The 245,669-nt window shown below is 42.3% G+C and overlaps 12 protein-coding genes and 1 non-coding gene across 23 annotated transcripts in view; 7 read left to right on the top strand and 6 right to left on the bottom strand.

Annotated features, from left to right (window-relative positions):
• Window positions 1-12,932: 12,932 nt before the first annotated feature.
• LOC128889534 (putative lipoyltransferase 2, mitochondrial) lies at window positions 12,933-13,747 on the bottom strand. Its single transcript, XM_054147231.1, has one exon. It carries the CDS (start codon window positions 13,745-13,747, stop codon window positions 13,022-13,024), a length of 726 nt encoding a protein of 241 aa, XP_054003206.1. The 3' UTR covers window positions 12,933-13,021.
• Window positions 13,748-13,824: 77 nt separating this feature from the next.
• Window positions 13,825-15,849, bottom strand: LOC128889533 (3'-5' exonuclease). 2 transcript variants are annotated; one of them, XM_054147229.1, is made up of 6 exons: window positions 15,772-15,849; window positions 15,247-15,312; window positions 14,852-14,985; window positions 14,317-14,541; window positions 14,106-14,250; window positions 13,825-14,004 (listed from the first exon to the last, which is right to left on the bottom strand). In XM_054147229.1, the coding sequence occupies exons 1-6, from the start codon at window positions 15,832-15,834 to the stop codon at window positions 13,825-13,827; spliced, it is 813 nt and encodes a 270-aa protein (XP_054003204.1). In that variant the 5' UTR covers window positions 15,835-15,849. The 2 variants fall into 2 exon arrangements, with proteins under 2 accessions (XP_054003204.1, XP_054003205.1); XM_054147230.1 differs by lacking the exon at window positions 15,772-15,849 and adding an exon at window positions 15,381-15,521.
• A 434-nt stretch (window positions 15,850-16,283) lies between these two features.
• Window positions 16,284-23,478, bottom strand: LOC128889529 (uncharacterized). Of its 2 annotated transcripts, XM_054147218.1 has the most exons (18): window positions 23,238-23,474; window positions 22,157-22,262; window positions 21,477-21,831; window positions 21,007-21,312; window positions 20,740-20,928; window positions 20,544-20,663; window positions 20,195-20,458; window positions 19,979-20,113; window positions 19,740-19,907; window positions 19,433-19,652; window positions 19,032-19,343; window positions 18,637-18,951; window positions 18,246-18,563; window positions 17,811-18,125; window positions 17,385-17,699; window positions 17,155-17,294; window positions 16,837-17,067; window positions 16,284-16,754 (listed from the first exon to the last, which is right to left on the bottom strand). In XM_054147218.1, exons 1-18 carry the CDS (start codon window positions 23,272-23,274, stop codon window positions 16,665-16,667), a joined length of 3,936 nt encoding a protein of 1,311 aa, XP_054003193.1. In that variant the 5' UTR covers window positions 23,275-23,474; the 3' UTR covers window positions 16,284-16,664. The 2 variants fall into 2 exon arrangements, with proteins under 2 accessions (XP_054003193.1, XP_054003194.1); XM_054147219.1 differs by lacking the exons at window positions 17,811-18,125; window positions 18,246-18,563 and having other exon boundaries at window positions 23,238-23,478.
• A 2,096-nt stretch (window positions 23,479-25,574) lies between these two features.
• Window positions 25,575-25,647, top strand: Trnav-aac (transfer RNA valine (anticodon AAC)). Its single transcript has one exon. It is a non-coding gene; the product is annotated as a tRNA-Val (tRNA).
• A 951-nt stretch (window positions 25,648-26,598) lies between these two features.
• Window positions 26,599-37,042, top strand: LOC128889284 (cilia- and flagella-associated protein 276). The gene is made up of 4 exons (XM_054146746.1): window positions 26,599-26,646; window positions 35,401-35,615; window positions 36,089-36,229; window positions 36,528-37,042. The coding sequence occupies exons 2-4, from the start codon at window positions 35,412-35,414 to the stop codon at window positions 36,732-36,734; spliced, it is 552 nt and encodes a 183-aa protein (XP_054002721.1). The 5' UTR covers window positions 26,599-26,646; window positions 35,401-35,411; the 3' UTR covers window positions 36,735-37,042.
• Window positions 37,043-61,645: 24,603 nt separating this feature from the next.
• LOC128889175 (pituitary homeobox x) lies at window positions 61,646-98,586 on the top strand. 2 transcript variants are annotated; one of them, XM_054146562.1, is made up of 4 exons: window positions 61,646-63,935; window positions 77,444-77,641; window positions 81,109-81,347; window positions 97,549-98,586. In XM_054146562.1, the coding sequence occupies exons 1-4, from the start codon at window positions 63,647-63,649 to the stop codon at window positions 98,347-98,349; spliced, it is 1,527 nt and encodes a 508-aa protein (XP_054002537.1). In that variant the 5' UTR covers window positions 61,646-63,646; the 3' UTR covers window positions 98,350-98,586. The 2 variants fall into 2 exon arrangements, with proteins under 2 accessions (XP_054002537.1, XP_054002535.1); XM_054146560.1 differs by having other exon boundaries at window positions 61,647-63,935; window positions 81,091-81,347.
• Window positions 98,587-117,569: 18,983 nt separating this feature from the next.
• LOC128889293 (ER membrane protein complex subunit 1) lies at window positions 117,570-124,091 on the top strand. Of its 4 annotated transcripts, none has more exons than XR_008460412.1 (16): window positions 117,570-117,787; window positions 117,922-118,037; window positions 118,380-118,563; window positions 119,049-119,204; window positions 119,289-119,625; window positions 119,714-120,017; window positions 120,330-120,350; window positions 120,865-121,037; window positions 121,109-121,270; window positions 121,352-121,633; window positions 121,708-121,903; window positions 121,969-122,166; window positions 122,250-122,375; window positions 122,447-122,674; window positions 122,748-122,965; window positions 123,493-124,091. XR_008460412.1 is itself a non-coding variant. In XM_054146803.1 (15 exons), the coding sequence occupies exons 1-15, from the start codon at window positions 117,645-117,647 to the stop codon at window positions 122,906-122,908; spliced, it is 2,787 nt and encodes a 928-aa protein (XP_054002778.1). In that variant the 5' UTR covers window positions 117,570-117,644; the 3' UTR covers window positions 122,909-123,081. The 4 variants fall into 4 exon arrangements, 2 of the variants coding, with proteins under 2 accessions (XP_054002778.1, XP_054002779.1); XR_008460411.1 differs by having other exon boundaries at window positions 123,118-124,091; XM_054146803.1 differs by lacking the exon at window positions 123,493-124,091 and having other exon boundaries at window positions 122,748-123,081.
• Window positions 124,092-124,268: 177 nt separating this feature from the next.
• LOC128889292 (TELO2-interacting protein 1 homolog) lies at window positions 124,269-128,735 on the bottom strand. Its single transcript, XM_054146802.1, has 13 exons — window positions 128,230-128,735; window positions 127,957-128,093; window positions 127,715-127,892; window positions 127,453-127,630; window positions 127,042-127,361; window positions 126,757-126,968; window positions 126,271-126,669; window positions 125,965-126,204; window positions 125,367-125,906; window positions 124,998-125,295; window positions 124,698-124,926; window positions 124,486-124,620; window positions 124,269-124,409 (listed from the first exon to the last, which is right to left on the bottom strand). The coding sequence occupies exons 1-13, from the start codon at window positions 128,421-128,423 to the stop codon at window positions 124,323-124,325; spliced, it is 3,147 nt and encodes a 1,048-aa protein (XP_054002777.1). The 5' UTR covers window positions 128,424-128,735; the 3' UTR covers window positions 124,269-124,322.
• Window positions 128,736-129,148: 413 nt separating this feature from the next.
• LOC128889298 (inactive peptidyl-prolyl cis-trans isomerase FKBP6) lies at window positions 129,149-131,626 on the top strand. Of its 2 annotated transcripts, XM_054146813.1 has the most exons (8): window positions 129,149-129,273; window positions 129,485-129,836; window positions 129,915-130,170; window positions 130,252-130,420; window positions 130,490-130,712; window positions 130,778-130,966; window positions 131,043-131,154; window positions 131,225-131,626. In XM_054146813.1, exons 2-8 carry the CDS (start codon window positions 129,796-129,798, stop codon window positions 131,507-131,509), a joined length of 1,275 nt encoding a protein of 424 aa, XP_054002788.1. In that variant the 5' UTR covers window positions 129,149-129,273; window positions 129,485-129,795; the 3' UTR covers window positions 131,510-131,626. The 2 variants fall into 2 exon arrangements, with proteins under 2 accessions (XP_054002788.1, XP_054002787.1); XM_054146812.1 differs by having other exon boundaries at window positions 129,151-129,273; window positions 130,252-130,712.
• A 153-nt stretch (window positions 131,627-131,779) lies between these two features.
• LOC128889302 (transient receptor potential cation channel subfamily M member 2-like) lies at window positions 131,780-133,086 on the bottom strand. Its single transcript, XM_054146818.1, has 4 exons — window positions 132,884-133,086; window positions 132,644-132,792; window positions 132,162-132,294; window positions 131,780-132,095 (listed from the first exon to the last, which is right to left on the bottom strand). The coding sequence occupies exons 1-4, from the start codon at window positions 132,935-132,937 to the stop codon at window positions 131,883-131,885; spliced, it is 549 nt and encodes a 182-aa protein (XP_054002793.1). The 5' UTR covers window positions 132,938-133,086; the 3' UTR covers window positions 131,780-131,882.
• An 82-nt stretch (window positions 133,087-133,168) lies between these two features.
• On the bottom strand, window positions 133,169-147,466 carry LOC128889289 (serine/threonine-protein phosphatase 6 regulatory ankyrin repeat subunit A). 4 transcript variants are annotated; one of them, XM_054146793.1, is made up of 15 exons: window positions 147,250-147,466; window positions 146,712-147,192; window positions 146,527-146,628; window positions 145,508-145,609; window positions 144,829-144,945; window positions 144,095-144,295; window positions 143,637-144,020; window positions 143,247-143,567; window positions 141,963-143,190; window positions 141,703-141,878; window positions 141,201-141,629; window positions 139,897-140,929; window positions 139,108-139,221; window positions 137,278-137,545; window positions 135,927-137,058 (listed from the first exon to the last, which is right to left on the bottom strand). In XM_054146793.1, the coding sequence occupies exons 2-15, from the start codon at window positions 147,042-147,044 to the stop codon at window positions 136,620-136,622; spliced, it is 5,247 nt and encodes a 1,748-aa protein (XP_054002768.1). In that variant the 5' UTR covers window positions 147,045-147,192; window positions 147,250-147,466; the 3' UTR covers window positions 135,927-136,619. The 4 variants fall into 4 exon arrangements, with proteins under 4 accessions (XP_054002770.1, XP_054002768.1, XP_054002767.1 ...); XM_054146795.1 differs by lacking the exons at window positions 135,927-137,058; window positions 137,278-137,545 and adding exons at window positions 133,169-134,671; window positions 135,653-135,920 and having other exon boundaries at window positions 146,712-147,466; XM_054146792.1 differs by having other exon boundaries at window positions 146,712-147,466.
• A 2,982-nt stretch (window positions 147,467-150,448) lies between these two features.
• On the top strand, window positions 150,449-156,629 carry LOC128889296 (medium-chain acyl-CoA ligase ACSF2, mitochondrial). Its single transcript, XM_054146807.1, has 9 exons — window positions 150,449-150,563; window positions 150,652-150,909; window positions 150,991-151,528; window positions 152,658-152,841; window positions 153,568-153,774; window positions 153,851-153,985; window positions 155,080-155,193; window positions 155,273-155,509; window positions 155,572-156,629. Exons 2-9 carry the CDS (start codon window positions 150,810-150,812, stop codon window positions 155,905-155,907), a joined length of 1,851 nt encoding a protein of 616 aa, XP_054002782.1. The 5' UTR covers window positions 150,449-150,563; window positions 150,652-150,809; the 3' UTR covers window positions 155,908-156,629.
• Window positions 156,630-239,044: 82,415 nt separating this feature from the next.
• LOC128889291 (hemicentin-1) overlaps window positions 239,045-245,669 on the top strand; it is an 86,572-nt gene continuing 79,947 nt past the window's right edge. The window contains exon 1 of the mRNA XM_054146801.1: window positions 239,045-239,674. Coding sequence (XP_054002776.1) covers window positions 239,614-239,674 — 61 coding nt within the window. The 5' untranslated portion in view covers window positions 239,045-239,613. The remainder of the gene's footprint in view (window positions 239,675-245,669) is intronic.

Below are 245,669 nucleotides of genomic sequence, written 5' to 3'. Positions count from 1 at the left end.
ATAAACATATATATATATATATATATATATATATATATATATATATATATATATATGTGAAAAGTTTGTTCGTGTACATATTTATTATGAAACATTTATTTGGAAACATTGAACTCGTCATTTAATTTAGACAAATTTCTTTAATAGACATAGAGGGTATGAATATTTATGGGATTGGTTGTGTATGCTGTTGGGATTCTCACCCTGAGGTGACGGACGAAAAGGACAACGGTTGAATATTTATCACAACTACACTAACTTATTTATATTTTAATAAAAAAACAATCCTAAGGCTCGTCTTACAAAAACCCTTTATACAAACATATCGATTTTTATCAATAGTAAAACAGTATTACCCATTTGTATACAATCCCTACAAGTCCATCCAGAAGACCAAACCTAGAATTTCAAATAAAGGTTGATTTCCATCAATAATGAAACACTACTACCCAATTTTATATAACCTCTAAAAATCCATCCAAACAACTAAATCTGACGCTCCAGATTAAAAGTTGAGAACGACCACTAGCGTCGAACCCGCATTTCGAATTCAGCTGCGCGAAATATCACGGAATCGCGTCCTTGACCTCCCTTTGCAACTCGAAAACGAATCAAGCCCGGCCCCCGTTGGTTGGTTCCCGAAAAAATTGATTCCCCCGTTTTGGCTGAACTTTCGCAACCGCGGGTAAACGCGTCGCAAAGTGCACGAGGACGATTTCTCTCCGCGACCTCGATTCTCCACGCGCCTCATCGTCGCCATCGTCGTCTACTTTAGTGGGCGGACGGGGGATGTCGGTGGCGTTACGTGCCGTGAAAAAGGAATTTGCGGAAGAATTTCGGATTTCTTGGCGCGACGAACGAATGTCAGCAACCACCCCCGCTCCATATCGCGACGATCTTTACAAGAGTGTTAGCGCTTCAACGGCAAGGATGCATCGTGAATGCGGCGCGAACTAGATGTAACGTTGAAATGATTTCTGAGGGGTTGGCCGAGCCTTGGAATTTCTAAAATCTATCCGTCACTATCTTTGCACGTCTCGAAAATAAATAACTGGGATAGTTCGAAAATATTCGATCGATAATCAAGCTAGATTCAATTACAGTTGAGTAAATTACAAAAGATTAAATAATTTAGAGTTTTCTATTAAGAACACCAGGCAGTCGATTAGACTAAAATGAAATCCAATTTATCAAAATTGATTATCTACTTTCTGAAAAGAACGACACTATTTTAAACTCGTTATATATCTATATCGGAAATAGAAGATATAAATTAAATTAAGCCAAAGGTACCAATAAACTACTTCGTGTAAGCAACAATTTCAGTTTCACGCGAGTGGCATAACTGCGTGGCTGCGTAAATCGCGACAAAAGCGAGAGAACGTTGATAAATGGGGAAGGCAGTGGCATTTTGAGAAATTGTCGCGAAATCGTTCGTGAATATTTCCTTTTTTTTTCGCAATATCGTATTTTGGAGGCGCACTTGGCATTTCCAAGGAACGTTTCTCCTCGCATCAAGTCTACCGTGCCGCGCGAGTATTTGAATTACGAATGGGATGCAACCCGAAATGTCGCACCCGCGAGAAGACAAGAGAACAGAGTGAATAAAATAAGTGGGAAAAAGAATACTCATAGATTTCATATTTTTTGGCGCTTGGTAGCGTGCTACCGTGCCGCTATTTTCTTCGCGACAGCGTCACCGCGGTCTCGGGAAAGAGCGAGCATAAATGTACCGTGAACTGAACTGGTATGCTCGCGGAAGATATTTTTCTTTGCTCAATTCCCGCAAAAAAGCCAGACTTGCGCGGAAGAAACACACACTGTGCTCTTGAATGCAGCGGAGACGTAAACGAAACGATTGGTGAGTGCCTTTCGCTCATTTTTTAATACCTTCGTACTCGCACCTTTGTCACTATATTTTTTTTAATGTACATCAGTCTGTGTTGTCAAAAAATAAAAATGAATTTGTGAAAAAAGTGTTCAGGAAAAATAATAGCAAAAATATCTAAAAGACCGAGGTGTAGGTTTCGAGGAAATTGAAAAAAATCCTGATCCTTGAACGTAATACAATTTCTGTTATAAAAGTAATTAAACTTAATTAACGGAAAACTCGCGTTACACGAACCAAAATGAAGCAATTTCATTTCTATGTTTATCCAAGAACAACAAGTCACACGGAAAGAAGATTGCAAAGGATTTAAGGCTTAGAACAAATCCTGCCCGCGACTGCAACGACATTTTAATGTTATAAGCTCTTTGCTCCCTTTCCACTTGTTCTCCTGTTGCCATCTAGTGGATCCAAAAAGAATTCGCGCTGCGTAAACTATGCGAATAGATGGAAACCAACGATCTGTAATTTCAAACAGGAGCTACGAAACATTTTTTAGAAGCTGCTCTCTAGGGGAAAAAAAGAAAAACCAAGAATCCTAAATCCCCTTTTGGTAAACACTTTAGGCGTGGATAAAAAACACTGGCTGATGCTTCTAATACGAACTTTGTAGAAGGAGTTAATAAAAATCGTTGAAGTGAAGGTCTCCTTTGCTCTACCAATTTTGTGAGTATAAATAAATAAATTTCAGTTAATTTGTCTGGCCTAGTACCCTTAACACGTTGGCTGGCAGGATGAAACTTGTGAAAATTGCTACGAAGTTCAAATTTTGTCTCAAGGCTATCGTTGACAAGATAATTTAACATTTGTCGTAGTATTTATTTTGTTAACGTCGCCAAATTCACGAATATTTCTAGATTTATTTCTGTCATTGCCTCACTTTCGGAATTAATTTGTTTAGTTCCTGAATGAAGAGTCCTTCAACGTTTCGACCAATGTGTTAAATACGCACGAGAAAGAAAACAAAAAAAAATAGGAATTTTATAAAATGTACCAGCAACCTTCAAAGTGAATGTCCACCTAACTTCCACGTACCCTACTAACTTTATCCGCATAAATAAATAAATTGCGATAATAATAAAATCGATCAAAGTACGCAGATTCCTTTACCACGATGTCTCTGGAGGAACCACGGAGCGGGTATGTCGAGGATCGACGATCCGCGTCCAAAATTGCTCGCGTTGTGATACGATAGACTTAGCCGTTGTCCCGCAGCGAATAACGCAAGACAGCGAGGATAATGACGGCGCAGCAGAAGCGGCAGGAGGTACCGGTCGCGGATCGATGGAATCGATTGGATAAGGGAAAAAATTCGTTCCCCTTTGGCCGCGTGGTCTCGGTGTTTTTGGCGTGCGATGTAACCGTCAGCGTCATACCTTTTCTTCCTACGGTTCCGTAACGTTCTTCTCCTAACGTCGGTGTCGGCGTGACAAAGCAGAAGTGGGTGGACAGGGTGAGTGGAGCGCGGTCCAAAATGTGGCTCCTTCTCGCAGGACGCCGAGGACGAGGACGAGGACGAGGACAACGAGGGGGGTTCTAGGGACTAGCGCGAGGGCGGATCAATACAATCGCTAATCCGGTGCATTGTGAGGCGAGGCGTGGCGTAGCAAAGAGGCGAGGTGAGGCGGTGGTGGTCTTGCTTGCCTTCCTCATCCCCCCGCGTCTCAACCGCCGGTTTCAACCCTCTCCGCCCCCGACTCACCCTTCCATCCCGGCCACCTCCTGCCCGCTCTCTACGTTTCAACCCCTCGACGAGCCTGCCTCTGCCTTCCTTCGTAGCCGTTCGGCCCACCCGCGCCCCTACAACGTCCGTTGCCTTCCACCGCCGGCACCGTCTTGCCGCACTTCCGTTTCCAACCCTTAACCTAGCCGTCGACGTACCAACAACCCCCTTGGCGAGGAACGGTGTAGGATCACCGCCGTGCGCTACGGCTACGAAAACGTAACTCACGCCCAGAAGTAAATTCGTCTTTCGACGACTTCTCGTTTTTTCCACTCCCTTCGCCTCGTCGTTTCCTTCCGGCCAACTCCGTTCTATCCAACCCCTGCCCCCGTACGGCCCCCGGGAGCCCGAAATCGCCGATAAGGGAATTGCGATGAATTAGAGCAATAAGGGATTTCGCGCTCGTTCCACCCGAAACTTTCGACTTGGAAAACCTTGACGCACGACGGTCTTACAGGTACCAATTAGTTTCACCTGGATTTCATTGCGAATACAAAGAATTTGTACTTCTATTACGTATTGATAAGTATCGATCGAATGTGTACACAATTGTAGAAAAAATGGTTTTGATGAATTCAAGATGATAGTTAAAATCGGTGCGAGATGTGTATTCGAAAATGGAGCATCCCTTTCGCGTATTAAGGAAGTTTTACGAGTTATTTGAAAGCCGTGGAGGGGACTGACGGCTAAAAAATTCAGGAAGATTAAGGACATAGAGAGAGAGGAGGTAAGAATGGCTAGTTGTAAATCGTAGTCTCGGAGGAACTTGAAAGATAAATACCTCTCCGTCTACGACTCGAACATGCAATTACACACACCATGCTTATTTGAATGTTAAGCAACTATCTTTGCTTAAATTACGAATGCTACAATACAATAACGAATACGAATTTTTTTCATGAAATTTTTTTAATTATTAAGGGCAGAAAATAAATAATTTATTTTTTGCGGGTGGTAATTGCAAACAACCCTGGGAGAGACACCTACCAACAAAATCAGGAATGACGATCGGTTATTTAGCTGACACATGTAAAAGTTTCAGAACGGTCGGAGTTCTGGAACATGGTTAAATAATTAAAAAGAAACAAAAATCCCATGCATTACGCTTCGTGTAATGGGCTGAAGTAGAATGAGATACTGGCCAGACACGCCGTGCGTATAGTTACAGCTATGCGTACGACAGGGACTGCATATTTTCACTACAACAGTCTAATAGCTTATAAAAGAATGAATCCATCGAGGTTCAATATGTTGACCTTCACGTGACATTTAATTCCTTTCATATTGCCAGTTTTTTTCTTTTTAAGAAATAAACAATTATTATTATATAAGAAAGAATTATTATTATAAAGAAATAAACAATTAATTGGTAATAAACAATTTGAGAAATAATAAACAGAATACTTTTAAGGAAAATTGTATGATATCAATTACAAAATTGTCGAAACTGGTTGCCTCCCTGTCGTATGCATAGCTGTAACGATACGCGTAGTGTACCTGACCATGATCTCATTCTACTTCAACCCATTGCACGGAGCGTAACGCATGGGATTTTTGTTTCTTTTTAATTATTTAACTATGTTCCAGGACTCTGATCGTTCTGAAACTTTGACATGTATCAGCTAAATAACCGATCATCATTCCTGATTTTTTTGGTAGGTGTCCCTGTTTTGGTAAACCCTTTATCTCTAAGAACTCGCGTGTATTACAATTAAATACATAGAATGCAATATTTTAGTCGATCAATATACGAAAAGAAGTTTGTGAAGGTTACCTACATGTAGTAATAGTACCTATACTATTATAAAAGTTTCATGGCTAACACACAGCTGCGAGTTTGTTATTAGGGACATTTAACAGTGGCTCCGTACAATTATAATAAAGTTTGTCGGATTCACACCATAAAAGACTATGGTGCTGTCAACGGTAAATCTCGTTACACGCCTGCTGATTGCGAGGTAACAACTCAGTAACGTTACAAAGCATAATTGTTGTTGACACAATAGCACAAAACAGCGAACACAATTGCGAATAAATGCATTTAATTCCGACGTCGCTTCTTTGCTGCCAAGCTGCCCCTTTGTAATTCATGCTTTTTGAGGACACACTTTTTCAGCGTTTCATTGAAGCTATTATTCTCGCCTTCCAAAAATTTTCTAAACTGGATAATTGCGAGAAAAAATTAAGATAGAAATAGTAAACTATTCCACGCTTGGATATGATCCAAAAAAAGCCCGACCATACGTTATTCATCACCCCCAATAACAAATCGATATAGCCAATATTTTTCATTCGAAATAAATAGTAAATTAACCAAGAGATAAACAGAAACAGAGCTCTTCCCCGCGAGAATCGCGGTACGCTCCATAAATACGGGGAAAATATGAGGGGTGCACGATGTGTCCCGCGCCAGTGGATCGTCCAACCCCGTGGTTCTAGCAATGCCAACCCCGCACCCTTCGCAGGACCGCCTACTCTTAAGCGGGATGGACCCAAACAAACTCGTTCTGGAACAGCCGAAACTGTGTTACTAGAATAAACTCTGTCCCGACGCAGAAGCAATTTACCAGGACACGCGCGCGCACAAGCGGCCAGCGAGCTCTTCCTCTGGTATAGGCGCGGGTGTGCATGGACCCGGCGTGAAAGTTCTATTTGCTAAGGCATTTACGTGTAAATGTATGTACAAGTTACGCCGCGTTTACGCCGACCGACACCGCCGCCAGGAGAGTTCCCTTTCGGTTGGCATCAGAAGTGGAAGAAAGTGCGATAAATTCGGCGTATAATGCCACGACTAAAACTTCCCGACGACCGCGACCTGGTGCACTCGCCTGCTCGCGAGGCAAGGAGGCAGACTCGCGGGGCAAGAACGGCGCAACAAGCGTCCGTTTTATTGTTCCTTGAAAGGTTCCCTCTTTATTGTGCGCCAGACGAGAGAGAGATGTAATTCAACTTCGCTAAACTGACGGGAACAAACTTGTAAAGATACGTCCGATTACTCGCGAATAACTAAAGGAACTGCGGCCCCACCGATAATTAGGCTTCCCGCGCCGCTGGTAATTACTAAACTGCCGGATGTTTATGCGTTTAACACTTTGCTAACCGCACGGTTTTCGTTAACTAAAGAGGGTAACGTGACTCGACTTGGAACTCTAGGAACTCGTGCGACGTGGGTACTGTCGCTTTGCGAATGATCGATGCGTATATGCGGTGAATCAAGTGACCAATAATCGAGTGATTAATGTAAAAGTCCTATATAATAAAATGTAGGAACTTGGATATCGTACTACGAATTGTTACGGTTAGTATAGTAAGTTTTCGTACGCTCTATGTACATTGAAGACATTTTTCTTAAATTAAATGACAGGTTTGATGTTTCCAAATAAATGATTCATTATAAATTTGTACGTAAATAGACTTCACACATGTATATATTTATAATAAAAAATTTATTTGGAGACATCAAACCTATCAATTAATTCAGACAAATGTCTTCAATAGACATAAAAGGTACGAATACCTATAAGATTGACTGTATACATATTGATTGATATACAGAAATAAATACCCCCTACTTATTATTACCCATAAATGACAATCCCTATTTGTGACTAAGTCTTGAGACAACGAAGATAATAAGATGTGCGGTTCGAGTTTGCGCGAATTGATCACGGTAAACAGACGAAATTTCTTTCCCCGGGGGAACGTGCGCTCTTGCGATTACATAATAAATGAAACGGAAATAACGAGAACTTCCAACGACTGAGTAATTTTCATCCTTCGAATGGCCATCTGAGGACGTGCACGCGGACGGGGACGTGTGCATACATACGCGAACTGGAGCCAGCCAATTATCAAGTGATTGCTCGCAGATTATAGGAAATGCAGTTCCACAAATGGGAGGTGTGCATTGGCACATGTACGACCGACTACGTACACATCTCCGCGATTCTCCACTTCCTCTGTCGTATCCTTTGCGAATTGCCTATCGGTGTTTACTGTCCGTCACAGCCGTAGTTCCAAAATTCTGGCTCGCCTCTAAGGGCTTTCAAACATCAACTTTCGCTTTCTAACGAAACCAAACGGATGCGTTCTGCTACATGTTATATGTAAAAATGTAGCAAAATATCTAAAGTATACTTAAATTAAATTATTACGTTATTGATGCTAGGATATAAAGATTAACTTTCAACGACGTCTAACCGTCGATAGTTCAATAAATCGAAATAAAACGTACGATGATGATTTCCTGATAAACCAGTCTTGAGGTGCAAAGCAAACCAGAGATCAACAGAGATCATACACAGACATATATACATCTCACTTGCCTGAGTCCTCGAATTTGCATAAGCTGGATCAGAAACCTAAATGACCGCTGGCTTTATCAACAGAGTGTTCTACGTTAACATCGGACCAACAGAGCGCGCTACATTGCCGACGAAGTACTCTACACTGTCGAAAGCGTGCTTTGCATTACTGACAAAGTGCTCTACGTTATCGATTTAAAACACGGCAATCGGGGTTAGTCATATATGTATAGTAAAATCTAGTTACTAAAGATACTGTTCCTAAGTATAGTATCTCTGTTAATCCTCCATAGATTTCTATTACGTAATTTTCATTCAATTATATCGTTTTGAAATGACTAATGAACTAAATATACTCTTATCGAATGTGAATTATTCTTTTAAAGTTCAAATAAATATATAATTGTTTTTCGATCTTTTCAACGTGCTATTCGTTATACCTACTAAATTTGCAGAAAAATAGATTTGAATTTTCCTCGATAAGACGGCGCAGCTGGTTTTGTGGAAGAAGCAAGACCGTGTCCACTTAGAGAGAGGCTATCGGTTATTAGACGACCCGGTTCCAACCGAGCACCGTGTCCAGCCTGTCTGCGCCAAGTTCTGCAATCGGTCCTCCCTTTTTCCGTCTCTCTCGCGACACGGATGCTCTGTTTCTGACCGGAGTGCTCTTTTTCCCTCGTAACCCTCCCTCCCCCTCCAGCTCCCTCCCCACCTACCCGCCTTCTTTCCCGTTCTCCCTTACTCCCTCTGTTTCCACCCCAGCTTCCGGGTTTACCTCTTTCTGTGCGAACGGCCGCCGCCTCCAGCCCCTTCATCGCTCGCCACTCAGACTTCAATTAATTTCGCTGGTTCTGGACCGGCCGTTTTCCAATTTCGAGTTTCTCCGGTGAACGCGAAACACGGCCCTCGATACGATGAAATGGTCGCCAGCGAAGATCCGTGAACGTGTCGGCATCCATCCGTGTGCCCTTTCCCGCGCCAACACGAGATGCGCTGAGGGTCACACCAGCCTGAAACATAAAAACGAATTTTTTTGATTTTATACGCCGTTCTCCAAAAGAAGCTTCAGAATTTCTAACGAGGAGTATTTATTTTCCATTGTGTACAATGTTGTTGTTAAGCAAGTATTAATCGTAGAAGGAAGAAAGCATTTGTAAACATGATTATATAGATCCATAACCAAACCGGAATTGTTAATAATTACCAGTGCTCTATCTTGCCAACATAGCAATGTATCTTATCTACCGGGTGCTCTATGTTATCGAGTCGGAAAGCAAAACATTTCCTATTATTTGGGGAACGGGTTACTGGTCTAAGTTCCTCGCAAGGGTTTTTCTTCCTGCTGAAGCTTAAAACAACGTCACCAGAGTCTCTAACCAGTGCACACTGGATACAGGGTATCCTGAACTAAAAGTTTGACGTGACGTATGGATGGTGCGACAAAAATTCTTGATAAAATCTCGCGTAACTTGTAGAGCACGCACGGCGACGCTCGTAAATTGGTGGATTCCGATATGCACGTCCACAGGGGAGTTTTATCGGACTTGGTCGAAAGTTCCCAGCACGATAGTGTTTACTTGGCTCGCGCGCGTCGTAACGTCGGAATTATTCCACTGGTGACAAAACAGACCCTGTCGACCCTGATGGTTTAAGACTGTGGATGCAGTGGAAGCTGATGAGAAAGCTCAAGGACTCTAACTATGGAGTTTAAAAAACTGCAGAAGTATAAGACTCTTTGACGATATAAAACCCTAATCCACATTACTATGACTCTCTTACTACTCGACATTGATGAACGCTGTTCAAAAGGAGGACCAGAACACTCCAAACCACTCATTTTCTTTCGCCTCGAAGCAAGAATTCCCCAACCTTCTTCCAATCAGAGTTCTTAATGGATCCTGTCGCGAAGGCACGCACGTCGCGTATCGCAGAAAGCTCGGAGCCTTTCACGTGCTAGGACTCGCCGATTGATTTACAATGGCCGAAGGTGTGGCAAAATCCGACACCAATATCACGCCGATACTCGGGCGCGTGGACAATTATCCCGCTGGACAAAGGCTACGGGGGTGTATATGCGGCCTGTCCCACACGTGCACGCGCTGGCCTACGGCTCTTTACGCAGCTGACGCGGCTCTACTCGTATTAAGAATCGCGTGGGCCCCCGCACGTGCGTGGGCAAAACACCCGCACGTCGCAGCACACGCAACTTCGAAGAAAACTCGAACGCTCCTCCAACGCTGCCAGAGGAGGTGCAAGGACCTCCCGATATTTATCTGCCATTGAAAGCGACGCGGGAACCTCGAAAGAAACTTACGAGACGCGCTCGTCACTCCTACTTGAAACGAACGACCGCATTTCCGAGGCTGAAGATGTGTGCAGCGCGACCTATGTACCAGGAACGGGCGAAACTCTTATCTACGGGGGCGGGCGAAAGTAAGAAATAACGCGAGGGGAAACGTCCTCAACAATGCTGAAGACTATTTTTTTTAAGAAAGATACGGATGCCTTCTCGAACATATTGTTATCTACGATCATTTGGATTTATGAGTGTTTGATCTATGAGAGTGTTTATCTATGTTTGTGTGTCGAATTTGTACACGCTATAATGAAAGGTATTTATAATACATCTCGCAGAAACAATCATTAAGCTGAATATAACAGTTTAGTGGTAAATGCAGCTTTCAGATATTAGAATGAACCACCGTTCCACACTTCTGATCTTTTACTCCGAGCATTGCTATTGTTCCTCGGGTGATAATGAGCTCGTAAATAGTCAGCAATCATCGAATAAGGCGCAACCGTCGTAGGTTCTTCGTGGCATACGTAAGCGAATAACGACCAGTTGTCATACCTTCCTTCATGACCGACAGGTTTATGTTTTCGCTTGTCACGCCTCTACGCGTTGAACAAGGCAACCCGGCTGACATTCTCTTCTTCCTTTCCCGTCTCGTTTTGCCAATTTTTACCGAAAGAAGAGACGAATGGGACGGGACAAATTTCAACAATTTATGCATCGCTATGTATGGACCGTAAATTCGATACGCGTTGCTCGATAACTTACACGAGTAGGATTAATTATCGTAGCGAATAAGAACTTGTTACGTATCCATAAATTCAAATTTCAAGTGGAAGCCGAAGGGAGAATTGAAATTTTAATTATATTTCTGAGCTACGTTTCGTCTTTGTGTTTTGAGTCTTTTAAATACGAATATTTAAAATTAGAAATTAAATTTGTAAACACTCTCCTCACGTGGAGGAACGTACGTGCTGCCATCTAAGACCATAATGGTGAACTGCGTGTACGAGGGTATGCTATTACCGACATATGATCGTGCAGATTTCTGTATGGATTTAGTTATCTTGACATATGGTAAAATACTAAACCGCATTTGTTACCCGCGGGTAACTTAAACGATACAGTCTTTTGTATCATTTGTAGTTTTTCATCCCTACAGCAATAATGAACTTCAAGATTACGGTGCAGTTAAAATAAAACATACATAATTATATATGGAAACATATTAACTACAAAATAAATAAATGATGATAAATAATAGATTGGCTACGCTGTTAATGATTTTGAAAGAAGCACTCGTCTAGATTTGTATCTGTCACGTGAAAGATGTTGTTTAAAGTTGAAAACTCATAATGTGAGAAGATAGGAATCGAAATACCGTGATAAAATACAAGTATTTTCAAATGATAGTATCGGAATGCTACACGTTATTCAGATTGTCGATTCATATATCTATTCTGATCTCTATTCGAAAATACTCAATAATTTTTATCAAAATGGCTACTGTCCTCGTTCCCCATGTACGTTATAACGTTTGTAGACACTGATGTTGCAATCTTTATACCGAATTTTATAAGAAAAGAGAATCGCGTCATTTGAATTCACGAGAAACTTAAAAATAGCGTAGAAAGCGATAACACGTTCGATCGATTTCCCTAATTGTTATATATGTATACCGTTTTCGACTCTTCATCCTATGACACGATCAAATGATTAAAAAATGTGACTCATCCTCCGGAAGATTCAAAGAACGCATCCTCTCATCATCTACTATCACTTGTCGATTCTCTTCATGGAGATATTTCACATTAACTGTATTCAATTGAAATCACGTAACATGTTAATCTGGACTATTGTCACAAAGTAATAATTGCACTTGTCTATGTCTGACCTAACACCACGGGTAAGCTTGCCGAATGTTCTAGAATGTTCCAGAATATTCGAGAATCCAAAGCAAATCGATTTAATTTTCAATACCGCCAATAGCATCCGTCATAAAAATCGTGTTTAATTGTGAAATTAGTGTAGTCTGGTAATTGGATGTCTTTGAAAAACGAAAATTCAAAGGTATGATTGTTAACTATAACGTGATTTTAAGCATTCGTTCTATTTAAACTGGAAATTAATGCTTCTTAGAAATCTCGATCCTTTGCCTTTGTACAAATTCGAATTTCGCCATCTTTAAGCATTTTACACTTTACAATTCAATTGAATTATATACTTATTTATTTGGCAACAACAATAGCAAAGAAGAAGTTTCTTTATAAAGTGTATGATCCTACGAAATGCGTATGTCTTTACGAAAATCATTTTCGCGTGATATTAATCAACGCGATTACAATTTTATATTATTCTCATTTTTTCATATTATTCTTCTAAAGAATGTTTGCTTAGGTTTAAAAGATAATCATAGCATTTTAGTTGAAATTTTTATTTATTATTTGAAGTACACATAAAAACCACTTCTAGACATGCCCCACTATAATTATTTCTGATATCACTGTAATTAATTGCAGTGTACCTTTGAAATACTTCAAGAACTTTATCAATAAATCAAGGCTTATCATACAGAAATCTGATTAAGTTCCTGATTAGATTACTTCAATAAGATGATTGACAATTAAAAGTAGCACTAGTGTAAAGATAAGGATTTAGAAATAGCAAATTTGTATAAAAGTGTTTCCATTTTGATGATATTATCACTGAAATTAAGCATAAGCGTTGTTTTAATTAAAAAATTTATTTTAACAATTGTTATACAGGACAAAATCAATCAATTTATTAAAATCGTATTACATGATTTAAATGTTTTATAGACATATATTTTCATCTAACAAATTTACAGCATCTCTAAGTAATTCTGATGATTCTTCTGGTGTACATTCGATTAATGAACATTCAAACTGATCTTGGAAAGCATTTTTTAATAGAGGTAGAACATCTTGAATAGAAACATTTGTATTAAGTTCTTTACTAATACTAGTTACACCCTTTCCTTCGATACCACAAGGCACAATATGATCGAACCAACTCAAATCCGTATTGCAATTTAGAGCTAAACCGTGTGTTGTTATATAACGACTTCCATGAATGCCAATTGCACAGATTTTTCTATCATTTACCCACACCCCAGTCTCTGGTGATGTTTTACCCTTAATACCATATTCTGCACACAAACGTATAATCATTTTTTCTATTTGACATACATACCATTTAACACTAGTTTTAAACTGTTTCAAATTTAATATAGGATACGCCACTAATTGTCCAGGTCCATGAAAAGTTATCAGACCACCTCGATTGGTTCTAAAAAATTCAGCTCCTAAACTCTTTAACTTCTCTTCATCTTCCACTGTATAACTCTTACCCCTAATACCAACTGTATATACTGGATAGTGTTCAACTAGTACTAATGTATTAGAGATATTTTTCTCTAAATTTTGACGATGTCGATTAGACAATACCTTTTGCAGTCTGAGTCCAGCACTGTAACTTAACCGACCTGCCCATAAAACTTTTACTGCTTTTGAAATCATAATGACCACGATGAAATGCTTTCTTTGTAAAATTAAATTTTTTTAATACATTCACATGTGTAAATAACTTGAACTTTTTATAAATCTACTTCTTTTTCTTCAGTCTCTTTGTTATCAGCTTTTTCTTGTATAGTAGTATGTAAAAGCCATGAGACATAGGCATCTGTTGCAGCATAATTCTTTTGCTCTTCGCTTAGGGGATGAATATGCCACTTACTCATTCTAACTTTTTTATTTTTGTCAATTCTTTTTTGCAACTAAAATAAGCAAGGAAAAGAACATTTACATATTGCAAAAATAATTGTACTAATTGTACTACGATTTTGAATTTAAAACACAACTTGATAAAAACACTGACCAGATATGCTGTTAGCTTTTCCAAACTCCAGCGACAAGATCGATTTAGTACTTTGTTTGCAAATGTACCACTGTCTAAGCAATTATTTTCTACAACCTTCTGAGCTGGGAATTCTTTAAAATCTCTACCAAGTTTCCAAACATCACTATAAATTAAGAAATTATATGACACAATGATATAAGTAACATTGCAATGATATAAGTAACATTACTTTTTTATATTGACTCCAACAAGTTTTACTTTTGGATGACTTAAAAGAATTACAAATGCAGCAGGTAATTTTTTTAATGAATATATATGCAACAAATGACAAATATTCTTATTCAAACAAATTTGTGCTAAGGCAGTTTTCCCACTTCCTGTTTGGAAACTAAAAGGCCACTCCAAATCAAATCCTATTGGTACTATTTCATTGTCACAATTTTCCACATCTTTTCTAGAAAGATGACAAAGAAAAAAATGAAAATATAAATAAATATGTAGCACTGTATATAACATCAATTATTATTTATAACACTCAATCAGCCTCCTGAATCTTTTTGGAGACACGCAAAATTTCACACTCAACTTTTTCAATTACATTCTGATTATTATTAAAAGAAGCTTTTAATATTTTAAAATTACTGAATAATGTAGTAAATCCTATAATGATAAAAAAAACTGAGTTTGGATTAACTGAACACAGGTGGTTGATGAAAGTGATAAAAATAATGTGGTTGATAAAAGGATAATAATGTTAGTCTCACATTATATCATCACAGATGCTAGCACAAGCATTAAAATCTTTGATATAATTAATACGTCCTTTGAACACAATTGGTGGTAAAAGACTGATATCAGGTTCTTTTTCTACATAAGTAGACTCCTTTTCACTTGTTTCCTATTCAAATATTTGTAATTAACAGAAAAGAAGTTTAAAACATTGAAAACATAAATTTTACTATAACATAAAAAACATAAAATTTTTGATGTAGTTACAAAGATATAAGGTTCTGAATTTATGTGGAATTACATGAATGAAACATATGAAATATTAAAAATTAAAAATCTATGAAATTTATGCATAGATGATCTATTTATTATAAACACAAAAATGGTGGCATTTTCCAAGAGTATCTGTAATCAAAATACATTAACATACCTTCAAATGCGATGGAAGAAACCTAGGTGATCGCCGAATAGAAAATTCCTTAACCTCTATTGTATGCTAAAAATATTGAAGTCATGTAATACCACTAATACAAGGAACAAACGCAACAAGTATAATTTATTAACCTCTCTAGAGCTACTAGTGATTGATACTTGCTGTGAGCCGCGTGTTATCATCGTAATTAACGAGAAAAAGGAATATTTATGCCTATTATTTAGCAACAGATATGATAACAATTAAACGAAGTAAAACTATAAACTTTTTTCGAAGCCTGTAGAACGACAAACAATAAATATTAGGTATTTGATTGCTTTCCCGCCAATTCTTAGTTTCACAAATACTGTTCAACGACCACATGTATAAAAGTTGTATAGTAAATTCTGTGAATTTAATTCACAGAAATATTACACAAAATTTAAGAAAGTGATAGATGTTTCTAAAATTTGATAATTTATTTTATAAGAATATTTTCTTGTAACACGATCTTTCGTTTCCTTTGTATTATTATTTATATACCTTTTCCTTCCATTTCTTCAAAACAATGGAAAGGTAAGAAATGAAACATCGGCGTGTCCACATGTTTAGAATGAAGTTAGCCTTCGTAAAATTCACACTTTTTAGACTACAACTGATTAAATATAGGTTTTAATATACCAAAAAAACAATCCTACTATTCCTACTCTACTCAAAATTAAGTGTTTGCATAAAACCAAAATTTCAAGTCGATCGGTTGATTAGGTTCGTGAAATCCCGAGGACACGTTAGTAGATTGTTAGAAAAATCTGTATAGTTTAATAATATTTTATAATGATAATATAGTAGCATTGTCTTTATTAAATTGTTTTTATTATTCTCCAATTGTTTCTTCTTATCGAGGTATCTCGATATTATGCATCGTTCACTTTCACTTAAAGTCAACCCTAATTGAAATACATAAACATTGTATTTGTTCTGGCAAAACATGGGTCGAGTATAACGTTCTAAATGGATACTATGTTTGCGAAGTTTGTTCATGACATATATACACATGTAGTATACGTAATTATATTTTCAATATCATAGATTGTATACAAACAATAATTATTACAAAATATGAACTTAATTGAATATCGTGAACGGCAATATTGTTGCAAGAGTGTTAAAAGCTTACATTTATTATTACTTTTAAAGTACCTATGTATACAACATACTATATATAATCTTCTGTTAAATATTATAATGGAAGATTTTAACAAAGGTATCACATTTTTATATTTTAAAAGAATAGTGCATTGTTAAGAGACTAATATTAGACTCTTAATATCATTGATGTAACATTTATAATAAACACAAACTTCTTATGACTAAATTCCGTAAAGTGTAAAAACTTTGTATTAAGTAATAGTTCAATTTATTTCATTTTTACAAAGTTAAGCATTAGGTTCTGCTGCGCTGAAAGTAATTTGTTTAGGCGGAGCGAATTCGGCTTTCCACACGTTTTCCTTGCAATGTTCAACAGCCTTAAAACAAAAAGATATTCAACAATGTATATATACGGTGTATATTATTTATACACAATATATTTTAAATAAGTTTACTCACTTTACATTTAAGAGCTGTTTCATTGCTAGAACACCAATAAACAGGACCCCAGGTACAGCGCTTTATGTCATCTTTCTCGTAGGATCGTTTACTTCGCGCGCTTTCCAAAGATATGGATGAGTAATCTTCAGATGCACAAACACCTATTTTGCCGCATATTTTCTTGCTGTCAGTATGTTGTTCAATAAGGTTTATTATGCTCTGGCCATAAATATTTACCAAAGTGGCACACTAAAAGTAATTAAATATTACAACATTTTAAAGTAACTATCAGAGAGAGTAGACAATCCATGAAATATTATCGATAAAGTATCTTACCTTGCTCTGTTTACTTGCTGGAACATGTTTACATGCTTTAGATACTACGTTAATAATAGTATCATCAACTTTTGGATTTGCTAAAAGTTCATTTATTACTGATATGACACCTTTGCATGTTGCACATTCTACCACAGAAGCTATAAACATATGAGAGAACAATAAAATATGAAACATTCATCGCAAATGTATATTCAATTAAAAAATATATTAATTGTATTTTAAACTACCTTTAAATTCTTCCTCGTACAATACACAAAGTCCTGAGAGAGTACACACTGTCTTGGGACTCATACCTTTTACAATTACATCAATTACAGTATCGCCATGTTTGTTAACGAATTTATTGCAATCATTGGAAAGGTGTTTTGGAAGATGTTTACATACACCCCGTACAGCATCTTCAACTTTATTTTTTGCTTTTTCGCTACCAAGCTTCTTTTCAATAAAACGCATAGCATATTCGCAAACAACACATGTAGGACCTAAGTTTATATCTTCCGATATGTCAGTACTCTCGAAAGTATCTGGTACTTCCTCAATTACTAAAATAAGATATATCGAGAATTTGAAATGTTTCGTAACTTCTATCTATAATATAACTATAATACTATATCTAAAATTGCAAAACGACTATGAATTATATTTTCAAATACCTTCAAAATCCACTTGCATGTAGGTGGAGCAAACTCGTATGAGTTTGCAAACTGACCTCGGACTAACGTTTTGCACAATTTTATTGATTATATCATCACCATGTTTGTTAACGAAATTGTTGCATTCCCGGGAAAGAGTCTTTGGAAGATGTTTACACACACCATGTACAGTACCCTCGACTTTATTCTTTCCTTTTTCGCTACCAAGTTCTTTTTCAATGAAACTAATAGCATATTCGCATACAGTACAAGTAGCTCCTTCGGTATCTTCCGATATCTCAGAATCCACTAAACTTTCTTGAACTTTATCGATTGCTGAAAAAAGACATGTGCATTTTTTAAATATTTTATAAACTCTATTTTTAATATAATTCTACCTCGAAAATTGGCAAAGGATTACGAATTAAACAACATGTGATGTGCAATTTTACATACCTTCAATTTCCTCGAGCATGTAAGCTGAGCAAAGTCCCATAAGACCACAAACATTTTTGGGACTTGCACCTTTTACAATTGCATTAACTGCAGCATCGCCATGATTGTTAATAAATTTGTTGCACGGCCGAGAGATGAACTTCGGAAGATGCTTACATACACCACGCACTGCACCTTCAACTACATCCTTTCCTTTTTTACTACCAATTGCTTTATCAACGAATTTCATAGCATATTCACATACAGTGCAAGTTATAGCTTTGTCCTCTTCTTCCCATATCTCAGAACTCTCTGAAGTCTCTGGTACTTCATCATTTGCTGAAATTTAATGTACATTATTTTTTTGAGATTTATAATACCGTCAAATGATTTGAATTATATTTTCGCATACCTGCGAACTCCATTTGCATGTAGGTTGAGCAAACTCGTATGAGTTTGCAAACTGATTTCGGACTAACGTTTTGCACAATTTTATCGATTATATTATTACCATGTTTGGTAATTAAATCGTTGCATTTTCCGTGAACTTTGTTTGGAAGATGTTTACATATACCACGTACAGTACCTGTGACTTTATCTTTTCCTTTTTCGCTACCGAGTTCTTTTTCAATGAAACGAATAACATATTCGCATATAGTACAAGTAGCTCCTTCGGTATCTGCCAATATCTCAGAATTCACTGAAGTCTCTTGATCGTTATCAATTGCTAAAATAAGAATGTTTTATAAAATCTATTTATAATACAATTATAATCCTATATCAATTATGAATTATATTATGAAATACCTTCGAATTCCTCTTGCATGTACGATGCGCACAATTCCATGAATTTACAAACTTCCTTTGGACTAACATCTTTTGTAATAACATTAATTATAGCATCGCCGTATTTGTTAACGAATTGTGCACATGACTGAGAAAGGGTTTTTGGAAGATGTTTACATACAGTACGCACAGAATTTTCAACTCTATTTCTTGCTTTTTCGCTACCAAGCTCTTTATCAACAAAGCGCATAGCATACTCGCAAATAACACAAGTAGCGCCTTCTTCGTTTTCTATCTCAAAATTTACCGAAGTATCTGGTATTTCATTAGTTACTGAAATTTTAAATGTATATTATATTTTTATTCCCCGATTGAACATTGACAAACAATTACGAACAGTAATTAGTAATTTATATACATACATATTTCGCCGCTGTTGTCTGTAATGAACAGGTTTCTTGGACCAGTGTTCTTGTTATCGTCGCACAGTTTAATATAGACACACACTTCTTGAGGTGACAAGTCTGCAAGTAATAAATCTACAAGTTCTTTGCTGTAACCTTTCACTAAATCTGTGCATTCTTCAGATAGACTACGCGGTAAATGAATACACAATTTATCCAGCACAGATTCTATGTTAGCCTGTAAAAAGAATGATCTCCCTTTAGTGATGCTACATTTTCAAAGATATTGTTATTAAGTCTATAGAAATAAAGTATATGCTGTCACCTCGGTCTTGTTATTTTTAATAATATTATAAACTTGTGACACAGCAAGTAAGCATAATGGGCAACTGGGCTTCTTATTCTTTTGTTCTTCAAGCATATACTTCGATGGTACACTTTCCCACATATTCATTAACTGTTGGCTTGGACAGAAATGTAACATTGGGCATGCCTACAATTATTTGTTATGTCATTTCTGTTATCATTATACTAATTAATACTTAATACATTCTGTATACTAACTTGGGATGGATCAATTTCTTGAGCTAATATAGCTAAAATAGCGTCTCCATAAGTATCTACAAATTCTGAACATTCGCCTCTTATAGTTCCTGGTAGTTTTGTGCATACTCTTTGTATTGCGTGTTTGATTTTGTCCTGTGCAATAAATTAATAATAATGTATCTTATACTTTCTCCTTTGTTGAACTATACATAAAAATATTTTCATAATTCTTACCTCTGTAACGGGAGTCGTTATGGAGTCCTGTATGTAATGTAGCACATATTCGCAAAGTGCGCACGATCCCTTTCCGTGAACAGTCAGTGGACCCTCTGATATTGGGAAAGGTAACATTCTTTCAATAGGCAATTGCATTGATTCTACTTCTGCTTCACTCAGTTCTTGGTGTTTATCATTTTCAAATTTCTTCTTTGAATCTTTAAGCATACGTACTCCAACTTCAGCTACATTGTTAGGTAGTAAAGGCCAAATTGGTGCATCCTGTATAACATTAAACATAAAATTAATACTATTTATATTTAACTGCTACGTAATATATATGTTATTAATAAAGAAAAGTATGCACCTGCATTTCTTTGCCAGGTTCAGGACAAATTCCAGACATTTGACAAACAGCATTACTATTCAGACGTTTTGTAAGATACTCATAAATTTCTGGGTAATATTCATCAACTATGGCAGTACACTTAAACATAATACATATAATTAATCATTTATTTTGCAAATAAAAATGCATATACTATAAATGCTGAGATGCTTACTTCACTGGAGAAGGATTTTGTTTGTTTGCACAACCCATCTAAGACTAGACGAAATTCCGCTTCGGTCGTGTTAGCTACTAAAAGATCTCTTAAATGTCCAACAAGTTGTTCACACAATTTACATGGAAGATCATCACCTACCTCAACCATACCAACACTTGATAATGGTCTGATTTCTACTTCAGGTGTCTAAATGTAATTTACACATTAAAGTTGATTGGAATATTTAAAAATTATTAGTAACATAAAAAATGTTCCTAAACTGACCTTATGTGCATCTTCGTGTTTGTGGAATTTGCCACTACATTGGCCAGATAAGTGACAAATATTTTGTGCATTGAAATTTTCTTGTAAATGAGTATAAATTGTTTCGAAATTTGTCAAAATGATTGCTGAACAAGCGTCTGTAAAAGTATTAAATTCTGCACAGGAATTAAGCATTTGCTGCAACATTTTATCGCGTGGGGTGTGTTTTAGTCTATGTTCCATATGCGTTGCGACTGTATAACATTTAGTGCATTCATCAGGCTCAATTTCGTCGTCTTCCAAAGAATGAGTCTTCATTTCAGCAGCCTGAAAGATATATCCTAAATCTTAAACTTGAAAAATATTACCCTTTATATACTAAAGAATCTTATGTGAAATTGGCTGATTAATTGAAATTGTATGAATAGTTATAAAACATACAAAAGTATCTAACAATGCTGAACATACTTAAAATGTTAAGATTAATTTACCTTAATTGAGGATTCCTCTAGTAATTTATCGATATGAGCAGAATTGCAAAGACCAGCTACTGAACAAACAACAGATGGATTCATTTGAGATGCTAACGTCTCTACAAGATCAGGAATAAATTGATCTACAATTTTTATGCATTCATTCACAACTGTTTTAATGCGCATCAGTCTGCAACTTCCTTCAAAAACAGCCTTGAGATCATTTTGAGTTTGATTACTCTCAAGCTGATCACGAGCTTGCTGAACCATGTCTTTGCAAACAGTGCAGACATTATCACTATCTTCTGGTACTTTCATAGAATTCCATATTGTTTTAATACAATGCTTAGTAGCATTACATCCAGCTGCAGTTCTATAGTCAAATTAAATAGAACATTTACTGAATAGAACATTACTGTATCTTGTAATAATCATACATTGTACTAATACAAAAAATGCAATGCATTAATAATAATGTGAATACAGAGATGTACGTTAAAAACTTTTATTTTACAATGAAGCATAGATATGATTCGGTAATAATGTAAGAATATATAGAAGCTGCTGGTATTAGGAAGTTTACAGTTACTGAAAGACTTTTATATAAGTATATACATTTTCTACAAAAAAATGATTAAAAGCAGACTGCTATTATTGTAAAATATGTGCACAGTATTATAATATCTGATCCATCTTACTTAATATTTTCACACCAATATGAAGGTCCCCATGTACATTCCTCTTGCCCTAAAAGATGAAGGTCAGTTGGACCCTCAGCAGTAATTACTACTCTAGCAGTAGATACTGAAACACATCAATTTATAATACATTAAATAATCTAGAAAATACAAGTCATTCATACATAAAATAGAGACTTGCCATAGACATTTAAGTTTACATGAGCAGCTGGGCTTTAAATAGCTAAACATAACAGTAATCTTACTCTTATCCAAAAGTATCTCACATTCTCAAAAAATCATTCTTTCCATCAATGTATACTTTTATGAAACACTAATTGAGGAAGTACAAATATTTCTGTGACTCATTATATGCTAATTTAACAATAAATGTATTCATTGCATTCAATATTTTTGTTTCAAAACAGATACAGAATTAATTTCAACCAATACAAATGTACTTTGTACATGATACATGCAAATACCTACATGATGATATTCTTGTTAATCACAAACTATTCTACTACACAAGTACTGAAGCTCTGACTCATCTTTTGTACATTTGAATAACCAAGTCCCATCTTTTGTGAGCAATAGCAAGGTAATTAACACTTTATCTACCGGGCTATTTAGAAACAGACTTTAAATAAAAAAAAAATTTTCTACAGTATCATATGCCAATCTAGGCTGACAATAATTCTTCCATACTGTTACTGGGAACATTGAAAGTCAAGTCTGTTTCCAAACACTGAACATTGTAAGTAGACAATCATCAACACAGTAAATAAATTCGAATAGCTAAATACTGCAATTTTAAAAGCTTAAAAATAAGCTCCCGCTAAATAAAGTGTTAATTAGCCACAGTAACGTACAGAAAAATTGTATTAAATAGTAACATGCTTTAGTAAATAGAATAATTTTCAAAATGTTGTGGTTTTAATGTACGATAACAATAACGCGTATGCACAGCGTAATACTGCAAAAATTGTGGCGTAAAAATTCTCATACCCGATAGAGAGTAAGAAAAGTGCATATTATATAGAGAAACTGCGTCGTGAACAAAGAAAAATAACATTGAATAATAAATAATTGAAACACTTACCAGCTATAATCGCGCTTAGCGCGAGTAAGATCTGCATTTTCGCTGCTTCACTTCCTAATTTTTTTGGAGAAAGCGTACAAATCGACAATGAAATAACGTTATTTCTTTGTTATGGTATTATCCACGATCCATTTAACGATGACGTGCTGACTACTTTCGTAATGGATACCGTACGGTACTACAGCAAAACAGAGTATCGACGAATTGTCGGACAGCCCTCCACCGAATGTTGCTGTCAGATGACTGTTACTAGCGTTTATACGCATTCTTTGACCGATCCGTTCACACTATCGTTCTCTTTCTATTTTCTTCGTCAGCCAATAAGAATTACGCATCACCGTCACGTGTGACGTATCCCCCCCCCTTATGCGTTGTACACAAGGAAGTTGATAGTAGGGCCGTAGATTGCATTCATAAAATCTGAAGCATCTTAAATTGCTCAGAAGCGAGACTACTATTACATATCTCATCTATCCTTTTAGATTATATTTTCTAATTAATAACCCTTGAATTAATTTTTCCTAAAATAAACAGTGGCGTCCCCTGTCGGCGTAGAAGTGAAAAATACCAAGGCACAAACAAACTTCTCTGATTATTCATCGTGACTTCTCCCTTCCTAATCATGCTTTTTTATAAGAAAAAAAAGAAAGAAACAATGAAGATATCGTTTCTTACAGCGCGAGAAGAATATTATCGGATCACAATTATGTACGTGTGACACTAATATGTCAACAATAGATAAACGATAAATTAATGATAAAGTAACAACATTTGATCGATTGTATACACCGATATTTCTTTGTCGCAACCGAACATAAATGTATACGCAATCGAAATCACGATCACGTATTACAGCCTCTTGATTTTTTTTTTTTTTACGTAATTAAAGTGAGAATAAAAATAGCCTATATCTATTAAAGTTAGATTCGTACAGAATCACACATATTACTGTACGTACATAATTTTACATCTGAAATGTGATGTCTTGTAATCGATTTAATATTGGTTCTCGTGCAGTATATTTTTCTGCGCAAAATGTTTTTGATATTGTGCGATTCCAGCAGGTGTCTTACGTTACTTAACTGAAATATATATAATAGAAATAAGTCATTTAAAATAATGCTTGGTCATACTGTCTAATTTACAATGTTATTAATTGTTTTTTTTTTATTTGAGATCACATTAATTCTCATTTACTCTATTGCCTGCTTAACGTTATTATCACGAATTTGTGATGCATTTAACAATCTATAGAAATGTTTCTTTCTTCGTTTCATAAGGTTCCATACAAAAATAATTTATCTGAAAACATGGAATTCTTTGCGTTCATGTTATCGTTTCCCACTTCGTTGCTGCAACAGTTATTTAGTTGAAAAAATAAAACTTCTTTGTCGATACTGAAATATCGCGCATATGCGTTTATTATTAAACATTATAATATTTGTGTCAATAGCGAACCATAAATGTCCCTATCTCTCGTGTGTTTAATTGTACGCTTGACATTTACTTTAAGATTTCATCTCGAATGAGGTCCAATATGAGATGTTTCTTGTCTCGCGAAAAATTATAATGTGGAATCCTAATATTATATAATATTTACAAGCTTTTATGTAATATGATATTTGGTATTTTCAGGAATTATTTGTTAAATACGGGGATTTTAAACATACTACTTCACGTCACGTGCTTAGCCTACTTGTAATTTCGAAAATTAAAGTACGTTTATATTTGGACGTTAAAAGATAGTAATCTTAGATCTATTGTAAATATATCACGTAGCAGCACTCAACAGAATGCAAAAAAAACAACACAGTTATGGTTTCTTAACCGATTACTATCACGTATGATTAGAAAAATTTCCTGATGATAAACGCTTATTAGGTACACACTGGGAACTAAATATTACGAAACATGCAGTATTTATCTGTATAATTGAACTTGTTTGAGTTAATAGTAAGAAATTAAAAATAAATATAGAATGTGTACATTTTTTTATATGATTCAAGTAGTACCATTGACGTCCATTATTTAAAAGCGTAGCATCATTTGACGTGGTAATGTCCTTAACGAAGTTAAATAAATGGAATTATTAACAAACAGTTTTCCACAAACTAGTTAATTAAAGTGTAAATCTGATGTAATATTGATTAATGTAGAAACATATTTTTATATTGACATATCTTTAATATATTTTGTTATTATCATTTTTCCAATCTAGAGACGCGGTAGCGTCACGACGCCTCCAGTTTTCTTTCAGTATACACTTTTTATTTCAATTGTTTATTGTGAGAAAATATAATACCTGAAAATTATATAAAATATCAACACGCATCAAGTGTTTCCGTGGTGTAGTGGTTATCACATCCGCCTAACACGCGGAAGGTCCCCGGTTCGATCCCGGGCGGAAACATAATTTTTTTGTTTTTTATTTTTTTGTAGTAACACGAAATAAAAATTTATTTACGAATGTTAATCACATCTGTTCCAGAATAAATTCAAGTTTTTGAAGACTGAAGACTGATGACTGATCGGACCCTTCAGGAACATCTGTATTCTTCCAAGCAATACAATGTCTTTGGGTTGTTTGCCAATCGACACGGGACACTTAATTGCTTGACCGAGTCAATCAACATTCCCCTGGCTTTCCTCAAGAGTCTCCTTGGCTGGTCTGACCCTGCCATAAAACTTTCGTATCCTTAACATAACTGTTGTTTAATTTATTCGTACACCTAACACTTAATTTACACAATTTCCAGAATAACGAATTTCTAGAAATTAAAATTTATGTCGCCCATATATTGGTTCAGTCATTTTTTAGCAACGCTACCGATCGCCAAAGAAGAATTTTCCCATATTCCCAGCTCTACTTATAGCCCTATAATTTATAGTGAAAAAGTCTTTGGAATTATTTAAAAAACTCGACCTATGTATTTGTTGAGTAGATAAATCAGTTTCGCGTGATCTCTACATCAGTAACATGATAATTCATGTGGGAGGGGGTAATGCACAAAGTAGTAGTAGTGTTACCATATCCAAATATAGTTGTTTGTTACGTTACCGACCATCGATATGAAACGCATATTTAGGATTGGCTAATCGATTAGTTTGCCCGCTCGATCAACCGTGGCGCGCTGAATCGTCGAAGTTGTATTTCGATATAGTTATCGTCTGTAGCTTTTGCTGTAACGTAGCTTCCGTTGATAAAACAGGTACTGTTTTGAAAGAGGTTGAAGATTATTACGACAGGTGTTGTCAAATACTCGGAATACAATATTGTTTCCTTGGGAAACATTCGGTATCGACTTAATTTTTGGTGGATATACATTAGACAGTAATTGAACACGTTACAGAGTTCATAGCTAACGTTTCTCTTCGCTTCGCTACTGATATACTCCCTCTCACTATCAAGGTACACGTTTCTCTAATCAACTTTCGCTTTATAGTAACTTTACCACTTATTAACAAAAATTTTTTAAACGCAGGTCTATATCATAGTTTTATTTTTCGTTTTATTTTCAAATTTGTGCTCTTGTAGCACAAATAGTGGTATCAATAGACACATCAGACTAATTTTTATCCATCGCTTCAGTTTTGCTTCTTACTGTAATAGCAACGTTTTAATCGTCCTAAAATCGAGAAGAACGACTTACGTTCCACGGCTGGAGTCGCGTAATTTCGGATTTCCAGAGCGTGCAAACAATAAAATTGGATTTAGGAACCCTCGCGTTCGTACGTGGCGTGCGACTCGAAGGGTGAGTTTTCGGAAGGTGGACAAGCACGGTTGGGGGGGGGGGGGGGGGGCGCGAGATCAAAGACGCCCTACGGGCAATTCCGTAGTTTCTACGTGACATATTAGGTAGAAATTGACGGCGACAGCCACAGGCAGCAACTCCGCTAGTAAACTTTGATCATTTCACCTGTGGGGTTGTAGCGACTTGTGAATATTATTACTACGACAACTTCACGCTCGTCACCGTGATTACTATACGAGTATATTAGAGGAAGAGACAAACGCAAAGATATCGAATGTCTTATTATTAACGATACCCAAGGGTGGGCCAAAATTCTCGTCCAGCTAGAAATCTCGAACAACGAATGGAAGATAAACAACTCAGGCCAATGAATTCAATTGTAAAATGTTTAAATCCTTGAATGTTTCAATTTTAAACTGCTCCAATCCTGAGATACTTCACCGGGCTACGCAAGGCAATGGATAGAAACATTAATGTTTTCGTTTTTAGAACTGCTCTCTAAAATTTTTCTACCGTTTCGCGAATAGGATGGCTCGACATTCGGAGACGTCCTCTAATAGAAAGTTAATGTAAACACCATAGAAAAGAGGCGTTTCCTGGACAGACGCAAAGGAACGTAAATAGCTTGGAACAGAAAAAAAAGGGAAGCAGAAGGGCGAAAAATTGACTCGAGCGATCTATGTTTGGCACGATCATAGATCATTCCATTGTTGCAAAAGGGGGTGTGTGTACACATTATAACAGGGACATAATGGCGCACCAATGTGTACACACAACGGGGACGCCAGCGACACAGAATGTGCGGTGTTTGGTCTCCATTAATATCGGATCGACTGGATGGTTGCAGCAGGCCATCTCTTGTATCTCTCGCGCTTTTTTTTTTTATAGGGCCATATGTCTCTTGTGCGTGTCGCGTCCCGGGTCGCTCATTTGTCAGCACGCAATCTGCTATTGTCGCCATTGGATGCTGGCAGTCAAAACACGATGCCGATTTTTGCGCTAGGATGAAGTTCTATTTAGTCTCGGTTTAATCGTTAGGATTGCATTCGCTTCTTTTTAAGTAGTATTCCACTTAATTTTTGCTACGGAGGGAAACAATTGGAAAATACTAATTTTCTAACTGTACGACGATTCGTCGTGAAATTCTGGGAGGAAGAACGGAAGTTTGATCGGTAGAAAATAGCGAAAGGCTAAAGAAGAAAGGGGAATACCCCGCGGTGTATAATATCAATGGACGACGGCTGGCTGACGATGATCGTATCGCATTAGCAGTGAAGCGTTCTATGAGCAACTACCACCACTGTGGCCGCGTATACGCCAGCTCAGGACCCCACGGCGTATACATATATTATATAGCCGAAAGTGTCACCCTAACTGCGGTGCCTCGGTGTAAAATAAACGATACCTAATTACACGCATCCCCGTTCGCGTGAAAGCCGAACCAAGGTCCCTCCGAGCAAGTGCGTGCTAAGGTGGCCTCCTGTTTAATGGGATTACGAAATTACAATTTAGATTGATCGTCCGTGCACTGTTACGCTCCCTAAGAGTGGCAACTGTCGACGCACTTTAACAGGAATGCAATGATCGCGAAAGCAACTTTCCCCGTTATTAAGATTTCCCATGTTTGGATATTTCATTCTCTGGAAACACCTGAATTCAATTATTTTAATCGAATTAGCGATCGGCACTCGAATTAACCGCCGATGTATTACTCCTTCATTTTATTTCACTCTTCGTGCGAAATTTAACTCGATTTCCCTATATTTCCCTAACTCGAAACCTGGTTTATCATGGTTTACTTTCTTCACTAAAATTTCTTTCGAAACGTAACTGTACGCTACGATTATTTCAAAAACGATAGACTCGTACCACTTTCACGAATCGCCGTTTCGTATTATACCAATATAAAAAATCTTCTCTCAAGTTATAAACTCTTTCTGAAGAAGACAGTAGTTGAAGTATCAATGATCCCGTAATCGAATGATTCTCTAATCATCCCCGAACGGTAACAGTCGAAATTTCGCCATCGGTGATCCCAGGTTCGTAATTTTTGCGCGTAATCCGAACGAACGCAATCGCTCGGCAAACATAAATTTTTGTTACTCACCGCGATCGTTTTCAGTGTTGTCAATTCCATTTAAAAATTTCGCCAGCGCGGCTGCCGGTTTCGACATCTGGATGTACCCTGTAATATATAGAGGTGTCTGCGTTGCGGAGCTCGTATTTTTTTTTTGCCCGAGCTCCGCTTGCTGCCAAGAGGGTGGCTTGCAGTGGGTGTGCCCGACGATGATTAATTAGCGTTTGATGAATATGTATGAGAGAAAGGCAACCAACTCCGTTATACGCGCGCGCACACACACAGAGCCCTACCAGGAACATCCCCTGCGTTACAATAACGTCCAACCCCCTTCGTATACCTAGCTTCAACCCCCGGTTGCTGCTCTCTATGCTTCACCTCAACGAATTCTGCGACTCCTCCGTGAGCTGTATAACAATGCGTTTTCGGGCAAAAATTTCGTTAGAGGACGAGGCTGTTTCCCCCATCTGTTATGATTTACGCCGTGGACCAGCAAATTCGGGATGCATGGGGAATTTTGTTAAAATATGCCGCCGGATGACAAACACTTCGTAATTTAGAGCCAGTCCCAGACCGTTCACTGTTACATTCTCAAATACAACATAAGAAATTTCTTGATTCGTGTTTCACGTTCTTGAAGAAATTTGAATCGAGTATGATCTCAAATCATTTTTAGAATAATAGAAGAATACAAATATTAGGCAGTAAAGCTTTGATTATTGCACGAAGATCTCGATTGTTGCATGGTGTTAAGATATGGAGGGGATAAAATGGCAAGTAAGGTTGAAACTGTCTCTAATAAGGCTTAAAAAACAAAATCCTAAATACACCCTTGTATACACCTTCTATATACACTTGGTATGCGCCACACAACTTAATGCTTTGCACTCAAGGCCTTTTTTTCTGGTATCTGCCAGCAACTCGAGATGTTTCTTAGCATTTTATTGCCATGAATTCTGAGCTATCTAGATTTGAGAATAAGGTCACCTTTACTTCGCCTACAATCATTTTATTGACACTTCAAGCTCCAAAGAAATTAAACCTAAAGAAACATTAGGTATTGTAGATTTGCTGCGTGAAACGTTAATAAAACCAAAGGATTAATACAAGCGTGCAAAACTGTACCAGGGTGTCGTTTAAGAACGCAAGTGTATCATATATATCCGAGCATGACCGAGTTTCAGGGGTATTCTTTCAGATTTCCCTTGCAATTCTAATCCTGTAATATCCTCCAGCCGATATATCGACACCGGTAATGGAATCGTGCATTCAAATGGACATCGTTTCCCATCGAGTGTAGGAGGCAGGTCGCGGAGAGCAATGCCGGGGATGATATTGCCAATATTTGGTTGGATTCTGGTGCGAATGTGCAGGGTGTATGCCAAGGGTGTGCTCGCACCCCCTTAAGCGTGAGCACGGGGGTCGGAGGGTCGGTGTATGTTAGACGCGCGCCGATTACCATTTGAATGTACCTACCCCTGGTCAGCCTTTGTCAACCCTCCTGACAGTGACCGCACCTATCTATCTGCTAGGAATCCATTCTCCGTCCTCTTCTTTTTTTCTGTAGGCGGTATGTTCGCTGGTAGTTCTTCATGGCAGTGGTGCCAGAAACGAGACCCGGGTCCTCGACTTCACGTATGGTTGGAAAACTTTCGCTTTGGAATAAATATTTAGTAGTAAATAAAAGTTAAAAAATTTGAAAAGTTTATCTGCCGCTTTCCATACTACAATAATTCTATAAGATTTTAAGTTCGGTTGCTCACATAAATCGTTCGAACAATCTTTCGTCCCGAGTAATAGCGAACTAATGGCTGCGAACATGTAATAAGAAAATTCTTAAGCGTGTAAGATAGAGTAATTTATGAAGCAACCGAACTTAAAATCTTATAGAATTATTGTAGTATGGAAAGGGCAAACAAACTGTTCTATCGACGAAGAAATATGTAATGGACAGGGCCATACGACCACAAAAAGGAAATAAATACTGATGTAGCTTTGTTCGAAAAGGTCCAAACAGTAAAGTATAAACGGCACGCCACTGGTTTCCGTTCTTTTGTGAATTTTGGAATGAGGAACGCTGGTTCTGCATGCAACTTGTGTTAAAATCATCACATTACTATTTCACGTAAACAGCCACATAAAATTATAGTATATGTTTCTGCTATATTGAGACTATCGTAGGTGGTGTACTAGTTATATCTATACGTTTCAATATTTAATTTCATAGCAACCACGATAATCTCTGTATTAAAATATTGAAATTGTACTTGCTCATATGTATATATAACGTGTCTAAAGATAGTGAATATAAGTGAACCACTAAAAGCGCAACCTCTTGCAATAAACATTCTCAAATAAATTAAAATATATATTAACTGTTCCAATATTAAAGATACTCGGTGTAACTTTTGATTAGAGTAGATAGCCTGAGAAATATTTGTGTCTTCATCAACGTCGATGCACCCCTCGCGTAGAATAATGTCTTACACCCTGCGTGTCCAATTCGACGTAAACCAATGGGGAGGGTACGACGGTAGTGCGACAGGTGGCCCGTGAAATCAGTGCACGAGTGCGACGTTTCATCGACCCTGGCGTTCGATACAGTTCATTAGGAAATTAAATGTATAATAATTAGAACTGGGGTGGCAATGGGCCGCGTTAAACGGAAGTCTTTCGCCAACAACTGTCCGGGGTAGGGAGAGAGCCGAAGCGAACGACAGGACAATTTTCACACGAGAACGTTTCGCCTCGAGGTATAAATATCTTTTGTCGCAGACGAGAAGAAATGTCTACCCTGCGCGTATAAATACACACAGGGCAACGTCTCTCGCAAAGTAACAACGATCAACGAATCGAACACCGTCACTTCTCAACCATAACACTTGTGCATAGTTTAAAAAGTTATTGTTACTAAATCGAACGAATAAATTCGTTTAAACCATTGATGATATAGCTGGTGGATCGACGTGGCTAGGGAAAAAACACCCGAGACGTTTTTCGTTTAATTAATATTCAGAATTCTCTGGATGAAATGCAGAAGGAATTATTTTCATTATTATTTTCACAGTTCCCCAAATAGAAAAATGAACCTCTTCACTTATTTTCCCACAAATTTCGACGTAATGGAGGGCTCTAATTTTCCAAACAGTACTTCGGACGCTGTCCAAATAAAGAAAGTCACCGATCGGAAGATTCGGATTAACCCGGGGGCGGAATTAATTCCGGGTACGGATCGAAAGGAATTATTAGAGCAAATAATTTTTTTGAATCCCGATTCTCCGACGAGCGAAACTCTCCGACGCGAGATAGTTTGCAGTGGCGGCGGGGGTGGGCCGAACGCGACCGCGCACCCTTACACGTGCAACCCCCATTTGCATACCGATGATCGAGGACTCGAGAGGTGGTTGCACATTTACGCGCGTGTTGCAGAGGCACGGCGGCGCAGGTTGGCCGACAGAGGGGCGTAGGAGGGAGGGAGTCGTTGGTGTATTTTAGCATTTCACGTTTGTTTCCATTTAAATGGTAATCGAGTTCATAATGTAATTGTATTCACCGCGTAAGCCGGGTCTCACCGCAGCGCTTCGTCCCCGCCATTGTTTGCATTGTTCTCCTCGCGGCGCGAACAATCCGCGCCGGCAGCCTTTCAGCTTCGCGTTTTGGCGAAATCTAAACCCCTCGGGCGCGTCCCGAGATGATATTTTGCCATGATACAACGCTGGTTTACACGTTACCGATGGATTTCGGTGAGGAATGTTCGACGTTCAGCCGACGCGCTCTGTGAATTATTACGCGTACGCGTTGACAAGGATTAGGAGCCTCGATTTACTTTAATTATTTTTATATGTTCGCACATCTCTGACGTGAGAGGTCGTTCGGCCCATAGAATAAATTAAAATCATTGTCAGAAATCAGGTTATCCCTCTGATTACTCCTAAACACTAATGACATCTAGTCTGTTCAGTATTATCGACTATCTTCAACCTACTGTTTCAGCAATGCATCCTTTCACCGAAATCCTCAACGACAAACATGAATTTCCGAATGAATTCATCGTCAGTCCACGTCACAAATCAGCGTTCTTCCAATCGAGACGGTTGCTTACTTCCCTGGTGGTTGTTAGCGGAGGTGGTCGCAACAATTACCTCGTAAAACGGTTGGCTAGGCTTTGCCAGCCGTGTTCGGTATTCACGAATCGGTCCGTGATTCGCGATCGGTGTTGATTCAGTGCCGCGCAACGTCGCACGTGCGCCGATGTAGACGCACGCAAAGCTCCCGCAACCCGAACTTCAGCACGCGCCACGATTATGCGATTACGCGATTACGCGTGTCGGTTCCTGTATCGTAGCCCGGGGGCGTCGAAGAAGAGGTCTGTGGACGATACCGTGCCCGCGCAATGACGCGAAAGATTCTTCGAAACCCTCGTCCCATCGTGTAACCGGCGCATCTGTCGGGGAGAACGTTCCTTAAGTTTGGCGTCGCAGTTACAGTTTGCTGTTTTAATCCAGTCACTGTTTAGATATGACTATGGTTTTCTACAAAGTGCTTTTCCAATGTGTACCATCTTTTGACTAGCTTCAATATTTTATTCAAAGTTTCCCAGTCAATTGACAATGCTTTGTACTCGAATGCTGAATGTTGAGTAAGTGAAAACAGAATTTATAAAAGTTACAAAGTATTGGGAAGTTGGAAATGTCCTGTGCAGCTTTTTTTATTTTATTTTTCTGTGGACTAATTAGGGAAGCGTTAGTAAGAAAACTGAAGCTTTAACACTTAAGCTTTGAAGTTTTTAACACTGAAAGCCCTTTTGGAAGATCAATGTATTGTGTATTTCTTCAACAATCGTAATAGACTACTCAACCAATGGTAATATCTTTGTGATCAATATTCCAATATGCTACTACAGTTTCTTCGAGAAAAGTTAATGTATTCTGTCATATCGTGATTAGGAATCAACAAAATAACTAGTGTCTCGTTTAATACGAAGATAGTTGAGGTTACAACTTTGATCTGTAATGTAAATCGTGTACAATGGTGCCACGTCTTTCGCACGTTTAAAATGGCAGTAACGTATCTATGCAGGGTCGTGTATGACGCCTGTGAACCGAGTTGAAGCAAGAATTAAGGGAGGCGGGAATGATACGCAGTGGTGGCACGAGCCGACACGTGGCGGTACCGCTTTATACAAACAGCATTATGCACGCTCGTGCTAACATAAATTACTGCGGGTTTAATATTGAACGTCGGCATTGGCCATGGACGACCACCTCCCGAGCAAAACATGTTTAATGCGGGGAACCGAGCGTACTCATTCACGTTGGGCCTTCTTCGATTCTTCTTGATTTCAGGTGTTCTCGTATTAACACCTCTCTATTAGCCATATGTAAGTGATCAAGCTTCAAGAAATTGAAACTAATAGAACACTGGAAAATTAATTTTGAAGCTGAGATATTAAAGAAACGAAATCTGGATAAAATTCGCGTATTCGTGTGACATATCTCATCTCATCTACCGCATCTATATGAATTCGATAAAGATTTATTTTTAATCTACAAATCATTCACTATTGTAAACTGTAGTAACCTGTCAAGTTTAAAACCACTCAGTGTATCGATAAAAGTTTCCAAAGGTATTTGGGGTCACTCGATCCCCTTTCTTCTCTATTCAGAAACGGATTTAAGGATGAACATCCGGTTTGGCTTCCCTTTCTCGGCAAACGCCGCTGTCGTCAGCCACACACGAACCATTTCCTTCCAAGTATCTTAATTTTGATCCACGCTCATTCATAAACGAACGCCTGTAATTCATGCAGGCGGTCTGCGTTCCGTCATTCACCGCAGGGTGTCCACTTATCGAGCCCTTTTCATTCCCTCCTTTTGTACATTCTCGCCTTTACGGTTAGGCTACTTTCCAAGGGCGTCTCGCAAGACTCCCCAAAGTCGCTTACAAGCGCTACCCCGTTCAGCAGTTGTGAAAGAGCTTATTGTGAAATTTAATCGAGACTTCTTCCAAATGCCGCCATTCATACACGACCTCTCCGTCTTCATTTACATTCAACTAGTCATCTGTTTGGGTTGGCGATTAAACTCTTTCTTCCGTCGCTCGTCCTTTCTCAACCCTAGTTTAGCCCATTCAACTATTACTTGGCCTAGCTTTAGTCCTGTGTAGATGAGATTGCTATTTATAATTACGTAAATATCGTTTTCTCGAATCGATTGGACAAACAATCTCGAGCACACTTCACGCCAGTCGTGAATACCGTCGCGCGATGTTCCAAGAGTTTGTTACTCCGAGTTTACACGTCGTTACAGGGAATCGGGGTCGTTTATGGTTGCAGATCGCGGTACAATGGCGGAAGTGAGTTACGTTCGAAATCCTTACCCCGTGCCGGATATAGTTCGCGAGGGAGTGTGGACGCGACGACCTGTACTGGGTGATAAAGTTTCGCCAAAGGATAAACGTTGGAGCGCCAACTTAAAATCTCACGAACGCCTCTTTGCCCATCATACGCTGAATAGTGTACGGAAAGACGCCAGACTTATGAGATTACAGGTAATACGCCGCGCATTAACCTGGATTCCTTGTCGCTACTCGAGTATCTTTTTATCGCGCAGCATGGTAATTGCAAATAAATATCTCCTCACTAGGTTGGTTATATTAAACGATCGTAACAGTAAAAGCATAGTTTATCTTTCGAAATAGCAATTTAACGATTTGACTACTGTGTTAACTTCGTAACTTTGTTTATATGAGGTGTCTTTTAGGCATTGTTTAGTATCCATTGGGATTAAGTGATATAGTAAACATTTTGAACCTGGAAAGTCATCTGCAGATGTGATGGAAAATATTTTTTTATGTATATAGAGCGATACATTTTTACATTAGACTGTCTCATGAATATGTTATCCTTTTATAACTGCAACCGATATCGAATAAGATCACAGTTAATTGAATTGTTGAAAGTGATATAATTTCTGTGGACATGTAATATATTCTACTGATTTATTAGTTTGTTTTTTATTCAGGTACCCAAAGATGCTCTTGACTTGGCGCTGACAACCGTATACACCCACAGTAAAGACACCCTGGTGCCCAAAATGTACGTTACCATGCAACCCGAGTCGTTAGGTAGAAAGACTTGGCGCGTTTTGAAAAATCGGATCGAGGTAAGGTGACCTGTAGTAGCAACAATTTGAGTTTGAATTTTTGAGTTGCTGCTCCTAAAGTTTGCTAGAGTAATACCTCTTTTGAGGTTTATTTTTTCCTATGGCTAGTTCAATGTGTTCCTAAAAGGACCTTCAGAATTTTATTTTCCGATAGTACGAAGGTAGTAAAGAATATATTCAATTTTGTAATTTTGAATGAAAGTACACGTCATCATAATTAAAATAACAAATAAAATCCTGAAGCATCTTTTGGAAGACTGTTCACGTGAATGAATCTTGGTTGTGTTTTTTTCGAAAGGTTCACAAGAGACCAACTTCGTTCGGCGAAGATTTCGAAGACGACCCAGTGACATTATTGCTAAAGAGCGCGCATTGTTATCGCGGACCAGTGCCGGAGAGGAGAATCCATCCGAGTAACGTGAAATTGAATATCACCGGTCCACACTCGGTTCAATCTAATCCTGGATACAGTCGCAAAATCGACGGAACTTTTTACAGTATTTAAACACGGCTTTGTACGGTGTTTGAAATGAATACCCCGGGAGCCGGAGCTAAGCTAGCAATCGTATTTGAGGAAATTAAATCGACGATTTTATAATTATCATTGCCGCGATCGGTCGCTTCTATGTGTTTACGAATACTCATTTTCGAGTGTTCATTTTCGAATAATTTAATCGGAGGATCTGCTACTATCACAGTTAATTCGCATTCTCCATTTGAGTATCGTGTTTTCGTAGATATTTCTATAACGCTTTCGGCTAATTATATTTGCGCCTGTTACGTTTGTGAATAACAGGTAGAGGGTGCATTGAATTATTTATAATTGCATATTTACTGTTGTATTTACATTTTAATACTGTACTTTTAATTAAAGGAGGAACTAAATATGAAATGGAATCTTTTCTTCCGATTGAATTTTCTGTCGATGTTAGTCTTATGTTTGCATATTTCTTCGTAGGAATGGTGCATCTGGCAATTCTACGTAAAGGTGAGGGATATCTGTACCTCGGAGATAAACTATGGTTTAAATTTGGAAAGTTTCTTATTTTAAATAGCAATGGAAACTATTATATAATACCAAACTTAGAGTTTGCCTCTGAGAAAGAACTGCACGTCATATGTGACACGTTAAAAAGATCACGATTATCGCTTCGCTAAAACAAGTCAATCGTCTCATCTATGCGCAACAACTAGGGGTGTTAGGGGTACATACGCTCGTATCAGCGTCGATCGTGTTGACAAATTTGTTCGTGCAGATATCGCGATATCATAATGCAATCCCTCTGGAATCTTGGCTGCGATCTACCAGCTCAGTTTCGGTTTCGCCCTTTTAGACAACTGACGATGAGCCAGGCGAAGAGCGTGAGTCAGTGCACAGGACGTTCTCACTGAGCAACCGAAGGGACAGAATGTCCCATTACCCGGGGTAATCCTTGTTTGTAATAAACCAGCACCCTACTGCCAGGGGGGTGGCGGCCGCCCTCGCCGCATAACGTCGCAGAGGTGGAGCCATCTCCGTACGCATATGCTCCTCATGGAATATCATTTATGTTTCACCCCGTGCAGACGTCTATCTTGCCCCCGTTTGACCTGCTCCGACCCCTCTGGGCCACCCTCTTTCGGTAGACACCTCGATCCTTATACATACGCCTAATCCTGCCATGATTGCCGCGGCGACCGCCTCGTCACGAGAAACTCCACCTCGGCTCGTGCCAGCTCACCCTTTTTCACTAGCACCCTTATCTTTTTAACGACATTGGAAGGTGAATTGAAGGAAACAGAGACGATTGTTTCGTTGTCCTCTCGTGCGAGAATGTCGCCGATAGCTTTCTGAGTTTACAGCTAGCGAGGGGGTTGCTCTCTCTACGACTTCGAAGCGTTCGGGAATTTATTCCAGGTGAATCAGGTGTTTGAGGATGTCTGAAGATTTTACTGTTCATTTAGGATGCTTTGTGGTGCAAGGTATTATTTTGTCACGTCTACAAAATGGATAGATTGTTTTTGAGTTACAAATAGAGCTCGAGGAGTTTGTCTCTCTTCGGCTGAGAAACGAGTACTCCTTTGGGAAGTTATTTTGAGTAGAGAGACCAATCAGCTCGAGGATTTTTCAAATAACTAAGTAACAATTTAAACTCTAAACGAGAAAAATCATATGTATTCAATTAAACATATATGATTTACACGAGTGAAGCATAAAATATTAACATGGAAAATTAATCAATCTTACATTGTCTTTACTCTTCTCCCAGTCGTAGATAAATCCTGTTACTCTGTTCAGGTGGCGTCAGCTAAATTTTTAAATAAGCGTCGATCGCGACGACGAATCAAATAAGTCTCCCGTGACTTACATCACATCGGATGACTATCGACGCGGATACTTCTTCTTCTCCAGTTAGGGCGCAAGGGAAGTGCTGGAAATAAGGGTAGAGAGATCTCAGACCGTTCGTGGGTAACGAGCGAGGTAACCAGCCAATTACTTGGCTGAGCGGTTTTATTTGTATTTAATTCTTATTTAATTTACTTTTTACTGCCACCTTCCTGGGGACACTGTTAACGAAATGGAAGATTGTCCGCGTCATTGCAAATTCACGGTGCCCCGTTGCATCGAGCGCAATTAGTTTTCAACCAAAGAAATAAATTGCTTTCTCGTCTCTGTTACATATTTAAGCTGATTCCCGAGTCGACACATTTTTCGTCAAATTTCGATCATTGCTGGATTTCTCAATGATAAATATTATGTAAAAAATGCGATAGAAAAAGTGTGCATATTTAAAATTTGTAGACGGCGAAGCGACGAAACACGTTCGACGAAGAAAAGGTAAACGAAAACAATAATCGATTTGCCATCTTTTCGATTCCCGCTCGCATACGTTTACTCGAAAGGAAATTCTGCGTAAAAGTCGCGGCAAAGTCTCATTGATCCCCACGGGATGAAGTTGTTATTCCAGTGAACTTGTTACGTTATATTTATCAGCACGGTGCACACTGCCGCCACCCGTCGAGCTTTATCGTTCCTTTCGGTCCCATTTTTGCTCCCCCGACTTTATTCACCTACGTACTGTCAAGACAAAGCCGCAAACGACGTTATAAAGGACAGTCAGAAATAGGCTCTATTAAACGAATGATAGCAGTGAGTTTTCTTGACGTTCGGCATTCCACAATATGAAAGAATTCTCCACGAGACTGTAAATGTTTTTGCTATTGTTTTTATATTGAGGATAATACTAGAGATTACGAATTAATTTGTATCATTACATCAGGAATTATTTTATATTCTGGATCTCAGTATATGTATCATATTTTTATTGAAAAATTCGAGGAACTCCTCTAGTCAGTGCCATAAATATTCGTACCCTCTACGTCTATTGAAGAAATTTGTTTAAATCAAGTAGTAAGTTTGATGTTTTCAAGTGTATGTTTATATGAATATGTTGATGTGTATATAAATATATACATGTACAAACTTATTCATATACATATTTATAATGAAGAATTCAAACTTCTTGAATAGACATAGAATGTACGAATATTTATGGAATTGACTGTATATCCTGCACAATCACTAATAAAATTAGTTAGAAGTAAGATGTCCATTGCAAAGGGTTAATTTTATTCTAAAACTCGAGTCGATTTATAAGAAACGTAAAATTTAATCGATGTACAGTGTGTCGCTAGGAATAAATAATGGAAGAGCTGGAAAGGTACGTGCTAAATCAAACAGTGGAAGGTTCGCGGCTGAAAATTTACCCTCTACTCGTGTCGATCTGGTTTCTCAGCCCCTATAATACAGAAAGGAAGCCACCCGCTTTCTAGGAGGTCACATCTATACGACCGGTAGCTTATGAAGCTTATTTTTTAATTTCTGTTCAATATGTTGCCACGCCACCGGAGTGTTTGTCCAACGTTTTAAAGTTATTTCAAAACAACTCCGCGCCGCCGTTCCAGCGGAGGGGTTTCCGCTTCAATTGTCTTTTCTATTAGAATAGGGGGAGCGAAATCACGGTCGTACGATCACGAATTCCGTGAGAACACGCGACTCTTCCGCTTCCACTGTTGTTTAAATAAATACACCGCCGTGAATTCTCATCAGTCATTCCGATTCTAAAGGGCTTTTCACGAGGGGCTTTAGGATTTTGTTTTTTAATAACAAAATACGCCTGTCAGGGTCGCGATGGGCATCTGATCGACTTTAATTTAAACTTCTTTTCTTGTATTGTACATACATGTATTCCGAAACAAAGGTATACAAAAGATTCTTTAATTTTAAATGGAAGTATTAATATATCAAGTAATAATACTGTTTCATTTGAAACTTCAAATTTCCAAAATTCAAATTCAAATCGGTTATGTCAACTCAATTATTTTGATAAAAATTGTAAAATGACTACATAGCACCTTAATTTCGTTTTACCAGCTGACAATACATTGACAGAATTATACGATTGTACGTGCTCCATGGTTCATGTTCTATTTTCGTGGACCGGCATGCACGAAAAAAAAAGAAGCTGGTAGCGATATTGCTTCCGCTTTTTTTCCTCTTTGTTTTCGCCTCGGCGAAAGGAAAGCGGATTAAAAAGTGAAACGGGGGTGGAAAAAAGAGGAGTTTCTAAACGACGGTGGAAGGTCAAGCCCGAGATTACGAAAGGCTCGTGCGACGTTTGCTCGTTAATTAGGGAGTTCTAATTATAGTAAATGCGTGAGTAGAGGCAAGGTACGCGCAGATCGTGCCACGGCAGAAGCTCCGGGGATCAAAATGCAACCCTCCGCGAACGAGCCAAGATTACCTTCGAGGGTCCTCGCCGCTCTCTTACTAAGGCCAGGCCCACAACCTGCGACGAGAGTCCTTCTCGTGGATGCTCCGTTCTTCCCCCCTTTCGCGTCAGCCACTCTCAGATATCACCTAAAATAACATCAGCCCCGGATCCACTCGCCAGGATAGATTTTACTGCTCCGTGTATAACAAATGGATTAGTATTTCGGTAGACGCCTCTAATTCCCTTTCGTTATGAGCGTGGAAGATTATTCCGATCATCTATCCTTGATTTCGGTCGATCGACGCCACACTGTATCTATTTACGTAACTGGAGGAGAGAAGATTCTAGAGGAGAAAAACCAGTCGACCGTTTAATCTCCTCTAACTTGGAATCTTTTTTTTCTTTGTCTTTTTGGGGAGAGAAGAATATTCTTCGCGTTGAATCCACGATTGCTTCCGAGGAACCGTTTTAGACTTTGGCGAGCTTGCGTCGACCACCCTTGCCAAAGGGAAATCAGTGGAATAATCATTTATTGGAAACTCAGAATTTATTTCAACGTCACCTTGTTAATTTAGTCTTAACGTCTTCATAAAATGAAGTCTTCTGCCAGAAATAGATTTCAAATATGCTCAATTCTATTTTCTGCAAATTAATTTCGTTAGAATTTAGTCGAATCCTAGCCAACGGGAACACAGCAATTCCAGGGTACGAAAGGGTCGTTCGTTCGGGGAATAGAAACGCGTGTCCGAATTCCCACGTGACGACGTCGCAGAATCCTCGCACGGGGGGTCGCACGCGTCCCTGCGACGTCGTACCGTCGCATTCTCCACTCGTATGGATGCAAAACATATATTTGCGCACTTCGCAGCCGTAAGTGGATGGGCCAGATAAAGCAGATTCTTGAAATTTTCAGCAAACAACCGCCCCCGTGGAACGATACATCCTATCTGCTCGTGTACAAACACCAACCTGTACACAGACATGTTTTTCCTGCAATTAGGGAAACTCTTCGGGGTGGAAGAAAACATTTGTGCTTGTGAATGGGGATTCTTCTTCTGGGAGATTGTTTGATGCGATATTTAGTTGGATTTCCTGTTTTCAGTATTGATAGTTATCAACAACTTGACTTACGAGTTTCTTTACTTCGATAAAACTTACTTAAAGAAGTCGTTCAATTAAAAAAAAAATACGATACTATCAAACGATAGAGAAGTCGTTAAATTAAGATTTACATTCCTGAACATTTAAACTCATTATTTAATCGCAATAGTAACTCTTTGGAGTTCAGATTTCCTGATTTCAATACACTTCTGTCGAGTCTCGCTCAACATAGGACAGGAAAAGGTTAATGTTTCCTCGAAAGGTTTCAATATTATCCCATGATATCTTTGCAATTTTGTTCTGTTTGGCAACCTCTGTTCCAGGGGTCAAACAGTTCTTCTTCCTCATTCAATGAAAACGAGTATTTTGACGTGTTCGTCGCCTCCCACATTTCATCCCCCTCGAGGCCTGGCTTTTTCTCAAACGTTCCACCGAGTTTGACGTACGTGTCGACTCAGACACCCGGAAAATATGTCGGGAACGCCATCAGGGAGCGCGTATAATAGACCAATAAGTTGCGAATTCCATTCGAAAGCGTGTATGTAACAATTACCAGCGCGAAAGTGACTGACGTTTGTGTTAGCCCAGCCCCGTTCAGGAGGGTTGCCGACAGTTTCTTATCTGACGATTTCGTGCTCCGTAACACAAATCGGATGACGTTAATATGCGTCCACGTCGAGCGGAAAATGTGAAGGCCTGCGAGTTGAGAGATATAACGCGGTTTACTTGGATTGGTTGCGATCTGCACTTGAAGGGTTAAATTATAGTTTCGAGTGAAATGGAAACGATTGAAAGTGAAAGAAGTAATGATGAGACTTTATTTGATGAAAATAATTTTTTAGATAAAACAATATCTTCATATGGATACAAGAATTGTATACGTATATATTTATTTAATATTCCATGGTGTACAGACACTAAAACTAACATAATTTCTAATTATTCTATAGGTAGACCTCTGCAAATAAAAGGATACACTTGTGTAAATGGAAAGAAATATGAGGGTAACATTTTATATTTCACATGTTCGCGTCAAATACTATCTTAATATTTAAATCCATCTAGAAAAGCGTGTTTCTACTATAATTTCAAGTATCTGTGTATGCTCGAGAAGGCTTCGTGTATAATTCAACGGGATGGTTTCATTAATAAGAATTAAGCAACGAGAGGATGACCATTAACTCTTATCATTGTTAACAATAAGTTACTCTATCTATTAAAAAATCAATTTCAGAATCAAACCAACGTTAAAAAAGAATCAGTTCTTCGAAAGTGACAGAGATTAACGGACGAGTAGATAGCAAAGTGATAAAACAACAACATCGTCAAACTCGTAGCAGAAACTTTAAATAAAAAACTGTCTGTATCTTTCTCTATTGTACTCGAACTGATAACAGCGTTCTTTTCCACGCCGTTGTACCTGATATTTCAGCGAAATATCACGTAACTTGTTCTTTGACCAGCTCCGCCTTTGCCGTGCGCTCGAATCGCACGTGCGCAACGTCACGAATTCAGCTACGAATAAATTTTTATCCGAATCGTATTTACGGAACGTGCTGCCGCCAAAGCGAGCCTCGTTCATTCGCGAAGTTACAGTTGCCCGTGTAACGCGGACCACGTGATGACAGATCAACGATAAGATAATACCTTCGATCGGGTGATTAAACGCGATGACCATTTATGGCGGAATTCTCGAACGGCGCGAAATCAGAAGGTCACACGATTGGTGAAACTCTCTTAAAATTTGTTTGGGTTTTGTTGAATAAATAGTAGAGGTTTCAGTTGTACCATGAAATTGTTGGGTTCACGAAAGAAAAGATGTTGGCTTCTTTTAATCAGGCCCTCAGGGGCTGTAGCTATGTTTGATTGTAGTTGTAGTACGGGTTTGGCAATCCCGAGGTACCCGAGCTATAAACGAGGCCAGTGGACTATTGACGAGGATTCTAGAGAATTATAAAGATAGGTGTGCAAGCAAAGTAACGTAAATAAAGAATTTAATGGAAGTAAAGAACGAACAAATGTGACACTGTTACGTTAGATTTCATAGTTTAGTTACACGACTTCGCACGTTTTGGAGTAGATGAAATTTAAGCTATTTTAGAGCAGATTAGAGATAGTCGTTATTTACATTAGAATTCGTGTTATAGAACTGTATTACACATATTTACAATTTTTTGGGATTAGCTAGTTTAAAAGCCTCATCTTTCACTTAGCTTCTATATTTTACTTCAGTATCTTCATTCGGTGAGGTATAAACTAACGGTAAACGCGTATAATGGACGGAAATAAAAATTTATACAAGCTGAAATGTGTTAATACCTCGTTAACATTGTTTTTCTGCTCGAGTTTTATTCTTCTTTCAAATCGCGTGCCTTTCTTTGGCCTTGGTTGCCAATGCCTTAATTTCTAAAATCGTGGATGCAAAATTGAACCGTTTAGTATCGTTTATATGAGACGTTTCGGGTAAGTTTCGGGGGATTTCGTCCGTGTCTACAGTGAATCGACGTCAAGTCGGTCGGATGATATCAATTCGCTGGTTCGGCTCGTCTCGACGATGACTGGCGGGCCATAAAACCTTATCGTGTGTTGTTCAGACGCAGCCGAGCGGTTCTCCCGTCGCTATCGCTGCGTTTAGGTTTACGCAAATACGAGAAACGACTAAACGCGGGCCGATCTTGTCAGCTTCCACGCGTTCCTTCACGAAAGTCTTCGTAAAGATGGGCACGAGTTTATTCGAACGACAAACGAAGGATAAAAACTGTAACTCTAGTCTTTTATTGCCAAATAATAAATCATTCTGAATTAATCCAAACTCGATTACTAAATCTCCATCTGATTTATTAACCAAGATCCTGAGCAGAAACGGAATATTATGCGATTTCTAAAGCAGTATCATGATTTTTGGGAAAAAACAGGTTGACCAGCATTTTAAATAAAAAACATAACGAAAGTGTATATACAGGCAAAACTTACGGGAAGAATCAAGAAGATTATGGTTGAATCGAGGAAGACAAACAAAAGAAAATATTACTACTTGAATGGAAGATTGGTTTTGGAGCTAATAGCTCCAATTTGTTAAAATTTTGACTACGTTTTGGATAAATCTGCTCCACTGTGTACCAAGCGAAAAAAAGCGACAGACACTCTAGTTTGCAAATTAAAGAAGAGGGGCCTGATTTAGCCAACGATGACGAATAAGTCTCCGTTAATTCCGCCGCGAATGATAACGAGCGCCCGTGGATTGGTTTATTGCAGCTCAAATTAACAAGACATAAATTGTTGACGCGTCTCAACCATTTCGGGAGAAATTCACTTTGACAAGTATTATACCGTCGTTTGTGAATTACAGCCGATAATTGCTCGTGCACTTTTACTGGAAAATTTTGGATTCTCGAAACTGTTTGGGTTTGCAGGTGTATCGTAAAGCTTTTTGTACTGAAGAAACGGCTCGAAATATGCCTGTTTCCACATTAAACAGGGGGTTACTTATTGAGATGAATAAAAAAAAAAGTGATATTAAACTTTGATAGAATTTCGCTCATCATTTATAATACTTTATTTCGTGTTGTTTTTTACCTCTAACCTTAGACATACTTTCTATGAACAATCTCTCGTCTCCCACGGTTTCGATACCTACTCGCATCCCTACGAATAAGTATGGTGTGTTCGTAATATATCACTGCGGGATTTTAAAGAACGTCGCGGGCACAGTTTTGTAATGGTCCCCGAGTAATCTCTTATGTGGATAATAATGACTGGAAAAGCACTGTACGTCTGCCTGCGGGCTGGAGGATTCATTTCACCTGAAGCTCCGCATAACTTATAATGGCTTAGGTTATACGGCGAATTATTTTCCCACCGTGGCGTGGATTAAGCAGCCTGTACCTAAAATAATTATCCAGTCCCTATTTATATCTATACCGATCTTAATATTGCTGTAAAAACCACCGAAAATATATCTGCGCTTTGGATCTGTTAACCCTTGCTGCCAATTAAACCCCTACGATTATGGTTAATAATACGATCTGGAGCGAAGGTTCTTCCTACACCAATTTAGAGAAGCAAGAAGGTGTTTTTAAAAGGCATTTGGAAAAGCAAGAAGCAGTTATAAATAAAAGAATAAAATAACAGTGGCAAATGTAGGCTTCAAAATGCGTATTCTATGTCAAATTCGAGATCTAGAATTACTCCAGAATGATAAAAACATCAATATGGCGACTGCTAGTCGTTAAAATTATTCAAGTAGCAATGGATAAATGCATAAAGAATTATATAGTCTAAAGTACGGTTCAATAAAGAACAACGAGGAAGCTATCGCGGGATAAAAGGAAGTCAAAGACACGCGACGGTATCAGTCTTATTTAACTGGCGTTATGTGACAACGGAGGGAAGAGAATAAAGGGAACTGTACCGGGTTGTCGACGATAATTTTCTCTACGACGGAAGAATGCGGAGAAGTACACGAGTTGGCGTTATGCAGCTATATGTGTACCGAAAGTACGTTCAAGGACCGACATAAAGATAAGTTCCTTCCACGAAGACAGTGAGGACAAAGATTGTAAGAAGGTGTGAAACGAGCCACGTGCTGGCCTCCGTCATATATCACGACCCCTTTTGTTCCTTCTCGCTCCTGCCTTTGCTCTTCCGTCTCTTCTTTCGATGGGGGATGCTGTGGATTCGTAAGGGGGCTAGGAGGCAGTCTATGAATATTCTGGCTTTCGCAATGAAATGATGAACGACACCCTCCACCCCCGTCGATGCTCGCTCGTCTTTCGCCACGAACCCACCGTAAAAGACGAGTCTTCACGGTTGGATTCCTCCTGCGTAGCATGCGAACCGAACCATCGGTTCCTTAAATTCTTACACGCCACCCCCTTTGGCCGCTACCCAATCGTTATTTATCAAAATCAAGCCGATCCTCGAGGTCGCATAATTGCTCGAAAATGTAACGAATCATTTCGAGGGAACGCGTGAAAGCAAAATCCGCGGGAGGGTGGAAAACCAATGGGAATTACGGTTATTGGATTAAAAAAATATGGAAAAAAATGACGTTTAAAAAATAATTGGAGCTTCAGACGCGACTTTGTCGCCACTTGTCGACATCTTGAAATTCGAAGTCAAAATTTGAAAAATCATGGCAGATCCAAATATGGTGGATTACATTCTGAAAGCCACCCCCAGTTCGATGAAAATAGTAGTGGAATTTGGAACATTTTTACGTTCTGTAGACGTCCAATTTAAATCTTTGGACCAAGTAAATACAACAAAAACAATATAAATAACACTGATGATAGTGTCCCAAGCGCGCAAGAAATATAGAAATAAAATAGAAATGCATATATGCGACCATGGTCCACACCGGCAGCTTCCTCTGGACGCATATACGCGTCCATGGCACTCGAGGGGTTGAAACTATATATTTTCCATTATTGCCACTCGTGTTTTCTGGATTTGGAGTCACTCAGCGTTGTTTTGGTAGATGGGTCTCGACGAGTCACCGAAAACTCTTGGCTCTTGGAACAACAATGACAACGACAGCGGGAACAATAACAACAGATAGAACGAGAGGCATCGGCGACGGCCGTACCAAGTGGATCTCCTACGCACTGCATTCGCCGACGCCGAGAAAGACGGAGAGCTGCCATGTTGGACGTCGCTTGAGGCGCCGCCCCAAACTCGTTTTGCGATTGGCCAAAACGGTCACGAGACCTTGGAATAGTGGAGGGAGATATCGGATAGCCGTGGGATCGTACACCTACGCGGGACGCGCATTCACGCGTCGACGCTACACCCGCACACATTGATAAGAATTTTATTCTATCGCGTAGAGCCGCGACCCCGCGCGGACTCCGAGCGTACTCGCTCCCATATAGTCGAACGCTGAATTACGTACGGGGTGTAAATAAATTTTCAAGCACAATGGTTAGAAACTCGGATAAGACAGTGTTTTAGGTCCTCAATGCATGAGTTTTTTATTTTCATCCCTTTGAAGTGTGGTAGAGGGGTAGTTTGAAAAATATAAATGATTCACAGGTACTAACTGTAAAAGTAGGAGACAGTTTAAGTTTTCACTGCAGGATTTTTTAGTTTTCATCCCTTAAAAATGTGATAAGGGGTAATTTACAGGATGTAGATAAATTTGTAGACATACACTGAAGGAGTAAGGGATGGAGCTCCAGTAAGACAATATTTTAACTCTTCACTGCATGACTTTTTACTTTGACCCTTAAAAATATTTTGAATGTACGGGGGTGCAAATAAATTTGTAAGTACAAAGTGAGAAATTTAATTGATATCTTTGAATGGTGCCCCGGGTAATTTTTTATTTTTAACCTTTGCCCATCTACCTATGAAATTAGCACATATAATTTACTTCCACCCTGTAGAGAGGTGTCAGCGCTGTGTATTGGTGCGTACTACCACTCTTTGGCATCAACACACACGGATGCGCGTGCAGAACCACCTACGTTGAAGTAATTTCGCGGAGGACCAGAGCTTTTCCTTGGTTTCTCAGGGTTGAATCGAGGCCAAGAACGCGTCTCGTACTGGATAGATCGTAATTTCGAGGACGTTTCGTGCTCCGCTTTCGTCGTTCGTTGATGGAGCCAGTCGTGAGAGAGAATTTTGTATTTTGGATCGACGATTTCTCTCCGAAGTGGTCTTTCATTCCTCTTCTTTTACTTCTTTTCTGTACGACTGGTCTGCGACGCGTTCAACACAGGGTAGTAAAAGTAAAATTTGTATTTTGCTCGTTGTGGATGATTTTATCTTTTTCAAAGAAGCTACGAAAACTTTTATCCTTTAATATTATTCTTAAGTTCTTTACCTCACGTTCTCGTGTATATTTTATAGATTCGTGTTCGTTTTCTACCTAATGAACGAAAGAAAATATTTTAAATGGTACGATTATGGCAACTATCTCCTATTTTTGTAAGTCATAAGCAAAGTCTGGCAGGATAAACGTTCACCCAAACATCTCTGAATAATTTTCAGACGTCAAATAAATGTGTCAAATCGTGCCCAAATTTCGTAAAGCTCTCTGTATATTGACAAGAAGTGTTTTACAATCGGGTGACGTGTATTTCGGAATTGACGAGCTTGCAGCTCTTTTTTCGTCGTTTGGAATTCGCTTTGCAATATCAACAGCGCTGTGTAATCGTTGAAATCACTAATACTCATCATTTGCGTACGTTTATTATCCGTACCGACGTTCAAATGTAACCAACGTGCTTCGTCCGTTTTCATTAGGATTAGTCACGTACACGAGTCTCGAACATTTGCCAATAATAAAAAACTTGCTTATCTTGCACGCCTCTCTTTATCCTCTTAATCTCGTGCAGTATCCATTAATCTACCAATTCAATAGCAGTAATAATTTTTTATCAACGGACAGGAACGATTGGCGAATTTTCGGTGTATTTCAATGCGCCGTTCGATAATTTATTTCCAGCGTTTCTTCGTTAGCCTCTCTTCATAAATACCTTTTTTAAAAAATCCTAAAAATCTATTTTGTTAATTCGTTTTCTAACTTCTGGAAAGGAAAGACTTTTCTCATATTTAAAAAAAAAGAAATAATTAGAATAGGAGTGTTGGAAATTCGATGAATTTCTTATTCGATAGATTTGTTTAAATTTCACAAGTATTTTGAGTTCCCTGATTCTGTTTACGAATTTGTGAGAGCCAGGAAGAGTGAATGAAACGGGCTGTTAAGAATACAGGAAAGAAGCCACGAGACGAATATATACATTGGATCGTTTAAAGGAGCCACCATATTTGCGGTAACGGAGCAGAGACTTCTTTGTGATTGAAAATTGATGGAGTGGAATCGAGAGGGCTGAAAGAGGTCGGTTAAGGGGATGACGGGGCTCGCGGTTCATTTATCAAAACACGTAAAAGGATGATGCCGTTTACGGCTGCATGTAGAACTCCAAGACGAAAAGGATGAATGATAAGAGATGAATAGCGGATGCTTAAATTCTGAGCGCTGTGTTTTCGATAATTGTGGAATTTACGATGTGAGATCGACGAGATTTAAAATTAAAAATTAAGAGTAGGACACTCGTGGAAACGAACAACTCGTTTTGGTTTGCCAGGCTAATTTCGATATTATTTATTTATTTCCATTGCATCAAAATTGGTAATATTCTAAATAAGTTATAGTCAGAATCAAATAGATCGAACATTAATTTTCGTAAAAATTTTCTTCCCCATTTTATATGTTTCTTTGTACTCAAAATTCACTTGCAATTACTTGCAACTGCACCACTTTTTGCACACGACAAATCTTGCTAAATATCTCGTTAATACCGATATCGACGATGATTTACGACCCTTCCGATTTTCGAGAAGTCGTTCAGTCATAATAGAAGAATGCAGGTGACGTCAACTCGTCAAAACGGTTAAAGAAACAGAAGCGAAAACAAAAACGATATGCGAGCAATCAATTACCATGTTGTCATGCATCAAATTTAGACATATATTTTTGAAAGATAAAACTAAAATTACATTAACGTTCACTTACCAGTAGGTAAGAGATATTACTATTAATGAGGATTAATGATGTAATCACTTTAGATCACTTTATTTAGATTTTCTCATAAATCAGTTCATAACGAATCGTGATACGTGTGATAACCTGTACTCTGAAAGGACCCACAATCGCAGGGGTTGAAAACGTTTGCGTTTCAGTGTTGGCATTTCTTGAATCAAGGAATTAAATATTTTTGAAAGAGTTTCAGACTGTGCGAAAATCATCTCCATTGAAAGCTCGTTAACGAGATCGTTGACTCTAATGCCACTAAGCCATACTATCGTTGAAAGGCTGACCGAGCAAGAAGCCAAGTTTTCGCCTACTTTCCGTTCATCTTAAACAGGATTAACCTTAAACTGGGAATAATCCTTGCCGTATAATCGGCCTGTGCAGGAATAGTTTCGGATCGACCGATTTCCGCTACGCGATTTTACACTTTCGCTCTAATTAACCTACACAAATGTTTCCGTGATCTGTCACTCGCGAGGGCAATTAAAAAAATTGCGAGATGATTCCAAAAATTGCTTTTCGTTGATTAAATACATTTGAAACGAATTACATGTTGAAAGTTGTAAGATAATTGGACTTTATTTTAAAGCTCAGTCATCGACACTTCTAATAACTTCATATTTTATTAACTCTTTGCACTCGGATGTTTCTTTTGAGGGGTCATCGTAAATCCAGAAAACTTTATTAGTGATTACACAGGATAAACTTATGGGATTTGAAAAATCAAATAAAGATATGGTACATATATATATAACAAATACGAGCTTATATGGAAATGAATAATCTACACCTTAAAAAAGCGATAAACAGCATGTGTATAAGAAAGTAAGACGTAGGAATGTATTTTGTATGAAATGGTGGTATGAATTTGTGAAGATAATCAAGGTAGCCTAAGATTGTAACTTAAAAGACAGAAACTATCAATGCATATTTATGACTGTCTTACACATTATTACACATTAGAATAGTATAAAATAGTATAAAACTCTGATTTTTGACATAAATATGTTCCTCGATGTTTAAAGATTCATAAAGTACAAGTATCAATACAGTAAATTACATGCTTTATAAGTTATATGTATTACATAATAGAGCATGATTTCTGTTTGCACATTCTGTAACAAAATGGCTCCGAGTGCAAAGGGTTAATATCATTTGAGTTTGAAAGAAGCTTTATGTCTTTTATATTCAGTAAACTACGTAGTTTCCATTCATTCCCTCTAAAAATAAACTTTCAATCAAGAAATTTCTACATATCAAATACAAACGTAACTAGTCCATTGGTTGTCTATTTAAACCCTGCATGGAATGCACCACACGAATCATCGTTTCAATTCTGTGTGCTTAACGGTTGAAAGCAATAATTCAACGCAACGGTCGCATGAACACGCGATTGAAATGGAAGATTCGAAGGGTGGAAGAGGAAAATAGAGCTGGAAATTTACAGGTTCCGACGAGCAAAGTGCCGTGGACGATTACGAAATTTTTTAATAAGCCGGGACACGAAAGAAGCGTTTCTTGATAGAGCCGGTAGGTGATGGGCGCAAACCACCCCTCGCGTGCCACGTCATCCCTACCATTTCACTCGGTATCCCCCCCTTTCTTACGGGGAACCGCCGGTCGTGCACGAGGGGGTTGAAAACCGCTCCGCCCAGCCACGTGACTAACGGCTGGCGAAGGGTCGACGCGGTAGAGGGGTAGGTTTCGGACCTACCCCTCCGACGCTCGATTCTAACCCTCTTCTTCCTTCCACGGTCGGCTTCTCGACGACTTTATGCCTCATAAAAATGATATAAAATTTGTAAAGACGGAGCGCCGTAACGACCAAACGGCTTCGTCGTATAGAGTGGGAGACGAGGGTGAGGTTCTCGCGCCGGAAAACTTACAGGGAAACAGTACCGTGACGGGGGTGGCCACGGGGATACCGAGTAGTAAACGAAATCGAAGCAACGGCGAGGACCGTGTACCGTCGTCCTTGAGGGTAGTCGATATGATTCCACGCGAGGATAAAATCGTCGCAGTTTCGAAAGTTCGAAAATGGACGCGTAAAATGTACAACCCCTGCCCCCGAACCACTGCTCCGACTTACTTTCGCGTACCTATTCTCGCGAGTTTCTTCGCCACGGCGCGTTTCAATTAAATTTTATGGATCCGATAATGGACGGCGTTCCTGTAAACGGTACAAATTCGACGATCGTTCGCAGATGGAGGTATTTTGGCTCGTGCATCGGAGGGTAAAATTTTAACAGGTGATGGATCAAAAGGATCCGATTAAGTTTGTTGTATCGAATAGTTCTTTAAACAAGCCTTTGTTTAATTTATTTGTAGTACGAATTGTACTTATATATTATTTTTACTGTGGTTTGCCTTTATCATTTTTATCGTGAATTCTATTTCATAAATCTTACATTTATTATGGATTCATTTGTTAATATTTTTATACATGAATTTTATTTGACTTCTGAAGAAAGTTCTACTGTAGGACCATTGCTAACAGAGATTTTCATCCACAGTCTGGAAAGTTGTAAAATCGTTATCGCAGTTTATTTGTCCGCGACTGTTTTAAGATCCATCATCCCAACGAGTCCACTTAGCTGATGGTCAGAAAGGAACGCCATTGATATTTCAGCTACAAATTAAAGGCTATTTTAATTCGCAGAGCAGTTAAAAAAATGTCAATTGGCGAATTCGAGATTGTTCTATGTTTATTATCGATCGAACTGTATAACATCAGCGAAACGTTGGCCCGATTACGCGCGAACGTGTCTATCTCCGTCGACGCGTCTTTATCACGGTGAACGTTGTATTTGACAATGGTGCAATAAATTAGATATATATTTATCTCGAGGTCGAGCAATTAAAAAAAAAAAAAACAAAATAACTCGCAAGAGTTATAAATTATTGTGCCAATCTTATATCTTTCTCGGAATCGTTTCCTCATGATTGGAATATCAGATCGGTCGATCCTTGCCTACCGGTTTCGTTTATAGTTTCGCGATCTAAATCGCAGCCACGGATTGTTTAAATGCAAGTTTCACTATCCTTAATCAAAGTTATCGAAACTAAGGATTGAAAATGTAATGGTCTATCTCAACGGTATACTTATGCAAGCAAATATTCTTTACGCAAATATGCAGAATATATGCAAATGTCATTACCATCGTCATCGATTTCCCGTCCGCAGACCAACCGCGAATGCTATCGGTGTTCTAAACTACGCCCAACAAAAATGGCGAATTATCAGTGAAAATCGCCATTTTGGAATTTCTAATCGGTACTTTGACGGTGAGTCGTTTCGCAATTATCGAAGCGTTTCGCGACGCCCCTCGTCCCGACGCCTAGTCGGATCGACGCGCGTCATTCGCGAATATCTGGTCGACCGAGAACCTGAATAATCGATTGCCGTGCAATGAACGTCGAGGGATGAGTATCGTTTTGCGAAATAAAAAGACAAAAAAAAAACAAGGAGAAAAAAAACAACGATAAAGCGAGCGAGGGTGTCCGTCGAGCGGTTAAGCATTTTTGTCGCTTGGCCACCGATGACACTTCTCGAACAAGGTTCCGCGTTGTCGACTCTTTGTTAAAGTTCCGTGGCCAAACAGGAGGCCGGAGCAGGTACATACAAAGGAACGTTATCGGCCGCACAGATACGAATCTCGAAAACGATATTACGAGCGAAATATCGATTGTTTGCGTTATGGACGCTTTACTATCGCTAATAAAACACGGAGCGACTCGTGTCGGCGGCAATTGATCTGTCCGCGGCCATAGAAATGCTCCCACCGATAGATTCTTTTGCGTAGCCCACGCCGACGACCAGCTGTTTACTTAGAGCCCACGGGTATTTTAAATAGGCCAACGATAGATCCTCAGGGAAATTTTGAGTAGGGTGTCTCCAATGATTCTCCTTCCCTGGGATCTTCGGTTTCTTAGACGTCTTAGATTAGACGGTTCTCGAACGTTTCTTCCTCGATTTCCTTCCATGTTAACCAAGAGAGCAAAATAATAATATAGATTTTTAAATCTGTGCGTTCGTGATATTGATATAACTCCTGTTATTTTTGTACAGCCCAGATGAAACTTTGCTTAGGTGCCTTGTATAGGCTATTATGAAATATAAGCTACTTCGTTTGGAGAAATATTTATTATTTGCTAAAAATCAGGAATCCTTAAGTATTTCAGAATTATCTAGCCTAGCACGAGGTGTCTCGGTGTCAGAGAGTCAATTTTTCGGATCGTGGCAGATAGAAAATGGACGCGGCTGATTAATTGCGTCCTCGCGAGCCACGGGTCCGATAGACTCCAAGAATTTATCTTCTTATCGTTACAGAATCATTGCCATTACTGCGATAAGTTACAATGTAAACGTACATTCGTACTGGCGATAGGAATCTTTTTATAAATCTAACGAATCGATAGAAAATAGAAAAAGAACTTCAAATAATGATACATCACGTTTGCAGAAAGTTCTCGTAAAAAATTTCTTTTACTCCATTTTTTTTTACAGTAAAATTCTATTCTCCTTAAATCAAATCGATCAGTGTCCTCGATGTTTCGTTCAGTTGTTTTTTTTCTATCTTCAACATCTGTTTATTATCGTAATCCAAAGTGCAAACAATAATTATGTCTATTCACTTTATTGTTTCGTCGGTGTGGACATCCGTTGCGGACTAAATCAGTATTTGCGATTTTATTCTGTTGCCAATTTTCGGAGCTTGAAATTTCGAAAGAGCATTCCGCGAAGTTCACGGAGTGGCTATAATCCTGGCCAGCAAAATGTTAAGACTTCACGGGAGAGGTTCATGACGAGACGCGAGATTTATGCTGTTCGAATCCACCGATTTGTCTTCTTACAGCTTACTTTTATAAGTCTGTTCCTTGCTTAGGTGCTTGTTGGCGTATTAGGAGAGATCAACGGAATTGAATTTATTTCCACCTAACCACTTTACCTTGCTCTGTAGACACTTTCGAGATTACGCTCTGTCTTATACACTTATTTTTCCCTTTTCAAAACTAATTCCAATACCGCTATACAAATTAATCAAATTTTTGTTTCATAAAAATTTGTCAACCCTTAACCTAAGAGTACTCGTAAGAATATATGGGTAAAGTACTTTGCATGTAGTTATAAAAACAAATTGTTAGTAATCGAGTAGAAGCGTAAATATTTAAAATTGTGTAGTTAATTTAGCAAAGCTAGATCAACGATTATTAAAACCTCGCAAACTGTGCGTCGGATGGGGAGTACCGCGATGCAACCAATCGTTCAGTAATATTTGAGTAACATTTAACGCCAGTTGTATAGTTCTATCCAAATGTCGCTGTTAAACGCGTAACCAACCATTCGTAGCTGATAAATGTCTATCTTATCCTTTTATGGCATCGCAGCAATAACTCGAGTTTATGGGTATCGTTTTGCCGATATCAAGCGAACAGCGAGTATAAATAATGGCGACGTGCTTGGCGAGCAATTAGAATTTCGACCTTTTAATTAGATAACAACGATTTTGATCTCGTGTAAAATTTCCACGCAGGGAAATCGGCGCGTTTAAATAACGATCATGCTCCAAAATACTCGAGATATTTTAACTAATAAATTAAATTATGGTTTCTTGTACATCTTTGGCTGTGTTCGTTTGTTAATTCTAATTCTAAAAGAACGACACAATTTTATCGCGAATATTTTCGCGACTTTAATCAGGATTCTCAAATCTTGAGAGGTAAAATTTCTCGAATTTCCACGAGATCGGTGAATATAGGATTCAATTTCATTGTATATCAGATTATACCATCGTGTATCAGGGAGCCAATTATGAATAGTCGTTGACCGTGGGGCAGTTTCATGTCCAGGTCAGCCGCAAAGCCCCGCTGTCGATCGACTGCGTTCAGAGATAATCTATAATCCTTCAATTGCTACCGCATTACAATAAATAGGAATATCGTACGCAATGTTGATACGCAGCCATTTCATTTTACATAATAAATAATCCGTAATAAGAGAACCATTAGTTTCAATTTTACGCAAATAAGAATTTAACCAATGTTGGTTATTTTTCTTGATGGAACGATGCAAAATTCATGTTTATTTTTTATCGTGATTATACCATCGACAGGAAGGTTTGTTGGCGGAAAGAAATGGTTTCTTTGATCCCGAGTTATATTCAGAACCACATTTGTTCCCAGAAACAAAAACCACGATGGGATACAAAGTGGATTTTATTGAGTGGAATATAAATTTCAAGCGAAATGGCCGAAGATTTTTCAGAATATCGTACAACCAGTAGTTTTCAGAAAACCGCGATTATGGCTTCTGTAGAGTCCCCGAAGTTCGAAAGAAAATCTTATAAGTTCGTCAATTATGTAGATTTCAACGTAATATTTTAGGAACTAGTTCTCAAGACTTAATATTTTAAGGAGGTGCAAACAGACGGAAATCGATTTTTGTAAAGTGACTAGGTGCGAGTGATCCTTTAAGGAAGGGTCCGTGCTCATAAAATCTCTGCCATGCAGTGCTCAATAGAACACGCAAAACGTAATTGTTTATACAAAACTGAATATATATTCGCTTTTTCAAAGTGATGAAAGTCAAGTTTTTCTTCAAATTGAAACATGAATTTTAACGAAGGTTGTGTTAAGTCTAGTTTTACTTCACTTTTGCTTTCAGTGGCCTGCAATCTCAATTAATTATTGCAACTTTGTCAATCGAATTACGGAATATATTCTTAAATCATCTTGTTTTGAAATAAGGTACAAAAGGAATCAGTTCTGTAAACTGTACGAAGTAGAATAAATTCTTAGGTCAATCGCACACGGGCGCAACCGATCAGTTTCAAACCACTCTGAAACTATTATTGCATGCGACCATGGATCTAGGTTAAAGAAAGATAGTGGAGTAGGTAAAACAAAGAGCGCAAACGGTTTGCAACACTAATTTCAAATCAGTTGCGCCGTGTGCGATCGGCCTTAGTACTTGCGTTGCCCAGGAAGTAGATTCATCCCGTCTGTACAGACATCAGTGGAACCAGACCTACTTGAATTACTACACGTGTATCTTTTAATAACTCTGTGGCGTGAATCTCATTACTTCTTTAGAACCATCTTTTCCAGAATTCCACTGTTGAATTTAGATTGACGCATCGCTCGTTTTTTAGGAAAAATTCATCCCCTAACGAGCGTGTAATTCCATTCCTCGATATGAAATGTCAATGTTTAGTCAATCACGTTTCATTGGAAATTAATGAACAAATTTTATAGTTTACAAAGTCATCTTTTAAAGGTTGAATTCGATAGTATCACTTTACTCTTATACGTTACTATAGTAAATGAACATAAAATACCGAATATCATGATAATAAATAACACTCATACAGCTTAAACGAACTCGTGTAAACAAAATACATACATATCCCAGGCGCTAATTGCCCACTTCAAAAAAAATAATTTCTCCCAATACACCCTTCAAGGAGTAACTCGTTGGGGGTGTCAGTGAGTAAGAATCTCACGTAACCTCCATCCATGAAAATAATAAATAAATGAAAATAATTCCCTTGTGAAAAATAAAAATAAAAAGAAGGGGCCCTGAAGATCCCATTTCCTCAGAGGCCCTGCCAATCGTAAGATACAACACTCTCCACCGTGGACTGGCCGGGTCGTCCATAACTCGGCCGCTTCAAAAATCAGGAAACACCCGTGGACGTCTATCTCCGCGTCCCTCGGATATCGCGGTCCTCTATCCCACCAGCGGCGTCGGTTCGCTCCCACTCCGGGTATACGAAGTCACACGCACACACCGTCACACGACGCCCACGCCGCGACGCGGTAGGCGTGGCCACCTTGTCATTTGTCTCCTCTACTTTTCCCGAGGCGTTCGGGGGATCCCGGGGATGGCGGTCTGTTCCCAGCTTGACGTATGTACTGCCGGCTACCAACCTCCCCCGCACACCCAGGTGCTCTTCTTCGTTTTCTGCGTGGCGTCTTCCTCCACCGGGTCCGTTACGTCGCCGACCTTCCTCTTCCTCCGTTGGACAAGCCTCGTCCCTCTCGAGCTAGCCAGTCGCCTGAGGGCTTTCCCTCTTTTTCGAGCACGAAATGATCCGGTTTGTCATTCGCCGCGTTCATCTTCCCTCCGTTGCCCTACGCGGCACGCTCGTCGTGATCTTCCCTTTACGATCGACGCTTTTGCTTTCCGTCGATGAGTCCCGACCTGATGCCGACTCCGCCGAAGGCTAATTGCGGTTTTGTAGGCGTTTGCGTCGAGGAAAATGTAGACCGTGGGCTTTTGGAGACCTTCGTGGGGGTGCTCAGTCTTCTCATGAAGTATAGATTGCGGGAAATTTTTTGGAGGGGTTCCTTATGGGTGTAGACTCGAGGTCTTGCTTCTTTGACACTGTTGGTGTTAGATGACGCCACGGAAAGGTTGTTTGAGTTTTTGATTTGGGAGCCTGAATGAGGTGGAAATATGTCATTTGGATTTTTATGTATGAGGGTGTACCATCTTGATCATTTATCTGAAGATTTAAAAGTGCGTGAGTCTATATACATATGCTCGGTATATCTTACGCTTGCTGGTTGTACCGTTTAATATTATTTGTACATGGTTTCCTCAGTGAATATCGATATTTGGCAAAGAAATTGATTCTAACCCGTCGGAAAGCAACATACGACTACTATATAAGACGAGTCCCTTGCTATAAGGCTTTAATACACTCCTTAAAAGTGTATAATAAACATTCATATTTCGTCAAAGTAATAACATTTTTCAAGGGCTCATCAATACGTTCAAAATACACCAAGCGAATCGGTCTTGCAAGGAAACATTAGTAAAACATTGTCGCACAGACGTTTCTAATCTAAATAGTTATTTTGAGACTCGAGGTTCTCGTACTCAATTTTACGAGTAAAATGTATCGCATATGCCAACCGAGTATTTCAAGCAATATATCATATCGAATGTAATACTGGTCTTCAGTGAATGTGTAGTGGAACAATTTACCTCAATATAACACACATTCCACATTGTGGATTACAATTTCTAGAAAAACGCGGAAACAGAGACCAATGGTAGGTCCACGAAACTTGATATTCTAAGAAATAAATTAATAAATAATTTGAACGTGAACGTGTTTTGCAATGTGCAGAGGATTCGACGTGGTTAAATAGCCACAAATAATGGAAAAACGTTCTCGAGTGCAACGTGCCATTAGCCACGTACGCAATTTTTCTGCCAAAATGTGTCCCAGATTCGGTGTGACAGAGTTCCGGTATTGCCTGGTTCGTGTTCACGTTTATTTCACAAGAATGTTGGACTGTACGGTCACTCGGAACGGTGTCGTCGTAACACGATAAGAGGAATAGATAAAACATCACTTGGAAATGGCCGAATTAGATGGTGTACTCGATGCGTGGAAATTTTTGTGATCAGATTAACCTACTGGTAATTGCAACAATCACGATTGTTATACCTGGTAACGTCAAAGGGGATATATAAAAGTCGTTATCGTCGTTCAAGGCTGATGAATGAACCATTGATCCGAACTATTCGAAATCAGACAATTATCGACTATAGTTGGAGTTCCTATTTTAGCTTTAAACATTTCACTATGAAGTTTTCGTACAAAAGTAAAAGGAAATCGCGTTTCTAATCGTCGTATATTTATTAATAATTATGTTTTCAAGCCTGCCAATTCAGTAAATTCTCAGTATCTGGAAATACAAATTGTTTCTATTTTAATTTCATCATTTACAAATTCAAGTGAAATTTGAACCGTTTCAAAATAGGATCAACTCTTCGTTACTATCGCTGGGTCATACTTGACCCGAAAGAAGAATTCAATCATTCTTGCATCTTAGTTTTATGTAAGAGTACTGTGACACAGTTTTTCGAACATAATTAGCAGATTTGCGAGCAGCTGTATCGCCGGGTGCACGAAATTGCGATTTTGTATTCATATCGGAGCACCATTTTACCAAAACGTGCTTTAAATGCGCGACACACCTCTGCATCGGTTGAAACGCCCAGTACAGAGTCGATCTTGCTCTATGAAGATAGATATTTGCTCCAATAGATAAGACAAGCGATAACCGCATGCACTCGAGTCGAATCGCGGTATCTTACCGAAGATTTTCTAGCCCGTATAGAAATTTTACCGCGCGATAAAGAAAGATGGCGGAAACGGCGAACGGTACAGCACGTGACGGTTCGTCGATACCATCGTTAAACAATGATCTACTACATGAATTTTAACCGTTACGGAAGTGACATTCAAAATATGGATGATCAAACAATGTTACGTTATTACATCGAAGTATAGCCATTTTGGTTAAGCAAATAGGCTCTGATCAACTAGCTTATTTATTTAAATAAATTACACTGATTTCATTATTTTATTTTCTGAATTTTATTCCTTATTTAAGGACAATGAATATATAGTATATTTTCCCTACTCTTGTGTTTAAATGTTTTTCTGAAAAAAAAAAGAAACATTACAAATAGTTTGGCATTGAAGTAATAGGATCAGACTATTTGAATCAATGTGTCGAAAGAAATACTATCATTTCGGAGCATATCACGTCTTCACGATCGAAAACGTTCAAAAGATCAACGTGGTCGTCGATTCGCGTGGCGACGAATTATTTTACGATTTACGCATCGACGGACAAAGGACTCTCGGTATCGCGGTCGATTTGATGGCGCGAAAGAAAAGATCGTATCTATTTGCATTTCCAAGAAAAGACGAGAAAAACGAAACGGCGGTGGCGGGACGCGCGTCGTTGGAGATTAAGCTCACGCACGGAGGAACCAAGACAACAAACGTGCGACAAGAAGAAAAGCAAACAATAATCAGAAGGTGAGCGAAGCACGGAAGAGAGACCAGAAGAGAAACCAGAAGAGAGATCGAAAAACGGAAACCCACAGGGTGCGTGCGATCGCAACGAGACCGGCAGCGGTGGTGGGGGTAGCAGAGTCGCATTCGTGTAAACGTAGGAGGGGCAACGATCGACGCTGGAGGGGTGAATGGATCGAGTAGGGGTAGACGAAGAGAGAGGTGCGTCGAGATACCGAACATACGCGAGTCGGTGAGCATTCGGAGCAGCGAGAGATCGTGTCAGCGCGCGAGGAAGACGGAGGATAGCTGGTAGTGGGTACGATAGGGGTTGAATCGAGGGGTGCTGTGGGGATGAAGCAGGAGATGCAGGCGTGAGAGATCGTGTGACAGGGGAGAATCCGGACAGAGAACCATTTGAAGAGAAAAAGAGACGGAAACGACGAGGAAGACCGGGAAAAGTGGGGAGCAAGCGTGGGTGCGAAGAGGACACAGGCATCAGGGAACGGAGGGATGAAACGGGAATCGTGGCAGGAGACGTCGAGGGAGATAACACGAGCGGCGGGGGAGAGCTGAAGAGAGAAGGAGCGGGATGGAGGGGAGTAAGAGCGAGCGAGCCAGGGAGAGGCGCAGTCAGACAGTCAGGCAGGCCGCCCGGCAAGCAAGGAAGGCAGGCAGGCAGGCTAGCAGGCAGCCAGCCAGTGCACCAGCCAAGACCACTAGATCCGCTCGGCTTACCGACTTAGAGACTTAAGCCGGCAGGCAGTCCGAAAGGCTCAACCGGCTAAGCCTGGCGGACCCACCTACTACCGACGCGCGGCCACTACACGTTCCATCTACTACGAAAACCGACTATACTACCGCGACCTGCGGCACCCACCGACGCTTTTCTTACGTTTCCTCTGTCTATCCCTCTTTCTCTCGCATCCCGCGGCCGTACGTCGTTCCTTGACGCGTGCCGTCAAGGTAAGAAGAGCGGAGCGCGGACGCCCGCGCCACGACCACCTCATCGACGTCGGTTGATCGCGATGCCGCCCCGGCCCTCGTGGTGACTCTCGACCCCGGTACACCCTTCGCCGCAAGGTGAACTGCGTGCGACGGGAAATCATCCCTGGTGTCGATAGATCGCGCGATCGTACGAGTGACCAGTCCTCCCGCACGGGGCTGTCGGCCATTCCCGGTGTCGCGGTATACACGGTGGTGATCTTCGAGGATGTACGCGTGAGTTGTGATCGGCTACGATACAAACCAAGTGCAGTGCAAAGGAATTTGTCGACGAGAAACGTTTCGGGGGACGAGGAACAACGAAGAATCAAAGTGTCTCGTGGTTCTCAAGAGGTGGATCGACGGACCGATATCAGACTCGAGGATTTTCGACTCGAATCGAGTTCCTTTTGGAGAATACTCGAGGAATCCCAGTGAGAAGCGTACGTGTGAGCAAGAACCGTAGTGCTGCCTATTGCGACCACAGTGCCGTTTAACCTACTTTCCATCGTGGGTGCTTCTAAATCTCCCACTATTCGCCTAGCGTCTCTTAATCCTTACGTAACTGGTCGTCGGTCGTCGTCGATCCGCGGTTACCCGATTGTTTATCAGTCGCTTGTACCCGAGTGGCGAAGCGCGTGTCTACGCGGGTTCCTACGACGCCGAGTTTCGCGGTGAGGTCGTTACCACGCTCGAAACCGATCCATGGAAACAATCTTCGCGATCCACCGACTTGTCCGCCTCGAACGGGTGCACAGGTGTCGCGGGACGTCGCTTAGCGACGGTACGCGTTGGATCATCGTGCTCGGACTCTGACGAGATCTTCGCTGCGGTTAGGCGCTTTCCTGGCCGATTGGACCTATGACGAAGACCACTGGACCAAAGCGAACAGGTTTACTTGGAAGGGAATCGCCGATATCGTTGGCGAAACGAGAAGATCGACGTCGTTCGTCGAATTCGCTCGAGGGAGCGAATGCTTAATCGTAGACGGTGGCAATCCAACTTCTCCCGACGGCCGTCGCTAGTGGTATCGCCGTTCGATCAGGAGGGACTTGTTGTGATTAGGTGCGCGACGAGCGGATGCGTCCCTGAAACGAGACCCGAAAGGACGTCTCGTTGGACGGGATATCGCGTGTAATTAGGCCTCTCGTGGGCCCGTGGTTGATCCTGCGTCGCGTTGTACAGAACAGTCAACACGACGTTAACCTTCTATAGTATGGAGCGGGGCGGCGGGGGCGGGGGGAGCCTCGAACTCGCCGGGGGCGGAGGCGGTGGTGGCAACGCGGATTTGTTGCTTCAGGATCTCGTTACGGGATCGACAACCGGTCTATCGGTCCAGCATCATCAGCACACGGCTGCCACGGCCTCCATGTCTGGCCTCCACGGTGACCACCTTCAAGGAACGATGCACCATCACGATATTCACGGGAACTCGCACCACGACGCCTCCATGCTGCACAACTCCAGTCATCAGCTTCACCACGAACCCTTGGAGAAACTTAAACGTGGTGAGTCGGTCACAACACCGAGGGTCGCATCGACCCATCTAACAACACTTAAACCCTCTATTGCATTTCGTGGCCGATCGAGAATCTAACGTATACGATCTCTCGAAGGGATGATTCTTCTCTTGGTAATCTTGGAGTTATTTGCCGATAATCGGGTAGAAGCGTGCTGAAATGAATTCGTTTGATCTTGGATATAAATAGAGGTACTTTATCTATTTTTGTATCGTTTTGTTTCGTGTGTAAATTAATACGTTGCCTATCAAATTGATACTCATGAAACTTTTCTATAGTTAGAATTTTGTCTTGAGACTATTAAAGACTACGTAAGTTAGCACTTGTCCTGTTGTTTTATCTTTTAATCTCGACAAATTCACGAATAATATACAGGTTTGTTTTTACTACTACCTCACCTTCGAAATTTGTTTGTTTATTTCTTTAATGAAAAGTCCTGTCACCCTTTTCGCGTGGAAAAACGTTATTCCTACACGATTGTTAACGAATTGCTTGATTTACCAGGAAGAATCGTCCTTTTGGAACATTATCTCTCAAGTATCGTATATGTTACCGCGAAAACGTGTGCCACAACGAACCTAAGAATTTAGTAGCGAGTGTATACCTTTGCTAGAGTAATTTGTGAATGTTGCATATCATGAACATTAACTGTCGAAACCATTACCTTCTGCTTGCAGTCCTGGTCTACTTACTATATACACATTCATTGGCAATTGTTTACATTCGCTGTATCATCCACTTTTACGGTAATATATGTAATATATATAATTCATACTTCGTTTTTGATGATAAAGCAAAGATGCAATAGAGGGTCAACGCGTTCAACCTAGCGCTTGATTTTACGTCCGACGGGGAAGTTCAAGGTGTTACATGAACTTTGTTACTTCCTCCTGTACAATTGTGCGAGTTCTAACATCGCTATAGGAACTTCTAAATTTTTAATTTTACGTAGCTCGAGCGCATTTTAGTAAATTGCAGACAGTACACCTCGTTGCAGTCTAAAGTTGTCAGAGGGGGGTCAGGTTATTTACAGGCTAGAATTCGCGCGATAATCATCGTCGACCATAAATTTGAAGATACGAAAGGTGACGCAATTCTAATTGCTTTCTTTTGTGTCTCGATCGAGAGCAGATAGGAGGATCGCTGCTTTCTCCTTCGTCGCGTATCGCGATAATCGCTTGTACGAGCTTGTCAGTTCGTGTGATTTCGTTGTTCGCGATACCATCGATTTCATACATGCCGGCGACAAATACTTGTCGCCTTCCTGTTCTCAAATCATGCACTGCGTCGTTGGTGTTATCGCGCATCATTTCAGAAAATCTCGTATCGCCTGACGCAGCAAATTTGCACATATTCGCCAGTCTGAAATTGCTTTGTTCCAAGCGTCTCTGATTGTTGCAACGTACGAAGGTTTGTAAACATTCAGGACAAGATTTTCATCAATTTATTTCGATGTCTCCACTTATACGTATCTTGGACTACTTTCCAGACAAGAATAATTACAAACAATTTTTCCTCTTTGCTGTTACACAGGTTCATTTGATATGAAGAGTGTCCGATGCATACCGTGCATGGCATATTTGTTGGAATAATATCAGTGAACACTTTCGTGTGATGAGGCAACTTTGCGCGTCGGTACTTGTCAGGTGCCAGCCGTGTACAGATAAAACATTAGTACGAATAGCTTTGATAAGCACCGCGCCCACCGTGTTATTCCAGCTCTGATATGACGTGACGAATAAAATTTCGGACTCGTTTCACGTTAATGCAGGCACAGTATCGCTAGCTATCATCGAAAGTGGATTGAAACGATTCGCTGAATGAAGTGAATCTCTTCTTTCAATGATGATGTTGGAGCAGTCACATTTTTTCCTAAATTTAAATATTACCTTTCCCAACCGCATTTATGTAGATGTTCTCCAAGTCGTTTTACAATAGTGTGGTACTTTGCAATATTATTCTTCCTTTGTATTAGGACTCAAAGCTAAGATAGAAACGTCTCTAATTCCTTGTTTATTATATCTTTTCCATATTTATGGCGTCAGGTCTGTTTATTGTAATAAATAACGACTAGACGAGTCACAAAGTTCGCTACAATTACGTCGACGCTTATCGTCTCTCGTCTCAACATTAGATGGTCCCAAAGCGATGAGCTCGCGGTCCGATTTCTCATTTAAGAGTTGAATACACCGTTAACGGGGCGATGCGTCGGTCCCTGAGATAAAAAACGAGACAACGAGTGCGTGAACAAACATTGAAGCCTAATTCCGTATCAGTCGTCGGTGTCACACGGTTAAAAGAAATGTTACCGCTTGTTCCACAAAAATTTATAACACCTAGCTACCAGTGAACATGTTGCGCGTTACCGATCTCTAAAGAAACATGTTCCTATAGTCTAGAAATATTCAAAAATAATATAATTCGCTATCATTTCAGTACACTTCTTCCCACACAATTTGATTTACATTTTTTCCTGCATTGTACCATCAATCTCGCTTCGTAACATCAATTCGTTTTTATTTTGCAATTACCATCGGTTCAATGACTCGTGAATACATGTACTCGTTATACGCGTTCCAAAGACTACAAAAGGGTTAAAAAAGAAAGAGGTAGAGAGCGTTATTTCATCGTGGGTGGAAGAATACAGCTGCACGTACAGGGAAGTCGAGGACGAAGACGATCTCTCAGTGGCGCCACCACCTGTTTTGTGATTCATTAACTCACCGGCTTATCGGGATAAGGCAGACTTATCCGGGGCTCGAACCCGACACTGCGGCTAAACCCGATCTTATTCCAATGGCATCCCACCTATCCCCGTTTCAGTTTCAGTCCCGCAGCCAGTAGCTACCACTTCCACGCCGCAGGTACTTCGGTTCCGCTCTTTACGAAATCGCGGGTCTTTTCTCTGTTCGGTGTTCACCCGATCGTGCACACCCCTCCGAGCCTTCCCACGAGGCTCGTTCGATTAATTCGAGACGAATTCGGTGCGCCGGCCGCGTTGATCGGTTAAGTGAATTGGGATTTGCATCCCACTCCCTCTGATCCCAGCATTCTGTTTAACGACGGCAAGACGCTCGCGAAGAACGATCCTGATTCGGTTTGATTTAGGGAGACGTTGCGAATTTTTCGTTTATTTGACGGGGAATATGGTGGTGGCAGGCATGAACAGATGGACGCAACCCTAAACAGGGTTCCATTTTGGTTCTACTAGTTAATTAGGGTTGAAGGAGTGGTTGTTTTGGAAATTTGGATCGAGGGGAAGTTGGTAGCTGTTCAGTCAATTGACTTATACAAGATTGCATTGTATTAAGGGGTATATCATTCTCGATCTTTTAAATGGAATACTCAACTCTTGTTTCCGCTATTCGAAAGACAATCGAATTTCGAACCAAAAAGCATTATGTAACATGCACCTTACAGCTAGTATTTACTTAAATACAACGAATCGCTATTAGAGTAGACTTTCTTACTGAAATTATCAGTAGGTATTCACAATGGCTCCTCCACTTCTGTTCAAAACTTAAATCCATTAACTAGTCAAAAAAATATAGGGAGTGTAAAAAGTGTAACAGTCTAACCCGAAGGATTATAGCACCCAGAGGTCTGTGTTAAAATTACAAAATTTTGATATCGTTTTTCATAAAATTGGGGTAGTCAATTTAAATCGTAATAGGCTCATTCGATTCATATTTAATCAAAGAACAGTCAGGTGAAATTTTGTTAAAATCCTCTATTAAATAAATCCATGGAATTATCCACTCCAATTATTCCTGACGTGTCAATTCATATGGCGGAAGATCGAAACCGAAAGGGCTCCGATACGTCTTATTCCAATGACCCAGAAGATCGCGCGTCTAAATGCCAATGAGTCTGCGGCCCAGAAGAGTTTCACCATCCCTGGGGAGGACTAGCGGCTAGCCGAGCAATTTGTCAACACCATTAGACGAAGGCAACAAGGGTTGACTTTGGCGCATCTGCCAGAACTCGATCTGCGGAGACTGCTATAATAAAGGGGTAGTTAATGACTACGGGGAGAGGACGGGGGGCACGGTCGAAAAGCCGGCGCAGCCCGTATGCCACCCTGTTGACAAAATATTGGGATATTGGCGTTGGACGAAAGGGATAACAGATTCTCGCCGGGGGTTCCCTTTTTCCTGAGCTGTCCACGACGAAATCGGAGCCGGATTTAGACGATGGATAAACGGCCAGTCACCGATCCACGCGGCGGTAACACCTTGGGGGCTAATAGGATATTGCGACCCATGCGAAAAGTCGAGGGGGCGCGATTAATCGTTGTAACAATTTAGTGTTCGCTCGAGTATTGAATTGTTTTAAAAATGGTGATGGCGTGTTATGTCTGAAATGAAGCAACCCTTCTGAGTTGAAATGAACATTTTTTGAATTCTTTCTCTAATCGAACGTGTAAGAAACTCTCGTATGCTTTGTAACTATTCTTCTGACTTCAATCCCTTGAATATTCTTCTTGTATAAGTATTCTGGAGATTAATCGTTAAAACAATTTACTGTTCGAGGATTGAGTTGTTTTAAAAATTGTGGTGGTGGGATATTAAGAAACTGGTTTGGAACTATTCGATTCTGTTCTCTTCCGACTCCAACCCCTTTAGAATCCCTATTGTAGAAGAATCCTAGAGATTCTACAAAAAACTTTGTCAATACCCATCACATACTTAAGATATCCAATAGAACAAAAGACTCGAACTTTGTCTTCGATTAAAAAGTGCCCGGATAAATTGGCAATTTCGTAGTCGCATACCTCTTTCCACGCATAGTACGTAATATACATTATAGACTAGCCAAAGCTAGTTAAGTCGCTCGATGAGCCGGGCCATCAAGTCGATTTTCCGGCTCGATTTTCTCGATCGCCGAGGCAATCGTGGCGGTCTTCTAAGCGCGACAGGAACCAAGCCCGTAGGATCAACATAGAAATGAACTGATTTCCTTCCCATTATCTCAGCTGCCGCGGCAAGGTAGAACCCTGTCTACCTCAGGAACGAGGTTTGTGTACTCAGTGGGTTTCGATTGGAGTGGGCTGGGTCGGTGTCGAGGGTCGTTCCGCCGAGGAAATTTCTGTGCGTGCCGATGTGTGAGAACCGGGGCTCCGAGAACGAAAGGAAACCATGCGACCGTCGCAAAACTTGCCACCCTTGGAAACGTAATTCGAGAACTGTTTGAAAATATAACAGGTCCCGCGAAGATAACTAAAATTCGTTCATTCACGTCACGCTTCGTTCATACTCTTTCAAATATCTAGAGAACAGAAGGATATTTAAAAATCTTTATTTTGAACGATACATTTTTCTTTTTATTTTACCATTCATTAATTTTGTATGTATCGTTACACGATGTGAAATAATTATTCGATAAACATGTAATTGTTTAGTAGACGAATAGCAGCCACGAATGATTACCTAAAAATCTAAATTTCCTTTTGGAAAACCCTTTATTCGTTGTATTTCGCAGGTACTCGTAAAAAGGGCTCGACATCGTCGTGGACATTTATCCGATTCGAGAGTCATGGGGGAAACCTAGTTATACCCTAATTAATTAGCACGGTGAGCACAGGGGATTTCCTAGGTAGCGCCAGGCCGTCTGAAAGACATTCTATCCGCGGACTTTCCTGAAAACGGTTGTGACACGCGTGTTAAACTGGAAAGACACACTGTGTCTCAGATTACTTATCGGTCCCATGTGCTCGCCCTTCTGTCAAGTTGAAACTAAACAAATTGCTTGACAAGCGCTACCGAACCCTATCCGTGGAATTGCCCGGCCCATGGCCTGTCATACCGGTCAAACAAACGCCCTATTTGCTTCGACACTTGTCCAATGCCGCCAACTTCTTCAGAGAAGTACACAAAACATTTCAAGAGAGGCTGCATATCGATTCTTAAAACAATTTTATTGACGTGCAGTTTTCTTTTCACGCGAAAGGGATTAAATGGCATTTCTTCGCGATCGAATAAAACTATCTTTGTACACGTAACACATAAGTCGTTATTACAATTCATATTATAATCGTCGTTCGAATAATAAGCAGTCGAACAAGGTATCTGCACGAGATGGTCTGCACCTGACTTGATCGTCAGCTTCAGATCATAACGTCTACCGAAACGAAGCTCCTTTATCTTTGATTCGCAATAAGAAATCTGTTATCCAGACGAGAATGTCGCCCATCCATTATTGTCAGTGTGCGCGTATGTTCCCGTGAGAAGAAAATTCCCTTTTGACAGTGGCCCGACCAAAAATATCATCGATCGAGCGTTTCCGAATATTTATAAACCTAGCCAGACTTGAAGGCACTCGGCTGCGCTCGGCTCGGTCGTTGTCCCAATGACGCTTCGCGCCCAGCATGGTTGACTAATAAACGACTTCCTAAGGAAGCCAAGGATTACGGAGATTAGGAGCGGAGACCGAGCAGCAGACTGCGACTTTCTCCCGGTGATTGTGAGCAGGCTGAGCCCGCAGGTGCCCTCGTCGAGCGGTCGTACTTCAACCCCTGACGTGCCCGCGACGTTTTTCCTCCTCGGGGGTTGGCTTGCTTCGGCAATTATCGGCTGGGCGGCTGTGCTCGTCCGTCACTTGAAAATCGCTTCGATGAAGCTGCCACGCACTACGTGACGCATTTTGGGTTTCCCGTGGCTTGTCCTCCACGGATGCTGGGAATGCATGCGGTCAGCGCCTTGGAGAAACACTTTGGCGTTTCGTGGAGGGTGGCCCGCTACAAATTACCGTATCCGTTTGCAGGAATTCGGTGTAAATGAACCGTGGATATTTATGGAACAGACTGTAAGTCTTGTCCAGGGTCGAGAGGGTTAAAAGTTCATGCAGCGTATGCTTTTGACTAATGACGAAAGCGAAGTCCCTGAGCCATGCACCACGGGGTTTACATGCTTTTGACTAGGTCCAGGATAGGTATCTGTAGAATAGTTAATTGTTAATGGTCTAAGAGGTGGCGTAAACATTCCTCTCTTTCTTTCAATTTCCCAACAAACTGAAATGCTAATGAATTCAATCTATCAGAGTTATAGAACCCGGGGGGATTATAATCCGCGCCACTGCGGCGTAATCTCCGATACAAAATTATCGATGGCGCGTTATTTCGGCCCTGCTTTTATTACCCGGAAATTTTACTCGCGCGGTAATAAAGCCTGTACAAATATCCGCGGCATCGATCAAGAGATATTTGGCGAGGACAGACATTTGCCGTCGGTAGATTTATTATTACGGTAATATTTTCTTTCCCAACACATTCATCTAATCGTTTTACCAGGGGTGTTAAACGAGGACGAAATAAAAGCTCACAGCAATCATTCTACCTTTCCTCTCTACACTACCGAGCATTATTGCAATATTAATAGGATTCTTTAATTCGTTGAATGGAAAATTGTCGAATTATAGACTTTGGTACTCTTTGCGTACAATTCTTTTTCTTTTCTTTTCTCACCCCATTAGAACTCTTAATTCTAATGATGATTTAAAATGGAAGGGTTAGAACGTTCATAAAATCATTTATCATATTTGTTCGTGGACGTTCAAGGAGTCGAGTGCAAGAATTTTCCGCGAATGACTAATTTCGTGCGACTTCCAAAGGGACCCCACAGCTGCGCGATATTCCAGCGACCCTTGGAACCCTCTTCTTCGTTGAGTTACACCGCGACACGGTCCACTAAACACCCACAATTTTTACAGCACATGTCATTTTATTCATGCTCGCGCGTTACCCTCTCATTGGCCGACGATTATCGACGTTGGACGGCGAACCATAAAATATTCTTCTACAGCTCATATTTATTCGTGCGCCATCGATAAGGAATGTGCGTCAACGTGAAAGAAGAAGCATTAAAAAAGAAGTACATTTTGGAAATATTCGATTTATTAACCGAATAATCGAGTTCCTATAATACGTACGGGAAGAATTCTTTACCCCGTCGATAGTTCTCAGTGCAAAAGGCTGAAGAAGCGAGGAAAAACAGCTGAAAGGGTTAAAATAATTTTCTTCGGTAATTTTCTCGCGCAAACAAGAAGTCAGACGAATTCTTTCGATCGCGACAGGAATCGATGGGGTTTATTCGTGTCGTAAACGGTGTCCTCGGCGTCGTCTTCTTCGTCGACGTCGACGTCGCATGCACAGCCGCCCCGTAAAATCCGTGCGGATTAGCGGTCCACTAATATATTCAGCGGGCGTAAAAACGCGACGAAGCAGCTGAGATATTCGTTTCGTCGTCTCCCCTTCGCGGGTTTGGACCCGGCCGGTTTGTCTTTGGCATAAAGTAACTCGAAGCTCGCGGGGTGAAGTAATAAATTCGTGAGTTACAACCTGTCCTGTCCTCTAGTTACCATCCCTTGCCTCTCTACTTTCTTTATTTCTTCCCCAACCACCCCACATTCTCCAGCTACAGTCCAAACTGTATTCTTTTTAAAAAGATACGTACTTTTCCTTTTGCATTCGTGGGATATATTTTCTTCGGAGCGACAAAACAAAAAAAAATAACAAATCTAAGATAAACAACTGTTTATTCGTCATTGAATTAAATGACGATTAAAAGTTTTTCTGTTCGATCGTATGTCGTCAACAAATTGCTTACATATAGGTAAAGTGTCTTAGATCTCAGTTTCTGTCGAGACGTGTCGTTTTCCATGCGAGAACCCCTGCAACGGGACACCTCTCCGCAAATGAGAGCGCAGCGGTGTCACGAACTCCACGCAGCCTCCGCTTTCAACGTCCCCTTCCCGGAAACAAGGCCAAGAAAAATGTCGAGGCTTTGGGAAAACTTACGAATACCTGCGCGAGAGTTCTGCCTTTCCGTTTGCGAAGGATATCGGTACTCGTTTGGGGATCGATTTAGATCTGGATGAGATAGACTCGGTCCTGGGATGTTGGAATACATCGAGACTGGCAAATATTTATAATCTTGGAGGCTATTGCTGTTTTCTAGTGCAAAGTTGGGCTGGGAGTACTGGAATGCTTCGTACGAATACGAACATTATAAATAAATGTTTAGATTGGGTGGGTAAATGTACTTTCCTGTTGATATCATCGAGCAAAATGGATTTCGAAAAAGATATATCCACTCTTATTTAAAAATACATTTTGCAGAGAATGTCGAAGCTTTAGAAAACTGAAGATATATTGCAAACTAATAGAATTTCATCCAATTTACTGTAAATAATAAGATTCGTATAGTAACCCTTATACTCTTCTAGGAGTCCGCCGAGTTGCACTGCCATATAATTTTCAACAGTAACGAGAGAGTATATTTTTGAAAGGTCGCCAAGTAACATTGTTCTCGAGAATAGGGGATCGATAGACGATTTTCCTGGTAAACGGAGGACACAAATATCCTCGAGCCACTGACCACCGCGGGTGTCAAATGTTTGACAGAAAAGGGTGGGGTTGTTCTTGGCCGTATTCCGCCCCTTCGAGGATCTTCCGTTTTCTCGTATCGTGTAACTCTGCCACGAATCCGTGGTAGCGAACGCCACAACCGTCAAACGATACGACATCTTAAGCCTCCGAGAACTCTGCAGGGGATCCCGTGGGAACTACATTCGAGGTTGTATCGTACAAAATAGGAAAGCTTCATAACAGCAGCCCTTTGTCTTCGAGTGTCGCGCACAGCTCCGAAAGGATATTCCTGAATGCATCTCGATCCTGATCCTGTCGTTTTCTTTTCATCTTCTTGGTCATCGGGTATTTTTCTATTTTTATCCGGCGGAGATTTTTCTCCGAAACAATGAATTTTCGCCGAGCAGAGAGCCTTACGTTGGAAGAATCGACGTTGGCTCGGCGTCGAGCAGCAAGATATTGAAACGTGAGAAATGGCGGTCAATAAATTTCGCTGGTTGAGTAGGTCGCTTAAATAGCGTGTGTCGGATCAGGATGTAGATTATAAGATTAAGTCTAATCTTGAAATAATACACAAGCGTCGGAACGAGGAAGTTTCAACGGTATACACCGGTTTTAATCAAATCAGTAAGGAAGGATACGTTTTTAGTGCCGTCGAAACGTTATAATTTTAATTCTGCGCTGGGTGATCCGATATTGTCCGGATTACAGGGATATTTACGATCGATCGGCGTGTACGCCCTATAAAAAAAGAATAGAAATAGAAAAAACGACGCTAAGGAAGCAATGGTGTAGGTTCCCCCGTGGCATTTATCATGATGTAGTTTATTATTTTAGGAACTCGAAGTTGAACTCAACCGAATCCAACTGGAAAAGTAAACACGAAATTCCAATATTTTCCGAGTTTCTTGGAACTCGAGATATATTTTCAGTCGTGCGTTAGAAGACTTTCAAAAAGTCTCTCCAATTGCAATAAGAACTAATGTCCCATTTTTAAAAATAGGATGAGAGGAGAACGGTGGACTCGATTCGTTTCACTTTCGTTAGTATCATCGTGGTTTAGCAAAATTATTCGAGTGACAGTGTCACGCAATACTATTTATATTTACTTTTGAAATTTTATATTTCCTTCACTTTGGATGGAGCAGGATTAGTAAAATAGTGCTTCGAAGAAACTGAATGATTAGAATATTAGTATTCTACGCAAACCAGAGTATTCAAATATTACTATCCCGAGGATATAATAGGGGCCACGTGTTTGATACGTCTACAGTAGCTACTGTATCTCATTGTCAGACGCTAATATCTCGAGATACGCTTTCTCGAGAGTTACGTCGATCACGTTGTAATGTTACGTGGATCGTGATAAATTGCACGGAGTCCATGGTTCCGTGCTCGGATGTTTGTCGTCGAGGAGGCATCGCTGATAACGCGACATCACTCGCTTTTCCTCGGGGACTGCCCTGACAAACAAACCGCTTGGCCACCCTCCTCAGGGTGCCAGCTTATCCTCGTATGGCCATTCCTAGCTCTTTACACGTGTTCTCTGGTCAGCCGCCCAAATAGGTAACCGATCTGTTTGCACATCGTAGATTAAGAAACTATTCCGTCCGGTTTATTTAAGGCCAGCATTATCGGGGAAATCGGTCCGCCTGGAATTACCAGGGTCGTTCAAATGGAAACGAGACTTCATTTTTATGAATTTACTAGACGAATACTTTTGCCAACCCCTACTTACTCTCTGGACTCGAAAGTATTCGAAAACGATGAGCGATATCAGATTCGTTGGCTCAACGCAAACGAATATCGTCTAACGTCGGTGCAACGAGAATTTGTCGCGATTGGAAGCGATGCTTCGCGATTGTGTAACAACAATTGCGAAAAATGCAGGTGCTATCGGGAAACTAGCGTTCGACTTCCTTCAGATTATCGACTATGAATCACCATAACCAATGGCGATTGAAATTATTCGAAAGATAGCGCGTTGCAGAGCTACTCCATTCGAGGAATACTACTCAATCTTTGTGTTGACAACATCATTTTCAAGAGACAGCTTTTTGGTATTTTTCAGTCATGATTGAATAGGAAATTGAGTTTATTGGTCGATTTCAAGTATACTTTCGATGGCGTTACTTATGAACAGAGGTGGGCAAAAGAGACTAAAGCAATTCATGCACTAATAAAATGTACATACTACGTCGACATCAATTTACCCTTGATCGCACACTCTTATATCTCAACGACACGTGTTAAACGGCAAACAACGCGATATACGTCACTGCTCCACCCCCGAAAAAACAGAATTATTTCGCCGTAAACTAATTTTCGTCATCGACTAACAACGAAGCCGTGTTTCACACTGCTTGTTCTCTCTTTCTTTCTCCTACAGAACCATTATTTATCCACGATCAGTATTTTACCGTAGCAAAAAAAAAGGAAGAAGAAAAAACACAAGAGAAAAGGAGAGATAGGAAGCATTCTTGGACTCGAATGTGTGTTCGAGAATAGGGTACGTGTGCGTGTGCTGTCGGTGGTAGACAACCAACAGAGACGTTAATCGGCCTGGCCGTTTAGTTTCGCTCCGTTTAGTTATATTTGGTTTCTACGGGGGCGGCAAAGAGGAGGGACGTGGTTCACAATTAGTCGGCGCGTAACTCGGGGCTGATTTAGTGCCACGGTGTCGACTACGTACGACGGAGACGCGCGTGTCACTCTTCCAGGATACTGCCAAGTGTGTTACGACCCAACATGTACGTTACTTCTCCTCAACCGGAGGTATTCTTGTCTGGACGATCATTTTCGAGGTGTTCTTCGGGAATTAACAAGAGCAAATCGATTGAACGCGTATGTAGAAATAGGAAAATTTTTATTCTCCGGAAGAGAACATGGCGAGGGAAAAGAATTTATATTTGGGCATTTTTGAGATAGAATGCATAAAGCATAAAGTGAGATAGAATGAGATACGATAAAATAAACCACATCCATGGAACGAAATACAATAAGATACAATGAGACAAATCACTTCAACGGAATGCATAAAACAAAAATAATTAAATACATCAAGTGAATCAAGTGAATTAAACGAATGAAATTAATCAAATAAACGATTGCAAACTTTAACCAACGTGTGTATACATTTCTCGTAATTCTAATCATTTGGTAACTTCATTTGTATAATTTAGACGAAAACATCCCCTTCGTCTCACCAATCATTTACATTCGCGAGGACCGCGGTTTAAGAGATGATTTTGCGAAATGTACGCATGTAACCACGTGATATTTAAAATCGTTGGAATAAATCCAGACAGCTTCACCCCACGAGTGAATCGGGGAACTCCCGATTAAAAGAGAAAATAGACGAAACTCCCAGGACGCGTAAACTTTCTCTGCCTACACACAGTCCTCGTCGGTTAAGATCTCTGGGACTTCGTATCCACTATTATTCGAACACGACACGATAGTTGACAAAATCGTCGTCCCTCGAGTGAATGTTTCCAACAAATCATCGTGACAAACGCCAGCCACCAAGAAACATAATAATTTTTCAATATTTCACACGAATCGCTTCATAGGGACTGTTGATAGAAGAGTCGACACATTTTTTGTGCTAAAAGTATCCTCGATAATTGTTACAACCATTTCTCCAACAACGAAAATATAAACGTCATATGAACGTAGAAGATTCAAACAAAAAGAAATTCAACAAAATATTCTCATATCATTTTCACAAGAAAAAACACTGTTAACTTATCACGTAATAAATGTAACTCTGCTTTAATCGTTCCAAATTACACGTAATCCAGTAACGAGGGAACAAAGTAGACGCGAAAATACCGTAGCTCGCTGTTAATTTCAATTCTGGCCGCAGATGCCATAAGTGAATGTTGCCATGAAGCTTCATACGAAGCGTCACGTTTAACGATCGAGAATTAAGCGGCCGAATTAACGAGTCTCAGACATCCGCGCTATTAGGCTCCAGTTTCGTGTAGGAAGACTGTTTACATCGTCGTTTCGACGCGGCGAAAGTGGCCGTCGCGAAATCCCGGCTTAATAACGAAATAAGTTAGTAAATAGTGGAGATTACGGAGAGCTTAGACGACGTTGCAAGAGGGTGTGATGCGTTTTGCAGTATGGGCGCAGGGCGACTTCAGAGACGAGACGAACGGGGGCTTGGCGAGGCTCGATTCGACGGGTCACGGAGCACACACCCCCGGTGGAAGCAACCCCAGTACACCAGGTGCGACACCCACGACACCCTCTGGTGGATTCTCTACGGCGCAGCCCAGGTCCCGCACGAACACCACGCACAGGCCAGACATCCGAAAAGGTATGCCTCCACGATTTCTAAACATCTTGTCTCGGACCCCAATCCTCCTGCGCCTCTAAATTAAATTATCAGTGATAAGGGGGAAACTCAAAGTTCGAACTCAACCTTAGTATAGATGCACGAGACGATGAAGAAATTTGATGAAATTATAAATTTTGATAGTCTATTCTTGTATCCTTTTCATTTACAATATTAACCCTTTGCAATGGTTATCGTACTTCTAAGTAATTTTATTAGTGATTATGTAGGATATACACTCAATTCCATAAATATTCGTATCCTCTATGCCTATTGAAGAAGTTTGACTAAATTAAGTAATAGTTTTGATATTACCAAACGAATTTTTCATTATAATTATGTATATAAATAAGCTTGTACGTGTATATATTTATATATTCACCAACATATTTACATCCACTTGGAAACATCAAACAAACAAAAAAAAAATGATCAAGATTAACAATAATAACGTCTGACGTCTATGGTTTCTCAAAAATGACTCTAAGATCTCGTTTTGAAAAATCAAAACGCTAACGCCCCTCTTGGAAAATCCTTTGCAATCGACTTGGAGAAAATGACGAAGGAATCGCAGGTACGAGTCTATAATGTAAAGCCTAATATAATTTTCCTGAAGAGATATTCGTGCACCAATCGTGTAGGAAATTCCAGCCAGGCATGATCGTCTCCCGTTCTCACGGACTATGAAATCAAATGATAATAGAGAGTGTCGTCGGGTGCACCACGAGAAAGGCGAGGAAAATGCTGCCGTCGTTTGTTTGCACGTTTGTTCGGCACTTAGCCGACGCTCTCGCATCCGCCCCAAATCCCCGCAAATTGAAATATCTCTCGGAGTCTTACGGTCCTGGTTAACAACAAAACCCCGGGGACGGATCTCACTTCACTCGTTGTAATCCCGAGACGAGGGCGAGGCCTCTCGTGCTCCTTACGCGAGTCCAGCACGTTCCTCTTGTTGCCACTAAAGCTTCCAAGTGTGCCTGAATTCAAAACTCCTCGTTTGGTCAACTTCCTTGGACTCCTCTTCGGGATGAATGATAGAATCGCTTCTCTGTTCGTTCTATAATTCTGGGATTTATTCACTAGCTGGCTTGGACATTCTATCGCCTTTCAAAAATACCTGACAACAAACGTGATGTGAAGTAAGTTGTTTCATTGGAATTGAATTCATTGTTTCCTTTGTTGTAAATCAAATCTTTAGTGGAGAATAACACAGAGGGTTGTTAGTGATGAGGGAGTGAAAGTAGAAACAGTCTTACTTTTAAGGTGTCTAATACTGTAGACGTATATTAAACACAACTATATATTTAATATCTTCAGAATTTTTAATATTTGTTTTTCAGAAAACCTTTACAAAGATCAAAGGTTAATAAATGTTTGCCTATTAAATCCAACGCTGATTAGGAAATTTCCTATCTGTTAGTATATTACACATCACACGAGTAATACATACACGAAAGTTTAGTGAACGATCATCCAAAACAAAGAATTAGAAAGAGTATTACCGCGTTAATTACCGAGGAGGTTCAGACTGAGATAATCAGTGGCCTGAAATAATTAATGATCGCTACTCCGTAACATCCCACGGCTTGCCTTTAACAGAGAGGGGTGAGGGTTGACTATCTGGTTTTATTAATATTGTAGAATCCAAAGCGTGATATTCCAAGGCTGTAGATCGGGCTATTACTGAGTAAATTGAAGTATAGCGATAGAGAGGAATCGAACGATCTTCGGGGCAAACGCTGCTGCTATCAGCGCGACCTTATGTCGATTAGGTACCTCTGTAAATAGGCAGGGTCGTTTCGACCTGGAAGATAGTTAGCGGCATCATCAGACGCAGTGATAGCGGTATTCTTTGAAAAAGGAGGCGATCGATCATGTGGCTGTCAATGCGAGTAAGGAAAGCTAGCGGTTTGCTGCCCACGGAGTCAGGGGTGGACGCGTTCTCACCTGTCACTGTCACACTGGTGACAAACGCATTTATGTTACTCTCAAATGGCAGGCTACAGGCTGGATGTAGCAGCGATTACACCGATCAAACGATCCTGCATATTAGAGACGATACCAAATGGGGTGGCTTAAGTGAGAATTAAACTATAGGAATTAAAATGTGGCAATTTTTCAGTCTTCACCAACATATTTACTTAGACACTTTTTTGTTTAGAATCCTCTTCAGAATCTATAAATGTTACAATTGTGTTTAATAAATAAATAGACGAGTGGACTAAATGGCACCTTTCGAGGGTTAAACTGTAATTGAAAATAAGCGAGAGTTTTTAATTTATATATATATATCACAGAGTGCCTTTATACCTTTATATTTTCTTATAATCTATATACATTGCATCTTTGTAGTCCTATTAAATTAATTTTACGTGATAATTTAATAAATTATACGATAGGTTGAACATACATTTATATAATACACAGGTTCTGAAAATTGTTTCAAAGCAAAGTCGGAATGTAAACAAATCATAACATACCAACAATGCAATGTACTCAAAGAAAAATACATCAAAGGCTACTTAAATCGCTCGATAATTATAAACGAAATCTCTACAATTCATTTCGTCATTCAGCGACGAGCAAAGATTCAAATCACGATGAAAGGGACCGATAGGAAGAGGAATGCGGTCAATTTTATTAGCGATAAAATATTTTCTTTATCGTTCTAAGCTAATTTTTATCGCGACCAAGAATGAATATAAATAATATTTAACGAGATTCTAAAGCTCCAAGGTGAGCCAATGCAGTAGTTTCGGATATTACGCTGAGGTTTCGTGCGAAATTAACTCTGGCATGCCTTAATGAAGTCAGTTGCGACCTCAGAGTTCCCGTATGAAATTTTATCAGACACTATCCGACGTAACCGTAACAGGGCAAATAATCGCTGAGCAATTTATGTTTGCACTGCGCGGATAAAATCGACGCGAACTGCACTGGTGTCTCTTGAAATATAATGCATAGTTTCTGTAATTTTAAAGAGAGCTTTTCTTCTTCGATATACTTATGAATGTACTAAATACTATAAAATTGATAGAGAAGCGTACCATTTCATTTTATCGAACATAAAATTAATTTAATTCTTCATTCACGACGTTTCGATCACGAGATTGCTCAGACCGTTACAATTACGCGACGATTATTAAAATTGAAGATTAATTGCAAGAATTATTTACATTTGAAAACAGGAGTTAAAGTATTGCTTTCTAAAGCAAATACGCTTGCAAGAGACGAACCATTGTTATTGTTCTCCGAATCGATTTTCTGATAAATAATTTTCCAAAGCAACGACGAAGCGTGAAATAATTGTTATCTAGATGGAGGTGCGTGTGGCCCGTCGTTTGAATTATTATCTGCGCCGGAGTGTGTTTTCGTAGGATAAGTGTCGGTGTTTCTTTTCGTGAAGAACGTGATATCTTAACACGTTTCAGGTGTTCGGACACCGACAGAAGTGAAACACGAATTGGGAGCCGGCGGAGGGGTGGTTTCGCCCGCTGGTGTGGTCGGGGTAAACGACGCGGACGATAAGGACGGGAAGAAGAACAAACGCCAGAGGCGGCAGAGGACACATTTCACGTCGCAACAGCTTCAGGAGCTGGAGGCTTTGTTCACGAGAAATCGGTATCCGGACATGTCGACCAGGGAAGAGATAGGGCTGTGGACGAATCTTCCAGAACCTCGAGTCAGGGTGAGTGAGAATATTTCAACGATTGCATATCTTCGCCTTCTCTTTGGCACCCAAACTAACCAATTTTAAAACAACAATGAATTGCTTTCTGGTATGGGATCATAATTACTTAATTTTATATCAATCCAAGCATTATCGTTCCTTAATTATTAGACTACGGATTCTTATGCATTTATGGGAAATTTCAATGCGTAAGAAACTGGAAAATGCACACAGTATGCGATAGTATAAACAAATATTAAAAGTAAAGTTCATATTAAAATAATTGCGGAGTAAGTTCAATTTTTCTAGGTACGTTTACACAGATTTTATTTTGCATAAGAATCCGCAGTCTAGATTTGTAATTAATAATCTAAACGCAATGTCAGTCCAAGCATTACATTTAGTAAATATTAATTAACGTTTTGACCAAATGGTATTCATGGTCTTTCACGTAGGGTACTATGAGAGTGATAAGAAAAATAACTTCAGAATCACGTGGGGTTAATTTACCAACTCGTGACTAATTGCTCGCAATCGAAAGGTGCAAAATGAATCGATTCTCGACATCAGTCGTTACATTTTTTTTCGTCGAAAAAAGACACCGCTATCGCGTTCTTGACGGGTTATCGGTCGATCGAGCCTCCATCGATCACACTTCTGATTTCGGACAAACAATTTCGTCCCAACGGAAACGCTTCTATCTGCTCTGATCGCGACTCATCGTTTCCCGTCGCGAAGCACTCGCTGAATATCGCACATGTATTTCCAAAGCTGTATAACTCGTTAAAAACTCATCACCTCCTCAGAAGCCTACATTTATTGGAGATTAGGAAACATTAGTAACAAATGATAAACAATTAATACAAACTCCTAAAGAGATTACCAAACGGTGGACGAAAATTTTAAATTACTACATAAAAATAATAGTTTGAGACTATGCTGACAGGTGTGTTATATTATTAAAAAATGATATCTCGAAGCTCCTTTCAGGAAAGCCTGTCCTTTATTGAAATTAATTGAACAGAATTATACGTTGAATTAATTGAAAGTAATATATAGTTCGATGAAAGTTAAAAATAAGATACTTTTGTCAAACTATAAATAACCAAAGTGTCGATGGTTGGTTTAGCGTAAAAATTGATTGCATTTATCACGTACACGCTGTACGTTCTGTAACGTGCTGCCCTGTTCGAGCTCGAATCTGAGTAGCTTTCGATTCGAGTTGATCGAAGTAGCAACAGAAACCTACAATGGGCGCATTGATGCCTTGAAGTATCGATTACAAAGGCAACAATTCATGCTCGATACCTCGACGACCCGTGTCTGCGAACATTGCTCATCTCCTGAAAATGGCATTCCTTCACTTATCGCTACCAATAATTTTCAGATAATTGTTATTAAAAATACTTCACTATCATTAACTATCAGCACTTTATTTGAACAATTTCACTTGTCCTTCTTGCAAACGATGTAAACAAAATGTCTTCAACTTCACCAGTTATCATTATTATTATCATTGCTATCTGATATCCCAGTAAACTTCATTATCAACTACACAGAAACGATCGTTGAGATAGCCTAACATTATTCGTTGGAAAAATTTCCAATTCTTGGTTTTAATATAGTTTTATATACATTAAAGAAAAGTAATTAAGATTATAGGAAAATACACTCGGATGAATGTAGTTTCAGCGAGATCTGGGTTTTATAGAATCAGCAAAAATAAATTTGCTCGCGCAAGATTTTTCGTTCCTAGTCGCATTGGGAATTTTTTATCGGGTTCCCCTTCGAGAGCGAATATTACACTATTGTTGCAAACGGCGAATAAATTCGTGGCGTTTGTTCGAATAAGCGAGCAAACAAGGCGAATTCAAGGCTTTAGTCCGTAGCTTGAGCTGGATCAAGCGGCAGGACATGCTTCTCGACTTGACAAGCCTTGCGGTTTCGTGCGTTTCAGCAAGACCTTTAGGAACGGTCATATCACGAGAGCTCGGACGAAACGTTGGGATCGGGGTGGAAGAGAAACGAGAATGGAAGTGGGCAGGCATGAGGTCACGTGGGGTTGCGCAGCTCACAAGGGAAGCTTTGCGCCGGTAAGCCCTCCTGGATTTATAGAACCACACAGAGCATGGCACAGTGTTCCCGCCACGGTGCTATACGCCATGTACCAAAATGCTGGAGATCCCAACTATCGCGGAACCATGGACGCGTTCACGAATTTTTTATGTTATTTTAAGGCCTCCGAGCGGGAGGAGTTTCCGCGCAGAACTTGGAAGACTGTTCACTTGTCTGAATCCTATTCCTGATAATCGTATTGTTGCATTTGTAATAATGATTCTCCACTCGATGTGTTGGTTATTTGTTACGCGATAGCTCACTTTTGCCTCCATTCACCTCGTTTTTCTCTATTACATTATCGATCTTCTTTTGCTTTAGCGTAATAATGAAAAACTTCAGGGGGTGTCAGGTTAATAAAATAATCTTGCATTCACATATGTTCACCACATCCATTATTCCTTCAAATCATAAATGGATTATACAGCATACAATAGTTGCGATAATTTTAATTTATTTACATGAAATTCTTATATTACAGTCTTTGAGAATGCTATGAATAATTTTTAATCCTTCAATATCCGGTCCACTCAAAAGTAGGATATGGAAGCATTATGGAAAACACATCAATTTCGTCGAAATCACCGAAAAATTTTTCACATTGCGAGTAGTAGAACACAGCACCTGTTCCCGTCGCTTTACCTCCTAATCGCTTACCATAATCATCCCCAGGGCGATCCACGGTGGTTGTACGATTCGTTGAACCATATCGTTCGGTCGTGTCATTCTTCGATGGAAATTTCTGCACAACACGCGAACTTCCAGATACCGAAATTTACGGGCGCGCGCGATTGCGGGGCATTTAGTCAGTTCTAGTCGTTGCATTACGCTTAATTAATCCCGATGCAACATTTAATGCTCGCCGATAACCGCGGACGAAGCTTATCTATTTTGTCCGCGGATTTACCGCCGTTTCGGATAAAATCCGAATGGGAATCCGGCCAGTCTGCGGTCGTGCCATTCGGAAAACTTCGGCACTGGCTTTTGTTTCCTGATCGAAGCCTCTATCTGCTCCGTGGGTGTCTAGCTCTCTCTGAAAATTTATATGATCGTCCTTTCATTCGTTCATTAGCTTGTAGGAAATAGAAAGATGAGAAGATTTGTGAGATGCGATGTGGTACTATATGGAAGCTTAGAATCTTTCATCGATGGTGGAGTAAATAGGAATATTCAACATCCTCACAAACGTTCATCCATATATGGATAACGGTACTTTTCACTGATTAACTAAAAAAATTAATTCTGAAAGTCAAGCATCCAAGGAAACGAATTTAAACGAAACTCATGAATTTGTATGAATTTATAAAAATAAATATCTCGATAGATGTTTGATTACGTAGTCTCCAATAGTCTAAATACTATTAAATCCTAGGAAAAATTGTCAAGAATATTGCACCCAAATTCTTGAATTTGCACCCAATTTCTAAGCCAAGTCGCACCACTCGACACTACTAAACATACTACATCCTCTAACAAACATTTTCCCAAAAGTACCCCCAACTTCTCCTAAAAGAACCCCCCGATCAGGGTGGATCATCCCAAAATCTCAACTCCTGTTCGGCTCGTCGAGCAACCAACCGATTCATCCTGTGACTCGAGTGCGTCTCGTCGGATAAGAGGTCCAGACATCATAGGCCGGGCTCCGAGGAACGAGGAGGAAGAGAACGAGACAGCCGGCCGTCGAGAGGGCCGGAGGGAGACGTCGAAAGCAAGAGGAGGACCGTTGGAGCGTGGTGAGCAAGCGGGATGGGAAGCTAGGTACAGTTATCTGCAAAGAGGCAGGCGTATGTTTCGGTCGGTGGCAGCAGAGCGCGGCTGTCCGAGATAATCCGCCGGTGATTAAGACCATAAATCCATCGGCGGATTAGTATGGTTGCATCGCATACCGCGCGGTGGCGTCGTTGCACGAGGACTCCGTGGTGCAGCCTCTGGCTGCAAGCATGCCTCCCTCGGCCCATGTCCCACCCCCGCACGGTGGGGTTGCATTCCCTGTGTTCCCGTCCGGCTCTGTTGGCTCTGCGTCGCTCTACCTTCCACCACTACCCTCCGCGACGGACACACGTCGTTGATCCGTGTTGGTAGACCTGGACGAGGGGGTGGATGCAGGTAGAGCGAGGGGAGCCACGTATATGTAATGTACAGAGGAGGGAAAACGAGAGAGAGAGAGAGAGAGAGAGAGAGAGAGAGAGAGAGAGAGAGAGAAAGAGAGGCTGAGCTTACACGCCATGGGAATGGGAAATGGGACGCCACGGAATATAGGTGGACACTAACCGGTATGAGAGTGAGGATTACCGAGTGTCATCCGTATTCGGCCGGGTTAGCGGCTGTCAGCGGCCAATGCCATCGCTATATATCAATTATTACCTTTGCCATTGCAACGGCTGGCTGCATTCCGATCCACGCGTTGCTGCGCTGCACTGCGGTCGTCCGGTGCGTATCTCTTCCGTAGGCCGATTTGCATCTAGTATGTGGACCCTAGCTCTCTCTCTCACACACACACACACCCGTAAACACGCCCATACGCGCACCCATACCGTGTTCACCTTGCTTTTCCGTCTCTCTGTCTCGCTAATCTTTTTGCAACGGTGCTCCTCTCGCTCCAGCATTCCAGTTTCGCGGGTTTAGCGTCGAACCGTTGTTGGCAGCCGCGCGTGCACTTGCCAGCTCGTAAGTTCTCGTGTACGCAAAGGATCAACCGGCTGTCCTCGGGATTTTCGTCGGTCGGGAACTCGATCCCGCGCCCGTTATGAAGGCTTCTGAAGTAAAGGTCTGGAAATTAACGAGTCCCGTGATCGAGAGCCCGCGACGACTGCGATGTCTGTTTCGTTGATGCGCTCGCGATTCAGGGATAAGCGCTGCGTGGCTTTGGAGTGCCTTGGGTTGATTCAGGGCTCGTCTTCTGGCTTTTTAGGGCCGGAAATGTTATGCTTTCCGCGGATGACAATCCGTTCTCGCGCGTTTCATCTTTTGGAAGGGTTTTGGTGTTGGAACTTGAAGATGATCAAGGGACAGGATTGCAGAGAGGATTAAGAGAAGTGAATTAATTTATTAATGTGATTGGAGGTCTACTTTAGTAGTTGTCGCTACAGTTTTGATGGGAGCTTTGCGGATTATCGGCTTATTTTAAATAGAAGTTCGGACTGCAAGGAGTGCGATAATGTGTCGTGCAGGTTTCGATCGTGTTATGATAGTCCACTTCAAAAAACATTATACATATGTAAATTATTTTTTGGAGACAGATATGTCGTTGGTTGTAACCGAGGTTTCCAACATCAGAACACGTTGAGTACCAAGTTAACCATTTTGCATGAAGAAACGTATGCATCCCTTCAAATTCCACTTCGTGTAAACCCTATCACTCCAGTTCACATTAAACCCTCCCAACTAGTATTGATAGGAACAAGAACCATCATTGCAATATCAAAGGTATCCCATAAGAAGCTTCAGACTTCCATCTGTCAATAAAAAACTACATCCATCAGACACCATCTTTAAACTAAACCTACCGACGTTCACTTGTAACTATTTCTACCGTAATGGTACAAATGCAACAATATTTTACGTGCAATTAAATTGAATAATGCGTGAAGCAATTGTATATAATTCACACATTGCACATAAGAACTGTATATAAAAGTTCGAAAACAGTCATTTGACTGGTCGCAATAGGTTTAGTGTTAACGTACAAAAAAATATACATGTCGAATTGAGTAATCTCCTTCTTTTCGAAGTCGGTTAAAAATCGAGTATATCCTACACCATTGGTGTCTAATTAAAAAACCAGACCCCAAAGACTCTTCGTGACTAACAGACAAATTTTTCTGTCGATTCCTATGCACAACAGAGCTTGTTGGCCAGGGTACGCCTGAAAATATTCGCGTGGCCAGTGCTCGCAGCGGTTAAAACGCAAGCTCCTGGCCACGCAAAGGGATCAGAAGGTCGACTTGGGGATTTTGGGCCGAGCGCATTCATTCATGAAACGATATGACGGTTGTATCGGAGATTTCGAGTTCCACCGAAACGGTGGCGAGCCGGCGCGCGGCGTGCTGTAAATCGCGCACGAAGTTAATACCGCTGCGGACGGGGCTGGAAAACGTCGAAGGCCGCTATGCGTGATCTGCGATATTCCGTTGGTGGATTACCGCGCCGAATATTAACCTTTTACGGTGAATTGTAGACCCGAAGTAGCGTATCGAATCTCCAGATTTATTTCACAGTACTGTCTGTGCGAGATTCCCCCGTGAAATAATGCGTTACGTTATGCATTCGTTATTCGCAAGTTGTTCTGCCAACGAGTGGCGAGATTAAATAGAGGGCCGTTTTGGAGATAAAAGTAAATTTAGTAGAACGCCGCCATTTATGCGGGAGATGATTTTGAACGTTTGCAATCAGATGAGGGGATAGTGCAAGTTTAGTCAAATTGATTAGTGATTACATAGATCGAACTTACAGCAGAGCAAATTTTAAATGTACGTTTCTTTGATGTATAACGAATTTAAACGTTTTATAAAATCATTTCATGTTACGTGTGAAAAGTTCAACAATGAATAGTCGCTATTTCGTAGAACATATTGATTCCTTTAAAAATTGTTACATAAGTGTTTCTCTAAAACACCATTCTATTTCATTAAAAAAAAATCTCTCGTTTAAATATCATTATTATTAGAGACTGAGATTCCAACGAAATTATCTTGTCGAAACTATCTTAGTAATATCTTAGTAATATCTTAGACAATCATAAACGATGCCAAGAAGATCCATCCAAACGTTTAATTAATCGCGTGGGCTTATCTTATGACATAGCAATCAGATACCCACCTCAAAATGATAAAACGTAAAAGATCGCACGACTACACCACGCATACGTAGAACGATGATCGTTGTGTGGCTAATTTGTGTCTCGAGTACAAGTTCAAAGTTCAACGCAGCACGGGTTCACTAATACTTCCGGAAATAATTGTCGCCTTGAATCCTCTCTATCGCGATCGAAATCGATATATCGACGCCAGTGATCGTTGATCTTTGATCCCGTAAGATTTATGCGTTCAGGTTTTTATGTATAACGATAGCGTAGAAATTGATTTTCGGCCATCGAAATAGTTATCGAAATCGTTTCATTCGTCAATAGACACTTTCGACGATTAGAGAACGGGGGGAAAACCTACGCAAACAAAGTTTCAAAGTGTCAACGTTCCTCGTAAACTCTTTCATCTTTGTAGCGATCGTTGGTAACGACGAGGAAACAAGTTTTGACCATCGCGGAAAAAAAAACAGCGAATAAAGGTGTGGGAGAGGGAACAGTTTCAATTCGATAGGAATCGATAAACGTGGACGGGAGGTAGCCAATGAGCCGTAACTATTTATAAATTACAAAGGAATGGAGGAGGCACGAAAGCTAGGCGGGACGGCATTAAAAATCACGTGTTCCCGCTTGAGCTCATAATCTCGTATAATCTTTTGCAAAGTTGTTAATACTCGCGGCTTACGGGTGTTAATTTAATATCCATACAGGTACGCCGACATTGAATATCCGAATCCCACTGGCTGCAGCTGTACAGTCCACCACCACAACGATAAAAAAAATCCATAAAATTGCTCACACCGAGAGGCTAGCCCACCCACCCCCGCGTCGTACGCTCCGGCTCATATGCCGTTTGTATCGTTCAGCGTCGCCCTCCGGACCGCTTTAATACAAACGATAATACTCGTTTCCGCCGTTCTGCTTCTCTTTTCGCGTTCCGACCGTCAAGAATTCGTCCATCGCGATCGCGATCGCGATCGCGATTCTCGATCCGCGATCGAATTGATGCGCTGATTAACGTCGATCGAAGATTTCACAACCATTTGAAAAGAACATCTCATAATTTCTCTTTCGTAAAATTCTCATTTCTCGTAGTTCCCACTGGACGAACTTAGATTTAACAAGATGGATGAGGCATGCTTCATAGATATTTATATGAAACTGTTTTCTTGATAAGTAATAAGACTCCTTTGATTTAATATGAAAATACTGTGCATGTATACGAAATAGAATATACATGGAAGAGTAAATTTTTGTACGCCTACTTTGTTGTTGGATCACACTTTTACAGTAATTATCTCTATATGTACACTATACACCCTAACGTAGTGTCTCTTAAACTTCATCCTCTTCTGACCCTCCCGTAATAAAAGAAAATTCTTGGCAACCCTCGCAGTGCAATTAAATTCTTGTTACTCTAACAGAATTTAAACCTCTTTTTTTAAATATGTTTACGTTTTAACAGATCGACGTGCATTTTAAAGCAGAATTAATATTCTCAGTACCTAGGGTGGAAATGCGAAGGGTCGATTTCGCGCCAAACCTTCTCGACAGTTGCGAGTATTTTCAATTACGTGAAAATGCTTTCAACGCGTTGACGAAACCGCGTCTAGCGGCGTCACATTCCAGAAAATTGTTTCGTCGTCTTGGCCGTGATCCAACCGACGCGAGAGTCGTCGCGATACCCACAGGATTTCGGGATTTCCGGGAATGTCTTGTCACTCCTCGGACAGATGAAGCTTTCCTTACATTTGATTAATTAAGTTCTTCCACAGCCGTGCAAATGCTTAATAAAATATACTTTGCAGTCTGGGAAACGAGCTCTGATTTATTCCGAACGTTTCGACTCTTGGTAGACCTCTTCTGTCGATCTTACAATTACGATTATATCGATCGTCGTCTATTTGTGTATATATAATTGTAAAGTATAGTATGTGTATAAAATTACATTATCATATTGCATTTGGGAGTTGCTCTCGTTTGAGACTAACTTGACTCAAATTTTAAACATAAACATTTGCACTGACAAACTTAACGTCATGATCAAAAACTCTAAAGTAGTGAACTATACAGTTTACACGATAATTTTATTATTATCACACTGTACGTGATAATTTTGTTATTATCACATTTAGACGTGATAATTCCATTATTATCGTGTATGTCGAAAAATGAATCAACCTTACATATTATTTACAGAACGAATTTGTTTTTCATGTGAGAACTATTTTGTTCCGAAAGAATTTCCTAGAGTGATGTAACCAATCCAGTGACATACTCATTAATACCGATACGTATCAATTCTGAAGCATTGTGTCGAGGTATCGAAATAAGTTGTCACTGGTATCAGTGAAATATACTTATCGACATTTCTTGTAGTATCGATACAATTCAAACATCAAGTATCATCGAGATCTCAATAAGATGACCATGTAACTAGTCGGTTATCGGAGCGACGAATTAGTCGAATAACTTGAAATAAATCTGTACCTAGATAAGCATTCGAATTATATATAGAAATCTTTATTTTCATACACCAATCCCCTAATTTTGTCTAAATTCTCGGTCTCGATCGGAGATGGTATCGTCATCGATAAGAAACAAAATCGACTGGATGATAAAACTTCGAGGAAAATGATCTTTTTAAATAATCATCCTAGTACACGACACGCGAATGCAACAATAATTACTCTTACTTTGCTCGCGAGTCATCCAGACATTCGGATAACACGCAACCGCATATTCATAGCAATCCGCAAGGATGGAATCGCGCGTGCGCGAACAAATGTGCACACATATTCGCCAAAACGCGATACAAACGCGTTTCTGGCTCCCTACGTGGGATCTGGCCATCCTCCCTGATCCATCTTGGCGTTATAGTGAGATTTATGGAGACTGTGCCGTTGGAAACTGAGACTGCCGATCGTGGACTAGAGGAACGGCGAAAAAAGGAGTAGCGAAGAAACGAGATGAAGAAAGGACAGTGTACTCTCCACACACAGGAGGAGGGCGATATACAAGCGTCGAAAGGGGAGGCTGGCGCCCAGCGTCGCAAAAAAAAAAGAAGTCGCTGAGTAGAAGGATGAGGCATAAGACAAAAAGGATTTGTTCTGGTGGCCATGATGTTTTCTTGGCGCGAGGCTCGAGTGGCTCTTCGTCTCGCTTTAAAAACGCCGCTTTGTGAAACATTTCTTGAATAATTGAACGTGAGATATTTATTGCAACGATGTGTAGTATACTTTGTAAATGAGGTATTAATCGTTGGTGTCCATAATCATTCGTTACGTGAATGTTTAGCCTCTTCAGAGACGATTTCTTTGTTATTATCAAATTTTTGTTCTTTTTATTTTGTTGACAGGAATTATAATCTTGAGTGGTGTCCAGTTGAAGTCAAAGACACCTCTTTTAAATGTTTCAACATTTCTCATAACGTTGCACAATTATATATGATTTTCCTTATTATAGATTAAGTATGAGAAGAGATCTCAAGGAAGATCAACCCCTAAAATGAATAACATAATGTAAAATTGCTCTAGCTAATTTGAGTTTCGTCCCCCTGAAAATCATTCGATTAAAATAGTCGAAACGCAGCCAAAGAAAGAAGAGGAAACCGCAGGAAGGCGAAACAACAAGATCGCAACGACACGCTCTCATAAATTCCCCGAAGTGGCGTTCACTTAGAATTCCAACTACGATCCGTGACGATGTAAACGAAAAGAAGCGTGGAGGGACAAGGGACGGTAATCGTCCATAAACGGGCTCGTCGAAGATGTATAGAGTTGAAAAGTTAGCATGAACGCGACCGCAGGAGGAAAAGAAGCTGGCAAGCGCAAAATCCTCGCGAAGCCCCGGAATATCCAACAGGACTACCCCTCTCTAGTGCTTATTTTTAATGAAGTGACGCCTCCGTCCATTTATGGGTCGCCGGGCAGTGGGACATACTTTCTCGACCTTGGAATTCAAGCACGGACATTTCAAATCATAGTTAATTACACATATACTCCAATTTACGAATCTTCGACTTACGTTCAACAAAAACAGAACCGTCTACCGAAAAATTCTACTTTTCTCCGCTGCAAATTATTTAGAATAATCCCCAATTCTTTTACACGCATTTGGACCACCCTTGGGGGATTTCGTCCTAACGTACGTTGGAGGAGAATCAGACGAGGAAGAAGTTGGAGACGCTCGTAGGAGGAAATTTCCTAGTCTTTCGTTCCCGAAGAGGTGCGTTGGCTCGGAGAGAAGAGTGACAAGCAGATGTGCGTGGACCAGGGAGTCCCGTAGACTTGGAGGTCGTAGGTGTGCGCATATGTCGGATAGACGGAGGGATGGTGGATAATATAATGATGGCGTCGGCTTGGAAAGGAGGGGCGGGGCTACGAGGGGATCAATATTATCCTCCTCCACCTCCACCTCGGCTCTCCTCCTCCGAACCCCGCTCCTCGCCTACTCTGGCAACCTTCCCTCGGGTATTCCCCTCGTTCCTCTAGTTCGCCGCCACCATCGTCGTCTCCACCCTACAACGTCGACCTTCTCTCCCCTCCACGAACCGTTCCTCCTTCGCCTTCGCGTCCTCACCGACGCCTCTCGTCTACTTCTTAAGGGGGGATTTCCTATCAGCGTCAGACTCGTCTATCTAACGTTTGCGTCAGACGTCTCTATACTCGCCCAATGAAGACACATGTCTTTGTTTTCTTTTCAACGTTTTTCAACGCACTCGATACCGGTACGCACCGTCCGACGACTTACGTCTCAAGCTACTTCTGCTAGCCTACCTCCTTGCCAGATGAACTCTCTCTTATCTTTACGAAAAGAATTATTCATTGACTATTTACTCTCAAACATTACTGATTTCACATTCCAAAAAAGGATACAATATTCTACCCGATTCAATTGGTCGATTATAGTATTTATTTGAATATTTCCAATTTTAAGGGATGCTCGACATGTCGGCAAAGAATGCTCTTCTATACTATTACTGTTTTATTATTATTTCACCTTCCAAAACAGGATACAATATTCTACTCGATTCAATTTGTCGATTATAAAGTATTTGCTTCAACATTTCAAGTTCTGATGCACACTCACCACGTGGACAAAGAATGACTTTGTATACTATTACTCGGTACGAATATTACCTATCTCTATTATCCCATTCAACTGCGAATTGTCCATATGGCAGCCACGATTCCTCGTTCGCGAAGAACGACAGGTTTTACAGTCCTGTATGTTTTGGGGAAAGCGTTCGATCGTGGTCGTTGCTTCTGGGTAAGAGCAGACGTCGAGGGTTGCATTTCTGCATGAAAATATTCGATTTCCCGTTGGTGGGGCATTTCGTCGAATATACGGGTCGTTGGGACAGAAGGAGAGAATTGAAATGTGAAACGATTGGAACGTCGAAGTGTGGCGAATTTCTAGAGGTCCTATTCAGTGGTACACTTTCGGTACCACGAGTTTTGAAAGGGTGAGAAGCTTTGACACTTTGGCAGAATTTTCAAAAGGGACATTGACGCCGTTAAATAAAGAATACATCCGAGAAAATATTCAAAATTTGATTTATTCAGAATAAAATTCTCTGCGAAATTTAAAATGTTTCATTGCAATAAAATTTCTCTGAGAAACCCCTAGAGAGACCCCTATGCAAAGAAAATCGAATGGTGTTTGTAAATTTCCCGTTAATGGAGCCGCTTACGTAGTAAAACGAACCTAAATAGCGTAGCTGGCAAGGAGTTGTACGAAACGAATCGCGTTTATCCGATTGTTCAGGGCCCGATGTTAAGTCACGGGATTACCTCGTGTGGGGCAGCGTTTTCGGGGGTGTCTATATAATGTCCGACCGTATACGTGGCGGAAAAGAAAACCAAGGGATGGTGCACGAGTTGGGGAAGTGGAGGTCGGTGTGGAGGGGGTTGATTGATGAGGTAGGCCCGGTCACGGTCTCATTACATTTATATAACCTTTCGTAGATTGAGCCGTGCGCGGAGGCTTACGCGGTGGCGAGGGGTCGTGATTTGATGAGGTTTTCTTGCTTGGATGACGTGACGGGATCCATTGTTCAAGCGGTTGTCGAGCGGAAGACATTGGATTCGATTTATGGGGTTTGCTCTATTCGAACTGTAGCGTAACGTGGAGCCGTTCGACAACCATCTTTGAAACGACTGAGCTTCGAATCCTTGAACCTTAACCCTTTGCGGTCTCGTGCAACTTTACGTCGCGTCTTGTTCTGCTAAGTCACTGGTAATCCCTTAGCAGATATACTAGACATATTCCCTACTTCCCAATGTCATGTATGTGTGGACTTTATTTATACGTGTACCGATATAATTACATAGTAATAGATTGAATAATGTCCTCCAAAAGTTATATTTATAAAAATAGATATTAAAATTATATTATATAGCTTTACATACTTCCTGTTTCACTGCTTGACTGATAGCTTCTGGTTTTCATTTATATTTTACCACCATTTTACCTTAAAACGCATGAATTTGGTTACACAATCGATTACATTATTTTATTCATAGATCAACTGACTATTTTTCACACAAGAAGCCACGATTTCGATTCGCATTCGTATTTTCTCTGTAAACAGGTATGAAACAATACAGCACGTGCTCGGCTGGTAGCTTTCAGGTGTCTCTCGCGCCTATTACAAACCCACGCGTATCGTTACCGGGCTCTCCGGTGTCGCCATAATCTCCCATTCATTTTCACTCGAGCTCTCCTAAATTTCCGTGAAATCAAAAACTAGAGAGCTGGGAGCACGCGTGGCGCCAATCGTCGTCTCAAAATTGCCCTGGTACGCCGGCTAATCCGTCGACTTCTGTCTTGGCTTGCACGATCGGAAAGTTCATTCATCAAGTTTATGAGCCACTGGTCCCGGCAACGAGCTCGACCACGACCAAGCCTGAGATTCTCCGCGATGCTGTTAAAGTTTATGGGCGCGGCCTTGTGTGTATACCAACGACTCGCGCGCGCCTTCCCAGAGTTTATTGATTCTCGAGCCACGGCATCTTTCGCCCTGCCGTTCTGCCCTATCGAGTTTACTTCCCCTCTTGGCTTACCGTCGCCCCGTGTCATGTCTACGGGGTTGCTTCGTGAAATCCAATGATGTTCCTCGCGGAGGAAAAGTTTGGTTATACGGCCGCCACCGACGGGAAATATTTTTTCGTCCTCCGTCGTATCTTCGCCTTCTTGCTGGGATTCCCTTTCCTGAAAGAAGGAAGACGATTGCGTTTCGCTCCCGCGATATAACGCAACGTTTCTTGAATTCCGTTTCGCGTTTTGGTCAACGAGTCCGAAAATCATAATTGTCGCGTTTGGTGAATTTCATTCTCGATTTCGAAGGGGACATTTTTCCTTGGGAAGTTGTGTATTTATTTTCCTCGGTTCTATCGACTGTACTAGATTCATTTTTTTTAGAAAATGTACAAACATATTTTCCCATGTTTAATAAACAAAGAGGAATCTTCTCTGATCATCGTCGTAAGCTACTCGTGCCACCATCCTGGTTAGCACTAATCGATAAAGAAAAGGGTTCTTCGAGCCATTAATTCCATCGATCCGAGAATCATAACCGTCACGGAAGGTCAAGAAGCGCGCAGCGACTACGACTAATCGCGAAAGGAAGGGCATTATTCTTCATTAGCCGGTCTTCTTCCCCACTTTCAATGACTCGTCGCGCCTCTTAGCGTCTCCACGTTCGCGGGCCCATCCATCTTGCGGAGGATCCTCCCTCCCTCGCCGTTTTCCACCCTCGATATCTTCCTTCCGTTCTTCCTTCCTCTCTTTTTCGAGGTGGATAGCTCCGCGCGAACCCTCCTCGGTATTCTGACGCTCGTTGCCTTACAGTTACGCGAGAGCGACGTGTATCTAAGTGCAACCACCCGTATAATTGTCGAGGGGCGAACAGGCAGGGCGTCACGGGAAAAAGCAACGCAAGGGAAGGAGACGACGAACGGGCTGAGAGATATGGCGTCGAGGTTGAAGGGCGAATTGGAACGGGAAGAGGGTGGAAACGGCTGACGAGGTTCGCCCTCGTACGGTATCGAACCGCGAGAGAGGGCCGCCTTGAATTAACGCCGTCATATTTCAGGATGGAGGAGCCGGGGTTTTCTTGCCATTTGTCTCGGGCCTAGCCTTCCGCCGCGCAGAACCACCTTTGCTTTTCCCTGTTGGTACATGAGTAATACCAACAGGGAACTCGCGAAATCTGGCACGCTTAGACGAACCAACGTTTCCTATCTTCTTCTTGGAACCGTGGCGGTTTGACGCGTTCGCTGTCATGGTGGTCAAGAGTTTAAGATCAGTAAGAAAGAATCTTAAAAATACATGTTCTCATAACGAAGGAGACTAGAGTTGGGGATTCGAGTACATCGCCTTGGTGAATATGGCCTTGGTGAAGTTGTCCTTGGACCTCGAGTGAGGTAAGACTTTGGGTCCCATGGTGGTCAAGAGTTAAAGATCAGTAAGAAAGGATCTTAAAAATACCAGCCCCCTCGCGTCACGAGTCTCTCGAAGCGAAAAGTAAAAACTCGTGATGGGGACAGGCGAGGAACATTCCACGATAAATTACGGCCAGGTTTGATTAAGAAACATGACTCCTTGTATACACGGTTCGGTGGTGGGAGTCTTTTTTGATATAGTGCTATTGCTTTCTCGGCGGACTCGTAATGATTTCGCGCCAGATTAGATAAGATAATTATCTTTAATTGTTGTAATCGGCAGCATTCTTTCATTTCTTTATGCGCGTCATGATTTCTTGCGAAAAGATACGTGTCATGTTTTCATGAAAATGTTCAATTATTAATCGAAGAGCCAAAGTTGACACGAATACACGTATTGCTTGGATTGACCAGTAAAGACTTTGCTATTCATCCATAGAATCTCACTAAAAACCAGACTGCGAATATTTACAAATTATACAAAAATATACAAGAATGTAACCAAATGCATAAATATTTTATTGTATACATGTTACACTACTTAATATACAAAATATACTTTAACTCTTTCTAGCCTAGTGGAACATACATGTCCCAGTGAACATATCTGATTGCCATTGGATAAATTACAATTTAGACTCACCGAGACATATGTTGAACAAGAAATGAACATCATTTATGCTAGGACAAATGATGCCTAGCCAACTTTAGTTTAATACAATTAATTTCTTAAAGAGAAACCAATAGAATTCAACTGAAAATCGTGAAAAATTGCATACACATCCGCAGTCTCTCGACAAAGAACGACCATCCCATCGCGACTCACACCTAACAGAACACCCTCGTCTGTCCGCAGGTATGGTTCAAAAACAGAAGAGCGAAATGGCGGAAGAAAGAGCGGAACGCGATAAACGCGGCAGCGGCAGCGGCGGCGGACTACAAGACGGGCTTCAGCACGGCCAGCTTGAACGGTTTCATCAGCCAACCATTCGCCGACCCTGACGCGCTTTACAGTTCGTACAGCGCGTACAACAACTGGACGGCCAAGGTCCCGTCTCCCCTCGGCAGCAAGAGCTTTCCCTGGGTGAATCCTCTAGGGTCCGTGGTGCCTACAGCGTCGCACCACCACCATCACACCCAGGTGAACCCCGTGAACTGCTTCAACGCGGCGGCGACGTCCGTCGCTGGTAGCCACATGGGCGGGATGTCGGTTTCCGTAGGCCAGGCAGCCACATCCATGTTACCAGGGATGGGATCTGGCCTAGGTGTAGCTGGTTCACCAGTGGCAGCGTCCGGAGCAGCGTGTCCTTACGCGACACCTGCTGCTCCTCATCACCCTTACGGACCTCCAGTCTACACTCCGCACCATAGAACAGCCGCAGCCCCGGAGATGACGTCGAGTAGCATCGCCTCGCTACGGTTGAAGGCCAGGCAGCACAGCAGTGGGTACAGCGGCCTCAGCGGCAGTTCGTTCAGCATAGAGAGTACGCCTGTCTCAGCATCTGGGAGTCCAGTTAGTTCCAGAGCGTCGTCCGTGGGAGGAGGTGGAGGACTAAGCGCGTGTCAGTACGCTCTGACGACGACTGGCGAAGCGAATCCGCATTCGCCTGGAAGCGCAGAGGCCCACGTGAACGCCACCGCCAGGGCTCAAGTCTGAGGTGAAGCGGGGGCTACGTCTAGCCCCCATCACCACACCGTGACCGGGAATTCTGGAAGCTCATTGGCCGGCTCTGGTAGTTCGCTGGGCGGCGACAGCCAGGTGGTGCCCGTCGGATCCGCGCCAGGTGTGTCTGCCAATCAGCAAAACGACAATCAGCTGAGATCGCAAGAGTGACCCAGGCCTCGGTCCGCCGCCTCGCCGACCTTGTCCTCGAGCCCTTCGTCGACCACCTCCCACCCACCTTACCTCATGTACGACGAAGACGGAGCGGCGGACCAGAAGATGGAGGACGACAGAAGCGTGATAGAGACGGAGGGCATCAGCGGCGAGCAGGTCGTCTCGACCGCCGGCGGAATAGGCGTCGGCGTCGGGATTGGAATCGGTGGTTCCGGAACTACCACTGGAGGAGGCGCGGGTTTGGCTGGTTACTGGCAACACGCTACCACTGCCGCGGGATACTGGCCCTCGTTGCTCGACTGCTGGACCACGCCGTCGATCGCTTCCGGGTCGCAGACTCTTTCTCTACCACGAGACGAGAACTGAGAACAGCGAGTGTCGTCCTGACGACGACGTTGCCCTCGAGACTGAAGGTCGCGATGGCCTAAGTCTGTATATTGCTGAGCACCTTCTTGCTTTTTCAAAAACTTTTCCTCGTTTGCTCCCTTGGTAGGTTTTGGAGAAGGAAGGGAAAGCTTTGGTGTTTAGGGCAGTTAACAGAAAGGGGTGCATCGCACTAGAGAAAAACGACGTTTAAACTGCATGTGTTGCGGTCCTCTTTGGGTCGATTAAGTCCCTTCCATGATCGTGAATTGATTCAGCATGTAATATATATTTGATTTTTTAAATTTGTTCTGAGATTAATGAAAGCTAGTGTCAATTGCTTGGTTGCAATTATTCTTCACTTCTTCTTCAGAACCGTATGAATTTCTCCACGTAGAGATAAGACAACCAATGGAGCAAGTGTCTCGCCATCAGGGTATAATTGTTTATAAATATTCAGAAAAGTTTAAGAAAGTCTTCCTTGCGATCAGCATGGTGTGTCACTCAATGGTCTCCCACGCACCTAACTTGCGCTCCACGCGTCAAGTCCTCGGCTGGCCACGCTGGTGTTCCTATGACGCAAAATATGACGAACACACACCACTACACGTATGGCCCAAACGTCGTTCCTTCAGATCCCAATAAACCAATTTCTGTTAATTGCTTCAAAGACCAAAGCTTTCCTTCTTCTATTTTTGTTTCGTTGCAAACTGTCAACGCGTTTTCAATTCTTCGAAGTCTCTTCTTGGGCAGGATGGTGTTTCGTGAGAAATTCGGACAACGACAGTCGTCATCCCTGACCGTGTGCTGTTCAATGTTCAATCCAGTCGACGTTCACCCGTCAAATTATTTACCACTATTTAACGACGTTCCTCCCAGCGTGATGGACGAACGAGAACAGCGTTGTACATAACATGTAAATGCACAGACGATCGAACGATTATATTAGTATATACATTTAATGTTTCGAGGTGCATGCTTTATCCGTAAAATGAACGAAATCGCGGATGACGTTCTCGTAACAAAAATTTTATGTTCTCGTGAACGATTGGGTTTGGCGAACTTTCGTTTGAAAACTGTATTAGGGAAGCGAAGAGAGTAATTTCTTAAAATTCATGAATTCAGTCGAATGGCTATCTTCGAAGCCACATTCGAACATTATATATTTACTGGAAGTGGATATAGTAGTGAGAACATTTGTAAAATACATTATTTTTTAATAACACGAAGTCGGAACACTATTTTCCTTTAACATAACTTCCATTCTTTTTCGAATGCGACTCGACACAGTTTCGGATGTTTGTTGTTTTCAGTTCCTTAGAAAAAGTGAGTCTCATCGCTTCCCTGACACACCACGTGGTGGAACAAATATAGCGATCTTAGTTTGGAGCAACGGAGAGCTGCAAACCGCTAAATAGGTTTCTCCCTGCATTATGGAGGTCTACTACGTACAGGTCAATTAAGCAGCATAGGCTACTTGCTCTTCGAAGCACATGCTCGGTTTAGAACGCCCAGGTCCACAAAATTTCATGGTCCAAAGATGATTCCATCGATTCACTCTTGAATTTAGGCACCAAAAGCCATAGCCTTGGCACTCTGCAGTTTCAACGTGGCCGCCGTATTCGTTCCAGCACGTACACCGCCACGGTCTTGGATAAAATACTCGAGTTGAAGTGCAATATTTCGTTAAACGTTTACCTTGCTTGCGTCCCTCGCGACACGGAATACTATCGTGCGTTTCGAAACAGAAATTCGCATGCAACGTCGATTTCTGGCGGGTCTTTCAAGACTTAACCCGCGAACTTAGACGTGTAAGGAAAAAAAGAATCGAGGACGAAGGAAACGGAAGAAGGAAAAGGTGAATGACTAATAAATGATCCCGCGCGGGTCACGTACTCACTATTCTGTAGATATATGTATAGTAGACGCTGATTTTACGCGGTTCGTAAATATCTATCGGAATTGTAACATTGTAATGATAATAATAACATTATTCAGCAGAATACCAAAAACCTTGCAGGCTGTAAGTAAAACGAAAAAGTGTGGGCGCCGTCGCCAGCCGCGAGCGGCGCTTTTGTACAGTGTACGAGGAAAGAAATCACTTTATCGACTAGGCGTACGTTATAAATATTATTAACATTATTGAGTAATTATAAAATTGTATTCGATATCCTTGCAGGGCGCGTGTACTCGAACTCTCGAGATACATCGATTCGATCCTCCTCGAAACGTGATTACCTTATTATTATCTTCGTTTGACTATATACAAACGAATGTATGCTATTATTTGTCGTTAATTGAACATTGTGACGCAGGAAAATTGAATACGAACAGATACGGATGCGCAGTTTTACAGATCGGAGTCGTCGGTTCGAGAACGACACTCGTTACACCAAAGAGATCCAACAGGGGAGAACTCGAGTCGATGAACCTTTAGAGTCGATTCATACGTAACGCTATACATCAAATATTGACGTAAGCTAGACGTAAGAAACGACCGTTATTTTGTATGAATCCCGATGTCGTACAAATGTTCGTCGTAAACACATATCCCAGTTCCCGCGGTGAGTGATTGCAAATGCCCGCAAAGAATGTTTTCATTCCCGTTGCCGTTTCACTCACTACGTGTAAACGTTCCTACTGGGCGATATTGAGCGCCGAAAGGCCCCGTTTGTAATCTAGTCACAATAAAAACCAATTCTATTCTAACCGAAGTCGTGACGCTCATTCACCATCGCCGTTCTTTTCAGGTGGCTCGAATGAATATTTGCAACTGTCTGTGAAGAAGTATTAGTATGTCTTTCGCTGCTTCATTATATGCAGAAACAGTACGTTGACTTAAGAATATTGGTAACGATTGTTCGAAGCTAGCAGAAGAAGAATAGAAAGTTTCTTAGTTGAGTATTTGCACATTTGTCGTGGACGTAATTTATATTTCTTATAATTGCATTTATAAAACGCGTTTTCAATATTTTGCACGCATTTTTTTAGCCTTGACAGACGCTTTTAGTGATGTTTTAGGGATGTTTACTTGGAATTGACTTCCTGTGATACTGGCTGAATTTCAGAACCATTCCTCGATACTAGGTAAAGTATACAAAATTCACCAATCGACATCTTGGTTAATTTGAGAGATCAAACTGACATTGCCCCTTCATAACAAATAAATATGAATGCATTAACATGGTTCCAGACACCGAAGAATCCACAGTCCCTTTTATCAAATACAAATATCCAATAAGAAAGCTTTTCAATTTAAGTTTGAACATCTTCAGGTGACAACTAGATATTGAAACAATGCTTGAGGTGATTATGTGATTATCCAGACTGATCTACCCAAGCAATTCGATTAAAAATGTACTGGGTGCAATAAACCACGTTCGAGTAGCTTTTTTCGATCGGCTCGTTCTAATTACACGCGATTGATATTTAATTAAGACAAAAGCCGCAGCAATGAATTCCGATCGATGATTAGGCTATTTATCGGTAGTTAGTCGCCCCATTATACCCTCGGACACTGAGGGGGCATCCATAACCTTCGGAATCTACATGCATACCAAGCGTGTAACGTGTTGCATTATGGTGGTCGGGGAAAAGCGATAAATTATGCACCCTCCCGTGGCACCCGAAGGGTCGCTCTCCATGCCTCGCAACCCCTCGTCCGCTAAACTAAACTAAACGTATATTACGATGATCGTCGTACCGTTAATGGTATGGCAGTCATAAGATATTGCAGTCCGTATGTTCCCAATTATATATACCGCGCCAGGATAATTCGCGCTATTCGTAAACGTTTCACTGGGACATCCAGATGTCATAGTTTTCGCAAGTAGGATCAACGTTTGCTTCATGAGACTATAAAATAATACATAAACTAATACAATCTGACTAGCATCGTATGAGTAGAATTCCTAGCAAAATTCCTATGTTTATTTTATATTTCATATCGTTATTTCCAAGACAACTGTAGAGAATAAAGGCTAAAACTTGACAATCTCATTTACAGAGTACAAAGAAATTTGTCTACCTTATGGAATGATTTATGCGTCGTATGACGTAGATAATGTTTTACTCATACTGCTTCCAGGTACGCGATGGAATGCAACACGATAGCCAAGTTACTATAATTAATGTTCTAATTCCATCGAGATTCCAACAGACGCTTAAAAACTTCTATTAATTATAGGTCCAATGTACAAAGAGCGTTTTATCTCTCTGCAACTTATCTTCTTCCGTAATCTTATCGCCAAACTGGCGCACGACACACTTAAACCAAAAATCTCCGCGTAGAATGAGGATTCTATTAAATTCCTTTGCACTTCCTCTCCGTGGCACGTGTTTCTCAATCATTCACCTTTCTTTGAATATTAGGGATAAATCAAACAGGAAAAAGCGTTCAATTTAAACATATTTCGAATAGTAGAAGCTCAACTATTTCCTTGTTTCGTGTACAACTAAGGAACTACGCATTTGTTACCTTCCCCTTCCATTCGTGCCTCGTTTCGCAAGAGCCTCTCTTCTATATCATCAATCTTCATCACGATCGTGTTGTAGCTAATTCTAGATATAAATCTCAGAAGCTCTAGTCAAAAATAGAGTTGATCGATGAATAAAGACGTAACCAGCAACGCGACAGATATTTATTTTAATAAACTTGAACTCAAGCCACAGCTGTCTCCTAATGGCGAGACACTTGCTCCATTGACGTTCTTATTTCTACAAGTTCATTCTTCATCTTTCATTAATCATAAAATAAATTTAAAAATCAGATATATATTCCATACCATTTATGTTTTATTAAAGAACAAAAGCTTGAAGCATTTACTCCAACAATTTGGTAAACTGAAAAGGACCCATGGATACTATACCTAACAATAATATAATGCCTAAAAAATATTCTTCCTTTTGGAGAACCCTTTATTTTATTACAAGCATACAAATCGAGTGTTGGAAGCTTTTTTTAAGATTAAATGAACGAATGAATAGAGCCTGGATTCCTCGACAAGGACGAAGAGGTCGACCTGGCCGGGACACCGTTTCGTCCACGAAACGATCTCCCTGTGAAAGGATGCTCCGGGATTGTCATAGTCGACATCGGCTTAGGAATAGTCATCGTAACTCCTGGAACTTCTCCTCGCATTTTCTTTGGACCGCGTGGCTGGAACTTTCAGCTCTAAACACGGAGCTGAAGAGACCCCACCCGGGTTCGAGGATTTAGCGACGGAATAAAATCCGATACAGCCTCGTGAATATGCTGTCCTGTCCCCCTCCGCAGTCTCCCCGGAGAATCACTGGAACGTGTGACGTTCGACGGGAGAAACAAATATCGTAGCTCGTTTCCAAGCTGAGATTCCTCCGCCACGAGGCGACGAAGTCGTTTCTTCAACGGTTGCTACGATACTGACAATGAGCGTAATCTGAGAGTTGAGTTAGTCGAGAACAGGGAAACAGAATATAGGGCAAACGTTTGGGAATTTGTTTGCTTTTTATAAGGCCATGACAGTGATTTTTTCACAGAATGTACTACTCGTGAGTTCTTTTCGTTTTATTAAATTGTTGGAGAGATTGCTTTAGGATTTTGCTTTTTAATACGGTTTTATCAAATGTTCACCTTTTCTATGGAAATACGTACTTTAGAATACAATTGTATAAACTATATACTTTATATATGATTATTCTACAAATTATGCAAGAGGAGCTTCAGGATTTCGCTTTTGTGTAAATCACAAATAGTAAGGGGAATGTATCCCACTTTTTTATTGTAAATGATAGGTTGTAAACTAACGAGAATTTTCGATAATTTCGTTGCCAGTTTATTTTTATTTGTGCTAAAGCTGTGGCTAACCACGTGCCAACAATTTTTGAGGAATGTGAAACAAAATAAACGTCCAATATATCCCAATGTTTAACCAAAATGTTTGTACGTATTATACGTGTAAATAAAATACCCACTACGGCCGACTATCAATTCAATTTCAGTTTTTAATAATGCTATTCTGAAAAATTATTACTAGACCCGCGGATTCTATGCATTTATGACACAAGTTAATGTAATAAATACTTGGTAGGTATAACCATCAGATACATGCACTTATACAAAACGAAATAACAATATTATTATTATATTAATCGTAGAATATTTACGCAATTATTACACGCATGCGAATAAATATTATATAAAGCAGATGAAAAAATCAGAATCAGAATCAGTCCAATTTTATAATGAAAAGTTTCAATACTCGAGCGAGAATAAAATAAATCAGTCCAAGCTTGCGTGTGTCGAACAAATGAAAAATAATCGAATGACGCGTCCTCGCAGACCCGCGACAACGCAATTACATCAAAGTCGGTTCTGCGGCCGTAAAAGTTTTTTAAGAGGCTGCGTCGCGCAGTGTAATTAAGGTGTGCGCAACGAGATTGTCAATGGAATCGGGGTCGGCAAATATTAAGTCAAACACCGGGCAAAGTTTGTTCACGAAGTTCGAAGGTCTAGTTCCTGGCTGGTTCGGGTGTCATAAAATTTTCGAATATTACTCGTTCGAAATATCAGGCGTCTGAGCAAGATAAAATGGCAATTAATATTAACTTGAGCAACGTGTCTCGCGTAGGGTAATAAAGATACCAAGCCCGGTATCTCCGCTAACATCACCGCGACATTATCGTTGTCCGCGGCCATTGGCGTAGCCTGTGATCGCTTTGGCATGGCCTTCGATCGTCACCGAATATCTTCGCGAATCGCTTTGTCCGAGATCAGCGATGTCGGCCAATCCACGATGATTCTTTCCCTGGATTAAAACACGAAAATAACAACATCTGCATATCTTCGCGATCGAGGAATTACAAAAATTCCGTCTGAGTTATTTTCGGGTTACGTGAAAGCTGCTGTGTAAAGATCGAATGAAAAGTAAATTAATTCAATGTTTCAGGAGTGGTTTCATTATTTAATATAATATGTGAATTAGAGATTATATCCCTCTATTTACAATTTTTAAATCTTTGTGTTACCTTATAGCATACATGTACCAACTAGAATGGTTTTAGATGGATGCATACTACGAGAAATTAATGTAATATATCCACCAATAGACATTAATTTGATACAGAAGAGGGTGCAACGTAACGCGTAAGAATTAAAATACATAATCCAATTTTGTCTGAATTAAGAATGAAATATTAATGTAGATTGCAGTAATCCATATGCATCGTAAATTATCTATCTAAATCATCATGTCTAGCTTTGATGTGATGCAATGTTTTGTATTTCAGAGGGAAGGAAGAGACTGTCCCAGATTAAGGAGAGTACGATACTTCCAGTAAGTAGAATAAGGACGTCTGGCTATAACGTCTGACCCAGTACACTTCTACAAAAATTCTTCTTTTCTCCCGGAAATATATACACCTTTTTCTTAATACCAAAAGTATAGTCGTTACATAAACAAATAAATAAATAATCTTCGTTTAAAATACCTCTACTACTTTTATTTTTAAATAATTTTCAGCTCCATGTAGGACTTGTATTTCATCTTTTTACTTTCAAGCCTACCGGCGATTTTGATTTTCAATTAACTTTTAATATCCTCCAAATAATTTCCACTTCTACCATACTAAAAAATTGACCTCCTTCGCGGATTGCTAAAAAAAATTTCCAACTGCCATTAAATTTATTGACTTTCCGAATTACTGGAACGAAATTCCATATTTCAGCGATAAAGAGCGCAACAAATTATACCGTGAGTTAGTTAACTGTGTATATTTCCAAACGCACGACAGTCTGACGAAGATAAGGCGCAAGATTAAAATTTTGGGCAAATGCAAACCAGTCGCGGTCGATTGCAACGCGATTCGTCGTTTTCGCTTCTGAACAATTCAGTGTTGAAAATCTGAACTGCCAGGTTATCGAGGGACTTCGAGTTATTCGGTTTAATTAAACGCTATCAACTTTGTTATTGAGCTATGCTCCGGTTTAGTCGGCTTAATTCCAGTTTAATCAACTTAATCGAAACACCCATCTGTTCCGTTTTGTATAATTCACTTATTGGATTTCGTTTAAGTTGTTTTATTAATTTCGACACAGTGAAACTTTCATACGACTGGCCAATTAAAATGACTGGGGCTACTCTATTTCATTTTGTTTGACTAGCTTGAATATTATCAACATGTAAGATCAACGTTTTGTATTAACAACACAAACATGGTCTTAGAATATTTATATACAGTCTTCCTGCCAGTATTTTAATTACATTTGTAGTCATCTGTTTTTCACAGATAATTACTCTTTCTCCTCCACATTGGTTTTCGTTAAAAAATCTTCGAGTTGCTTACGCGCTCAGAGGATAAAGACATTTTATTATGAATCTGTCCTACTTACTGATATCTAGCAACGTTTCCTGCTTTATTGCTCGGTACATATTCTCTTCGTACCACTTGGACAAATTTTACCTATTAATAAATTTTATACTTATCGAACGTTATCTATCCCTTATCTATCGATAAACACGACGATGAGGACCTAACGCAAAGGATCGACACATAAGCACTCGTAATTTAAATTTAAACGGCTCTGGTTAAAATATATGCATTCGACAACTTCTAAAAAAATATTTCTTCTATAAATTATTCTCGTAGACCTATAAATTTTGCTCATCGTCAAATGCCGAAAGTTCTCTCGCAGTTTTCCTTAGTTTCTTTTCCCTCCACCTCCCAGACTACCCCGTACGAATTACACCACGTTGTATCCCGTATATACTGTATAGAGTGGATCTCGGGCAGCACGTTATTTATTGGCGGTACGCTGGCTTGAATCGAACCAAACCAGCGGACTGTACTCCGTCTTCGGCTTACATTCGAAACCAGCTGGCTCGTTCGAGGGAGCACTGAGCAACCATGCGAACGGTACACGTTCGCGAGAAACTAATAGCTCGGTCACGTTTTTGAAATTAGCGATGAAAATAACAAACTAGACGTAAGACGAGTAAAAAGCAAAGGTCTAATCGATAAGAGCTTTCGTTCGCCATTTTAAACGCGAATGCAATGGTAGAACTTTACATTTTGTCATTTAAAAATTTATTAGGAATCGTGAAGTTCGTGAAATGTTAACAGCGAAGAAAGTTGACCTTCTGCTGGAATTTTGATTCTGCTTGAATTACTAATAATAGAGATGACTTCTTGATTGATTTGTCAAGTTAGTATTCTTTTATGAATGTATCTAAAGTTCTTTTGACTTTATTTGTCGTTTACATGTTTGAGGTGTACATTTGTAAATTTGTAACATCCAAATATTCGAGTTCTTATTAAAAAATTGAGTTAAGAAACGAAATCGAACAATGTACTTCTCTTTTCACTTCTTCTGACAGTTACTGTGGCACCAATTGTTCTCCATTTAATACACTTGACAGCCTTCGCTGAGTCGCAATCAGCGTGAGTGCAAAGCGTGATGGTACTTTCGTATGCACGTTAGTATAAAACTGAAGTGTGTACTCTTCTTAAGTAAATTGACAGTGATTGTACACTTTGGGGTGTTAATTTATTTGGATGCACTGTTTCATTTTCGAATACAAGAATCGTCTCGTTTTTTGCTTATTATTACTCTTCTAACAGAAGACAAGTCTATTTGAACACAAATATTCATAACCTTTTTTTCTGTTGAAGAAATTTGTTTAAATTAAATGGTAGATTTGATCTTTCCAAGTGTATGATTTGTATAAATATGTTGATATATATATATATATATATATATATATAAATACTATATATACATCTCTAAGCTTGTTCATATACATATTTTTAACGAAAAATTCATTTGGTAATATAAAACCTATTATTTAATTCAGTCAAACTCCATCAATAGACATAGAGAGTACGAGTATTTATTAGACTGACTGTATATTATTCTTGAAAAATACCGAATAAGGATATTTGTTCACACTAGTGCTACAAATGATTGAATACAGATCCATGGATTTGATCTCAACGCCTAATAATCAAAATTGTAACAAATATTCTACATCCAGTCGCCTCTATTCTAGAGTTAACAACTCCACAAAAATACAGCCACCCTACCTCGTGCAACCTAATTTCCCTAAAACGAATTCCCTTCCAACACACCCTTCTCGTATTATTCCCGTATTCGCGTTCTAAATGCCGCGCGTGTAGATATTAATTTAGCCGATGAAGTTCCCCGGCCGAGTTAAAGAGGCTACTTGCGCGTCGTAGCACACGCGGTCCCCGCGGTCGCATAATTTCGCCGGTGGAAACTTTTTTCGAGACGATCCTCCCGAAGTAAGACGATAAAACTAATCTCAAGCACCGAGAAGCGAAGTTTTCGGTAGAGGGTCGGTTGAAATATGCCGTTGGGCGTCCCGCGAGCGCGCGGGCCACCCGAGTTGCGTGCATTAACGCTTTTCGGTTTGGGTGCGTGGGTGTTGGAGCACAGCCCCGTAAACTTGCCACGCCGCCCCGCAGCCCCATGCATAGATGCATACGAGGATCAACGTGGTGCTACATAATGCATCGCCCTCCGTTCCTCCCTCCAGCCCTCGGCCCTCGCTCGTTGAGAGGGTTGTATCTGTCCCGCATATACGGCATCGACTAACGTGTTTCAAATGGAGCCCTTTGTGGCCACGGATCCGACCGAGATTGAATAGAAACGCGGGAATAAGAAGCCGTTTTATCACGCTCTTCGTTCAGCTTTTTACTCTAGCGAAATTGAGGGCTTATGACCGGGACTTAGAGAGCCGCGAGCGTTCCTCCTCTTCGTTTCCGTCGAAAATGAAACGGCACGGGGCCCTCGAAACCCTCGAATCCCCACTCTGGGCTTCCTTCGTCGCGAAACTCGTTTAATTCTCACGGTAATCGTTATTCTTGCTTTCGAATTTCCCGCCTTCGCTAATAATCTCGACTCGAGGCGTGTTTCGCCACACGGTGCGGTGTATTCGCTCGATATCTCCGTAATTGAGTATTTCCCCGTAACGGAGACACCGGGTTTGGGTAATAGAATTGAAGATCTAACCTTGTCTCCGTTTCGGAGTCCTGCGATTACCTTCTTTGCCTATAATCGCGCGGGCGTCGTGGGGCGTTCTCGAGGGTCGCAAAATATGTTATTTCCTGGGAAATTAGATTACCGTCCTTGTCGTCCCCCGCACTCGAACCTGAAGTATCGCAACAGGATCCACGGTGGTCTTGGGATATTAAAATATAGAAATTATACGTGCGTATTTTTAGTTTTATATTGGTTTTAAAGGGGTTGCCATTTAAAGGCAACGTTTATATTAAGTATTATATTAAATATTTTTGATTAATTGTAGTCCTACTCGTAGCTACACTTGTACCAAACATCGACCTCCTTAAATGTCCACGTACTTCTTCCATACATCAATACTTCTTCAGGAATACATGTCTACTTGAAACATGAACAAACGTCCATTGAAAAGTTCATGAAAGTTACCGTAAATACCGTTCAAAAACAAAAATTCATGAAGTTTTGCCTCTCTATTCCACACACAGTAATAATGGTAATAAAACCACCCTTACAATAGGATACTGTTAATAATATTAAAAGCATCACAAAATAATAATAATACCACAACACGTATGTCCCAACACTGGTAAACAAATTCTATCTTCCTGCAAACCCACTGTTCCACTCCGTCCACTCCGGAGCTTAATTCAAACCACCAGAAATCACAAAGCAAAGGTTCAGCTTCTTCCAGGCGAAATTGTCCAAGTTTGGCGACAGAGGAGGTCCTTGCCGACGAAGAGGTGGCCAGCCTCTCGAGAACAAGCCAAGGATCCGAAAAACGTGAGACGTCTTTTTGGAAAAGGAGCGGAGAGTCGACGAGCACGCACGCACGGTATCGTTAAGTGCAACTGACGCATCATTCAACGTTCTGTCGTGGAAGAGGATCCGAAACGGAGAGCCCGCACCTGCAGGGCACTTTGAAGTAAGGTAGGTAATCCCTACTCGCACGACGGCTACTAAGCCTCCATGATTTAGAAGCTCTTGGAGTATTTTAAGAGTCCCCTTTGCTCTGCCACCCCCGAAAACAGCCGCGTACAAATACTCGGACCCGCGACGGGAATGCAACACCGAAGCCATATCTTCATTTTTGATTCCTTCGACCCCGACATCGGCTCGGCCAAATCGCTGGCTCAGGAATTAGGAGAACCTGCGATTGAATGCGACCGAAAGACTTGAGAGGTAAAAGTATATTACTAATCGAAAAATTTCATTATTAATAGCAGTGTAGTATAGTCAAGTACTCTTTTAAAAAACAAATTCGGTAGTAAAAGACTACGAGAAATTAATATTTTAGTTCCCTAAATAGGGGATTAATGGCATAACGTGAGTTGCTCGGAGTTGGTCAGTAAGCATGTCTGACTATGGATGTCTGTATCTACTTCGGGCGCGTTAAAACTCGCGCTACTTCTATTGCTTAATAATCACTGTGTACTATTCCTAGCACTAAAAACAGCACTTAAACTATAGTAACTTGTAAAACACTTATAAGAAAGTCTGAAGAGTCCACCAACAAACTTACAATTATACCTAAACACGCGAAGCTGGTTACCTTGTAATTGATTAAATAATTGTGGTACGTCATTGTAGCTTGTGTATAGAATGTTTCTATTCGTTTCGTTTTTATCGTATCGAACCAGTGGGATAACTCAGCCCTAACTAGAACTTAGGAAAGAAAGAGGAACGTGAGTAGAAATACAAAAGTCTCGGATAATCAGCTTCCTCGACGAACTGCTATGGGAAGTAACTTGCTAACCACGAACCTAGCCTCGAATGAAAGTAGACTTCTCCTACATACGTAAGGAAGACATTTGTATGACGCGAATTAAAATACAGAAATGCAAATAAAAGTTTCCGTTTACACGAGTAACGTATGTAAAATAATTCAAAACAAACACACTCTGCCGTGTCAAAATATATTTAAAATGGCAAAAATTCGTATACATCAGGCATCGCTTACACGTTGAGCGTTATGTAATAATTATGCATTCAACGTGAAAGTGAATCATCGTTCACCTTGTAATCGAAAAGATGAGACCTCGACAAATGGGTAAGTTTCCTTAGTTTATTGCGGATCCTCCTCTTACCTTAATTGCACTGATCCTCGTGAGGCTTCTTATCTCCAACATTTACAAAACGATGACATAAGAATAAAACGTATTTTCTGCTAAACGACCCCAAATCTTTAAAGGAATTTTATTAATATCGTTTGATTCAATTTTATACACATTTACGTAATATTCAAGATATCGAAGAATCACGTTATCGAAATACCTTAATTATTTCTTAATACATTAAAATCGAACATTTGGATACTCGGAATAAATTGTCCGATTTCGTGTAAAGAAACACTCTCGTCATATCTGTCTATTGCGCGTATTGTGTGCTTTACCGTACCGTTGTCGCGCTTGAATTATGGCTACGCAAATACAATGTATAATTGCCTCAAATTAAGTCGATCGTAAAACTTCTATATTTGAGTAGTCGCGATAGGCTCGTCTTATCAACGTGAGGACGTTTCATTCACTCGAATGACATCCATTCGCGCACGATAAATAGACGCGGACTTTTATTAAACGGGATCAATCTCTAACTGCATCGATCAATAACGAAGGCAGAGTTCTTCAGTATCTAATTATAGAATTATTATTCAAAGGTTGTAATGCTTGTAAGCAGTTTTAAGTTTACACAATTGTGAGCTCCATTTGCAGTTGCTGACCTTTGCCGCATTATGCAAGCTATCGGTTTAACTTTAATAGTTTTGAGCTTCTTCCAAAAGTACAATAAATTCCCTTTATAGTAAGGAATGTATAAAGAAATATTTATACATATGGAATTTCGTCTGCATTAAAATTCTCTATTGAATTAATATTATATAATTAATATCTTCTAATGTTCAGATGCAAATTCGTGTGTATTAAAATTCCCTCTTGAATTAACATTATATAATTACTACTATTTTATGATTTTACTCAGCAGTATTTCACAAAGGTTAATTAAAGATTATTTTGCAATTCCTCACGTTGGAGCGTACACAGATAAAAATGCGTGTTTTAAAATTTCCTTTAGAATGAATATTCTATTACTACTTCTTATTCGTTATTTTTCAAAGTTCATCATTTGTATTACTCAACATCCAAACAAACGCTAAATAGAAACCCCAGGAGAACCCATAAATTATTAAAATTTCCACAAACCTCTCCCTTCGCAGAACAAAAACATCTTTCAAAATCACAGACACCCTCGACTCGAAGTTAACCGCAATCCGCCCCTCTTCGTCCTCATCGACGCTTAGGAAGCAGCATAAGTTTGTTCCTTCCGAAGCGACGCCCACTCACCCTTTACTTAATTGCGAAAATCCAAGAGTCGTAAGGTAGACCAGGCTCGGTGTTTCGGGGCGCGGGGGTTCGGTTAGCAGCAAACCCTCGACGGTCCCCCCAGAAGACGGGGTTCCGTTTTTCCATCGCGTTCTCTCGCTTCTTCCAGGTTCGTCACAACCCTTCCGTAGAATTAGAGACGACGCAAGGACGAGAACTACAACGACGTCGACGACGACGTTCGAGGTTCCCTCCTTCCTTCTTTCGTCTTCCTCGTTGCTCCCCCGTCTCGCTTGTTCTCCGCCTCGGTTCTCAGTTCTCCTGCTACTCTATGCCGGGAAGCCTCCATTAAATTCATTAGGCCATTAGTGGCTGCAACCCTCCAAGATGGCTCCCGTCGCCTGGCAACGCTTTGCTTCTCTCCACGCTCTCGCCTCTCCGTGTCTCTCCTTCTTTGTCCTTCGTTGCTCATCCCCTTCGGGGAACCGTGTCCCTCTTCCGCTCTTCGTCTTCCAAGCTCGCCTTCCGTCCCTCTTTCGCCGGCTTTAACGTGTCTCCCTCTCGAGCAGGGTGGGTCTTGGCGGGTGTAATTAGATTCAACGAGCGAAAAGGGAAGGCGGTGGGTAGGTTCGTAGGTCGGAAAAGGCGGCGGTGGGCTAGGAGGGTAGCTCGAGAGCTACGTTACCGAAGAGGGCCATTGCCTTCGGATGTCCAGTGTCTCGCGTCGTTTCTCTGCCGTCCTGCCACCCCTTGCTCCTTCCCCTTGCAGTTTTCTCAGTACGACGATACGTGTTTTATTTTATTTTTTTGAAAGGTTTAGTGCCTGGATTATGTTATTCGAAGGATAGAGGGGGGTGGGGGTGGGGTGGGGACGAAAGAATATCTTTTTTTCTCTTCACCTTTATATTTACCCCCTATAAAATCACTTGACCCTCTCAAGAAATCGACAACCATTTAATTAAAATGCACATTGATAAAAAGCTAAACGACCACGGACCGCACAATTAAGATAAATCCGAATTGAAACACGCGCGTCTCGCCGACCCTCGAAAGGGTTGTTTACACGTTGATAACGAGCGCATACGATATGAAATTATTGCAAAGATACGAAAGATCCAGCGACAGTTGTAACACACGTTCCGCCTGCACGAGTATCTAATGAAAAGACTCGATTTTTCTATCTCCTTAATTGGGTCGGTCGCCTATTTACGCAGCACTTACCCTGCCTTTCATATGCACGACCTGAAATCGACTGTAAAATTGATAAGAATAACGATCGAGGCGTCTCGTGGAAGATAAAAGTCGTCCAAAAGTCGTTCCACCGCGCACCAGTGATTTCTCAGACTGGCGCTAGTGTTTGATCCAGTTTCGTCAGGAAAATGAGCCGAACGAAGGAAGTACGTAAAGAATGACGAGTCCTCTCTCTCTTCCACGACGAGGGTGAGAGAGTCACGGTAAAGATGAGTCGAAAGAGGGAGGCATTGCATCCGGAAAATAAAGGAAAGTAGCGGCGGTAATCCAGAGCGCAGGCCAGGGTCTTACCGAGGCTTCTACCGATGTTTATTGAGTCGGTACGCGCACGCGCTACATGCAACACTATCATCTCATCTCATCTGGTCTCGTCTCATCGCCCGTGTACCTCCGGGGCCAACTCTTTTCTCCGTATTCTGTGTTTTTCCCTGTCTCTCTGATTTTTTCCAACCCCCTTTCGTCCGCTACTCGTTTTCTGTTCGTGTCCTTTCTTCCACATCTTCCCTCCCTCTTCCCCTTTAGAGTTCATAGTGTCCTCTCCTCTTCGGTCTCATTCTCCACAGTTTCCCTCTGCCTTCTCTCCATTTTTCCTCCCTTTCTTCACCAGTCCGTGTGCGCGAGTGTGCGTCTGTTTCAGCGCCACCCTCTCACCCCCTGTCGTTGTCTCTCCGCACCTTATCCAGCGTCTTCACGACGTCCATTCAATCCTATCTCATCTCCTGCAGGTTACCCCGGACCTCGCGTCCCCAGTTCCCTTTTTCCTTTTCCACGTCCGCCAACCAACCCCCTCCGACCCCTTCCACATTCGTTTCTGCCGTTGGGAAAGAGAGAGAGAAATCGAGAACGCCAGCAGAGTCGATTACCAGTGTCATTTTTATATCGCACCACCTTCGGGGACCACTGCTCCCTGTAAACAATGCGCCAGTGGATATTAGATAGAATTGGACGCTGCTCGGATCCCCCAAATGACTCCTGTCTATTGCTTCTACCTGCTCGAAATCGAAACCGTGTCTACGAGCTTTCCTGCTTTATCAAGAACCAGTGGGAAATTGGATGCCCCGTTCCATGTAAACAATGTTTCCTTTTAAATTGTCACTTTGATGATTTTATTTTTAAGTAAATATAACAGTGAAATAACTTGTGCTGTATTCAGACGTGAACGTGACCGATAACAAAATTTCTTTTGAATGTTTCATAATGATTTAGAGAAATTCCAAGTTAATCCTTGAGATTTTATTTTATGAAAAGTAGATAATCTAAAGTAAAGAATCAATAAAATACATAGTTTCTGGGTTGGGCCAGTGTTAAGTCTGGTTGATTATTGCCTTCGATCTTTCAAAGGGGATGTCTTTGTCCCAACATGTCTTTTTTTCCCAACCCTAATTCACGAAGATCTTCAGAAACTTGACGATGTCTATTCATGTGGACGATTAAATAATGTATTCAGAGTAACGGTTGCGGCGCAGCTGTCATTAAAATCTGGACAAGCAGCGAGTGAAGTACCCAGTAAGGGTTGGTGAACGAGTAAATAAAACCGCTTTTACGGTTAGGAGATTAGTTGTCGGATTTTGGCGCGATCGCGGCGATTACGCGCCTTATAATATTTTAGTACGGGCGATTAAAGGATTCGCTTCACGACTGATTCGAGATTTCCCTTGCTGTTCGTCCTGCACAGCCAAGCGACCAATTTCCTTCGATTTCGCATTTCCCTGGAAATTATTATCACCAGGCAATGATAACTAATTTTACAGGGGCATAAATCGTCTATGTAAGGGTTCAGGATTAGGTCTCGGTTAATTTACGAATGTTAAGATGCCAAGATGAGAAAATAAAAAATGTTTATATCCAAGGTTTGCTCCCTTAAATCGTCATAGGGAGATCCAAGGGTTTTCCTCGTCATAAGATAAAAATTGAAAGTGTTTGAATTCAAGAAAAGGTTCACGATGATGAGTAGCGAGGGAGGAGTAAGGAAGCAGAGAAGAATAGGTACCCATGAATGCGAAGTAGGGTGATTTCGTCGAGGCCTCTAAGTGGTGAGATTAAGTGCTACGTAAATTCTTCCAGCGACCTGCTCTCTCTCCATTGGATAAAGAATTGCCGCTTGGTAAGACGCACCGCCAATGAAGGTAAAGTGAGAGCAAAGACGAAATAAAAAAATTAATTTACGCAAATTTTATTCGCACCTAAACGTGAAAAATGAATTTTATTAAGTGTCATACTCGTTATTGTACGTGTAAAGACTATTTAAAAATGAAGGGACCTTCCAGTGTATAGAGTGTTAGTCAAAGAATATAATTCTTTATTTGTTTATCTTTAATTTACCACTTCTTATATGTTTGTTATATTGAATAAAGGGTTTTTAATGAGTATTCGAATTTTGATTTGTATAGATTCATAGGACGCGCGCTTCACGGTACCGAATATAGTATAGCCATCTAGCGGTGAAAGGATTGAACTAATTTCTACATATCTCACTAACGCCATCTACGGCAAAATGTCCAAGCTTGTAGTGAAATAGTTTGAATTCTAAACTGCTAGATGGCGCCAGCAGGTACTTTTCTACCAATATTGCATTATATTCGCATAATTCGTTTTACTTTGATCAATAATTAACTTGTAAGTATACTATAAGCCTCGTGATATCAAAATACGGTAGAAAATATTGTCCAACTTTTATTTTTTTATCGACATTCTGAACAAACTGGTAGTGGCATTTACCGGTGAACAGCTAAAACTATTTTCTATAAGCTTGGACGTTTCATGGTAGATGACATTGTTCGTTCTTTTGGCAACGTCATTTTTTTTTATGACGAAATATGTTTTAGACCACTCCTAATTTATATCCCAAAAGTTGCAAGCTCAAATTATCGTATATTATGCCTTACACTGTGTACAATTATGTAGATATATATATATATATAAAGAAAAGTAAAATATAATATTACGATTAAAAAAAACTGGGGAACTGGGGCTAGTATTCGAAGTATCCAATCAGAGTTGTGAACAAGCTTCACAAATCTCTAGCTTACCACTTAAAAATACAACATAAGATTCTCTTGAGGAAATTGCTATCGTTCGTTTACGTTATCAATGCTTTTGCTAGTCAGGTGGGAATGAAATTTGTGTGAGCGGATGGCAGCGAATGGGTTGATACGTTCATAGGTATCGTAATGGCTCCGTTCATGTGGAGTTCTAGAGGGAATATCAACCGGTTTTTAACTGATGTTCAAATATTACAATACCTTATCGTCTTAGTCGGATTATTTAATTTGTCTTTGTGTCTTTATGAGGATCAAATTGGAAAATTTGACTGGTAAATTGTCTTGCGTTCTTAAACAAATGTTAATTATATTGGTCAACCTCTTAAATAATGCAATAGCATGAGTTGTGTTTGACAGTGTACTACTCGAACTATTTTAAATGAAAGATTCATCATTTCGCTTCCAGGAAACAGAATTATGTTGGTAAAATTAAATTTGCCAGTTTCGATACGGTCTCGACCGCGAAAAAGATTGTTGTTGCCACCGAGGAAAATGTTATTGCTGCGTTAAATCTTAAGTCAGGTGAGCTGTAAACATTATTACAAAATCGTCCACGTGTAACAAATGCGTACGGCTATTAACTGTTTCATATTACGAATGAATGTTTACGACCTACAACTTAAACATTAGGAATTAGCATAAAAAAACAGCAAATATCAAACATTTATCTTTTTATTCCTTGCGTTTAATATGTAATATTAAACTGTTATAAATAGTTATAAATAAATAAAATTTAAATATCGAAATAACATTGATTCACTCATTTATCTAATGCAATATAATTATCATATACCATCAGTACTAACAATAGTCTGTTAGAAACATTGCAAGTACAAGTATTAAAAAGAAAACTTAAATATTTAGGACAAATATTATGGAGGCGTGTATTAGAAAAAGGATATGCAGGCCATATTCATGCACTGGGTGGAGTCTCAGATGGAGATCTTGTTTCTGTAAGCGGAGGTGTACCGGCCATTGTCCGTGCATGGGATTTAGCAACTGGACATATTCTTCACGAATGGCCAATAGCTGAGCAAAATCCTGATAGGTTATTATTATTTTTTAACATTAGTAATATCAAAGAAATGAATTCTATTGTTTCAGTTATCAGATAAAATATATTGTTTCCAAAGCAACATGCAAAAAGTTGTATATTATTCTTGAAAAACTTGCATAAGAATTTAAAAAATAAATTAATTAATAGCATATACAATTGATTTTCAGACGATTCTCTCCATTTATATCTTTTTCTACATTGGGATTGTACAGTGCTAACAGGTTTCTTTATCCTTATTTAATGCACAATCGATAATGTATATTTTACACATTGAACAATTATAGACCTGTTGCATTTATAAGTTACTTCACTTTAATTTTGTGTTTAGTTTACACAGTTAATATTTTTTTTCAATGCAATTTACAAAATATATAAATGTATAACATCACATTTTACAAGATCATTGACAAATATTGTATTTCAGCAGAAATGTTGTATGTAATTTTGTATAATACTCATAATTTTTTATTGTACAGAATCAAGGATATTAAGTGGCACATAAAAGATGGTACGCTACATCATATTTTACCAATCTATAATAGTGGTGTTGAGGTGACATCTTATGAAAGTAAAACAGGAGACAAATTGAAAAGCAGAAGAGTCAGTGCACCATTTATTACTCAAGACACAGAGTAAGAAATTGTTTGATCATCAAATATGTGATGTATAAAGTAATGTAGTAATTCTAATAATTCTTTCTTTTCCATTCGATTTAGATGTGTTTTAGCAGCACCATATCTAGCATGTTTACATGTAGATGGTTCGTTCGTGTTACTGTTCTTAGTATACTTATTTGATACAAACGCTCGACCACAATCGGTTTCGATAAATACAATATTTGGCGCTGGTACACAAGGCCCATATCACTTGGAATCAGTACTCGGCGAGGAACCTGCTATTTCAATTAGTGCGGATGGTAATCAGAGAAAACGAATTCTTCTTCTCAGAGATGTTCCTGTTCCTCTTCAGAGAGATATAGCTGGTAATGCTATGCTTTATATTGTTTCAATTGATAATGAAAAAGTGCTCCTAGAAGCGACATATCAATCTGGAGTAAGTATTATACCTTAGTTTATATAATAAAATTGTTTTAAATATCGTTTAATCCCAGTTCTAACCACGTTGATCAATTTGATTCCAGGTAACGAAAATCGTAGCTACAGAACTTTTAACATCAAACCCTCTGCCAAATTTATCAATCAGCGTAACGCATCCATCGCTAATGTCTCCGACAATTATGGCTTCGGTTTGTCCGCGGCAAGCGAAAGGTGTAACATGTCGTCATTTGCTATCTTCGCAAGACCACAGTGTCGCGTTGTTACAACATAATAAATTAATATGGGTCAGGGAAGAAGCACTTGCCAGTATCGTAGCTGTGGAGATTATAGAATTACCTATGTCGGATAGAGAGCAAGCAATTGAAACAGAATTCGATCAGAAAGAAAGTAAGTAAAATAAAATGTATATTTTTATTACATTTATTAAAATACAGCGGGAACTGTAATAAATCTGAATCTTTTTAAATTTACTAAGACACAGATCATATTTTGATGTGAGTTAGAAATACTAAAACAACATTATTACTATTCTATGTTTCTGTAATATCGTTTAGAAGATACCACCGAAAAGCTTGCAGTCGTAACTTAATTGTAATAACGATAACCAAACGGTGTTCTACTTTCGTGATTTATTTCTTAATAATCAAATATTAGTTAAATTGTATTAATTACCTTTCTTTTGTGAATGGCTGCTGGCAGGTATTGATGTAGACAGTTCATGTAAGTAGTGGAGCAGCAAGGGCTGGTTTGAAAAGTACTTTGTCTTCCTGCTGTTTATTAGACTTGTTCGCATGTATTGATTTTTTGTTAGATACTCGAAAGAAAAACAGATATTTTTGTGATTACTAATTATTGTTAACTTTGTCTTGTAAAAAATGACGCTATGATATTGTAATTAGTATTTGCATGAAAAAGTTACTTACCGAATGAAATGATACATATTCGAAAATATTGTAAGCAGTATACTCGCTAATTAACTAGTGGGTATAATTAGTATTTTAGTATGCATGTATAATTAGATAGTATAAAAAATTATTGTATCTACAAATTTAATGAGCTTTAGTATAATATTTAATTAACACACATTATTCAAACTAATTGCGTGCTATTTGCTACTGTTTCAATTTTATAACTAGATACTTCGTTTTTTTAATGATTACAGTATATAGAAAACAGTTTGCATTCTTCTTATGCGTGTAATGTATACAACTCCGTGATTTTATGTTGTGATTAGGGGATGTGCTGAGCATGATCTTCAGAAGGGTCAGTTCTCAATTTAAACAAGCAAAGGCATTTGCGCAATCTGTGTTAAGCCTTGCACCTGAACAGTCCAGTCAACGTACAGATTTAGTGCGAGATAAATTTGGATTACATAAAATGATCGTTCTTGTTACATCTGCAGGAAAAGTATGACGTCATTTTTCTTAGCTAATAATTAGCGATTGATATTATGCATCATATTACGATTTTCTGTCTAGTTATTTGGTATCGAAACTAGGAAAGGTGAAATTATTTGGCAACTTAGAGTGCCTAATATTCAAGGATTCATTAAAACTTCTAACTCAATAATCTTGTATGTGCAACGTGGTAGCCGACATTTTCCGTATCCACCACAATGTACACTACTAGCAGAAGATAAAGTATGCATTTTTCACATTAAAAAAAAAACAGTGTACAGAACCGAAATTTTAAAACTCGTCAATTTATTTCAAATATTTTAGAAAACGGGAGGAGTTATATATACATTTAACCCAATTACGGGTCAACCATTGGATGGTTTAGTAAAGTTAGGGTACAAAATAAAGCAATCCATGTTGCTTCATGTTGCAACAGATGATTTCTTACGCGGTATTCTTATTCTCGATACTCGGGATAAGGTACACGTATACCCCGAAGGTGCAACTGCAATTGCTGCATCGCTTGGTAAAAATACGTACATATTTACCGCTGATCAAACAACCGGTGTATTGTCCGGATTTTCTCTTTCATATAGCACAACCCAAGTATGTAAATCTTTAAGTATACTATGCGTTTAATATTTTCCGTTAGCAACTAAATACCATATCACTTTTTTAAGGAACTTATCGCTCATAAAGTGTGGGAACTACTGCTTTCATCGAAAAACCAAAGAATAACGCACGTTGTATCGAAAAACCCACTAGAACGTGTTCATTCTCAGGGTAGAGTTCTAAGCGATAGATCAGTTCTATACAAATATATTAATCCTAATTTGGTCGCTATAGTAACAGAGGGTGTTGGATACACTCATAAAAGTGAGTTAATTTAAAACTCATCTGAATATTGTTACCGATATTAACTTTCAACTATTAATTTACAGATACGCTTAACCTGTATTTGTTAGATGTAGTATCTGGGGCAATGATATTCTCCATTATACATAAAAGAGTACGTGGTCCAGTGCACATTGTGCATTCAGAAAATTGGATAGTATACAGTTATTTTAATGAAAAGAGTCGTAGGACTGAAATTGCTAGTTTAGAACTTTATGAAGGAAAAATACAGAGTAATACCACAGGTAACATACATTATTTTTTAATTTCTTTTTTAAATTTCGTTTGCAATGGCCATCCCTGATTCAAGATTTTTGTACTGTTTTAGTGTTCTCGTCGTTATCTACGACTAAGTTGCCAATTGTAGAGAGGCAAGCCTTTATTTTTCCGGCGGCAATTGAATCAATGCGAGAGACTATTACAGAAAAGGGTATTACGAGCAAACATATTATAGGTACGTGAAGTAGGTAGTAGCATTATATAGAGTGGTATGAATATTTACAAGTTATTTTTAATATTTAACAGTGGCCCTAGCCAATGGCGGAGTATTGGAATTACCATGGATGTTGGTAGATCCACGACGGCCTATTAACCCAGAAATACGTGAAGAAGGTGTAATACCATATATGCCAGAGATACCTATTCAAATGGACGCAATAATTAATTATAATCAAAGTGTCTTTAGGGTGTCAAATATTCATACTAGTCCTAGTGGCCTTGAAAGTACTTGCTTAGTTTTTGTACATGGTCTTGGTAAGTATTCTGAAATACTCTAAAGTATTTTAAAATTAACAATTTCGAAAAACTATACATATAATGTTCGCAGATTTGTTCTATACGCGCGTGGCACCATCTAAAACATTTGATGTTTTGAAAGAAGATTTCGATTATTGTCTAATTATGATAGTATTGGCAGCGCTTGTGATTGCATCGTACGTCACAAAAAAGTTAGCATCCCAGAAAGCTCAGAAGCAAGCCTGGAAATAATGTTTCTTTTCTTTAGAGAATCATTGCGTAACATTCTTAAGTATCTGTACACTAAAGGTAAAACATTCTGCTAATAATAATTTGTAAAGAAAAACTACTGTTTTATGAAAAACCGATGTTACTGCAAAGTAAATATTAACGACTTATTGTATTACATGGAGTTTCTTAATATACATGTGTGTATATTATTTATCCTTTTATTGGTACAGAACGCACACACTAGGTAACATATTTCGTAATCTTTCACGGCAAAGTGTGCTAGTCATTATATGACAAGAGTGGACCATAATCGCTACATATTAAATTATTAAAGTAACTGACAACATGCTCAAAATACGAAGACCTTTCCATTTAAACTACGTTCATAGTTATAAATTTCTTTTACATATAATCAAATGGAATGCAAATACAAAAATAAAGAACACACATAGGGAAATGTTGTTAAAGGAAGAAAAATGAAGAATATAAAAATCTCATTTATTACTTATAAACATATTAATTTATTGCCACCTATAAAACTAGTGACATACAATTGAAAAAAACTTTAAAGCAAATTCCTATCGAGCATATCTTATATTTTTCAGAGACACTGTTCATAACTGCATTTACTGAAGAAACAGCTAGAAAGTATTACAAAATACAGAAACTGTACGTCATAAATTTCGAATTCGCCGCATTTATAAGCATTTTTCTTTTGCTTTTTCAAATGGACGATACGGTTTCACCTGTTAATAAAATATTGTATAAACGCTGGCATTTTAATTCTATTTAAAAACTTGAAAAAGGCATGAACAACTAGTTTTAAAATATTACTTATATTTATAATTGTGATACAAGCAGAACGAGGAAATTCAATTACTATAGCATATCAGTCTGTGAAAACTGTATGAAGCAAAATGTGTCACAGTACAAACGAATGATTTTATTTATTATATACTTATAATTAAATAAATATTCAATGAGCTATGTCATTTGTGAATAGAACAAATAGAAAAAACACTTCTGTTGTATAGGATAATTATTTGCTTTGTAGATAAATGTAAAAGTTTCAAATAGACATAAGTTATTGTACAAATAAGAATGTAAACAGTAATATCACAGAAATGTAAAATGTGGGCTACATTTATGGAATGAAAACAAATATTAAATACAAGTTGTATACAAATAAAAATCTAAAAGATTATGATTTTGTTAATCTTAAGTAGTAAATTTATAAATAAAACGATATAAACGTGTATGTGTATACATAAATAATATAACATACTTATTTAGTATAATACAAACTTACACATTCTATACATTATATTATAGTACAGCCAATGTAATATACGTTTCCAGCGATATATTCAATTTACCTTTTGGTCATTCATAATTATTTTATTTATTTAGTGAACAAATTTGGATTTCGTCATATTTATAAACATAAATCCATATCTTGAATATATTTTATAATAATTTGTATATTTCGGTAGTACTCGCTTGTTAAATTATTTTCAGTCATCTAAAAAATTACAAACATTAAAACTGCAACTATATAAACAAAATTAATATTAATTTATAAATTGTAAAAAAATTACCGTTAAGTGGAGCATATCAAATGTTGCATCAGAAGGAATTTTTAATACTCTTGAATTAAAAATGCTAAGGCATTTCACCCAGGCAATGTCCCCATTATAATCGGCAATTTCCTTATATAATTGTAAGCAACATGCCTTGAAAAAGAAGTAATTAATGAAATAGGTATATAAGCAAAGGCATGTTTATGAATACATTCTATAATATAATTTACTTGTAACGTGGGATGCTGATTTTTACTGAGATAGGGCTCTGCAGAACACAAAACATTCCATGTTTCTCTTTCGAGAAGATTTAAATTTTTTGTGGTTTGACCTAATGTAGAAAGCAATTCTTTCTGTAATTTATAAGTCTGTGTAAATTTATAAATATTTGCGGAGCTCTTGTTATAACTTTCTTTAGCAGAACTAGCCAAGAACTTTGAAAGTGCTGGCAACACTTGCCTAAAAGAACAGTTAGTTTAATTATAGTTAAGTGAATGTATCCCATAGATTTGTTTTTCAAGGAAACTTACTTGAGCGTTCTCGATCGGATAAAATCTTTCGAGAGATAACCGAGAATGTTTAATAGTTGCCACGCTCGATTGATTATCAATACATTTTCATCGTGAAATCGATCTACTAATGGATGCCAAAGCAAATGTACAATAGGTAACAACTGATTTTCCCATTCTGCTAATATTTCGAGACCTTCTTGTAATGTGGACATTGCAATTAATGATTTTTGTATGTCCTTGGATGGTAAAAAATGTAAACAGTGTTTCATCACGTCTTCGATCATTTTTATATAAGACGGGACGTTTTGTTTTTGTTCTATAATTCACATTTTGTTTACAATAATTTTCTATCCTTCTCATTCTAATGTATATAATATATATTCTTACCTTCCTGCTCAGTAAAATCTATTTGATCCCCAGTTTCTCCTGCTTCCACTTTTTCTTCCTCGGATATATTTATGCTAGGATCTTCTTCTATCTCTTCATCGATTTTCTTTGCTTCATAATATTCCAACAGAGATTTAATAATTTTCGAAGATTCATTTTCAACAGTTTCATTTTGTTCTTGTATGATTGGTACACGTTTAGGATTTAATAATTTTTTTATACAAATTGTAAATGTGTAAAACACTTTTAAAAAAGCATAGGAGTTTTTCGTTTGAAAACTATTGTTCAGTTGTGAAAGTACATCTTCTACGATTTCTTTAAGGCAAGGCAACACATCCATTGTACTATACTTCATGACAACACCAACAACATCGAGTACACCAGGATTGCGTTCCACCCTACGCAATTTTATAGTTACATGATATGAAAAGTAATCAACATTTGCACGAAGTAGATCTCCCACTGAATTATATTTCAGGGATTTCGCGATATGTTCCAATGTCTGAGTTCCGGTAAAACTAATTATGCTATGCCCACTACCTAAAAATATACATACGAAAAATACGTAATTATCTTTGATAGAAATAGAAAAAATTACCTGCTCTTTCTATAACCAGATATAAAGTTTTGAGAAGAAATCTATCATAATCATGCTCCAAGGTTTGAGCTATTAATCCCAAGCCTTCTAACAATAAGCAACATTGCACTACATTGCTTTGAGCAATACGTAAAGGTACATCTTTGGTACTTTCAACTGCTGAATGCCATACTTCTGGATTTATATAAAACTCTACAACTTCCGTGTAAATTGACAAATATGAGGGATCTTTAACTGGAACTGAAATAGCTGTTAATAATATTATATTTCGTACATTGTTTTGATAAAAGTTATAGTTCCATGTACCATGTATAATCCAGTTGAGTAACAAGAATAATTCCTTTTTATGTTGTGGAACATCAAGTATGAGTCCAAGAATGGTATCTACTAAGATTCGAAGATCCCCAAATTTTCCGAGATATTTACATATCGCTACAACTTTCTCTTCACATGACTTGTTTTGAATGAATTTAAACCTTCTCCACAAATGTGATCCATATGAATATGCTGGATCTTCAAGATCCTTGACATTTATTACTTGTAGTAAGGAAATATTGCTGTAATCTATCTCAGATACATAAACAAGTGCCAATAATAATCTTCGTATATGTGGCGCAGACATCATAATCCGAGGCAATCTCTGTTCTCCAAGGAGTTTTAAATAACCGGCAATTTGATTTAAACACGATAATTGATCATTGTCATCTAAAAAATAAAGATATTTAATTTCGTTTATATATTAAAATGCACTATTACGAAATATATATATTATAGAAAATATAACAATCGTACCAGATCTCCTGATAATCCTAGGTAAACTTGTAAGCAAGTTATAAAAGTTTTCTTCCAATAATTCCACCAAAGGTCTCATATTCGTATTTTGCATGTAGCTTATGTTAATTTGATTTAGTGTTTTTTCAGCTTCCTCTCGAATTTCTGTAAATTCATCTTCAGATAGAGATATTAGGTACTCTATTAATAACATAACATTTGGTTTCATATTCCTGTTTAACAAATGTATACAATTTCACTTTAGAAATTGCTTATCATGTTTGGTAACAAATATAACAGCATTACCTAGAGCATGTTGTAAGCAGCAAATGAATGACTTCGACTAATTCCTTTCTAACTTTATGATGAGAATGCCGTTTTAACACATCCAACTGTTGCATAAGTACATTAAGCTTAATTGCACTAGCGTTAAACCATTCTTTCGTTCTTGTTGTACTTTTCAGATGTTTCTCGATTTCGTTACGATCTTTCGTATACGAGCTTTCTAATTGATTAGTGTGTTTGTCATTATTTACTTGAGTGAGAATACTTAATGACGGTGTATCATCTTCTAGTTTATCTTTCATAACAAGGGATATTATTCTACCCCAAGCTCTTAGTGCTACCTACAAGTTTATAGTAGAATTTAATTTTAACTAGAGATAGACTTGTAAATAAAGAAAAAAGGATTTTGAGATATTAACAATTGTCCATTACCATTGTAAGTTTGTGTCCTTGTATTTCACATCCCATAGCTATTTCTTGTAAGCCACTAACAATGCCAGGTAAAAATAACATAATAACATCGGCTATTTGATCTTGTAGGATAATATCAGATCTATCTGCTTCATCATCCACTTGGCATAAAGCCATTACTGCTTCTACTGCTTTCAATCTAAAAAATTGCAAGAAAGCAATTACACATATCTAAATTAATTAACTGGTCAGTATGGTAGAATTTAACCCATATTATATTTGCCTAAGGGAACGTGATTTTTCAGTTCTGCCTATTGTTAAAGACAATAATATTCCTTGACCTATTTTTGATGCATTATCTCTGATATATAATGATTCCGTAACTTCTGTAAAACAGGAGTGCATCAAAGTTTTAATGCATGAGAGTACTGCTTCTTTTAATTCTTCATGACCTGTGATAACTGTAGAAATCATGTGTATTATATATTATATTATGTTGTATGGTCAAATAATATGTATGCTTACCCATACTTTGTTGGGTTCTGTCATAAATTTGTATCAAAAGACACGAATACAATTTATTGAAATATTCTAGGTTTGATATTTTTGCTCTTGATATGATTGCCTGCGTTGTTTTTACCAGTTCTTCTTTTGTGCCTTTACTGTAAGATTGCAAACACACGAAAAAACATATTGTTTAGAGTAAAATAAAAACCTGACAATTGTTAGATTGAAGTAACAAATGTAAGGTTATGTGTATTCAATATTTCTTTAGAAATAAACATACAAAGTAATTACCTCAAACTTTCATTCGGTAAATGCGTAATTAAAGGAAACAAAATATATTCAAACAAATCTTGAACAACTTTATTCGAAATTTTTGTTACGACATTAGCAACATTTCGTGCAGTATCAACATTTGGATTTTTCATTAAAGAATCGCAAAGTGGCTTTAACACAGTAAATGCCTCCTGTATTTGATAACGTTCCATTTTTTGTGTAACAGAGAAAATATACGAAACAATTAAAGTTCTTGAACGACTTCAACAATGTCCATTGATGTGCATTTTATAACCTTACATTTGAAAACATTGAATATATGAGTTTTAAGTTTATTTTACGGAACCTCAATTACAGAAAGCATTACAGATTTGGGGTGATAGGTATATAATAATTTGTATTATTTACAAAATAAATATCTCAATTCTTGACATATGTTTATTTCTTATTTTTACTGATCACGTTCTGCGACCAGATTTATCGACTGAATATAAAAATGAATATTTAAGAATCCTAACTCTGATAGACATATTTTACCGATGCTTTAATTTAATAATCTCGTTCCTACTGTTTTACAATTAATAAATGTTATAACATTAGTCGTATTGTTCCAAAAGTAGGATATTCATACTCATAAACATATTCATTTACATAAACATAGACAAGAGTAATAATAATTGCGTTTTATAATATTCAAGATATTTTTTATAATATATTTTTTATAGTATTCGAAAGTTAAGATATCGATTCATATAGATTGGTTACATACATCTATATATATCATACATATCGATATTTTTCACTTTCCAGTATCAATTTCCATTCAAAAAGCCCGCTAATGGTATTGAGAAGTGACAACCAATCATGTTTAACGTTTCTTTCCAACTTTTAAATACTCAATTTTCATTGGTCGAGGACCCGCAACTCACTGCACAGAAGCACGAAGGAATGTCGCGTTTGTAAATTATTTTTTTAAATTTTCTTTCTAACATTTCTCGATACCGGTAATAAGAGTCAGTGAACTGAAGAGGAGTGTTAAGCGGTGCTCAACCAATGAGTAATGTAAGTATCTACGTACTCTTTCTTTTATTAGCTTTGCTGTAGTTTAATTGAAATTATTAAAGTGACTGATTGACAATATGTTGATATAATTATGCTCTCTATAATTATATCTAATATATTGGTTTTCTGTTTTGCATTCTTTTCTATTGAAATTGATATCCCTATAATTACGACGATTGAAACTGATGACTAATTTTGTACTATTTTACAGATTTTTTACAGTTGATCGAATCATTCGACAGTTCAACTGAGGTACTACAACGATCGTCAGGATGCAGAGCCTCTACTAATATCAAAAATTGACTTTCAAGAATTAGGACTAATAGTGGTGTATCGACTGTGTATTCGGTAGTAGTTAGTTTCAATTAGCTTACGCTTCAGTACGTATGATGGCGACACTAACTCGCTTACCGACTGAAATATCCATAGTGTTGAAGACTACTAGCGCCGGTACCGACGAATACTGGGTATTACATTTGATAAACATTTGTGTTTGAACCTCCTGGCACGTGTTAGAAGAAAATGGCGAAGTGTTTGAATGTAGCAGAGGGATTTACCCTGAGGTACATAAAATTAAATAAATTATGTAACAAGGTATGACGGTTAAAAGAACATAGATTATATCGAATTATTTGCTTCAGCGATTTAACTCAACAAGATGGGGTTGTTTTTGAAATAGGCGACTATCAGGATATGGATGATGAAGAATTTTCTTATTCATCAACGGTTCCTTTAACGAATGATGAAATAATAAACCTGTTAAATTTAGATGATTTTCCAGACGACGATGACGATAACGGCAATGATGAGACTAGTACAGATAACTCTATTATGCTTTGTAATGTAAGCTTTGAAAAGTTAAAGGCAAGAATGACTGACATTCTTGGAAATGGGAAGGTAAATGCTATTTTATTACAGATGTCTATAAATTCTTTTACTTTTGATAGGATAGTATATTTTTTTTTATATTATGTGTAGATTATGAAGTTAGTGAAACAGAAAGGTGTTGGACCAATCGTACCTAGCGATGCACAAGTTACTATAAAATATGTGGGTCATTTTGAGTACACAGATGAACCATTTGATTCTAGTTTTGCACGTGGAAGAGCAGATACATATCGTCTCAATCAGGGCATGTTAATACCCGGTTTAGAGATGGCTATATCATCTATGCAAAAACATGAAATAGCTGTATTTATCGTACATCCTGATTTAGCATATGGGAAATTTGGTTGCGCTCCTCGTATTCCTCCAAATGTAGAAATTTTGTTCATTGTTCATTTGGTCGATTATCTGGACAATGGATGTGCAGATACTATGAAAACTATGTCCATGGAAGATAGAAAAGTATTTGCTAATGTTGTTAAACAGGTTAAAGCTAAGTTTAATACTGCTAAGAATAACTTCAAGATGTCCAAAGTCAAACAAGCGATACGAGAGTAAGTCTTTTGAGTGTAATGTATTTGCATAAGTTAACGCTACAATTATGACAATGTATTATCAGATATAGTAGAGGAGTTCAATGGTTGGAAATGGCAGAATTAAAAGATCAGGCGGAGGAAGACGAATTCAAGAGGTTACTTTCAAGAGGGTACAATAATCTTGCAGTTTGTTACAATATAGAAAATATGCCGCGTCGTGTTTGCAACGCGTGTAATAGAGTACCATTACCATCTGCTAAAACTCACTTTAAGTATGTTAAGCTAAATCATCATCGGCATATTACGAATATCTATGTATATATAAGAACACTTTATACTTTGATTCAGTTTTGGTCGAGCATTATTAAAAATGGGAGAGTACGATAGAGCAATGGAAAAATTGCAAATGTCGCTTAAACTAGAACCTAAGAACGCAGTAACTATTATGGAAATTAAATTGGTAAATATTAAGCTACAGAGTACAAGCTGTTATCATGTGGAAGACGGTTTACTCTACTTGTTAATTTTAGGTAAATGAAAAACAAAGAAAGTACTTGGAAATGGAGAAGCAACTTTGGAAAAATTGTTTAAAAACTGATCAAAAAGAGATAAAAACTTCTGCTTTTCGGAGAGTAGTGCACGATATGTGCGAGGCATTCAAGCAAGACAATCAGTTAAGACTACCGCTTCCAGAAGCACTAACGCCCGAGGAAGATGCATGCGTACGCGAGGAAGCTGCTGCATTTGGTCTCTCGGTTACCACGCACCAAAGATACGGCAGAGAAATAACGTATCTTAACAAATCTAATTACTAAAGTTACTAGGGTAGTTGGAAGATCAGTATTATGTTTACAATGAAATGTATAAAAATACGTTATACGCATTTATATTTTTAAAAGAAAAAGAAATACACGGGGCAAAAATTGTCTTCATTTTCGCCATTTTTAGTTCCGTAGGGTCATAGGAAGCTTAGGATGATTTTCATATTTTTTATTGGATCAAAGACTTCAAAAAAGCAGAAGAAATTTAATTCATACATAGTTTCTTTTTTAAACTTGGAAGTTTATCGTAGTAACTACAAGATAAAAGAGGTATCAAATAGAATGTATAAAGAGTTCTTGATCGTGACGAAATTTATCGCGAATTTGTGTTGTTCGTAAATATCAGCAAAAGTTTATATAAAATTGTTTAAGCGTTTCCATCGGCGGTAGACGCATCTTCTGAAGGAGGCTTTTCGATCTCACTTCCAAATCGTACCCTATATTTTCGTCTCACGATATCCCAGTCGACAATATTTTCAATTCTCGTTGAATCCTTTAAAGATAATTGACTTTCCAATGGACTCGTACGAAGTAATGGAAAATGAATGGCGTCGCATTGTTGAGGTGATATTCCATTGTCCTACGCAAAACGAAAATATTTGTCGATACCTCAAGGTCAATTCAATTTCAATATTTTTGTACGTACCTGAATAAACGAACGTCCTGTAAATAGGCGCATCACTCCCGGTTTACGTCCCTCGTTTCGTATTTTGCATGGTTTTCCAAGATACGCGATCCAGGAAGTAACGAGGTTTAGAGGTGAAGGCGCAGTTTGTGTTCTTGAAAAGTTAGGTGTGCCAAGTTTTGTTACTTACTGTAGATCGTTGCGTTGTACAAATTGTATAAACCTTTCCTGCCTTTGTCTTTTTTTTTTTTTTTTTTTTTTTGTAGTCTGTTCGCGACGAGGATACAGCAGAGTCTTGATAATTTGTGGTAAACAAGACCGAGGAGGGTTCGAATTATTGTTAATTTAAATACTCCTAGTTACGCTTCAACGTGTACGTATTTTATTTTGTTTACGATGCCAACTCTATAGAGTATTCTGAACACTTGGAAATTTGTCTTCAAATTAAGCGGTTACAAACTATCGAGACCCCACTGTATGAGTACTCTTCGCGGTTCACTTACTTTTGCATCTTACGAATGAGTTTGCTGAGCCCGTACTTCCACTCGATGTCGCTCTGAGATTGAATATTTTGGTACGTGTCGGACATCATCGCGATCAACAGATTGATGAGTACTATGACGCTAACCAACATGTACAGAGAGAAAGATACCTGCCGGAACAGTACCAGGAGATCATTGATCGCGAATCGGTGAACTGTAAACAGTGCTAGATCGGGCGCTACCAGTGAACGTTGACCTGACCTTAAATAAATATATTGTCCAGCTCGGTTGCATCTTTCGTTTTAACGATACCATGAAGTCGTCCGAGTCCTTCTGGCCGAAAATAGCGAAGAAAAGATTTTCCGTGATATCGATGGGACTCACTTTCACTGGAAGAACGTAATCAAGCGTCTAAGTTGGCTAACGTAACCGTAAAAGAACGCAAAGATCGTTTCTAGATTGCGTTCAGTTAGTGCTGTCGACCCAGAGCTGGTAAAAAATACAGTGAAGCCTCAATTAATATCAGCTGTAAAATCTGCAACAATTTATACAAGATACAAATAATTAAAATCAAATTGTTCAGCTCTGAGTCGAAAGAAAGAAATATGCGCACCATGATATGCGGCGCATGCGATGGAGATGAAAAGGAAAACCAAAGGAGAATGGGGATGATCTGTGTATTAGGAGAGGAAGCATGATTGTGGATGATCGCTGATGAATTTCGAACGTTTCAAACGGCTTATGAGTGACAGTCGAATCGGCATCGATGATATCGAAATTCAAGATATCGTGAGTGAACGATGTAGAATGCGTGTTCTGATCGATAGGAAGCTGATCGTTCGGCGGACGGTTGTTACAACAATTTCACGAGTCAAGTACTGCGAGTATCCGTTCAATTTCGTTAAGTTTGCAAGCGTCGTGATGGTCGAGCTAGCAGCCATGCATGCATGCGTTCAGTCTGAATTGTTCGTTCGTTGATAAATTGAAGAATTATGGTTGATACCAACCGAGGCTTCCAAGTGTAAGCCGTGTCCTTTGGATAAGACATTCCGAAGTTTCGACAGCATCGAAGCTAGGTTCATTGACTATTTATTGTTTAGAATAAACCACGCTCAATATTAGCGTGTTATTTGTCCCATAAAGAAGTCAGTTGCAAAGAATACAGTTGACACTCGAAAGCCACAAAGAATCGAGCCTTGAAAGGCCCAAATATCTTAGATTAAGGAGTCATGTTTTCGGTTCAGTGGTGAGACATTCAAACAGCAGACAGTACGTGACATGGTGCACAGAGACTAACCATTGAAGGTATCGTTAGGTTCTTACGCAGAAGGTCATTTCCTCCTCGGGATTCGTGTCTAAAACGTGGCTGAAACGATAATCATGTTACATCGTGGCGCGAGTAGGGTTGAAAGGTCCGCGCTTAACGGAAGAACCACAAAACGATCCGATCGATTTGGTCGTTTATTTTTGATAAGAAAGATCGTACGAGACGAGAGAGTGTACATGTCAATGTTGAAAAACAGTGGTAAAATTGGCCGTCTCTTGTTTCGAAACATCGATCGTTGAAATCGATCGTATCGATCGATTCAGGGAAAGGTGGCAGCCGCTGGCTGGTTTCCGGTGGGTACAACGACCAACGAGTTCTCCAGGGTCGCCGATAGAGGATCGGGTTCCGTGGACTCTTTCGATTCTTCGACATGTTTTTCGATATGTTCACCGTAGAGATCTCGGTACTTTCGTCTGACCGCTTCCCAATCAACGACGTTGTCGATTCTGACGGCGTTACTGAACGACAGCTGACTACCAAGAGGGCTCAGGTGAACGACCGATAGGGCGACGCTGTCCTTATGGCCCACCTGAGTCTTTTTCACCTTGGACAGCCACTTGGCGCCCATTCTTGAACGCGGGGATAGCGCGTCGGTTCTCTGTAATCCCATCAAGCGGACGAGGGACGGTCGTTGTTTATTCGCAGCGCGTTTCTTGCATAGCTTGTACAAATATGACAACCAGGTGGTCAGTAGATTCAGCGGCGATGGCGCTGTGCTTGTCCTGCGCATCGATAAACGTGCCCGATCAATTAGAATTTTAACGGGGAATCGAAACGAACCGAATCAGTCGAACGAATGGACGACTCGTGTTCATAAATGCGCTGTCATGCAACGTTCGTTACGAATACGAGTCATTTGTAGTTAGGTGTTTTCAGTTCCGAGCAGGGCCGATTTCAGAGACCTAAGTCGCTTACGGGCGGTATCTCGATGAAACAGACAAATTTTATCAACTACATGAAACAAGGTGTCCCTAAGTAGGTGGTACAGCTGAGGAAGAAGCGATTCTAGGATTGCCATATTTACACGAGACAAAGCCTGGTTCTAGTGTTAGGTCGAAGACATCTCTCACTGTTAGCGGAGTATCGAACACGCGGCATAGAACTGTTTTTCGAATTGGATATGCAGATTTCTAAAATTTATGAATTTATATTGGCGTACGTAAATCATAGGGAAATTTGTATAAAGCAAATATACATAAATATGGTATGTGGCATTTGCTTGATCAGATTTCAGTGTTATTTTGTTTTTTTGTAATGACCACAGATAGCACTGCACATCGTAGACATGTATTGCCGTCTTATCAGCTCGTTGATATTTCGAAAGATTAAAAAAGAACAAAATTAAATTGTACACGGTAAACAACGATGTAGCATTTTTAGTATTTAAAAAGCTTGACGCAAAATTTTGAAGATTTGTTATCGTAATTAATCATCCAGATTAACACTCTTGACAATTTTTCAGTTAATCTGCGAAAAAATCAAAGACTCGATATGGCGGCTTTGCAGACTCAGCGTTCAAGGTTCAGCATCGGAGGTTCATATCTTGTACGTAAGTTTCGAGAGGCTCAACCTTTGAAATCGATCCTTAAAGCTTCAGGAGGTCAGCCTTAAAGGTTCGAAGACTGAAGCATCGTACAACGCTACTTACGCTTATCGACTGAAACCGGCCCTGGTGGCGAGCAACGATTATAGGTCCCTCTTACCTGTGCATATTCCTAACGAGCTTACTCAATCCGTACTTCCACTCGATGTCGGACTGAGCTTGTATCCGTTGGTAAGTGTCGCTCATCATGGCGATTAGCAGATTAATCAGCACGACCACCGAAACCAGCATATAAATACCGAAGGTGAGCTTGAAGAGAACTCTGGTCCAATCGGGCTGCGTTAATTCGACCTTGAATTGTTCGTGGGTCGTCTGACCGAAGATGGCGAAGAACAATAACTCAACGGCCAATACGGGACTCATCCTGACTGGAAATACGTGGGAACGATATGTCTCGTGAAAAGTCTGCTGTACCGCGCCGGGTTCTTTGTTATTCAATCTTGTCTGTATGTACGTACGTTTATGTTTGTATAGACATATATGTTGCGTATGTATCGTATGCATGTTTAAGTACGTGCGTGTTGTACGTTGGCCTCGAGCTTCCTCGAGGCTGCGTGTCGCTAATGAGTAATCGCTTGAACGCGAGGGAACGCGAGTCCTTCTAAGGTCTTAAATTAAGGGACGCGTTTGCGACACTTGGAAACTCATGGCCCGGAATTTCGCTTTTGTTTCTGCTACGGGGAAGCGTGAGACGTTTCGCGGAGGAACAGCTATCGGCGAGTATTGGCGCGCAGTCCAAGATCAAAGTACTATGCCCGAGTCAACGTCGAACGCGCGATAATAATTCGCGTTAACGCTGTGTTTCGTCTTTGCGACACTACTTACGTAAATCTCGAAAAAAGTTGCTCGACTGTATCTCGCTCAAAGATCGTTGAGCACAAAGTGGTCACGAGTCCCGCTACGAGACGTTATCTAGGATGCTGTCTCGATGCCGTGGCTGTGTATTTCGACGCGCGAGGAGTGTGTTGTCTGTACGTCATCGCGTTCGTTATTTATAATTCGCGAGTATGCGACGACGGTTGGAATTCATTTCGTTTATTGTTTCCGAGGCGAGGAACAGGGTTCCTTTAGACAGGTGGGGTCGAAGTCGTCGAGGCCGTCGGCCCGTTCTCCTCCTCGTTCTCGTTGTCCTCGTCCTTCTCGTCTTTGTCCGCTTCTTTCTCAGGCTCGTTTCCGGTCAGGACCAAGTATTTCTTTCTGATCGAATCCCAGTCGACCACGCTTTCGATTCTCGTCGCGCTATTGAAGGATAGCTGGCTACCGAGAGGGCTCAAGTGCACCACGGACAACGCCACGCTGTCTTTCGGCCTGACTTGACCCTTTTTCACTTTCGCCAACCATTTCGCGCCCATCTTCGATCTCGGCGAGAGACGACCGGCCCGCTGGAGTCCCATCATGTGCACCAGCGAGGGGCGCTTACGTTTCGCGGCGCGTTGCTTGCACACCTTGATGAAGTACACGATCCAAGTAGTGAGCAAGTTAAGGGGCGACGGGGCTGTGGTTGTTCTGCAACACGGAATCGCGTGTCCAGGCTCTATTCCTCTGTGATTCGCTTTTTTTTTTTAGAGAGGATCTACGTCACGAGACACGCGGCGCGAATTGGCGAAAACGGGACCAGTAGCGGACGTATTTCGTCGGTGAACTCAGGCTTCCGGTTCGCCCGCGGAAGCGGATTAGAATATTGCAGTCGGGTAGGAGTTTGAATTCCGTGCAAGCGCGGCTTACCTGTGCATATTTCGGATCAGTTTACTGAGCCCGTATTTCCACTCAATGTCCGATTGCGCCTGTATCCGTTGGTAGGTGTCGCTCATCATGGCAATCAGCAGATTAATTAATACGACTACCGAGACCAACATGTATACGCCGAATGCCAACTTGAACAGGACCGAGGTCCACTGCGGCTGATCAGTCTCGACCTTCAGCTCGCCGTGGGTCGTTTGGCCAAAGACAGCGAAGAACAGGTACTCGAAGGCGAGTACCGGATTCATCTTTACTGGAATTCGAGGCACACACACATATGTTTCTTGATTTTCGTCTTTTGTTCGCGCTTTCTCACGTGACTGCTTGTTGTTGCTTCGTGCCGTTTAGACAGGCTTGGCTACTGTGGTACTCGCTATGTATGGATGCGGGTGGTGTATTCATAACGTACATTAGAAGTAAACGAACGATCGAACGATGAACGTACTGAACGAACATGCTCATGCTAATACAGAGACTGGCCATGCTTGCGAATAACGTTGAATGCATGCCGGACGTTCCGTGAGCTTTCGACATATATATATATAAATATTTATATATATTTATATCCACGTCGTCTAAACTTGTTATATACTTCTATTATTATTAGTAGTAGTATTATTACCATTGTTATCTGTGTGTTCGTTTTCATTCTCGTTTCACCGCGACGAGCAACTTCGCGGAATGCATCGAGGATCTACAAAAGCCGAGTGTTTGTGTATGTGTGTGTGTGTGTGTGTGTATATATATATATATATATATATGTTTATCGATTGATCCGGATCTCTTCTGTACCACGGGTTCTCCGGAACTCGCAACGATAATTGCATTCGTTTGCTCTGGACGATGAGATGCAGCATGCAAACGACGAACCGTTTGTCTTCTCTCGCTCTCGCGCGCGTTCACTTTCCTCGATATTCTCTCGCTCCCTTGTTTCTTCTCGAGCGTTCGGAGACGAATTGTTCGCGACGAATCGCGGTTACGAACTCAGGAACAGAACTATTTACCGTGCTCATGCAAGGACAAGAACATCGGACGCTTCGCTGCTTCCCGAGAGATCGCCGCGTCGAAAAAACACGCAAAGCGACCGCGTGTCGGTGGAAACGGGACTCCAAGGGAGGAAGGATGACGCAGGGTCGGAGAAAATGAGTCAAGGGTGACATCCGGACGGGCCGTCGCTACCAAGGTCCATGATCGACTTGGCCGTTAAGTGATACACAAATACACGCATTGCGCAAGACCCGAACAGCACGAGAAAAACAACATTGCTCTTGTACAATACAATGTATGTATGTTTATATAAATGCAAACGATGCACAACAGAGGCTGTGGAGAAACGCGCGCTCGATTGGCGCCTCCGTGAGATAAGAAACAAGCCGGCAGTGGTCGCCTCAACCCCCTCGGTGGGTACGCTGTGATCTCGAGATCGGAAACGAGATCGAGATCGAGCCGTGGACCATCGAGTAGCTGCGATTCGAGCTCGCGACCGAGCGTTCGTTGGGCAATCTGATGGAAGATTCGGGGCGAGATGGATCAGGGGATGTTTCTTCGTCGCGAAGCCCGAATCGCGGCGCGGGTTACGGCGCGTAGTGAGAAACATTTCTCGCGACGTTGCAGATGTATATATATTTATGTTGATTGGAATCAGGCAGCAGTCCCAGCAGGCAACACACATCGGGCGAACGCACAATGCAGACGATACGACACCAAGAAGAATCGTGTCCTGCATTCCGTTGTGCACGTGCCATTTTGCCATTCATTTCGCGTTCCGTTCCGGTTGCGGGTCTCGTTTAGACGTTCCCTTTCGGCAAAACTTACTATCTCGGGAGCTATCGTCACAACACTCATTCTTTTTCTTGTAGCGGCCCTGGCGACGAGGAGGCGCCGTCGACGGCGTCTCCATCATCCATTCCGTAACATTGGCCAAAAAATCTATCATTGTAATTTTACACCGATTATGTGTTTGTCTCGAGGTAACGAGGCTTTTGCTATGTTTTTAGTTTTGGGACAGTGACGGGATTCTTGGTCCACCGTCGAAAGGTCATGTCTCTATCGTCGGTGGTCTGCTTTTCGGGTCACAGCGATACCAAACTATAATACCGATCTCATGATATATCGAGTTTGAGCGATTCTACATCGAGTTTATCATCGTACGACCATATGCCGCTCACGTTCGAAACTCGTTCAAAGGCGCCGCGATGGATAAGAGGAACCTTCGACTGGCAAGGTGAATACGGGTACGTTACGTGTACGAGTTATGCTCGGACCGTTCGAGTGCTTTCGAATATTCGATGCGGGTTTTCCGAACGAGGAGAGGTGTTCAGTACGCGTGCTCTTACGGCAAACCGCAGGCTGCGATTCGAACACGCGTACAAGCCGTGCCTCGGAGACGTATTCGTGTACTCGCGCGAGAATCGCATGTTTACAGCCCCATCGAGCGGGGACTGCTGATTTTGTTCTTTTTTTCTTTTTTTCTTTTCGTGACTGCGATCGTATCCGAGGAATAAGATAGGGGTAAAAATCAGGAGGCCAATTCTCTCTCCACCTCTTTCTCTCCCTCTCTCACTCTCCTGAAATCTAACGTATCACGTGCTTTGTCAGACTTACCGTCGCGGAAGAGGGGCCCTCCCTTCTTCTTTTTGTCCTCGATAAGAGCCTCTTGAACCGACTGGTTCCTGAAGGCTTGGTTCAGCGCGACGAAGTGCATCGAGAATCCAAACACGAAGATGGCTAACACCGCGAGGAACCGCGCGAGATCCTTCATCAAGTTGCCAATGATGATCGCCCACGGTCCAAACAGGTGGTGGAACGAGAGAAAATCGAGGATCTGCACGCAGGCCAGGAGGAAACTTAAGGCGAATAGTTGGTTCCTGAGGTAGAGCAGAGTCGGCCAGTATGGTCGATGAACTATCACGAAGCCCATCAGATGAAACGCCACGCCGAATATACCGAAGAGCAGCACCGCCAACTTGATCCATCCGAGGCCGCTCTTGTCGCTGGGGTTGGTCAGCTCGAAGAGCAACAGACCCGACAGCATCACGAGCAGACACCATTCGTACCAGTACGGCCTGAGGCTCGGTCTCACCACCGGGTATATAGGAATTATGCCGACCAGCAAAAGGAAGATCATCAGATAAATGTGAGACGTGAGGTACGACATGAACTTAATGATGGGTACGTTGTTGTACTTGTGTCCGAGAGGTAGAGCGAACACCATCCAGACTGGCGGACAGACGACGAACGCGATAAACAAGAGAATCGTCCTGAAGGCGTTCCAGTTCAGGCTGCCCTGCCACAGCTCTTGCAGGTACCGTTGCACCACCGTGTGCGCGATCACCTCCTTCTGCTCGTTCTCGATCAGAACGTCCAGAAATTCCACGTTCCTGCGGTCCATCGACGTGAGGATCCTCCCAGCCGAGTCCGCGCCCGCGGCCAGGGCCAACAGTTCCGTGGCCATCGCCTCGCACTGTTTCCCAGCTGCTATCAAATCCTTCGCCCTCTCCTTCTCTTTCTCCGACAGCTTCATGTAGATATTGGAGAGCTTCGCCGCCGTGTCTACCGGTGCCGGTGACACCAGCACGAACTCCTCGATCGGTTTGTTGTTGTTGCTCTTACTGCAGACCATCATGTTATAGACGAACTGAAAGACCAACGAGCTTGATCGATCGAATCCGTCACGAATACCGTTTAACGACGATAGGACGAGGCCCGGGGGAGGGGCAAAAGGATCGGAGCATCGCGTGCAAGCTATCTAACGTTGGCGCTTGCCGAAATTTATTGGCTCGACCGAGTGATCATTGTTCGCGTTAAAAGTTTCGGAAATTCCCTGCGCCAATTGTGGTCGAAGTTGGAGCTTTCGAAGGAGAGAAAGGAGTTGAAAAAGTTGTAGAATCGCGAGCGTTGCGGCTTACCCTCTTATCGTCCATCAGGGCGTACGTATCGTGCTCCTTCTCCATGAGATACTTGAGCACGTCGTTGTGACCCTCCGAGGCGGCGAACCAGATCGGCGCGCATCCCAGATTGGTCTCGCTCTTCGGCGAAGCCCCGCTTTCGACCAGCAATTTAACAACATCGAGATAACCAGCTCGAGCGGCGCAGTGCAACGGCGTCCAGCCGTTTTTGTCGGTGGCGTTTATTTCCGCCCCTTGACCGAGGAGGACCTCGACCATCTGATAGTGACCGTGGGTCGCAGCTATGTGAAGACCAGTTTTCCCGTAGCGATCGGAGCTGTGCAGCAGTTCCGCCGATCTGCTGAGGAGTAGGCCTACTACAGTGATGTGTCCACCGAAACAGGCCAAGTGAAGAGGGTTGAAACCATTCTCCGTCGTCGCTGCCTCCACCTGTAGGCAACGAGCTTGCGTTAGATCCATTCTTCAGGGGGACACAATTTTCGTGCAACGTTATTTCCGATACCAAGACACCAGCAGAGTTCAGCAGCAGTCGCACGACGTTCTCGTTCCCGGAATAAGCAGCTAGATGCAACGGCGTCATGCCAGATTCGGATCCCAACTCTCCTACGAGGGATCCACCGGTCGGAGGATCCGATTTCACTGTTCCTGGTACGTGGGTCAGCAACTCTCGAACGGTGTCTGAATGTGACAAGATGTTGGCGTAACAAGGTTAAAATAATACATCATCGCTATAATACCAAAGTAAAAGCAAAAGGCGCCTACCAGCTTGACCGAAGTAAGCAGCGACGTGAAGAGCGGTAACGCCGAGTTTCTTGCTGGATATGCGAAGAGACACCGAGGACCTCATGACTTCCAGTACCTGACCATGTCCATACTTGGCTGCCAAGTGCACAGCTGTGAATCCCGCTTGGTTCTCGTCGGCGCAGGATGCTCCAGCCCTGACCAAAGCTTTGACGACTTCCGCGTGTCCTCCCTCAGCTGCCAACTGAAGAGGCGTCGCGTCTGTAAGTTTGTTCCTCGCTGAGATGACACCTTGGCGGTCAAACTTCATCAATTCCTCGATCACTCGAACGCTCCCCTGCATGGCTGCTATATGTGCGCAGGTGTTGCCGTCTTTGGTGCACGCCATCACTAAGCTTGGATGCCTCTGCAGGAACAGCTGAGCCACTTCAGCGTAGTTGTTCATCGCTGCAGCGTGAATCGGCTTCTGACCTTGGTCGTCGGTCGCGTCTATACTCGCCCCAAGCTCTAGCAGGAGCTTGCACACCTCCAGTTGACCTGCACCGGCAGCCAAGTGCAACGGTGTCTGTTTCTTCAACGTGAGAACGTCTATCGCGGCCCCATGGTCCTGGATGAGGAACTTGACGAGGTGAGAGTAGCCGTTCATTGCTGCCAAGTGCAACGCGGTTCTACCGACTCTAGACTTGGAGTTGATGAACGCTTTATTAGCCAGGAGCGCGTCGCAAACTTGAAGATAGCCATGCTCGGCGGCCAAATGAAGAGCAGACCGTCCATCTTGGTCGAACACGTCCACTCTCGCGTGATTTGCCAGTAGCGTGGTAACCAGTTCCATATGGCCGCGATGCGCAGCGATCAACAACGGTGTCCAGCCAACTGAGCTCTGACGGTTCAAGGCCTTTTGCACCTCGGTAGCCGACATGCCGCTTATCATCTCTGACAGAACTTCGTTGTTTCCAGCCAACGCGCAATAATGGAAAGCCGACTCCTGGGCCTGCTTCGTTTGCAACGACACGTCTGCTCCACCCTCGAGGAGAGCTCGAACGACCGCGCGATCGCTGCCAGGTATCCAGACTTCCGTTGGTTCGATCTGAGCGGCGTAATGTAGTGCGCTGGCTCCCTCGTTTGTCACGCTGTTGACGTACGCGGTCGCAGTTTCCGGCCCCTTTCTCTCCTTCACGAACTGGATCAAGTGCCGCACCACGTCTGCTTTGCACCCTCTACAGGCCAAGTGCAGAGGCGTCTCTCCATTCTGTGGAAGGAAGACGTTTGATACGGAACAGGAGGTAAGAGAGAAGTAAACAGTACCTTGGACTTGTACAGAGGATCTCCACCGTCTTCGAGGAGCAGCAACAACGTCGCCAAGTTCCCGTGACTGGCTGCCACATGCACAGGCGTCTGGCCGTCGTCTGTGGTTAGATTCGGACCTGCTCCTGATTTCAGCAACATCAACGCGCATCTATCCCCGTCTGGAACTCTGGCTGCGATATGAAGCGGAGTTTCTCGAAGCTTTCCACCTCGAACGTGAACCTCGGCACCGTATCCTAGCAAAGTCTCGACCACCGCAGGCTTTGCGTTCTCCACGGCAATGTGCAGCGCTGTATAATTATCGTTGGTTGTCGCGTCCACCTGCGTGGCGAAAACGCGATAAGTTGACCCGTTCTAGATTCCCTAGTGCGTTCGAAATAGTCGACTTACCTTCTCCCCGCGCTGCAACAGCGTACTTATGATTCCAACATGGCCGTACTTGGCCGCCGTGTGGATCGACCTGGCGCCCCGTTTGTTGGGCATGTGTAAATACACTCCCTTCTTGAAGAGCATCGTCGCGCACTCGGAATGGCCGTTCAACGACGCTATGTGCATCAACGTGGACCCGTCCTTTGTTCTCTCGAATATACTGGCTTTGAACTTATCGGCCAGCAATTCGATTATGGAAGCGTGTCCGTTCTCCGCCGCGAGATGCATGGGAGTTCGATCCTGGTGATCCGTGATGGACGCTGAAGCTCTCACCCCGTAAAAATACTTGACGAGGGTCTCATCACCCTCCGCGCTTGCTATGTGCAGAGCAGTTTGTCCGTCGCCCTGAAAAGAGGGATACCTCTTCGGTCGAGATCTTTTCTCGTCTCTGGAGATCCACGAGTGATATGTTTTCATACGTTTTGCATGTCCACAGTCGCTCCGTAGTCCACCAATATCCGCACCATGTCGATGTCTCTTCGTCTGGCCGCCAGATGAAGCGCCGAATCTCCTGTAGGAGTAGTGGCCCGTAACTGGTCAGGCGCCTGTTGAGCCAGCAGCTCCCTACACATCGACTGGTTCCCAGCCTCCACCGCCAGGAGCAGAGGAATCTTTCCTTTCTGTAGCATATCACAAACTTCATTCTCGCAAGCTGTCTCGACATCAGGTGACAAACATCAACCCCCTCGCGAGATCGATTCGCGTAAAGACAGAAAGAACGTATCCGTCTCGCGATGTCCATAAATAGCCACATTCGTATCTAGGAAGACGTTAGTATCGACGTTGGCAAGCCTCTCCCTCCCCAAATTGCGGAGACTTTGGTCGTTTACGAGACAAAGAACGAGCACATCGTCTAGTTTGTACGTGTGTGCGCGCGAGTAAGAAAGGGAAACGGATGGAAATGGGTAGGCGGGAAGCAGAAGAAGACGAAGAAGCGCACGAGTGGAGAATTATGACAGCTGTTCGGTACCAGGCAGGGATATTCCCGAGGCATCATTCGCGGCACGCGAGAAACGTGGACGAGAATCGGGAGCATTGCGCGATATAAATCACACAAAAAAAAGTGTTAACTCGATTGCGAGTGACCTTACGTAGGGTATGTGGAACATTGGCGAGAAAATTGTGGACGTATTCCACGAGCATATGTACTTACCCCGTCGACTTTCAGTCGGATGTCTCGGCCGGCGGCGCCCAATAACGCGCGAAGAATCGACGTCGCGGTGCCCGTTTGTCTTGACGCGACCAGGTGCACGGCGGTTTGTTGCCTGGGCTGCGCTCCAACATTTTAGAAACATTTATGTTTTAGGAATGTCGAAGTCAATATTACCAAACTGAGAGTAGCGAGAAGTCGGCAAGTTTGAATGAAAGAAAAACGAATGGATGCAAGGAACAGGGTTACAAGATAACCTTATTAAAATTTAATGTCATTTTGTTTTCCATGTATCAACGATAAAATTGACGGAGGTCAGTTCAGAGATGGCAGTTCAAGAACATGGCCATGATTAAATAATGGATTGTATGCATTTGTGTTCGAGAATTTATTTAAATCGCTATTTTTTCATCTGAATCTGTAAAAATATGAATCAGTATAAACATTCTCTAATTACTAGATTAATTAATATGATATATATAATCGTATACAAATGTTATGTACATTACTTGTACGTTTTCCACATTATTACGTCATAAATGCATAAGATCCGAAGTCCAGGCATGATTCCATATTCTACTACAGTTTCTGAGGTCATTTCTAGATAAAATGAACTTGCTAAAGGAGGATAAATTGATTGAATCAATCCTGAAGGTTAGGAACTCGTGAAAAATGCTCGTACCCCTCCAGTGGCGTACGGATCGACCCCTCGTTTCGACAAGAGCAATTTAACGACGTCCTCCCTAGAGTACATGGCCGCGATGTGAAGAGCATTGTAATTGTCCTGTGAAAAACGGAGAACAGTTTTCTCAACGAATCGTTCCGTCGATGATCAACGGGCATCGGAGTGGTTACTTCCACTCGGTGGAGCGAAATGGCAACGCGTTAGCCGTCCCGGGTGAAAATAAATGGCGAGAAAGCAAGATTCGCTTGGGTCAAGCGGCCGTATGGTAACCGGGTTATAAATCGCGTTTCGCCGCGCCCAGAATAAAAGGAACGCTCTATATATCGGCGAATAATTCGAAAATGATGCCGAACGTACCGCCTGTTGGGCGGGGCTGGCAATTCCTATCCATGACGATTAACCCCGTTATGCTATACTCGGCAAGGGCTGCGTCAACTTCCGTTACCTAAGCTCCCGCGAGTTACTCAGAAATCGCGGCTAACGCGGAATTTTTCTCGTCGTTACGACGAATCGTGTGGGACACATTCGTCGAAGGAGTTACGAATTAGCGTGGGCGTCGCGGCGTAAGCACGACGGCCGCGAACGAAAGCTCAGATAGAATCTGGTAATATCGCGTTATCAGCACTTAGAATCGAACTACTTTTTCGCCCTACTGACTCGCCGGCCTACTTGCTCCGTTTACTTTCTCGCCATCGCGGTAAACCCCTTGGCCTTGGCCCTCCTTCACGCGATCTTACCCTCCTCTACTCGACTTCAGCACGGATTACAAGGAGATCGTTAACTGTACACGTTTCGTGGTCTGCACCGTAGCTTGACCACGCAGCTGCTGGAATATTACGTGTCGCTGCCACGTAACGCGGCCAGGGAATTATTTCTAAAGTGAATGTCGAAAGAGTCGACTAAGCGAGCCTGCTCAACACGAAAACGTGTACGGTCGTTCAGAGAATTCAATGGGACCACGAGTAACGAACATTGTGAGAAACCAACATTATTAGTGATTTTCAAGAAATACTTGCGTTGTTTCGGGCGCCCACGTCCGCTCCTAGCTCGATCATGCGTTCCAACAACGCTGTGCGATTGTCCTTCACAGCGTACATCAGGGGTGTCATGCCCGTCGCCTGAAAACCAGAATCTTTCGTCAGCAAAACTTGATTGAATCGAGCTCCTCGATCGAGAGAAAAGACGATCTTATTCAACTAACCGGGTCCAAGACGCTGGTGAGAGGGGCGACGGTGCCATCCTCTCCGACGTTCTGCGACGCCTTCTCCAGAGATTTGAGGAGCTGGTCCACCGGTGCCCATTCTCCGCGCGCGGCAAGCCCGAGGAGCTTTTGCGCGGCTTCCCTGGTGGTAGCTCCTGCCGATCCAGGCTTGCTTCCTGGCTGCGTTCCCTCCGTGTTCGCGCTTCCGCCGGCGCTTCCCGTCGCGGACGATCCTCCTGCGTCATCCTTGGCAGATATGGGGCTCTCCTCTTTGCTCGAGAGACTCTTCTTCTCGTCCTTCCCGCCCGAGGTCCTCTTGCTGTTACTGCTCATGGTACCTCGTACGTGGGTCTCTCATCGTAGAGCCCCGACATGCTTCGCGATCCAACGACTCCGCGTTTCCTCTCGGCTACGACGATTGGCGTCGATTCGACGATTCCCTGCGTGGCCTGCGTTCACGAAACGAACCCGTCACCGATGGCTACGGGTAGAAAACAAGCCAATGAACCGAATTCGACGTCGAGCGAGTCCCACGTACCGCGTGCTAACCGCGCGTTTATCCTGCCGTTTCTGAAGACGTTACGTAGCGGAGGGCTCGCGAGGTTCGCCTTCCCTCGACCCTCTCGCTGGGAAACAGGATCGACCAATCACTGTCACGCCACCGCGCGAAACCGCGGGGGTAATGGTACGAACGTGGTTGTTTCAACCAGGCTGCACCGACGCGTGCTGGCCTAACCGGCTCACCCGCTTGGCCGCCGTACACCTCGCTTCGTCGGTACCTAAGAAAATGCGGTACACCCCGGTGGTGGTGGCGGTGGCGAAGTCGAGAAGGCTATTCCTAGGGGAGGGGCGAAACAGCGGTACGGTGGTGGCATGGTCGACGTCGACACGCGACTTCCGGCGCGGCCAGGCACACACGCCATCCGCCTATCTCGGCTCGCCGGTTTTAGACTTTAACCGCTGCCCTCCTCTCTCGGCGGGATTTACCACCGTCGTCATCACCCCTTCTTTCTTTTCGCGACTTTTTCATCTACAAAAGTTTTGTTGACCCTGGGCAGGCTCGATTCTCGCATCATCGAGCAATAAACGTTTATTACGATGATAATTTACGATAATAATTTAAGAGAGGTAATTTGAAAATATGTCGACAACCTCTGTGTGAAAGTAATAAGTAGGAATGCGCAACTGACAACCACAAGATTGCATCTATCCTATCAAGGAGAGCAAGTTCGGTCACGGAAACATAATCTTGGACATCAAGCGTATGGTGTTACAACGTGTTACGTCTGTATCGCGGAAAATGTGCAAACGTTCCAATCGAAGTATTTAGCCGTGATTCGAGTCTGGATCTTCCGTTTACTTGGACAACTGTTGTAAGTCAAGTTATCCAGGTCATCAACGATTCCTTCTCTCCGTAAGCCTTGCGGTGCATAATATGGCCGTTTCTTGCGTAATATTCACGCCACGATCATGCAACATAAGCATTTGCCACTCATATCAGCTCTTTCAACGTTTATTTATCGAAAGAACAATGGAAGTTATCGTTGCTGAGTTGAATTCTACGTATCGTCGCTGCGGCATAACGCAGGAATCTTAATTGTGTTCCGAGTGTTAATGCGCCGGAACTGTACATTCTCGTCATGAACGCTTTCTGTTCGAAACACATCCATCTGACAGTACCATTATTTTTCGACCCATGAAGAAGGAGGTAATAGCAAAGAAACGATACGGTGATCGTGACGAATTTCCAGAAATGGCTATATTACGTTGCACATTCTCATTACAAGATCCTAATGATTCTAACGATTACCTCTTGCAGCTGCTTGGTTTTTCTAGACGCGTTCTGCGTAAATGTTTGGGAATTAACAGTCGGGCGAGGACTCTCGTTATTTTCCACCCTTCCACGATCCGCTCGTTTGGGCGAGTCAAGCCCCAAAGGCAGTCCTCGTCTGTTATCATTAGAGAACATATACGCTTTGTTGTCTCTCGCTAACATTTCTACAACGAAGTTATCTCGTAGATGCTTATGGATTTACTTTGCTTGCCGAACTAAAGTCGGCCCCTCAACTATCCCTAATGCTCAGAACACTATTTTCGGCTGAATTGTATCGGTACCAATCTCGGTCGACCAAAATGGTCGCCCTATGCCGCGTTCAACTGCGTTACTCGTCCAGTAGAGGGCATAAAGCTTATAAAGTCTACCTTGCAGTGAGAATTAGTAAGTGATTATTCATCGGTGGCTTTCTTAGCAGTATTTACTCGATTTTCGTCTCGACGAGGTATTCCCCGCATTAGGTATAGCGATATTGGAACTACGTTCCAGGGTGCCGACAGGAACTGACTCACGCATTCGAATCGGTAATCCACGATAACAATCTGCGTTTCGCTTTACTTCCGGTGGCACAGCCTGGAGTTTTTCTCCTCCAAACGCCCCACGCTTTGTCCAAAAATCCAAAATCGAGTGTATTGAACTCCAGACCCATTCCGCCTCTTTCGAATTCACTCGATGACTTCAATGCGCTCACTCCGGGTACATACATATATCGATATATCGATATTAGGTATTTTACGTAATAACATTTTATCGCGTTCAAAGTAGAACCTTGGCCCCGCAATTTTTTGCAATTCAAGCAATTTAGAAACATCCAATCGTTTAACTTTCCAAGTTAACCGATACATTTGTCAGACAGTAATGACTCTGGCGCATATCTAACGAAATTATTTCTACTTAATCTCCGAATTATTAATAGTAGTAGTATCATTATTACTTATTTTACTGTGTGTAAATTAGGTTTAATTTCGTATGGTTTTGAATACGCAAGGCGACCGGTATGTTTGGGAATTAACGATCGCGCGAGGACTTTCGCTCCTTCTCCCCTTCCCCGATCCGCTCGTCTGTGCGAACTGAACCTTGACAAGGCGCGAAGAGAGTCGTCGTTTGTTATCATTAGAGAATATACACGCTTTGTTGTTCTCTTGCCAGCATTTACGAAGTTATCGAATATAATTTCTGTTAACGTTACCACGTGATGATTTAATTACCTCATTGATTATATTTGTCTTACATTATTCCAGTATTCTTCGTCAAGTCATTGTTTATGATTAGTTCTCTCTTTTTTAAATCAGTTTATTTAACGAAAGGCACGCCAAACGTATACATATTAAAAAAGTATTTATACGTAAGAGTTACTTCAAATTTATTCCAAATAAAAAACTAAAACTTTTCCTATGCTGTTTTTGGGTTAAACAATGGTAACCTTTGATGGAATAGTGCAGTTCAGCCATTGAACTTAATCCTTAAATTCTGCTCTACGTAATCGTCATCAACTCGATCGCAGTCACTCATGCATCCACGCATCGTTGCTCACTTGAGCCACGCGTTACCAAGCTCCTGAAACTTCATTCTAAGAGCTTATTTACTCTTTTCTCTTGTTTGCTAGTTAAACGTAAACACCACACTCTTCATTCATGCCTGCAATCGCTCGATCTATTAATTCGAAAGGTTCATTCAACTTGTACTTGCTTGGAATTTCCTTGATGCACAATTTTAGATACTGACAAACGCATTTTAGTACTGCTCGGCAAGTTGTAAAAAGTTTGTAAAAAGGTATCGAGTGACGCCAATCGAGATCTAGCTAAAAAACTGGGAATAATACAATAAGACAGACCTGTTTGGTTCGTCTTTTTTTAATAATCGAGGTTTCAGCTGGTCACGTATCATTTTTCTTTGTTACCTAAGCTATTAATTTGTGCCATCTAACCGGCTAATCTCATTCCCACCGCTCCAACTTCAGTCCTCAACCTCAGGGGTTCCGTAACATTTCTTAGGTGCATATCGCGATAATGTACTCCGTGAGTCTTAAGCTTCTACCACTTGTACAACACAATATCAAAGTTCACGCGTCTTTGACAATCTTATTAAAGATAACTTAATGTTTAGTCCGATAGGGTGCGCGCAGCTGTGCTTAATGATAATCACTCCCCGACGAATTCTTAACGCACATCCGAACGGCTCCATTACTCGTCAATTTGTCGACGTTGTGATTCGCGCGTTCGATCGGAGAACACGATCCGCGACAGACTCGTCAATCGGAAGATATGCATCTCTCGTGGATTAGCAGAAGCTCGGTGTTGCTATCGGCCACCAGCTCTCACGTTCAATGCAAGCATGCATCTGCTCGGAGGAACTTAATATTAGGTGAGTATTTTAAATAGCTACTAAGAAATTCGACATACGAGCAGGCTTACATAACAACTTATCTCACAATTTTTTATCTAGTCTGTACTCGAGCTTTGGAATCGCACAGCGCTTGGACGCAACAGAAACGATTCAGACATGACAGCAAGACAAAGTTGGCGCACATGTCGTTATCAGGGGATATTCCTCTGTTGGACACAACCGTAGGTGTAGTACTAGGAGAAGCAGCGAAAAGATGGCCTGACCACGAGTGCATAGTGTCCGTCCACCAAAATGTTCGCCTAACGTTAGCGAACGTTGTTCGTCGCGCCGATTGTCTAGCAGCTGGTCTTAAGAAACTGGGCCTGAAACAGGGCGATCGTCTGGGTATATGGGCTCCCAACGACATCGAGTGGTACATAAGCTTCATGGCCTCCGCCAGGGCTGGCCTGATCACCGTAGCGATTAATCCCTCTTACCAGATGAGCGAGATCGTCTATTGTTTGAACAAGGTGGGCACCAAGGTTGTGATAGCGCCCGACAGCTTCAAGACGCAGAACTATCCTAACATGCTGCTCGAATGCCGTCGAGTCTGCCCTAGTTTGGAGCATATAATCATCTACTCGAAGGATCACGTGACGTAAGAAAGCCCTCCGTCCAGAGCATCCGGCGGTCAGTCGCGACGTTTACATCCTCCTCGACACGAATCAGCGGACAACGCGAAGCGGTTATCTCTCGCGGAATGATAAATCCGTGTTCCCTTGGAATTTCGTCTAATTTAAGCGATGGAACGAAACGTCGTGCGATAACTCTTTGGTATCCGGCTAGGGCCGGTCGATAAACAGTACAGGACGGCGATGAAGCCGCGTAAATCCTTCGTCCTTAGGAAACGCGGTCGTGTCGAGGAGCGAGGGGCTCGGTTCGAACGGTGCGAGCCTCCGCGAAGTAAATTCGTCGCGAATGGCCGTTTCTCGCGATAAGTTTCTCGATTCGGACGAGGTCGAGCGGTTACGCGGTTTTAATGTATTCGCGCCTCCGTCCGTTTGCTCGCCGCTTCAGTGATTCATGAATATCGCGTGCGAACGACGCGCTGGCTACGCGATCGACGCACAACCCGCGTTTGACTTCGTTGAAAACGGGTTAATTGCGGCAACGCCCATCAACGCCCGTCAACGAGAACGATTTCGTCTTCCCTCATCCGAGAACGGAAGTCACCCCTGCCAGCCATTTCTTTCCCTCGTCGATTCGAACGTCTGGGGAATGCGGATACGAAATCATGCTGTGACCGTCGAAGGTTTATATTCATTCGGAAGATTTACCGAACCTTAAATTAATCATGCTCGGACGCGGACAAGCACAAACGTTCTTAAAAACGAGTTGTATAGCAATCACGGGAACCGTCGATGAAAAGCGAGTCGATGGTCCGCGCAGAAACGAATTACCGCGAGTGCTTTGCAATTTCCTAAAAACGCGACCTCGAGTCCTTCCTCTCGCGGGGTTGGAGGCCGCAATCAGGCCACCTGCCGACCGTCGTCGATTGATCGTCTCGCTCAACCTTACCGCCAATCTATTTCCATCCGGGACTCGTAATTTTCGAACTTTCGCCCGATCATCGGGGCCGATTTGATTGATAATCACTGGCCAGTTGCGAGGAATAGCCGTGACAGGCAATCAGGTTAATGGCCAAGCCCGTCCCGAGGCCTTTACGCGGTTCTCGCGCCTAACGCGTTCGATCGACGATCATCAATTGTTTTTCGCAAAACTTACAGAGGAACGCGTCGGTTCGCCGACGTGGAGCAACTGGCGTCCAAGAAGGAAGTAGAGGCGATCGCAGAAGAACAAGGAGCGATATCCTGCTTCGATGGATGTAACATACAGTTCACCTCGGGGACCACTGGCAAGCCTAAGGCCACGATGTTGTCACACAGGTCTCTAGCGAACAACTCGAGACAGGTAAAGCTCGCTAATCCGTTGAGGACCCTGAAATTCAGGTCGACCGAGGTCAATCTTAGAGCCCTGAGCAATCTGTGGGTTTCTTTCGAGATCCTAGGAATCGAGGGTCCTCAACTCGAGGACCTTTTAGTCCTTTCACAGCTTTAGATTTCGTTCTTACAACGGGGTACACTGTGTTTTCGTCATAGGCAAAGTTGAACAAGTTTTTTTACGACATTTGAACGCGACATACAAAACCAAGAGTAATTTTACAGTACATAAAAGAAGTTCCTCGAGATTTGCTGTATCCTGATCATGTTTAAGTATATTCTAAGATACGTTTAACGCATGTGCATTTACATAATGTTTGCACTAAAAACGCACATACATTAAACATACCTTGCAATATAATATCAACAAAGATTTATATACAAAGTTAAATACTCATGCTGTAAAATGACTTTACGTTTTACATTAACATACAGTCAGTCCCATAAGTATTCGTACTCTCTATATCTATTCAACAAAGTCTAAATTAAATGTCAAGTTTGATGTTTCCAAATAAACTATTGTAAATGTCATTCGATTTAGACAAACTACTTCGATAGACGTAGAGGGTACGAATACTTATGGGACTGACTGTACGTGTTCAAATCGATTTTGACAAAAAAAATTCTTGAATATTACCAAAGACAACTCCGTGTATCCCTTTAATCGAACACTCTTTAAAATTATTCCACCCATCAGGTTTCAGCAAGAACGTACGACCCGCCAGGCACAAAAGCTTGCATGAACGTTCCTTTCTTCCACGCGTTCGGTATGACCAACTGCATGGCTTTGCTTCACAAGAACACCACTCTCGTGCTGGAATCGCGCTCATTCAACCCCGTGACCTCCGTGGAAACAATGTTGCGCGAGAATTGCGAGGTTGCATATGGGACACCGACGATGTGGGTAAGGCAGCGACTATCTCCTCTCGTTATCCAAACGAACGATCACGACTCGTTCAAAAATATCGTCTTTTGCGTAGATCACTTTGTTGGACGTCTATCAGAAACTCCAGCTTCCGCCTATCAAGTTGGTAGCTGGGTACATAGGAGGTGCCCCCGCATCGCCACATCTCTTCAAGAGGATTAGAGAGGCTTTCCATTTCGAACGCATGAAGGTAATAGATCTATTGCCTAGTTTTAATATAATTTCTTGTTAGATTCGCGCAATAAGTACTCCTCTGTCGTCGTGTCCACGTTTCATGGTACACTTTGCATATAGGTATCTCTTTGAGGAAAATTCTTTAGAAGCAATATAGTGGAAGGAATATAGCGAGCTATTCGAGTGGCATAGGAAACTTTACGCTTACAGTTACAAACCGTCGTATATTTCGCGGTGCAGGGCCTGTACGGTTACTCTCTTGATATATCCAGGCCCTCGATGGACCACATACCGTCCAAAAGTATAAAGGATCGCCTCTGAAATCGTAACTCTACGAGGTCGCTATATTTCTTTCAGCGTGTACATTAACTTAACGCATTGCCGACTTTTCGCGTTCCTAGAGACGTACACCCTTGAGCCAAGGTACAATAGACTAGGATACCTCCTGTGAAATCATCCTTTAGTACTGATTCAATTGTGTCCGTTGGGAAGGTATCAATCTATAATTCTGGATAATCGGTGTAAGGCGATAATGGAAGATTCCGAATACCCTGGGACTGGCTTTCAATAGTTTAACTGTCCCTCGGTCCGCAGTGCGTTAATTTATTCAGTATTTGTTCGATCATTGAATTAACGATCTTTACTTTTTAATCGCGTCACGGAAAAGAAAGAATGCAAAGGAATAGAAAAAGTAGAAAACAAAGTCAGTGTTAATAAACGCTCCTCTACTTGACGTAGACAGAATTATAAGAGTACACATTGTAAGCGTTGATTTTTGTCGAGTACCGCGTCAACAACGGAATTTATCGAAATGCAGTCGATCCTCCTTAGACTGGGGATCGTCTGAGGTCGTCGACACGACGGGGCCGTGGCTGATTCGGGCCGACATAACGCGTCTCTCGTACGTCGTTATCTATGCACATATCTCTTGCACGGGCAACTCCTCGGTCTGTATGCATAAATACGATTGCCGCCGGGAGAAATATCGTTTCGTTGGCGTCGATCAATAAACGTTCCCTTTCGTGAAATCGGTTCCCGTGGTACCACGTTTCCCATCGTCCCGTCGCGTTCTAACGGCTAAGTCATATCGCGTTACTTGATGCTTGCCAGACGATATACGGCCAGACGGAGGCCACCGGAGTGGTGTTTCAATCGTTGCTCGAAGAGGACACGGAGTTGACCGACACCACGGTTGGACATATGCAAAACCACTTGGAAGTAAAGGTAGGCGAACGTTCGTTTGTTCGAGTATCGAGAAATCTATTTGTCTCTAATCAGAGGCTTTTCCTTCGCGCTGCGCAAGGTCGTGGACGAGAACGGAGCTATCGTGCCGTTCGGTACCCGTGGAGAGCTCTATATCCGCGGTTACAGCACCATGGTCAAGTACTGGAACGACGAAGAGAACACTAAGAAGACCTTGACCGAGGACGGTTGGCTGAAATCGGGGGACCAATTCATTCTACGAGAGGACGGTTACGGTGTGATAGTTGGCAGGATCAAGGACATGGTGATTCGCGGCGGAGAGAATATCTTCCCGAAGGTAAGGGTACCGTGACCAAAAGTCGTTGGAATTCGCTGTTATCCGCGCGAATCGTGTTGCAGGAGATCGAGGACTTCTTGATGACGCATCCCTCGGTAAGCGAGGCGCACGTTATTGGAGCTTACGACGAGGTCTACGGGGAGGAACTTTGCGCGTGCGTGAGGCTCAACGACGGTAGCCGTCTCACCAAGGAGGAATTGAGGGATTACTGCAAGGGGAAGATCGCTCACTTCAAGATTCCGCGTTACGTCGTTTTCGTTCAAGAGTACCCGAAAACGTCCAGCGGTAAAGTGCAGAAATTTTTATTGAAGAAGGAAATGGAGCGTAAGGGTGAGATTCCCTCCGCTCCAAACGACTCGATCACTTCCGCTGCTACGGGGAACGTTTCCTCCAAATAGACGACAATTGCTGCATCGTCGATGAAATTACCGTGCCGCGTTCGATTCTTTCTGCTCGATATATGCGCGCGATGTGCCTCGAAATACGCAGGACAGTTCGATAGTAAGCGATTCTTGGTCTCGGTTTTGGGGGGAGGGCATCGATTTCGGGGACAACGTGCACACGGGACTGTAGTCGGGTCGAGATCGACTGGCCGTCCAAATCCACTCGTAAGCCACCGGTAAATCACCAGGGAAGCTAAACCGTATGGCCGAGATTAGCGTATCGGTGATCTCGAATGGTCAATTGATCCCGTTTCAACTTTGAACGCTCGTATCGTGTTTATACGTGCAGTGTTCCGAGTTCCACGCGAGAAAACAGCATTTCCCGGTGCAAGTCAGTTTTATACACGAAGAACGAACGCTGTACCCTCTTCACGGATATATCAATTAGGAATCGCTCTTATCACGGGCGAACACTCCGAACAATAAGTAAGAAATTACATTGCTGACGTATTCTTGTTCCTTGTCCAGAGCGTTATCGTACACGATGATAAAAAGGTTCCAGCTGCAGCGATAAACCGTAGCGAGCCGCGTTCGCTCTGTCAGAGGACGCCACTTATCCGTGCGTCGAGTGAGCGTCGCGATGCAGGACTCGGTAAAGTAGAGAACCATTCGAAACAGCTGATTACCATCGAGTTGTTGGTAACGAACGACAGCGTTGAATGTTGGTATTATATTTGGTCTTTTGGTATTATATTTTATAAAACTTGGTGGTTCCAATCAATAAAGGTGCAAATTCTTCGAAGTTATTTTATTCGCGAAAATTCGGGGACTTTAGACTGTAACGCGACACCCCCGATGATTTCTAATTTCCGACGCAGCACGTGTGTCATCGATCGTTTTCATCGCTAGCCAACTGTCGACGCGAAAAACGTTGATCGGTGATCGATGACACGAGCTACCAGGAAGCGAAGGATTATAACGAGGAAAGGAAGGAAGCCGTGGAACGCGCCACGACGCGTAGGAAACTGAACGGGTAAAAAGGAAGGAGAAGAAACGGAAGAAGTCCCGAGGAAAAGAGAGATAAGGGAAGACGAACGAAGCCATCGAAAATCCGCGGATTCGAGTCGGGCACGTGTTTCAGGTGGCGTCTAATTGAGGATGAATGGCCTCGGGCAACGAGTCTCGCTTCTCCCAAGACTGGAAGACTTGGAAGAGGCGTGCATTACCGCGGCAGATGGTGGTCGTGATTGCAGCTGCTCCGCAACGAACACCTGCCGTTCTCTCCGCCGTCTATCGAGATGGACGAAATCACTGACCAGCCTCCTCAGCCTCCACCTCCCTTTTTTCGTTGTTCTCTGGCGCAAAAGGATGGCTCTCCTAAAAAGGATTGGCCACCTTGTAGCAAGATTTTCTTCCCTGGCATATAATTCAGATAAACTTCACCCTTCATTTTTGAAATCTACGAGATTTGCTAAGTAATCTTAAGAAGCAGTCCGAAAGTAGGCTCAGGACCAAACGCGTTGTCTTCCTTTTTCCTTTTCTCTCTTTCGCATTTTTCACCCGTCAATCGCCATAGACGTTCTGGTTTCAGAAAAATCAGAGGTAGAAACGTCATCATCCGAAAAGAAAAGAAAAGGACTTGATGTAAGAGATGCAACCCCTTCCAAAGCCTACTGAATTGACCTACTGAAATTGTTGTGTTTGTTTCAGTGCCCAACATATTCTAGTAGTTATTAGAGATCAGGACCTGGTACTTATCGCACCCCTATCTTCTCCCCTAAAGTTTCAAAAACCGATAATCCAGTTGGGATAATATCGAGACGAACTAATTCGCCACGAATTTATTCGTCGACTCCCCCAGCGATAGAACCAGATGTTATCTACCCTTGCTGTTAGTCGAGGAATTTTGCCGAAACGCAGCCAGCAGGTCTCTTCGAAAATACGGAAGAGTCCCGCGTTCGAAGCGAAAGTGATTTTTACTCGTGTCGAGTGCTGTTGAAGTCTTTTTAAATATCTCCCTCGAGACCGCAAAAACCACGCCGGGATGGCTCGCAGTCGGCCCGTCTCAGGAGCGGAATTAATTCTGGCGACTCGCCAGGATCTAGGAGAGCGCGGGACGCGAAACACCGCCGGGATGGGGAGGGTACGAAGGGTTGATCCCAGCATGGAGTAAATTCGCCCGGGACAGATTCGCGCGGAAAATTGTCCGCGAAAATTGGTGGCGGCGCGCGGCATGCCAGACAGCCGGAACGGACGACCGTGAACAGGTTTCCTCTTCTACCAGGAAAAGGAGCTAACGAGCTGTCGACTATACCCGAATCGACCGAGTCGAATAACCTGGTTATGTTGTGTTAAGCCCTGGCTGTAAGAAAAACCCAGGAGAAAGCGTCCTCAACACCGCTCTTGAACAACAAAGACGGGAGTCACCTACTTCTTCCAACACAGAACCTCTTTTGCTTTTGGTGGAAGATGGATGATTTGTTCAGTAGTCCTTGAACCTAGGAGAGTATAAACAATTCGTGTTTAGGAATACGAGGTGTGCCTTGAAATTAAATTCTTGTCTCGACTTTAATAAGTATCTTTTGAAAATCGAGAGCGTGGAACTTGGTCATTCTTGAACAGAGACCATCGATACGATGTGGATAAGCATCGCCACGATAACGGATCTGGTCATCGCAACTATACGTCCAAAACACGAGCAGATGTTAGCTATTCCAGACATGAATTCGAGGAGCGTTTCCAGAATTGAGAGCATCGTTGTAGGAAGATTCCGGACTCTGAGGAAAGTACTTTGAAGAGGATGTCATCAATATCGATGAAGAGTAACTCCCTTTTCTACTGCAGTACAATACTTTTGGAACAGACCCCTCAGGGATTTGCGCTACATGTAGCTACTCGAATCGATTAGGTTAAATACCCTGGTGGCGCTGTGCTAAATTTCAACAAGAAAGAAAAACCTAAAGAAAACGTCCATAACACTTAACGGAGACTGGAGTTAAATTTCGAGTAGCCATCTTCGATGGATTGTACATACAACGATTGCGGTCCCAGTTGGTTAGCGTTGGAGAAAGGATAACACTGTTCAGCGGTCCTCGAACACTGTTCAGAGGTCCTAAGCTTCGAGGCTTCGGGTGCTCTCGAGCGCTATGTGCAGAATTAATAGTTCTCGAATGCGGGTAAATAAAATCGTTCTTGATCGATGTGTTTCCAGGCAGGGCGAGCAGCAGTTTTCCTTCTATCAAGGAAACCTTGTTTCCCGAGCATACGGGTTAGATACCCTGATGGTGTTGTATTAAGCTCCACCAGTAAGAAAAACTTAAGAGACTAGACTCGAGGACTTCGAATAGGGATGAATTGTTCAGTGGTTTCAGGTTAACAGTGTGTAACGAGGTTACAGGTGTACTCTTGAGTACCGAACTTGCATTACACGTCTTCGAATCGCGGGCGTTTCGTGTCACATAGATTAACGCCGATGCATACCTTCTCCCTCCGCAGTACGAATCTTTGCTTCCTTGTTCGTGGACGACGGGGAACGGGACAAGTCGAAATTTCCTCGAGCAACGTCGCGATCGATTCGCCTTTTCGCTACGGTTCGATTTCCGGTGGGAGGTTGACGACCAACGCCGCGAACAATGAGGCGATCGCAGGGAACGAGAGATGGAAAGGCAAAGGACAACAGAATCCCGCGGATTGGGGGTGGAAAGAGAATAGGAGAAATTCCCGAGCGGTAGGCGGAGAATGGCGGTAAATTAATAACGGCTCCAGCTTAAGGGGGCTGGGTAGTGGGTGGTGGGGTTCTTTTAATCGCTTAATCGAGACTCCAGAATGCTCGGCGAACCGGAGGCTTGCGCGCGCTTTCGTTTCGTCCCGATGAAAGCTCTCGAAAGGGTCGGCAATTACTTAAAAACGAAGTTGCGCGCCCATCATCGCCGCCGTTTTCTTCCCCCTCCCTCGGTATTCCGCGCCCCTGACCGTGGGGTCGACCCTTTCCGGTTCCTTTCGGCCTGGAATTCGACTCTCTCCTTCCCCGCATTGGCTTTTACGCGGTTTTCCACCCGCGACTCCCTATTCCGCGCGAAGCGTAACCGAAAAAGGTGGCCGCCGCTCGGATGGACTCGCTATTCGGCTAACGACAGCAATATCCAAATAGTAAAACGGATGGCGGCCGACTCGAGGGCACGGCAAACACTCGAACAGTGGCTGGGGGATCGATGAAAGGTACGCGGATCGCGGCAACCGCTGTAATAAAAGAGTCCGACCGCGTAAACGTAACTCACCTCCCGCTCTACCCCATCGTTCGCCTCTCGAGCATGCCTCGTTCGTCCGAAACTGTGAGCTCCGTTGCATTCTTGATGTAACGAAAGCTGCCGTGGTCGCCCCGAAATTCCAAACTCGCCGCGGTCGTCACAAAAATTTCGATACTAATGAAAATCGGTGGTTTTACGTTTGTCGCTTGGTCACCACTCCGCTCTCGTGACGCACCGATTCGGCATCTCGACCGAACGACGACTCCGTTAGGTGTTTCTGGGAATAAGACGTCGAGAGGAAAGTGTTCGCTTGCGAGTTCTTCGTAAATCGACGAGGAGAAGCCCGTTTTCGTTTGTACCGTTGCTGAGCGTTCATTTCTTCTACGCGATGAGGCAATGATGCTTCCTGGAATATTTTAGTGAAAGGAATCGAAAGTCTGTTGAATTATTTAGGAAATGTTAGCGACAAGATCCATGTTCTGCCTTTTCGAGGGGTTTAAAGTATCCTTGATAAATTGGAGAAATATATGACAGTGCTTCTCTTTTGAGAGTTTGCCGATGCTGCAACGCAAAGGAAATAATTTCATGTATTTGGTCTTTCGTTCTCTGGTGGAAGATGGTATTTGCATTCGGAGGCGTCTTGTGAAACGTCTTCCACAAATAACATCGTGATACAAAAATTCAGACGCAGTTGTATCTTTCTTTTTACAAACTGCATCACTCCATGTTACTATTAGCACTATTAGCAATCTGGTCTTGAATTTTTACCTTTAACTAAACAAGGATATTGCGAGTGCCCACCTGGGACACGCAACTCTGAATTTTCCAGTGCACAATCAGCTGGCGATAAGTGAATGTACGGAAGTGAATCGATAAGATTGCTCGAGAACCATTTTGCATATCGAGCCAGCAATGGTCTGGCGACTTACGAGGAACAGTGCTCGTATCGCGCTGTTTCTTTCAAGACGAAAACGGACAGTATACGGATACACGGTTTAATCAGCGAAAACAGGATCTCGTTACTTATGCCAGGACCTAATATAGATGGGAGGGAGCGGAGAATCAGCTGCCGCGGGACTGCTCGCCCGTTGTTCATCCTTCCACGACGTCGCAGCTTCCGGCTGAAGAAGGAGAGAATGGACCGGAGTGTCAGAGGCAACGGAGAAAGCGATGAGTAATAAGGAGTTCCCTCAGCGAAACGGAGGAATATTTCGTCCCGTCGCGACACGTAGACCCACGTAGACGCGTGGTCACGTAGCGTTCTCTGCGAAGAATCGAGGTTACGCGGCTTCGAGACTGCGCGCCAGATCGATATTCTTATTCCACCGGCGATTGCTATACTCGAACGAAGAACTCGAGGCTAGAGAGTCCACGTTTCGATGTAGCACCCTCAGATCGATCGCCAAGCGGCGGTGAGAGACCCGCGATACGGCCAATTAAGCGGCCCGGAAATTGGCTGCAACAATGCCGCGGATATTGATAGCATTTGTTACTTGAATTAGCGAGCATGGGTCTTCGCCATTGTTTATGCCTCTTCGGGTAGAACGACCTATGCGTCGAGTGACAGACAGCCGTGGAAGTAGAACCCTGATGGGTAACTTCAAAGTGGTGCCGCGCACGAGTCACTGCGAGAAGTATGGATGACTGAAAATATGTACGTTTTCTATTTTCTCGTTCTCGTCGTCTCCTAAGAAGGTTCTTTTTGGAATCATTCTTACCTTTGCATCATTATTCCGAGCTTAGTCGCAACTTTGATACCTGATCCAAGCTTGGTATAGATTTTTATCGAAGCTGGTTTTCTAGATGAGATTTTAATTTTCAGTTGAAAAGCAGTCAACGAGCCAATAGAATGCTAATCATATACAGAAATTGATGTCCGTCTTGCTCATCTATATTTAAAAATATAGTATGATATTAGGTATGCATTGACCTTTGATAGCTGTAGCGTTACAACGCAAGGTTCGTATTTCATATCAAAAAACCAAACCTGACAAACACGAGTCGTATTGCAAAACTAGTCCTATTCAATTTCGATCGGCATTATTCGAGAGAATTAATTTTTAAAGACATCGACTACATTTCGCTTAGCTTCCTGCTGCCCGACAAATCCTCGAAATCCAGATTGGACGTTCGTATCATCGTTTAGGATATTCATTGGCCGGCTACGCCGCACACGGGCCGCGAATTAAATCGCGAGGCGAGGAGTTAAAGCTCGACGTTGTGTCCCATTCACTGTCCACTCCGAGCAACCCGTTTAAATTGAACCAGTTCCGAGAAAAAACTCTTGACTCGTGCTCCGCATATTGACAATCGACGGTCCAATTTTCGATCATCATGCGGGGCACCGCTGTCACAATGAATCCCCTCGACCATCGCGGAGGCGAGGTTTTTTGCTAAACGAGCGTCGCGAAGTACACGGAGGCAGATGGAATCGTCTCTCGGCAACGAATCTCGGTTCAGCGTCTCTGACCCGTACGCAAGAACTCGAGGAAGAAGCTTAATGGAGCGTCTTTCGAGCTCCGGAATGATCCGCGAGGACAGGAGGAGCCCCGCGAGTTTTTCCTGCCTCTCGAATGCGTCGTGCCGACGCTCGCCTGCTACGGAAATCTCGCGAGGGGTCCAAGATTATCGCGTTCCCATAAAACGAGCGGAAACTCCCCGGTCTGGAAAACGCGCAGGAAACGAGGACAAAAGGAAAACGTGCGGCTCCGCTCGAGAGGCTCATCGTGAAATTCGTCGAACGCGGGAAAACGTTGCACGATGACGAATCCTCCGCTTCCGGTTGTTCCGGCCGGTCGACGACAGACCTTGGCGAACGCTTTGACGCCCGTTCGTGCGTGTCGAGAGATTTCGAGAGACTGGATGGCTGGTGTTGAAATCGACATTTCTCGGTGCACACTTCTACCATGTGATGTTGTTTTAAGCTTTCTCGATAAAGAAAAAAAGACAACCTTAAAGTAAAAGTCCTTGCAACGACTATATAGTTTTATGACGTCTGTAAGAAGAGAGAAAAAGAGAAGGAAGTGAGTTCGTGCAGAGCTTGCTAGTGGACTTAAGCGTCAGGACATTCAGAGGTAGTTTAAAGACTGTATACATATACTTTTCCGCAGGAACATGAAATTTTTTAGACTCCTGGTTGGTCTAGTACCGGCCACGTCTCCTTGGCGTTGTCCCTGATAATCTAAGTCTAAAGGTCTCTTTACAAGTTTGCAGCTAACGGAAGATTGTTCGAAAGATCCTTCGTCGCGAGTAATAGCGAGCTAATGTCTGTGAATTTGTAATAAGATCTTTAGATTTAGATTTTCAGGGACTGCACCAAGGAGCCGTGGCTGGTATTAGACCAACCAGGAGTCTACAAAATTTCATGTTCCCGCGGAACTGTATATGTACAGGAATCGTAGGTGGATCGAGTACTTGCGGTGCTCGTTGTCCTCTGGCCAATATGGGAGGTGCCGCCGCAAATTAAACGGGGCTTTCGGTATACGGTCACGATGAATCGTATAACGAAGAGAGAGCCTGTTATTACGATCATCGTCGGCTCTGGTTTGGCTTACTTGGAAAAGGATAAAACATAGTTCAATGATCCTCGGACCTCGGGTGGGATTAGCCACCAGCCTGAGTACACTTTGGCGCAAATCGTGGAATTACGCTAAAAAAGAAATTCCTAGCCACGGTGAATTTGCTATCGTTGGGGGTTTCCTACCGACGCGAGAGGCTTCGATGGAAATCGAAACAATCCGACGGGTATAACGATAACGATAACGATAAAGCCCGAGCTTTGGTGACGGGGGTGGATACGTCCCGGCGACGATTTCGAGACCGAAAACCATGGCGTTTTCCGTCCACGTAATCGATTTACGAGGAGTCATTCGTCCCCAGCGTTTTTCTCTTCGACCAAACGTCGTCGAGGCACGAAAGCGAGGTGGAAGCGTGCCGCTCGGTTTGGACCGAGGGACCGTGTCCCCCTACCTCGATCCATCTCACCCTACTGCCACTCTTTCCATCTCCATTTCCCTTTGTCGCAGCGTTTTCTCGTGGCTGCACCTCACCCTCTCTGTGCCATCCACCCCTACGAGCGAGAGCCCGCCAGAGAATTCTCGTATCGATCGAAAGAAGATGTGGGGGACGACGAGCCCCGCGTCCCACGATTTAAGTCTATTTAATGCCCGATACATTGTTTAGTATCGCGTACGCGCCCGCCCAAGCTTAATACAATTCAAACGTCGTTTCGTTCTCCCTTCTCTACGCCGTTGTTTGCCCTCGCTATTTGCAAAATCCGCGGCCGTACCTCGCGATTCGACACGCTGGCTGCGAGATCCGACGCGTGTACTAGGAACGCCATTGGATGTTTCGGCCGAATCGGTGTTTGCAGAGACGCCCGGAATTAATAAAGCCTTTCAGCTAGAGCCGTGCGGATTTTTTCTATCAATTTCTCGGCTTCGCTCCATATTTGAGCGTATTGTGCTCGGCGAACAATAACTCATCTCGATATTGCTGGCCTGGCGCTCGCATCCGGCGAGATTTCGTCTCTTTCCAGCCGTACCGCCGTCGTCTCGCTCGTCCCGCTATCTTCGTTCGCTTTTCCCCGTCCTCTCCTCTCCATCGCGTCGATAAAGTCACCGGCAGTCGCGATTTTACGACTCGAAACGGAACTTTGCCTATTAAAGCGTGGCTCGTTAGCCCCGCGACGCGACGCCCGCGATCGAGCGCGCTCGCCTCGACGACCAGACGGGACGCGTTCGATTCGTTTCCTTCTTCACTCGCCTACCAATCCTCGGTCCTGTATAAAAGCTTTACGCGATAACATTCGTGTCCTTTCTTACCACACAAGTTTAACAATCCTCATGAATCCTTGTTTTGTAACTATAACATTCCTTATATTCCATATACTAGAACTATCACGAATCCTGTTGATTAACCATCTCGCTGATTTAACGATAAACAACGCCGTTAATATTCTGTACAGTTACTCGAACCTTATTATCGATGCGCAAGCATCCTACTTACTTTTAATCTACCTCATCCCTGGTACCTGGTTTTCATCTAAATTAATTTCTTTAACGAGACGTAAAAAAGCTGCACGGGGATCGTTACCAAGCATTCCAATTTATACTCTCGTTACCTGGTTTTCTCCGGTCTCGGATTAAAATGTAAACCCCCGTGAAATATATGCCGTTCTATCCGCATCGCGAAATCTGAATTATCGATATCGGAACAAACCGAATTCATTTTGGTATTTCATTAATTTCCTTAAATATAATTCCTGCTAGCCCTTTCTGGGTTCGTTTCGATAACCGCTGTCCAGTCGATAATCAATCTGTCGCTGATATTTTTGCCGATTACTCCAGCATGTTATACCTTGAGAACGACAATTCTCCGATAAGCTTTGGCTTGGATCGATACATTAATACTTGCGACGTTTATTTAATATCGTTGAATTTATTAACCGTTCGCGTCAGTCATTCCATTTGGAGTGGTATTTCATCCTGAGTTTTGCCTTTATTTTTATCGAATTCTCTGGATCTTACTCGATAACTCAGACGCTTGATCTATAATGTCGCGACAAGTGACTACATATCATTCTTTTACAGACCCATCGGACCTAAACTATTCAGGAACGTAGTTACTGATAATTAACCGTTTCCGCGTAATAGCGTGGCAATTAATTAATGAAAAACCTAGATTAATATTGTATTTAGACGTTCCATTAAAACGAATTTGCTCGTTCGCTTTCGCATCGTATTCAACAGTATGGAAAAGGCTCTCTGGTCGATACCATTTATATTGATTCCCGCAAAGTTTTCAACTCTATAAATCATACCGCTCTTTCATCTAAACTTCGAGCCCGTGGGATTCGCGGCGGCTTCTTTGCATAGCTATCTACTTTTTCAACCGTCAGTGCTCAGATTGGTGGACTTTAATGATTACTACAGTAATGTCATTGTCGCATGTTCGAGTGTCCGTTCGATGTAAGATCCAATCTGGTACCACTGATTTAATTTATTCTTCATCGGTGTTTCCGATGTCTTTATCGTTTTGTTAACAGTGTGGAAGATTACTTCTCGAGAGACGATACACCTTTCTTAGCTTGTGTTCTGCCGCCCCAACCATGTTTGCTTACCGTCGCAATTACAACCCCCTCGTGATCTCAACGTCGAGTTATTTACTCTCCCAGAAACGTTACGCGACAGCAATGTACTCTTTGTCGACAAACAAATAAATCAACCGTTTGAACGCCCTAATATTTCTACATAAATTAAATTTTCTCGTCTCAGCACGGAATCCAAGGAATTTTTCATAAGCCCTCATCGAACGCTTCACGGTAAATTTAATTGCACGGATCGCATTGTAACGTACAAACACAAGCTCGTAATGTTGTCGAGTTCCTTTGTGATTCCTTTCCTGCATTCAAGCGCCCTGTGATCTCTGCAGTGTGTAATTCATAGCTTTCTTTGTAGACCGAAATGTTTTCCTTTTCATTTCTTTCCGCGTGCTCATTTGTCTTCCTTTACTTTTGTATGTGTACCTTTTGTCCGTTTGCAAACCTCTTTTGGCCTCTGCGTCAAAGGGTACATCTCGTCGAATACATTAAATTAAAAACAGAGTTAATTGTAATACGGTTTTTCGTCTTGCAGACTTCCGATCCCCCGTTGGACGCGGCTCTTAGCATTTGAGCGCTGGTTATGACAAACGAGCATTCGAGCGTCGACAATTATTCGAGATGAAGTCGGGATTGGATCTCGACAGAGCCAACTTTAATGCCGTTTCCGGTTTATGACTGGGATTTTTACGATCGAACGTGTTTACGCACGTGATCGAACGCAATCGTCTCGACGGAACGTCGAAGCTTCGTTGCGTAAGGTTCTTATCTAGATACAAATTGGAAAATCTTTATGGATTACTCGTTGGATAAAGATTGCAACGTGGAACGTAGAATTGTGTTTACAAGAAATGTACCTGAAGAGGGGCAAATCGTCCGAAACGGAGACAACGCGTACCATCATTCGAAGCTGACGTTTATTTCCTTCTTCTTTTCCATGTATCGCATCAAGGATCGCCCAAAGGCAAGCCCTTTGCGACATACGAGCCAACCATAGGACAAAACAACAAGCAATTTCTCTCGAGTGACTATCTCAATTTACGATGTTCATTTCAGCGCCAGCGCACACACCGCACCCGTATTCACTCAAATTGTTGCTTCCGGTACTGCGGAGGCGAGACATGTATCCCGCCAACGATGTGTTTTTGCAACACATTTCCAAGCGGACCGCGTCCATACAGCGGACATTAAAAACACGAGACGCATAGGAGTTCCTCGAGCTACAGAAAGATCTTCTGAAGACTTTACTTCTGGATTTTTCGTTAGGGAGTACGCAGCTAAAATTCAAGAATATTTCTTCAAGTTTTAAAAACATATTTTAGAGGATAACGAACTTAATATATAAAGTTGTTTGCAAAGATGGATTTGAAAATGGTTAGGATGCAACGAATTTCCAGGAACTTAACGTACATGATGACTTGAGAACGCCTCAGCTGAAATATGTTTAAAAGTATCTTAAAAAACAAAATGTATTATATATATCAAGTTCAAAACTTGTACTGTAAAACATGTATGGTATTAGAATTTTGAAAGAAAAATTCTTAAAATTTAGCCATGACAACTGCGTGCACCCCCTTGAAGCTACGATGAACAACGCCAGGGGATCTCACCCTCGCCGTCGAGGCACAACAAACGTATTCCACAAGTTTATATTAGTAATGCAAAGTATTCGTGTCTACACGTTCATTTTCTGTTTCCGCGCGATGGATCATCGACCATGGCTGAGGACACCGTGGGCTGTAAGTAGGTAGAGATGGTGGGCAGATCAAGCAGGAGTAGGATCCGCGCACGCAGCGGCAGGTCGGCTTTAAAGGAGCCACGGATTCGTTGCGTTTACGTTTGCGTGGCACGTGGGTGTACTCGAGGAAAACTCTCGGTGGAACGGTAAGCTGGAACGAGAAGCCGGTTAATGAAGGATAGAAGGGCCGGCTGGCCTGTGTTTGAGAAGCACTAGTCCGGTCTCCCGAGAGTGGTCGGTCTTCTCCTGGATATCTGGCGGGGTACGGCGCGAACATAGCCGGGGCACGGCTGGCCACTTCCCAAGGGAACTCGTTTTAGCTTCGTCTCTCCCGCGCCAGCGTGCTCGACCGCTCGCGTAAAAGCGCGTTCGCCAGAGTGAGAAACCAAGTAGTTATATGCAGATACATGCTCGCTCTTCCAGGCTTTTCTTCGACGGATAGTCCCGTCCTCTCCGTTCCCACTTACTCCCCTCGCCACCCCTCTACGCCAGCCATCGTGTTTCAACGTTTCTTTCCTCGCCTCCGAAACGCTCAACGATACCCTCAGGTACGAAATGGCAATCGCTCTAGGCTCTCTCGCTCCGCTACTCCATCCGTTCTCCACGGCGTCCCTTTGTTCGTCAACGTCCTCGGCCGTCTCGCGAATCAACGCGGCTTCTTACTCCCCGCGTTCCATCCCCGTTATTTACACGCCAGCCACGCGGTTCCCATTCCCATTCCTGGTTCTCTTTGACGGCAACCGGAGGGAAGCTGCGAGGAAGTGCGTCGACATGCGTCAAACGAGGCGGAACGAATGGAAACCGAATGCCCAATTTTGACCAGCGAGCTTTTTGGCCACTGACATTTGCCGAGTTATGTACTAGGAGTTATGCACTATAGAGACGTTTTTTTGTTGTTCCTTTTTGATTCTAATTCAGTTTTAATAACTTTTTGCAAGTTTCGTTTTATTTGGCGCTGAGTCTTTGAAGGGGTATATGATAACGACTGTTTGCTTAGGAGGGTTTATTGGAAAAAGAGGTTTTGCTGGGACAAGATAATGAAGTATCAGAAGTTGAGAATATTATTGGACGTCCAATCTCTACATGAATGAATTTTGGGACCCATTTTCCATGAGTACAAATATTATTACCATTAAGAGTAACAGTATAAAATTGAAAAAAACGTATTCGAACAATGTGCATAGCGAAGCGAATGCGAACGAAGGTATTCGTTCGCTTTCGGCTGTGTTGCGAATCGTATCGGAACATCAAAGAGAATTCGGTGGTCTTCATTTATTCTCAATATTGTGAATGCTTTTAACGCTTTTTGTAAAGGAGAGACCTTATTTTGTACCGGTCCATACGGATGCGTTTTAGTTACTCCATATTTCCGGATTCGTGTCGTCGTTAGCAATTCGTGTTGTCGATTTTACACCACTTATGTCCATTTTTAAAGTTATCAATTGAAAATACTCCTACGAAAGCAGTAAATTTTCACATCTTTTCGTGCAGGGATAGTTTCCTCAACTTTGAATCATGGAATAGTCTTCGAATGTTGTTTATTCGGGTTTAAGTATGAGGACATTCTTACCTTGACGTAATCTCGCGTTATTCCCGATCGAGCGAAAGAATCCTCGGATCCTCGGGCCGAATTACGACACGAGCGGACGTTAACGGGAAGATCTGAGAGTCTGGTCGTATTTTCCCTCGAGCAAATCCGGAGACTAGCCCCGGGGTTGTTTGGCGTACTGGATTACTCGGGATCACGTTGTTACGTCGCGGATCGGGTTTAGCAAAAACACTGTTACCGTTTAACTAGCAATATGACAATCTATCGTCGACATTATAACAATGTAGAGGGATGTTGCCAGAGGTCTAAGAGCGCTAATGGGGTGTTGTGCAAGTAAATTCTGATTTCTATCGTTTTTTAAACTTCGTCAATGCGGTTCACCCACATGGGCTGTAGCTGCGTTTGATATCGCAGCTATGGTACGGATCTAGCGATCCCAAGGTGCCCGAGCTATAGGGGGGCCCAGTAGGCCCTAACAAACTAGTGTTTTTCTAGCTCTTCATATCTAGATTCTAGATACCTAGGTTTTCTAGGTTCTGATACCTAGATATCTAGGTCCTCTCAGTCCTGATACATAGATTCTAGAGACCTAGACCCCTAGATCTTCTAGCTCGTAATAACTAGATTCTAGATACCTAGATACCTAAGTCCTCCAATGAATTGATACCTAGATCTATAAACCTACGGACCAAGGTCCTGTAGGTCCTGATATCTAGATTCTATACAACAGACCTAAGTCCTCTAGGTCCTCATACCTAGAGGATCACTACAACAGCCTACTACCCCAATAGGGATGTTACAGAAGTATATGTACAAACAAATGCAAAGTAAATCAGAAATTCAATGATCACCAAAAATGCATCAACAGATAAATTTCTTGAGCTCAGCGCCCATTAAATAAACGAGCTAAACTCAACTTCTGACAGTCTGAGCTTGAAAGTAAAGCAGAAGCTTCCGAGTAACATTTAGAATTGAAATTCTTGGAAGAACAAATAGAGGAAAATAGCTGCGTCCTGTACAATGTTCCCATCGACTGAAGGTAAATAATAAATATCAAGCTTTGGATTTATCTAACACGGGGAAACGGCAGAGACCGTCTGGCGTTCGTTTCGCGTTAGCAGCATCCACCCGTTTCCCTTCGTCCGGTTTTTTTTCCTGGGGGCTTGGCTCCGATCGATGCGTTTCCGATGCGGCTTTCGGAAAATCGGACTTGGTCTGTTTCCACTCTTGCTCGTTTTACCTTTTCCGTGCCAGCGAGCGAGCGGACCCGGTGACCCCGCCGCGCATCACCGCTCTGACGAAGTAGATTTAATTAACGGCTAGCGCGCGCGGTCCCGGGAAAGAAAGACGGAAAAGCGATGTGGGGGGGGGGGGAGGAAAAAAAAAAGAACACGCGAGAAGAAAGCGAGCTAGGGAAAAACGTGACGCGGCTTCCCACAGAGTAAACGAACGAAATTCGACGTCCGACAGAGGTTCGTATCTTCCGACGCCCGCGTTCTTCCACCGCGACGGAGGAGGACGTAAGAGAAGAGCCATGGAGCGCGTGGCTATTTTTCTCTCTTTTCCCGTGGCCCAGTTGCGGCCAGGAAAAACAAAGGATACCCATTCCGATCCGCGGCGGTGAAATATAGCCGTTGGTTCACGCCCATGCAACCGACCAGGCTCTCTTCCGCGATTAAACACCTAAATACCGTCAGCAGGCCGCCACCGCCACCGCCGATACGTGGCCACGATGCGTTAAACGATTAATCGCACTGATTGGATTCCAATTAGCCTGCTAACGACACCACGGCTGAAACGGATTTTACGTGTATCCGCGACCCCGACCCACCACGTCCCAGCGCGCTTTTCTTTTTTCCCACCGTTCGACCGGGCTTTCTTTCGGGTGCGCTTATACACAGCGAGCGAATGGAGTCCGAAACGTGTCGAACGGTTAGCGATCGACCATCTGCAATGAATTAACGAAGAAAATAACGAAGTAATTGACAAAATGGTACAAGAAACGTGATCTCTTCGATATCTCGATTTACCACGAGTTCGTGTAATATTTGATCGTTCAAAATGGCTATCGATTTTCTCCAAACAGAACATTTATAAATATACATATAATATAAATTGATGATAGTCACATAAATTTCGTTGAATTCTAATTGGTCGCTTTATATAAAAACACGTTGGAAGCATTCGAATTATTATAATGAGTGAAAGCCGCAAATTCACTTTGACGTACCGACACGATTCGTTTGCTCGCTTTTGGTTAACCGTGTCCGTTGGGAAAATTCTTCGTTCGGCGTGCAAGTTGTGTCGGGAAGTCAGTGAGACTCTATTTTTGGAAAACCGTGTAATCGATTAATTATCGAGAAAAATACAATCTTCTTCGGAGCGACCCCTCGGGGACAATGCACCTGCGCTAACGAGTTTTCCACCTTTCGTGGCAGAAACGCAAGTCAGCTTCTACGAACTTTTCATGGTGTCGGTCACGTCACCTTCCGAACACGATTATACAACATCCAATGTGATACGTATACTCGGGTAAATATAGTTATTTCTTCAGAGAAAATAAAATTCTTTTTAAGAATGATTGTATACTATCAACTGTAGCTTTTCAGGATAGAGAGGTGTAGGTTCAAAGAAGGTCAATATCAATTTAAAATTGAGAAGTGTCTTTGCCCACCATAGTATCAAAAATTAGATCAAAGAGTTAATCCTTTATAGGCCCATTTAACTTTTAGGTCATATGGTAATATATCAACAATTTACCAAATAATTTTAGTTTAGTCACAGAATCACGTTTAAGACTTAATTATACAATATCTCTGATAATCAATGATAATATTGACGACGGTTGCACCATCAACCTTAAATATCAAAGTAAATGCCTTGTAAGTTGTCTCGCTCCATAGAGGGTTAATTAACGATGGTTCCCAGTGAAGAAGACATTTCGTCCTTAGGTAGCCTCCATAATATCAAGAGATAAAATTCAACGTCAATTTTAAAGAGACATTTCGTCGTTTGAACATTTCGTTGTTTGAAAAGAAATAGTTCAAGGGGACATAATTAAGCAACCCTCCTGTCCGTCGACGCGACTTTCCGCGTCATCGGCGATGGACTCGACGCGTTAAATGTAGTCCACCTATTCCGACGATCGCTCCTTCGCCAGACGGCTCTGTTAGGTCGAATATACGACCGCTGTGAAAGCGCATTCTCCTTTATTGCCCTCCGGCCGAGGAATTTTATTGGTTCGCCCCCACGACGAAGGATGGAGACGCGTCGAGTCGCCGAACTGGTCCTTGAGCGTCGCTCGTCGCGCTCGATTCATCGTATCGACGAAAAATTTCCTTCCCCGGCGGATGGCGCGTTGAATTAGTAAAGAGTCAACTCGTGTGCGCGAGTTAACGTGCACCAAAGAAGCCTTCAGCTCTCACGGGCCACTCCACGGCGAAAAGATTCCGCGTGCCCCGTCGCCTCGCCCCCAGCACTCTCTCCCCCGTCTCGCTGCGAGCCATTTTACACAATCTATGTCCGCCCCCGCTCTTTTAACCCGCGTGTACGCGGCCAGTGTAAGCACGCCGTTCGAATAACCGACAAACAGCAAAGTCGACGAAGGCTTCCCCAACCGAAGGAACGTATTGCAGCCGTATTTGCATTCAATTTCTTCCGAAGGGCTCTCCTCCTCTCCGCGCTCGCTCTCTCGTCCTTTCAACCCTCATTTCTCTCCCCGTTTCGTCTACCCTTCTGAGTCCAGCCGTTCTCTCCACGCCGTTGCTTCCCCTCGCGCGTCACCCATCCGCCCCCGCCTCGCTCGCCCTTTTCTTCGCAGCGAAATAGGGTCTCGCGGATGAAAGGAATGCACTTGCCAAACATTAGCATGCACGCACGCGGCACAGTCGTAGTCGATACAGAGCACACCCGGAAAGCCTCTTCTCTCGCGAGAGGCCTTGGCACATCTCGGTGCTCGCTACTTTTTATCGAGTTGTCGCCGTTGATTGCTCGCGACCCTCGCGCCACGGATTCCAGGCTAACGGGCTCGGGGAATCGAGTTTGTTCGCGGATCGGTTGGATATGGTGTCAGCCTGTCTAACTGTAGCGTTCTCGGTTATCTGTGGTTCCTTTTAACGAGAGGCATAATACTTGAATGAGACTATGTAACTTTAAGGAAACTTTGCATTTCTGACTTTCGAAAGGGTCACTTTCTCTTCGGTCAAATAATGGAAAACATTCTCTTCGATTTTCTGAGATAGTACATGAGAAGACTTGGACACTTTATCTTCGCAAGGATAGCCAAACCAAGGATAATATTCGTATCTTCAACAGTTTTCGATTAATTACCCCTTTTCGGGTACAAGTTTTTCTACCCAGGACCATTCGATGTAGATACAAAATTATAATGCCTCGCACCATATCGATCCAAAATAGAGACATCCTTTCCACTACATACATCCCTCCTTTCCAACTAACGATCCCACCGACATTATTCACCTTATCGAGCCAACAAAAATATTTCCTCCGCTACAGGAACGTGCCAAGTAAACGGTAAAAATCTCGAATGGATCGATGGTATCGTTCGGCTGGAATAAATTCCCCGATACTTGCTTCCCAAAGAAGGACGACTGATATCTTAACAACGATCCTTCGGTGCATGACAGCCCGTTGAGGCGTCTTTGTCACAGGATGCCGTTCCTTTCGTCGGTTCCCGGGTCCTTCGAGGCACCTCGGGCTCGCGCGAAAAGGTCTTGGTCGCGCAAGTTTCGGAATAGTTCTCGACGGGAAAGCACGGAAGCAGCCGGAAGTTTTCCGAGGGAAACTCTCTCCGGGCTCGAAGGGGCGAATTATGTGGCTTCGGGCTTCCACTTCTGTTCGCCGGTACTTTCCGTGTACGCGGCTTCCTTTTCCCGTTCCTTCGAGTTATTCGTCACGCTGCCGGGAGTTTCTAGGCAAGGGAGGAAGCCTCCCTCGAAGACGCCCTCGGATAACGTCACTGGGTTCGCATATTCGAACGCGATCGCGAGGAAGGGCTGCCCCGTCTGTTGCTTTCTTCGTATGGGGTTAAATTGTACTGGAAGGGAAGGGAAAATAAGAGCGTGTCTCCACAACCTAGTAGCATTAGTATACATACATAAGTGTCCGTACCCTCTATATCTATTGAAGAAACTTGTCTAATTTAAATGATAGGCTTCATATTTTCCAGTCAATTTTCCATTATAAGTACATATATGAATGAACTATCCGAGTGTATATATTTACAATTACAAATTTATTTGGAAATGTATTAGCTCTCATTTAAAACAGACAAATTTCTTCGATAAATATAGAGGGCACGAATACTTTATGAGACTGACTCTGTAATTTCTTTGAGAGGGTGTCTTCACGTCCAAGTCCGGTTTATTGAAACATGAATTAATTACCTCTGCCAGTATTGAAGTTGGACATTGTGAATTCCTATTTAAGACCTTTTGGTACCTCGGTTATCACGTCTATATACTGTCGCCATGTTTGCCTGGATCCTCCGCGTATTTAATACTTCAATTCTCTCCGGTTTATCCTCCTCTGGACACACGCCACGGTCCACCTAAATCGTCTAATTCGACTCGTCTGGATTCCCTTCGGCCCATTTCATTTCACAAACTCCAATCCTATCTAAACTACTCGAAAGATTCGGCTACAGCCAACTCCAGTAAGTAACTAACGCTTTGCTGGACTTTCAATCTGGTTTTCGTCACGCATTTCGTGCAATCACCGCACTCTTACACGTCTCTAATTCGGTTTTACGCGCCGTAGATTCTCGCCGTCTCGCACATATTTTTTAAATAATTTTACCACATCCTTACACATTTCTCGATATTTTTTTCGTTAAGAATAACTGGCACGATGGAGAGGTACGATTATTAGACGATAAATAAAGATCGCACGACATTAATAAAAGATAAACAAGGCAGGGTAAGAGGATAAATCAAAGTAGTATAAAAATGAAGATGGAAAAGAGTAGCACAAAGCGTTGGCAAATAAAAGATTCAGTAGCCCGTTTTAAAGCGGAGTTGATTGGGGGATCACGAATTCCAGATGGGGTGAGAGCGAGAGTTACAATAATAGGAATGGTCTGCTACGATAAAGTAACGTTTAATTTATCTAAGTCCCATATAATACGTTTTAATCTCAAGAGACATGCAATGATATATCTAAATATATTTTAAATGACATTCCACTGGCAGCATTCGAGACTTGCGTGTCCAATTTTTAGCTCGACTATCTATTTCCTGAATATTGTCGCGGTATTCCAAAGCAAGGTTTTAAAGGCTTTTGTTTCATTAATAAAGCGTTGCAGTATTTTGATAGTGCATTTTGCATTAATCCTTCGTTGGATAGTTCTCATGTCGTCCTTTGAAATAAAAATTATTGTTTAATTATTTATACGGCTATGAATTAATTAATATTCTAATGGAACATTAAGTGACCAGTCGAGCTATTAAAGTCTTCATAAGGAAATTTAATCTTCTCGACAAATTTCACGTTTTCATTACGACTGCGATTGGGTAGGTGCACTGTGCAACGCAGAATTAAGAATGCCTTGTTACTCTTATGGTGTAATGTTCATTTACCTGGACTCGTCATTTTAACAACCATACCTTTCCTATCGAGAAAATGTTTTTTCCCTTCATTGTGTTTTCGTATAGGTTTTCTTATTCCAACAATATACCATAATCACGAACCTGTGCTGCCTCGTTTAGATTTAATGATTCTTCAGAAACGTGTGGTCGATTTGGTGCGAGAGTAGAAAAGAAAGTTTAAAAATTCCACGAGTGTACAATTATCCATAAAACGTCCGAACCTAAAGTACCAGATAAGAGCTACATACTAGGTACGTGAGCACACCAACCAACAGTTCTCATTCCATCGCGACGCGTTTTAAAAGTTATATTTCGTAGACCATAAATTGCCCCAACATCTCCGCTTTTCTCATCTAGAAAAGAGTATTAATAATTGAGATAGATTTTTCCATAAAAATTGGTTGATTAGCATAAAAGTTTTGTAAAGGTAGCGATTTTTACTATTTTTTTTTTTAACGCAAATCGCATTAAATTATCCAACGCTTTCACCCTCGCCAATCCTTCTCCGATAGACTTGGACGAAAAATTGTTAACGAGAATTGGTGACGGGCATATGGAACTACGACGTGTGAAAGTTGAGGCAATTCCATATTAGTGGAAGGATTGCATCGATTTTGGGGAATGTTAAGTTGAATTGAATAACAGGAATAGAATTTGAAAAATAGCTGGGAAGACATAGAAGCACTTCTACCCCACTTTGAGGCCTAAGATGGTTCCTTGAAACAACTTCAAGGTTTCAAGTCAGAAACTAGTGGCGAACGACTTCGTGATTCTGAAAAATTGCCCGAAAGAAGAACTTTCCCTCAATTACAGTTTCGCCGTACGGTCACAGATAGTTTCATTCGATTCATCTATAATTCCTTTTGTGGTTTTATCTCTTTTGCATTCGTGCATGCCCTAGCAAAAGGTATTGCGTAAATTATGCAACGGGTGTATACATTGAGTTCGACGCGTCGCGATACCGTGACCCCGAGCTCCTGGCGTTACTGGAAACGATCCCTCGGGGAACGTTGCCATGACGGAGAATTAATTCGCCTCTGCGAGACGTATCTCGCAATTACTTTATCGTTCCTTCAGCGTCTGCTGTATCGTTTCCTCTCCACTTGATATTTATCTTGGTGCGGCTCATCGACCGACGAGCGCTCGTTTACGATTCTCCGTCGGTACGAACCAATTTTCGGCCGCTCTTAACTCGTCGTCGACGACGAGCGTCGAGCCACGTCGTAACGATTCATTTCATAGTGGCCGAAGAGAGACGGGGATTGTTCGATCCGGGGCGATTACAGCCTGGAAACAACGGCGATAGGTTCAAGAGCGGCCTTCGATGACGCAAGCCAGCGAACTTATCGCGAGCGCTGTTCCAGGCGGAAAAGCTCGTTTATTAAAGTCACGAGGCTCGTTGCTTATTAGAAATCGAGCTGGTGGTCCATTAATATTCATCGGTCGGTGTTCCGCCGATAAAAGATTCCGACTCTCCGGCAGATAAGAGGAGGACGGGGCCGACCTGTCTCTATTAGGTCGCCCAACGTAATTATCTCGTTATTGGACAAAAGGAATCGAACCGAGTGGGCTGCTGAACGCTCAAAATTGCGCGTCGAGTTTCGTAATCTCGCTGTCGTTGCTTGGCGCGGGGAATCGGTATCGGTACCTTTTGTCCTAGACCAGTTTGCGATGTCCTGTTTACTGGTATTCGGTAGGAGCTAAGTCCTTTGGTCGTTAGCGATCTTCATTTTTGAAACGTGTTACGTAGAGCAGTGAATTCTTTGTAAGTTGCGAGAACGAGGTTTCTATCGTGTCGAAAAAGCATCATTTTCACTTGAACAGGCAGGACTCACAGGCACGTTCAAACGTTATATTTTGAGGGTCGCCTGACTGTGAAATGTATCGATCGTGCTTCTCGGGTGTCTAGCCCTTATATTAAGGAGGCTTGTGCCATACAGTAACGGCAAGTAGATTAATTGTAAACACATAGACTGTTAGTTCATCACACTGCGGCGAAGCTGAAATTTGGACCACGCGGGAAATTCGCTCGGTCCTTGCAGGGTAATCGATGCGTTAAAAATATCAACCCTGGACGAAGCTATAATTTCTCCTCGAAGCATTTCCAATCACGACTAAATAACTGATCGTTCAGAAAACATTTATGAAACAATATTTACCAGTCCATTTATTAAAAATGATGCTGGAGGACATTTCACATCATTTCGAAAATATAAAATTCAATAAATTATTTTTCTTGATAAATCATAAAGAATCCACAGTTTTCTCGATAAGTTCATATTTCTTGTATTTATTAGCCTATATCGTATCACGAATACAGCTACGAATTTCTTGGTTGAATTCTACCAGTTAGCAGATTGAAGAGGCTTGCCATTCGCTCGGGCCTTGATTGTTGCGAATTTTCGCGAAACAAACGCGCATAGTGGTAGCGGTGACGTTTAATCGAACCCGACCTGGATAAAATATTCGATTTGGAAGGTTACGCACCGTCGAGTCGCTGGTCGCGAGCCTGGCATCAATTAATTTGGATTTATTAGAACCGAAGACTCGTCGATCGTCGGTACCAGCGCTCTCTCCACCTCTTTTCCGTCGCCCGTTTCTCTCCCGCGGTCGTTATTCCCTTGATTTTAACGGGTCCGCCGTTAATTTCGGCCAGGGTGCAATCCCGGCTAGAAATTCACGTGTTTATCGATTATCCATCCTGGACCGCGCGCGCACCGCGCGTCGCGGCGATCGTTTCCTGTTCGCGATTAATCAGACCCGGACTCGCGGCTAATTCGAAAGCTATGGTCACTCGGTCGCCTTGGCGACCGTCACCGATATCCCTCTTCGATAGCCTCCCAAATTTTTCTCCAAGCGATGATGAGAGAATCAATTTGCTTGCCAGAACCAATCGTTAAGAATTTATTTTCCAAAACATACCGTACAGATTTTAAAAGGAAACAAAGCGTAATTTGATAGTACAAGCGTTGAATTCGATGTGCAGATTCTTTTGGTGAGATATATTTAAAGATGGCCGCAATTCTCGAGTCTTTATCTATTTGAGCAGTTACCGATTAGAAGAATAAAGTAAAACTTCGAAAAGAACCTTTACTCTTTGCTCGCTCGTGATTATACTCATCTTTGTCCGCGTATAACGTAATCCGCGTCTCGAGTTGCTTTAAAAAATTAACGAGACACGACGCGAGGCCCTCGGACGGTAAATAATTTAGGCTCAAAGCTGTCTTACCTGTCGCCTGGCCTAGTATTCGCGACGCGTTACCTCGAAGAATACCCGATGCGACTAGGAAATTACGAGACGTTCGAGAAACGAGAGGCATTCGAGAGACGGGAGTCGAGGCAGCTATCCTTCCGAAGGGCGAAAGCGTATTAATTCAATTTTCTCTGTCTCGATTTTCTGCTGTCGATGCGGCCTATCGAGGGGGACGGAGGATCGCGACGAATCGTATATCTCACTTATTTATGGAGAGTGCATGGTTAAGTGGACCAGGCAGGACGATAGTTGACGTTTCCAATTGTACAACTTCACAAAAGTTCAGTATATCCAAAGTATAATGTCTATTTTGGGGAAGTTTCAATTTGTAAAAGTACATGGCGTCTTTGTCTATCTATAATTTCGAACCGAGACTCCAGAACGTTTATAAATTTTATATAAACTGTCCGGTTTTAGAGGCAATCAATCATTCATTGAAAGAGGAAATTTCGTTCAATTATAGTCACTACTTCAATAATTGTGCTGTAACTTTTTTTGTTAAATATTCAGTCGAAAAAATGTCTTTCCAGAGATATTATATCCCAAAAAATCTGAACAACAGAGTCAGTACCAAAAGAAAGCACTATCCGTAAACGAATTTGTTCTTCGACGCATTCCATTGATAGGATCTCGTTCGGCAGATGCGCATAACCTCGTTTGAATGTTTTACGTGTTCTCGGGGGGGCATTAAAGTTAATTGAGCCTGAATTTCGAGATAGTTCGCGTCCGCCGATTAATTAGTTCGACGGTTAACGAAACGTTCGATTCCTTCATTGCACGTGAAATTTCCAAAGAAGAGAACCGTGACGATGATCGATTCCTTTCATTGGCTCCGACAAAGCGATGGAACTAAAGAAGCGCCATAGAGCTCGAAAAACGAAAACTTTATCGGCTGATCGATTGCACTAAAAGGGAATGATAACTTTTGGTCAATTTGACAGCAAGCTCGTCACATCCGTATTTACTTTCCAAGGCATAAATTCGTAATTGCTGATATTCTTTGCCGATGTTACTGTCGTTACCGACATGAATTACTCTAAGAAGCAATCGATATCTAATGTGACGGATGAATATACGAGCAGCGCTAAAAAATTGTGGAATATTTGGAAGATTTATTAGGAGTTTGATGCAATACTCCCACTTTCAGGAGTTGCAAAGTTAAATGCACAGATTTGTACGAAGCCAAAATATTTAGTTTGGCCAGGACACGTGTGATTTTTACATGTCTGTCGAGACAATGAGAGAATTATCAAGGAATTTTAAATATAGAAGCTGTCCAAATATTCCAAATATTTATGACGGAGGTTATAAATTCGTTGCTCCTTCGGGAGCTTCATTTTCATCTTTCACGTTACCGAGATTTCGAAACAAACTTCTCTTCGCGTTGATTATATTTCCATTTGTGAAAAGAATCCTCGAAGTACTTAAAAAGCATTCAGCTAGGTTTATCTTCGAGTAATTTTCAAGTTTTGGAGGATCGACGTTGCACTCGATTGCTCTTGTAAGATTATTAAATCTCCGTTGATTACTCCCTTTGCCACGAAACTTGAAATGTGAAATTATTAAATTAATTATCGATTTCTTCAACGTTCATGTTCGTCCATATTCATTTCGGATAATAATATTTAGTATGTTAATTGTGTGTTTAATTGGTACCAAGTTTGGAACTAAATACAAGAAAAACAAATTTGAGTAAATTATAAACAAATAATCGCACCGGAATAATGGGCACGTTCTAAGTTACCTAGCACATAAATACTTTCACAAACGTACTGATTACAAATTCTGTTGAGACTCGGTGTACTGAATTAAATATTCCGTTTGAACGGATTTTGAGGTATATTCCGTTGTTCATACCTCCCTCCACTGATCCGCTCGTTCGAATTAACGCTCAACCCGGATGATCACTTTTCCAATTAATCCGGATTGACGAGATCCAACTGTATACACGTCCGCCGTATCGGATCTCTCGACATACGTAACGGAGAAACGGGGCTATCGAACCGGAAGGAAACGCCAAACGATGCGACAGGCGCAAAAATAAGGGAACTAGCTTACGGATAACAGTCCCACGCTGTGTTCTGTGCACAAGGGAATATATGAAAAAAGCTTGTCATAAGCTAGCCAGTAATTTGTGGCCTGTTTCCTATCGTTGCGATCTTACAGAAACGTTAAAGACAGAGAGAGAGAGGAGAGGAGTGAGCCTGACGAGGAACGTCCTGGTGCCGAGGCGCGACGGTGGGAAAAAAGAGCCGCGCAAAGATGATTAAGGGACGCTCATAAATTTCGACGGCACGGATCTCGAGCACCAGCCGCTGGGATAACACTCGATACGTCCGTTTCACCCTCGCGGCGGACGTTTTAGTCGGTGCATGCGACCGCGGTATGGGGTGGGCACCCTCCTTAGTTACGACATCGACGAACCTGTCGGCTCGAGAGAACCTGTTTCGAGCGGAGACGCGCGTACGGGGGACCGCGATGGGGTGGGTTTTCGGTGCTCGATGGGAAGTCGGGGCGAAAGGCGGCCTCGTGTCGTACAATGGCTCTCGTCGGGCTTACGAGCTAATCTTTTATCTCGGCGTGGCACGCGTCCTCGACCCATCTGGCAAACTTTACTCGAAGGGGTGGGGGTGTAGTCGATCGGTCTATCACGAGGATATTACGCCGCTGGTATGGCTCGCAGAATAACGTCGGTATAACGACGGAATAAGCCGACCCGAGGGGTAGTTGGCGATTTACGCACGCGTTATTTTCTCTTCTCGCCGTGTCTGCTCGACTCACGGGATTACACAGAGCCGACAGGCTTTTATTATATCATCGTCGGGTCTATTCTCGCGAATTAATATCCATCGAGTCGCGCGACGAGTTCCTTCAACAGGTCAAAGGGCGAGGGCGGCGTGAGAAACCGTGTCCGGTTCCGTCGACTCGACCCGTGTGCTCTGACTTTCGTCAGGTTTCGTGGGGGTCTTTTCAAACTCGCAAACGTTACCGATTCACCCTTGATTGGACGCGCCCCGTTCGCCCCCTCGATGAGAAATCCTGACAGGTTTTTTCGCTCCATTCATTCGCGGGACAAACTCCGTCGATTACTTGCCAGTTACCGAACTGCCGATTGCCAAACTTCGCCCGAAAGTTGCCTATAGATTGTTCGAGTTTCGGGTAGAGTGTATTTCGAGCCACTTTTGCTGTATCTACTATTCCAGATATACGAGGAGGCAGGGAAACTTGCGTTAATCTTTAAACCTTTGTAGTCCACAGTATTTCCGTAGTTTCGTAGATTATAGGATGAGAACAAAAATAGCGAAGAGGGTGAATGAACTTTCCAACTAACGATTCGTTAACAAGTTGGTTCCCAGAGTCGTGAAAATTTCTACCCAGTTAAAATTTTGCCTCGAGACTATCGAAGATTAGATAACGTAACATTTGTAGTAGCATTTCATTTCTTAACATCGTGAAATTCACAAATCTTATCCACATTTATTTTCATTAACACCTCACCTTTGGAATTTTTTTTCTACTTCCTTAATGAAAAATCTTGTCACCCATTTCTGGGTGACTTTGCGACCATCGTGTTAAAAGGAATCGTACTGCGATCATCATACCGATGGGTGGAAGGGAGGCTCGGTAGGCAATCCTGTCGAGTCGTGTTCTCGCCCACTCCCTTCCTCAGCCCGTGCACTTTGACTTTGCCAGATTCCGCGGGATTCCCAGCGCACTCTTTCCAAAACTTGTTCCCTCCTCCCTATCGAATCTCGTCTCGAGACGTCTGGCACTGGCGGTCCCTGATTAACTCGAAAGATCGTCTCAGCCGCCTCGCGGCGAACTTCTTCGCCCTCGCTCCTCCTCGCCGCTCTCGCCGCGACTTTTCCCCTTGGTTTTCACCCGAAAGAAGAAAAGAATGTCGCTGGCGATAGACACGAGGGCCGTAGTACCGACATTGACGAACCGGCTAAATGCAAATAATAGAACGAGACGAAACGGATAAGACGCTCAGTCGTATATTCTTTTCTTTCGTTTTTATTGCGCGAATCTTTTACTCTGTGAATAGGTACAGAATGCGTATATTGCGAAAGAGAGAGTACTCTTAATTAAGACACCGCGAGAAAACAGATCGAGTGGGATGGAAGTATAAGGAAGAAGAATATGTTTACGAGTAATGGAACTGAAGGCAGAGGGAGGCCACGAATTTCGAAGGGGGAGGGGAAATTGTAATATCGAGCAGAAAGATAGGAAAATGAGTCCTGGAAATGAGGCCTATTCCAGCCTTTGTCGTGAAATCGCAGGGATTTAGGGACAAAAGGGGAGCTCGACGAACCGCGTACAACCAACAGGGGGATAAGAACAGAGATGGATCGACGTTTCCTACGAGTTTACGATCGACGACCGATTTCTATTCGTGCGAGAGTGGAAAGATTCTTTCTCGTTAAGTACTCGGCAAAGTATCAGCCGACTGCACTAATGCAAATATTTTCCATCTACCTATGAACTTCGCGTTGCTCCCAAGCTACGCTACAAATAGCTTACTGGCTGTTCTACTAGCAGGCTCGGGACTAGGCGTAAGTTTCTTCTTCTTCTTCGCAGCTTTAAGCCTTTAAGCCTTTCAGCCGTAGCCTTCCATATAAGGAACGATGCTATAATGAGGCGCGCGCGGAGCCCTCCACCTCTGTGCAAGAAAATAATATTTACGAGACTTAATTTCCAACAGAACAACTTTGCGAGTGCTTGTAGATTTTTCAAACTTAGAAAATTGTTGATTTTTGGGTTATTCGTCGAATGGCTTCAACATTTCCTTTATTCGTTCCACGTTTCGTCTCGCATTTTCACATTTTGTCACAATGGTCGAATACGAGACAACCGCTGTAAATATCAAATATCAAGTCCTCGATCGAAAACGGGTGAGAGATCTTCGCTGGAAGCCAGACGCGACATTCCACGAGAAGAGGAACGGAAAATAGCGGAGTTTCACAGGGAAACGCCCTCAGACCGTTTCCTCGGTTCCGTGGAGCGGTGCATTTTTTAAGCACGAGATTTAAGAGACTGGAAATTTCCTACGCGTCTGCGTCTGCAAGTAGATCGATCTCCCCTAACGAGTAGCAAATATACGCCTGCATAATCGGACGAATTCGACTCGCTTTTTTCGCTTTGGTCCACGTCAGATTTCCACCCCTTCGTTCTGCTCCCCCGCGGCTTGTCTCTCTCGCTCGTCGACTCCCGCGACCTCGTTTAGGGGGTTCGAAACGGGAAATCCCTCGGGGGAGGGGGCGAGGATAACGTCGCGGCACCGAATACTCGGGATCGTGAGAAAAGCCGACGATCCGGGTGCAACTTGCCGTGAGACTTTCCTGTCTTTATGTAACAGGCGGGACGGTAAATTAGGCGAATCAACGGTTGAACATCGATCCCCCTTCCCTCCTCGCCACCTCCCCGTCCGACAGTATCGCGGTAACGAGCGAACCCCAGACGGACGGGAGTCGCGAAACGCGCGTAGACTCGAATCCTTTCCGCTCCGGCCGCGCGCGTTTAAGCAACGTTTAAATAAACTGGCTGCTTGGTGACGAGAAACGGGGTAAACGAACCGTGAGAGCTCGAAAACAAGGAAAACGACGAGGGCGGGGGTCGACGAGGGACGGAAATGGGACAGTGGAACGTTCCGCGGAGCCCGTGCCGAGCGATGTGAAATTTCCACGAGCGACTTTTTCGCGGTCGCCTGCGAGCTGACGCGTAACCGCGCGCGTCTCTTTTAACGAATTTCATCCGCTCCGAGGAGTAGCCCAAGACAGTGTCCCCACACCGTCATAGACGTAACCCGTCGTTTTCCTAACGAGCAGAGCGACCGAAGTTTCCCCTTCGTTCCCTCCTCCTTCGCCCGCCCCCCCCCCCCCCCCGGCGTTCGGCAAACTTTTTCCACTCGCGGAACGCTTTTCACCTGGCAATATACCCGTTCGCCGGAACATTTGCATTCTTTTGTGGCTGTTTGGTTTTTAAAATGAGGAACGCTACGGGATGGGGAAACCGTTTGCCTGCTTTGGTTATAAGTTCTTGGATTTTAGATACGGTAGAAACTCGGTTACGTGTAACTAATTGGAGAGGAATTTTCGCGTGATCGAACGAAGAGTGGGTTGTTGCATTGAATTATCGTGTAGGAGATATTAAGCGATATTTTTAATAAAAATGGCTCTAAACATGAAAAGGTGAATTATCCATGCAGGACGTATAACTAGATTGTGGATGTTCATGCAAATATACATATATTTTGACAGGTTTAGATGATGAATTGGAATTTAAAGAATAGTATGTCTTATCTTCTAAATAGTGTACCGTGTGATATTTTATATATTTTTGTATTCGTGCGCATCCTACACATAACAAAGTATTATACTTGACCCACGAAACAGTAAGAAATATTCACAAAAATGAAAAATACGTTACGAGAAGCGGAACATAATCAAAACAAAGCTTAATCCAAGCTTTATATCTCATTTCAGCCCCATCATGGGACTTTCTATACATAAATAATCCGTAGCACTCAACTTCTTGAAAACTCGGCTTCAGAATGAACTTTGAATAATGTTTGAAATATTAGTTATGACTAAAACAAATGGAAAAGTTGGCACACTCTATTTATTCACTGGCTAAATTATTTTTGAAACGAGACTCCTGGGGAAGATCGTGATTAAACTGTGTATTTCATGGATTCATGATACAAGCTGACGGAAATAGAAGTAGAAATATTAAATTATTCTATTAATTAATAGATTATATTTAACATACGTTATATATGTATATGTATCTTCTGTACGCTTACCGTACTATTGTTCGTCATAAATGCATAAAATCTGCAGTCTAAGCATGAACAATGAATTGATAAATACAGATAGGCTAGATGAAAGTGCAACTTACTCCAAAGAAACCACTGCATTTTCCACTTGATTAAAATATGGTTTTATAGAGGATTGTCCCGTTACTTTCTTCTCTTCCCCGAGAATCTCATTATAGCATGCCAGACAGTTATAAACGCCTGTGTTTACCTCCGCAGTTCTTTCCATATCTGCTTCAGTTGCAAAGATTGCCAGCCTCCCGGAGATTGATTTAAAAGCACGTTTCGCCTAGTAGATGCTATGGCAGGGTGTGGAGTATCAGGTTTTTCCATTACTCCAGAATTAAATCCCTCGCGGTACGAGTCCAAAAACTCTTTCACGTTAACAAGATTAACACTAGGTTTACGGAGCACTGCCATTTTGAACCATTTCGAGTTTTACAAGGGAACCTACAGGAACCATTTTCGCCGATATGCCGACCTTCCATATAAATGGACAAGCATGTATCCAAGTTTATTTTGGTCTAAACCTTCTAATAATTACTGGTGAATCTTTCACTCGTGGAAAGAGAATGAACAAAGTGCTTCAGTAATTGAAATTCGATAGGCTTCAAAAATCTTTTAGTTAAATTTCGATTCTTTTTCTGTACGTGTGAAAATTTGAATTTGCGTAAACAGTCTACTGATAAAAAATCTCCGTAAGCCTAATATTATAGTCAGAATCCACATAATTGTTTGTTAATTTCATCAGTCCTGTGTTTCACAGGTTCGTTGATATTAATTAGACTTGCGTTCATTTCCTTCATTTCCCTTCTTCCAAAGCGTCGCCAAAGAAGATCGCTTCCAATTATTTCTATTTCAAATTGGAGTATCTTACGTTCACCTTTACTCGAGCCTCGAGCCAAGCAAAACACCGTCCCGTTTGGCTTTGGTAACGAGAAAGTTTTGTGCACCCAAGTCTGGCACAGGTCGGTCTCGCGAACGAACAATGGAGGTCAGGACGTTCGAACACGGTTGGCGGGTGTCTGGCCATTCGCTACGCCTATGGCCGGCCGGAAAAGCCGGCGAGACTAGGAGAAAAACGAGCGTAGCTCCCGCGGAGAAAAGCCGGGAGCCATGGTAAACGAACGGGTGGGGAAAATAGGAGGAGCGAGAAGGGTAGAGGCACCCACCGCCGGTGGCACTGCTGGAAAATCAGACTAATTACTTTGTACGCGTGGCTTTCGCCCGAAATGGGCTCGCGATTATTTTCCCCGAGCATAATCTCGGCCAGACGCGTATTCCGCGGGCAGGACTTTATAATTCGCGTCGGTCGTCGTGGTCCCCGCAAAAGGACGGACGGTTCTCCCGTCGCTGACACGGAAATTTCTTGATTTCTTTCGGTCTCCCGGCGCGCTGAAACGCCGTATAAAACTTGATATTCCGCGGGGTAATCGCGGGAAATGACGTCAAAGCGACGCGAACGGTCTTTTCATCGCGGAGACGAAATCCATTTCGCGTCTCTTGTTTCGCAATTACGACGATCCAGACGGACAGGACATTTTTTCATCGTGTGCATTGCTCAAACGTAAACGCTCACTCGCAGAACGGAGTACATGGCTCTGCTTTGACATCGAGGATTGATACTGTCTGAGCGCTCGGCTGTTTAATAATCGATGCATTAACGGCATCCACGAGCCGTTCGACGACGCGAATTCGCTTCTGGTTCCGCGACGATCGCGGAACGTTACACTCGAGGTTGATGCTCCGCGGAATTCACTTACCACGAACGATCGTGGGATCCATTACGAGCCAGCCGCGTCACTCGCAGGCTTCGAAGAACCCCACTTTTATTTTCTAGTCGTTTAACGATCTTCGCCGTATTAAGCTGTTTGCGCCACGCTGTATTCCTCGTTTACAGACGTGCGTGATAAGAATGTCTATACTCGCTGCATGCTGTCCCAAGTCGAAGATAGCGACAGGTGCAAGGCGAAATTTAATTTTAAAGAGATGTATTATACGTACATACTTGAACTCGTTTACTATATACTATTAGTTATACAGATTCAAGCAAGATTCTTTAACCATATTATGTCAGTCATGGAAAATCAATGTAGAATATTCAGATAAGAGTGTCTATACTGCTGGATGGTATCTGAAGTCAAAGATGATATGACTGAAGCGAAAGTTAATTTTAAGGAGACGTATTATTATTAGTATATAGATTAAAGCAAGATTTTCTACCAAGATTCTCCCATATTACTTGAGACACAAATTGTACGGCCAGCGATGTATTAAAAAACAATGGAGACAAAGTATTATTATAAGCGCAAGAATGTTGCACTTGGATCCTAACTCGTGGATTAATACAAACGAAAACACGAGTTGCGCATGTAAAAGAAGCGCAGGACCTAAATGAGCTAAGATGATAGTGAAACACGCGCCTAAGGAAAGCTTGAAATTTGCTAATGCGGTGAAAGGGCACAGAAAGGTTTAGACAGAAGAATGAACAGAGAAGAGGAGTAAATTAAGCGGGTAAATAGGAGACTTTGAGGCGAGGACGTTGTAAACAAGCCAGCAGAGACATTCCTGCCGCATATTCAGCCAGCCAGAACGTTGCAACGGAGGAGTAACATGGTCGAATTTACGAGAACGGCGAAGGGCAACGAAGAAGCAAATTTTGGATACGGTGAACAAGGGGAAGATGCTCGAGGAGAAAGGCGGGATTATAAACCGCGGCATAATAATCACGGAAATGGAACAAGGACGCCGCTAAGGATCGAGTAAACACGAGATTAGAGTGGATCAACAAAGCACGACGTGAAGGATTATAAAAGAGAATAGGGCAGCAGGGAGATGAAAACACACCAAGATGGTTCAAGACTTTTGAGGAGAGCTGACAGCCAGCAGGATTTGGAAGAACTCAAACACGAACCTTCCTTATTCACGAGTTCAACGCAAAAGCACGCTGACATCGTTATCACCTGTAAAAGATACGAATACATAAACGCGTGGGAAAATTGCTGGCGCAAATGTTGAACAAAAGGGGGCCAAGCACGGATCCTTAAGGCTCGTCGCAAACGATCAACCCGGTAACAGAACGAGAGGGCATGGCAAAAGTAGGATCGCAGAAAAGTTGCGGCACTCGACGTAGAGGCAAACATTTTGTAATTTAGCAATCAACAGGTTGCAATCATCGTGTCAAACACTTTTGCGAACTCCGACGAAGTGATGCATGCAACAGAGCCACGGAGTCAAAAGCGTGAAGGACTGTATCAGGAATGCGCAATAACGCTGTTGTAGTACCGGGACCGTTGCGAAACTCAGATTGGAAAACGAATGCGACATCGGTGGATCCAATAAACCTTTGCAGTTGCGAGGTCCAGTGGTTTTCGAGGACTTTGGAGGTGAGAGGAGTGTGTAAGATGGTGAATAACAAAAGTGGGGTCGCAGAGCAAAGGAAATTTGGGACTGTGGAATATTTCCTAGTTGCGTGAAGGATCGTGAGAATTAGAGGAAGAATCAGCTGGATTATTTTTCTGAAGATAATCAATGGTCTCCAAAAGGAAATTGTTCGACAGTGAATGTAGCAGAGTCAAAAATAATGGAGACATCAATGAAATAGGCATTGATAAACTAGGGAGAAGCAATAATTAGAGAATCAATGAAACACTCATTAATGATAGTATAAATTTAAAAATAATTCAGGAGCCGAGAAATTCTATCCCTTTGCAAACAGAACCAACATTCACGGATAAAGCAAACGGAGGTATATGATCACTTTAATATGCAATGACGGAACCATCCATATATTAGAATATTTATTATTCACGAATCGATTTCAAGCATCTACACAAGGTTAGTTCGTTCCAAATTGCGCAAGTCGGTAGAAACTTTTTCACTTGAATGTTTGCTGACACGATAATATACTCCAGCTGATTAGAAACTCATTTTTACGGAATGATACAATCATTCGGGACGAATCCGCGATATGGTCTTAACACTTAGCCGACCCTACGCGCCACAGAGAACTGTTCGGTTTCCACTGCGCATTTTTCGGAAGTAGCACGGACTGAAATTCACTATTTGAACTCAAAAAAGTCCGAAAACTAGTCATGTCAGCAATTATATTTGACGGCAACAATTTCGTTTAACGATTTCACATATTATTTATACAAAATATAAAATTAAAAGTTCAAAATGGGGAGATTTCCCCGATCGGTCGACTAAGTGTTGAGTGGAAATACATAATGGATACCAGTCTGGGTATGACTTATCGCGTGATCTGCGTGAGATGCAGTCACTTAAAATTGGTTGGATTGATATTGGTCACACGAAGAACCCAAGGAAGCTACGTGCTTAAATAATGGAGCCGAGGATTCCTAAATTGGGGACGCGACATAATTGATGCTATCGATGGAATCTCCGAGCAGACACCCTGTTCCCTTCCGACTCGGGAATTCCGGGGCTATCCACTGAAACTTTTAAACGGTGAGAACGCTTTTAATTCGTCCCAGCTCGGCTGCCGGGGAATCCTTCGTCACGAATTCGTAACAATTCCGTTACGGATGGACGATCGGCGAGAATCGTCGGACTTATCTCGAGGGCTGCTCGCGATCGGTGCTCTCGGACCCGCGCTCGTATTTGTACTTTCGATCGGGACGAACGATCGGCCGAGAAAGAGCAAAGAGGAGCTCTACGATCGCTCCACGATCCGTGGCGTAACCGTATCGTGTTCTCAGGATTCGCGCAATTCGAGCTTAGTCGAGCTCGATAAATTCGCGCTACGAAACGCTTCGGGGGATACCTTCGTTTGCGCGGATCCGATCGTTTCCCCTTTTGGTACGGTGCACGTTTACGCCGACAGGGATCGTTCCCCCCGTTGTTTCCGCGACGTTGTTTCCGGAAGAAGGAGCTGCGGAGGTGATGAGGGCCGAGCGTCTGTTCGAGTTGGAACGCTTAAGCCCAACTTTTTCGGGGTTTTCAAAACCATCAACTCTCGGAACTCCGAAAATTTTGCACAAATTAAAGAAACGGAACTTTATTTAAGGATACATTCTGATACAAAAAGAGGGCCTTCTTTGGGAATTAAAAAAAGAAATACCATAAGTCGTAGTTCGTAAATGAAACTTTTTGGGTCATTTTATTATTAATATTCTGCATATTTACATGTTTGAAAAGGAGTGCTTATTAAACACAAAAGATAAGATAGGATATAGCTAGACTGCAGTTTTACAAACTGATGTAATAAATACATGCTAAACATAACCAAAAGGTAGGTGCACTTGCCCTACAAACATACACAATAAAAGTGTCCGTGTACGAGATTTAAAATAAAAATTAATTCAGGTTTTTGAGATTCGAAACCATCATGCAACGTCGCACTTGAACACAGTGCTCGCTGGAGTTGCAGCAAAAAAGCTGCCAACGTTGTTATCAAAAATTTCCGGGTACATATTAGTTCGGAGCATACCAAATTTTCTCACTTTGAATAATCCAAACTTTTAACAAAAGTTCCGTCTTTCAACGTAACAATACAGTTCGCGAAACAAAACGCGGCACCAATGGTGCATCGGGGTTGGAATACGAAGCGGAACGGAAAAATAAAAAGCGTAAAACGCATACGTACGATTACAACACAATTATTATATATAACTATGCCACGCTCGAGTCCTAGGGATTAGATTTCCGATGCGATGGTATAAAAGTTTAAACAGAATTAGATACAGTAAAGTTGAGCGATTGCACATGAAAACCTTTTATCATCTCTTTTATCTTTCACATCCTCTGTTACTTCTTACGCGTGCCAATAATTATATACGCTAATAGGCAACCATCACACACCGACCGTATATATATGTCCATCGACAGTAAATCGTTAAACGAACCCCCAAACAATTCAAGGGGCTAAAATCGCCAGAAACCGTTTACGTCCTGAACCACTCTCATTCCTCTGTCGCGGTCCTCTCTCATCGGTGGGTTTCGAAAAACCCTAGACGTTATCCGAGATCCCGCGTCGCTGGTGGAGCGCGTCCGTTTCTAATCGCGCGGGGGTGGAAACACGGGGTTGGCGCGTGTCTCGTTTCCAGAACGATTAGGAAACGGTATTTCGTCCGTCGGGTCTGATGGTACGCGGCAAATGGAACGCTCGACTGCGATTACTCGAGCACGGAGATCCAATTGGCCTTGGATCGGGAGGGACCAGGGCTCTCCAGGTGGATATCGGCACGGCGCGGCATATCGAGCGAAACGACGGCATGCATCGACGGGATCGATATACGGAGCGTCGGTATCCGACGGTGGCTGTTCGCCACCCGACGTATTTCCACCTGGAAAGGTGGCTTTCTGTATGCGAGCGTTCCAGCGAGCTGTATCGGGGCGGCAAGGCGCACGTTCGCGAATTATTACGAGTCACGTAGGCCAGTAGTCGCGCAGAAACGTAGAGTGCTATTATTACGATGTAATACGGTTGAAGCGAATTCCAGGGCCGGAAGCGTGCGAGAGGGAACCGACGTGGGGGAGGGAACGCGACGTGGAAACGGAAGCGAAGGCACGGAGAACGTTGTCGAGGAGTCGGGGTCACGGGGAAAAGAAGGATGAAACGCCGTGAAAGGCGATGCCCGTGTCGCGAGGATAAGACGTTGAAACGCGTTGGGAGTCTCTCATAGTTGGGATCCCCCCCTCGAGTTGTCATCGAGCTGGGAGAATAATGGAAATTATTCAAGCTCGAGCGATTTCGCTCGAGGACGCGGGAGGCTTGTCACGTGGGGTAGAATTCGACGCGACACGCGCCAAGCCGGGAATGGAGCTCGTCTCTCTCTCTCTCTCTCTCTCTCTCTCTCGAGCTCTCGACGTCCTCCGACTGTTTGGATAAGGACGTCGATGGAGTCCTTATTAAAGGCGCATCGATCCCCGCCTAGAGCAGTATTCCTTCAGGATATCTCGAGGAACTTCGTTCGATGATGATGTGGTGGTCTTTAGGGGGAACGAGATTGGTTGTCGAGTACGTTTAATAGCCTTTAGTTTTTAGTACTTTTTCTTTCGGTGGACGAGGATGTTGAGACATCTCTGTTATCGATTAGCCTTTTTTTTTTCATTTTTCTCATAAACAGACTTCTAGAGATTCGATTATTTCGATTATTATTGAATGAACTCTTCCAGATAAAACATTAAAATCGTCAAATTTTTGAAATGACGTATCAAATATTGCGCAGGTGAGGGTAGTATCCCTACGGTCACATCCCTTAGTGAAGCTGGCCTTAATGACAACTTCTCTCGCATGCTTCTTCAGTTCCTGTAAAAAATGTGGCATTCCCTAAAAGTTTTTGCACCGTTGTCCCATTTCCCATCCTCCTAGCGAAGGGATCTCTCGATCCTCGAAATCATCCGCACGATCTCGCGTCTCGCTTCCTATCCGTGGAATAACGCGGCGCGCGGAATCGACTCTATCGCCAAATCCTCCGTCCTTCTCGCCTCCGCTCCTCGTACGGGGACCATAACCGTATCGGTCGTCGTATAGGAGGAGGCAAAGGGGTGAGCTGGAATTTTAGCTGGACTCTTTCGCGAATTTCACATCCGTTTTGGCATCGCGAGCTCGCCGGCTAAGCTGGCCAACGATCGATAATGTATGCGAGCAGCGCCGCCCTATGCGCCGCACGCGAAAAAAGATAAATAAAATATTCTTTACGTGACGACGGCCCAACGTCGTTGTCCCAGAACTCGGACTGGGATCAGCCCCAGAACGTGAGCGACGCGACTCTGCACGATTTACGGACGCTTTCCCGTCCTCGTGACGCAAAAAGCAATATTGATTTTACGTAAAATTTTGATTTTGCTTGTGCTTTCCAGTCGAGGCTGTACGGTTCCAAATTTATCTTCATTAACACCCCGTCTGCGAAATAAATTTTTGCAGTTCCTTAATGAAACGTCCCGTGATCCATTTCTGAGTGATGTGGCGATCAACGTGTTAAACGAAAATTTCGTTTCCCGAAACAACCCCCGAAAAGGTCGCAGCTCTCCAGTCAAGTGTGCTGAACACACCTCGCAGATATATTCATATATTCAAATTCGAACCTTTCACGCAGTCTTCGTGTTAAAAATGTTCATAGAATTAGCTTTCTTTTTCGTGGACGCGGGGGGCGGGGCGAGGGTAGTTATACGCCTTAGCAGCGTTTCTGAAGAACGAGTTCAACCTCCGGGCGTTCCGATAACGTCCCTTGCAAGTCTAATGAAGCACCACAGCGATGCGGTGGTACAAAGGAAAATTCAAATTCCTAAAACGGCAGCCTGGTTTTATGAATTTATCGTCGCGCGGGACCAAGCCGCGCGTTGACGAGTTCTAGGAAACAAGCGACGCTCCAGAGTCGGTTCCAGCGTCGATTAGAGTCGGTCCAGTGTGTCCGTGGAGTCTCTTTGTAGAGCCAAAAACGCGGCTCGGGGAGCCCGTTAACGGAGAAGGCGAAGCGTCTCGCCTCGTTAGGACTTTTATTTGCTGTCCTCGCGAAAGGGATGGGGGATGAAGCGTGGCGATCGATCGCGAACACGCTTCTCGAATCGGGTCGACGATCGACCATAGAGATAGTGTAGATAGAGCAAAGGAGTTAACTGTACAACAGTTGAAAATAAAAAGAAAATCACGGTACCTTGCCTGTCTCTGTCTACAACGGCATTTTTATATCATTTTAATGTTAACGCGGCTAGGTTTACGCGGCACGGTCATTTTGATCCATCCCGAAATGATTTTACCTCTTACGTTGACTTTTATCCATATATATGCAGTCAGTCTCATAAATATTCGTACACCATTATTATTGAAGGAATTTGTCTAAAATAAATAATAGGTTCGACGTTTTCAAATAAGTGTTTCATTATACATGTGTGTTGTATGTATACAAGTGCAAAGTTTATCCATGTACATATTCGTAACGAAACGTTTATTTGAAATCATTATATTACTTAACCCTTTGATCTACGATTTACTGTAGGATCATACGTGTCATAATCAGGTATACAATTCCTTGCGTACTTCCATAAGACGTGTTTGACTCGTGCTTTTCATTTTCGACTCAAACTCTGTACCACGAGCCTCGCACATTGTCATAAGTTAAAGGATTAATTGAGATAAACTTCTTTAATAGGCGTAGAGTGTGCGAATATTTATGGGACTGAGTGTATGTTTACTTTCATATTAACAGTAAATCCACCGAGTCATTTGCATCTATCTTTACCGTAATCGAACAAATGACTTACAGTCGGACCTATGTCTCCGCTATATCTCTATCCATAATTTGCGGTCGACAGCTCCTCTCGACACTCGTTTAGCAACAGTTTCGAGGGTGGCCCGCGATCGTAGACGTCCGCGACTACGAGAAAGTTGCTTTTCAACTCTTTGATCGGAATATTTTTAATCAACGGTATAGCGCCCCCGATCGCGACGCACCCTCGCGTCCTGACCACTCGACAGATCAAAGGACTCGCCGCGGTCTACGGGGTTTCACGTTTTCCCTGCGTCAGGTTGTAAATTGAGGTATATCGCGGTAACGGTTACTTTTCCGGCGTGGATGTTCCTGCATGCAAATCCAATGACGGATCGGGTGTTACCTGACAGAGGTCGAATTTCATTGGCGAATGATACTGTAAATGTTGGCTTATCTGGCGGTGCATGCTTTAACCGGTGATTCAGGGTGCGTTCGATATAACTCGGTAGCCTGAGGTTAATTCGTTGTGAGTGTTGTTGGATAATGAGCTTGTTACAAGCTTTTAGTTTAATTTTCTGCTAAGGTGTGCTTGCAAGGTTTCCCTCGAATGCCTCAACCTCTTCATTCTTCAATTGCTTCACGGCTATTTATATTGTTACTGTTATAGCATCTGTGTGACTTTCTTGTTGAGTTTCTTCGAAAGTGACATAACGGTTCAAATATAGATTTCCCAGGAATAATTAAAGGGATATCGACATAATTTATTTATAATTCGTTCAAAAATGAGTTATTTTCAGTCAGATTTCCTCGACCTCGTTACTTCTCACTAATAACTACGTCGTTCCCCTTGATGTTTTTGCAAGATGGTGACAGATCCTCGCAGGAACTCCCCTCGCGATAATAGATAATAATTTCCCGGGTTGCGGGGAGCCGAGTCGCCAGCAGAAATCGTTGGACCCAGAAGGAGAGGAGGCAAGGCAACGCGGGGAGGGGCATGGAAAAACAATCGCGTTTGGAGAATTTCGGCATCGGGGGAGACCGATTGGATTGGTGATGATCGTCGGGTGGCGGGTCGAGTGGGAGGGCCACGTTTTCCCCTTGATCCCCAGGTTTGATTTACGTTCGTCTGTGTGCCTTTAGGATTAGCGGGCGCGGGGAAGAAACCGGGGATGGCGTGGCTCGCAGCCTCTTTCGACGATTATCCCGAGGCCGTGGGGTTGGCCCCGAGGCTCGTCGAAATAAGTACGTCGATAAATATCCCCCGTATCTCTATCCGGGGTCCAGGATGCCGGCTATAAAAACCGAATCGCGCTTCGTCCCTTCGCTCTTCGAGCGCGAGGGCAATTGCACCCGCCCTTGGAGACCCACGGGAGCGGAGTGCCGCATCGCGTTTTCTTTCGCGAAATTGCCACTCGCAGCCGCGCCTTTATCGCGCTTAAGCTGCAACCGAGCGTCCCGAACGGCTCCCCTTTTGTTTCCGCAGTCAGCCATCGACGCGGGGATCCGACGAACAAACGGGACTCATCGAGACGCTTCGTCCCGGTTTGCCGCGACGTTTAATCGCGGAAGCCCGAACGAAAACTCGGCCCTCGAACATCAACCCTAATCCGTGGAAGGACCCCCCGTCTCGGTGCTTCCGGAGATCAGAATCCCCCGTGTCCTACGTCATCTCACGGTAATCCGACGGTCCGCGGGCACGACGCGAAACAATAACGGGAATATCGGTTACTCCGTTTCCACATAGGCATCCAAATCCCCTTGGAATTGCTCTCGTCGAACTCTTCGAGGCTCCTCGACGTTAGTCAGCCAGGCAGGCTTCTTGCGGCGAGCTCAGGTGGTCGTCGCGGCGCTTGAAAGCCACGTTTTTTAAAGCATCGCTGTCGCGATGTAGTTCGGCCGTCGCGTGACTCTCAACAGGAGTGGTATGGCCCCCTGGAGGCCTGTTCCGTGTTTCTCGGGGGTCGCGGGTGAACGATGTGGAAATTGGCAGTCGGGAAAGCTTCGGCCGAGGGGACTTTGGGTTTAGCGGTGTTTAAGTAAGCTTTCGTGCTGTGGTAGAGCTTGGAACGATGGAGATAATGGTATATGAATTTGAATGCTTTCGTCGAATAGATTAGAAAATATTAAGGGTAACATTTCGTGAGGTATTGGGTTGTCCAGAAAGTTCGTGCCGATTTTTAAAAAAATTTAGAGGCAGGTTTGAATTTTGATATATATTTATTGAATTATATACGTACCAGTTTGTCCCATAACCCTTCCACTTTTTAAGGGATGTGTACATGTTATTTGTTTTCAAAACCATTCCGATATATTCAGATCTGTATCACCTATGAAAAATCGACATGGATTTTTCAGACAACCCAATATTTATATCTTTGGAACACTGGTACAAAAGTTGCACATGTAGTTTCAAATTCGATAAAGCAGTACTTATATCTCTATTCTCAATATTGTCTTTATGAAATCATATTTAGGTTTCTGTATGACTCGGTAGTATAGAGCACTGGGTTGATAAAACATTATCAATAGACTGCTCCACCTTACCAACAAAGTACCTCTACTAACCCTCACAATTAATAATTCAGTAAGAAATTGACACAACCCCTGTAGTTAATGTTTAAAGATTCCATTAATACATCGCGTAAATACTAAATAACCAAACCTTACTATTTTTTCCCGACTCACAGGAATCATGAGTGCCCCAAAGATAAACAAAACGTAGAGGTAGGCCACGGGCCAAAAATGGCTAGCAAACGCCAACATAGAACTACCTCTCGACAAGTCCTCGTCCTCTCTTCAGCTTTTTCGCGAGGAGCTTCACGAACTCGAAACATGATCGACTTGTTTCTGAATTTTTGCGCGCTGCGCTCGCGTACGTGTAAATTAAATTCACCTAAAACGCGGGATGTGTTTGATAACTCGTTGCACTTTGCACTCGGAACTCGCTCTTGCAGACCACCATTGCCTCTCGAAATTTTCACGTCCATTATAGGGCTTTCGCTCAAGCGTAGAATAATTTCATATTCGCTCGGTACAATTTCGCTCCTTTCTCGAGGTGCTTCCACCTCTATCTCAATCGTTTTCGCATCGGCCTGGATCACCCTCGTCTCCGGCAGAACTATTTCCGCTTGTCGCCTGCCACGGCAAATGCTGCTCTCCGTTACAACACCCGCTTATCGCCTCCTTTGACAACCTGTATAACTCTCTTCTGACCAGAGCTTCCTTCAATATCGTCCGAGCTCGAACGAAATACAGTTAATACATATCGTTTATACAGTTTGTGGTCCACTGGCGGCCACGTAGATTACTGTTTGCAAGACACAAACGTGGTGAAATTAATACGATCGCTGGCGAAATTGAAGAAGTCCCGGACCCACGTTCGTCGGTCAATATTTTGTTAACTATTCCGCTTTAACTCGAATATATTCCGTTCCAATTCTTATATTGTTTGGTACGTTGCGATAGAAATTAGTTTCAATATCATGCAATTAGGTACAATCTGCGTTTGCCTACCTTTTCTCGGTGATGAATAAACGGAATAATGTTTTTATGTTTTTCTACCTAAAAATAAAAATATTACACAGTCCATTCTAAAACCCTTGGTAACTGGACGTGAAATATCTTTGGAATCGCCCGGTGAGCATTTGTGGAAATTTTTAAAACCGTGAGTGCTCTTGAACAGAAGTTGCTCAATTTTTTATTTCTCCTGTGAAATGTTCTCGTTTGTGGAAGCTTGTGTTTGCAGTGAACTCCGGTTGTATACACAGAATTTTTCATTAAAGCAGAAAACGAAGATTCGCGACATAAACTTTATTCAGCATTAATTTAACCTCGTTTGTAGATAGCCGACAAACGAGGCGTTAAAACGATAAAGTCAGAAGTTAGCTCGAAGATGTCTGGCTCACCTTGACCGACGATGCTTGACAGTTTTAGTTGAAAGAGTTCTCCGCGAACGCTCGTCTCTCAAGTTTCTCCTCTTTGAGGGTATCTGGCACGCCTCAACTTTTCTATTTCTACATTTAGCAGTCAGGCGACTGCACGAACTTTCACGAAGTGGCGTGTACGTGGTATCGAAAGACGGGGTAGCCTGATATACGGGATGAAATTTATTTATCAAATTGCCCCAACACAGCTACCGCGTTCAAAAACTCCCGAAAGTTTGCGACATCCATTGCATACGCGAGTTGGGCGAAATTAAATTGAGGTTATTCGGAATTAACGCTACGCGGTCGAAGCAAAGTTAGGCCAGGGTTAAGCGACCGTATCGCTGGTTTTGTATTCGTTTAAGAAGGGATATGAAAATTACATGGAAATGCTTGTTTTGTAGATCTCAAGGCGTGACGCTAATTTATAAAAATTCTAGAAGATAGCGTAATTCTTGTACAGTGTACAAAATAAAGTTATTTCCAGGGTAAAAGTTTTATGGGGAGAGATCACGCTACTATTTTACATGTTCGCTTAGCAGCTTTAAGAATCGACAGTAGACTTTACGATCATCCTCCTTGATATCTTTAAAATTATTTCGAAATAATCCTCTTCGTTGCGTTGATACCAACGATTATAATATGAATCTAAAGCAAGTCGAGACAGTCTGACCAGCAGTTGGGAAAGCATATTGTCGAGCACGCCAATCATTAAAGTTCCACAAAAATTTCTTTTACCGTTCACGATATATATTGTTAAATTCAAAATCATTTAATACTGTATGCAGTTTCCCTCTTTTTAATTCCCAAAGAAGCCTCTCTATTTAGACAGTCAACCCCTGGAGTTAAAGCTCTTTTTGGATAACTGTCTATGGATAAACAAAACATGTGTCGCATTTCGAGACAATGTAAATCAATGTCTCCGATTCTGGAAAATCTGTTTTCTCCACGATAGAGTAAATAGGACGTACCCAGTTGGTAAGACGTATCCGAAATCGGAGCGTCTTGGCGCAGCGCGTTTCGTTCGCGGTAGAATGCGTCGATGTTGGTAGCATTCGCAGCTCGCCCATCGGCGCCGAACTGAATCAGCATTCCGTAAGCACTAAATACCGCTAATATCGCACATGTGCCTCGTACACCTTGATGGATGAGAATTCGCCACTGCGACTCTCTCGTTCCATCTCTGTCCACCGTCGATCGTTTCGGATTGCTCTCTCCCTTCCACATTTATCCCTCCCAAAGCAGGCGTCGCTTAGTCACCAGAAGCGAGACTCTGCGTGGATATTGCGTAACAGCAGAGAACGAGCGTGCGCGGATTCTGTTCGCTTCGTGATCGCGCCGCACGACGAACCGCGAGCATTATACGCGCGCGTATAATTGATTTGCGACAGTAACGGGACAAGCGCGGCGGTTTTATAATACTACCGATCCAAGCCGCGCTAAAGGTGCGTTTACAGCGCCGCGGGGTTCCTTTATTAAACGAAGGAGATCTGTTTTCACTGAAAATGGTCGACTGAAGTTCCTCGCTCATTGGCTCGTGTTTTTACATCGTGTTTTTTCAGCATGTAGAATAATGGCGAGGAGAGAACTTGTAGAAAATTTGAGATGGATCGTAGGGTCTTGTACACTGAAACTGCAAATTTCGTACTCTTTGCGAATCATATGTTTTTATTCCGTATTCTTATAGAGTCACTTTTCGTATTTTGTCTTGCCATATTAGATTCGTCAATATGTAAATATTAGTATCAAGGGGGGCCATAGGATAGCATAATAAACACGTTAAAATTAAATAAATAAATTACGCAATAATGATATAATGTTTAACGAAATCCAAGCAAACGAAGCAAAATCTATCAAATATATGTTCGAAATCGCCTAAAAATGAAATTATTGTTTTTTCGTCGAATCGCTTCGAAGCGTACGTGCGAAATACGTGCTTCGTCCTGACACAAATGTCCCCATCGATTTTTATCGATTACGGGGCATTCGATTACCGCGTTTGATATCTGTTTCATTGGCGCGTAAACGAGTACAACTTCCCATCGATAAATCGGTTCGCTCGACAGAGCGGAACAGGCAGGAACGCTTCATAACGATGCAATTAATGATTTTTATCGTGGAACTATTCTTGGTGATTCTAAATTATTTCCTATGCAGAGGAATATTGTCCTCCCACGAGGTCCGTGATAACATTCATTTTCAATCTGAATTTATCGAGATAATAAAATAAGAATTTAACGTAACGTAGAGGAAATACCAAACTTGGAACAGTTATTCATAAATAATGAGCTATGCCTAATCTAATTTACTCCTTTAGCGGGGTACCTCTGAAATCTCTGCAACCCTTTTAACGATTAAAGTTTTGCTTCCATCCATCCTATTCATCTCATGCGATGGTTCTCGCAATTAAAATATAATTCTCCCCCTCGCCCCGCAATTTTTCTACAAAATTGAATTCATTTCTTCGCTGTCGACGGTTCTTTTAACAGAAAAATTCGAGTATTTCCGAACAGGAAATTCTCGCATAGCGCTACGGCAGTTTAAACGCGCCGGTATCCGCGAACGACGTGCCCTCCGCGGTGTTCTAACTCACGCACACGCAGCGGGAACCAGCCGTGTCCCGAGAAGTTACTCTTCCTACGGTCGCTAATTAAGAAGTAGGTACTCTAATAACGGTAATAAATGTACCGCGCTACGCGCACCTCGGCCACGGAGTTTATGAAAATACGAGCGTGCCCGGTTGCGCCGGGTTATCGGCGGACGTGTCGTTTTTCACGAGAAAACGATGCGAAGTTCCGCGCGGTGTTAACTCTCGCGACGAATCACGCTGGCCGAGCAATTTTTAATGAAACATGGCTGGAAGGAGTCCGGACTTGGTGTTACCACTGGTCAGAGGTGGAGAAATCTTATCTGGAGGTTTTCGAGCAAGAAATAAGACATAAGCAACTGTCTGCTTCATTAATTCTTGAATAGAAATTGAAATGTGATAGGTAGATAGAATTAAATATTTCAGAGGGAAGAGATAATAAGAAGTTTATTCGGATAAAATATTGAACTGATTAGACATTCTCTCATACTTTATGGATATTTAAACACTATCGACCAAATGATACAAGGTGATATTCCAAACAAGTCTAGTTTCAAAAGTGGAAGTAAAGACCAGAGTAGAATGGATTCCTCCCAACAATAAAAAACAGTACAAGGAAACATCTCTCCTAGGATATATGGAGACAAAATCACTCTTATTAGTATCAAACAGTCAAGCATACACCCCCGCACCTCCGAAGAATTTCATTTAAAACCTCTAACTATCAAAGGTTTACCTGTGTGTCAGGTTCTTTTAAAAGCCAAATGGTTCTCTGTTTACCTCCGATTTCTGAGTCTGAGCCGCAAACATCAGCTCCACGCATCTCGAGCGTAACGAGAGGGGCAATAGTCGCGGAAACGAGGGTCGCGTTCAAAGCTACAAGGGTGCCGACGCTTCTTTCTTCAGCGCGGTCGTTCCGTTCGCGCTTTTGTACACGGCGCGTGCACTTGGAATTCGCAATCGTCGTCGCCGTCGCGGCTCGAAAACACCCCCACCGTCGTCGTCGCGACGAGGAACCCGCGGTAGGCGTCGTTTCGCATCGGGATCGCTATCGTCGCGTATCACCCCTCGTCACTCTTCAGACCCTCTTTCAGCCCGCCTACTCATGATTCCTCGACGCGCGCTTGCGAGACGGCCACGAGCCTTCGAATCCCTCGCGGCCAGCGAGTTCTTTGTGTCGTCGGTTACCCGGGCAACCTCCGCGAGTTTACCCAGGATTAAATATGTAGTTTCGAATTAGACGAGCACAACGCCCCGTGGCTCTGCGACCAGGGCAAGCCTCGACGGCCTAGACGCGTCTTAGACTCTCGCGGTGCTCGTATACCGGCCAACCGGTGTTCTTTGGACATCAAAGGAACAAAGCGCCCACCCGGAAGTGGAGGTCAGACACTGACGCGTACCACGGTGACCAATCTTTTTAATCTGGCCAGGCAGAGTTAGAATTTTTCTTTAATTTACAGTAGACATTCGTGTAGTCACTTGTTGGGGAATGAATAACTGAGATAGAATAACTGGATAGTTCATATAATAGTCGGAGAGCCAGTGATGAGTTTACGTACGTCGGTTTGAAATGGCTGAGTTTTGGTAGAGTGATTCGCTAACATGCAATTAATCGGTATATCAAAAACCAATTGTTTAATAATAACGTAACTTCATTTTGTTTTTCGTATATGTGTTACGGAAATGAAGGACGAGATATGAAAGAGTACACACGAGAAATTGATACAGGCAAGTGCCAAGGAAAGAGCTATGTGAACGTACGCTATGTTTCACCTGTCGACACACTTTCGTGTCATTGGCAGTTTAAACGATAATAGAAATCTTTGAATGTTTGAATGTATTGCAATATTGGCTTACAGCACAAATACTGGTGAATTTTATTAAATTTTCATCATAAATTAACTCTTCTCTGCTACATACATCATCATCTACTTTATGAATTTGCTATGACGAATGTTTTTTTCGACTGTATCCGTCTGAATTCATTATTCCGTTTACAGCTGCTTAAGTAAATATTTTAACTCACGAAATAAGTAATGAACAGCCTAAAAGAAGGAAAGTATCGAGTACAACAGTCAATTAAATATTTGGTACTACACTGATCCCAGAAATAAGGTGTTAAAATATTTATTAGCATTGATATTTTTGTCTATTTCTGGACCAAGATCTCCTCCGAATGACCAATATTTGATGATGGCGACGAGAGGGTCGCGAATGGCGTCGAAGGTCGGTGAATCACGTTGAACGATCTGGCGTCTCGACGCCGAAGTCGCGGGCGGAGGGCATCGTGGAGGAACTGGAGGACTCGAGAACAAACGCTGTGGGCGTTTTGCTTGCACGATTCCGGCTGAAATATGGCCGTCATTATCGCGAGACCGCGAAACTTTGGAGCCTCTGTTCTTTTTTCAGACAGGGAAGTAGTATCAGGAAATCACCTAGTCTCCGCAAACGCTTTTTCCTTAACTTTCTTTCGCTTCCCTCCGCCACTTTTGGCGGATTTGCGGTGAAAACTGGCCGTGTATACCCAGACACGCGATAGAAAATATCCCTAGTTAAATAATTCAAAAGAAACAAAAATCACATGCGTTACGGTCCGTGCAATGGGCTGAAGGAGAATCAGATAATGATCAGACACACTACGTGTATCGTTACAGCTATGCATACGACAGGAACTGCATATTTTCACTACACAGTCTAATAGCTTATAAAAAAAATGAATCCATCGAGGTTCAATATGCTGATCTTCACATGACATTTAGTTTGTTTCATATTGCCAGTTTTGTTTCTTTTTAACTATTTACAACTAAGTTACAATACATCGAGCGACGCACAGCGCGTGTTACCGAATAACGGAATACTTTTAAGGAAAATTTTATGATATGAATTACAAAATTGTTGAAACTGATTGCCTCCCTGAATTCGATATATATATATATATCGAATTGAGTAACCTCCTCTTTTTTGAAATCGGTTAAAAAAGGGAAAAATAATTAATGTCGATTTAGCGCTCAAACAAAAAGTTTTTGAAAAATGGGTCCAAATATCCTGGCATGTCATTAGATGGTTCCAGGAAATATGGCACGCTTCAAACCTTGAATTGAAGCATGGTGATCTACGGCATTCTGGTATTGTTCCGAAAGCAATTGCGTTCCTCCGTAACACCATACTGGTTCTTTGTGCGCAACAAACAATGCACGTCCAAACTTGATGTTGTAATTGTTGAATCACCTTCCGTCGAAAAAGTGCGCCATTGTTCGAGAAAAGTGACAATCGGACGGGCGCAGGGATTGGGTTATGCGTTGAGTGAAATACAGTTCTCGTTGCAGAATTACGATTCTGTTTCTAATAATGAAGCGAGAGCGTCGAAACCGCGATTTTCTCCCAACTCGTTCCGAAAATGAGCGAAACGAGCACCGACAACACGAACCGGTGCAAGATATAAATTTATTTTCGCTGCGAGTGCGAAGAAAGCTTTTCACTACCGTATTAATGTATATATGCGATGAGCTCTCGAGTTACGCGGTCGCGTAGGTGGTTCGTGTCATTGTTCATATTTTTTACGCGGCGAAGTACTCGTATATTGTGAGAAATTTCATTTGTTCCCTCGTAATTTAATTCCTCAAACCTAATACAGTTACCAACTCTCCTCCCATCAGCCTTAAACTTGCGAAATTAAAATTCCTTCTAATCCTCCCTTTGTCGTTACCCATCGTGCCCTGAGCGTTTTCGCGGCACGTCGTTGGAGGTATCGAGCCATAACTAGAGTCGGGATAGCGATCGTAAAAATTGAAATAAATCACAGATTAACAGGACTGGTTATTAAACGGGGCAGAGATTAGCATGCGTGACTAGGGGTCACTTGGTCCGTCATCCGGTTCGCGTCCAACCGATCGTGGTCGAGTCACGACGCGTCGACACTACCGAGGACGCGAAATCGCGCCCGTCATGCGCCCCTAATCGTGATTTTTTTCCACCCACCTCGTCGCCGCCCAGCTGGTCGATTCTTATCGTCGCTCGTGAGCTTAAGCGATCGTTAAAGTTCATCGCCAGCTTCCAAGGAGGGCGAGTCGAGGCTACGAGCGCAATTTTTCTTTTTTTTTTTTGTTCAGCTCCTCGTGAACTGGCTGCCCTCGGAACGAGAACGCGTCGACGACGTTCCGGTTCCCTCGCTTCGAGGGAAGATCTCGTTTCGCGGCTCACGGCCACTGCCAGGGACGCGCGGACCGTGTAGCCTCTGAAACCATGGAAAATGGGCTGAACTGGCGGGACGCAGAGGAAACGAGCACAGGGGCAACAAGGGAGGGGAACAGGAAAGACCGTCTAATCCGGTGGTATCACCAGCCAGCTATTCCGAGTCAGCTTCCGTGGCAAGTAATAACGCCGGTGTAACGGCATCGCTATCGTTGTTCCAGGGGTGAGTTATGGGGCTCCGTGGCGCGGTTGTACCCCGTACGTGTCATCGAGCCATCCTTCTAATTATGTGAAACGAACCAAGCCGTTGCGTCACGGGACACGCTAATGGGAAACGATAATTTAGAGGGAAGGCATGGTTATTTTCTTCCTGTTCGACTTTGCCCGTAAGAATAACATCCCTCGTTTCGCGCTTCCGTCCGGAACGCGTCGGATGGAACCAGACGTCGCGAGGTTGGGGAACCTCGGTGTGAAATATCAGATCGATTTTTGATTATTATTCACGGTCTGAAATACGGAAGCCACGTGCGCATTCCGTGACACGCTGGACGATTTTGCCTAGTCAAGCCTGGTTTTTTTTATTAACTCCGCTTACTCAACATCGATCTTATTTTAGGGGAATGTTCTGACTCGAGTATCGTATCTAGACAGAATGCAAATAATCATCCGAGAAACTATAAATGTTTGGATATTTCGACGATACTATTTTTAAAAGTCTATATTTAAATGCAGATCCGATTATAAATAATAACAACATACATATTTCGAGCGATGTATTTGATACGACTCTGCGGGAGGGGGGAGGGGTCATAAGTTATTACAGGAATATCTAATAATTTGATGATTCCTAATATCCGTAGATGAACTTTTATTGCTCCATGAAATCTTTAGCAGTTCCAAGTGTATATTTGGCGAATAGAAAAAGGAATCGATGTAAAGAAACCTGAACCAATGAAAGATTAACATTCTTTAATGAGAAATACTTCAAACTAGGTATTCGTGGAAACTTAATGCATTTTGCATGTATTCACGCGGACAGACTTGCCCTCAGGGGCTGTAGCTATGTTTGTTTATAGCTACAGTACGGGTTTAGCAATCCCGAGGTACTCGAGCTTATAGGTTGGCCTGTGGACCCCAATAGACTACTGATATTTCTAATGGTGATGACAAAGAATGTAGAAAAGTACCTAAGTAAATGCAAATGCAGATGTAAACCAAGAGGGAACGATCGTAAGACTAGTACATTAGGTGTTGTAGTTAAGTTATACGACTTCGTAACCTTATAAATAAAACTCGCTCACTCATACGCATATTCCACTCACTGTTGATTTACAATGATTCAACAATTGGAGAAGATATTTTCTTTTCCATAAAGAGGCATCATCAAGGTTTAAAATCGTTTACTTTATCAACCCACTGCTTTTACACTTTGAAGTGTTAAAAATCTGTTTCAAAAAAGGAATATTTAAATTCGAAAAGTGACCGTAAATAGAATCGGGCCTCGATGGTTCGGTACACTGGTAAAAAGTAAAACGAGAGCAGCGCCACACGGTGCGATTTTTTTTCGAGGTATATTCGTCAAATGAAACAGCAAAAATTTTCATCAGTCTTTTGATTGTCGCTTCCGTGACAAAATAGCTTTTCGAGGGCATAGTTAAAATTTGCAACGAGAGTCACGATGCAACACTGCAACAATTCGTTCCTATACACATTATCTCGTACGCGAGAATCACCCAAATTTTACCTTTCTCGGTTGTTTGTACGTTTAACGGTAAATTTACACATCCGAATATTACGGAAATGTTGGAAGTCACGATTGAATTTCAAACTAAAAATAACTAAAAACAATATTTGACGATTTTACGTACTAGCTATGAAAGAAGAAACTGTGTAGAAAAAGTATTTAAAAAATTTACAGACTTTGCGCACACGCAAGAGTTACTATAGAAAGATGTTCAATCTTAAAACTGAAATATAAGAGTATGGAAGAAGCACGAGATTTTTATATAAATCAGGAATACGCAGCTGATAGTCCTTCGATATTCAGAATTGTTCTCAAAATATAGAAGAAATACAGTTAAAATTTTGAACGCGATTTTCTCGAGTTGGCGGGACGGATATCCCGAGATGTAACAAAGATATTACCTTGAAATTCGAACTGCTTTTAAAGCACATGTTTTTCCAGTGCTGGTCGAGGTACCCAGCGGAGAAAGAGACCTTCCGTGAGAGTCGTATTGGGTCAGACGTTATAGTACGGCAAAATTACTCCACGGGCTGTCCACATTCTACTTACTCGTAGCACCGCATTCCCTTTAATTCGACGCTGCTATTTCTTCCTCTCAGCGATGCTGGAATCGATATAGATATGAACCCTGTTTTCTTTACCGTTGGAAGTGTACAACTTCTATTAATGAAATTCGATAATTTCCGACATTTAAAAAGTAACACTGCGTTTACGGAGTCAGTTTTTACCCGATTCGTAATTTAACAAAGAAATTGTACAGAATCAACACAATGGAAAATTACGTATTTTATGTTTTCGATGGTAGTATGATTTCAATAACAATAGAATATCTTTTTCTCATATAAATATATGATTCAACGTGAAGTAAGTGGCAATTTCAAGTAACGTAATAATTTTTGGAGTTCATAATAATTTGAAAATAATCTTCGTAATAATTTGAAGAAATACTTTGTACTGTCTGAAACCCAGTGTTACAATTAAATTGATTTCGTCATTCAACATTCCATCCTCGCCCGAACAATATCTATCTGCACGTGCCAATTGCACAAACGACACCGTGCACGCATCGATAACAGAAATGGAATACCGAAACGGCAAAAGATACCGCCAATCTATCTCGAAGGGAACCAACCGCAACGCAGTCCATCTTTGGGAACAGATCTAGACACGGGATTCCGTTATTGGGGAGGACCGTGCGGTGCTCGATCATCGAGGTCCACGTTCTAATTCCTCGTCGACCCGTTTCCATATCGATGAGCCACACGCGCGAACCACCGAAATTGCTTTCGGACCGACGTATTCGAAATCGTCCCGCGATAGGTAAACGTCGGCTCGACGGTTTCACCAGGTCGCGTATCATCTTTGTCTCTTGTGTTATTTTTTCTTTCTTTTTTTTCCGCTGTTCCCCTGCCCCGGTCGCTTTCGTCGGAAAACGGGTTCACCGCTGGTTCAACCCTCGCGGGGCCAAAATTCGATCGTTTCGATCGAGCCGTGATCCACATTGCGTGATTCCCGACGATGTACCGTCGGCCTTTTCGCGTCATTGGCGTCGTTGAAGCGACGATATTTTACAAGGATAAATTATAACGGCCGCATCGGTCCGCCTCGCCGAATATCGGCCCAAACGTCACGCGCCGTAGACACGGATTTTAACCAGGGCCGTCGCTAGAGATATTCAGGCACGCGTCGGAGCAAAAATTATTCAAACACGATGCTCGAGACGTACTTGCGTTGTACAATCGATATCTCCGATGGTTCTCCATACGCTGGTGGTTTCCTCGCGCTCTTGAAACTTCTCGTTCTCCAGTTCTCGAATTCTTTGTATTCTCGTTGAATAGTCTTAGGAGTCTGTAAAGGGTTCAGCCGTGGTAGAGAGGCGCCACACCTTGAAAATAGTCTCCCAAATGTGTGGAATGTTTCTGCAACAGACTTCCGCTATAAGAGAAATTCTCATTTTATGCTTTACGTACGTAGGCCATTTCCATGAGAAGCCTTATTACCACTTCGGGAGATGAGGCACCTCTCGTCATCATCCTCTTCAACGTCACCTATAAAGGATATCGTTAAATAAAATATGCAACGCCAAATTTTCCATATTATTTATCTTCAATACTGTCAGAATGTTGCATCCAACAAATTTTCTTATCACTCTATGCTACTCATAACAAAAAGATATCCCTAAACTTACCCCTCTGTTTATCAATCTCCACGTACCTTTAAGAACCCGAAACACGTCACTCTCCAACAAACACACGAAATTTAATCCACAGAAAAGTGCTAGTTACTCCGTTCCCCACACTTGGTAATCCAATCAAACGACAAAAAGAGTACCTTCAAGTCACGTATGCGACCCCTCGAGTATCGTGAGTGTCCCGGACCCTGCAGTAATTGTTCTTGTTACGGGGGTGGCGTGGATCTCTAGCTTCGGTTTAAATCGAGTCTCCTCTTGATTATTATCTCCGCGACGCGAGAATTGGCCGTCGTCTTTCCGGTTTCCGCCGTACGAGCGAGCCGGGGTCAAAGGCGCCGGCCGACAATTAGGATCCTAGTGCAAGGAATTCGCGAAGGACTCCCCCTCCGTCTCGTGGAGGGAATCCCGCGCTACGATAAAGGTGCCCAGCGGAGAACATAAATCCGACGATCGTGCCTTTGTGGATAGCGGACAGCGGGCTCGAACTTTAGGGCCAATCTCGGCGGGCGGTGCTCCGGCAAGGACGAACGAGCTCCTCCAGGAGCTCTTTTCACGAACCAGAGAACGCTCCTATTCTCTTCCTAAAGACTTCCCAGAGACTCCTTTCGCGGCGCGTAACTTTTCCTTCGAGCACGCCCACCGTCCGCGGACACCGCCGGGTATCGAGAGGGCCGCGAATAAATCCGCTTCGCGTCCTCCTGGTAGAAGGGAGGATGATTCGTGGCGGTACCGCGACCCCATCAGCGCCATTCCTCGTTCCAGACTCGTTGGAAAAGGATTCGAGCTGGATTGCCGACCTGGTGGTGTTTATTGTAAACTTTAGGAGTGTAGGAGTAAGATTGTAAGGACTGACGCAGACCTAACCAAAGAATACATGTGCTTGGGAGGTATAGGATTAGAGTTGAATAGGGGTTCCCAGTGTACGACCTTTAGATGATTCGTGGCGGTTACCGCGAAGCCATCAGCGTCATTGCTTTCTCCAATGTTTTAGAGTCTGGGTCTTAGGTCTGGGTTGGTAGACTGAATTGGTACCATGCTGTTGTTTATTATAAACTTTAGGAGTATAAGAGCAAGATTGCAAGACTTAACGCAGAATGCGTCCTACACATAAGATTGGGGTTGACCAAAGGTTTCCAGCGTAGGATATTTCAAGACTCGACAACATCGGGTCTCCTGTCTTTTTACTCCCAAAGTATAGCCAATATTCAGCTGAACATATAAATAGTACATGAACATTTCTAAGCTTCTCGTTATACTCAATCTCACTGAAAAATGACCGCTTTCTGGGAGGGGTGGAGGCATGCGTACTGCGTTTAATCGCTGCCTCCAACTTTCAAGAATTCAAGGAAATACCATTCCAACCCTAACTCAATTTATCCCCGGGCAACATTTAATAATAATTACCTTGATTATTCGCGCTCCAATACAAATATACGCGAAAACCACCCTTCCCCCTGATTCCTACATTTAGCCCGTATCCGCGCACTCGACTATTTAAAAGATCGTTGGTTCACACCCCCGCGGTATTTACTCCTTCGCACCCTTTAAACTGCGGAATAAAACAGAGGTGCCAGACCTCAGGGAAACGGAATTGGGGGAGAAGGCGCGGACGAGAACCGGGACGTAGAATGGCCGGCATTTGGTGGCGTTGGTCGACCGGGGGTTGGATCGAAAGGTTGCTCCCCCCGAGTGACCCCCGGCGACGACGCGTTTCCAGAGCACGGATATCGATCGGTTCTATTTTCTGATCGCGAAAGTGTCACGGACAGAACGCGGCTTCGGCTTTTCACCGTTTTCTTCGTCGCTTCGTGGAAACGGACGCGACTTTGTTTTCGCGCCCTCTTAACGAGAAACCCGCGTGGAAACGGAAGCGGGAGAATACGATTGGCAAATGGGTAGAGGACAGGGAGGGGGTGGGGACAGGGGGTTGCGAGCTTGGCTCGTTTCGGTTCGCGACTGATACCGGCGAGCGGTACGCGAACCTGGACCAATTAATCTTATCGTTAATTAATTTCGACGGAGCAGGTTGCTGGTGGATCGTGGGGGAATGGATATCGGTGGAAATCGATCGGAATCGGGCGCGTTTTCGAGCGGTCCGAGTCGATCGAGCGTGCGCCAGCGCGATACATCGGTGACCAAAGGCCGTCGTCATCATCGTTGTTGTTGTTGTTGTTCCGTAAAATCAGTGGCGCGGCGGGAGACACGGAATTACGGTGTAAGCCGTACAGGGTCGTCACGCGATAATACTCGGCACAGCATTAATGTCCTGGCCGCCGGTAATTCCCATTTAATAATCACAGGTCGTATGTTAACCCATCGTATCCGGTAGTCGGACCTAATTACGCCCCGTCCGAGCGTGTCTCTGCCAATAAACGTTCACGAGTCCCGCGTGGCTCGCTCAAATATGCCAGCGGATAATATTTTCATTAACTGGTTCGCGGGATCGAATTAATCAATGGAAGACCCGCCCCGAATTACCCCCAAGAATCCTCAGGAATTTCGGCGTGGAATCCTCTCACCGTGAAAAATCCACTCTTAACACTCTGACGGATATATTCAAAATGATTCTACACCTTGAAAGAGAACAGTGTATGTAGAAGTAAACTTAATTTCCTGGGAGTCTATCAATAGCCTTTTTAGTTTCACGATTTACCTTCTGGAATTTACTGACTGTATTGTTGGGTGTCTATTTAACTGTGCTCAATATTTAGAAACAGGTTAATTGTCGGTGTCGCATAAATATATTTCTTATACAGTATTGAATTTTTGTAAGTAGCTAAAGTCTTAATCTAGACTGATGTTAACTTCTGCATAGTCTTATTAAATATGTAAAATATTTCATCTGGTTTTGAATATTGAAAACTACAAGTAAACAACCAACAACACGGGTAGTAAATTTCAGTAAGCCTATAAATGGGTTCCCGGTAGAAGAAGCTTTATCATTGCTAATCTTACAAAATAAACTGCATTTGTATCGAAGTACCCTTAAAATATCGTCCTGCATTATTTATTAATTTTTACTTAATTTACGATTGCACCACGAGTGGCACTTCACTTATTAATATAAATTGTCGCGACAAATATTTGGTTAGAGGCAACCCGTAAATAACTGGTAACCGCGGGGAAAATAGTTTGTTTACCACCCCAAGGGACAAATTGAGACTTGAGGAGGGTAATCTCGGATCGTGGCATCGAATTAATCAACGGAAGAGGCGCTGAAACCACGCGCGAGGAGATCCATGAAAGATCCGCGGATCTCTGTTCGCATTCGACGTCACTTGAATCGAGAAACACGCTCTTTGGCCTCCGAAGCCTTTTGTTGTGAATCTGGTCGTCTTCAAACGAAACGGAAACAAAAATAAAAACTTGAAATCCGTGACAAGGTCCAAGACTGTCTCGACGATGCACGTTAGGCTCTCCCATCTCGCTTCCTCTACCTTTCTCGTTGCTTCACCTCCGTCAACTCCGCGTTGCATCTCTATTTATATTTGTATCGCGTTTCTATTTGTTCCGCGCTTTCCTTTTCCTTATTTCCCTTGCGGATCGTGGTCGCGAGCGAGCGCGCTCGGCCGCGCATCGTTTTATTTCGTTCGTATCTCCGCGAGTCGAGTTCTTTGCGAAGGTTAAAGACCTCGGGTGCCGAGGGCGAGCAGAGCATCTCGACGACAACCGAAGATGACTCTGCCAAGCCGAACCAGTGGCGTTGCTAGGGGGTGCGGATCGCCGCGGGTGACGTCCTCGGAGTGGCTCGCAAAATGCGTCGCATTCTTGTGCGGAGTTTCGAATGAAATTTATTATCCTCTTCTCTGAAGTAATCAGTTTCTTCTGCGGGGCATGTATAAGCAATTAGGTTACAAGAGAATCGAGGTGTTGGTATTATTTCATTTATGCGGTCAGATTAAGGAATTAAGCTGAGGAGCTAAGGAATGAAGCTGAGATTTATTCATGAGAAATGAATAACCGTTTCATGCGTAGCGTCATTCGAACCTTCATTCGTTATTCTCGTCTAGCTTCGATCTACACGTTGGCTTTCGCTTGAATATCATTCGATGCACAGGTTATTCGACGTTTCGTTAAAATAGTATGAGGTACACTCGAATGAGGGTACTCGAACGAAAACTTATCGAACTGACGCCTCGGATGGGGGTGACACCATGACTCGCACTGGGTGACGCTAATCGTAGTGACGTCACTGCGTTGAGGATTTTAGAGGCCGAGAGAACGACGACGAGCGGGAAAAGGGCGGTCGCGGGGAATTGTAATCGTCGAATCGGTGATTGTCGGATGGAGACGCCGTCTTTCCGCCCCGTTTGGCTGTCTTGCGAAAAACGGGTCAAATTTTCAGGGGAGGGGAGGGCGCCCCGTTCGTACCCGAGTGCCCCGGAATTGGGGCGATGAAGCTTATCGATGTTCGCGACCCGATCCCTGTGTCAAAGATTAGGCCAGTGTGTCTCAAACCGTGGCCCACGAACCTTCCCTTGGTATTCTTTTCATTCTTAACTTCATTGAAACACCCTCGGAAAGTGTTCATTCACTTGTACCAGAAACTTCGTAAAAATTTCTCGGGTAATTCTTCTAACATCGTTTTTATTGTATATAACATATTCATAACTTTTCATTTCGTCATAAGGATTTTTCAATGCAACTCAATAAAACAACTTCATTTACCTTTAAGTGTTATTAATCCCAACAGTTATAACTCTCAATAGAACCAACGATCCATCGAGTTCTTTTATATTTACTTTCAATTAAAATTTCAAGAGAGCACATTTAAACGTAACGTACCTCTTTTCAATCAAATACTTACGCGTTCTTTTGCAAGAGAATACCAAAAAATACGTAACAAAAACGTTAGTTTAATCTTGCTACCTCTCAGACGAAGTTTGAGAAACACTGTATTAGAAATTTTTATCCCGTGGAGCCCGATGGAATTCATTCCACCAATTTTTTTTACAATTCCCCCGGTTTTCACAATTCGCTTTACGCGTTCTACATTCCCTCGTTGCTCTGTACACACGTTTCCCTCCTCCTCCTCGTCCTCCTCCGCTCGCATTCTTCGAGCTCATCAAACCGTCGAGAACTTTCCCCGATCGTTCATTCTACCTGACACGCGTCACTTTCTATTTTATGTATTTGCACGATGGTAAACTAGCCCGATGCGTGGGCACGCTAATCCAACCGTTATCCGCGGTTAATTAAGTGATAATTACCGGTGATTTAATGGCCAGAGCTGGGCGCACATCCGATCGGAAAGAGCTACCGCGGGGGCCCTAAAGTCTACGCGGGGACAATAATTATTTGCCTAATTGCGTATTCCGACAACGGAGTGGGGAATGTTTGAATATAGAACAATTTTCATCAAAGTTTTCGGGATTGAATTAACTTCAAAAGTAGCGACAGTTGATATACGGTAAGACAACAACGGAAATTATATAATTCGATCATTTACGTAGAATTTGTATTTCCTCTTTTTCGAATCAGTGGAAGCTGTTTAAATATGTACAGCTTTAGCAATATGTAATCGTTTGGTCGCACCTCTCAAACGTCTTGCATTTGTTTAGAATAATCCTTAACAAATAAATAGCGAGATGAACTCTTTCTCGCTGCTTCCGTTCGGCAGCATCTCATTGCAACCTGGTTAGAAACTGAAATCCCGAATGAATTACGGGTAATTCGACTAATAAGACGAAATTAACGTCCACGGACAATTTGTTATAACTAACGGGGTCCAATTATATCTCAGTCAGTGTTCCGTCGATGTAACGTTGAAACGAAGCCATTGAAACCGAGGAAAAAGTCAACGTGGCTACTAAGGCTATTTGCTAAATTGCAGATTCCGTGAATGGGGTCACTATGACCGAGCTTTGTTCGGCCTGAAAGAAAAAGCGGATCTAATTATTCTTGGAGACGCGTTCGTCGGGATATTACCGTACAACTCGGGGCAAACGATCTTGTCGTTTAATATTTTAAACGAGAGGATTAACCCGGGGGGGGGGGTAATTCTTCCGCGACCGACCGAGTATTGATTCTCAATACCGCAATGTGCAAGATTAATAATTATGTTCATAGTAGTAACGCCTGGATTTAGTCTGGCTTCTCTTCCGTTATCGCTTTCCATGGCGAGCCTGCAACGCTCCATCAGCCAATCTCCTCAAATTAGCTTTTAATATTTCATTAACCGGGCTTGGAAATCTTCGGGCTTTTTGCAAACCCTTCCATCAACGTAAATACATTTTGCATTTTTTGTTTAATTAAAATTCACCTCTCTATGTATTGGGTTCATTTATAAATAACTTGGGTTTCTTAACTTACCATCCATTGATGCCATCAAAAGATCAACATATACTTGCTTGAATTTATCTTTTTAACAGCCACGAAACTATAACAATAAAAACACCCCATCCGATTTATCAAAATGCCAATTATCTTGAAATCACGGAATCTATAACCTTGAAACAATTTTTCTGTTTATATAGAAATGCTTTTTAGCTTATCAAATAGAGTCTGCTCCGCGAAAATGTTCCGTATTTCCCAGAAATATTCGTGCAGGAGTTGAAACAGAAAAAACCAAAACAAATTCTGTTCGCGTAATCTGCCTAGACGCGTTATCATATATACACCAGAGAGGGTTTTATTTGTTCCATAGCCCGTAGTCTCTAGATCGGGCCAGCGACACAGCGACAATACACGACGGGGATGAAAAGGAAGAGTGGAACGAACGCGAGATACTCCGAGGGAGGAGGCCGAGAGGGCAATCTCGCCGGTAATTGTCCGTAAACGGTGCAAAGATTGCGGCCAATTTCTGATCGTTCGTGCATGCGAAACAGCTCTTTCTTTTCCGCGACTGATCTTGACCGCGCTTACCGATTTTCTCCGTCTCCAGACGAAGGCTGGAGCGTCCAATAAAGTCGGCAGACGTAGAAAGTATCGACAGCTGTAATCCATTTTGGGTTTAAACCGGTTCAACCCCTTCGAAATTCAGTGACATTTCAATATACACGAACGCGTGTACATAAACATGTACAGCTTATAAGTTGCAATACCTTGATTAAGGTATGCATTTTATAAAAAATGTTGTATACGAAAGTTCACGTGCCTTGTAGGTCACAGGTCGAACACGCAATTAGCTACGTTCTTCGTCAGCCCACGAGCCAAGTGATCCTTGGTAATAAAAGTTGCACGATACGAAGCGGTATACTAAGCAGTGTACATGATTCGTTAATAGACGGAGATGTTTCGGAGATTTTGAGGTCGTTTTCGTTATGTAAAATGGAATGCTATATCTTTAATATCGATACGTAGATGAACATGGAATTCTGTGTATAAAGGCATTGCCCTTGTTAGTTCTGAGCCTAACAGTTATCGAGTAGCTTCGTTTATTCTACCTTAGAAATTGATGACAAAGCATCACTAAAGCAATATGCAACGTTAAGATTGAATGATAATGGGTATGCAAGGACCACCGAGTAGTTTCGACGTTAACATAAATTCGAAGTCGTCGCATTCCCCCACTGTAGGCCTAATCTGTCTTCACTTTCCATATCTGGTGACTTGGACAGCCACGTGTAGCGACCTTTCGGTCGACTAGATTCGTTTCCGTGCGGCAGGTAAACGGCACGTAGGGTAGAAGTTCCTGGCGTGGTGCCAGCCTCGGCCGAAAACCAGTCCGCGTACGAAACTAGATGGATGAAGTCGGCCGAGAGGAAGAGCGGAAGCTCGCCCACTGTGCGGGGGAGGAACAGGCAAAAGGAGAAAGAGCGGAGTGGAAGACAGCGCGGGGTAAAAAGTTTTTCGAGCGATGACCGACGACCCGTGCCCAGATCGATCGGCTCGCGATTATTACGCGACGATTCCCCGGCGTGAACGAGGTCGCTGAAAACTTGATGGGACCCAGGCGCGATCGAAAAGGATTGCGAAGCACTCCGGATGCTCGAGGAATCGCGAGGGATCACCCCCGTAGTCTTTAGCCGACTTTGACCAAACTTTCGCGAAGCGCTGGAGTAGCTCTCCCACCCGTTTAAAGGTCCCCTCTGGCTTGGAAGTTCGAAAAAATCGAATTTTCACCCTTCAATTCGTCGGGAAGGAGAGAGCAGGCCTCGCGGACGGAATTTGAATCGCGGAAGTGCGCTTTCGGGTCCTCCCTCTTAGGTCGCGACTCTTTCTCGTGGAGACGATTCGCATGTTCTTTGGCATATTTTATGAGAAAAAAAAAGGAAAGTGGTCGTTAAAGTATGTATAAATAGATGTTTAAAGTTGGAGCAAGGTGTTAGGAATAGTTTTCTTACGAAGAGGCAGGTTTTCTAGCGACCTAGAATGGTACTCGTAGGTATCGCAGCTGATTAAAGATTCAACAATTTCTTTTCAAAATTTAAATACATACTTCGATCAGAAACGAAGCGTAATTTGACAATACAAATATTTCTTATTGCTATTTAAATCCCCATCCCCCCAAACAAAAAATTCATTCCTTTACCAATGAATCCGAATTAACGGTTCCATCTTCGGAGATCACTTTCAAGACAACGAACCCGAGTTTTGATCTTTTCTCTCGCGGAATTCCGAGGGAAACCGTTCAGCTTCCTTTGAATTTCGCAGCAGCAGACCCTACGTGAAGGAAGGGTGGTCAATTCTAGGTTCCGGTAGACGAAGGTGGACGTGGATGAGACGCAGGCGCACGGTCGCGCCTACGAGACCTCGGTTCACGGGATCCAGCTATCGATTCGGCTGTCTTGCGGGTCCTCTCGAGGCCCGATGAATAAAAATGACATGCTAACGAGCGTGGTTCAGCCGGCTGAAACTAACTCCGGTAACGCGCGCGCTACGAACGCTAAGCGGCGGCGTTCTCCGTCGAGACGTCTCTCCCGCTCGCGTCCCCGTCCAGGACCGGGGCTTTAGAAACCAGTCGTGAAACAGAGGGAACCAGCTACAGCCTGGGGGGGGGGGGGCAAGGCGAGGTGAGGGGAAAGGAAGAAAAGGGCGAGGAGAGACCGAAACAGGAACGGGAGCGCTCCTTCGAGTCACCGATGCGATTAATATTCGAGCGATCGTTCGAGCGGAAACGGATTCGCCGCGTCTCCCTCCTGAGAGGGGAACCACAGTGGGAGGGACACACTTTGCGCTGGAGAACGAATAGTTTCGCCCTTTCTTCGCGGTACCAAGGATACCAACCGCGTACCCGTCGCTACGGAGTTAACCGCAAACTCGAAAGCGTCTGCTTTGCCGTGATCGTAACTCGTCCCTCATGTACGGCTTCCACCGCGAATTAACGCTCAAGCGGAATCTTAGCGAGAACGGGGCATCGAACTGCGGGGAATTCGTGGTGTTCGTCCATTGTCACCGAATACCCGCGTCCAGAATTAGGGTAAGCGTCCTAGAAATCGACCGTGACCCAGTGATCGATGCTACACCCGGTTTTAGTCAAGGAATGACACCACTGTAACAGCATAAAAAAGCGCCCTTTTGTCAATCTTGTTTGGATGGAAGAAATGGTAATGGTCTAATCAAATTCGAGAAAGTGATTAAGCATATATTTAACTATTGAACAAAAAGGCACTCTGCGACACGCAGTGTAGTTGGTGCAAATCTGTAAAAAAAAAAAGATCAAAAATCACTTAGTCTACATATTCATTGCTTGCTCCATACTCTAGAAGGTTCGGAGCATCTTTTAAGCCAATAAACAAAAAATCGACTTTCTGACAAATTTACAATGGCGTTACCCCTTTAACATCGAGGCGGGTTTCGTTCCCGAGACATTATTCGCCGGGGACTCGACATTTATTTCGTTAGGAAATCCTCGGTAGATATCTAACCATGCCCGTGGACATGAAATTTGAGCGAGGAATCTTTAATTTTAATTTTACTTTAATTTTACCAGCGCTGGGCTCGAACGGATTACAATTCCTCTTCGTTTGCGTACGTACGTGTCTTCCGGTTCTACTGTTTCTATATTTCAGTTGCGAGGCAGGAATATTAAAGAAGGAAGGTACACGTAGATTTATATTTCTAGGTAATTTTAACTATTAATTTCGTTTGAATAATTACATGTCTGTGACGAACATTGTACCAGATGAGACATGAAAATTATTTTATAATCGAGAAAAAATTAATAGTCTTTTGGTAGCACACGGATGAGTATAATTGGAACCGAAATCATTGTGAGTTTTAATATAATTGACGTGCAAAGGATAAAAATACATAAATGACGCGAAATATTAACCCTACAGTGCGCAAGTTTTTAAATCGGATGGCATCTGTTAGACTTGGTGCAAAAATAATTCTCTTCAATGGTGCTGTGATCTTTTTATAACGTAGATGTCTTATTTCTGTTAGGAACAGCGTTCCTAAGTTGTTGTTTATGCTGTTTTGTAATGAAATATCAAAGAAAAATGAAGGTAATGCATATGTGTATCATGCGCACTGTAGGATTAATGGAAACATACATCTGATGTGCAAAATGTAAATATTTAAAAATACGCAAATATGATATGCCAAATATAAAAATATATCAGTGACATATAGAATACAAGAACACATGCCTGATATACAAAATATAATACAGAAATATGATATTCCAAGTTTGAAAATACAAAAAGTTCCCTGTATTCATACAGCACGAATGGTCGTCCCCATGACAATCGCAAATTAGAGGACATCCCTGTCTCCAAAAGCTCGGATCAGGAGCCAACAACCCTTTCCCGTTCGTCGAAGGGATCAAGCGTGACCGACTGGCCAAATTTGATCGGTGTCACGTCGACGGACTCTCCCCGCCTCGAATTAATGAAACAGGAACACCTTGTTTGCGTGGCGATATCAGGACCACGACGTAAATTCGCGCCGCGATGTCACTTTAACGATACGATGTCGCATGCGTCCGCGTATCGTAAACGCTTCCAGCCCGGACGCGTTCAGGAATACACGGTCCTTTATCCGTGGAACGAAGTGCTCGGCAAATGGGCGTGATACTGCCCGCGGATAAACGCTGGAGGACCCGTTGAGCAGCTGACTGGAGAGATTAACATATTCCGTCGTGGAACGAGGGAAACCAGCGTCGAAAGCACACGTAGAACACATCCAGAGTCACGCGAGCCTCCGCGAGTACGTTGAAATCTTCGCAAAATATTCGAGTTGACGGCGTCGGTCCTCCACCCCCCCCCCCCTCCCTATCGCGACTTACACGCGGAATACTGAATATCTTTTATTTTCCGCTGGTACTTTTCCAATTATCTCGGACAGAACCGGGGTTCCCCGCGTCTCTCGTTTTTCCCGTTCTCATTTCGCCTCGTCCTCTCGCGTTCACCGTCGTATACGCGTCGCGAAATGAAAAAAGGTTGTTGAAGAGAGCCGCCGGCGGACTCGCGACGTCCGCCTCGAGTTTTGATTAAAACTAAACGGCGAATAAAAATTCCGCGCTCGCTCGGAAAATCTCTGATTTCGCGGACGACGACTGACGACCAGGAACAGATACCGCGATCGATTGCATCCCCGTGCCACGAGGGTGTGCCCTGATGTTTGCGTGTGGATTCATCAGATTCCCATGAGTAAACGTCCTTAGGACGCGGTGGACGATAGCTGATGCGATCATTATCCTGGATGACAGCTACAGGAAAGGAATTGAAATGGAATAGTATCTTATATGCTAAATGGTGTAACAAATTTAGTATCTAGGTAGTATCTATCTAATTATCGGTCTGCAAACCACGAGTTCCTAACTTTTCCTTATTTTCCTCAAACGTAGTTGAATTAAAAAAAAATCCGCAAGTGAATACCCGTAGACGGTTCCTTTCGCCGATCCGTCCCTGCTTATAGATGATGCATCTGTTGTCTTTTCTCGATTATCACCCAACGGAATTGTCATCGACTTCCACTCTCCAGGGACTTCGTTCCAGGTCGACGAGCGTATCCATCTTCTTCTTCCCCCCCCCCCCCACTCTTCATCAGCGGTTCGTCTCGGTCTCCTCGGCTTTCTTCTTGCCTGCGGTTTTTCCGCGAGACGAGCGACGACGATCGAGGTGGCTTTCGCGCGTTCCAGCGTCGTAGGGCTTCAGCTGCTTGTCCTTGGTGTCCGTACATTATGCGATGCGATTGGTTCTCGACTGTGACCTTGCCTCGCGTGTTGGTGCCTCGGTATAGTTTATTATAGCGACGATTATTCGATCGGATTACCGAATCTGAATTCAAGTCCAAACGCAGGACGCTACTCGACGTCCCGTCCAGATCGTTGACAGCTTCCGTCTCTTCGGGCAGCGAAAATAGCTGCTGCTCGGCGGAATAATCGAAAACTGGTCTGTCAGTGCCAACGAATTTTTAAGGATCTTTCGACGCCACCCCCGACGATATTTCACTTGCTGAGTGCTCGCGGCTGGGTCAAGGGCTGAATAGACCCTTGACAGAGACCGTTCACCCTAGGCGGGTAGGCTAAACGACGACCTGCGACTCGACGTCGCGGTAGCTATCGGGTGTCGAACGACGCTGCTTAAAAAAGCTAAGAGTATGCATGACGGCGATCGATACGACATCGTATTGCCGTATTAAGGATATGGACTTGGTTCCCAAAGGAACCTGCCCATCGTGGAAGGCAAGGATAACGCGTTACGTCGTCTGGAGGACGTATACTCCGGAATCACCGGCCCGTCAGGATTTTCTTTCGAAAAGTTGAAATTGATAAGAGGCCACTAGCGCGACATCGCCAGTCGGCAATGGGATAAAGAGTCCTCTAAGATATTATTGGCGCGCAGACGTTCTCTCGTTTGTTCGCCATTCTTAGACGCCGCTAGCAGAAAGAAGCGACGATACTTCGAACGGCACTTAGCGAAGCCATCGCCCGAGACATCGATTTTCGATTCGAGACGGACTTTATACTTCCTTCGGCTATCCACGAGCATCGGGGAAGAACGGGCTATTTTTTTCCCAGGTCGTTATCTTCGCGTCTCTTCGTTTCGGGGAAGCTTCGCTCGCTGGCTCCGTTGCTCAGTTCGCTTAAATTCCATTGGCCAGAGGATGGGATTGTTTGTTATTAGAGCTTCGAAAATTTCGTAGTCATTTGTCGTGAACGCGGTGCACTGGATTCGAAAACAGCCTCCAGGCATCGAAGGAATCGGAGAAACCCGAACACGCCTGGAGAAATTTTTTCTTCCAATGTTGACCCGTCGACGATCGAAGCGTCGAAACGGAAACTTCACTCACGGGCAGGAAGCAAGTAAACCTAACCTTACTCAAAATTGGCGCAATCATCGTCCTCGTGAAGATTTACTTTAAATTTTGATTATTCGTATATATAGATCGTTGCCAACCGTTGTACGTGGATGCAAAAAAGGTACGGGTTTCATAAGTGATTCTACGCTTCTGGACCATCCAACAACACATTACAAGAAAATACAGTAGAGATAACCACGACCACGCTACAAAAACTGAAGTAAATTGCATAGATCCGACCAAGACACGCCAGTCTCCATCCGACTAATACGCCCTACATCAAAAAGTGCAAACTCAGATACCCTGAATTAATTACCGAACCCAGCGCTACGTTACACAGAAAATGTAATAGAAACAACGACAATCGTATGGTAAAAATTGAAACGTTTTCAGGGCTGTAAACAGGGAGTTGTATAGATCCGAGCGAGAAGGGAAGTTGTCAGGGGGTTAATCTATGCTGTAGGCCAATCCGCGCGAAACGAAGGGTAAGAATTTCTTCTCCGTGTGTCAAAGATGCAGCAGTGCTGCCTTTGGTTTTGTCAGGTTGACGGAGGTGGGGAGGAGGACGGAGAAGACAGAGAAGGCAGAAGACAGAGATCGGCCTCGTTCGGCCCTGAGTTCAACGGACTCCGTGCGTCGGATCTAACGACGAGCCAAGCTGGAGATCGCGACCCGCTACTCCACGCTACTCGTCTTGCGAGCATCTTTTTCCGATGCGAGCGTCTTTCTTTGCCCATTCGTGGACGAGAGAGCGAACCGGTCGAGCACTCTTGCCACAAAACGGCCACTGGAGATTCCCGTGGATTCGCGACCCCTCGAACCAGCCGACCTCGCGAGCCTCCAGGTGTCTCGAAGACGTATTTTCTTTCTACCGTACACCGAGACGCTCCACGAGAAAGTGGAAAAAACGCGAGGCCGATTCGCGCGGCTTTGGCCACGCTCGTTAGCCATCCGACTACCTGGAAGCCCTAAACTGTGATTGCAGAGCGGTTGTTAAGAAGTTTTCCAAGGGAAACTGTTTGATGAATAGTTTTCAAACTTTTATGGGTAGGTCTGTTTATGATTTCATAGACTGTAGGGATTTTTTCAATCACAGGGAGTCAATTTCGTTGGAGCCCTCGCGAAATATAATACATTGGTTAGGTTAATGGAGGGGGTAGATAGAGACCAAGTTGGACTACAACTGGCTACTCGAAACCATTTTTAAGTGATCTCAATTGCGTAGATTTTTTGAAGATTTCCATCTAGTACCCGTCGATATTATTTTTTATTTCAGTGCATACAGATAGTATGTACTTGTAAGCGTGTAAAGAACAACAATTCCACAGCCACTCGGAGACTGGCAGTTAAAGTATCCTTTTAATTTTATCCACAAAACAAATCTGGAATGAAACTTCCCTTCTGCTCCATCTGAAAATTCTCTATCCAAACTAAAATCTGTCAAATTCCGTCGTTCGGCACGTGTAAACGGGCCTTTTTCGCCATCGTTAGCACGGTCGCGGTCTCGCGGGTTCCGGTGCAAGAAGCGGGGTACAAAGTGGCAGTCATCGTAAATAACGCACCGGCTGGCGACGCGCGTTTTCGTTCCGACTGCTTCGGAAACTTCTTGCGAGCGTTCCTCTCGAAGGATCGGACAAGAACCGCTCGACGCTTTGCTTGCTCCCTGATTTCGTCGTTCTCCGCGCCGAACGGAAGAACGAGTATCCTCCAGGCACCGCCGTCTGCTTCCGGTCCCCGCAGACGGTACACCTTTGGTAGCGTTCGCCGTGTCTCTCCGCGAACCCAGAGAAAGAAAGAGAGAGAGGGCTTTTTATTCGGTCGGATAACCTCGACGGAGTAAGTACCCAATGACAAGCGGAAGCGTTTAGCAGGCCATTAAAGTCAGCTGGCCGTTACGATAATCGAGCAAATCGATTTATACCCAGCCCCTGACGCGGAGAGGTCGCCGTGGACCGAGAAGATCCGATAAATCGATCTACGCGACGAGAAGAAAGCAGAGATCGGTCGGGGGAGTCGCCTAAAAATGAGGTGAATTACTGAATCGAGTTGACTTTGTCGTGCTCGGAGGATCGATAAGTGTCGTTCCCGTCCTTCCGTTCTTTTGCTTGTATTACGTTCTCGCGTTCGTGTCGTGGATTCAAATTTAATTGAAAAAGTACACAATTTTTATAGGGATGATATAACTACAGCCAGGAAAGTGGGAAAAGATCGTAAACGCAGGATGGTGGTTAAACTTTTCGTAACACCTAAAGGTATATTTGATCAAAGGTATAACGAATAATAATAGCCTCGAACTTCTCGAAATATTTCGATCGAAATAAGTCTGAAAAAGCTAAAAACCATCACCATCCTTGCCAAGACTATCATTCCACTAACACTTCTTTTCCCCCTATCTCTAGCCACAATATGCATCCGCGGAGACGACAAAGAACCACTTAGCCCTTCTCACGGACAACCCTTCGATAAACCGTAAACCCTATGGGCGAATTTTCGCGCGCTTATTTCGTCAATGACTGCTTCAAACGGCCCTGGACTCCCTCCGTGGCAACGGCAGTCGTCGAAGAAGCGATAAAACACCCTCCCCGATGCCGAGGGAGAACGATTATTGGCGGGGTCGAGATTCCGTGGCGACCCAGACCCAGAACGGACTCGACAACCAGTGGAATCGTGTTTGCGCGTCGATAAGCCGGTAGATAAGCGACTGCGTGTCGGCACGGACGCGCAAACACACCTGTCGTCCAGGCACGCGTCCATCGGCGACCGTTAGCGTCGCAGGAAACGCGGCTATGAGTCGGAAAACCGTTGGCTCGATTAAATGTCGGTCTAAACTGGCCTTCTTCCCCCTCGTTCGCCTTTCCTCGAGCGGAACCAAGCGGAACGGACGGAAGGAGGAAAGGACGTCGCCTTTAAACCTCGCCCCAGACCGTTCCCCGCGCCGATTCACCTGCTTTGTCCTCCTCTTTGATTAATTCCTGGATCGAATTTATCATAGTTGACTGCGGCCAAATTGTTGAAGTTAATGTCGTAGAAGGTGCCGGGATCAGGTTAGTGACAGATTTAGGTGAGTTTAACGTGGTACAGGGGGCGTCCCGCTGGGAACAGCTCAATCGAATCTGAATGGGTTTCTTTGAGCAAGAGCAATTTACTCTTTTACAGTATTTATTGAAAGGAGCAACGGATTTTCGACTGTCTATAGGGTTTTTGTTCAGTTTCTCTAGATATTGTTACTATCTGTCCCAGTTCCAACATTGTACCTTAAATATTACGGATTATCGTCACTTACAATGGCATTCATGGACTTACATCTGGTGTGAGAGTTCTACGAAGTAGGTTTACCGACGGCCATACGATAAGAGTACACAAGAACCTCTTCAAAAGAAGATAAGGATCCAGTAGGTTAGGCCGAGGGGACGTATACTTTTATACGTATGAAGTGCAGCAAGCATTCGATAAAGTAGAACAAGCCTTGTTACTAAACAACTGTTACTGTAAATGTAAAATTTAATTGCAGCGGTTGGAACATTCTACTAGTTTCGTCGGAAATAAAAGTAGATAATTATGTACATTGGAAATACTTTTGCAATGAACATAAAATATAACGAACATTTCCTCAAGGAAAATTCAACGAAGGCACAATCACGCAAACCTACGGACCATAACCCGAGAAACCCCCCAATCCGGAAGATTTGTATCTCGATACAGGAAGGATATGACACTGTCCCACCGTCCTTGACGCCTCGACAACAACAGCGCCAAGAAAACACCATAATAGCAACACAATCCACGATCCGTCGAGTAATTGCACTCAATCTATCCAGACTCGGCAGTGTCCCGTAAAGTTGGCCCGTTCGATCGAAGTAGCTCGGAAGTGTTGCTTCGCAACCAGGTTTTCCTCTTTGATATCCCATTCTGTTTCACCCGATCCCTCCTTCCTGGTACATCGAGATCTCTTTGAATACTCCGGGGAGAGACGTTCGCTCCGCGTCCCGTGAAAGACTCCTCTCTCTCGAAACTAGTCACCGGCAGCTGCGCCTCTTCCGTCTATCAACCGATACTCGACTTTTCCTCTTCCTTCTAGCGACCTCGCCGACGCGCAACTCTCCCGAAATCGGCGTTTTGTCAAGGGTTTGCCTCCGCGTTATTCCCAAAGGTGGCCAGCGAGTACACGGGTGTTCGTCCTCGATTCAAGTCTGGTTCGGCACCAGATCCCTATCGGTCGCGGGCAATCGCTGCGTCCGGTAACCTCCCACGCGGCCACGTCCCTTTCCCGATCCTCCTGAAACGCGAGAGAAAACGCTTTTATTGCGAGGTGCGCGTACGGGCCGTGCGAACGGAAGTCTTGGTCACGGTTCGTCGAGTCGCCGTCGCTTGGTTCTCGACCGTTGGGACTCCGCGCCACCTGCGGGAGAGACCTTGCTCGAACACCCAGACCTCGATCCTCTACATCGACTCCAGAATATGCTTGTTTGAATTTTTATTAGACATTTGGCGGGGCACATGGCGCGGTTCGGGGCTTCTAGAGGTGGTCGTGGATGGTTTCTAGTAGGTTTTTTAACGGGAGGGGCACACGTGTAAGACACTCTGGGGTTAGGTCCTTCAAGACCAATTTAGAAGGGCAGGGGACCATGTCTTCTTGCAGGTTGCTGGAGAACACTAAGCTGAGGGACCATAAGGTCCAATAATCAATGTATGTCAGATTAAGTACCGTAATTCAGTCGATGCTGTAAGTATTCCTACTCTCTATATCTATTCAAGAAATTTGTCTAAATTAAATGTCAGGTTTCATGTTTCCAAGTAAATTTTTATTATAAATACTAGGTCGTCCCATATGTTGATCCCACTTATTTTTCTGTTACTCAAATTAATATATGAAACGTATCCTTAAGTGTTTTAAGAAAAGGTAATTTCCCTCGTTTTACAATATTTCCCCACCTTTCGGACATAGTCATTATACAGCCACTATACTTATTTTATTAAATATCAGCTCAGTCTGCAGCATGAACTTATGGGACGACCTAATACATGTATTAAGTCTGTTCATATATTCATATCGTTCATATACATGCATAATGGAACATTTATTTGAAAACACCAAATCTATCATTTAATTTAGGCAAACTAATTCAATAGGCATAGAGGGTACGAATACTTATAGGACTCACTGTATATACTCTCATGTTGATTTACTGCTCCTCTATGTACGTACCATTTCTTAACAGTTTCCTGTGCTCCAGTCAAGAACCGAATAACGCGAAAAGAATGACCCAAGAATCGTAGAATTAAGACCCTGTCACGAAAGTATGTAGCCAGCTTGCGAGGGGCCAAGCAAGAAAACTTTCGCGCCAAGACCTCATACGTCGACACAGCCTCGTGTGTCGCTTATCGTGTTTTCATCCAGAACCCAACTGTTTTCATTTGTATTATTTGGCAAGCGAGTGTATCGATCGGCAGGTTCCAGAAGCACGTGCCATACAGTTTCTCGCCAGTCAACTTACGAGACGACATCTTTCCGTTCCTTGCAACACGGTCTGTTCCTCTAGGAACAAGACCCCATTCATTTAGCAGCGCGACTTTGGGTCGCCTGCTGTCCTTCCAAACTCCTGGTAAACTCCATTACTCCTATTCTCTCCGGTGCGAGACATTGAACACTGTCCAGGACTATCCTGATAGTGGTCATTGCGGTTTACCGCCAGGCTATCGGGGCAAACATGAGTCGCGGTACGACCGCTGTAAAAGCTGATACTGATCGACGGTTTCCTGATGCGAGGCGTGTCCTTTGAGAGAAATCTTCCCACGTTTCGCGAGCATAGCTTCTTCAGGGATCCGATGACGCATTGATACTGGTGTTTGGTTCCGTTTAAGGTAACTGTGGTGGTCATCGATCACCATAGTCCGCGTGGTTCATTCGTTCGATACAGGTCATTCTCTACTCACCGTCCCAAGGGAGCTGGAGACTCGGTGTGAAAGGTACGAATCCCTTCTAGTAAAAGAGGCGGGAGTGACCATGATTCCTTTGAGATGTTTCAACGTCGTTTTAACATTTAACAATAGACTGGTCTTATAGACAGTTTTTTTCAATGAAATGCGGAAATATTTTGCGTAGAAATAAATTGAATAATGCACGAAATAAGTGTACACAAGTGTTCTTATATGTGTACGCATATAAGAACTGTATACAAAAATTTGCAAACGGTCATTTGACCGGTCGCGGTCAGTTTTAATATACAAGATTTGAAGGAATCATGGTTGAGCAAGGGGTCCACCTCCTCGTGGTTTCCGCCGTGAGTACCCTTGGAAACAAGTTTGATTCCTTGGGGAAACCGGGAGCCACATCTGCGAATGATAACTTAAATCCTCCGATGATGTGCATGGCAAAAGTGCACACAACACTCATGATTATATTCGAAACGAAGTCTTTCATTACCTATCTCAATGGTAGATGAATAGAAACGAGTCGAATATCGTGGGGAGAGCTATCGCGGCTATCCTAGTATGTCCAGCTAGGGTGTTAGCTCAGTTCAATGGTCCTCAGGTGTCAGTACTATATCTACGCTAGTTTTGGTAAGAGGACAATGACAGTGGCACTGTCGACTCGGGCAAACCTCCCATTCAGCCTTGGACCAGCCGCAAACCTTTCCCTAAACGAAACAGCCTCGCCCCCTTCGCTTTCGAAACATCCCCCATAACGCGTCGGCGCCATCAAGCGAATTCACGGCTCGATGGATGCTTGAATCCTCGGTGTTTTCGGTGGTAGCCTTGAACGGAACTGCAACGACTCGGCATCGCGTGGGAATTCCGCGGCGACGAGGAAGGCGGCTGCAACGGATCCGGATTAGTCGCTCAGCGAGCAGAGTCGAGGGGGGCAACAAATTTCCACGGCGTTTCGGGAGCTTATTAAGCCGACGAGCCGAATCTTCGGGCCGCGGCGGAGCACTTAGCCAGCGCGTACCATCGGGCGCGACCTCAAAGAGCTTTTACGAGTCCTCCTTCGTGCCTCCTCGCTGCTGGTTAACGATACACCCTGAAACACCCTAACGACCTAACGCGCGCTACCCACCCGCGACAGGAAGCTGGCTTTATTTATCGCGATAAACGTTACTCGCCGACCTTACGACCGTCTTACGAAAGGATTACGTTCCCCCTTTCCGGGTCACCGTGTCCCTCCCTCCTCCATCCGCCGTGGAAAATCACCCTCTACCCTCTCGACTCTGCTACCATCGTGGAGACGCGTCCCACTGATTTGTGTCCGCGCGATTGGGGAACGCTGGACCCGCTTCGACAAATTCTACACCCGATTTTATCAACGGCGATAAGCGTGATCCCGCGGGGGAGCCCCCTCTGGCAAGGGTTCCCGGATCCACGGTTCGATTCGCGATGCAGCTTGTCTCCGAGCTTGCGAGAGGAGATAGGCGCCGCTCCAACTGTAATATCGCCGATCGATCGGCGACGTCAGCTCTTTCGCGGTAATGCTTCTCGTCGCAAAGATCGCTCGCATTGGGAAGGGGCAGGGGCGGATGTAGGCATATGGTAAATGAGCTTGAGGAAGTCGCGAGCTTGGTGGCTCGATGTCTTTCACAGGGTGGGAATATAATATTTTCTGGTGATGAGAATTTCTCAGATCGCGTTAGTTTAGGTGGAGGAAATGTGGGATGAAAGTGAAGGTGTTATTAGAAAGTATGCAAATAAGTCAATTGGAAAGTGTTCGGAAAGCGTACATACGACTTCACTTGAAGAAGTAATAAGATAACAATAAATACTAGACTGTGGATGTTCACGAATATTCATATTCTTATAGATTCAGATGAAGACTTCAGATTGAAATAAAAGTATGTTTTATCTTCTAAATAGTACGATATTTTTGCATTCATGCACGCCTGCATACAGTTTTCCACATTTTCACATGTTATAAATGTATAGACTAGATATATATCTAATAATAACATAATATATATAAATAACGGTAAAATCGGTCGTTTAGGGGGCAGAAGAAGTGGCAGCAACCCTTCTCTGGCAGGGTTTCAGGGAATTGTACAGAGTTTGAAGCGGGTGGGAGGTGATATTGTAATTCGGGATGACCCCAGTCGGTAAGCCGGGACAGTTGTAAACGCAGTATAATTTACTGCGTGTTAACACTCTCGCAGCAAGCGGTTTTGGCGCGATCCTCTAGTTGACTATCGCAAAATTCATTCGAGGAAACGAAACCAAAAATTAGATAGCCTATTTAGAACTATCTCTGTTGCAAATAACTTAATCGAAATAGCGATAGATTAATCTTACTAGATATATAATAAAATATGGGATAAGAAGATATGATCTTCCATTTCCAAGGTTTATAAACTAAGTACAGCGTGTTATTGCGACGAGAAGCCATTTCATTAATTTTAGTTTTCAAAAGTATGTTCAATGAATTCTAAAAGCTGCCAGAATACTCGGCGAGTCTTGTATTTCAAATTTAACATTTTATTTATATTACAATATTATTCGGAAATGGTGAATTATAAACTCGGAAAATGTGAACACTCTGCCTTTCAAAAGCAGCTTTCAAAGCATAGTAAATGTGTTTTTAAAAATTGAAATTAATTGAATCCTTTTAAACGAGGAATACATTATTGAACCAGTCGTAATGTGTACTTATTTATTATTATTAACATATGTTGGGTATGATAATAATAATTAATAAGTACAGTGAATGTATATTTTATATAATTTTGAAGGGATAATGACATTTAATTCTTAATGCTTAGTTTATATATGAACCTTCAGTGGTGGTACAAAATTTGTGTTACAAATGAAAAACACGAGTCAGACACGTCATATAAAATGTCGCAAGGAATATTACACTTGTCAAAGGGTAATAGACATAGAGGGTACGAATATTTACGAGACTGACTGTACTTCAATATACATACAACATTTTTAGTTACTTTTAAATTCCATTTTAACCAATTGATCTTATACAATCGCTAAGAAACTTGGCCAAATTCGCGATGCCCTCGGGGCGCATCCGAGGGCGAGAGGTTTAAGGTCAGAGACGGCAATTCGCGCAACTTGTTTAAAAGAAACTTGTTACACCGCGTCGTAAAATCGGACCATCGATCCTCGAAAGTTTCATCGGAAGGGAAAGCGTTCGCTAATTGCATTGAGCGGGATTCGCTCCCTCCCCTCCTCCGGCCCGCTCCCGTCCTGGTTGATTCGCGTTTGACTCGATCCCTTTGAACTCCCACTCCATAAGATCCCCAGCGAATTCTCCGGAGGAAATCAAGCTCAAACTTTGGATACTTTGAATGCTCGGTTCTCCGGGCAAGTTCGCCCGTCGCTGAGAATTTTTAGCGCGACGCGCTGTCCGCGCCGACAAAGAGGGTTTTCTCCGGAAAGGTCGAGACCCCGGGTACGGTCTGGGACTGGGAAAGGGAGCCCCGATTCCCAGCTCTTGTTCGGCCGCGATCGAGTATGCAGGCGTCGCTGAAACTTTTCCAATCGAGCGGAAACTTTGTTCTCGTAATTAAAGCTGCGCGAATACTTAATGGACTCGTGCCGGCTGATCGATCGTTTGCCACTCGCTGCACACGGGCGTCTCTCGGCCCTGCCTTGACCTTAGTCCTCCGAAAAAAACACGCCTTCCCTCATCCTCGAAGCGAGATTCGCAACTCTCTTACCCTTGGGACGGATTTCCTTCTAATTCGTGAATCATTTTCAGTGTAACTTTATAAGAGAGCATTAAGGTATTAAAGGGGTACTCTTTTTTCATAGCAAAGCATAGCAAAACATAGGCTCGAGAGAATCTACTCGGTATATCTCTTATGAAAATGAGGAACACGGTGAGCAGCTGATAAAACTCATAACAGATTTGCTCTAAAGAGAGTAAGCTCTTTGTCACCACCAATTCCAAGACAATTTTCGTGATTATTTTACATTCCTTGTCCTCGCCACAAAACTTTTGAAGTTTCACACATTTTTTCTATACACAAGATTCTCTAAATGTGCTCAATCCATCAATTTGTTTACAAGCTATCCCCAATATTCCACTCCATGTCGTTTCAACGCTATCGAGTCCACCCGTCCCCTTAAAATCTACTTTATTTCTTCTTTACTTTAATTTTGCACTCACGTATAAATAATTTTCAACGAGGAAGAGATAAGGGGGTTAAGATTAGTCCCCTTTGCAAGTCCTGGGCGCGCCACTGTCACTGAGGCAGATGGGGACCAAGAGTCGCGGGAGAGCGAAGTTTAGTTCTCGTATCACGCGAGAGGATAACGGGCGGCGGAAGTCTAACGAAGAGACGTCTAGGGAGCTATTTCACCTAATTTAACTGCGAGACCTACGGGGAGGCGGCGGAAGGTACGCGAGCGCCCGAGGAGTCATCGGGTCTCCGGGGTCTCGAGAATGCGACAACGCGAGTCTACTTCGCGACCGCGGCCGGATGGTCTCGGACAATGAGAGACCCTTCCGCGAGGTAATCTTGCGGAACCGAGTCTTCCATAGCTAGATCGACTTTGTCCGCTCACGAAGAATTCATCAAACGAACGCTAGAAATTAACCCTTTGCTCTCGAGGATGTTTTGACACAAAATATCCAAGTAGGGATATATTGAAGACTGTAGCTTTGGACACAGGCAATTCACTGCAATATTTGGTAGGCTGTATGATGAGTATAAGGAAAGCACACACTGATGCGCTTTACATGTTCTATTTAATACGGTGCTTACAATACAGTAATCACGACGAGACTAGTACATATTACTCGATCGTCTCGACTCTTGTTCGTTGGAACAGTCGAATATCAAATAAAAAGTAAGTGACGTACAGTGCATTTGGTTTACGTGAAGTTTTAGAAATTTATAGACAGTTTACGAGACGAGATCAAAATTTCATACCTCTATTTTTGTCTGGCTGGCGTGTTTATCCTCTTAAATTGCACCATCTGTGGTTCTATAAAAATTTCAGTCTATATACTGTCAAACAAAAATTACTCAAAAAACAGGTGTCAAGTACACAGTACATTTGCAATCTGTCCAAAGCTACTTTAAAACGAATTACCAGTCAGCGAAACACGACAGGGGTTGACACGCCGTAGAATAGAAGAGGAATCCGGATTACTTTTCCAACTTCAAAGTTTACACGGTAAGATTACGTATTCCGAAGGGCTTCATAATAGAAATCCCTTTGTCTTTACACACATTTCGTTCATTCCAACGATAGTGTAACTACTTGGTTCCAGCAGGTTCTCACTGAAGCGATCCACGGAGTTATAAGCATACTCCTCAAAGGGTTACCTCTATCATGAAGTTTCCCACATACGCCAAGCCAGTAGTAAAGGTATAAAGCAATCTGCGTTTACAAACTGTACCATGAAAACAGAACTGTTGAGAATATGTATGTATCGATTTTCTAATGATGTGTTTGTGTGCCTGGGTATGGAAGTATGTGTATGTGTTCGTGCCTTGACCTTATAAGTATGTATTCTTTTGTTTTAAGTCAGTCTGTCTCGACCCGTCTGTAGGCAACGTTTTGAGAATAAATATACGCATATATTATAACCATAACAAGAACAAAATCAAATTTGAGTACATTAATCTTACGGATGGATGTTTTTCCCATTTCGTGTAGTAAAACAGCGTGAGTATGCTGTTAATAAATTTCGATGAAATCACGTGACGCTCGGTAAATGGAATCGACGTTATCGGCTACCGGAGAGTCCCGAATCGATTGTATTCGATACAGGTGTCCAATCGTGATACACGATATCTCGCAGAAGTAGATTGCAGTCGCGAAAACATTAACTGTTAATGGGAAATCACATTCAAAATATCTCACAAGCTTAATACAAGCAGGGAATCGAAAAAGTTTTCCTCGTGAATAATCCTTTCAAGGAGTCGCTTAAAAAGTCCACGTAAATCAGTGTTTTCCTTATCACTAAATTTACGGAGCACGGTCGTTTCGACCCATTTTGAATTTCATCGGGGAAGTTACGGAAATCATTTACACTTTTCCCCAACCAAAGAGACAAGCACACATCCAAATTACTTTTGCAATAGGTATAAATGGGACTGAAAAGTGTTTAGGAAGTAAACATAAAAAAGACATACTTTTCATTGAAGAACTAAACAACTTAATTCTGAAAGTTAAGTGTCGAAGATAATGAACTTCAATGAAATTAGGAAAACAAATACTACGATAAATGTTTGATTATGTAGTTTCTGACAGGGTCTCTGACAATTACTATGGCAGTCGACGTGTTAACGTAGCTTTACAAAAAAAACACAAATACTTTGCCTATACTTCGCTCAACACCATTCTACGTGTAATTATATATAGAACATTTTAAAGGATCTTCTTCTCAGAGGATCTTTCAGTTTTGTAAAGAGTCAAACTCGCGATTGTTGTATCGCGTCGACACTCTTCCGGCATCGAAGCTCCTCCGAGTGTCCCTTCCGTAATCCGGGTCGCCGGAAGACCGACCTTTCGGCCGCGTAAGAGTCGACTCCTTAATTAATGGATGGAAGTAATTAAGAAGCGGGAATCTCCCGCGGGTAGTCCCGGCCGTAACGCGCGGCCGTGTCCTTCCGAGCGTACGTGACTCCGCTTCGCGATCCTCCCGGCTCCGCGTACGCTGCTACCTCGCTTTTTGAATAAATCTGCGTTAGGCATGCTTGAAATGCACGGTTCGTACATTATACTAGCTACTGGGGCGGCGAGGACAGCGTTTGAGGAAAGTTCAGACCTGACGTTTCTGGGGTAAACCGTGCTCTTTGTCAAAAATTCGTGACAAATTCGCTTGTTCAAGCCTCTGGACTATAACAACGCGTATAGACACGTGGTGAGGAATTCGACTCGGACATGGAGAACACGGGTCTGACACGTCGCACGAAACTGCATGAGGGACTTTATGGCGCGCGCGGTCCTACAAATAAATACATCTAGCCTTCCCCGTATTCCCAAGAGGAGTCTATAAAGTCCTGGTTCCGCGGGAATATTCAAAGTCAACTAGCGTGAAGACGGTTCGTCGAGGAGGGCCGCGAGGCGGAGGATCGGGATTGTCGGGAATTTATTAAATGTTCGAGCAGGACCGAGGGCGGCGTTTTTGTCTCGATCCGTAACGTCTCTCGGCACGGTTCGCGCCAAGCCGGACGAGGTACGAGGCGGAATCGAGAACGTTACACGAAGGAGGACGCGGCAGCCGGAGCCCCGGCAAACGGAATGCCGTAAATCTCATGTAAATTCGGCCCGCCGCTTGATTTGCAAGCACAATGCCAGACAATTGTACGGTCTACCATCGAGCGGCCGGATGCGGAGTCTGCGAGTTTCTCCGGTCTCCCTGGTTAACTTCTCCCGTAGACCCTGCTCGTCCCTCTCGTCCCTCGGTCCACCGATACTTGGTACCTCCTGCTGCATCCCTGCTTCTGCTACCGCTTCGCCTCCTACGAGAACGCGTCTCTGGACGTTTTAACGATCCTTCTCGCTCTCTTCTGTTCGCCGTTCTTCCGATCCTCTTTTTCTTGCCCTCCCTCGACGCCCTGTCCTGCCCTCTCCACCCCTCGACGAAATATTTTGCAGGAATAAAGAGAATTCCCAGCTCGCCGGGGGCACGATTTACAGGTCGAATCGCTGTCCGTGAAACCGCGGGGTCGCGTTAACGCGATGGAAACCCGGTCCGCGCAGAGTGGTACATCTGTCCGCGGATGGTGACGTACTCGCCGCGAAAGCGACCATCGCGAACCACCCACCGTCGGAATGCCAGCCAGTAATTCACGCAGTTCCAACCGTTTCGCTGAATACCTGCTTGCCTCGCGCCGGCCCCGCCATTGAGTCGAGTTTGGGGAGCATTTTGGTTGACGTAGTTTTGGCCCCGTGCAACCGAGACGGGTCAACCGTGTCGCGATAATATCGGTCGAGAGAGTTAGTCGCGGCAGTTAACACGAGCTTCCAGATTTTCCAGGGCGACGCGTTGTTCTTTGGGCATTTCTTTCTTTCACGCGACACGGATTTGCGTTTTTCTTCCGAGTCGAGCGATTTTTTGGAGCATGAGCGGAAACTACGCGGGGAAGCAAGCTTCGTTAAAAAACCGTCGGAGCAAGAGTCAGATGCTACATTTTTGTACTACTTTTAAATATTTTCGTCCGACGACCGCGGAAGAAAAATGTTCGAAAGTTAATAAGGTGAAAAGTAATTTGTTCCGACGGGATTTATATCTGGATCAAAAAGTTAGAACGAGGTATACGCTACCATTATGTCACGTCCGTTGCAGATGAAACACTATACGTTTACTGACACGTTCGACCGAGAGGTGTTTTACAAACTTTGCATCATTTTCCTCGAAACTTTGTTGACGTATTCGGGAAATATCGTGCCTACGGTTCTCGCTGGTGTAGCCTGTCGTTTCATCTCAATTTTGTTGAAATCTCTCGCTAGTGACCTCCTCTTATTGCATTCTCATGCAAGTGGGAACTCCTTTAATCTCAAACCTGATAAAGGTGAGATTGAACCTTTTGTGTACTATGTCCGATATTCCCTTATTTATCTTACCAAGGAATAAATGGTGCTTTCATCAATTATTCATAGTAGTTCCTTTAAATGCATATCGAATTTATGTCACTGCTCGATTGAATTACTTTCTAAGAAGTCATACAGGACATTCGCTCACTTAACATCTATTATCGGGTTTAAAATACTTCATTGAGGTATCTAAAAGACGAAAAAATACCTGAAACGCTTGCAATAGATTGAGAGGTCCTACTCCGAAACGTCAGCTAACTTTTATATAATTAGACCGAAATACACACATCTAAGTGTCTATTTTCACCACTTCCTGCGAAAGATGCAATTTCGTATCACTGGAGCACTAAAAGCTCCCAAGAGAAGGCCAAAGTCTGAGGAGTCGCGTAAACTTGCGAAATTCTTAATTTGCAACTTTAGGGAATGGTAGAGCTAGAATTTGGCACTACATGATATTTGGAAGTACATACGGATTATTTGATAAGCTGAGGACATTTTCTGTTACAGACATTTTGTACTAAAAACGAGCTTCTTTTCAAGTGTTCACCATTCGTATAACAATCTATGCTTCGAAAAATCCGTGTGTACTTACAAGGTACATAACACTCAGTCCAATAAATACTCGTACCTTTTACGTTTATTGAAGACCTCTGTCTAAATTAAATGATACGTATAATATTTTCAAATAACTTTACAAGTTTATACACTCGGAATAACAAATTTATTTCGATAACATTTAATTCAGACAAATTTCGTTAATACACCTACATGGTACGAATATTTATGGGATCGACTGTATATTATGTAGAAAATGAAAATTCTTGGTTTTTTATTTCAAGTCATACCTGAGAACCCCAGTACGCTAATTAGAGAGTCTTATAACTCCTTCTAATATTCAGTACATACATCATAAATCCCAGCAAACAGATTTGCCCCAAAGTTTATTGTTTTCTCAAAAAAATATTTAAATCTAACTACGATATTCACGCGACTTCCCCCCTTAACGCGTTAACGACAGGTAAATCCCAAAAGCCCGTCTGGGTCAAGCAGCCCGACCAATGCTCGTCTCGGGTTTCCCGTAGCCTCAAAGAAATGGCTTTTGATCGACGAATCGTTTTCCGTTTCCGATGGTGGCGGCAAAAAGCAGGGGAACCGCGCGGCACGATCGTGCACAGAAGGGTCGCGCTCAGGTAGGAAGCATCGTGGCGCGAGAAATAAACGAGCCCCGAGAATCGCGGGTCGGGTCGAGCGCCGGAAAGTTTTGCCAGAGGCATGCGCGCATCGCGAATCAGTCCTTCTCTGTCCTTCGCGGTGGAATCACCGAGCGAGACGCGACGCGAGCGGCCCGCGATCGCACTTAACCGTCGGCTATCAAGGTGCCAAGGTAGCCTCTGTACCGTTCCGCTCCGTTCCGCTCCGCTCCGCTCGTTCCCGCTCGCGGAGAACGCCTCTGCGATCGCCAGCAGTTGGTGAAACAGATTCTCGCGTGTTAGCTGGGCGACGCGAGGCCGGGATTCCCCTCAGCCTCGCGATTCCCGCGCTTCTGCTCTTCGTTCGCCATGACGGACGCGATATCGAAAACGATCCAGGCTAAAGGATCATCGTGGTTCACCGCCTGCTGGCATACGTGAGCCTCGTCGATCCTCTCAACGTTATTCCTTATCAAACGTTGACGAGTTCGACTATCTCGACGAAGAAACAGTGGGATCGGATCGCGACCTGTTTCGACGTTACACGACTCTTTCTCGGTTATTTTCAATGTGGATAAGGTGAACAAATCTCTCGAGCAAGGGAAAAAGTACAAAGTTCGAGTAGAATCGCGGGGAAGTGTCGGTCCGTCAGTGTTGGTGTGTGTTGGTAGGCGTAGGGGAACTTTGTGGAACTTTTCGATTTCGAGTGGAAACCAAGAGCCAGAGATGACGAGACCAGCGAGATCGAAACTCCGTTGGACTTTCCTCGCGCTGCTGGGAACCATAGGTGAGTGAGTTCTGGAGATTCTTCCCTGATCCCTCGTCCAGGTTTCCGTTCGCTGACCCCGAGAGCGACTCTTGCTCCGCGTCGCCATCGCGCGCGTATCCGTTCGGTACCACGAAGCGACGTCGAGCCGAGCCTAGCTGGCTCAACAGGTTCCTTGGGTCGCGTCGCACTTCCCGCGAGATTTTTTCGCGGCTGATCGCGAGACGAACTCGCCAATCGAACCTGTAACTTGTCGCGAGACGAGTCGAGAGGTATGGAAACTGCACTGCTGGTTTCGCTGAAGCGACGAAACCTTGAGCGATGCCGTACGAATGTTAGGCTTAGAAGCAGGATTTAGAAAGAGACGTTTTTTATAGTAGAGGAGTTAGGTATAAGGAGGAACCTGGTATTAATTTTTGTGGCGATGTTTCGTTTGTTAGGGAATCATTTATGTTGTTTGTTTACTGCAGCAACGGTGGAATAAATTGATTTGAGAGCTGTTGATGCAGAAAGAACTGCAACTGGAAATTAATTAGCATCCACTGGCGATATTATAATAACTGTATTTTAATAGAATGTTTTATTGCGAAATTATTTCGATTCGAAGCGTTTGAACTCATTTTTCTGAAAGAGGGGGTGAGGCTTGATTTTTTATTTGCGTTATTGTAGCAGAAAATGAGAAATATATTACAGAGTTGAATTGAAGTAAAGTAGTTTCAGCTAGGAAATTTAATATTTATGTTAAAGCGTGAATTCTTTCATTGGAGAGCTTTAGTACATGGGGCCCTGTTTCCCTATTAAGTGGATAATTAAATTTGCGTGAATGTATTGAGGGGTGTTTCCGAAAAGCGAGCGCAGGGGTAGTATAAACGTAGGTAAACACGATTTTAATTAAAATGTCACAAAGAGAATAACACAAAATATATATCTAGGATGTATTAAGTGTTCGACTACTGACACAAGAAATTTTAAGGGATAATACTTGATTTTTACTCTATTTAGTGAAAATAATTTCAAAAATTAACAGTGAAATTTCCTTCTGATCTGACAATGCATGTAACCACGTATATACTCGTAAATTAGTAAACCTAAATATTTCAAAAACATATTTCGGAAATCCCCAGTGTAACATTCTCTTTGAAATTATTATAAACACGTAGAGTACAATGTGACGCCGCATGATCGCATCACCTGATATTCGTAAACATTCGATTACAGAAGCACGACCGTGATTCTCGGAATTCTTTGCAATAATAACAACCCAACGATATCGCGACGCACGGCTGAATTCGACGCTAGTTTTTGCAATAACTCCTGGTAGTCGAACACCTAAACAATAATAAGTGAAAAACAGAATAACACAAATGCGTAGTACATTGTGCGTAGTACAGATACCAGATGGAATTACAGCTGGAGACGTTCCCCGATTATAAGACAGGTTTTCACAGCAAAAAAATTACAATTACTATAACTCTCCACCCAAAGAAATACCCTCGAAAAATTCGCCAAGATCCAACCTCGAGATCCATCCCTCCGAATATCACAATAATCTTCGAGGTTGTGGATGGGATTCCCCTCTTCGGGCATCCGGTCACGCACACATCTCTCGCGCCTACCGTGCGATGGAAATCGGGGAGAATGGAGAAATAAGAGCGGAAAAAGGGGGTTGGCAGGAGGAGGGAAAAGCGAAAGGGTGTTGGGACGCGGCCAAACCGCGCGGAATAAAGTCCTAGTTTACGATTCGAAAGACGCCGCAGCGGATTATCGGGGAGCTCCCCGTGTGCCTCGACGGTGGCGCGTCTTGCCACATCGAATCCTCTCGGTTCGCCGGATGTTGCCGCGGATCTTGCGCGGGGGTACGCGCTGCGAATGCTGCCGCGTCAGGAATTCGCGTTCACCGCCAAAGCGGATTTGCCCCGCGAATCGTCGCTATTCCAACCTTTCTCGTCCCTTTCCATCCTCCGTATTCGTTGGGTTTCCTCGTAACCTAAATAACGCGATTTCTATGGCTCCAACGTTTCGTTCGGGACGGTTCGGTGACGTTGGGAAATTCGCGTTCCCGTCGACGACGAGTAAAAACACTCTCAGGGGGCGATGGGGGTGCAAGAACGTTTAATTTGCGACGAATTCGCGCGATTTACAGCGAGTTACTTCGGTAGTCGGACATTTTATGCTGCTAAATCGGTTTTTGGGCTGTAATTCATGGTAGAGGAGTGTGCAGGAAATATCAAAAACGTGCTGGAGGGAACTGTCAATTTGATTATTAAGATGTGGAGATGAAACGAAAAATTTCTTCGCGACATTCCTTCAATTTTCGTAAAATAATATTCTAGTGGAAGGTAAAAGATAATGTGACGCATTGTATGTGTATCATAGGTACCCATTTTGAATGGCAAAGTTGCATCTTTAAGCGAGGATTAACCCTTTGGCCTATAACAACGTATGAGACACCTGATGACAGAGTAAATTATAGGTCAAGGGGTGAAATAAAATGACAAAAATAACCAAATCGAATAGAAAATCAATAATAGCGACTCAAAAGCTAACCTAAATCCTTCTTCATCAAGAATTAAACGTTTAACAAACAAAACGTTCTAACACGATTTCGATCAACAGAATTCTGTCAATAAAAATAACAAGATTACTCGTTTCTATCTTCCTCCTAAATCGCATGTACAGAAAAATAATGGTCCACCGTGTATGTCGTAACGAGCAATGCAACGTTTTGACTGATGGAAAGTAGCATCTCTGGGAACATTTCGCGTTTGTTCGTATTTAACGTGCCCACATATGCGAAGCCACCATTGCGAAGTACGTCTATGAACTGGATCGATGAAAAACCAATTATCCATGGTAATGTAACGGTTAGTATGTCGTATTAGTTTGATCAGTCTGAGAACTCGTTACATCGGAGTAATAAACTTTTACCCTTCGAAGTTCCCGTTCATCTCTGCTCTTTCCACGATGGAAGTAAGCATTGTAGATGTAATTATTGCGAGTATCCATCGTCCATTTCATTTTCAATTCGCATATATTGCTGGTTCGTAAGGCACAGAGTACTATTAATTCTTTAGTTTCACTACACCATCCCACACATTTGTGATTATATTCATTCTATCGATAGAAACTAGATTTCATTTAATTTCCAAATACGTAATCAATATTTCATTGTTACAAGGTATAGATTGAACAGAATAGCCAGATAAACTTCGTGATAAATGATTATTAAATCGCAGAAATTCCGTTGAATAACTGTCGCTTTTCATTTCGCTCATTTTGCGTCTTTTATTAATTGCCCTGTCAGCCATTCTTAAGAAATGTCCGTTCATTTGTCCAATTTACAGATGAAAACTAGTTGTCCAAACTAGATGAAAACTTGTTTCACAGTATCCAGGCAGTAGTTTGTCCGACAGTCCCGTATTTATTAGCTTCCATTACGCGAGACGTATAATCTATGAAAGCTAAAGCGCGCGAGCGAGTAATTCCTTGGAATCGTCGAAAAAAAGAAGAGCGATTGGCTATTTGAAGGAAAACGGGGTTAAGGAAAATAGAATCAACGTGGCCCGCGAGACTCCGCATCGGTACTAAAGGGTTGAAAGAAGATTCATAGTCTTTTTGGGCCGCGGCACAATTTACAGAGAACAAAACCTGGCACAGTTCCTAATCCTGAATAATTGTAGTACCATTTGTGTCCCCTTCGGTAAAACATCGCGGGGGACATCAATCCGAATGGTAAAAACAAAACGAAGGGATTTCTAGACCGATGTTTGTACTTTACTATGTCTTCTCGAGAGAGATTCAAACGATACAGGGTTAAAAATATATCTAATGCTATCATATTTTAAATCGATGACACTTGAAATATTATTTTCCGACGCACTCGATTTGCTATATTCTATCTCTTTTTAAAAATTGTCAATCCAATTCTGAGTAATCGTTGTTACCACTGTACACTTTCAAATGTCAACGATGTTTATTCGATAAGGTCATTGATACGGGACGAAAGAAATTCTCGAATAAGATCGTACCTTTAGACTTGCCAGGTGCATGTAACTCTCGAAGGGTCACTGCATTGGCCACTCGATTTTCATAGCGCGCAGATTACTCGATACGTAGCAGTGCGTGGAGCGAAACTCGAAAGGGAAACGAACCACTGAAATAACTCCGCGTTACGCATTAGCCTGATTAAAAGCATGACCAGGCGTATCGAGATCGCTGATGTTTAATACGATTTCAAGGGAGGGATAGGGGAGACTATTATTATTATTGCTAAGAGCAGTCTGCGGCACTCGTTAGCTGACAATGAATACACTTCGCTGTACAATTACGGACACAAAACAACTTTAACGAGACAGGAGACAACATTTTGGAAGAGCGTATTCCCATAAAATTTTTAAAAGAATTAGTAAAAGGAAATGACGATATTTGTAAAACTTAAGAAAGAAACCATCCCTTGTATCAGAAACACCAATTTTATTCGCGTCTATGTAACTATTTAATTATGAACAAAACATGCTACAAAATTTACTTATAAATATAAAAAAGGAATTCATGCATTCACGTTCCTGGAAAAAACTCACGCAAATTGAAAAGTCACAAACAAGCTGTTCTAAATTTTCCAACAAAAGCGTATTGAATTACAACCACAGTTGCACTATATGTGGAGGTTGGCAAGTCACTATAGAAAAATGTTGGAAAATGAATTCTGGTTCGAATTTAATTGAAAATTTTGTTTCTGTATATTTGCCCTCCAAGGATTTATACAGTCCCAAAATAGTATGCGAATTTTAATTGAAACATTTTTCGGTGTACTTTGCAGTGGTACTGTACAGTCACGAAACCAGTGACTCTGATACAATGGATGTTTTAGGTTAGCGTTAAAGTATAAACGTTTGGTTAACATTTGCTCGCGACATTCCTTTGGAAAAGACGTAACTACCAAAAGTTTCGTAGATAGTTTGCCAGACGTTATATTGTTAAGAACGCTGTGTAATTGATTTCGCGAATTGTCCCGCCCGACTCCAAGTTTGTTCGAGACCTATTGTAACAAGCGCTCGCGTTTCGTATTTACATTAACAAATCGGTTTGAATCGTCAGTGTATAGCAAAACATTGACACAGGAGCCATTTACTAGGTAAACCACTTACGGAAATGACGAACACGACGAACAATTGACAGAACTCGTAATAGATTTACTCTTAAGGGGTGGTTTTTTTTTTTGTGGCCAGTTTCGAAGCAATTTTTAGATAAATTTGATATGTTACATGTAGAAATTAATTTTGTGCCTGTGTATTCATACATTTGTAATTATTTGAGTAAAAATATTTACTCGCAATTTTGTTTTTACAACTATATGTTCTCTGTTGGAGTGTGTAACTGCGGGCGAATTAAAACACGTGTGTTTTCAATACACATAAATAAAAGTTTATTTTAGAAAGGCACCGAAATATTTTCAACATCTAATAATTTTGCTAATTAAAAATTTATTTAATATAATTCTAAAACAAATCTATTCTGAAAAAAAAGAGCACGTCCAATTTATCATTTCATAAACATCAAAAAGACTGCCCAAAGAATGAGTGAAATTGATTTGAAAATATAATGAACTATTTATCAGTTTTCTTTTCCACCCTCATCGTCGTTGTTTAAAGCCATATTTCGCGTTAACAACGTGTTTAAAGGAAAATATGTTGCCCAACTCGAACACGCAGCGGCAACTTCATCCCCCGCGTTACATTGGCTGGGAAATCTTACGGGGAAGGTACGGCGAGATTTTCCGTGGTGTACCGCCTATAAATCAGGTTGGCTTAACACTAGGAGGGGCACGATTATGAAGCAGCAATGCAGTTTCTTCCGCGATTAATGATTCTGGTGACTGGAAGTTTGCGTTTGTCCTAAAGTTCCGGCACGAAAAGAATGGTATAAGACGTCTGGGCTTTAAGTGAATATTACAGATACCACGAGCTTGGAAATACGTTTTCTTTTTAAAAGAAGAGTTTCTTCGGGAATTTTTGAA

This window comes from Hylaeus anthracinus, unplaced genomic scaffold (genome assembly GCF_026225885.1).
Source record: "Hylaeus anthracinus isolate JK02 unplaced genomic scaffold, UHH_iyHylAnth1.0_haploid 11997, whole genome shotgun sequence".
Lineage (NCBI taxonomy): Eukaryota > Metazoa > Arthropoda > Insecta > Hymenoptera > Colletidae > Hylaeus > Hylaeus anthracinus.
This window is presented reverse-complemented; position numbering and strand designations above follow the sequence as displayed.

Excerpts from the sequence above, each read along its gene's own strand:
- LOC128889302 (XM_054146818.1), bottom strand. The coding sequence starts at position 132,937 with ATGGTATCGTTAAAACGAAAGATGCAACCGAGCTGGACAATATATTTA. Across the intron at positions 132,295-132,643 it reads CTCATTCGTAAGATGCAAAA|AACACAAACTGCGCCTTCAC; the intron begins GTAAGTGAACCG and ends TAACTTTTCAAG. Across the intron at positions 132,096-132,161 it reads CAGGACGTTCGTTTATTCAG|GACAATGGAATATCACCTCA; the intron begins GTACGTACAAAA and ends CGTTTTGCGTAG.
- LOC128889292 (XM_054146802.1), bottom strand. The coding sequence starts at position 128,423 with ATGGAACGTTATCAAATACAGGAGGCATTTACTGTGTTAAAGCCACTT. Across the intron at positions 127,362-127,452 it reads AAGGACACAAACTTACAATG|GTAGCACTAAGAGCTTGGGG; the intron begins GTAATGGACAAT and ends ATAAACTTGTAG. Across the intron at positions 126,670-126,756 it reads TAGGATTATCAGGAGATCTG|ATGACAATGATCAATTATCG; the intron begins GTACGATTGTTA and ends TTTATTTTTTAG.
- LOC128889298 (XM_054146812.1), top strand. The coding sequence starts at position 129,796 with ATGGCGAAGTGTTTGAATGTAGCAGAGGGATTTACCCTGAG. Across the intron at positions 129,837-129,914 it reads GCAGAGGGATTTACCCTGAG|CGATTTAACTCAACAAGATG; the intron begins GTACATAAAATT and ends TATTTGCTTCAG. Across the intron at positions 130,967-131,042 it reads TCTGCTAAAACTCACTTTAA|TTTTGGTCGAGCATTATTAA; the intron begins GTATGTTAAGCT and ends ACTTTGATTCAG.
- LOC128889175 (XM_054146560.1), top strand. The coding sequence starts at position 63,647 with ATGGAGCGGGGCGGCGGGGGCGGGGGGAGCCTCGAACTCGCCGGGGGC. Across the intron at positions 63,936-77,443 it reads ACCCTTGGAGAAACTTAAAC|TATGGGCGCAGGGCGACTTC; the intron begins GTGGTGAGTCGG and ends TGCGTTTTGCAG. Across the intron at positions 81,348-97,548 it reads TTCCAGAACCTCGAGTCAGG|GTATGGTTCAAAAACAGAAG; the intron begins GTGAGTGAGAAT and ends GTCTGTCCGCAG.
- LOC128889533 (XM_054147229.1), bottom strand. The coding sequence starts at position 15,834 with ATGTGGACACGCCGATGTTTCATTTCTTACCTTTCCATTGTTTTGAAG. Across the intron at positions 15,313-15,771 it reads TGAAGAAATGGAAGGAAAAG|CATACAATAGAGGTTAAGGA; the intron begins GTATATAAATAA and ends CAATATTTTTAG. Across the intron at positions 14,986-15,246 it reads TTCTTCCATCGCATTTGAAG|GAAACAAGTGAAAAGGAGTC; the intron begins GTATGTTAATGT and ends ATATTTGAATAG.
- LOC128889529 (XM_054147218.1), bottom strand. The coding sequence starts at position 23,274 with ATGCAGATCTTACTCGCGCTAAGCGCGATTATAGCTG. Across the intron at positions 20,459-20,543 it reads AACCTGGCAAAGAAATGCAG|GATGCACCAATTTGGCCTTT; the intron begins GTGCATACTTTT and ends AATGTTATACAG. Across the intron at positions 20,114-20,194 it reads TAACGACTCCCGTTACAGAG|GACAAAATCAAACACGCAAT; the intron begins GTAAGAATTATG and ends TTTATTGCACAG.
- LOC128889289 (XM_054146795.1), bottom strand. The coding sequence starts at position 147,044 with ATGAGCAGTAACAGCAAGAGGACCTCGGGCGGGAAGGACGAGAAGAAG. Across the intron at positions 143,191-143,246 it reads ATCCTCTGTACAAGTCCAAG|AATGGAGAGACGCCTCTGCA; the intron begins GTACTGTTTACT and ends TTCCTTCCACAG. Across the intron at positions 140,930-141,200 it reads CCCTGATGGACGATAAGAGG|TTCGTCTATAACATGATGGT; the intron begins GTAAGCCGCAAC and ends TTGGTCTTTCAG.
- LOC128889293 (XM_054146803.1), top strand. The coding sequence starts at position 117,645 with ATGGCTCCGTTCATGTGGAGTTCTAGAGGGAATATCAACCGGTTTTTA. Across the intron at positions 120,351-120,864 it reads TATTGATGTAGACAGTTCAT|GGGATGTGCTGAGCATGATC; the intron begins GTAAGTAGTGGA and ends TGTTGTGATTAG. Across the intron at positions 121,904-121,968 it reads TGTTGGATACACTCATAAAA|ATACGCTTAACCTGTATTTG; the intron begins GTGAGTTAATTT and ends ATTAATTTACAG.
- LOC128889296 (XM_054146807.1), top strand. The coding sequence starts at position 150,810 with ATGCATCTCTCGTGGATTAGCAGAAGCTCGGTGTTGCTATCGGCCACC. Across the intron at positions 153,775-153,850 it reads ATGGGACACCGACGATGTGG|ATCACTTTGTTGGACGTCTA; the intron begins GTAAGGCAGCGA and ends TCTTTTGCGTAG. Across the intron at positions 153,986-155,079 it reads TCCATTTCGAACGCATGAAG|ACGATATACGGCCAGACGGA; the intron begins GTAATAGATCTA and ends GATGCTTGCCAG.
- LOC128889534 (XM_054147231.1), bottom strand. The coding sequence starts at position 13,747 with ATGATTTCAAAAGCAGTAAAAGTTTTATGGGCAGGTCGGTTAAGTTAC.
- LOC128889284 (XM_054146746.1), top strand. The coding sequence starts at position 35,412 with ATGGCGGAAGTGAGTTACGTTCGAAATCCTTACCCCGTGCCGGATATA. Across the intron at positions 35,616-36,088 it reads CCAGACTTATGAGATTACAG|GTACCCAAAGATGCTCTTGA; the intron begins GTAATACGCCGC and ends TTTTTTATTCAG. Across the intron at positions 36,230-36,527 it reads TTTTGAAAAATCGGATCGAG|GTTCACAAGAGACCAACTTC; the intron begins GTAAGGTGACCT and ends TTTTTTCGAAAG.